Source organism: Scyliorhinus torazame, chromosome 21 (genome assembly GCF_047496885.1).
Source record: "Scyliorhinus torazame isolate Kashiwa2021f chromosome 21, sScyTor2.1, whole genome shotgun sequence".
NCBI classification, from domain to species: domain Eukaryota; kingdom Metazoa; phylum Chordata; class Chondrichthyes; order Carcharhiniformes; family Scyliorhinidae; genus Scyliorhinus; species Scyliorhinus torazame.
Window position 1 is genome coordinate 47,118,026 of NC_092727.1, and position 288,358 is coordinate 47,406,383.

The window sequence follows — 288,358 nt, forward strand, 5'->3', positions numbered from 1 at the left end:
GCGGCCGCATTTTTTTAACATGTTTGCTGCCATTTTGAAGGCCGCTTGCAGTCGGCATTTTTAACAGCCGGCTGTTGCGCGCAGATTTGCATGATCGGGAGCGCAGCGACGGATGGCTCCGCGACCCTCCCGACACCCGCCTGCGGGTCGCACCCCCGAGTTTCACAATGCCTGCCTTATATAATGGAACACTACTCTTCTCACCCTGAATTCCACATATTACGACCTTTTCTGGCAATATTCCTCCCAAACTACATAACTCCTCATCTCTCACCATCAAAGATTGACTAGCTCCCGTATCTGTTAAAATTGAGACTTCTTTACCTACTCTTCCTGGTACACCTGAGTACACTTTACTCACACAAGTAAATTCTTTAAAGAAATCTGGCACCTTCTTATCAATCAGCTCTTGATCAGGCTGTACAATCTTTTGCACCTCCTTCGCTTCACTTGGGTTTTCCTTTCCCACTTTAACAAACCCCACTGTCTTATCCTATTTTGTCACATCAGCCTTCCCAGTGCTTTTCTTCAACCACCAACACTGTACTTTTACATTACCTAGTTTATTACAGTATAAACATTTGAAACTTTTAATTTCTCTTCCACCCTCCTGGATTTCTCTTTTAATCTGAGGTACACTCTTCTTATTATCTCCCATCAGATTTCCTTTACCTCTACCACTTGAGTATTTCTCCTTTCCCCAGTTTCTACCCCTCACAGGCTGAAACTGATGTCGGAAACCAAACAAAGAACAAAGAAAAGTACAGCACAGGAACAGGCCCTTCGGCCCTCCAAGCGTGTGCCGACCATGCTGCTCATCTAAACTAAAATCTTCTGCACTTCCGGGGTCCGTATCCCTCTATTCCCATCCTATTCATGTATTTGTCAAGATGCCCCTTAAATGTCACTATCGTCCCTGCTTCCACCACCTCCTCTGGCAGCGGATTCCAGACACCCACTACCCTCTGTGTAAAAGAAACGTGCCTCGTACATCTCCTCTATACCTTGCCCCTCGCACCTTAAACCTATGCCCCCTAGTAATTGACCCCTCTACCCTGGGAAAAAGCTTCTGACTATCCACTGTGTCTATCCCCCTCATAATTTTGTAGACCTCTATCAGTTACCTCAACCTCCGTCGTTCCAGTGAGAACAATCCGAGTTTACTCAACCTCTCCTCATAGCTAATGCCCTCCACATCAGGCAACATCCTGGTAAATCTCTTCTGCACACTCTCTAAAGCCTCCACATCCTTCTGGTAGTGGGGCGACCAGAATTGAACACTATACTCCAAGCATGGCCTAACGAAAGTTCTATACAGCTGCAACACGACTTGCCAATTTTTATACTCAATGCCCTGACCAATGAAGGCAAGCATGCCGTATGCCTACTTGACTACCTTCTCCACCTGTGTTGCCCCTTTCAGTGACCTGTGGACCTGTACACCTAGATCTCTGACTGTCAATACTCGAGGGTTAAACTTTGATTTATGAACTAATTCATAATCATCTGCTATTTCTGCTGCTAACCTCGCAGTTGTAACCCTCTGCTCTTCCACACGAGTTCTCACTACATCAGGAATTGAATTTTTAAACTCCTCCAAAAGTATAATTTCTCTGAGAGCTTCATACGTTTGGTCTATTTCCAAAGCCATTATCCACCTATCAAAATTACTCTGTTTGATCCTTTCAAACTCCATGTATGTTTGACCAGGTTCTTTCCTTAAATTTCTAAACCTTTGTCTGTAGGCTTCAGGCACTAGTTCATATGCACCTAAGATGGATTTTTTTTCTCCTCCTCATACATCCCAGATACCTCCTCTGATAGTGATGCAAACACTTCACTAGCCCTGCCTACCAGCTTTGTTTGAATCAGTAACACCCACATGTCCTGTGGCCATTTCATTTCTTTAGCTACCTTCTCAAACGAAATGAAAAAGGCTTCTATCTCCTTCTCATCAAACCTTGGACATATTTAAATAGATCCCCACCAAGCCTTTGACTATGACACTCTTTCTCTTTATCCCCATCACTAACCTCAAACTGTACGTTTCCCTTTACATCCGCCAATTTTAACTCACTGTCATACAAAGAACAAAGAAAGAACAAAGAAAAATTACAGCACAGGAACAGGCCCTTTGGCCCTCCAAGCCTGCACCGATCCAGGTCCTCTATCTAAAACTGTTGCCTATTTTCTAAGGATCTGTATCCCTCAGCTCCCTCCCCATTCATGTATCTGTCCAGATACATCTTAAATGGCGCTATCGTGCCCACCTCGACCAACTTCACCGGCAATGCATTCCAGGCACCCACCACCCTCTGCGTAAAGAACTTTCCATGTATATCTCCCTGAAACTTTTCCCCTCTCACCTTGAACTCGTGACCCCTAGTAATTGAGTCCCCCACTCTGGGAAAAAGCTTCTTGCTAGCCACCCTGTCTATACTTCTCATGATTTTGTAGACCTCAATGAGGACCCCCCTCAACCTCAGTCTTTCTAATGAAAATAATCCGAATCTACTCAACCTCTCTTCATAGCTAGCGCCCTCCATACCAGGCAACATCCTGGTGAATCTCCTCTGCACCCTCTCTATAGCATCCACATCCCTTTGGTAATGTGGCGACCAGAACTGTATGCAGTATTCCAAATGTGGCCGAACCAAAGTCTTATACAACTGTAACATGACCTGCCAACTCGTGTACTCAATACCCCTTCAGATGAAGGAAAGCATGCCGTATGCCTTCTTCGCCACTCTATCGACCTGCGCAGCCACCTTCAGGGTACAATGGACATGAACACCCAGATCTCTCTGTACATCAATTTTCCCCAGGGCTTTTTCATTTATCGTATAGTTCGCTCTTGAATTGGATCGTCCAAAATGCATCACCTCGCATTTGCCCGGAATGAACTCCATCTGCCATTTCTCCGCCCAACTCTCCAATCTATCTATATTCTGCTGTATTCCCTGACAGTCCACTTCACTATCTGCTACTCCACCAATCTTAGTGTCCTCTGCAAACTTGCTAATCAGACCACCTATACCTTCCTCCAGATCATTTATGTATATCACAAACAACAGTGGTCCCAGCACGGATCTCTGTGGAACACCACTGGTCACAGTTCTCCATTTTGAGAAACTCCCTTCCACTACTACTCTCGGTCTCCTGTTGCCCAGCCAGTTCTTTATCCATCTAGGTAGTACGCCCTGGACCCCAATAGACTTCACTTTCTCCATCAGCCTACCATGGGGAACCTTATCAAACGCCTTACTGAAGTCCACGTATATGACATCTACAGCCCTTCCCTCATCAAAAAACTTTGTCACTTCCTCAAAGAATTCTATTAAGTTGGTAAGGCATGACCTTCCCTGCACAAAACCATGTTGCCTATCACTGATAAGCCCATTTTCTTCCAAATGGGAATAGATCCTATCCCTCAGTATCTTCTTCAGCAGCTTCCCTGCCACTGACGTCAGGCTCACCGGTCTATAATTACCTGGATTATCCCTGCTACCCTTCTTAAACAAGGGGACAACATTAGCAATTCTCCAGTCCTCCGATACCTCACCCGTGTTCAAGGATGCTGCAGATATCTGTTAAGGCCCCAGCTATTTCCTCTCTCACTTCCCTCAGTAACCTGGGATAGATCTCATCTGGACCTGGGGACTTGTCCACCTTAATGCCTTGTGGAGTACCCAACACATCCTCCCTCCTTATGCTGACTTGTCCTAGAGTAATCGAACATCTATCCCTAACCTCAACATCCGTCATATCCCTCTCCTCAGTGAATACCGATGCAAAGTACTCGTTAAGAATCTCACCCATTTTCTCTGGCTCCACGCATAACTTTCCTGCTTTGTCCTTGAGTGGGCCAACCCTTTCTCTAGTTACCCTCTTGCTCCTTATATATGAATAAAAGGCTTTGGGATTTTCCTTAACCATGTTTGCTAAAGATATTTCATGAGCCCTTTTAGCCCTCTTGATTCCTTGTTTCAGATTGGTCCTACATTCCCGATATTCTTCCAAAGCTTCGTCTGTCTTCAGTCGCCTAGACCTTATGTATGCTTCCTTTTTCCTCTTAGCTAGTCTCACAATTTCACCTGTCATCCATGGTTCCCTAATCTTGCCATTTCTATCCCTCATTTTCACATGGACATGCCTGTCCTGCACTCTAATCAACCTTTCTTTAAAAGCCTCCCACATATCAAATGTGGATTTACCTTCAAACAGCTGCTCCTAATCCGCATTCCCCAGCTCCTGCCAAATTTTGGTATAGTTGGCCTTCCCCCAATTTAGCACTCTTCCTTTAGGACCACTCTCGACTTTGTGCATGAGTATTCTAAAACTTACGGAATTGTGATCACTATTCCCAAAGTAATCCCCGACTGGAACTTCAGCCACCTGGCCGGGCTCATTCCCCAACACCAGGTCCTGTATGGCCCCTTCCCGAGTTGGACTATTTATACACCGCTCTAGGAAACCCTCCTGGATGCTCCTTACAAATTCTGCTCCATCTAGACCTCTGCTACTAAGTGTATCCCAGTCAATGTTGGGAAAATTAAAATCTCCTATCACCACCAGCCTATTGCTCCTACATCGTTCCATAATCTGTTTACATATTTGTACTTCTATCTCACGCTCGCTGTTGGGAGGTCTGTAGTACAGCCCCAACATTGTTACCGCACCCTTCCTATTCTAAGCTCTGCCCATATCGCCTCACTGCTCGAGTCCTCAATAGTGCCCTCCTTCAGCACAGCTGTGATATCTTCTATGACCAGTAATGCAACTCCTCCACCCCTTTTACCTCCCTCTCTATCCCACCTAAAGCATTGATATCCTGGGATATTTAGTTGCGAATCATGCCCTTCCCTCAACCAAGTCTCAGAAATAGCAATAACATAATACTCCCAGGTACTAATCCAAGCCCTAAGTTCATCAGCCTTACCTACTCCACTTCTTGCATTAAAACAAATGCACCTCAGACTACCAGCCGCTTTGCGTTCATCATCTGCTCCCTGCCTACTCTTCCCCTTAGTCATGCTGATTTCATGATCTAGTTCCTTACAGGCTTTAGTTACTGCCATTTACTGTCCACTAACCTCCTCATTTGGTTCCCATCTCCCTATCACATTAGTTTAAACCCTTCCCAACAGCGTTGGCAAAAGCACCCCCAAGGACATTGGTTTAAGTCCGGCCCAGGTGTAGATCGTCCAATTTGTAGTAGTCTCACCCCCCCAGAACCGGTCCCAGTGTCCCAAAAATGTGAACCCCTCCCTCCTGCACCATCTCTCAAGCCACGCATTCATCCTGCCTAGTCTTTCATTTCTACTCTGCCTACCACGTGGCACTGGTAGCAATCCTGAGATTACTACCTCTGTGGTCCGACTTTTTAACTTGGCTCCTAACTCCCTAAATTCTGCTTGTAGGTCCTCATCCTGTTTTTTTACCTATATTATTGGTGCCTATATGCACCACGACAACTGGCTGTTCACCCTCCCCCTTCAGAATGTTCCGCAGCCTATCTGAGACATCCCTGACCCGTGCACCTGGGAGGCAACATACCATTCGGGAGTCTCATTTTCGACCACAGAACCGCCTATCTACTCCCCTTACAATTGAATCCCCTATGACTATAGCCCTTCCTCTCTTTTTCCCGCCCTTCTATGCAGCAGAGCCAGCCACGGTGCCATGAACCTGGCTACTGCTGCCTTCCCCTGGTGAGCCATCTCACCCAACAGTATCCAAGACGGTATACCTGTTTTGGAGGGAGATGACCGCAGGGGACACCTGCACGGCCTTCCTGCTTTTTCTCTGCCTTTTGGTCACCCATTCCCTTTCTCCCTCAGTAATCTTAATCTGCGGTGTGACCAATTCGCTAAACGTGCTATCCACGACCTCCTGAGCATCGCAGATGCTCCAAAGTGAGTTCATCCACAGCTCCAGAGCCATCATGCGGTCTAACAAGAGCTGCAGCTGGACACACTTCCCACACGTGAAGGAGTCAGGGACCTCAGCCACGTCCCTGAACTCCCTCATTGAGCAAGAGGAACATAACACGGGTCTGAGATCTCCTGCCATTTTTAATCTTAAGCTTAACTTAGTCCAACTATAATATCAAATAATAGATAAATGAAAAAGGACAAAAAAAAAGAAAAATTGTTACCAATCACATGATTAAAAAAAAAGAGAAATTGAAAAACCTTACCTTATCAACACACACCAGTCTTTTTCTTTTGGTTAGAGGAGGAGGGCGGGTGGGAGACACCACAGGTGTAGTGTCTCGGGTTCAGCCGCTGCCCAAATATATCAGTTCACTCGCCTTCCCAGAATGCAATTCGACCACTCCCGCTCAACTCCTCCACCGCTCCTGTAAGAAAAGTTTTTAAAAAGGGAAACTTACCTTCCCGACAGCCCCCTGGTTACTGCTCTCGCTGCTACCGCTGAAAAATTGAAGGCCGCTTCTCCTGTAAGGCAAGTTTTTAAAAAGGGAAACTTACCTTCCCGGCAGCCCCCTGCTTACTGCTCTTGCTGGTCATGTTTCATGGCCATTTTCTGAAGTTCAAACTCTCTCTCTTTTTCACTTCTCCTTCTCTCTCTTCTTATTTTTCCCTGATCTGTACCTCCCTTTCCTGTTGTTCTGCTCGGGCTATTCTTTCTTTTTCCCTCATTTCGTATTTAAGATGCTTTAATTCTTTTTCATGTTCAAGTTGTTTAATCTGCAGCGGAATTTTTGCCATTTCTAATGAGTCAGACCTTATCTAAGGCAATTTTAAATGCTCAACTATCGCTGTAAATACCTCTTCTTTTTGTATGCTGTCAGGTAACATTAACTGCAATGTCTTTGCCAAATCTAAAAGCCTTTTTTTAGTCTCTGATCGTAAGGTACTGCGTGTGACCTTCCCCACCCCCCAAAAACGTCGGAGCCTCTGAAAGAGCTATTGTCCACAACACACTCCCTACTTAAACTGGAATACCACACCTGAAAAGCAAACACGAATATGCTCACCCCTCACTGTCTTTAAGTTCACTAAGCCAACCCAATCACAAAAGATAGACTTTTATCTCAGACAAGCCCCAATTTATTACGGGCCAGGGTTTAGAGAACACCAAAGTATATCATGGAGTTCACCTGACCCACAACTTTTAATAGATTTTGGTTATGGGGAGCACTGATGCAACAGAGATTTAAAGCACGGTAGCACAAGTGGTTAGCACTGTGGCTTCACAGCGCCAGGGCCCCAGGTTCGATTCCCCGCTGGGTCACTGTCTGTGCGGAGTCTGCACGTTCTCCCCGTGTCTGTGTGGGTTTCCTCCGGGTGCTCCGGTTTCCTCCCACAGTCCAAAGACGTGCAGGTTAGGTGGATTGGCCATGATAAATTTCCCTTAATGACCAAAAAGGTTAAGAGGGGTTATTGGGTTACGGGGATAGGGTGGAAGTGAGGGCTTAAGTGGGTCGGTGCAGACTGGATGGGCCGAATGGCCTCCTTCTGCACTGTATGTTCTATGTACTATGTACTATAAACAAAACAATGTATATTCTATGAATCCAGTTCACATTTTATAAGCACACAGTAAACATCTTATCAACTAACAACACTGATAACCCCCCCAAAGATACAGTACTCTAAAGGTAACCCTTAGTAACATTCCAAACAACATCCATAAGTCAAAGACCCTTTTAATAAAGACATTCCTTACAGAAACAGGCATTACTTTAAAATCATCAAGTGATCTAGAGACAATCTTCAGCATGCAGAGAGAGAGACCAAAATACACCTCCTTGGTTTGAATGCAGCTCTCCAACTGAAAACAAAACTAAAACTCAGAGCCAAAAACAGCTTCCAGATCAAAACAAAAGTAAAAAGCAGGGCCAGAGCCCAGCTCCACCCACACACTGACATCACTGCAGCCACTTGAGAAGACAAACATTTCTTAAAGTGACATTCCCATGACTGGTTGGGGATGGTTTTGGGATTGGGGATGATTTTGGGGTTTGAGATGATATTTGGGTCGGGAGATGGTTTGGGGATTGGGGTTGATTTTGGGGTCGGGATGATTTTGGGGTTGGGGGATGGTTTTGGGAATGGGGATGATTTTGGGAATGGGGATGATTTTGAGGCTGGGGGATGATTTTGAGGTTGGAGGAAGGTTTTGGTGTTTGGTTTGGAAAATTATTTTGGGATTGGGGATGATTTTGGGATTGGGATGATTTTGGGATTGGGGTGATTTTGGGATTGGGGTGATTTGGGGATTGGGGATGGGTTTGGGGTGATTTTGGGTTGGGGTGGGTTTGGGGATGATTTGGGGGATTGGGGATGATTTGGGGGCGGGTTGGTGTTGGAGTAAATTGATGGGGTTGGTTTTGGGGATGGGGTAGTTTTGGGGGTCGGTGTTGGGGTTTGGGGGACGGGGTTGGGTTTGAGGTTCGGTTGGGGGATGGTGGATATCGCCTCTCCCTCTCCTCCCCCCCCCCCCCCCCCCGGAGCAGGCGATAATGATGCCGATAAATGATGCCGATGATCTCACCTTGCTCAGTGCGCAGTCTCTCCAGCGCTCTGTCTCTCGCACTGCCAGCGCGATGGCAGCTCCTCTAGTTACCCTGGACGAGGAATGGCAGGATTTCTACGAGCTAAAGCCGGGCCGAGGCGGTCCGCTGGGGCAGGAGGAGGAGAACCTGAACGAGCTGGGCTCGGTGAGCGCCCTGGGGCTCTCCCACCAGCTGGAAGAAATGACCGAGCTGGACAATTTCAGCACCGAGATGATGAGCTTCAAGTCTATGGAAGACCTGGTGAACGATTTCGACGAGAAACTCAACGTTTGCTTCCGAAATTACAACGAGAAGACGGAGAATTTGGCCCCGGTGAAGAGACAGCCGGTGGAGGAGGAGGAAGAATTGGTCAGAGATGATGAGTGAGTTGCTTTGTTATAAATAACCTCAGAGGGAAAAAAAAATTACAAAATCTAATCACAAAAAATAAAATCATTGCGAAAAGACTTGTTTCGCATTAGTGTTGATGCAGCTTTGCAGATTTCATACATAAAATATTCCATTAAAAATGTATTTCTTCGACTGATAAGTCAATAAAGTCGAGGGTTTTTTGATGCAAATATGACAGATGATTAGCCATGTTCCTAACCCACTCCTTTCCCTTTTGCCATTTAAGGAGATGTACATTAACAATGACCCGGTACTCCGGCTGCCCTCACCTTCAGTTTACTGAAGGTAAAGGCAAATTCAAAAAAACACACCACAATGTCCTAATTGCTGTTGCCAATCCCGTGTGTAATGCAATCCTGCGTTTGATGTGATTCTAAACGCAGAATGAGATGCTTGTGATTAAAATGGGAGGGGGGTGGGGTGGGCGGATTGCAAGCCTAGTGTGTTTCAAATATTCTGTAAGTTCCAAAATATTTTGATCAATTTTCTTTTTTTAATTAAATAATTCAATTGACCAGCTGCATTGCAAAATTGCAGCAAGGCACAAAGCTGTCAGCATGTCTGTAGATATGGAGAGAGAGCGAGAGCAAGGGTATGAGTGAGAGAGAGAAATGTTTTACAGATAATTCTGCATTATAGAGGGTTATAAAGGCAAAACTTAGATTCCAGTGATTCCCAGATGAGGTGCAATACATTCCGCATTGGCCAAAGGCCAGTGCTCCCCATTTGAAGCCACTTTGTTACTCCAAGGGGCATCGGTCCCCAACATTTTCGGGAGTACTTTTGCTTTGCATTTGCCCGGTGCTCCTCGAATACGGGCAGAAGACGATGACAGATGCTTTAAGGAGAACAGATTCTGCATATCCGGACTCAACAGTGGGGAAGCTGGGGAAGCCTTCCTCAATGAAAGGGCAAAGTTATCACATGCTGATAGCACACAGCTCGCCCTGGCTGTGCCCCACATTCACTGATGCTGAGAAAGCTGTGCAACCAACAGGAATCGGCCTGTCCTTTGTCATGTCCCCCCAATTAGTGGGAAATAGAGAGAAGCGTGGCAACCTTGATGCTGCCGTGAGCAAGGACTTTGTTTGGCAAAGACACTGAGGCAGAACAGGTAACAGTACGTCTTGTGCCGTCTCCAGGCTATGTTGAACTGGTGCTGTACTGAGGAGGCTGCAGGTGCTTGAGGGTAAAGAAAGCTCAATATTAATTCTTCCTTTGGACATTGTTCAGCAACCTGAAGTGTGTGCGCGTGTGTGTGTTCATTTCAGTCATAAGCTCGTACATTATATAAGATGTGGAGATGCCGGCGTTGGATTGGGGTGGGCACAGTAAGAAGTCTTACAACACCAGGTTTGTTTCGAATCACTAGCTTTCGGAGCACAGCTCCTTCATCAGGTGAGTGAAGAGGTGGGTTCCACAACTACATATAGAGAGAAAGACAATACTTTGAATGTGAGTCTTTGCAGGTACAAGTCTTTACAGGCCCAGATGGAGTGACTGGAGAGAGGGATAATCACAGGTTAAAGAGGTGTGAATTGTCTCAAGCCAGGACAGTTGGTAGGATTTCGCAAGCCCAGGCCAGATGGTGGGGCGGTGAATGTGATGAGACATGAATCCAAGGGCCCGGTTGAGGCCCCACTCGTGTGTGCGGAACTTGGCTCTCGGTTTCTACTCGGTGATTCTGCGTTGTCACGCATCCTGAAGGCCGCCTTGGAGAATGCTACCCGAAGATCAGAGGCTGAATGCCCTTGACTGCTGAAGTATTCCCCGACTTGAAGGGAACATTCCTGCCTGGCAGTTGTCAAGCGATGTCCATCATCCGTTGTCAGTGTCTGCATGGTCTCGCCAATGTACCACACCTTGGGACATCCTTTCCTGCAGCGTATGAGGTAGACAACATTGGCCGAGTCGCACGAGTATGTACTGCGTATCTGGTGGGTGGTGTTTTCACGTGTAATGGTGGTACCCTTGTCGATGATCTGGCACATCTTGCAGAGGTTGCCATGGCAGGGTTGTCGTGGTCGCTGTTCTGAAGGCTGGGTAGTTTGCTGCAAACAATGGTCTGTTTGAGGTTACGCAGTTGTTTGAAGGCAAGTAGTGGGGGTATGAGGATGGCCTTGGCAAGATGTTTGTCTTCATTGATGATGTGTTGAAGGCTGCGAAGAAGATGTCGTAGTTTCTCCAAGGAACTTCTGGACAACGAAGGGTACTCTGTCGGTTGTGTCCTGTGTTTATCTTCTGAGGAGGTCGGTGCTGTTTTTTGCTGTGGCCTGTTGGGACTGTCGATCAATGAGTCGAGTGCCATATCCCATTCCTACGAGTCCTATGAGGGCATCTTTCAGCGTCTGTACATGTCTGTTACGTTCGTCCTCATCTGAGCAGATCCTGTGCATATGGAGGGCTTGTCCATGGGGGATGGCTTCTTTAGTGTGTTTAGAGTGGAAGCTGGAGAAGTGGAGCATCGTGAGATTATCCATGGGCTTGCGGTAAAGCAAAGTGCTGAGGAGACCACCCAACTCTTCACTCACCTGAAGAAGGAGCTGCGCTCCGAAAGCTAGTGATTCAAAACAAACCTGTTGGACTTTAACCTGGTGTTGTAAGACTTCATACATTATATAAGGTTAAGGTCAGGCTCTGCTGTATGTTAATAGAATTCAAGCTGATTGGTGAAGCCAAAATCAAGACAGAGCTGTTCTTTATTGAGAGAGTTTATTGACTTTGTTCAGTCTTGTAGCTCTCCCTTCACCCAGTGTCGCTGTTGTCCCCTATTTATACACCTTAGAATCATAAAATGTATAGTGCAGAAGGAGGCCATATGGCCCATTGAGTCTGCCCTTGGAAAGAGCACCATTCCTAAGCCCACACCCTATCCCCGTAACCCCATCTAACTTTTTTTAGACACTAAAGGCAATTTAGCATAGCTAATCCACCTAACCTCCAAATCTTCGGACTGTGGGAGGAAACCGGAGCACCCGGAGGAAACCCACGCAGATATGGAGAGAACGTGCAGACTCCGCACAGACAGTGACCCAAGCCTGGAATCGAACCTGGGACACTGGAGCTATGAAGCAATTGTGCTAACCACTGTGCTACCATGCCACACAACGGACACTCCAGACTAGGATTTGAACCTGGGTCGGGCAGTAAGAGCATCGAATCCTAATCATTAGATACCAGGGGACAATAATTCCCTATTTCTATATGTTCAAAATATTTAATTAAACAATGCCCTTCATCTGTGTATCCTAACAATCAAACTGTTAATGCTGTGATACCACCCACAATGAAATTGCCTGCTAATACTGTTTCCTAGGGTTACGTGTGTATTATTGTCACTTGGAAGGGTTGCCGCCAGATAAGAGGTTGGCACAAGAGTATGCACCTTGAGGAGAGAAAAGAATGATGCAAACATGAACAGTCAGAGGATCAAATTTGCTGTGAATTGGTGATGGCGTTGGAGTTCAGAGTAGCCTCGTGGTCAGTGATGTAAAGGCATGATTATTACAGGATGTTTTGGAATGCGATTTGGGATCGTCATCAGCTGCAATCAAATTGAAAACGGCAGAACAGTGAGAAACCTTTAAACAAGATCAATACAATTGTTACATGGAAGTTCCTGCCAGTGCAATAAGTGGCCTGTAGCTTCCTGGACTCATTGAGCATTAATATCACTTCAGAGAAAAATGTTATCAAATTGCCAGCCTGCTATCTAGCTGTGAACCAGCTTGGCCCAGTGGGAAACTCTTTCCTTTAACTCGGTGGGTAATGAATTCTAGAACCGAGTTTAAACATTATCTTTTGTTGAAGGAGGGCTGCATGGTCAGAGATGCTCTCCTTTCGAGAGCCAACACCGGTTGCATCTCTTCGTGGTTCAGTAAGGATCCTGTAATTATTTGAAGAGCAGTGCATTAATTGGTATCTTGGCCAACACTTCTCTCTGAATGTAGAAACCTTGCTGCAGTTGACCATCTCATAATGGTCTAAATGTAACTGGTGATGTATTCAAGACAACGCAGTGTGATGGGTAATAATGTCGATGGAGCTAATGTTACTTGGGGTTTTCTGCTTCTGCATTCACCAATCTGTATTTTCCAGCCCACTTGCTATAAATTACAGGCTGCTGATAGCAAACATGAAATACCTCGGTTAATATCTATTATTGTTCAGTCATCCACTTGTTGGGTTTATTTTAATGGTGTTTGTTTTAATGGGGGCAATGCCAGCCATTGCATGTTTGGAAGGATTTACAGGTTGACACTCAACCTGTTTGGCCACATTCCTTATCTTTCAAGTCCTGGGATGGGACTCGGACCTAACGCTTCTGGCTCAGAGACAGGAATTCTACCCACTGTGCCACAAGACCTCCTAATTCTACTGTGCATTGAAGGTAATATTGAGCAGGTATTAAAGCGATATTCCACCCCATCGAGTGAGTTTGCTGTGTGATAAAATAAAATTACCCCAAGTGTTCAGTTGCCAACTGAAATAATGTGGGTCGACCCCCCCCCCCACCTCACTAATTAAGGATGCCATGGATTTGATTGATAATTGGTGCTGTTGCCAGATATAAACCAGCGATCATTAGTGATCCCTCAGTAAAATGAACTGAAGTGAAACTGAGGCCATACCTGCTCGCTCATAATAAATCCCATAATACTATTTCGAGAAAAAGTAGAGGAATTCTCCCTGGTGTCCCGGTCAATATATCACCCTCATAAAATCAGATTACCTTGACTTCAACACATTGCTGTTAGTGGGATCTTGCTGTGTGCAGATTGGCTGCCACACCTCTTGCATTACAACAGTTACAGCATTACTACACTTAAAGTACGTCCCTGTCTGCCATGCACTTTGGCACAACCTGAGGTCAATGCTTTCCTCTTTCATTTGCACTGAAAACAGGCGGAACTGTTGCCATGAAGGCTGCCTGAATATATTAATTCTAATAATGGAGTTTGTTTCAAGATTACACTTCTTGGTATTGGCGTGACATTGACTAAACTGTCGAGCTTTACCCCTTACGTTATTTCAGCTCGTGGTGCCCATATCCCATCTGTGTGTAAAACATTGCTGTGCATGTTTGATTCTCCATAACTGGGATTTAAGGGCTTATTTAGTGACCCTGAACCTCACGCCCAATGGAAATGTTGGTTAATGGATGGCACAATGGTGCTATATCTTCCCCAGTGTTGTAATCTCCACACTGGGAGTGCAGAATCACTGAATTTACTCATTAAACAAATTAATGACTGCAGGCAGAAAAGCGTGACACGGGCCACCCTTTTTTAAGAATCACCTTGAACCCTATTGGAACAAACAGTATTGCCAAAGCTCAATCAGGCCCTGACTGTTCTTTCATGATTGGAGTCTTTGCCCACTCACCCGTGTCTATTGTGTCAGCTAATTTTGAAACGTTCGCAACAACTTGTGCTTACATAGAGTCTATAACATAGTAAAGTGCTATCCACAGTATTATGAGATAAAATTCAACACCCAAGTTTGCTAAGAACGTTTTAGTACAGGCCATAAAAGATTGGGCAAAGAGGTAGATTTTTTTTAAAGAGCGTCTTCAAAGAAGCAGCTTCTGCCTCTGCACCATTCGCCTTGCAATCTCTTTCTCTCCCTTATCGACGTGCTACAAACTGGTGGCATCTTCCAAAGATGTCGGGTCAGCTATCACGTCACCCAGCACACAGTAGATACCACACTAAAGGATAGCTAAGGAAAGGCATTAATAACTTATTTTGTCTCAAGAAAGTTAGAAAGATGCAGAAAACTGTAGCAAGAACTTCACCATACATCACATGACACATGACACAAACTAAGAGCCCAGGTAGTCGATGGTTCATCTCAGCAGCTATTGTTTGAGGTCCTGGCCTTGAAGTGAGGTTATCAACCCTCCAGGTGTGGCATGGAGTCTCTAAAAATTGAGGATAAATCCCCAAAAGCATTTTTCAAACATTTTTTTTCCCGGAACTCACTTTTGCCAACTTCGGGACCCACGCCGGCAGACCTTCGGGCCACAGGCCGTGTTCGTATGTGACAAGTGAGCCTGCCTGGTCCTGATAATCTTTATTGTCACAAGTAGGCTTACATTAACACCGCAATGAAGTTACTGTGAAAAGCCCCTAGTCGCCACATTCCAGCGCCTGTTCGGGTACATAGAATCATAGAATTTACAGTGCAGACGGAGGCCATTTGGCCCATCGAGTCTGCACCGGCTCTTGGAAAGAGCACCCTACTTAAGCCCACGCCTCCACCCTATCCCCGTAACCCAACCTATCCTTTTTGGACACTAGGGGCAATTTATCATGGCCAATCCACCTAACCTACACACCTTTGGACTGTGGGAGGAAACACCCGAAGGAAACCCACGTAGTCACAGGGAGAACGTGCAGACGCCACACAGCCAGTGACCCAAGCAGGGAATCAAACCTGGGACTCTGGAGCTGTGAAGCAACTATGCTAACCACTATGCTACCGTGCTGCCCTACACAGAGGGAGAATTCAGAATGTCCAAATGACCTAGTAGCACATCTTTCGGGACTTCTCACGATCCCACTCCAATCAGGTTTCATGTCTTGTAGCCTGCCTACCCAGCTTCCTGACTACAACCTTCCATTGAATTTCAGGCTTCTATCCACCTACCTCGTCCAGTATCTGCTACTGCCATTGCGCCACTACTCACCGTGAACTTTTTTTTTGTTTTGTATTTGAGAATGAAATGAAAATCGCTTATTGTCACAAGTAGGCTTCAAATGAAGTTACTGTGACATGCCCCTAGTCGCCACATTCCGGCGCCTGTTCGGGGAGGCTGTTACGGGAATCGAACCGTGCTGCTGGCCTGCCTTGGTCTGCTTTCAAAGCCAGCGATTTAGCCCTGTGCTAAACAGCCCCTATTTATTCCCCTCTTGCTTTTAATTGCCATTGTTTGATTGTAAACGTAATGAAACGGAACATGTTTTGGAGCTTGGGCCAGAGAGAGAGGTATAGCTTGCAGAAAGCATTTGGAACTTGTTACAGTAGTTTCCATGACAGCTGGGAAGCGATAAAATAATGTGATTGCTCATCGTCCATCCGGCACTGCTCACATTTCTAAGAAATTATTTATCTGTGATCACAGATGTCCTGATTTGTTCTGCAACTTCATGAAGTACTTTCATTGTTAATTCTGTTGGGTTTTTGAACAGGCCGTAACACCGGGTAACACCAGCAATTGGGGCGGAATGGTTGGCAATTTGCTGGGATTGCCCTTCGCCGGCTGGAATCCTGCCCATAATGTTTACATACCTCTCAATTATTTGTAAGATTTAAGCAGGATTTTCCTTTGAGGGGGGGGGATAAACATGTAGTTCCCTGAAATGTTGTAAAATACATTTCAACACTGAACCATTTTGTGAAACTTCTTCACAGTCATTCCTGTGTTGCATCAATCTGTCACTAGTGACCGTTTCTCGTAAATGTCCACAACAGACTGGTCAGCTTTTAATTTCCTTGTGGTCAGGTGTTGGAAATGGCCAGTGTGTTGGGAATGTAACCATGTGCAGGGACAGGCAACAGGCTTGGAGAAACTGAAAGTATAGCCATGTGCTTAAAATGGACCTACCTTGTGAACTTCAGCAGGTAGTCAATGCTGGCACTCCATTTGGAGTGTGCCTGTAGAGATAGTTTTGATGCGTTTTTTCAGCTTCAGTATCAATTGTGGCATATTTCTAATTGGGTCAATGTCGATATCCTTTTCTTGTAATGAATACTATCAAGCTATGTGAGGGGAACTCACTAGTTAACAGCAAGAGGTGACAATATCCGATATTTATTGGAATGTAACTGAAGGATACAATCCAAATCGCGAGGGATTAAAGTGGGGAAATAACAAAATTGCACCATTCGTGGGTGTGACTGAAGCCCCACGCTAACAGCTGGATGCATTACCCAATTACGCTGCAGAGACCGGAATCGTTACTAAAACCAGAATAAAGTATGGGAAATTTTTTGGTGGGTACATGGGAAGAGTCTGGACTCCTCCATTCCACAAACATCCCATGTCACCGTGAATAATATCCACCAGCCATCGACATTCCAGCCGTTTATTGACGTTTCTTTTTCCAGATATTCCGATTGCCCTGAAACCAGTATTATGCTTTATTATGTAAAGTCCGGTCAGTTACTAACTTCAATCAATTTCTCCAATCAGCTCGGGGTGAATCCATCAGAGTCTGAAAGATGGGAAAAATGGGCTGGATTCTCCGGTCGCCGAGGCCAAAATCGCATTCGCTGATTGGCTGGAGAATCAAAGTTGCTGACCAAATCAGGAGCGGCGGCGCTTTCACGAGGGTCCGCCCTCTCAAGTGGCGTACTCCGATAATCCAAGTACAGGACATTGCCTGAGCCCCCCCCGATGCCCCGACCCCGACCGGCCGAGTTCCCTACGGTGTCGGTCGTGTGTGATCTCATCCATCGGAAACTTGGCGTAGTGGCTGTGGACGTAGTCCAGCGCCGCCTCAGTCGGGAGAGGGCCGGTCTGCGGGCAGGGGGGGGGGACTTTTATCAGGGGCTGGGGGCATTGTGTGTGGGGGGGGGGCGGGGGGGCTGCGCGAGCCGGCCAAAGGGTGGAGACTATTTCGCGGGCCGGGTCTGCGAGCGGCCGTCGCCATGTTGCACGGTGCGTCCGCTGCAGGCTGCTGCCGTGCGCATGCGCAGCCACGTACCCGGCAATTCTCCGGACCACATTGGCAGCTAGAGCCGGGTGCTCTACACTGCCGGCATGCTAGCCCCTGGCCAAACACAGGAACAATGGCCATTTTACAACATTTCTGCTGAGCACCCGGAGGAAACCCACGCAGACACGGGGAGAACATGCAGACTCCGCACAGACAGTGACCCAAGCCGGTAATCGAACTGTAGCCACCTGGGTTGGCCAATTCCCGACGTAAAATGGAGAACAGCAAAGGCTGAAGGGAAATTCAGCCAACACAGGCAGAAACTAGCAGGTGCAAGTTTGACTCTGCAAAAGCCCAGACAGCCAACAAGGGTTGGTTCGCGTTGCTGAGTGACCCGGTCAAGAAGGACGATTTGGGGGCTTTACTTTATAGTCCCCAGGGCTTCCCGCCTTTCGGGGTGGACCCCGTACCTGGTTTCAAGTGATTGGACTTTGTTCCAATCGCTTGGTTCGATTTCTCCAATGCTGGAGCGGTTCCCTGATCGTTGGGCGGTGTTTAGGTGTCCGTTAACCTCTTTTGTGTTGGCTCCTGCTGGCGCCGAGGAGTCTGGCTTGGCCTGGTTTATCTCAAATGTTTCGATTGTTCCCGGGGATCACTCATTAGTATGTAGATGGCCGCTACATTATTATGCAGATGGCTGCTTGTATCGATGCTGTCTGGGCTTTTGCAGAGTTTAATACACAGTAAACTTGCACCTGCTAGTTTCTGCCTGTGTTGGCTGAATTTCCCTTCAGCCTTTGCTGTTCTCCATTCTACGTCGGAAATTGGCCAACCCAGGTGGCTACAGAACATGGGTTCTTGGCGCTGTGAAGCAAGAATGCTAACCACTGTGCTATCTTTATTATCTGCCAGGTGAACGCTGGCAGATGCAATGCTTGCTTGATTGGAAATGAAGCGCAGGAGGGTTAAGATATCCCAATACTAAAAATACAAATTTCATCCGTTGCAAAGTTATTTCCGTCCATGACGAGAACATCGCGACCCTTAGCTTAACAACCCTTCTGACAACCTCCTGCGGTTCGTGACCCGCACTTTGAAGAATTCTGGTATACAACCCTGGAGACGAATCAATCATCGGGACATTAAGAAATATCATTTAAAAAATAATTTTCTTTGAACGTTTCTCCTTAGCAGATTTGAAAATGGGGAGGGGAAAAAGGGATATTTGGGGACAGTCACGCATCATCCAATTGGGCAGTGAGTCATTTTTGTTTCTGATTAGCATAGGAAGGCAGTACGTCACAAGGATGTATGTGTTGGCTGATGAATGGCTGGAGCATGAGGGTAGGTCATGTGATGAAACCTCCAGGGATACATTTAATCACAGTTGGCAACCCTGCCTTAACAACATGGAATATCCGGTAACCATCTTCCATGGACTAGAGAGGGAGGAGAGGTTGTTGGGGACCCAACACCCACTGTTGCTTTGTTGTTTCACTTTGACACTCTAGCTATCTCAATTAGCGATTGAATGGTTCTTCTCAGTTCAAGGTATTTAACCATTTCAAACACTTAAGTAAATAAAGTGTGCACACCAGCCTCCATGTGACACGAAAGCAAAATAACCCAGATGCTGAAAATCTGAACTAAAAACAGAAAATATCAGAGAGGCACATCTATGGAGAGAGAAACCGGGTTAACATTTTGAGTTGATGATCTTCCACCACTCTCCAGATTTGTTTGCTTTTCCCACCTGGTGGGAGAGGGGGCATTTTCCCCCTCAGTCCCACCTGAAATTAGCAAAATGGGGCAGTGTTCAATGTATTGCTGCCTCTTTTCCTCCACTGGGTTTCCTTCACATTTTCCCACATAGGCCGATGTTGGTTGGGGGATGTCTGATTCTACTAATTGCAGCTTCTTTGAGCTGCCACATATAAGGAAAGGGGGGTGGGGGTAATTGTTCTGAGGTACCCCATGGAGACAGAGAACCTTGTCTCTCTCCAGCTGGTCCCATTCCACCTGTTCAATAACCAATTTTCAGCTGAAATTTCATTGGTGCATCAAACCCTGATCTATGGGGCAAACCTATCCATTAAAGATGTCTCATTGGATCTCGTGTTGTTGCGGTAATATTATTGGGCATTATGTGATCAGCAGCTTGGTATACAGCTGTTCCCACTGCTTTTTAAGTTAGTGGGCGAGATATATTACTGAACTTTTATTTCCATTCTCTACTATCACCTGAAGTTATATTTTCTCCCCCCCCCCTCCCCACCCCACCCCCCATTCTCTTCCTAGGGACCACCAGTCATTCCATAGAATGAAGCTATTATATCCTGATTTTTAGGGGCGGGTTTCTCCCTTCTGGGGACTAATTCCCCACGCCCGCCGGAAAACGGGCGGGAATCACTCCAATCTTTTTCCTAGAAAGTCCGGGGTGATTCTCTGTCTTCAAGCGGCCATGCAGTCCGCCCATGCACGCGGCGGCTGTCATTGCGCGGGCCCCCGCGCAACATGGCGGGCCATACAGGGACCTGGAGGAACATAGCCCCCCCCCCGGAGTCGGATCACCCCGCCCCCCCCACCCACCGGGACGGCCCCCGCAGCCAGAACACAGAGGTCCCGCCGGGTGGGACCACATATGAACCACGCCGGCGGGACTCGGCTGGCACTCGGCCCGTCGAGCATGGAGAATCGCCGCGGGGGGCGCTTTCAACAGGTGCGCACGCGCGACTGGCGGCGATTCACATCACATGAAGGTGTGGGAGCCTATTTTGGGTAATTCTCCGCCCCTGTGCCAAGTGCGATTTCAGCGCGGAGGGTCAGAGAATCCCGCCCCAGATATATGAAAAAGAAAGATTGCTCTCTCATGAACATGTTGTCTCCATAGAAAGTAAAGATATTCTCTGGACAGTTTCTATCCAGTCACAAAGTCATGAGGAATCTATTAAAGGTACAGCTTTGCTGAAGCCAATTTTGAAAAGACAATTTGCCTTGAGGCATTCCAAATCAAGCCAGCCAATGAAATATTTTAGAAGTGTCATCACTGATGTACAGTAATGTGGGGAAGCACGATTTGTGCATAGCAAGATCTAAGCCACAACAAGGCGATTGCCAACTCTACTTCCAATCAGTCACTGCAACTTCAGCAGACAATCGGTATAAACTCTGTTTGTCTTTGTCTAAAGTCAAGCAAAAATAACGTGTAATTTGCTTTACTGAGGCACAGAAATACACTACTTCTGTTTTCTTAGCACAGATTAGGGACTCAATCTGGAACTTCTCTTTGGCTGTATGACTCAATGTAAAAATGACAAGTCAGTGCGGCATGATGACACTGCTGCCTCACAGCACCAGAAACCCAGGTTCAATTCCAACCTTCGGTGACTGTGGAGTTTGTACATCCTCCCCGTGTGTGCGTGGGTTTCCTCCGGGTGCACCGGTTTCCTCTCAGTCCAAAGATGTACAGGTTAGGTGGATTGGTCATGCTAAATTGTCCCTTAGTGTCTAAAAGGTCAGTGGGGTTACAGGGATAGGGCGGGGGAGTGGGCATAGGTAGCTTGCTCTTTCGTAGGGTTGGTGCAAGCCCTGATGGGCCAAATGGCCTCCTTCTGGACTGTACGAATTCTCAGTGCATTTGCACACTCCCTACCCAGGGAGGTGAAAAATCACTTCACAGCCCACTTGTTTATGTCTGCAGCAAATTAGGTGCACAACAAAATTATTTTCTACGTGTTTGGATCCCTGCCTTGTGCTGCGTTGATGCGATTGCAAGGCAGAGGTTGAGTGAAATGTTGACTCAAGACGCATCAGAGGATATCATGTTTCACCATGGTGTTCATTCAGGACTACTATCCAGTAATCCTTGCTGCTGACACTGGTCACAGATACAGAAATCCCCTCCTCCTGCGAGCAGTGGCAAGTGGATATAAGAGTACCGGGGTCATCGGAAACCGCTTTCTTCACACACACACACACACCCCCGCCAAACCCAGCAGGTATGTCAAAGGTTGTATTTCAATTCCCTCTCAACAAAATTCTGTGAATGTGGGAACGTGCAGAATTGGGAAAGGAGAGTGGGGATCACCTGGGTTGGTTGTGATGCTGGGAAAAAGGATTCCTTGCATCATTCCATCTCTCCTACTATTCAGTTAGGTTCTTGAGTTTAGCATCCATGAACAAAACAAGTGGCCTTTCAGGTCCCATTGCAATGTTTGAAACCATCCACCTTCCCGGGTTTTCCCATGCAGACTATTTTTCGTTACCCAGTGTCATGGATCATTCTGGTCTATTGAGTCCACATTGGCAAAAGTAATTAGCCTGGATTTTCTGATGCTGGCTCTTTGTTGATGATGTGTGAATGGTTGGAAGTCCTGTCTCACTCGTCAAATTCTCTCCACTTTTCACCTTGCAGCAGGCGGAATGGGAGGGGCAGGCAGCTGTTTCATTGCAGTGTAACTTTGGGGCTATGTCTTGCCAGCCTTGTGCAAGTTATTATAATTACTTAGTGCTCCAGTGCCATTATTTGTAACGGTGGGATATCCAATGAGATTCCATTCCGACCTGACACTTGAAAGTGAAGGAGAAGGAAAATAAAGACTTGCATTTATATTGCACCTTCAAAAACCCCAGGACACCCCAAAGTAGTTTACAGCCAATCAAGTACTTCTACAGTATGACTATTGTTGTAATGTGGGACAGGTGGCGGCCAATTTTGACACATACCCACAGACAGAATGAAATAAATGAGCCGATCACCCAGTTTTAGTGATGCTGGTGATAAGTACTGGCCAGGACACTGGCACATCGAACAGTGTAATGGGATATATTTTGTCCATTTAGTGGGCATCAGCTTAACCTCTCATCGGAAAGATGGCATCATCAACAGTGCAGCATTCCCTCAGTACTGCCCTTAAGTTGCAACCTAGGTTTTGCGCTCCATATCCCTTTGAGTGGGCCTGAATTGTATGCTTGTCGGGTGCACTCACTCAGCTGGCCTGGAGCACAGTTTCACAATGAATGGCCATCCAGGGTGAAATGCGCTCAGTGAAAGGCTGCGTGCTGCCCAGGAGGGGGCGGGTGCCAAGAAAAGGGAAGTTGAGGGCTGGCTTTTTTAAAGTGCCCTCTCGGGACAGCCACTGTGGAGCTGCGAACCCGTGAAAAATAAATATAGATGTCAAAAACTATGCTGCAAGTGTCTAGGCAGCACAGTCGTGCACAGACCCCAGTCCCCAGACACATTTGTTGGTTTATTTCCCGCTCCTCGAAGGTGGAGCTACAATGTAAAAGCCGCCCGGCCTATCGGCCAGCCCGCCAACTGTAAAAGCTGACAGACCACGTAAAAATGTATTTAGTTGGTCCATTAATGGGTTAAACTACCTGCTCGATTGCTGGTGGGCACGCTTCCGACTCTCGCCCATGCCCGCCAGCTAAAATATACTGCAGTGATGTCGGCCGCGCACTGGCCTTCACAACTACAAATTCTGACTCTGGTCTTTTGACTTGGAAGTGAGTGTGCTGCCAACTGAATCTAGATTGATATGAGGAGGCACAACCATTGTACTTGGCTCACCTCCCAGTACGGCTTAAGTGTATTTGCAGATAGTGGTGAACATACTTTGTTTTAAGTCAAGAATCATAAGGAGACTAATTCATGAGCTTCAACATCAGAAATCTGTACATGAACGCCTGACTAGCTGTAATTGCGATTACAAGTATCCTGATTATAATGTGCCGGACTTTCAATTGTTGCCTTTTAACCCTTTATGTGAACCACAAACTGTTTCTTATATTGACCAAATGACCAAACAACCAGTATGTTAGCTCAAAAACACAGTTTAATAATAACACAAGACTTGTATCTCTATGCAATAATACATGTGGCTCCGTACTAAACTACACCTAACAACAAAGATGACCTGTACTTAACTTTGAGTGACCAGCACTGTGCGAGATAAGGCCTTTATCCGGGTCCACGTGGTCTGTTGGAAGTTGCTGGGCTCGTCCTTCGGGAATGGCCGTGGGTCCTTGAATTTGGTTGTTCTGAGTTTAGGAGGAACTTCTTTAGGACTGCGTTTAGGAGGAACTTTTTCACCCAAAGGGTTGTGAATCTGTGGAATTGCTTGCCCAGTGAAGCAGTAGAGGCTCCTTCATTAAATGTTTTTAAGATAAAGATAGTTTTTTGAAGAATAAAGGGATTAAGGGTTATGGTGTTCGAGCCGGAAAGTGGAGCTGAGTCCACAAAAGAACAGCCATGATCTCATTGAATGGTGGAGCAGGCTCGAGGGGCCAGATGGCCTACTCCTGCTTCTAATTCTTATGTTCTTATGTTCTGCTACAATTGGTCGCGCACAGGCCAGTCCCAAAAGAGACCGATCTCTAGTGCGCAGGGCTTTTGATCCTTCGTCTCTTTCGCTCCCAATTGGGCGGTCCTTACTCCAGGTCCAATGGATCGATAGGGTTTCGACCACCCTCATTGATCTTAGCCAATTAGGGGACGGATATCTCGATGGCTGTGCTGGTCCTAGCTATCATTGTCCCAGGCTCGTAGGCCTTTCCAAATAAGGGGGTGGCGCCGGTTAGTCTGCGATCGTTGATGGTCCTTAATGTGAATGCTATTGTCTTGAGGAAAATGGTAATTGATCTTAATGGATGCAAGTTTCAGTCAAGTCTGGTTTCTTTGCACAATACACAGAGGCTGTGTACCTGTGTCCCAAATTGACCACAATTCCCATGGTCCTTTGCAGGTGGCCATTTTACATGGCTACACAATGAAATGGCTGGAAAGAAGGCATTTGCAGTCAACAACCAGTTAATCCGAATTAGCCCCATCCACCAAGAATCCATTAACCATTTCTGCCATTTATTGGATACTGTGATTTGGCGTGGAACAGCATGCTCCTTTACCTGCAGATTCATACTTGCCGCTTGGGTGTCCTTTGCCCTTCACTTCTTGTCCATCGTATTTTAAAGCTTGGCTCCTTCAACCTTGGACTGGACGGAGATGACCTACTGAGGCTCTTGAGTCTTTCAGAAATTTGACACCCTACAGTGACTCTCCCCTTTAATTGGCCCCATCCCTTTAACTTTCATTTGCACATAAATGTCTGCTTCAATTGCTTGGGGGTAAGTTTGCAGAGAACATCCACATTATTTCTGGGCAAGATGGGTAGTTCTTTGACATACGTCAGAATATGGTAGCTTCATTCACCAATGATTTAATGGTTGGTCCCTCAAAGGACACAGTGTAGGTAATGTGACTTTGTGCAATAGTGTAACGTGTATAAAATTAATTTACATTATGTGGACGTCGCTGGCTAGGGCCCATTTATTATCCATTCCTAATTGCCCTCGAGAAGGTAGTGGTGAACCGGCTTTTTTAGGTGCTGCAATTTCTGAGATGTTGGTACTCCCACGGTGCTATGAGGGAGGGAATTGCTGAATTTTGACCCAGCTGCAGTGAAGGAACTGCAATATATTTCTAAGTCAAGATTGTAAGTGACTTCGAGGTGAACTTCCAGGTGATTGTGTTCCCAGATATCTACTGCTCTGTATCAATGCCCAAATTTTAATCTACCTCTGAAAATTCCTACTCCTATCCAAATTTTCAGCTGTGCTATGAGGATAATTGAAGAATTATAGTAGCCCCACCTGATTGAGACTCCCAAAGCCTGTCCACCATCTGCAAGGCACAAGTCAGGAGAGTGATGGAATACCCCAGTTGTCTGGATGAATGCAGTTCCAACAGAGCTCGAGCTCAACACCATCCAGGACAAAGCAGCTCACTTGATTGGGACTCCATCCACCGCCTTCAACATTCACTCCCTCCACCACTGAAGCACAGAGGCAGCAGTCTATATAATCTACTAGAAGCACTACAGGAACTTACCAAGGCTCCTTTGACAGAACCTTCCAAACCCAGAGCCTCTAGCACCTTGAAGGACAAGGACGGCAGACACATGGGAACACCATCATTGCAGGTTCCCCTCCAAGCCACTCACCATCCTGACTTGGAAATATATCGCCGTTACTTCACTATTGCTGGGTCAAAATCCTGGAACCCCATCCCCCCCCCCTAACAGCACGGTGGGTGTACCTACGCCACATGGACTGCAGCAGTCAAAGAAGGCTCTTCACCACCTTCTCAAGGTCAATTAGGGATGGGCAATAAATGCTGGGTTTGCCAGCGACACTCACTCCCTCCAAAAGATTATATTAAAAAAAACACTATCTCATCAACCCAGGTGCACCACTTCCACAATAGGCCCCAAATCTTGTAAATTGCTGGTTCAGTGTAGTCCAATTACAGAGCAGAGAGTGAAGGCATGAGCCACACCTATTGTATTTCATACCTCAGGAAAGATATTAACAATAGGCTCTGAGCACGTACTCAAGATATTTCTCTGCCACTTCAACCCAGTCCTCAAACCATTCATGCTAAACGGATGAAAATCTAATTTGCCCTAGATTACAATGACTGCAACATTTGAGGTCAACAAAACTACACAGACATATATCAGAAAATAATCAAAAAAATTAATGCAAATGCTAGCATTCATATATAGAGGATGTAGTATAAAGACACAGAGATTACGCTGCAGCTATACAAAACCCTGGTTAGTCCCCACCTGTGTGGAGTACTGTGAGCAGTTCTGGGAACCACACACCTGAGGAAGGATATTTTGGCCTTGGAGGGAGTGCAACGTAGATTTACAAAAGTGATACCTGGACTACAGGAGTTAAATTATGAGGAGAGATTACACCAATTAGGCCTGTTTTCGCAAGAATTTAGGGATGATCTGATCGAAGCACAGTGGTTAGCACGGTTGCTTCACAGCTCCAGGGTCCCAGGTTCGATTCAAGGCTTGGGTCACTGGCTGTGCGGAGTCTGCATGTTCTCCCCGTGTCTGCGTGGGTTTCCTCCGGATGCTCCGGTTTCCTCCCACAGTTCAAAGATGTGCGGGTTAGGTGGCCATGCTAAAGTTGCCCTTCGTGTCCAAAAAGGTTAAGTGGGGTTACGGGGATAGGGTGGAGGCGTGGACTTGAGTAGGGTGCTCTTTCCAAGGGCCAGTACAGACTCGATGGGCTGGATAGCCTCCTCTGCACTGTAAATTCTATGATTCTAAGTGTTCAAGATATGAACAAGGAAAGACCGGGTAGATAAAGACAAACTATTTCCACTGGTTGGAGATTCTAAAACTAGGTGGCATAGTCTAAAAATTAGGGCCAGACCGTTCAGGAGAGATGTTAGGGAAACTTCTTCAGTCAACGAGTGGTAGAGGTTTGGAACTCTCTCCCACAAACAGCTGTTGAAGCTAGAACAGTTATTAATTTTAAATTTGAGATAGATACATTTTTGTTCAGCAAAGATGTTAAGGAATATGAGCCAAAGGCAGGTATATGGAGTTAGGCCAAAGAACAGCCATGACCTGTTGAATGGTGAGACAGGCTCAGGGGGCTGAATGGTCAGTTTCTATCTTCCTGTCCCTGCTATCACGTGTGGACTTTTCAGACACCTGGACAGAGCACATTGGGATAGATCCAGCAAGAGAGTCAGATCCCCTCTATAAAAATAGCTAGAATCCCAAAAACAGTTCTCCAGAAAGATGAGCAATCAGGAGGCCTAGAATAACCAAATCTTTTGTGCTATTATTGGGCAGCAAATACTGAAAAGATATTTCAATGGAATGGAGATTCAGACGAAATATGGGTACAGATGGAATCAAATTCGTGTTGGACTTCAAGCTGCCTTACCCTTTTCCCCCGGTACATATTCTAGAAATGCGATAGCAGCCTCCATGTTAAAAATATGGAGACAATTTCAGCAACACTTCAAATTGGGTGCAGTGTCAAATTTGATGCCAATTTGTACTAATGGGATTCTCCCATTCGGCGGCAGAGTGTCCACGCCGTCGCGTTTCACAACGGCGTGAACGGGCCACTGGGAATACCGATTCTGGCCCATACAGGGGGCCAGCACAGCGCTGGAGCGGTTCACACTGCTCCAGCCTCCCGTCCCGGCGCGAACTGTGCGCCGCGGGATCCGCGCATGCGCAATGGTGCCGGCGCCAACCCGCGCATGCGCGGTGGCCTCCCTCAACGCGCTGGCCCCGACGCAACATGGCGCGGGACTTCAGGGGCCGGCGCGGAAGAAAATAGGCCCGTGAAGCAAGAGGCCTGGATCGCCGATCGGTGGGCCCCAATCACTGGCCAGGCCCCATCGGAGGCCCCACCCGGGGTTGGATAATCCAAAATGAGTAGGATATTTATAGAAGTTGGAGATGAGTGTAAACGGGCTTGGAATTAGCCCTACAAATCATTCATATATGTTTTGGAAATGTCCTAAACTCATTGGATTTTGGGTCTCTTTCTTCAGCACCATGTCCGCCATTCTACAAATTGAATTGAATCTCTATCCTCTCTATTAGCCATATTCAGGATATTGGACTCACCAAAGCTACAAACAGGGACTGGGGCTGTTGTTCTTGACTCCACCGCATTAGTACCAGCCTGTGAGCAATTAATTAGGTGGAAATCATCTTTTCCACCCAATGCCTCAATATGGCTTGGAGATCATATGGAATTTTTATATCTCAAAACGTTAAATACACCATGAAGAGCCCAACTGATGGGTTCTATCAAAGATAGATAGAATCCCTCCAGTGCAAAAGGAGGCCATTCGGTCCCTCAAGTCTGCACCGACCCTCAGAAAGAGTACCTCAACCAAGCTCAGTCCCCTGCCTTATTTCATTAACTCCTTAATCTAACCTACACATCGTTTTGGACACTTAGGGGCAATTTATCATGGCCAATCCACCTAACCTGCACATCTTTGGACTGTGGAAGGAAACAGGAGCACCCGGAGGAAACCCATGCAGACACAGGAAGAAAGTGCAAACTCCACTCCAACAGTGACCCAAGACCGGAATTGAACCTGGGTCCCTGGCGCTGTGACGCAGTAGTACTAACCACTGTGCCACTGTACTGCCCTTTTGTGGGAGATGGTGAGCGTTCATTTAATAATTTAAAGATTTGATCAACATTAGGTGTTAATCTTGTTATTTGACATACTTTGTTATTGTTTGTGTTTTATGTATAACTTTTTTTATTCAGTTTTTTGAAAACTCCCCTCTCTCTGAGTCCAACGAAAGAGAAATCTCATCCTCTTTTCTCTGTCAAATCTCTGAGTTATCAATTTATTTTCTCTGTATTTGCACCTCCCCCTGTTGACGTAGGAATCCCTGATAATAAGAGAGTACTTTGTGCTCCAGGCTGTGACAATCGTTTTTAATGATTCTAATGGATGTAAGTCTGTGAAATTGCATAGTGGCAAACATTAGTGACAAACACTTAATGCATGAAGTTCCTTTGGTTATTGTTTTAATGGATTTGTTCAATGAGAAAACATTGCCATTCAAGTAGCAGACAGAGGAACTGCACATGAATGCAATAATTGCTAATCTTCGTAAAACATCAATTAAAAGCCTTAAATATCTGCTGACGCACTGTTTCCACAGCCTCCCGATAACTATTCCAAATTACCATCCAAACATGGGCAACATAAACTTGCTTTGTGTTCTCCAGACTGAGGAGTGGTGTTCAAAATGTTGAAAAGGTGTCTTGGGTAGATGGAGGAAAACACTTTTCTCTGGTGGGGAATCTAGAATGAGGGGAGGCCTGCAGCTTAAAATCAGAGCCCCACTATTTAGGATGATCAGGAAGCACTTTTTAATGTAAATGATTGTAGAAATTAGGAACTCTCTTGGTCACAGAAGTCAGAATGCTTGATGGATTGGTGTTTTCACACAGAGATCGATAGATATTCCTTAGGTAAGGAAATGAACGGCGTGGAGCAAAGGTAGAAAATAGGGTTGAGGGAAAGATCAGTCATGAGCTGATGGAATTGTGGAGATAGCTGAATAGCCAACTCATGGTCCCAGCTTCCTGTCTGTATCCAAGACCCAACCTGTCTCTATTCTAAAGCTGTACAAGGACAGTTTCTCGTGAGGTTTTAGTTATGAAATCCTGGCTTATTTCTCCCTTTCTCACACGGGGGGATCAAGTTTGGCCGGTTGTGGCACCCAAATTGTTGCCCCGGCTAAGGTCAGCCAATTCTGGACACACTTAGATCAAACGTTCACTTCAGATCCGATCCTTTTTGCTTTTCCCAATTCATTTACGGGACTGGGCTTCGTTAGTAAGGCCAGAATTCATTTCCCACCCTTAGATGCCCTTGAGAAGGTGGTGGTGCAATGGAACTGCTGGAACACTCAACAGTGCTATTTGAGAGGGAGTTGCAGGATTTTAACCCAGCGACAGTAAAGCAAAAACAATATTTTTCCAATTCAGGATGATGAGTGACTTGGAGGGGAACTTCCAAGTGGTGGGGTTCCCATGTATCTGCTGCCCGATTTATTTTTTATTTATTTTTTTATTTTTTTCCCCCAATTCCCATTGATTCTAGTTTTGCCATGGCTCCTTGATACCATACTGTATCATGATACCATGCTGTCTTGATGTCAAGGGTAGTCACTCTCACCTCACCTCTGCCATTCTTTGGTCCATGTTTGAACCAAGGCTGTAATGAGGTCAGGAGCTGAGTGACTCCGGTAGAACCCAAACTGAGCGTCAGTGAGCAGGTTATTGCTAAGTAAGTGCTGCTTGATAACACTGTTGATGACCCCTTCAATCACTTTACTGATGATCGAGAGTAGGCTTTTGGGGTGGTAATTGTCCAGGTAGGTTTTATGCTATTAGTTGTGTATATGATATGCATAGGCAATTTTCCACATTGCCGGGTAGGTGCCAGTGTTGTAACTCTACTGGAACAGCTTGGCTAGGGCCACAGGGAGCGCAGGCCTTCAGAAGTATTTCCGGAATATTGTCGGGGCCCATAACCATTGCAGTATCCAGTGCCTTCAGCCATTTCTTTTTTTTTTTTGTTAATATTTTTTATTCTCCTCCTTTTTCACATTTTCTCCCAAATTTCCACCCACCAACAATAAACCATAATCTGTAACATATGTCAATCCCCATATCAATAACAACGATTCCATCCTCCCACCAAACCTCAAACATTAGCCCGCATGTTCACACAAACAAATAACAAAAAGGAATTAGGGATCACCCATAGTCACCATTAATACACACACAGCCCCCCTCCCCCCAACCCTCCCACCCACCCGCCCCAACTATATGTTCGATGTTATCCAGTTCTTGAAAGTGCAGAATGAATAATGCCCATGAACTGTAGAACCCCTCCATCCTTCCCCTCAGTTCAAACTTATCTTTCTCAAGAGTCAAGAATTCCAACAGGATCCCCCGCCTCGTCAAGGCACAGGGTGGAGAGGTTGCTCTCCAACCTATCAGGATCCACCTTTGGGCGATCAACGAGGTGAAGGCTACAACATCTGCCTCCGCACCCGTTTCCAACCCTGGCTGGTCCGACATCCCGAATATGGCCTCTCGGGGGCCGGGGTCCAGTTTCACGTGCACCACTTTAGAAATTACGCTAAAAACGTCCCTTTCAATAATCCTCCAGCTTTGGACAGGACCAAAACATATGAACGTGATTAGTGGGCCCCCCACCCCCGCAACGTTCACACACATCTTCTCCTTCAAAGAATCAGCTCATCCTCACCCTCGTGAGGTGTGCTCTGTATACCACCTTCAGCTGTATCAGCCCCAACCTCGCGCACGAGGTGGAGGCATTCACTCTCCGGAGCACCTCACACCAGAACCCCTCCTCCATATCCTCTCCCAACTCTTCCTCCCACTTTGCTTTGATCCCTTCCAGTGGTGCCTTCTCCTCTTCCAAAATAGCTCCGTAAACCGCCGACACTACCCCCTTCTCCAGTCCCCTGTCGTCAGCACCTCCTCCAGCAATGTGGAGGCCAGCTCCACCGGGGAGCTCTGTATCTCTTTCTGGCAAAATCTCGAACCTGCATGTATCTAAACATTTCCCCCTGCTCCAGCCCATACTTCGCTTCCAGCTCCTTCAATCCTGCAAACCGACCCCTAAGAAACAAATCTTTTAGTGTCTTAATCCTCCCATTTCTGAAAATTTACATCCCACTTCCCTGGCTCAAATCTGTGGTTCCCCCGAATCGGCATTTCCCTTGACCCTGCCCCCAACCCGAAGTGTTGGCAAAACTCCCTCCAAATTCTCAATGAAGCTATTATTACCGGACTTCCTGAGTACTTCCCCGGGGCCACCAGGAGCGGCGCTGTTGCTAGTGCTTTCAATCCCGACCCCCTGCACAAACTCTCCTCCATTCTGACCCACTGGGAATCAACCCCTCTGACCCAGCTCCGCACCTTCTCCACATTCGCCGCCCAGTAGTAACACGTCAGGTTCGGAAGACCCAAACCCCAAGTCTGCCTTCCCCTCTGTAGCAGCACCTTTCTCACTCTGGCCACCTTCCCTCCCCATATGAACGGCGTAATCCTTCCCTCAATCTCTCTGTAAAAAGCCTTTGGCGGGAGAATCGGCAGGCATTGAAAAATAAACAGAAATCGCGGCAACACGTTCATTTTAACCGCCTGTACACGACCCGCCAGTGACAGAGTGAGACCATCCCACCTTGCCAGATCAGCTTTCACTCTCTCCTGAAATTAGAAATGTTGTACCTGCAGAGCCCCCCCCCCCACTCCCGGGCAACCTGCACCCCTAGGTAGCCTTCAGCCATTTCTGATATCACATGGAGTGAATTTAATTGACTGAAGACTGACATCTGTGAATCTGGGACCTCCGGAGGGGGCCAAGATGCATCATTCACTTGGAACATTGGGTTGAAGATGGTTGTGAATGCATCAACCTTGTCTTTCCATTGATGTGGTGATGCTAATGGCCCATAGTGCCTCATGGGCGTCCAATCCTGGATTTTGCCATCCGAAAAAGTGGAGGAGCTGGTCTGTCAGCCAAATACCTTGAACTAAGAGCAAATTATGGATATGTGGCTGAGTTTGTAGATGGCTCAACCTTGACTACAGCTTTAAGTGCAGTAAAATTAAATGGGTCGATTCCAGTATTGTAAAGACCTTGCTGTGCCTGAATTCTGAGTGCTCTTCTCTTGGTGATACAATTTCATTGTAACAAACCTTAATTGGAACAATTCTGCACTCAGCTTAGTGTCAGCTTGGATGATGCGACGCTGCAAACCATGGAAAACTTTGGGTGTGTTCATTTCATGACCTCGATTTCTCTCCAGCATCCCCACCTTTGCCCAAACTGCCCCGTCCCACCCCACCTACCTCTGATTTACCCACTGAGGCGGTGGCAAAGTGGTATTGATGCTGGACTTGTAATCCAGAGCCCCAGGATAATGATCTGGGGAGCCAGGTTCGAATAACATCACGGCAAGTGATGGAATTTAAACTCAATAAAATATCTGGAATAAAAAGTATAATGCTGACCATGAAACCTTTGTCCATTGTCATAAAAACCCATATGGTTCAGTAATGTCCTTTAGGGAAGCAAATCTGCCTTCCTTACCTGGGCTGGCCTACATGTGACTCCAGACCCACAGCAATGTGGTTGACTCTTAAATGCCCTCTGAAATGGCCTCGCAAATCACTCAGTTATATCCAAATGCTACGAAAACACAAAAAAGGAATGAAACCAGACGGACCACGCAGCATCAAACCAGACACTGGAAATGACAACGACAAACCCAGCCCTGCCAACTGTGCAAAGTCCTCCTTACTGACAAATGGGGGTTTATGCCAAAGTCGGGAGAGCTGTCTCACAGACTAGTTAAGAAACAGCCTGAGACAGTCATATTCACAGGAATTTAGACATAGACTATTTTCTAAATGGGGAAATGTTTCGGAAATCAGAAGTACAAAGACACTTGGGAGTCCTTCGCGATTCTAAGATTAACGCGTAGGTTCAGTCGGCAGTTAGGAAGGCAAATACAATGTTAGCATTCATGTCAAGAGGGCTAGAATACAAGACCAGGGATGTACTTCTGAGGCTGTATAAGGCTCTGGTCAGACCCCATTTGGGGTATTGCGAGCAGTTTTGGGCCCTGTATCTAAGGAAGGATGTGCTGGCTTTGAAAAGGGTCCAGAGGAGGTTCACAAGAATGATCCCTGGAATGAAGAGCTTATCGTATGAGGAACAGTTGAGGACTCTGGGTCTGTACTGGTTGGAGTTTAGAAGGATGAGGTGGGATCTTATTAAAACCTACAGGATACTGCGAGGCCTGGATAGAGTGGATGTGGAGAGGATGTTTCCACTTGTAGGAAAAACTAGAACCAGAGGACACAATCTCAGACTAAAGGGACGATCCTTTAAAACAGAGATGAGGAGGAATTTCTTCAGCCAGAGGGTGGTGAATCTGTGGAACACTTTGCCACAGAAGGCTGTGGAAGCCAAATCACCGTGTGTCTTTAAGACAGAGATAGATAGGTTCTTGATTAAGAAGGGGATCAGGGGTTATGGGGAGATGGCAAGAGAATGGGGATGAGAAAAATACCAGCCACGATTGAATGGCGGAGCAGACTCGATGGGCCGAGTGGCCTAATTCTGCTCCTATGTCTGATGGTCTTATGGAATCTTACATTACAGACAATGTCCCGGACACCACCATCACCATTCCTAGGTGTGTCCTGTCTCATCGGCAGGACAGACCCAGCAGAGGTGGTGGCACAGTGGTATACATTTGGGAGGGAGTTGCGCTGCGAGTCCTTAACATCAACTCTGGACCCCATGACGTCTTCTGGCTTCAGGTTAAACATGGGTAGGGAAACCTCCTGCTGATCACCGTGTACCGTCCCTCATCAGTTGATGAATCAGTACTCCTCCATGTTGAACACCACTTGGAGGAAGCACTGAGGGTGGCAAGGGCACAGAATATGCTCTGGGTTGGGGACTTCAATGTCCATCACCAAGAGTGGCTTGGTAGTACCACCACAGACCAAGCTGGCCTGGACCTAAAGGACGTAGCTGCTAGACTGGGACTGCAGCAGGTGGTGAGGGAACCAACAACAGGGAAAAACAGACTTGACCTCATCCTCGCCAATCTGCCTGCTGCAGATGCATCTGTCCATGGCAGTATCGATAGAAGTGACCACAGTCCTTGTGGAGAGAAAGATCCATCTTCACATTAAAGATACCTTCCATCGTGTTGTGTGCGCTACCACCATGCTAAATGGGAGACTTCGAAAAGATCTAGCAACTCGAGACTGGGCATCCATGAGGCGCTGTGGGCCATCAGCAGCAGCAGAATGTTACTCAACCACAATCTGCAACCTCAGCCCAGCATGTCCCCCACTCTACCATTACCACCAAGCCAGTGGATCAACCTTGGTTCAATGAAGAGTGCAGGAGAGCATGCCAGGAACAACATCAGGTATACCGCAAAATGAGGTGTCCAGCTGGTGAAGCTACAACATAGGACAACTTGTATGCCAAACACCATAAGGAGCAAGTATTAGACAGAGCTCAGCGATTCCACAATGAACACATCAGATATAAGCTTTGCAGTCCTGCAACATCCAGCCATGAATGGTGGTGGAAATTAAATAACTCACTGGAGGAGGAGGCTTCACAAATATCCGCATCCTCAGCAAAAGACAAGGCTGAAGCATTCGCAACAACCTTCAGCCAGATGTGCCGAGTGGATGATCCATCTCGGTCTCCTCCAGAGGTTCCCGGCATCACAGATGTCAGTCTTCAGCCAATACGGTTCACTCCATGTGATATAAAGGAATGGCTGAAGGCACTGGATTCTGCAAAGGCTATGGGCCCTGACAATATTCCGACAATGGTACTGAAGACTTGTGCTCCAGAACTTGCCGCACCCTTAGCCATGCTGTTCCAGTCTGGGATCTACCCGGCAATGTGGAAAATTGCCCAAGTGTGTCAAGAAACAGGACCAATCTAACCCAGTCAATTACCGCCCTATCAGTCTACTCTCCATCAGCAAAGTGATGGAAGGAGTCATCAACAGTGCTATCAAGTGACACTCAGCAATAACCTGCTCACGGATGCTCAATTTGGGTTTCACCAGGGTCACAGTTCCTGACCTCATTACAGCCTTGGTTCAAACATGAACAAAAGAGCTTAATGCCAGTGGTGAGGCGTGAGTGATTGCCCTTGACATCAGGGCAGCATTTAACCAAGTATGGCATCAAGGAGCCCTAGCTAAACTGAAATCAATGGGAATCGAGGGGAAAATACTCCGCTGGTTGGAGTCATACCTGGCACAAAGCAAGATGGTTTGAGATCAATCATCTCAGCTCCAGGACATCACTGCAGGAGTTCCTCAGAGTAGTGCCTAGGCCCAACCATCTTCAGCTGCTTCATAATTGATCTCCCATCCATCATAAGGTCAGAAGTGAAGAACATAGAACATTACAGCGCAGTACAGGCCCTTCAGCCCTCTATGTTGCGCCGACCTGTGAAACCACTCTAAAGCCCATTTACACTGTTCCCTTATCGTCCATATGTCTATCCAAGGTTGCAGATGACTGCACAATGTTCAGCACCATATGCGACTCCTCTGATAAGGAAGCAGTCCAAGTCTAAATGCAGCCATGGCCAGATTGCTCCCCCTTCCACAAACATTCAAACCCTCCATCATCGACTGACAGTGACAGCCGTGTGTACCATCCAGAAGATGCACTGCAGTAACTCACCAAGGTTCCTTAAACAGCACCTTCCAAACCTAAGACCACTGCCATCTAGAAGGACAAGAGCAGCAGATACCTGGGAACCTCACCAACTGGAGGTTCCCCTCCAAGTCACTCACCACCCTGACTTGGAAATATATTGCCGTTCCTTCACTGTCGCTGGGGCAACATCCTGGAACTTCCTCCCTAACAGCACAGTTGATGCACCTACACCTCAAGGACTGCAGCGGTTCAAGAAGGTAACTTACCATCACCTTCTGAAGGGAAACTAGTGATGGGCAATAATTTTGAAACATTTTTTAAATTACCCAATTCTTTTTTTTCCCAATAAAGGGGCAATTTAGCATGGTCAATCCACCTACCCTGCACAGCTTTGGGTTGTGAGGATTTAACATAGAACATAGAACATTACAGCGCAGTACAGGCCCTTCGGCCCTCGATGTTGCGCCGACCTGTGAAACCACTCTAAAACCCATCTACACTATTCCCTTATCGTCCATATGTCTATCCAATGACCATTTGAATGCCAGGATGTGGAGATGCCGGCGTTGGACTGGGGTGAGCACAGTAAGAAGTTTTACAACACCAGGTTAAAGTCCAACAGGTTTGTTTTGATATCACTAGCTTTCAGAGCGCTGCTCCTTCCTCAGGTGAATGAAGAGGTATGTTCCAGAAACATATATGTAGACAAATTCAAAGATGCCAGACAATGCTTGGAATGCGAGCATTAGCAGGTGATTAAATCTTTACAGATCCAGAGATGGGGTAACCCTATGTTAAAGAGGTGTGAATTGTGTCAAGCCAGGACAGTTGGTAGGATTTCGCAGGCCAGATGGTGGGGATGAATGTAATGCGACATGAATCCCAGGTCCCGGTTGAGGCCGCACTCTTGTGTGCGGAACTTGGCTATAGGTTTCTGCTCGGCGATTCTGCGTTGTCGCGCGTCCTGAAGGCCGCCTTGGAGAACGCTTACCCGGAGATCAGAGGCTGAATGCCCTTGGCTGCTGAAGTATTCCCCGACTGGAAGGGAACATTCCTGCCTGGCGATTGTCGCGCGATGTCCATTCATTCGTTGTCGCAGCGTCTGCATGGTCTCGTCAACGTACCACGCTTCGGGACCCAGGGCCAGGATCGAACACTGGCCTCAGCGTTGTGAGGCAGCAGTGCTAACAACTGCGCCACGGTGCTGCCCAGGGATGGGCAATAAGTGCTGATCTAGCCAGTGATGCCCACTTCCCGTAAATAAATTTAAAAGAAAACCCTGCCCAGTCTCCTGTCGTCTCCCATTTCCGAGAACCCTCTGGACTATCCTTGAGCCCTGCGATTCTCAACCACCCCGGGAGCTTCCCAGCCTTTTATACCCCCCCCCCCCCTAAATCTCCACCCTCCCACTGTGCAATCAACAAGAAACTGTTCCCGTTGGTCCCATCTCCTGAAAGTAAATGTCAAGGCTGTTGACTCAGGTTTTGTCTCTCTGCAGATGCTGTCTGACCTGCTGAGCATTTCCAACATTTACTCTCGCTATTTCCAAGCGATACTTTGTTGGTTGCCATGGATTTGAATCTAATTGAAAATGCAGCATGAATTATATCTGCAGAGCCAGCGTGGGGGTGGGGGGGGGAAGCATGTGTGTGTGCTGGTATACACACACAGCTGTTACCATGCTGAGAAACTCAAGATAAGGAATCGGAGTTACCAAGGGATTCGCACCAGACACTCCCGGGACTGAATCAGCACACTTATTGTATGAGCCTCTGATCAGTGTTCCGAGATGTATTATGGTGGTTTCCAGCAAGATAATTAATGCAGCAAGCGGGTCAGTGAGTTGGAAGTCTGCAACAACACCCACGGATGATTTAGTTCACAATCTACAAATAAAGGTCGAGACAGCCGACGATTTAAAAAGCAGAAATGGAAACAAAAAAAAAATTGGAAACGAAACACGAAGCCATTGTTAATATTCATGTGACGCGTTTGCAGAATTTTTTGACCGAGGTTTTCTATCCCCCCCCCCCCAAACCCGAACACTGAATTCAAGTCGTCGTACCAATTAGACCTAAAATGAGTGAATCATTGTGCTTCACCACGCAAAGTAATGATTTGTTTTCAAAGGGACGGGCTTGTGAACTTGCCTAAATGAGGGAGGCAGGCAGGGAAGCACAACAATTACATGGGGTTCAGATGCCTGAGGTCTTTCCCGAGAGGTGTTGCTGCATCTGCAGCTGGTGTCTTTATACTGGCACCAAGGTTCAGGTATTTAGATTTAATCAACAGGCATGGCCAGTTGTTTTTTTGCGGGGGGGGGGGGGGGGGCGGGGGAAATCCTCGTGGCAAAATATTTTGTTTCTTCCCTCCGGTCATTGCTGACGACACAAGGAGGCAGATGATTAATTGTTCATCTGGTTAGTATTTAACTTGTTTTCTTTGTGGATTAGAAAGTAAACCTAGGAATGGCAACAGAACATCAATGATATTGAGGACTCCGATACCAGGAACATGGCTGGGATATTTAACAAAGTCACCAGCAAGCTGCCAGCTCGATTTCACGAGCTGTGCACATCGTAAAAAGGTTAGGGTAGTGAGCTTGAGGAGGTAAGAGTTGGTGACTCTCAGTGTATTCATAGAGAAGTAGCAGACAGGTGCTTCCTGAGGGACAGTCTGCTCCCTCCCACAATTGCGCAGTATGTCGATTCAGATCTGGTCGTCTATGTGAGACGGGTTGTTTTTTTAACGCACTCACTTGGCACAGGAGTCGGCCTGTTTTATCTTTATTCTTCCATTTGATGTGGGAATCGCTGTGCCCGTACTTAATTACTCCTCAACTGAGTGGCTTTGCTGGGCCATTCCAGAGGACTGTTAAGTCACTGTGGGTCTGGAATCACATGTAGGTCAGACCCGGTAAGGACGGCAGAGTTCCTTCCCTAAAGGGCATTGGTGAACCAGATGGGTTTGAACAACAATCGATGCCAGTTGTCACCATTGCCGAGACTGGCTTTATATTCCAAATTTACTTTGTTGAATTTAAGTTTCATCAGCTGCCGTTTGTGCGATTTGAACCCATTAGTCTGGGCTTTGGGGTTGCTAGTCCAGTGTAATTACCACTCTACCACTATCTCTGCAATGCAGTAGTCACCAGGTCTGTGTAGAATACTCTGCATGGTCTGACGAAGAACGGATAAGACTCTGCTCGCTATAGATATCCAGTTGTCAAGACGTTTGCAAGCATTCCCTAGATTGTGTGCCAACTGCAGCAGCATCTGCCATCTTCCTAAGCCTTTCCATTATTCTTTCATGGGGGTCACGGGCAAAGCCATCATTTGCTGCCCATCATTATGCTCTCGAACTGAATGGCTTGCTAGGCCACTGCGAGGGCAGTTAACACTTAACCACATTGGTGTGGGTCTGGAGTCATAAGCATGCCAGACCAAGTATGAATGGAAGATTTCTTTCCCTGGAGGGCATTCAGGCCTATCTGCACCTGTGTATCCTCGTGGTCATTTTCAATGGCTGACTTTGGGCCTTGATTTCAGGTGGCGCTCCATCTGTACGATCTGCTCTCGTTGTTTAACATAATGGCGGAGAATGCAGCAGATTTATAATGATATTGGTGTTGGATCAGGCTGCATTCGAAGGTGCACCCTGTGTGTCAGGACAAAGACGAGCAGCTTCCAATGTCAATAATGATCCAGACCGTTGTGATCCCTGCATGCTACAGCTGTGTGTGGCTGCAGTAAGCGTTTCGTGCAACAGAGCTGAAGATCTTGTTCTCTGAAGATCCATTCTCCACAGTGACGAAACTAGACACTAAATTGACCTAAAATGAAGGCTTCAGGCCTACTATCTGGGACGTGGGCATTGACTCCCTGATACAGAGTTGGTGGATTTTGGCTAACTGTATATTGAGGAAGGATAGTATCATTCTGCTCATCTAAACCATTATATTGTGACCACAGATGGATGCCAACAATAACCCCAGTAATTTTGGCAAATCCAGAATTATGATGAAATGATATTGAGTTGGAAGGTGATATAAATTGTTGAGGACTTTAGAGGAGTTCAAGAGGGTAGGAGGAAGATGTATAGGTTTGAGAATAGAGCTGGGAGAATGGGCAAGGTGTCGGGTGGAGTTGGGAGAGTTGGATATGTTAGGCTGGATGTTGCCGACCTGTCAATGTTGTCTGAGTTTTTTTCCATATGATTGTTCCACTTGAGACCTAGGTACTGCTTAACACCTCGGGATGGACACTGGCCAGGCAGAGAAATGTTTCTGATCGTCCGCGAGTTAATCAGACTAAAGGTACTAGTTACTGGCCATGTAAGTCTTGTGTCCCCCAGATGCTGCCATCACAAAAGGCACTTGTACTCCAAGCATGAGGGTGGGCTGTAGCGAGGGGCTTGGGTGCAGCTGACAGCTAACAATGACTTTTCTTATTCCAGGATCTGGGATGCTCTGACTGACAACTACATAATGAGCACAGCCGAGGACTGGAGGACAGCGCGGCTGCAGGAGCTCAATATGAATCTCTCCAACATCGAGGTAATATTGAGGCCTCAGCTGAGGAAACATTTGCATAATTGACGGTGGGAGTCCTATGAAAAAGGCATCAATTCATGTTGATTGAATCCAGGCTAACCTAGCGCTGGTTTATGTACCATATCCTTTCCTAGCTACTCTTCTTTAAATCTTTTTCATGAATAGTACATGCGTATTGATAACCCCAGGACAGGGTTGTTTGTAGAGTGATCAGAGTTTAAAATAAAATAGCCTTGTCTCGGTGGTTGACTTTCACTTTGAGCCCTAGTCCAGAAACCTGATAAATCTCAGGGCAGTACTGAGGGAAGGTCACACTTTCTGAGGTACTGTGCTTCAGATAAGATAAGCTGAGGCGTCACTTTCCCTCTCAGTTGTCATCAATCTCACAATACTCTTCGAAGAAGAGCAGTGATGTTCTCTCCTGCCTCCTGGTCAATATTTAACCCTCTACCGACACCAAAGAGAAACTGGTGACCTGGGATCATTTAGTTCACTGTTGTTGCTGGGAGCTTACTGTGCATACGTTGGCTGCCATGTTTCTCACATGGGTGCATTTCAAAATACATCAGTACTGTACAGCGATTATCAATACAAGTTCTTAACGTTCATTTGACTCCTCAATAATGGAGCCGTAAAGTTATAATTAGAGATGCCGCTATGCTACCGGTACCTCTCTGTCTTTTATTCTTATTTGCTCAAGTTCCCATAAGATTAATGGGAAAATAAATGAGGCAGTAAGATGTGCAGATCAGAAGGTCACAGGATTAGCTTCAGTTCATGTAGTTAGCTGTCTGATCTCTGTTCAGTGTGAATGTAAGGGGATTACTAATGCGTTCAGCCTTGGAGGGGAGAAGTTTTTTCCTGGTCATTATCCAGCATCCTACAGGGAAAGTGCCCATTAACAGTAGCTATGGCCAGGAATGGGCTCAGCTGTGCTGCCCTCCGTGGTCTGTCTGGTTGACTGTTAATAGCGTGGAATTGTGCACCCACGGGAGTCAACCCCGAGAGGGTAGAGTTTTGGTCAGCCAAAACCACGGGTGGAGCCTTCACCCATGGAGGCAGGTTTGAAGCCGGGACTGGGAGCAAATATGGAGAGTAGGCTAATGGGTTCCCGTCTGTGGGCTCTTTTGCCAGAGGTAGGTGAACAATGGTAGTGACTACTAATCCAGCAGCGGCAGGTAGACAATTAAGAGCCTACAATGAGGGTGATGGGGAAGGACTCCATTGGAATCTCCCCGTTGAAGGGTGGCCTCCTACTCCGTGTGGGGTCTGCCAGCTTTGTGGAGGCAGTTTCCTGATGGTAGGCACCGTGGCTATTGGTGGCAGAGGCTCCATGTCCCAATGTTGGGGGTGTGATAGGTAAGGCTACACAACTGGCGCAAACAAACCCTCCAGAGAGTTGCTCAACTACTCTGAGGGTCCTCCTTCCTTTTCATTTCATTAATTTCATAAACACTTTCCAGAACTCCTCCATTTTGAGTTCCTCCTTATCCCACTGGTCTTCCAACCCTGTGGGCCCTCTGACTGGCCCTGCAGCCTCAGGAATCATGCCACCACCCTTAATTGGAGGTATGGATCCAGAAGCAGCCAATTAGGAAGCTGCCTCTTAGAGGGACAGAGTGCACATTCTAGCCCTGTGCAGGGCTGCATGCCAGAATGGTTCCTACTCCTGAAAGTAAAAAATCAGTAAGAAAATGGGTGATGTTGGATTAACTGCCATTTTACACCTCCTTGTCACTGATCCCAATATCACCCATTTTATTCCCATTGTCCTCGACAGTGAAGTTATAAATTAGCCAATTGTGAGGCGATCTGGTTGCCATACTTTATTAACTGGCAGTTGAACGAGATGAAATATCCAGCTCCCCAAGCAAGTTGTTGTGGGATTAGAAATTAATATTCTCTGTTAGAACACCACAGATGATCCAAGTGGCTGATCTATTTTTAAAAGCGTCAAGAAATTATGCAGGCCGAGATTCTGGCTGGAACTGAGGAAGTTAAAATAAACTGCTCGTTTGGAACTGAACAAATTCGGCAAATTGGATAGTGTAACGGACGTGGGGGAGGAGGGGCTGAAATGCCCAACTTTCCTTTCTGTCTGTAATCAGTGTGGGTTATGTTTGAAAAGGTATGTGTCTCTAAACCTCTGAGTGTGAGATCAATTTTTCAATTTCCTGCAGCAGTCTTTCACGGTTTAAACGGAGAGGACTATTTAATTATTCACACACTCACCCCCCCCTCCCCCAAAAGATCGAAAACACTACATCGGTCACACACGCAATTAGAGAAGCTTCTACAAGTATTAAATCAAAAGAATAGTTAACAATTTGAATGTCTTTGTGAGTCCAGTGAAGGAGGAAGCTTTTCTTCCATTCTTGAATGGTAGTCCTGATAATCTCACGTGGCATGGGTTGGATATCACAATTACTGTCGGATTCCTTTGAAGAGAAGGCTGTTCAGCAGATCATGAAGTCAGAAGCTCATGGCTATTGCACCAGGAGGGCCCATTTTTTTTATAGGTGAACTCGGAACTTTGGAATCCGAGCGGGAGGCTTTTCAAAAAGATTATTAAGCCTCTCCATTCTCAAAAGGCAAAGGTGGCATAGGGTTTCTCTGCAGCTGTTACCCCACTGAGTTTTGGAATAAAAGGATTTCTGTATCAGAGAACCAGTGTCAGTCACATGATTAACAGTCGTTGACATACAATAAAAGGTAGATGGAGTTCTTTCATACATATGGACAACGGGTCTTCTCAGATTTCCTTTGTTACATTGCAAATCTGGAGACACAGGGCAGAATTCACCAGCCACCCCCACCGGTGGTGGTTTTCCCAGAGTGGAGATGGCTTGCCAAAAGCTGTTGGAGGGATCTTATAGTCCTGCTGATATCAGGAAAACTGGAGCAAGGCTTGACTTTGGTGGGACCGGATGATCCCAGGAGCTGGAAGGACTAGAGAATTCCGTTCATAGAGTCCAGGCATCTGTGCTTTGAGGTAACCTTGGAACAATGGCTGGCGTGACATGAATTTAAAGGGGAGACCTCCACCCATTATGATTTGATTCGGAACTTTCAGGAAACTTGAAAGTCTGTGTTGAAGTTGCAACGGTCACTTTACCCCCTTGGTGTCCATCCTAACAGCCATCAATGTCCATTTTTCAATAAATTAAAGCAGTTCCAGAAGCTTCCAAAGAGCCAAGTTCATGTTGAATATTTTGAATGTGACATGTCATTACAGGGCATGGCAGTGGTCTGTAAAACACCATAAAAGGTGTATTTCCACGAACTATTCCTGCCTCATAATGGATATAAACATTTTGTTAGTCCCACACAAGGGGCTGCATGTTACAGGGGATGGGAGGTGTAACAAGCTCACAATCCTCCACACCCCGGAAGGGAAGTCAGCTGAAAGCCGACTTGCTCCATGCCAGCCCGTCTCGCAGCCATAATGTGCTCTGGGTGGGCTAACCTGGTGGAGAGCGGGACTCCTGCTCTTGACTGGGGAGGCAGTCCTGCCCTCGGGGTGGGGGGGGGATTGACCAGCAGCTCCAATTGCGGCAAGATTCCATTGGTGGGCCCTGCTGAGGTTGCAACCACTCCCGAGAAGAAGACCCAATGAATTCCAGAGTGAGGTAAGTCCGGGGCATTGGATGGGGAGGGTTTGGCCAGCCTAGGGAGGGGTGTCGGGGATCTCGTGGAGATGGGGTTTGGAGAGTAGGCGGCCAATAAGAAGGGGATGTACTATCTTAGGGCAAGCTGCCCCAAGTCTGCAAAGGGCATCCATGAATATTGTAGCCCCTTCCTTCCCAATCTTGTAAACACACCCAGCAGGGGCATGTAAAATGCATCCCCCAAAGTGTATGAATATAGTCAGTAACCCCTACTTGAAGAGTTAGTCGTCTGTAACCTCGGGTACAGACCCATGAGCAAATCTGCTTTTGTAGTTAAGAGGGAGGGCAGTTAGTTTGCCACAAACCAGTTTTTTGAGTGCATTGTCTACGATCCAAGGGATGGTACACCTGGGAGATATTGCTGAACTTGAACACATCTTGCACTCACTGCACAGTGAGACTCTCACAGTTTCCGTGACCCAGAGGCTCTCTGGCCTAGTGTTAATTAGCACTCTGCTCAGCATTGACAATTTAATCAAAATAATCACCACAGCACCAGATAACTCCACAGTGAAGTAATAATGATCTGAAGTTGTTACAGTATTGCCTGCACTCAGTAATTGATCCCAAAAGCAGCAGCAGACTGCTCCACACTCTTAAACACTGGACTGATGTGTGCTTTTCATTTTAAAGCAACCCCCCCAGATCAGCAATGTCTGCCTCACATCAAATACCTGGTTTAGCACACTGGGCTAAATTGCTGGCTTTTAAAGCAGACCAAACAGGCCAGCAGCACGGTTCGATTCCCGTACCAGCCTCCCTGAACAGGCGCCGGAATGTGGCGACTAGGGGCTTTTCACAGTAACTTCATTGAAGCCTACTTATGACAATAAGCGATTTTCATTTCATTTCATGCCATTGGAGTCTCTGATAGATAGGTTTACCTGTGAAACCACTTATTTATATTGAATGTAAAACAAATACTGATACCGTGCATATATCTGCAGTAAAATATTTAAGGCAGGATTTACATCAAGTTCATGTCCTTATTAAGTATGGTGAAATGTCTTTGGCAACAAAGTGTTCGGAAGATATCAAATCTGGAAAAGAAGCAAATAGGCAAGCCACAGTTAACCACTGAGGAAGCACATTCGTAGCAGATACAATAATTCTGTTTAACATGTAGAGGAATATGAATATATGTTCAGTAGCTGAATATCTTGCAATCTATCACGTGTAGCACACTATTATTATTCATTGTGTAGTGGAGACTTTACAACAATGAAATATAGAATCACAGAATTTACAGCACAGAAGGATGCTATTCGGCCGATCACATCTGCAACAGCTCCCGAAAGAGCTACCCATTCCCATCGCCGTAGCCCTCTCAATTTGTCACTTTCAACTATATATCCAGCTCTCTTTTGAAACCGCGTATGGAATCTGCCTCCATCACTCTCCAAATCCTAACAACTCTGAGCAAGGAAGTTTCTCCTCATCTCACTCTCTTGCTGACCATCTTGAAATCGTGACCCCCTAGCCACTGACGTGCCAACTATGAATAGAAATTCTGATTCTAAAGTTTGCACTTGAACTCTGCCTGGAAATGAGCCAGAGTCACTCGCCCATAAACAAGTCAATAGTTCTCTCAATTTAAAATACATTTCTGTTTAATTTTGCTTGGCAGCGGACAGCCCTTTTCAGGATGCACAAAGTCTAATATTTTCAAGCATTTGTACATTTCAAACTGTTCTTCTCGTGTAGCGATATTAAACTCGGAGAGTCTGTTCACAGGTCAGAGCTTATGTTATGTTTCAAAACCTGGGCATTATTTTCTAAGAAACATCTATCTTTAATTCTGCAATATTAAAGGCCATGCGTTCCTGCTCTTAAAGAAACAAAAGTACACTTGAGAAGCAACATCTTTACCCAGAGAGTGGTTAGAATTTGGAACTTATTATTACGTAGATGTGATGTCTGATTTAAGCTCATGGACTGCACAAAGGTTATAAAATAAGGTTTGTTTATTTCATTGATATCAAAGTAGTGTCAACCCTCCAGACACAGCATAATTCCAAGAAATACACTGTTTACAGAGAATGCTCGCTGCTGATGCACTGTCCAGAGCACTGTCCTATTCAGGGCCTCCTCTCCTCAACACAGTCGTTCACAGTTTGTTACGAGAGGAATTGAACATAAAAGTAAAGATGTTCTGCTTCAATTATACATGGCTTTACTGAGGTGGCATCTCATACTGTGTGAAGTTTCCGTCTCCTTTAAGGAAGGATGCAAATGGATGGAGACAGATCAGAGGAGGTTTCTCCATGGGATCCCTACGGTGCAAAAGGAGGCCATTCAGCCCATCGAGTCTGTACCGACCCTCCGAAAGAGCACACTACTTAGGCCCACTATAACCGTAACCCCACCTAACCTGGACGTCTTTGGACCGTGGAAGGAAACTGGAGCTCCCGGGGGAAACCCACACAGACAGCACATTTTGGTGGGAACGTTGCCAGATGCCATTTTGGTAAAGATGAAAAAGGTGGGATTTACCGATCACCCTGTCGTGTGTTTTTTGGCGGTGGAGGATTTCCCGGTGACAGCAGCCCTCATCACTGGGAAACCCGTGTGCTAGCGTGGGACCGGAATTTCCTGCCAGTGGTAACAGCCAGTAAATCTCGCCCAAGGAGATCTTTATGTCAGTTAGCAGGTATTCTGCCATTACACATGAGTAAGGGGTCTAACATGTGAACTTATTCCCTCTTCCAATTTTGGCTTGCGCCTGAGGCCACCAGAAAAACCAGCATGAGGTGAATTAAAGGTTAGTACTCTTGCCTTCATCACTGCTACTCCCAGTCTCAATTTTTCCAACCTCACTCCCCTCCCCACTGCACCCTTCAGGATCCCCCACCCCTCTGCCACGCACCAATGTACCCACCTGAAGAGATCTACCATGCGGATCTAGTGAAGTCTTGCAACACTAAAATTCAGTAGAAATTTGAGTTAAACGTCTTGGATGCAAATAAGAATCTTTTATTGCCTCTACTTGATTATAATTAGACCATAAGACCATAATTGAGAGAAACTTAAATCTATTCTCAATAAAGTCCGGCTAGCAAAGAACTTAAAGAGAAATAACTTATAAACAATTTAACTTTCAAAATAATACAGAAATGGTTTCCTGCTTACGGCAAAACAGCTTGCATTTACTTCAAGAGTTAGAGTGGAAAAGTGAAAATATGAAAATAGAGAAAGCGAATAGTTAAATCAAAGTATAGAATGATCCCGGAATAAAGATGGCCGTGCGGACCATCATGTTTAAGGAGAATTTTATCAGTATGAAGCCATCTGTCTACACCTCTGTCATCCTAATTGGCTTGGGTGAGAATCAAATGTATTTGATGGTTAACTGTCAATCCTTAATGGGCAACATAAGTTCTGAATGTTTCATATTTGAATATTTGTGTATGCTATGGATGCGATTTTGTGCTATTATCAAGACTGGTTTTTACTGGATTTCTGCTGACTTTGCATTACCCACATTCTGGACAATGGTGCCTTCATATTGCTATGGTGCTTACTTGACCTTGATCTCAATTACTGTACAGCTTATTTCTTAATGTCAAACTGACTTTGAAAATCTGTTCATTAGGACAATACCTTGTTCATTTTGTCAGCAAAAATGTTGTCTTAATCTACAATTAGTTTGTGCATGTGTCAGGCTTTTGTGCTTCTGTTGAAGTTATGTCTTTTGTCGTGGTCTATAATTCTTAAAAGAATCATTATTATAAAACAACATTTAATCAGTCAAATTTGATTCTACTGATTCAGTATTAATCTATTAGCAATATGTTAATAATACAGTCAAATAATTGATTGATCAGTAACATTTCAACAATAATATTGCAGTTCTATTTCATCTAATGGTGGTGCAATGGGATTAGTGTGAATCATTCTGACTGTTGGGTGAATAGTTGTTTATTACATTTGATTACCAGGAATGTCATGTAAATAATGAATCCTGCTACACAGAAGAAAAAGATTATTCTTACTGTGGACATTCCTGTGGGTCCCAAATACCCGCAAAGTTTCTCCCAGATAGTGGTATCTGAGGGTGAGTCAAGTTTCTTGACTTCCTTTTGAAAGTGTGCTGCCAGATCTTTAACTTCCTTTGAGTTATCTGGAATAAAAGTGCAACACTCCGCACCAATCAGGGCACAGGTGCCACCTTTTTCGGCTAGCACATAGTCAAGTACCATTCGATTTTGTAATGCCACGGTTCGAATTGCTCACATTTCATCAGAAATTGTATCTAGGGCAGTGGCGGTGTAATCGGCTACATTTTGTATGATGGTTATTTTATTCAATTCATTGGTCACTCTTACTTCCCAATAAAAATGAATACGTTTAGCATAAATTGCGTCTCGTAAGGTTATAGCACGTTTATTTCTTCGAGTGGTTGGTTCTGAAACATAAGGGAGATGAGGTAGATGACGGATGGCAGGTACTATGTATCTTAAGTAGTAAGATCCTGACCAGTATTTTGGGAGCCAGGAATATGCTTTGTCATTACAAATAAAATAATTTTCATTATAAGCAGAGTATAAGTAAATATCTTCTAAGTACCAATGATCTGAAAATGTTTTATTATTTGTGATGTTGTGTATGCCTGTTATTGTTGAGGACCGTTCAGTTCTTTGTAATAAATTTTGCGTACATTTATAAGCTGTGTTAATATCCAAATAATTAGTACAAACATGATTGCCCATTTTCATCCCTTTAGAGTGATTACTAATAAGGCATATTGATGCTTTTTGTTTAATATTAGTTGGAAGGCTAATATATTTAGGATTTTTGTTAGGGTTATATTTAAGTTGATGCCATCCTGAAAAGGTGTTTAGTGGATAGCCTGCAGATTTCCATAAGTTAATAAATTTCTTTAGATAAATCTTGTACCTTCCTTTTTCACATGAATATGCTCTAGAACGGACCACTAAAGAGCAAGGGACACTCTGATAGATGTACCATTCTGCTGTTTCTGAAGCATTAAAGGGGATAGTTAAGAAAGGAATACCTTCTCCTGAGTTAGTAGGGGTTGCAATGCATACCCAACAATTGGAGATGTTGAAATTTTTAGCATATATCTTAGATGTCTGAAGGAATGTGTTCTCATTCAGTTCTGGTACAACATTTACAAAGCCAATCATATAACTGAAAATGAATATTACGGCAAACATTTTTACAGATCTTAATACTTATACGCGCGCTTCACATCTGATGCATGGATCCAACTTTTCTTTCCTTAGTGTTGCTTAAAACATTTATATAATGATTAAAAATTGATCTCTTGATTACATAATTCATTAATAAACAATTAATAATTTAATGTATACAAATAAAATGAGTATACAGTAAAATAACTGAAGTTGAGTATGTGATTTAGTAATAATTGGTAAAATGATTATCAAAATTGATTATGTAATTTAGTAATACAATTATTAATAATAATTCACTAATAAATGAATAATAATGCAGTAAATAACAGTTCAACAGAAACATTCCATTTTGATGTTATTGGCTAGTGGTGCATATGAATTAATATGAACCATGTGGATTGGTGGGGCACTATGGGTAAGTATGCATTAGCCAAAGTATCTATCAGTAACATTAGTACGTAAATGATAAGTCCAAATATGCAAAATAGGAAAAGTCCCTGAATGTTGTGAATTCCTGTGCCACCTAACCAATTGGAAAGCCAACCCCCAAGAGTGTAGGTCAAGTTTTTTTTAACTTTGTATTGGATGTGAATTGCCAAGTCTTTGACATCTCCTGGATTATACACAAAAGCCTGTTGAAAGGGTTAATTTTCTTGTAGAAACAAAAAGGGGGGTATAGCTTGGAATTGTGCCATTCGTATCGCTAAATGTTTTTTATATATGTCACTCAAATGGACTGGGAGTAAAAGTTGGATTGCTTCCAAATTACTCCTTATCAATTGTCTTAAAACAGTGTGCTCTTGAAACATAGATTTGCTTTCAATCAGAGTTGTGTTTTTTTTAAAAAACAGCTTCCACATTGTCTGAAGTGTTATGGGTCAGGGTTTAGAGAATCCCAAAGTGTATCATGGAGTTCACCTGACCCACAACTTTTAATAGATTGTGGTATGGGGAGCACACGGCTCACTCTACAGGTGTGGTACAGCAGAAATGGAAAAGTATTTTTTAAAGCAAAACAATGTTTATTCTATGAACTCAAGTTAACCTTTCTAACACAAACAGTGAACATCTTAGCAACCAGTAAATAAAATTCACTCCCCAAATAATAAGTAATCTGTATGCTGTCCTTTTCACCCAGAAGACTTAACAAACCTTGAAACAGAAGCACCTCAGGGTTTACATTCAATACTGATAACATTTATAGTTCTGAATTCACCAAATGATTAAGAGATAGTCCTTCATGGCAGGGAGCTCAACAGTACAGCTGCTTTGGCTGACTTCAGCTGCAACACACTGAAAAGTGAAACCAAAAAGACAGACACATCCAAGCTTTTCTCAAAGCAGAACCAGAGCTCAGCTCCACCCACGCTGTGACATCACTGTAGTAACATGGCCAGCCAAACATTTCTTAAAGCAACATTCTCATGACACCTCGTCGATGTATATCGCACAATTGGGTAATACTGAAACGACTGGGTTAGTTAACTGTTGAAATGTGGCTGGGACGTTGTTCATGCCAAATGGCATAACTTTGAATTGGTATATACCATCTGGAGTCACAAAAGCTGAAATCTCCTTCGCCCTTTCGGATAAAGGTACCTGCCAGTAACCTTTAAGTAAATCCAATTTGGAAATAAAAACTGATTGTCCCACTTTCTCAAAGCAATCCTCCAAACATGGGATAGGATAAGAGTCCGTTCTTGTAACTGCATTAACCTTTCTATACTCCAAACACAACCATTGGGTACCATCTGGTTTAGGTACCATCACTATGGGTGAGCTCCATTGGCTGCAACTCACTTCAAATATGCCATTTTTAAGCATACTCTCAATCTCTTCGTTAACCTGTGCAAATTTTAAAGGATTAAGTCTATATGGATGTTGTTTGATTGGAACAGCATTTCCCACATCTACATCATGTATAGCCATTTTAGTATTTCCCAATTTATCTCCACAAACTTGCCCATGTGATATCAATAACTCTTTCAGGTCAGTTTGTTTTTCCTCTGGAAGATAACTCAACAATTTATCCCAATTTTTAAGAACATCCTCATTTTCCAATTTAATTTGAGGTACGTCAAATTCACAGTAATCTGGATTTGGTTTGTCACTTTGAGTTAAAATCATTAAAACCTCCTTTTTCTCTCCTTTCCTTTCAAAGTACCTTTTAAGCATATTCACATGACAGACTCGGTGAGTCTTCCTTCTATCTGGTGTTTTTACCACATAATTCACCTCACTTAATTTCCTTTCAATCTGATAAGGTCCACAAAACCTTGCTTTTAAAGGTTCACCTACCACTGGTAACAATACTAAAACTTTATCTCCACTGGCAAAACTACGAACTTTGGATTTCTTGTCTGCGATCCATTTCATCACATTTTGTGCAACTTTCAAATGTTGTCTAGCCAATTCACCTGCTCTATTTAATCGTTCCCTAAAATTTGACATGTAATCCAACAATGTAATTTCTGATTTCTCACCCACCAATTTTTCTGAATCAATTTAAGTGGTCCTCTTACCTCATGACCAAAAATTGGTTCAAAAGGACTAAATTTGGTTGACTCAATAGGTGTATCCCTAATTGCAAACCGTACGAATGGAATTCCTTTATCCCAATCCTCTGGATAATCTTGACAATAAGCCCTCAACATTGTCTTTAATGTCTGATGCCACCTTTCTAACGCTCCCTGTGATTCTGGATTGTAGTTGATTTAAATTGTTTAATTCCTAAGCTATCCATAACTTCTTTGAATAACTTTGAAGTAAAATTCGATCCTTGATCCCATTGTATTTCTGTGGGTAGTTCATGTCTAGTAAAGAATTTAAGTAACTCCTCCACAATCTTTTTAGCTGTAATATTACATAGTGGAATGGCCTCTGGAAACCTCTTATGTAGTAGACACATTCATTATAGTCAAAAGATATTGATTCCCACTTTTTGTTTTAGGAAGCGGTCCTACGCAATCGATTAGGACCCTTGTAAAAGGTTCCTCAAATGCTGGAATGGGTATTAAGGGCGCTGGTTTTATCACTGCTTGAGGTTTCCCTATCACTTGACGTGTGTGACATGATTGACAAAATTTAACTACATCTTTATGTAATCCAGGCCAATAAAAATGTTTCTGGATTTTAGCTTGAGTTTTTCTTATCCCCAAATTACCTCCCACTGGTACCTCATGTGCAACTCTCAACATCTCCTTTCTATACCCTACTGGCAATACTACTTGATGAACTTCTGCCCACTTTTCATCCGCCTGCATATATAAAGGTCTCCATTTTCTGAAGACATCACTCTGGTATACACTCAGATTCCTCTTCTGTGTATGGTTTCTGATGCATCCGTTTTATTTCTATATCTTTTTGTCGTAACTCTGCCAATATTCCTGCCTCATCCTCCACCTGTTCTTGTTCTTTTTCAACCATCTGATCAAAAATCGTTTCTGATAATTGCACTTCCACTTCATCTTCACCCTTTGATGTCTCCTCTTGTCTTAACCTGCGACTTTGCGCCCTTGTTACTACACAATCCGGAAAAATCCCAGGATATTCGTCCTTCAACACTTCAGTTGTCTGATTTTCCACTGGCTTACCAACCACAGTAGTCATCACTCCCACTTGCGATCCAGCTATATCATTACCCAAGATAAACTACATTCCTGGACAAGATAGTTTCTCTATTACTCCTACTACTACTTCACCACTCTTCACTGGACTTTCCAACCTTACCTTATATAATGGAACGCTACTTCTCTCACCCTGAATTCCACATATTACCACCTTTTCTGGCAACATTCTTCCCAAACTACATAACTCCTCATCTCTTACCATTAAAGATTGACTAGCTCCCGTATCTCTTAAAATTGTAACTTCTTTACCTGCTCCTCTTGATACACATGAGTAAACTTTATCCACACAAGTAATTTCTTTAAAGAGATCTGGCACCTTCTTATCAATCACTTCTTGATTAGTCTGTACAATCTTTTGCACCTCCTTCGCTTCACTTGGGCTTTCCTTTACCACTCTAACAAACCCCACTGTCTTATCCTGTTTTACCACATCAGCCTTCCCAGTGCTTTTCTTCAACCACCAACACTGTGAGGCCAAGTGTCCGCGCCATCGTGAAAGCCATCGTGTTTCACGATGGCGCGAACAGGGCCCGGGCATGACCTATTCTGGCCCCCAGAGGGGGCCAGCACGGCGCTGGAGCAGTTAACGCCACTCCAGCCTCCTTACACGGCGCCAAATGGGCACCGCGCCAACCCACGTATGCGCAGTTGGGCCAGCTCAGTCCTGCACATGCGTAGTTGGGCTGCACCATCATGCGCATATGCAGGGAACTTCTTACGCGTGCCGGCCCTGACCCAACATGGGGTCGGTATTCTGGCACAAATGGCACTGATTCTCCACACCTCGGAGAATCGCGCGCCGGCATCGTGGCGCGGTTGTGGCGATTCTCCGGCCCGGTGCGGGGCTCGGAGCATCGTGCCCTGTGACTTTACATGGCCTTGTTTATTGCAGTGAAAACATTTGAAACTTTTCATGTCTCTTCCACCCTCCTGGATTTCTTTTTTAATCTGAGGTACACTCTCCTTTTTATCTCCCATCAGATCACCTTTACTTTTACCACTTGAGTATTTCTCATATCCCCAGTTACTACCCCTCACCGGCTGAAACTGATGTCGGAAACCAAGCTTTGATTTATGAACTAATTCATAATCATCTGCCATTTCGGCTGCTCATCTCGCAGTTTTAACCCTCTGCTCTTCCACATGAGTTCTCACTACATCAGGAATTGAATTTTTTAACTCCTCCAAAAGTATAATTTCTCTGAGAGCTTCATATGTTTGGTCTATTTTCAAAGCCCTTATCCACCTATCAAAATTACTCTGTTTGAACCTTTCAAACTCCATGTCTGTTTGACCAAATTCTTTGTGATGCAAACACTTCACTAGCCCTACCTACCAGCTTTGTTTGAATCAGTAATACCCACATGTCCTGTGGCCATTTCATTTGTTTAGCTACCTTCTCAAATGAAATAAAAAAGGCGTCTACCTCCTTCTTGTCAAACCTTGGCAAAGCTTGGACATATTTAAATAGAACCCCACCACGCCTTCGACTATGACGCTCTTTCTCATTATCCTCATCGCTATCATCCAACTGTACGTTTCCCTTTACATCTGCCAATTTTAACTGACTGTCATGTTTCATGGCCATTTTCTAAAGTTCAAACTATCTCTCTTTATCTTTTTCCCTGATCTGTATCTCCCTTTCTTTTTCTTTTTGTTCTGCTAGGGCTACTCTCTCCTCCTTTCTTCTCTCTCCGTTTCTTTGTCCTCTATCTCTCCTTCTCTTTCTTTTTCATTTTCCTCTCTTTCGTATTCAAGCTGCTTTAATTCTTTCTCATGTTCCATCTGTTTAATTTGCAACTGAATTTTTGCCATTTCCAATGAGTCAAACTGTAGCTCAGGCAACTTTAAATGCTTAGCCACCGCCATAATTACCTCATCTTTTCGCATTTTGTCAGGTAATGTTAACTGCAATGTTTTTGCTAAATCTAACAGTCTGCTTTTAGTCTCTGTCCGTAAGGTACTGCGTGTGACCGTCGCCACCCTCAAAAACTTCTGAGCCCTTGAAAGAGCCATTGTCCACAACACACTCCCCACTTAAACTAAAATACCACACCTGAAAAGCAACCACAATATGCTCACCCCTCACTGTCTTTAAGTTCAGTAAGCCAATCCAATACATAGTCTTTTATCCCCCTCGAGCACCCAATTATTATGGGTCAGGGTTTAGAGAATGCCAAAGTGTTTCATGGAGTCCACCTGACCCACAACTTTTAATAGATTGTGGTATGGGGAGCACACGGTTCACTCTACAGGTATGGCGCAGCAGAAATGGAAAGTATTTTTAAAAGCAAAATAATGTTTATTCCATGAACTCAAGTTAACCTTTCTAAAACAAACAGTGAACATCTTAGCAACCAGTAAATCAAATACACACCCCAAAGAATACAACACTAAGTAATCTGGATGCTGTCCTTTTCACCCAGAAGACTTAACAAACCTTTAAACAGAAGCACATCAGGGTTTACATTCAATATTGAAAACATTTATAGTTCTGAATTCGCCAAATGTTTAAGAGATAGTCCTTCATGGCAGAGAACTCAACAATACAGCTGCTTTGGCTGACTTCAGCTGCAACACACTGAAAAACGAAACCAAAAAGACAGACACACCCAAGCTTTTCTCAAAGTGAAACTAAAAAGCAGAACCAGAGCTCAGCTCCACACACACTCTGACATCACTGCAGTAACATGGGCAGCCAAACATTTCTTAAAGCGACATTCTCATGACAGAAGTTTTAATTTCCAGGCTAATTTTAAACATTTATTTTAAAATATCAACCACAATAACTTATTGAATATATGACTGAACCAATCATATACTGAATGAACTTGGTTTTCTGTAGATGGATTCATCAGCTCTGTTAAAGAAAGCACAGCTAACAAGATTTGTTAATTTCTTAAAATTAATAAGGCAACATTCAAAATAATGACAGTTTTCTCAAGTTAACAGTTCTTGGCAACTTTTTGGCGAAACGTGTCTTGGGGCATATCCCTGTAGCCAGGAGGTGGGCCTTCATCGTAGGAGTCCAGTTTGTAATCATGAAATCTGAAATTCGCAAAATGGCCGTCTTCAACACGAGAAAGGAATTTCACATCTTTTCTGGAATTCTTTTTCAAAGTGAGTACAGGGGTTGGATTTGTTGTTAACGGAGGAGGGGAAGCAATGATTGACGTACTATTTTTGCAGCAGTTGCTGTTTCGGACTGGGACTGAGGTCTGGGCAGGATCAAGTTTAAAGCTGCAGACAGTTCTGGTCTTAAACCAGTGACAAAATGGGTTTTAGATGATAGATCTTTTAAATGGTTTCAAACCTAGGCTGTTGGCTCCATCACCTCAACTCCAAGCTGTTTGGTGCTCAGTGGGCCAAGCCATACTACACTTTGTTTGCCACTAGGCTTGTTGCTCAACCGAATAGGCTTTTCTTGTTTAAAAATCTCACAGTCTATTAAAGCTGCCATGAGAGGCTTTTGGATCTGGGCCAGCAGCATGTCGTGGTCCGTCTCAGAGTAAGATAACGGTTTGGTCTTGGGTAAAAGTGTCCTTGAACCCGGAACGGACAGATTGTCAATTTGGCCATACTCCCCCTGTGGAACTTCGATCAGTGTAGTCATTGTTTTCATGTCACTAGCAGCTTGCAATAATGCAGGATTTGATTTAGATATCACTGGTACATCTTGGGCCTTAGTTAAAATCATTCAATTCCAGTTGGATGTATCATTACCTCCAAAGTCACGTTACTGAAGATCCAACACATCCATTCTTGAGGCGAACAGCCTTGTGAAATGGGAAGCTGACAGTCCCTTATATGGACTGATCTGATCTCTTCAAACATCTTCTCTACTAGGTAGTACTACACTCCTGTATGCTTCACCCCATGACTGTATATGTCTTTACAGTGTGCATTTATGTATGCCCCGCAACAGCCTCCCCGAACAGGCGCCGGAATGTGGCGACTAGGGGCTTTTCACAGTAACTTCATTTGAAGCCTACTTGTGACAATAAGCGATTTTCATTTCATTCATTTCATTTCATTTCATTTCATTTTTCACTCTTCCTGTTGGTGGCACTGTTTGCTTTGGAGAGTTCAGCTGAGTTTTTAAAGACACTCTAGTCCCTTCCAATCGCAGTGAGGAAGGAGCAGTGCTCCGAAAGCTAGTGATTCGAAACAAACTTGTTGGACTTTAACCTGGTGTTGTAAGACTTCTTACTCTGCGCATAATGAATATTCAATTTGTAGCGCACCAAGGATTGAATTGAGATTTAAATGCATGGAATATTGTTTGGATAGACCTTTTTCAGAATGGTGAAGTCCAATCTGGTTCAAACAGATTTATAATCTGTTAATGGGATTTAGAAAGATGTACTTGGTAGTGACATGATTGTGTAAAAGTAACCGCAAGAAAATATTACAGAGTCACTAGTTCCCAAAAGGGGGAACGAGATGGTCTCTTTTACAAGCATTAAACACAGTGGAAGAGTTGATTGTCTCTTGCCTGAAGGATTGCCAATCCACAGGGATTAAAGATCAATGTCCAGGCCACGTGCTCTTCGAGCTTTTTCCACCGGGCAGGAGATACAAAAGTCTGAGAACACGCACCAACAGATTCAAAAATAGCTTCTTCCACGCTGTCACCAGACTCCTGAATGACCCTTATATGGACTGATCTGATCTCTTCAAACATCTTCTCTACTAGGTAGTACTACACTCCTGTATGCTTCACCCCATGCCTGTATATGTCTTTACAGTGTGCATTTATGTGTGCCCTATGTTTTTTTTTCCTGTATGGAATGATCTGTCTGGACTGTACGCAGAACAATACTTTTCACTGTACCTCGGTACACGTGACAAAATCCAAATCCAAACATGTTGTGAGCATTCCGGGAGGAAAATCATCGGGACATTGAAAAAAAAGTGTATTTTTTCATCTTCTTTGAACACTTCTGTTGATTAATTGTATCAGTGTTAGAAAGAAGAAAATATTTTGATTGATGAACAATGATCATTCGACCACCTGATGATGAGACTGTCAGCTTCCCATTTCACAAGGCTGTTCGCCTCGAGAATAGATGTGTTGGATCTTCAGTAACGTGACTTTGGAGGTAATGATACATCCAACCGGAATTGGCACCACGTAAACATTTGCCCCTCAAATCAATTCCCCGCCTCAGCTATTATCAGAGGTTTAGAGGGATATCATTGTCAGCATGGTAGCATAGTGGTTAGCACAGTTGCTTCACAGCTCCAGGGTCCCAGGTTCAATTCTTGGTTTGGGTCACTGTCTGTGTGAAGTCTGCATGTTCTCCCCGTGTGTGCGTGGGTTTCCTCCGGGTGCTCCGGTTTCCTCCCACAGTCCAAAGATGTGCAGGTTAGGTGGATTGGCCATGATAAATTGCCCCTCGTGTCCAATGGTGTTGGGTGGGGTTGCGGGGATGGGGTGGAGGCATGGGCTTCAGTAGGGTGCTCTTTCCAGGGGCCGGTGTGGACCCGATGGGCTGAATTGCCTCCTTCTGTACTGTAAATTCTATGTCTATGGGATGTTATTTTGGGAAGTGCAATTGCTATTTTGGCCTTGTTGTTGCTCCAGGTTCAGACTGAGTCCTATTGTATTGACACATAATGTGGTTTCAGGAGTTAAGAATGCAGAGGTTGAGATCAGTCACAGGTGATGTACAGTGCAGCCTGAAAGCTGCCAGAACCAGTTAACTTTGCGATAAGTATCACCTGAAGATTGAAATGGATTTTCAGTTTGTAGATGGCTGCCTGTCATTTCTTCATCTGCCAGTCTAGAGTTTACAGGGTAAAGTTGGTGTGAAAATAATGGTGAACTGGTTTCCTTGGACTACATCAAACACTTGCACCCTGGTCTCCCCCAGTCTTCAGTTTTGCTACTTGCGGACTGATCTGTTCTGTGTCAAAATTCTAACGAATGCTAAAAGTCTGTCAGAACTTTGCGGTGTAGTTGGAGAAAAACGAAATCACGGATACTGTCACGGACCACGGGGTAAAATTGGGACAAGTACGTTTTGAAATTTCAAAGCATTGAGTGAAAACCTCGCACCTTGTAGAAGCTATCACCATTTTAAGTATTGAGTGTTAAACATTTTGATTTTCTCCCTTCCTGGGAACCTGCTTTCTAATTAATTCTCAGGATGTGGACACATTGACGACACCAATTTGTTTTTCCCTGAGCCAAATGGATTTTAAGCCATTTTAGTTTTAATTCTTTCACGGGATGTAGACGTCATGTGCCCATCCTTAATTGCCCTTGAGAAAAGTGATGGCGAGCCATCGCCTTGAACCGCTGCAGCCCATGTGGTGTAGGTACATCCACAGTGCTGTTAGCAAGTGAGTTCCAGCATTTTGATGCAGCGACAGTGACGGAGGGGCGATATAGTTCAAAGTCAGGATGGTGTGTGGTTTGGATGGGAACTTGCAGAGGGCTATTTAGAATAAATCACTGTGCTATGGACTGGAGGCACATCTCGGTCAGACCAGGTAAGGATGGCAGATTTCCTTCAGCTGGAATGTTATGACAATTTCACTCTTGACACTTTTACTGGTACCAGTATTTTATTTCCAGATTCTTTAATGCTGAATTTAAATACATGTCATCTAAAAGCGCAGTGTTACAGACAGGAGGGTGTCTAATTTAAAAGGCTCCGATTTCTTCTTTAACTATCTGTCGGTAAACAGAAATGTGTTTGTGATTTGATTTCTCCCTTTAAAGTTGGTGGCATATTTCCCCCAACCCGTCAGTTTGGAGTGATCTGATCGTTCGTGACTAACCCCCACAGCAAACCTGAGATAGGGTAAAATAAGAGGGTTGGTTCATTTTAAACATGTATGCACCAGAACTATGTACCCGGGGCAACAGTGATGTGGGCTCAAAGTTCTGAGAAAGTCAAAAACGGGCATCTCATCATCGGGATCTTGGGGCATGATTTTCACTGCCCCCTTCCATTGGCGCAATGAGGTTCCCACCAAGCGAAACCCGGGAAAGTTGGGGATCTCCTTAAATAGATGAGCATCTAACCATGGGGCTTCTCCGCTGTATCATTTCCCCGCATTTGGGTCATGCGACGAGGTTTACAACGAGACTTTTACAATGTGAACCAGGCAAAGGGAGCCCACCAAGATCGCACAGCCCCCGAGTGGCAGGGGACATGCCTGGGCAGTACCATGGCACTGCCCCCTGGCACTCCCCCTCTGGAGCTCCATAGGGGTGGATGTTCCCAGTGTCCGTGGGGCAGTTATTCCTCTTTTTAAAAAAAATGTGAGATTGGTGTGTGCTTTAAAAACGGCGCCCCGATCTCTGGAAACCCGATGTTGTCAGTCTTTCCAGTCTCCATCTGCCAATGTGACGGTGTGGGACAGAATTTACCGTGCAGAAGGAGACCATTCGACCCACCGAGTCTGCACCCTACTTAAGCCCATGCCTCCAACCTATCCCTGTAACCCAGTAACCCGATCTAGCCACTGTGCCACCGTGCTGCCTCCAGGATTTTGCTACTTCTAAGTGCTTGGTAATACGGCCAGAAGAGCCAGCTGTGCAGGTGATGAGCTGCACATTGATTTTCTCACCTGAGCTAGCACAAGGATAAAAGAAAAATTCTGCCCAAAATGGGGGGAAAGTGATTTTGCAGCATCCACCCCTGTTGCACTCGCGCAGTAAAAGAGGGATAAGGGAAAGAAAAGGGTACAGGGCAGGACCACGATAAAACTAAGAGTTATGGTTTCATCGCAGCACGGTGGCACAGTGGTTAGCACTGCTGCCTCACAGCACCAGGCACCCAGGTTCAATTCCAGCCTCGGGTGACTGTCTATGTGGAGTTTGCACATTCTCCCCGTGTCTGCGTGGCTTTCCTCCCGGGTGCTCCGGTTTCCTCCCACAGTCCAAAGATGTGTAGATTAGGTGGATTGGCTATGCTGAATTGCCCATTCGTGTCCAAAGATGTGTAGTTTAGGTGGGGTTGCTGGGATAGGGTGAGGGAGTGGACCTGGATAGAGTGCTCTTTCTGAGGGTTGGTGCAGACTCGATGAGGTGAATGGTCACCTCCTGCACTGAATTTTATGGTTCTCTGAGTCCAGACTTAAAAGTCGAATGGTGTATTCCTTCAGAGGTTCGCAGGCTGAAACTGCTGCAGGGTGATCCGTCTTCCAGAAGCGGTGACTTCTGTACTGGAAGAAGGCAGATCGAGATGCATTAGTCTTTTAGGCGCCTCACAGGAGTTCCTACATTCCAGTAACACAGAGTGTCGATGGGGACAGCGCTCTTTCTGTCACCTGGTGGCTGGGAAAATGGTAGACTGGATTCTGTTCCACACGGCAATATTACAGGTTTGAGTAACTTGCGGGAGATCATGTGACATATCTCCCACCACTTCTCCTGGATGTTGGACAAATTATGTATTTTTCCAGGTCTGGAATCTTCAGATGTTTAATAGAGGAGACTTTTATCCTTGCAGACATACCGGGCATGATTCAATGACTTGAGACAAGGCCGTTGAATCTCGTAAGAGGCTTCTTGCGAGATTCGCAATGCTCAAAGCATCGTGCGAGTTTCAATCCGAGGCCATTGGAGACCTCAGGTGGTTGGGGATATGGCAGCATGAAGCCCTGGCACTCCTGGCACTTGAGTACCCTGGAGGTGCCTGGGTTGACATGGCCAGGATGCTCATGGCCAGGTTGCTCAATGTTGGCACGGACAGGATGCTTGGATTGGCACGACCATGGTGCCCAGGCTGGCATGGTAGAGGGGAGGTTGGATGGTGTTCCCGGGGGACCTCCCAATGTTGGGGGGGGGGCTCACAAAAATGGGGGTGGGGTGTAGAGATCCGGGCAGCCAGTGAAAAGGGTGCCCCATCTGCGAGAAACCTTTCGCTAGCAGGAATTCCCTCTCAAGTGTGGCCTCGGCGGAGAGAATTTCCTTGGCGAAGTGCCCTGGAATAGCAGAATGCTTCTTGGTGCTGCAGATGTGAGGAATACTACCCCCCCCCCCACCAGCCCAAACGAGCCACTCAGGGGACCTTAACTTGAGTCTGCTGAAACGCGCTCACCGTCTCCATGGGCCTGAGCTCATGCCGTAGAAACACAAAGGGTGTTGGTGCAACTTTGGAATTTGATCTTCCGCAGTGATGGGCGGCATTACCGCTCTTAAAAGACAACGAGAGCCCTACTGGATTTCTGAAGGCAAGAAATTCTTCTGATGTGAGTCCTAGCTAGTCGAGCATGTTGGGTACGGTCAGTGACTGGGAATCCCTGAGGGGACCATTTGTGAGCATCTTAAATGGTGTCTGAGCTGGTAAAGAGTCCGTGTTCACCCACCACTGAGGTGGGACCTGTTGATAGTGCGTGCCTATGGTGGATCTGTTAGTTTAAACTTCATCTCCCCTCACTGCCTATCTGCTCAAAACAGCTGCAGGAAGCCTTCATAGCAGCACCGGTCTGTTAAACCAAGGTATTTCTACAGAGGAATAGTGAACGGGGGGGGGGATTATGATGAGAGGATTAGATGAAGTAAGGTGTAAGGAAGCTTGAGAACATTGGCATGGACACAGTTGGGCTGACTGACCTGTTTCTGCGCTGAAGCAGCCTATGTTCTAATCTAGATCCGCTAGAGTGTTAAATATCTGAGATGCAAGCAATTTATTTATAGATACTTTTTATGCATTGCAAATTAGATCACTTCCCAAATGATGGCATCTGGATTGTATTTGAAAGGCTACATTGTCCTGTGAGGAAATGCAGAGCACGGGGCTGAAGGCAGATGCTTCCAACCTCACTGAGGCCATCTGCGTTGCCCCTGCACATGGTACGAGCGCCATGTCAATTAGCATAGAATTTAATTAACATAAAATTAACTTGAAGCCTGACAGGAACTGTGTACTCCAGAGTCTCCCTCCAACACTAGTTGCTACCAGAGTGTAATTGACCGCAAGCTAAAAAGCAGAGGGGTGACAAAGGAGCTACACTTTGGGATCCCAGCTTTAAAGTAAGTCTGATAACTTGCTGTTTTCATATAAGCTTGTCGCTGATGTAGTGAAAGTGAACTTGGGCCATCGCCAGTCTCTACATCTGTGTAGATCCTCGTTGAGCATGTGAGTCAGCCTGGGTTTAACAGAGCCTTGCTGCCTAGCACACTGATGCCTTGTTTATATCGTTGAATGTTAGTTAGCACCTCAGAAGCCAACAATCTGTCGGCGTACATTTTATGTGGCTGAATGCTCTTTCACGTCTAATGTGTCTCCCTGTACTCGCTGGGGTTATGTACTTCACTGCAATTCACGCATGCAATTCTCTCGGAGATTATCTATAGCCTTTTCATCACCTATCTCATCTCATCATGTCGCAGAAGCACGAGGACAGCTCCGTCTGTGGTGTACTTGGATTGTTAAAGAATATGGGTTGTATTGACTTTATTCTGCTGATCAAAAATTTTAAAGTCTGTCTCTGCACATTGATTGACATAAACGGGGCATCAATTTCTGTCTCTTCCTCACGGGGATACCACTGTGGCTCTGTGATCTTTTCCTTTTATCTGTACCCATTATATACTGGATTATATGGTGTGCCTTTTGCACGCTATCTGATTACTAACATGAATGCAACCGTGATCACTCAATCTCCCCCAGTAAGGAAAACAACAGTAAAACAGGGAAATAAGAATCCTGGTCTGAACTGCTTTTTCCTTTTGGGATAGCAGAGGAATCTTGACAAACAAATCCCGACAGCTGAAGACTTGCATTTATAAATGTATTTCACAATCGTGGGCTTTACAGACACTTTCGCGCTTTCGTAGCATAGTCATGTTGAAAGGTCGGCAATGGGACAGCTGATTTTGGCAGAGCAAGATCCCAGAATCAGCAAGATGACGCGAGATCAGACAAATCTGCTATTGTTTGAGAGATAAGTACCGGGACACTGGGAAGAACTCTGTCAAACAGTGCGATGGGATCTTTCCTGCAAGGATAGACTGGGCCTCAGTTTTCCATTTCATCGAACTAGTGGTGCCTCTGGCAGTGTAACTCTCCTTCAACACTGTGCTGGAGCCTAGATTTTATGCACCAGGTCCCTAGGGTGAGATTTGAACCTTTGATCCCCTGGCTAAGAGGTCAGTGTAATCCCACTGATCGTGGCTGAGTTAAGTTTCTGCAGTGGAGTACCTGTGCTGCTAACAGTTTTCTGCAGTGTTTCTACAGTCGTTTAGAAGTCAGCCCTGTAGAAACAGCGCCAGAGGTTGGATGTACAGCAAGCAAGATTTGCAATAGTTACACGTGCACACTCAGTACAAACATTGGATTATCTGTATTGTTGAAGTATTGTGCAGTGGCAAAGAAAGTGGGGCTGGGAGGGGAAAAGGCTGCCGATTGGCTACAACCTGCACGCGGTTGAGTTTTTAGTGAATTTGAGTTGGTGTAAGATTATGATGTGAAAGATCAGAGAGAGCGATCTGAAGAAACGCCCAGCCATTCGCTGAACCGGGAATAGTTTGAATTGGTTTAACTCGCTCTAACACCTGTCTCAAAAGCCCCAGTGGGAATGGTCCGGTGACACAAATGGCCCAGCGGATGTCCTGAATATAACCCCCACATGCTTGGCAGATTGGGCTGGCGTTTCATCAGCGCCAGTGGAATGATTGCTCACAAGCCAGATGTGGACTGGCACCTCCTCTGGAACTTTCAATTTGAGGAATTTTGCTGTGGCGTTACAAAGATGAGTTATAAAGAATTCCTTACAGTTTACAGAATGTAGAATTCTGTCACAAACAAGGGCCCAGAAATGCACTCAAAATTAATTGTTTAAAAACTATTGAAGGCTATGCTGAGTGAACGTGGAAGTGGAATTAAATTGGATACTCTAGATTTTCCAACAGTTTAAACTGATACTGTGGTGCAGAATGATGCCCGTGCTGCCGGTTCAATCACCGGTGGTTCACGGAGGTCTGCCGCCTTACCTCGTCCACGATTGTGGAGCGGTGCCCCTCAAGCCATATGTAACCAATTGTCTCTCTCCAATAAACAATTATGCCTATGGTCCTTGGTGGACTATGGCTAACTATTGTAGATTGCAATGCTTATAGGTGGGTTTTATTATGCTAATTGCACCCAGTTTTCTGCTCACTTACTTAGATTTCAAAAGAGGTGAATCGGTTCCGCGAAGCCATCACTACTGGGACTGGAATAGCACGTGAAATTAAATTTAATGAAAATGAAATTTAAGGCAAATGACAATTGAAGGAGTGTCAGAATAGGAGCGCAACAATGCCTTGTTAACCATGGCTTAGTTGGTAGCACTCTCTTAATCTTCTTTATAATCTTTATTATTATCATAAGTAGGCTTACATTAACACTGCAATGAAGTTACTGTGAAAATCCCCTAGTCGACACACTCCGGCGCCTGTTTGGGTACACTGAGGGAGAATTCAGAATGTCCAATTCACCTAACAAGCACGTCTTTCGGGACTTGTGGGAGGAAACCGGGGCACCCGGAGGAAACCCACACAGACATGGGGAGAACGTGCCGACTCCGCACAGACAGGACCCAAGTGGGAATCGAACCCGGGACCCTGCCTCTGTGAAGCAACAGTGCTAATCACTGTGTTACCATGACGCGCAACCCCCCCCCCCCCCCCCCCCCCCGAGTCATCAGGTTCTGGGTTCAAATCCCACTCTCAAGCACAAAAATCAAGACTGTTACTCCAGTGCAATACTGGGGGAGTTCTGCGCTGTTGGAGGTAACATCTTCCTGATAAGACTTTAAACCACACCTGCTTTCTTCAGTGAAATTAAAAGACCCCAAGGTGCTATTGTGAAGCAGATCCGGGGAGTTATCCCTAGTGACCTAGCCAATATTTATTCCTCAATCAACATTGCTAGTAACAGGTTATTTGGCCATTACCTCATTGCTGGCTGTGGAAGTTTGCTATGTGCAAATTAATGATCGTGTTTCTGACATTCAACAGTGAACCTTCAATTGGCCGTAAAGCAGTTTGAGATGTCTCGTAGTTGTAGAAAGCTTGAGGTAAATGCAAGATTTTCTTTTCTTTCAATTCTAAAAGGCTCTGGAAAGGTTTAGGAGACAACACAGCCCCTTTGCAACATTGCCACGGCTGCTGTGGAGAGACTGAGTGACTTGGGAAAAGGATGCAGGCATGATTTTGTCGACGGAACAGTGAAGAACCTAACATTTGGGTGTCACTGAGAAGGCGCACGGGGTAGACACAGAGACACATAGAACATACAGTGCAGAAGGAGGCCATTCGGCCTATCGAGTCTGCACCTACCCAATTAAGCCCTCACTTCCACCCTATCCCCGCAACCCAATAACCCCTCCTAACCTTTTTGGACATTAAGGGCAATTTATCATGCACTATCCACCTAACCTGCACGTCTTTGGACTGTGGGAGGAAACCGGAGCACCCAGAGGAAACCCACGCAGACACAGGGAGAACCTGCAGACTCCGCACAGACAGTGACCCAGCAGAGAATCGAACCTGGGACCCTGGAGCTGTGAAGCCACAGTGCTAGCCACGTGTGCTACCGTGCTGCCCTTAAATGCAAAGAGGACAGCTTCATGGCACCACCCCCACAGGCTCTAATCAGGGCACAGGTTCCCGGTTGGAGTTGACCATTGCAGTCACTGGATAGGCTAACACTGCAATGAGGGTAGCTGCAGATGACACTGGTCTACATCTGAAAACAACCCCTTATTGGCATTCCTCCGCATATCTCACAGGCTCTCTAAAAATGGCTGGTCGCAATTAATCGAGGTATACTGGCTTATCAATCGCACTGCTGTGCCACAGTGAAAGCAGGATATTACTGATGTCAGGGTAATTCTGAAGAAACCTTAGACATTACTGCTCGTCAACACGTACCCATCACGTCTGCTGTCAAAGCTGACTTTGCGAATGGGGCTCAACACAAGATCTTGATAATTTTGAGTGGAGAAATTCTGTGAAAAGAAATAAGTCCCGTAACAGCCTACCCGAACAGGCGCTGGAATGTGGCGACTAGGGGCTTTTCACAGTAACTTCATTTGAAGCCTACTTGTGACAATAAGCAATTTTCATTTCAAGTCTTTCCTTCTCTCTGGCGAGGTTCGGCTTGTATCCACTAGAGGTTAGAAGAGTAAGAGGTGACTGATCAAAACCGTTAAGATCCTGAGGGGTATTGATAGAGTGGATGTGGAGAGGATGTTTCCTCTTGCCGGAGGGGTCACTTTTTAAATCGAAAAAGGGGGTGGGATTTTCTGTCCCGCCACACCAGTTTTCTGGTGCAACAAATCCCAGCTGACGGCGGGAGTCTTGATCCAGTCAGCCGGACAATGGGGTTTCCCATTGTGGGCAGCCCCACGCTGTCGGGCAATTCCCGGACGTGGGTGCGCTGCCGGCACTGCGGAGAATCCTGCCCAAGATGTCGCTCATTTAATTCAAGTCGGTGAGGAGAATTGTTCTCTCTTGAGGGTCATGAGTCTCCAGAACACTCTCCCTCAAAAGGCAATGGAAGCATAGTCTGAATAATTTTAAGGCAAAGGTGAATAGATTCTTGGTTAACAAAGGGGTAATCGGGGGAAGGCAGCGATGTAGGATTGAGGTTACAATCAGGTCAGGCATGATCTTATTGAATGGTGGAGCAGGCTATAGGGTCAATGTGGCCTACTCCTAGTTTATATGTTCATCTGTAAGTGCTTTACAGCCAATAAAGAACTTTTTTGTGGTACTACTGTAATAAAGGAAACACAGTCAATTTGCGTACAAGAAGGTCTCAACCTTTTTCTGATGTTAAAGGGTAAATATTGTTTCGGAGGCTGGTGAGAACTCACTTGCTCTATCGATGTCTGTGATGTTGTGGATTTTTTGGCACAGTAAAGCCGCATGCATTTACTTGCCCTTGAGAAGATGGTGGCTAAGAGGGCAGACAAGACCTCAGTATAGCATCTCATCTGAAAGATGGCACCTCGGACTGTGTCACTCTCAAGCAGTACCGCACTGGAGTGTCAGCCAATATATTAGACTGAAAGTCTTCAGAGTGGCACCTGAACTAACAACCCGCTGACCCGGGGGCAAAAGTGCTACCAGCAGGTGAGCACAAACCCCTCTTTAACCAGCTCGATCTTGCTGGCAATGGCTATGTATGTCCTCCTATTTTCTTAAATTTATACCTAATCCCCAGAATGTTCGGTGTTAGTTTGAATGTTCTGCAGGTCTTAAAATTTGAAAATTGCAAACGGAATGTCTTTGTTCCATATGTTGCTGAACTGTCGATCATTTCCACCCTTGCGTTGGGATCTTTACAGCAACAATAACCTGAATTTATATAACACTGGGACATAGTAAATCACACCAAGGCAGTTCAGTTAATCAGTTAAAAGGAGATATTAGGAAGGATAACCAAAAGCTTAATTAAAGGGGTAGATTTTAAGATGTATTTATTACGATCCCGGACCAGACCACAGCAGTGGCTAAGATACTGGACAAAGACCCCAATATTTTTAATTTTGTAATTTTGTAAATCTATGAGGATTGGACTTCATGCTCCAGAAGTGATTTCACGCAAAATAGGGACATAGAGTATTAAAATATCATTAACATCAAGAAAATAGCTTACAATTGCCCCATATACAGTGCTAAGCAATACAATGACACAATAACCCTTAACTGCTGTCTTTATTTCGACTCAAACAAGAAAATCATCTCAAGTCACGATTCACTTTTAAATACAGTTAGCGGAGTCAGGAATACTCGCTGCAAAGAGATGTCTTGGGCACTCCACTTTGAGAAAGGGAGAACTTTTGAGACTGCTTGAAAGAAGGAGACCTGACACCCTGTCATAATAATGCAGAATCCCTGGCTGTTTTTCTTCAGAAAACTTCTCATCTCCCCTTCCAGCCAAAAACTATTGAAAACCTCAACACCTGACTGCTTCAACCCCTGGCTCCTCCCATTATCTACACCATCTTGCTAAGCTGAACACTGTCTCTAGTTAACCATCCAGCAGAGATCCTCTTAATATAAAATTAAAGTCAATTAGCCCAAACTTTTACGATGCTTTAATTTCACTTCTAGCTCAAAAAGCCAAGATTTTTAAAAACATGACTGCAGCAGTCACACACTAAGGCAGGCTTTTAACCCACACTGCACCAAGTACATTTCATACAACATATCTGAAATTCCTACATTCATCACATGTCTTAAAGGAAATTGTGTCCAATAGATCGATGTGATATGACTAGTGTGTGGGTGAAGTGAGTTAGTGTGCTTTCTGCTTTTGTGTGTTAATTTGGTTCTAATTTCCAGCCCATACCACTGGCTCACAACAATGCAAAAGGGAGGAAAATTTTACACAGATGGTGGTGACGGTCTGGAATGCACTGCCTGGGAAGGTGATAGAGGCGGGTTGCCTCACATCCTTTAAAACATACCTGGATGGGCACTTGGCACATCATAACATTCAGGGTTATGGCCAAGTGCTGGTAACTGGGATTAGGTAGACAGGTCAGGTGTTTTTCATGTGTCCGCAGTCTCCATGGGCCAAAGGGCCTCTTTTCTGTGCTGGATTATGCTGTGATTCTGAGAGCCAAAATGTATAAATTTCTCCTCCACCGCCAAGTCCTCAGTTGTACTGGTGACACACACAAACTATCTCCCTCACAGCCCAGAGGAACTCGGAGGAGGTTTGGCCCCCAGACATGCAGTGTGCAGACCCACTGGCAAGTGGACATGTCCTGGCACTCATGCACCAAACTCCAACTATGAGCAAATATTTCCACTGCTTCGGGAGAGTTGAAGTAAAGCCTCACAGAAAATTTGGAATGGAGCCTAAAGGTGGACTAATGTCTAAATATGTAGGGCTGGATTCTCCGTCCCGCGGCGCCACTTTTCAGCCTCGACCCGCCGGTGGGATTCTCCGTTACGCCAGCTGCTCAATGGCGTTTCCCATTGTGGGGCAGCCCCACGTCGCCGGGAAACCCCCGGGCGCCGGCATAACGGAGAATCCAGCCGGCGAAGAATCCCGGCCCTAATCTTTCTTACAACTCGTGTAACCAAGCCAGACTTAGCGAGGGAGGTCAAGAGGGAGACCCTGATGTTTTGGGGAGCTCAGGATTTCTATACATTTCGCTCGGGTTTGTACCCTGGGGGGGACACTCCTTCATTGCAGTGTTAAAACAACATGCGAGACAGCAGTTCCATGTATTAAGCCAAACTCAATTGACATAGGAATGGGTGCCATGCGCTGTCTCTGATGGTGGAAAGGGCATCATGTACCATTGGTCAGCCACTGCCCACCTCAAGATGGGCAAACCCTAACTGGCGAGGGTGCTTACCTGCCCAGGCCCATCTGCTTAATAAATGGCACAAATCCCATTCACCAGACAAGCCCACAAAAAGAAAGCTGACAGCTCTTCGTTTGGCAAGTTAGAACATCAGGACCATGTGCACAGGACTTGTTGCTGTTCGATAATGTGTGCAAGGCCACCATGATTGAAGTGGAACTTCAGGCTGAACATTAACATAGCTACCCTCCAGGAGACCAGATTCACTGACCTCTGGGGGTCGGGGCTGGGGGAGGGGGGGGGGGGATACATTACAAGTTAATCTAACGGGAAGAGTTGAAAGAAAATGGGAAAGGAAAATCTAAATCTCACTGTAAGAAACTTGCCACTCTGAATAATAGAACCCGCCACAAATGGTTCAGAACTGTTCTTTCCATCTACCTCACAGCTCAGTCAGGGCCAGTTAACTTTGTGTATCTATGCTCTTAACACTGTGACCCACTAGAGAGGTGAAAGACCAGTTCTATGAGGAGTTTGACACTGCTACCAACAGAAACACTAAGTCAGAACATCTTTAGCTACTGGAGGATTTCAACACTGGAGTGAGCGTGACCCATGAGGCGTGACCCTTCTGTCTCGAACATCATGGCCTGGGAAAGATAAATTAAAACCGAGACTATTTGGGCTTTTCTGCTACTGTGAGCATTGTGTGACTAACATCGGAATGGGGGCACAGCCTGCTCGAAGCCTACCCTTGTTGCTAACTCTCCTCCCCCACTTCCCTGCCCTGAGACCTCCTTCCCGCCATCACTCACCTGTGAGCTGGGATCCAGCGACAACCCTGGCCATAAGGTGGCTGTAGTACTGGCAGCAACCACTGCCTGTCTGATGGTGCTGCTGTTCAATAGAGCTCAGTCCTGGGATCAGTGCCGGGGCCACAATTTTTTTAAAGGCTTGGATGAAAGAAGTGACTGTACTATTGCCAAGATTGCGGATGACACAAAAATAGGTGGGAAGGCAAGTCATAAGCATGACACACAAAGTCTACAGAGGGATATAGACCGGTTAGGTGTGGGGACAAACTTGGCAGATGAAATATAATGTAAGAAAATGTGAAGTTATGTACTTTGGTAGGAAGAATAAAGGAGCTGAATATTATTTAAAACTAGGAAGACTGCAGAAAGCTGCAGCACAGAGGGATTTGGGGGTCCTTGTGCATAAATCACAGAAAACTAGTGTAATGGGGAATATTGTACAGCTATTCGACTATAGTGTATTTCCCCCTCATGCTCCTGAGAGACCAGATGAAGACTCGTGGAGTAAAAAATCTAGTTCTTTATTACAAGCTATAACAAGGATTATTGGCATTCCAAATTGGGACAGCAGAGGACACATTCAAGGATAGTACAAACAGTTAGACTTTGAGATTCGATTACAATAAATTAGCATGTACTAGTTTTTATGTCCAATCATGACTATCGATTAAGGTTATATCATGCAGCGTATAAGAATAATTAACCAATCACATCAAAGGTCCACATGCTTAATGAAACTATCCGTCTTGCAATTAGTGTTATTGGTGGTCTGATATCCAGGATGTAGCTATCAATCACCTTCCTCTCTGCTTTTATCAACAGACATCCTGGAGCCATAGCAACTGGCACACTGTCCCACATTGTCGAATAGATCTCAAGTTTTAACACCTGTAGACTTTATGTCTGGAAGCTGGCTTCAATTAACAGATTGTCCTTGTAGTGTTGTTTTACAATTTGGCCGCTTGTCTCTCAGAACAGAAAATTTTAACTTCTCCCAAAATAAATAATGGAACTAGAGTTATTTTAAACTGGCTGCAGTGTAATATCTAAAGATGCCCAAATTGCCCTCTTCAGACCCTCCTATTTGGCCCTTGGATTTACAATTGTTACTTCCTTTTGAATAGCAGACATTAGAAACTAACATTCAGTTCTATACTCTGTCCAACTTGGTCAGTGAAAGTTGCCGTTTATTAAATCATTGGGAACCAGAACGCATGGTGTGATCAATTGTGCTATTAGCCGAGGTGGACGTGATCGATTTCTAATTTGTCTCTTGAGAGTGATGGTCATCCATTGATAACATTTCCCTTGGTCCCCTAAATCAAATCAGCTCAGGGATCCCCTAATCCCCTTGATTGGTCTTCTGAGGTGTCAATTATTTGTGGGACCATCCCTCTCATTAAATGTTCTGTTACTTGTTGCTGAGATAGATATCTCCCTTGCCCATTTGTTCAGAATGGGGATGTTATAACCTGCCTGAATATTATTGGCTGGGGACTATTGGTTATCCCATAAGATATTTTAAGTTTATTGACAACTGAAGAATACAAGCAGCCACAAAAATCAGTAATATGCAAAAGGCACACAACACCAAAAAAAACAAATTCACCAGCTCTCAAACCAGCACCACCTCCCCCCTTCAACCCCAACTGTAGCCGCATATCAGCGGAAAGGCGTGCAAACGAGCAGCACAGACAACCAGAAAAGGGCACCGATGCCCTGCCCTAATGGCAGCCCCACATTGGTGGAAAGGCACCCAAACGGACAGCACAGACCACCGGAAAAAGACACACCGATACGGGGCATAGCAGAAGAGAGAGGGAGAGAACTCCCTTTTTAAAAAAGAAAATACACAGCAACCACAAGAAACTCAACAAACAATTAAGTACAAGACAAAGCCACCAGCACACACTCCCTTACCCCATCCTCCCCCGCCTCCAGCAACATCCCCACGTCGGTGAAGTGCCTGCAAGCTGCTCAATCCACCGGAAAAGGACAGGCAACACGTGGTTGAGGAGAGAGAGAGAGACAGAACACCCATCACGAGCACCAGGAAGGATCCCTCAACCCCCAGTGCACAGAAGCAGGAAGGCTGCAACTGGCAAGCATCCAGCCGCTAGGCCCAAATAACAATACACAATAAAAATATAATAATAACCATACAATCCCCCAACAAAAAAACAAACCAACATCAGTACACATAATCAATTAGGCCACCACCCTGCTGCTCTCTCAGTTCCGGCATCGGTCTCTGGACACCATCCAGCTCCAACCTGCAAAAACAAATACATTCTCCTCCACTTTCAACCCGGTAGCAGGCCAACCAAAATCTTCCCCATGCTCCACTTCCAAAAGTACGAGTCCCAGGAGTGGCAACTGCAGGCAGGAAACCCCATTCTCTCTTTCCCCTGCAGGCAACTTCTCCATCTAACATGTAGCACCGTTCACCCATGTCATAGGCCAAGCTTCAAAGTCCAGAAAAGGCAGCCAGCATACAAAATAACACCAGGTCAGGGAGCAGGGTTAAGCCAAAAGCAGCTGGAGCTCAGAGACCGATTCTCCTCCAACACCTCCGAGTGTGAGCTACTCAGGTCAGGTGGAGTGTGAGCTCCCCAATGAGGGGGAGGGGGGGGGATCATTAGCAGTTTCATCTGCATAAATAGAGCTGGCTAGTATGGTACCAGCTAGTGTAGAAAGCAGTGGTGAACTACTGCTGCTGTGTATATATTATTGTCAATAAAGTTATTTTCTTTTGACTCTACAAACTCGTGCTGGATTCTTTGTGGCCCTCGCAAAAGGGGAAAATACGCAGTCTTATGTTTTAGAGCAGAATTCGGTCAGTTGGCCCATCCAGCCTGTTCTGCCATTCGATCAGGGCTGATATGTTTTTCATCCTCATTCCCTTGCCTTCTCCTTGTAATCCCATAACCCGGATCACCTTATTAATCAGGAACCTATCTACCTCTGTCTTAAAAACACTCAGTGATTTGGCCTCCACCGCCTTCTGCGGCAAAGAGTTCCACAGATTCACCACCTTCTGGCTGAAGAAATTCCTTCTCATCTCTGTTTTAAAGGATCGTCCCTTGAGTCTGAGGCTGTGGCCTCAGGTTCTCGTCTCTCCGACCAGTGGACATATCTTCTCCACATCCACTCTAACTGGGCCTCTCAGTATTCTTTAAGTTTCAATTAGATCCCCCCTCCTTCTAAACTCCATCAGGTGCAGACCCAGAGTCCTCAACGATTTCTCATATGATAAGCCCTTCATTTCTGGGATCATTTTTGTGAATCTCCTCCAGATGACATCCAAGGTCAGCATATCCTTCCTTAGACATGGGACGCAAAGCTGCTCACAATATTCAAGCTTTACACAGCCTCAGAAGTACATCCCTGCTCTTATATTCTAGCCCTCACGAAATGAATGCTAATGTTGCATCTGTCTTCCTAACTGCTGACTAAACCTACAGGGTAGCCTTCAGAGAATCCTGAACCAAGACTCCCAAGTCACTTTGTGCTTCACATTTCTGACGCCTTTCCCCATTTAGAAAATAGTCTATGCCTTTATTTTTCCTACCAAAGTGCATAACCTCAGACCTTTCCACACTGTATTCCATCTGCCACTTTGCCCACTCTCCGAGCCTGCCTAAGTCCTTCTGCAGCCTCCAAACTTCCTCAACACTTCCTGTCCCTCTACATATCTTTGTATCATCTGCAAACTTAGCAACAGTGCCCTCAGTTCTTTTTTCCAGATCGTTAATGTAGATTGTGAATAGTTGTGGTCCCAACACTGACCCCTGCAGAACACCACTAGTTACCGGCTGCCATCCTGAAAAAGACCCCATTACCCCCACTCTCTGCCTTCTGCCAGTCAGCCAATCATCTATCCATGCCAATACCTTGCCCCTAACACCATGGGCTCTTATCTTATTTAGCAGCCTCCTGTACAGCGCCTTTCCAAAGGCCTTCTGGAAATCCAAACAGATCATGTTCACTGGCTCGCCTTTGTCTAACTTCCTTGTTACTTCCTCAAAGAATTCTAACAGGTTTGTCAGACGTGGCCTCCCCTTGATGCAGCCGTGCTGACTCAGCCCTATTTTATCATGCACTTCCAAGTGCTCCGCAATTGCAGCCTTAATAATAGACTCCAAAATCTTATCAACGACTGAAATCGGGCTAACCGGTCTATAGTTTCCTGTCTTCTGCCTCCCTCCCTACGTAAACAGTGGTGTTACATTAGCCATTTTCCAGTCCTCTGGGACCCTCCCGGACTCCAGTGATTCCTGAAAGATCACCTCCAATGCCTCGACAATCTCCTCCGCTATCTTCTTCAGAACCCTGGGGTGTAGTCCATCCGGTCCTGATGATTTATCCACCTCAGACCTTTTGGTTTTCCCAGCTTCTCCTTAATGATGGCCATTACACTCACCTCTGCCCCTGACTCTTTTGAATTTCTGGTGTGCCACTGGAGTCTTCCAGCCTGAAGACTGATGCAAAGTACCTGATCAGTTCCTCTGCCATTTTCTTGTTCCTCATTACTACTTCTCCAGCATCACTGTACCAATTCTGCACGTTCTCCCTGTGTTGCGTGGGCTTCCCAGGTGCCGGGGTTTCTCCCACAAGTCCCAAAGACGTGCTTGCTAGGTGAATTGGACATTCTGAATTTTCCCTCCGTGTACCCGAACATTATTATTATTTTCCAGTGGTACAATGTCCACTCTTACCTTTTTTTGGATTAAAAAACTCTTGCAGACTTCATTTATATTACTAGCTAACTTACACTCGTATTTCATCTTCTCCCACCTGATTGCTTTTTTAGTTGTCCTCTGCTCGCTTTTAAAGGCTTCCCAATCTTCTGGTTTTCCGCTAATCCTCACCACATTGTCGCTTTTTCTTTTGCTTTTATGCTGTCCTTGACATTCCTTGTCAGCCATGGTTGCCTCATCCTCCCCTTAGAATGTTTCCTCTTCCTTGGGATGAATTTCTGCTGTGCCTCCTGAATAACCCCCCAAAACTCCTGCCATTGCTGTTCCACTGTCTTCCCGGCTAGGCTCCTTTTCCAATCAACTCTGGTCAGCTCCTCCCTCGTGTCTTTGCAGTTACCCTTAATTTAATTGTAATACCATTACCTCTGGTTCCAGCTTCTCTCCCTCAAACTGGAGGGTAAATTCGATCATATTGTGGTCACTGTCCCCTCAGGGTTCCTTCACCTTAAGTTCCCTAATCAAGTCTGCCTCATTACACATCACCAAATCCAGAATTGCCTGTTCCCAAGTAGGCTCTGTCACAAGCTGCTCCAAAAAACATCTCTTAGACATTTCACAAATTCCTTTTCTTGTGATCTGCTCCAACTTGATTTTCCCAGACCAACTGCACATTGAAGTCCCCCATGATTATTGTAATATTGCCTTGTTTACATGCTTTTTCTAACTCCTGATTTATTTTCCGTCCCACATCCTGACTACTGCTAGGGGGCCTGTATATAACTCCCTTCAGGGTCTTTTCTTTGTAATTCCTCAACTCTACCCACAGAGATTCTATGCCTTCTGACTCTACATCGCTTCTTGCTATCCATTTCATTTCATTTCTTACTAACGAGGCAACCCTGCTCCCACTGCCCATCTGCTTGTCCTTTTGAGAGGCCACATATCCTTGGATATTTAGATCCCCACCCTGATCCCCTTGTAGCCACGTCTTGTGATGCCCACAACATCGTACCTGCCAATTTCAGTGTGAGCTACAAGCTCATTTACTTGTACTTAAATGCACGCAGGTATGGACCAACACTCTGAGGCACGATCAATTTGACTGGAGACAAAGTTGAATCCAAACTGAGGCTTTATTAGTGTCAGATGTGTGGCCTCCCACAGCAGCTGACGAAATGGCTGCGAGCTGGAGGCCACGCATATTTATAACCCGGCTCCTGGGTGGAGCTACCATGCAGGGGCCCAGGTGAACCTGTAGTGCAGGTTCTCCCGTACAACCCTTAATATAAGAACACAGTGGTTTACCACATTCACCCCCTGTTAAAATTGAGTCCGGCGGGGGTGGTGGAGAACTATGTACAATTAGCAATCTTTAATATTTACAGAGCATTAAAAAAATGTCTCTGATCATCCAGCGGGCCGGTCAGAGGTACAGCCGGTCCGGCGCCTTGATGGTCCTTTGAGATCGACGAAGTGGAGCCGGCGATGTTGGTGCTGTCGTGGTCGAAGTTGACTCCGGGAGCGTGCCGAAATCCTCTTCATCAACGGGGGTGGTCAGGGGGAGGACGGACAGTCCTAGAGGGGTGATGGGGGTGGCGGGGGAGGGGAGGGTGGCGCCGGGGGTGGTGTGGGGGTGGGACCTGCTGGTGCCAGGTCCCTGAGGGAGACGGTATCCTGGCGGCCATCGGGGAACGCCACGTAGGCGTACTGTGGGTTTGCGTGGAGCAGGTGCACCCTTTCCACCAACAGATCCGCCTTGTGGAGCCGCACATGTTTACGGAGAAGCACGGTTCCCGGAGCTGTGAGCCAAGTTGGGAGCGATACCCCGGATGTGGACTTCCTGGGGAAGGCAAAAAGACGTTCATGCGGTGTACTGTTAGTGGCAGTGCAGAGTAACGAGCGAATGGAATGTAGTGCATCAAGGAGGACCTCTTGCCAGCAGGAGGCCGGGAGATTTATGGACCGTAGGGCCAGCTGGACAGCCCTCCATACCGTCCCATTCTCCCTTTCTACCTGTCCGTTTCCCTGGCGGTTGTAGCTCGTCGTTCTGCTGGAGGCGATACCCCTGCAGAGCAGGAACTGACGTAGCTCATCACTCATGAATGAGGATCCCCTGTCACAGTGGATGTCGGCGGGGAAGCCGAACAGAGTGAAGATAGAATTAAGGGCTTTAATGACGGTGATAGACTGAGGCGCAATCAATTACACTCAAGACGAAGTGATTCCATAACTGAAGGCTTTAATCTGCTAGAACCTTTTCCCCAGCAGCTTCGATACAGAAAGTGAAGGCTGCTGGGATGGCACCATCTCTTGTACCCCGCCTTCAGGGCGGAGCTACGTAATACAGCCAATGGTAGACTCCTGGGTCTAACCAATGGTCATCAGCCTCTCAGGTACCGCAATACCTGGTACCAACACATACACCACCTGTTAAAAAAGAGCCCGGTGGGGGTGGTGGCCAGTGTTAATAGTCGCCTTTAGCATGGTATGACCAGGTATGGAGGTAACGTGATATCGAGGATATGTACAAAGTGTTCATAGTGCAGCAATCAGTCGATCAGGAGGCCTGGTCGTCCTTCTGGAGCGTCTGGGCTTCGGCGGTGATTCTGACGTGTGTCCCGGCGGTTGCGACTCGGGATCGTGGTGTCGTCCTCCCTCGCAGCTTCGTCACCCCTAGGCGGCGCTGGAGGGGCAAAAGATTGACAGGGAGGGGGGGGGCCTATAGGGGGCGTCGGTGGGTGGTCGGGCGTAGGCAGGAGCGGCGGGAGTACTGACCCTCCAGTGAGGTGCTGTGGGGGAGATGGGGGTGGGGACAATGGTTTGGGTGCACGTGGGGCTCCGGCGGGCGCCAGGTCCCGAAGGGAGACTGTGTCTTGCCGGCCGTCAGGGAACGCTACATAGGCGTACTGGGGGTTAGCGTGCAGCAGGTGGACCCTCTCGACCAACGGGTCCGAGTTTTGCGCCCGCACATGCTTCCGAAGCAGGATGGGTCCGGGTGTCGCTAGCCAGGTTGGGAGCGAGGTCCCGGAGGTGGACTTCCTGGGGAAAACAAGGAGACGTTCGTGCGGTGTCTGATTTGTGGTTGTACAGAGCAGCGACCGGATGGTGTGGAGGGCCACAGGGAGGACTTCTTGCCAGTGGGAGACCGGGGGATTCCTGGACCGGAGGGCCAGTAGAACGGTCTTCCACACCGTTCCGTTCTCCCTCTCTACCTGCCTGTTTCCGCGGGCGTTGTAACTGGTCGTCCTGCTCGAGGCAATGCCCTTGCTGAGCAGGAATTGATGCAGTTCGTCGCTAATAAAGGAAGACCCCCTATCACTGTGAATGTATGCGGGGAAACCGAACAGTGTAAAGATACCCTGGAGAGCCTTGATGACGGTGGTTGTGGTTATGTCTGGGCAAGGAATGGCGAATGGGAACCGGGAGTACTCCTCAATCACGTTCAGGAAGTACGTGTTGCGGTTGGTGGAGGGGAGGGGGCCTTCGAAATCCATGCTGAGGCGTTCAAAGGGATGGGAAGCCTTTATCAGGTGCACCCTCTCTGGCCGGTAGAAGTGTGGTTTGCACCCCATGCAGATTTGGCAGTCCCTGGTGACTGTCCTGACCTCGATGGAGTAGGGCAGGTTGCGGGTCTTGACGAAATGGAAAAAACGAGTGACCCCCGGGTGGCAGAGGTCCTCGTGGAGGGCTCGGAGGCGGTCCACTTGTGCGGTGGCACATGTGCCGCGGGACAGGGCATCAGGAGGCTCGTTTAGCTTCCCTGGACGGTACAAGATCTCGTAGTTGAAGGCGGAGAGTTCTATCCTCCACCGTAAGATCTTGTCGTTTTTAATCTTGCCCCGCTGTGCATTATCGAACATGAAGGCCACCGACCGTTGGTCCGTGAGGAGAGTGAATCTCCTGCCGGCCAGGTAATGCCTCCAATGTCTCGCAGTATGGCTTGTGCTTCTTTTTCGACCGAGGAGTGGCAAATATTGGAAGCATGGAGGGTACGGGAGAAGAAAGCCACGGGCCTGCCCGCTTGGTTGAGGGTGGCCGCCAGAACTACGTTGGACGCATCGCTCTCGACCTGGAAGGGGAGAGACTCGTCGATTGTGCGCATCGTGGCCTTTGCAATGTCTGCTTTGATGCGGCTGAAGCCCTGTCGGGCCTCCGTCGACAGGGGGATGGTTGAGGACTGGATCAGGAGTCGGGCTTTGTTTGCGTAATTGGGGACCCACTGTGCATAATAGCTGAAGAACCCGAGGCAGTGCTTCAGGGCCTTTCGGCAGTGAGGGAGGGGGAACTCCATAAGGGGGCGCATGTGCTCAGGGTCGGGGCCTATGACCCCACTTCGCACTACGTAGCCTAGAATGGCTAGACGGTCAGTGCTAAACACGCATTTATCCTTATTGTATGTCAGATTAAGGATTTTCGCGGTCTGGAGGAATTTGCGGAGGTTGGTGTCGTGGCCCTGCAGGTCATGGCCGCAGATGGTGATGTTATCCAGATACGGGAACGTTGTGTGTAAGCCGTACCGGTCAACCATTCGGTCCATCTCTTGCTGGAAGACCGAGACCCCATTAGTGACACCAAAGGGAACTCTTAAAAATTGATAGAGCCACCCATCTGCTTCGAAGGCAGTAGTGTACTTGCGGTCACTAGTGCGGAGCGGTAGCTGGTGGTCGGCGGACTTGAGGTCCACCGTGGAGAAGACCTTGTATTGTGCGATCCTGTTTATCAGGTCGGCTATACGGGGGAGAGGGTACGCATCTAGCTGCGGAAACCTGTTGATGGTCTGGCTGTAGTCTATGACCATCCTATGCTTCTCCCCGGTCTTTACCACCTCTACTTGAGCTCTCCAGGGACTGTTGCTCGCTTCCACCACCAGCCTTTGGACCTCTGACCTGATGAAGGTCCGGTCCTGGGTACTGTACTGTCTGCTCCTGGTGGCAACAGGTTTGCAATCCGGGGTGAGGTTCGCAAACAGGGAAGGCGGGTCGACCTTAAGGGCCGCGAGGCCGCAGACAGTAAGGGGAGGTATAGGGCCGCCAAATTTAAAAGTCAGGCTTTGCAAATGGCATTGGAAGTCCAGCCCCAGGAGGGTAATCGCACAGAGGTGCAGCAGGACATACAGATGGAAATTGTTGAATTTCCTGCCTTGGACAGTGAGGTTCGCCATGCAGAACCCCTGTATCTCCATCGAGTGTGACCCGGAGGCCAGGGAGATCCTTTGATTTACAGGGTGGGTTCCAAGTGAACAGCGCCTTACTGTGTCGGGGTGAACAAAGCTTTCCGTGCTCCCAGAGTCAATCAGGCACGATGTCTCGTGGCCGTTGATGAGGACCGTCGTTGTAGCCGTTGCGAGTGTCCGGGGTCGACTTTGGCCCAGTGTCACCGAGGCCAGATGAAGCAATTGCGAGTTCTGGTCGGGCAGCGTGTAGCTGGCCGTGCTGGGGGCCTGGGGCCCCATCCAAGATGGCGTCACCCATGGGTCGCACATGATGCCCGGGGATGAAGAAGATGGTGGCGGCGATGGACAAAATGGCGGCGCCCACCAGCCCAGCGTGGAGTCCGGGGGGCAAGATGGCCGCGCCCGTGGGTCGCACGTGGCGCTAGGATAGGGGGGTGGCGGTGGAGGGTGGCCGGTCGGGGCCTGAAGGGGGGGTTGCCGCGGCAGTCCATAGTCGCTGGAGACCGCGGACACGGAGCGGGCCTGGCAGACCCCCACAAAGTGGCCATTCTTGCCGCACCCTTTGCAGGTGGCGGTGCGGGCCGGGCAGCGCGGGCGGGGATGGTTCGCCTGCCCGCAGAAGAAACAGCGGGGCCCGGCGGCGTTAATGGGCTGTCTCACCGCGCAGGCTTGCGGGGTCAGGGGGAAGGTCTGAGGGGCTGCCCCTGCGGGGTGCCACGCAGCCCAAGGGGCCGCCGCGCGATCGGGGGCAAAAGACAGCGTGTTTTTGTAGGCAACGTCCATGGACCCTGCCAGGGCCCGTGCCTCTGTAAGTCCCAGAGTGTCCCTCTCTAGGAGTCTTCGGCGGATATCGGGGGAGCTCATACCTGCAGCGAAGGCATCCCTGATTGAAAGTTCCGTGTGCTCGCTCCCCGAAACTTGCGGGCAGCCACAGTTTCGGCCCAGCACCAGTCGCGCCCGGGAGAAATCTTCCAACGTTTCCTCGGGGCTTTGCCGCCGAGTCGCAAGCAGGTGACGAGCGTAGACCTGGTTTACAGGACGGATGTAATGTCCTTCTAGCAGTTCGATAGCGGCAGCATAGTTCTCCGCTTCCTCGATATGGGGGTAGATCCCAGGGCTGACCCGGGAGTGCAGGAGATGCATCTTCTGTCCTTCCGTGGGGGTGTCTACGGCCGTGTCGAGGTAGCCCTTAAAGCACGCCAGCCAGTGTTTAAAAATAGCAGCAGAGCTATCCGCATGTGGGCTGAGCTGGAGGCACTCCGGTTTGATTCGGAGATCCATCCTTCCAACTTAAATTGTAGCAGATTAAATTGTTGCGCAATCAATTACACTCAAGACTAAGTGATTCCATAACTGAAGGCTTTAATCTGCTAGAACCTTTTCCCCAGCAGCTTCGATACAGAAAGTGAAGGCTGCTGGGATGGCACCATCTCTTATTCCCCGCCTTCAGGGCGGAGCTACGTAATACAGCCAATGGTAGACTCCTGGGTCTAACCAATCGTCATCAGCCTCTCGGGTACCGCAATACCTGGTACTACCACACAGACGTCATGTCGGGGCATGGGATGGCGAAGGGAAACCGGGAGTATTCATCGATCACACTGAGGAAATATGTGTGTCGATCGGAGGAGGGGAGGGGGCCTTTGAAATCCACGCTGAGGCGTTCAAAGGGGCGGGAGGCCTTCACCAGGTGCGCGCGATCTGGCCAGTAGAAGTGCGGCTTGCACTCCGCACAGACCCGGCAGTCCTTGGTGATCATCCTTACTTCCTCGACGGAGTAGGGCAAATTTTGTGCCTTAATGAAGTGGCACAACCGAGTGACCCCTGGGTGACAAAGGCTGTCGTGCAGGGCCCGGAGTCGGTCTACCTGTGCGCTGGCTCATGTACCTCGGGATAGGGCGTCTGGGGGCTCGTTTAGTTTGCCTGCGCGATACAGAATCTCGTAATTATAGGTGGAGAGCTCGATTCTCCACCGCAAGGTTTTATCATTTTTGATCTTGCCCCCCTGTGTGTTGTTGATCATGAAGGCTACCGAACGTTGGTCAGTGAGGAGAGTGAATCTCCTGCCGGCCAGGTAATGCCTCCAATGTCGCACAGCCTCAACGATAGCCTGGGCCACCTTTTCGACGGATGAGTGCCGAATCTCGGAGGCATGGAGGATGCGGGAAAAGAATGCCATGGGCCTGCCTGCCTGGTTGAGGGTGGTGGCAAGGGCAACGTCCGATGCGTCGCTTTCTACTTGGAAAGGAAGTGTTTCGTCTACAGCGTGCATTCCCACTTTGGCAATATCAGCTTTGATCCGGGAGAAAGCCTGTTGGGCTTCAGCCGTCAGGGGGAAATGAGTGGACTGTATGAGTGGGCGGGCCTTGTCCGCATAGTTTGGGACCCACTGTGCGTAATACGAGAAGAACCCCAGGCAGCGTTTGAGGGCTTTGGGGCAGTGGGGGTGGGGGAGCTCCATGATGGGCCGCATGCGGTCAGGATCGGGCCCCAGAACTCCGTTCTGGACCACGTAGCCGAGGATGGCTAAGCAGTTTGTACGGAACACACACTTCTCCTTGTTATACATGAGGTTGAGGAGAGTGGCGGTGCAGAGAAATTTAGCGAGGTTGGCATCGTGGTCCTGCTGATCATGGCCGCAGATGGTCACATTGTCTAGATACGGAAACGTGGCACGCAAGCCGTACCGGTCGACCATTCGGTCCATCTCCCTTTGGAAGACTGAAACCCCATTGGTGACGCCAAAGGGGACCCTAAGGAAGTGATTTAGCCAGTCGTCTGCCTCGAAGGCGGTGTATGGCCGGTCCGATTTATGGATGGGGAGCTAGTGGTAGGCGGATTTCAGGTCCACCGTTGAGAAGACCCGGTACTGTGCAATCTGGTTAACCATGTCAGATAAACGTGAGAGGGGGTACGCGTCGAGCTGTACCTGTTGATGGTCTGGCTGTAGTCCACGACCATTCGTTTTTTCTCCCCAGACTTAACCACTACCACTTGAGCTCTCCAGGGGCTGTTGCTGGCCTCGATGACTCCCTCCCGAAGCAACCGCTGGACCTCGGACCTGATGAAGGCCTTATCCTGGGTGCTGTACCGTCTGCTCCTGGTGGCGACGGGTTTGCAATCTGGAGTTAGATTGGCAAAGAGGGAAGGTGGGTCGACCTTTAGGGTCGCGAGGCCGCACACAGTGAGGGGTGGTAAGGGTCCGCCGAATTTAAGGGTCAGGCTCTGGAGGTTGCACTGAAAATCCAGGCTAAGTGCAGCGCAGAGGTTAGGGAGGACATAGAGGCGAAAACCGTGGAATTCTACGCTTTGGACTGAGAGCGTGACCGTGCAGTACCCCCGGTTCGCTACGCGATGGGATCCGGAGGCAAGGGAGATACTTTTATTGGTAGGGTGTACCTTAAGGGAGCAGCACCTTACCGTATTCAGGTGTACAAAGCTCTTGGTGCTCCCGGAGTCCAGTAGGCAGGAGGTCAGATGGCCGATGACTTTCATGTTGGTGGATGCGTTGGTCAGCGTATGTGGTCGGGACTGGTCGATTGCCATGGATGCGAGCCGTGGTTGATCGTCGGGTAGTGAGGCAGCCGTTGAGTTGGGTTCCTGGGGTTGGTATCCATGTGCTGCGGGGTGGACAAGATGGCGGCTCCCGGAGGTCCTGGGGATTACAATATGGCGGTGCCCATGAAGCGCATGTGCTGTGCGGGGGAAAAGATGGCGGGACCCATTGCTCGCACATGGCCTGGGGAGGAGAGGAGGATAGCGGTGCCCATTGTCTGTGACCGGGGTGGGGGGGGGTGACTACGGCCGCTGAGCGGGCCTGGCACACCGCTGCGTAGTGGCCCTTCTTCCCGCAAGCCTTACAAAGGGCAGCGCGGGCCGGGCAGCGTTGGCGGGGGTGTCTTTGCTGGCCGCAAAAATAGCATCGGGGCCCCCCTGAGATCACTGGCTGGCGCGTAGCGCAGGCGTATTGGGTGGGTAGCGCCCCCGCTGGGGCGGCTGCCTGTGGGGCCCATGAAGCGTAGGAGGAGTGGGCCACGCGGTTGGGGGCGTAGGACTGGACATTGCGCAGGGTGACCGTCATGGAAAGCGCTAGTGTGTTAGTCTCTGCGAGGTCGCGCGTGGCCCCTCCTAGGAGCCGCTGCCTGATAACATCAGACCCAATCCCAGTCACAAAAGCGTCCCGCATAAGGAGATCTGAGTGCTCCTTAGCTGTAACGTCCTGGCAGTCACAGTCTCGAACTAGTGGGATCAGGGCCCTCCAGAAGTCCTCGATTGACTCACCAGGTAGTTGAGTACGCGTTGTGAGTGCGTGTCTGGCAAAGAGTGTGTTCGTCTTCTGCTCATAATTTTCTTTGAGTCGAGTCATGGCATCAGCGTAATTGGGCGCATCCTGGATCAGTGGGAAGATTTTGGAGCTGAGTCTGGAGTACAATATTTGAATCTTCTGAGCCTCTGGAACAAGGGTCGGCGTTGATATACGCTTCAAAACAAGCTAGCCAGTGCTGAAAGTCCTTTCTGGCGTCCCTTGCGTGTGGATCCAGCTGCAGGCGATCTGGTTTAATACGGAGGTCCATCTTCTGAATCTGATACTAATAAATTGAGGCATGATCAATTTGACTGGAGACGAAGTTGAATCCAAACTGAGGCTTTATTAGTATCAGATGTGTGGCCTCCCACAGCATAAGACCATAAGACCATAAGACATAGGAGCGGAAGTAAGGCCATTCGGCCCATCGAGTCCACTCCACCATTCAATCATGGCTGACGAAATGGCTATGAGCAGGAGGCCATGCATATTTATAACCCGGCTCCTGGGCGGAGCTAGCATGCAGGGGCCCAGATGAACCTGTAGTGCAGGTTCTACCGTACAACCCTTAATATAAGAACACAGTGGTTTACCACACACCCTCATGTCCTGCACTGACCGCCCCTTTCTAATAGTTGTCACCTAATTTGCTGTGCCTAAAGTTAGATTCCTGCTGCTTTCCATGCTCTGTTTTATCACTTGTTCTGGAAACGTTACTAACCTATCTTGAGTCCTCGGACCCTTTTAACTAGTTTAAACGTTTAAACTCCTCATTTCCCCCCACCCCCCCCCCCCCCCCCCCACCCCCCACCATCACCATTTTGTTTAAAGCCCTATCTACAGCTCTAGTTATGTGATTCATCAGCATTATTCAGCTGATGACTATCCCAGCTTCCTCCTTCCCCACTGGCGGCCGTGTCCCATTTCCCCCTCACCAATCTTTGAGCAACGCATTTACCTCTTTAATCTTATTGACCCTGTGCCAATTAGCTCGTGGCTCAGGTAGTAATCTGGAGATTATTACCATTTTGATAATTTAGTGCTTAACTACTCATTCTTTCAGCAGAATTTCTATGCATGGTCTACCTATGTCGTTGGTACCTACATGGACCACGACAACTGGATCTTTACCCTCCCACTCCAAATTCCTCTGCAACCCAAATGAGATATCGTGACCCCGAGCACCATGTAGGCAACGCAACCTTTGGGGCTCTCGATCCTGGTCACAGAGAACAGTGTCGATACCCCTAACTATATTATCCCCGATTATGACTACAATTCTTTCCACTCCCCCCACTGGACTGCCTCCCTTTAACGCGGTGCTGTGGTCCGTTTGTCCAACGTCCCCGCTCTCCCCTGGACAAGGAGTAAGAATCTCAAACCTATTGGACAAGGACTGAGGCTCCTGCAACTCTATCTCCTGGATCTCTCTACCTACATCACTCATAGTCATATTTTGCTGTCCGTGACCACTGGCCGAATTCAAGGTAATTAATCTAAGGGGTGTGACTGCCTCTTGAAACACAGCATCCAGGTAACTCTCCCTCTCCCTAATGCATTGCAGCGTCTGAAGCTCAGGCTCCAGCTCATCAACTCTGAGCTGAAGTTCCTCAAGCAACCAACAATTGCGACAGATGTGTTCACTGGGGCCCACCAGTTCCCACATCATGCAGGTACAACACATCACCTGGCCCTGCATCTCTATTCTATTTAATTTTTTTTCATTTGAAATTTCCAGCTGGCTTTTAGTCTTTCCAATCTGTAATTTCTTTCTCTTTTTATCTTTATCTACCCATTGTGGGCGGGATCACTTTTTACCAAATCTGTATGTTAGGGTGAGACAGCTAGTCTCACTCTAATTTTCATTCCCACATTATATATTTTCTTTTATTCCCTTTTCTTCCCAGGTACTTAATGATCTGTTGAGCTGCTCGCAGAAAAATACTTTTCACTGTACCTCGGTACACGTGACAATAAACAAATCCAATCCAACAATCTAACCAAGCCGTGGGATTGACCCCCCCCCCCCCCCTTGGAGATCCCGGGGGAGTGCAGTTCAGTGCTGGTCTCCACAAATGTGGACCAGATGGAATGGCACTCGTGGGGCTCTCCCAGGGGATCAGAGGCCCCCAGATGTTTGCCCGCTGGGCAGGGTGACACCCTGGTATGGCTGGTGCCAGCCTGGCACCCTTTCAGTGCCACCTGAGTGCAAGCCTGGCCCTGCCAAGGTGCCCAGGTGGCTGTTCAAATGCGTGGTATTTCTCGGTGCTCCAAGAGCCAGGAAACACCCGGCTAACCACGTGGTATGGGACTGTGTTCCGATCCGAGTTGATCGCTCTCTATGTGTTAACTAAAATAAATAATTTATCATTGATTTCTCTAACTTGAGGCTGTGATTTCCTGGGAATCTGATATCACCACATAATAACTGCTGCTGTGTGCCTTATTGTGTTTCCATCCTAGTATGGGTACTAGACTGACTTCACCCTTATCATTGTAACTCTCAAATCATTTAAAACAAACAAAGTTTGACCAGTTGCTATGTTATTAATTTCCTATGTAGATTAAATATCATTTCAACTTCTGAGTCACATATAATTAAGTTCCTATTTTCACAGGGTGAGATCTTACTGCTTCACCCCTTGTCCCATTATTACTCTTGATCATTTTCTTTCTCTGTCCCTTGAGTGGAGTGATCTGCACAGGGAGAAAATCCACTTAGTTCCCTCACATAACTTGTGTCAAATTCCATAATCTACACTAACTTGAATGTGATCTCTGAATAGTTAGATTGATACCCCTTTCTCTCTGATACTCCCCACTTGCAGATCACCTCGCTCAATATCATTCAAAATAACATTTTGCATGGACTTCCAATATTCTCCAGATCTCCATTCACCTGTACCCATCTTGTGGATACTTTTCACCAGGGTTACTTGCTACCAATCCCGGAATTGTTCCTATCCAAATGATTTACCCTTTCATTTTGCTCATTTTGACAGGTTTTGCTCTATTTAATTTATCCCAACAGTTTTAAAATCAGTTTCTCTACGGAGTGTGTGTCAGTGCCTTGATAATTGAAAGGTATTGTTTCACTCTATTGGCCATTAACCATTTCATGCCATGCTGTTTGTCAAGTAATATGTCATTGTTTCAAATAAAGAGGCCCCGAACCTCACCAGTTCGGGACAAAACCAAAATATATGTGAGTAGTTTGCGGGCCCCAGAACACCATTCACATCTATCCCATATCCCCAGGTCAAGTGCGGCCCATGCACCACTTTAAATTGTATTAAACTTAACCTTGCACACGAGGATGTGAAGTTGACCCTATGCAGAGACTCACTGCACACCCCCTTCCCCCCACCCTCAAAACCAAACACAGCTCTTCCTCCCATTTTCCTCGCCAGCATCTGCCATAGATATCTGAAATCGTTCCTTCCCCTATCTCGTCAAGAGTTAGAACCTTATCCAAAAGTCAGGGCGCTGGTAACCTCGGAAATTAAGAAAGTTTGTTACGCACAAAGTCTCGCAACTGCCAATAACTGAATACATTCCCTCTCTGGATTTGGAACTTCTCCACCAACCCTTCCAGTCTTGCAAATCTATCCTCCACAAACAAATTTCTAAACCTCTCTACCCCTTCCCTCTCCCATGTCCTAAATGTTGGATCCAACCCCACTGGTACAAATCTACGGTTCCCGCAGATTGGCACCAGTAACAATCCTAACTTGGAAGTGTTGTCTGAATTGATTCCAGATCTTCAGGGAAGCTATTATCACCGGGCTCGAAGAGAACCTAATTGGAGAAAGCGGAAGAGTAGACGTAACAAGTGCCCTCAAACTTGGATCTACACAGGGCACATCCTCCATCCGCCCCCATATTGATCCCGGTTGTTTAACCATCCCTGATCATTCTCAACATTTGTCGTCTAGTAATAACACATCAAATCAGGCAGTGCCAACCCCCCCCCCCCAAACTGTCTATCCATTTGCAAAAAAGCCCTTTGAATCCTGGGGCGGGGGAGGGGGAGGTCCTACCCGCCCTACAGCTTTGGATCAACCGTATCAAGTTCTCCTGTACCCCATGTGCATTTGCCTTCTTTACAAGTCTGCCATGTGGGACCTTGCCAAATGCTTTGCTGAAATCAATGAAAACTACATCAACTGCACTACCCTCATCTCCACACTTAGTCATGTGCTCAAAAAATTCAATCAAATTTGTTAGGCGTGAGCTTCCTCTGACAAAGCCATGCTGACTATTCCTTGCCTCTCCAAGGGGAGATAGATTGTTTCCTTCAGAATTTTCTCCATTTGTTTCCCCACCACTGACGTGAGACTCACTGGCCTGTAGTTCCCTGGCTTATCCCTACAGCTTTTCTTAAATAGTGGGACAACACTCGCGGTGCTCCAGTCTTCTGGCACCTCTCCCGTGGCCGAAGAAAGACTGTAATCATTTCTCTCAAACCTGAGCACTACTGCAGATATCTTTCTGGCCTCTCACGATCCAATGTCTTCTCAACTTTCTGTGACTTTACTGAATAGTGATCTGTTCTGGTTCCCAGTTACTCTGTTCTGTTAACTCCAGACTTCTGGGAAACTTCTCTTCATTCCTCTAGTTTCCTTAGCTAGCTGGTCTTTATATTTCCGGCATCAGTTTTCAATTGCTCCATAGTATGGTTTTTCTTCTTGCAAGGTTGAGAGAGGTGTTCCCTCTTTAGCTTTCTAAAACCAACTGCTTCTAGCAGAGCTCTCAGCGATGCCTTATCTCTCACTACCTATCTCCAACTGCAATCAAATTCAGCGAAGCTAAAACTTCAAGCTTCTCTACTTCCCAAGGCCACAGTTGCTAAGCAACCACTGCTGGTTTATTTACTTTGCACGCTGTAGCCCTCTCTAAGCACAATGGAATCACAGTCGGAATTGAAACCAACCCCCCACACAGAGAAACAACTTTGTCCAGCATGAATCAAATGATAGGTTTTACCCTTCCAGGCTCAGAAACATTAAATTTAATGCATTTAAAACTATACTTTATTTCTCATGTTTACCAATACAGATATAAATCCCTTAAAAATTACCTTTGTTTTCCTAACAAGCATAAAGTCCAAGCTCAGTGGATAGCATTCTCTTCTCTTAATGAGGTGCTTGTGAGTTCAAGTCCCAGTCCAAAGACTTGAACATACAATCTAAGCAGACACTTCTGTGCAGTACTAAGAGTGTGCTGCACTGCACTATCAGAGCTTTGATCTTTTGAATAAGATGTTAAGCTTATTCCTCTCCGCTAATGGCTCCACTGTTGGGACAGGAGAGTATTGGCGGTCCACCTCAAGGATGGAATCCAACACACTCGCTCTCTCCACCCTACCAGACCTATCTTTATGAGCCTTAAAATACATGAACTCTCCCCTGATGACCACCTTCAACGCTTCCCAGAATGGAGAAGATGAGACCTCCTCATTCTTATTAAATTCCAAATAATCCCAATAGCATCATTTCCATCACAGCAACTTCCTGATATCAGTGCAAAACAAGAACTTGTTTTTAAAAACAGGAACTGTTCGATTTAGCTTTTTTACTGGAAACTCTTGACATGAAATGTGTTTTTTTTCTCTCATATATTTGACCTGCACAATAACTAGGCTCCTGTAATGGGTTATCCCAGATATTAGTGTCTCTGCCATAAGATGCAGAAAATCAGTGGTCACAATGTTAGTTTCAACCCAGTGTGCGAGGAACATTTCTCAATGTTGTGTTGGAGAAAAGAATATCAATCCTCTGAAATAAATATAATACAATTGATTCACAATTGGATTCCAATTTCATTGCTGGAGGGAAGGTGGGTGTTGGTACTGTGGCCATGCCAGACTCTCAACCCAGGGTTCCATTTATAGGTTTTATAGATTTGCGATGATCAGGCTCTCACTCTGTCTTTGTCCTGTCTTTGTCATAACTGTAAGAACTACTACGGTTAATGAAATGTCTAGAGTAGCCACTAGAGGGAGCAACAGTTACACGTATATAAGGCATTGATGCTAAGCCTTGTGGGAGTTAGAAGATAGTAGCGATTGGTGAGGCATAGGATCAGTTGTGTATTTGAGAGTTCTGTAGTTAGAAATAGCATAGTTTAATATAGTAACCTTGTACTTTAGGAATGAGTAGAGGTTGGTGTGGCATAGGAGCAGTTGTGTATTTGAGAGTTCTGTGGTTAGAGATAGCATAGTTTAATATAGTAACCTTGTACTTTAGGAATGCGTACCAATGTTATTTAGTAGGACTGGTTCATAAATTCAAATAGTCAGGTTTAGGGCGAATGAAAGAATCTCCATTCAAAGAAAAAACAAACTTGGAAACAAAAATCTCAATCAGACTCCAGTAGCACCAACCAGAAACATCGCAAAAAGAAATACCCAGCAAAAGCTTCATGGGGGGTCTGCAGACTCCATAGTCATTCAGGATATTGGGTAATGCAGATGTGAACTGGAAAAATTTCAAATGAGTTTGAACTGTACTTCTCATCCGTAAACCTCCAAGCAGCGAGTGAGAAGCAGAAATTTGCGCTGTTACTCAATTTGGCTGGACCGCAAGATATAGAATTGTATTACTCATTCCACTTTCAGAATTAAGTTGCAAAATATAAGTTTGATGTGGTCATTGAAAAATTTGATAGCTATTGTGAGCTTAAAAGAAATGAAAAGCTGAGTGAACGACTGCAAAAGCAACTAAAAGTAATGCTACAGGATTCTTTGAAAATGTCCCTTGCGAGTAAAGCAACTAAAAATAGATGTTCTGAAATGTTGAATCGGGAAAGTAGCTCAAAATGTTTTGACTCCTTTGAAGCTGTGGAACAGCTAGAAATTCAGCGCGCTGGAAAAGGCAGCCAGTTTGCGCACATGCACTTGGAAAAAAAAGTGAGCTTCAGAAGATGGATAGTTTGCACATGCGCAGTGGAAGAAAAGACCCGATCTGGAAGATGACCGTTCTGCGCATTCGCGCAATGTTGCGCATGCGCACTTGAAAAAAGAGTGCGCTCCGGTTGACAGTCGATTTGCGCATGCGGAATGGAATTTTGCGCATGATGTCACGAACGTGATGATGTGTAGACGTTGTGGCCATGCCCATTTAAAGAAAAAATGCCCACCGATCGGAAAAACAAGTTTAAGATGCAACAAACCGAAGCATTTTGCCTCGCACAGCAGAACATTGATTGAATTTCAGCCAACAGAAGAAGACGTTTGCAGCAGCATTGAACTAGCAGTTTACAGCACGAAAGAAGCAGACAACTTCAACCAATATGAGAATAGAGAAGGTAAATCCTACATTGAAGAATATTACTCCGATATGGCAGAGATATTCGGGTTAACTGATCATTCCGTTAGAAACACGATTGAAAAACTAAATCGCACTCTACTAAAGATAGATAAATCCACTACATTGATGGAATGGCATATTGTTGCGACATCAGATAACAGTAATCTGGCAGATGAGCAAGAAGAAGAAGAATTCTATGAAGGTCTATCTAGTTTATTTGCTGAGCCAGAAGAAGAAGACTATGAAGGTCTATCCACTGTATTTGCCAGTAATGACAACAGTGAAGAAACAGATGATGAGCAACGAAAACTATATCAGTCTATCCACTTATTTGCAGCTACTGACAAAGTTATCATAAGTAGCATACAAGTGTGCAGGACAACGGCGAGACTGACTAATCTCAGCTGGACTGGACAAAGGCTGATAATCAGAGTGCAACAGTGAACAGATGAATTGAGAGCACATCAATTGTAAACAGCCAACAAGAACATAACAATGAAAGTGCAACGGTGATCAGATCAATTGAGAGCACATCAATTTTGAACAGCCTACAAGATAATGACATCTTTGAAAAGCTGACTCCAGATGAGAAACACCAAGAGCTCAATGATGCATTCGATCATCCAAAAGGAACTGTTATCACAAAGCTCAACGATACATCAGACCATCCAAAGGGAACTGATATCACAAAGTTCAAAGATGCATCTGATAATCCAAAGGGCATGGATAGTAAAAAGGTTGAAAATGAATCGGCTAAGCCAAAAGGAACTGATCTTGAGCACACAAGAGTAACTATGGAACAATGGAACTTGCACAAAGGTACAACTGTGAAACCAAAGGACAACTGAACAATGCATTGCAATTAAATGACAAGAAAGTGTTGGGACTTGCAGTCATACTTGACAATCCATAAAGTATGGAAAGCAATCCAGATGGCAATCGAGCAAGGGACTACAGGACAGTGTGTGAAAAACAGCTACCATTCGAAATAAAAGAGACAAATGCATGTGTAGATCATACCAAGTTCATGCATGATGGCAGAAATGCCAGGAAGAAAAGGACAGTGTTTAGACCGAAAATACTTTATAGAGTTGGTCCTTGCTAACAAAAAAACAGAAAGCAAACCTGTTTTTAGGGCAAAGGAGACACAAAATCGACACCACAAGCACCGAAAAAAGACAACGTCAGGCAACAAAAGTGGTTCAACCGGGCAAACACCTGATCGATTTGAACTGATGACTTATTAGTTATGTACCACACTACCACAGTGAAGACAGAGCACAGACTCCATTTGTGGACTGTAAAAAGTTAAAACATTGTTAACTACTATACAATATCAGTACTCAATTACATGTTAAGAACATTCCACACTCTTAGTATATATGTGTTTGTAGATATCTCCAAAAATCTTCAAAAGAACCAAAAAGAGGGATGTCATGATATGTATATTGACTGGAAGGAAAAATAATAAGTTTATGATGAATACTAGCTAATAGAAAAGGTCACGCATGCAATGTTATGTTTAAAGAAAAATATCACAATCTAAGTTATAATAATTTTCTTATACAAAGGAAGGGAGATGTGGTATTATCATAACTGTAAATGTCAGAGAGAGCTACAGTTGCAAGTACATAAGGCATTGATGCTAAGTCATGTGGGAGTTAAAAGGTAGTAGAAGATGATGAGGCATAGGAGCAGTTGTTGTATTTGAGAGTTCTGTAGTTAGAAGTAGCATAGTTTAATATAGTAATCTTGTACTTTAGGAATGCACATGAGTCCTGTTTAGTAGTGTTAATAAATTAGTTTTGTTTGTTAACAAAGCTTGGTGTTCTTTATTCAACACTACGCATCCAAGTCATCCAGGTAAAGCAAAGTAGAGAACACCACATGTCCCTCTCCCCCTATCCCTGTCCACGTTCTGTCTCTCTCAATCACTGTGCCTCTCTTTCATATGCCCCCCTATATCTCTAAATCTCTTTTTGCTTTCTCCCATTTAAGTCGCTCTGAGTCTCTTTTCCTCTCCCTTTCTGTGTCTCTGCACGATATTTACCCATTGTCTGTGATGGTCGGGTGGTATTGAGGTTTGAGAGGGATACCCTGCTTCGCTCCAAGAGCTGATATATTACACAAACCATAGTGAAAGTATTCATCGTACCATTTCACACTTAACAGTCAGCAGCTAAAACCTACACCCAATAACAGAAGCTATCCTCTCACAAAGGCCCCTGTCAGCTTGCAACCCCATGTCTAAGCTCCACGGAGGTCGCTGAGAGCAGCCCGTTTCCAGGCACAAATCTACATAATGTGGAGTGTGGTCAGATATTACAATTGCCGAATACCCCGCCTCCACAACACTGGGGAGTAACGACTTTCCCACTTCAAAGAAATCAATGCGGGAGTGGATATAATACACATGCAAAAACAAAGAGAACTCCTCCATCGGGTAACCCTGGAAAAAAATTTCAGTCCAATAAAATATCTTCACAACTGTGACATTACACAAATGTACAGCATGTGAAGAGTTAATGTTATGTTACGCCTAGCCACTAGAGGGGGCTAAGGAAAGTACTAGAAATTGCACTGGCTCTTAAGCTAGGGGGAGGAGATTAGACTGGAGCTGAAGTAGATAAGGTTAATAGTGTATTGCAGTGTTAGTTAAGATATAATAGTTATAATTAGTAGATAGAGATAGTGTTAGTGAGTATAGGTTAATTCTTACATGTATGTTTGCTATTCAGAATAAGTGTCAAACTCAAATTTGGTAGTGTTAATAAAATTAGTTTAGTTCTTCCAAAGAGCTTTGTGGATCTTTTGTGATCACTACGCCTTCCATCCTGGAAACCCCTCACAAACAGCATCTTTAAAACAGAAATCAAACATTTCTATGTGCTTTCAGGCAGTAATGTTTTGATTGTTGTTCTTTGTCTTAAATTACATTTTTGTTAAGATAACTTGTTAAATTACATTGCTTTTCCACATCCCAGAATTATTCCAAATTCGAAAAACCGTGTTGTCAGCTGTCAGATTTCCATTCATGCCCATCTTCCTCAAAAGAGACTTTGTCCTTGTATCCATGGAAATCAACTAAATGTTTTTTCGTGTCTTCTTAAAATCCCTTTAAATGTCATTTTTTTTCATCGTCGTCATTCTCATTATCCATCAAATAGATTCACTTTTAGCAGCCAGCGGGGCCAGTTTAAAAACCAGCGAAGAACCCCGCGCGGGTGTCGGGCGGCGTGGGCTGAGGCGCTGGGCCCAGCGCGGTGTTGAGGTCAGAGCAGCGGGGGCGGAGCTACGAGGAGGCCGAGGCGGCAGGCCCGAGGCCAGGGTACTATGTAGGGAGGGTGCTCCACATCGGATGGCTCCCATCTAGGAGGAAGAAAGAAGGCTGAAGCCTGGTCCCAGGGGAGCTCTGCGTGAATGTAGAGGAGAAAGAAAGCAGGTTTAAGGAAGTTTGGTAAAAGTTTTTTTTTTCAAATAAAGAAGTCAGATTGATGAAGGACAGGAGGGTGAAGGGGGAGAGAGGAGAAAAGAAAGAAGATAAAAAACAATAAGCCGCTAAAAGATGTGAAGAGCAGCATCGAAGAAAGGAGGAAACGTGGGTTCGCTGCTGAAGGAGAAGATGAGCAAAAGTGTTGACAGGATGGCGGAAGCTGAACTGCAAGGCAGGGCCGCACTACTTGCAGTGGAGAAGATGACCGAGGTGATGGCGGTGGAGCTGGAAAAATAGTTTGCGAGGCACATGGAGGCCTTGAGGAAGGAGACGGCGGTCACGTTGAAGTCATTGGTGGAGGAGGCAATCGGCCCGATGAGGGTGGAGGTGGCAAAGGCATCGGCCGAGGTGAGAGAGCAGGGCGAGAAGATGAAGGAAGTGGAGGAGGCCGTGACACGACACAGCGACCAGGTCACTTCGATGGCGGACGAGCTGCGGAGGGTGGGGGAGGTTAACAGAGGACTCCGAGCAAAGCTGGAAGACTTGGAAAACCGCTCAAGGTGGCACAATTTGAGAATTGTGGGCTTGCCCGAAGGGACAGAGAGCCCAAGGCCAACGCAATACTTCACGAAGAAGTTGGCGGAGCTGATGGGGGAGGGCGAGATCCCCTCCCTGTACGAGCTAGATCGAGCTCATCGGTCATTAAGGCCGAAGCCCAAAGTGAAGGAGCCGCCAAGGGCAGTAATTATCTGCTTCCATAAGTTTTGCATGAAGGAGAAGGTATTAAGCTGGACGAAGCAGGAGCGTGAGGTGCTGTGGGATGGTACTGCGGTTCGGATCTACCAGGACTTGACGGTGGAGTTGGCAAAAAGACAAGCGGCGTTTGGGCGAGTGAAGGCGGCTTTGTACAAGAAGGGGGTGCAATTTGTATGGTGTACCCTGTGAAGCTGAGAGTAACATTTGACGCCAAAAACTTTTATTTTGAGACAGCGGAGGCGGCTGAGGCGTTCGTGAGGGCAGAAGGCTTGGGACAGACGTGAAGAGTGGACCTGAAAGAGAGATTGTGGACTGTGTTTGAGCAGCTAGAAAATATATAAATGTTACAACTTTCTTTTTACTGATCTGTATTGCAATTTACTTCTCTTTGCATTGTTACAGAGTTCAAGTTAATGGTGGATTGATTGGCGTTCTGTGTTGCGACCGTTAAATCTTATGTTAGTGAGTTGTAGGGGTTGGATTGTTGGGTTTGTTTTGTTGTTTCTCTCTCTGGGACTGGGTGGAAGGAGGCGATATGTCTTGGCGGGGGGGAGCCACCTGCGCTAGCTAACTAAAGTCAGCTCGTGCACGGGGGTGAGGTGAGAGGGGGGCTGCGGACGTTGGAGCCTGGATAGCAGGCTTCAATGGGCCTACGAGGCGAGCGAGAGGGGGAGGGAAGGGATGGATGTTGGGGGATGTTTTTGTAGGGGGGATTCTTGGGAGGGGGGGAAGGGGTTCGATGTTAACAATTGATAGGGGCGGGTCAGGCTTCTGGGGCATGGCCCGGTGGTATGGTGATGATGGATAAAAAAGGTGGGGGGGGTGGTGAGAGACCCCCAGTAAGGATAGTCACGTGGAACGTGAGAGGGCTAGGAGGTCCGGTCAAGAGGTCAAGAGTGCTTGCGCATCTTAAAAGTTTGAAAGCCAATGTAGCAATGCTGCAGGAGACTCACTTGAGGGTGAAGGACCAGGTGAGACGTAAAAAGGGCTGGGTTAACCAAGTGTTTAACTCCGGATTTGATGGAAGGGCTCGAGGGGTAACGGTGTTGGTCAGCAAAAGGGTACGCTTCCAGATGGAGAAGGTGGTGGCAGATCAGTGGGGTAGATATGTGACTGTGGCAGGAGCGCTGGAGGGGCGATTAGTGACACTGTTAAGTGTATACGGTCCCAATTGGGATGATGTGCGATTTGCGAGGAAGGTGTTTGGGGCCACTCCCAACTTGGACACGCATGAGTTGATTGTGGGGGGGGGGGGACTGGAACTTGGTGCAGGAGCCAAGGTTGGACAGATCACGGCCGCGCTCGCTGGTCCCATCAGGGGGGGTGAAGGTGCTGGCTGGGCTAATGGTGGAAATGGGAGGGGTGGACCCTTGGAGGTTCCTGCACCCAAGGGAACGGGAGTACTCGTTTTTCTCAGTGGTCCATAAGGTATACTCGCGGATCGACCTTTTTGTGGTGGGAAAGGCTTTGCTGGCTGGAGTCAAGGGGTCGGAATACTCTGCAATTGCAGTGTCAGATCACGCTCCACATTGGGTGGATATGGGGCTGGAGAACGGGGTAGCGCAGAGACCGGGGTGGAAACTGGATGTGGGGCTTTGGGGGAACCAAGTGTTCTGTGAGAAAATTGAAAAGGTAATTAAGGAATATGTAGGTTTCAATTGTACGGGTGAGGTGTCGAAGGCAGTCGTCTGGGAGGCTCTAAAGGCGGTGGTGAGAGGTGAGGTAATTTTGTTTAAGGCCAGGGTGGACAAAGAGGAGAGGTTGGAGTGGCAGAGGGTAATAGATGAGATGTTGGAGGTAAATAGGAGGTATGCAGAAGATGGGGACCCGGCGAAGCTGGAAAAGAGGAAGGAACTACAGGCGAGCTTCGACCGACTGTCCACCAGGAAGGCGGTGCGCCAACTGAGACGAGCAAGGGGTGCAGTTTATGAACATGGGTCAGCTCCGGAGGGAGACAGCGGCAAGGGAAATTCTTCAGGTGAAGGATAGGGCAGGGAAGTTGGTGGTGGCTCCAGTTATTAACAAGGTTTTTGAGGAGTTTTATGGGAGGTTGTACAAGTCAGACCCACCCGGCGGAGAACGTGGGATGCAGGAATTTCTAGATGGGTTGGAGTACCCGGGGCTAGGGGAGTGGGACAGGGCTACATTAAAAGGAGCAATAGTGGAGCAGAAGACAAAGGATGCGATTGGGAGGATGCAGTCGGGGAAGGTGGCAGGGCCGGATGGGTTTCCGGTGGAATATTATAAAAAAATTCAAGGATAGGTTGGCACCCCTGATGGTGGGGATGTTTGAGGAGGCGATAGGGAAGGGGGTGTTGCCGCAAACCTTGGGGCAGGCAAAATAAGGATCCGACAGAGTGTGGGTCGTATCGGCCCTTATCACTTCTGAATGTGGACGCAAAAGTGTTGGCGTAGGTACTGGTGGGTAGGCTGGAGGAGTGCCTCCCAAATGTGATAGGGGAGGATCAGACGGGGTTCGTGAAAGGGAGGCCGCTGTTTTCAAACATTAGGAGGGTTTTGAACGTCGTTATGGCACCGGTGGAAGGGAAGGAAACAGAGGTAGTTGTGGCATTGGACGCCGAGAAGGCGTTTGATCGGGTAGAATGGGGGTACCTGATGGCAGTGCTGGAGCAGTTTGGGATTGGACCAAGATTTGTGAACTGGGTAAAGCTATTATATAAGGAGCCAAGGGCGAGTGTTCGCACAAACAATATCAGTTTGAGATACTTTACTCGCCACCGTGGGACGAGACAGGGATGTCCTATGCCTCCCTGCTGTTTGCACTTGCGATTGAGCCGTTGGCCATCGCATTGAGAAGTTCGGGAGCATGGAAAGGAATAGTGCGGGGGGGGGGGGGGGATAGAGCATAGGATGTCCTTCTATGCCGACGACTTGCTGCTGTATGTGTCGGAACCGAGTGCATCGATAGGAGGAATATTGGAGCTACTGCGGGTATTTGGGTCTTTCTCGGTGTACAAGTTGAACCTGGACAAGAGTGAGTATTTTGTGGTGTCTCGGCCGGGGGTGGGGGCAGGAGTGGGGGGGCTGCCATTCCGTACGGCAGGGACTCACTTTAGGTATCTGGGGGTGCAGGTTGCCCGGGAGTGGGGGAGGTGTTGCAGGTACAACATCACTAGTTTGGTGGGGAGAGTGAAAGCTGATCTGGCAAGGTGGGATGGCCTTTCTCTGTCACTGGAGGGTCGGGTACAGGCGGTTAAAATGAACGTGTTGCCGCGATTTCTGTTTATTTTTCAATGCCTGCCGATTCTCCTGCCAAAGGCTTTTTTCAGCGAGATTGAGGGAAGGATTACCTCGTTCATATGGGGAGGGAAGGTGACCAGAGTGAGAAAGGTGCTGCTACAGAGGGGAAGGCAGGCAGGGGGTTTGCTGTCGGGGGTCGGGTCGGGAGCTCCGGGGACTGGGCAAGGCGATCCGGGGGTTGGCGTCGGTAGTTAGGCCAGGTTGGGAGCTCCGAGGTCCGGGTCAGCTCCAAATCGAGGTCAGGGCTTCACTTCCAGTTTGGGCCTGATCTTCTTCCAGGTCGCGGAGGTCAGGTCGGGCCGGGTCAAAAGGTCTCCAACGGCCTCGGAGGATGTTCAAGCCTGCAAGAGAAGATAAAAGAGAGATGTTAGTAATAATGTTAGTTTTAGAATTAATTTTTAAAAGATTAGAACAAGTATAAGTTAAGTAAAAAGTGGATCTGTTTGGGAGAGCTCGCAGAGAGTCGCCTCGCTCCGGCGCCATCTTGGTAAAGGCCATTTTTATTGGCCTGGACTACATAAAGATGTAGTTACATTTTGTCAATCATGTCACACACGTCAAGTGATAGGGAAACCTCAAGCAGTGATAAAACCAGCGCCCTTAATACCCATTCCAGCATTTGAGGAACCTTTTACGAGGGTCATAATTGATTGTGTAGAACCGCTTCCTAAAACAAAAAGTGGGAATCAGTATCTTTTGACTATAATGGATGTGTCTACTAGGTTTCCAGAGGCCATTCCAGTACGTAATATTACAGCTAAAAAGATTGTGGAGGAGTTACTTAAATTCTTTACTAGATATGGACTACCCACAGAAACACAATCGGATCAAGGTTCAAATTTTACCTCAAGGTTATTCAAAGAAGTTATGGATAGCTTAGGAATAAAACAATTTAAATCAACTGTGTACCACCCAGAATCGCAGGGAGCGTTAGAAAGGTGGCATCAGACATTAAAGACAATGTTGAGGGCTCATTGTCAAGATTATCCAGAGGATTGGGATAAAGGAATTCCATTTGTACTGTTTGCAATTAGGGATGCACCTAATGAGTCAACCAAATTTCGTCCTTTTGAACTAATTTTTGGTCATGTAGTACGAGGACCACTTAAATTGATTAAGGAAAAATTGGTGAGTGAGAAATCGGAAATATCACATTATTGGATTACGTGTCAAATTTTAGGGAACGATTAAATAGAGCAGGTGAATTGGCTAGACAACATTTGAAAGTTGCACAAAATGTGATGAAATGGGTCATGGACAAGAAATCCAACATTTGTAGTTTTGCCAGTGGAGATAAAGTTTTAGTGTTGTTACCAGTGGTAGGTGAGCCTTTAAAAGCTAGGTTTTGTGGACCTTATCAGATTGAAATGAAATTAAGTGAGGTGAATTATGTGGTAAAAAGACCAGATAGAAGGAAGACTCACTGAGTGTGTCATGTGAATATGCTGAAAAGGTACTTTGAAAGGGAAGGAGAGAAAAAGGAGGAGGTTTTAATGATTCTAACTCAAAAGTGACGAACCAAATCCAGATGACTGTGAATTTGACATACCTCAAATTAAATTGGAAAATGAGGATGTTCTTAAAAATTGGGATAAATTGTTGAGTTACAATTTAGAGGAAAAACCAACTGACCTGAAAGAGTTATCAATATCACATGGGCAAGTTTGTGGAGATAAATTAGGAAGTACTAAAATGGCTATACATGATGTAGATGTGGGAAATGCTGTTCCAATCAAACAACATCCAGATAGACTTAACCCTTTAAAATTGGCACAGGTTAACAAAGAGATTGAGAGTATGCTTAAAAATGGCATAATTGAAGTGGGTTACAGCCAATGGAGCTCATCCATAGTGATGGTACCTAAACCAGACGGTACCCAACGGTTGTGTGTGGACTATAGAAAGGTGAATGCAGTTACAAGAACGGACTCTTGTCCTATCCCACGTTTGGACGATTGCATTGAGAAAGTGGGACTATCAGTTTTTATTTCCAAATTGGATTTACTTAAAGGTTACTGGCAGGTACCTTTATCCGAAAGCGTGAAGGAGATTTCAGCTTTTGTGACTCCAGATGGTATATACCAATTCAAAGTAATGCCATTTGGCATGAAAAACGCCCCTGCCACATTTCAACGGTTAACTAACACAGTCGTTTCAGGATTCCCCAATTGTGCGGTATACATCGACGATCTGGTAATTTTCAGCCAGACATGGACAGAACATTTGAAGCATCTGATGGAGTTATTCGATCGACTTCAGGAAGCGGGTTTGGTGATAAACCTAGCCAAAAGTGAATTTGGAAATGCCCAAGTCACTTTCCTTGAGGAGTTTCTGATGCCCTCAAGACAAAGGTAAATAATGCAATTTCTTGGCATGAGTGGATTTGATCGAACATTTGTGCAAAAGTTTTGTAGCGTGATTGCTCCACTGAAGAAACGTCGAAAATTTCAGTGGACTCTGAACAGGCATTTGACAGCCTGAAAGCTGTGATAACCAATGCTCCTGTGTTGGCGAATTGTAAGGGACTCTTTGATCAGATTGAACTAAAGTATCTGACTTTAAAGAGAAATGCCGAGGCATAGCGGAATGGACGGATTGTGCCGAGACCTTCTTGTTCGAAGAGTTCAATCATGAAGAATTTCAGTTGGAGGAAGAAGAACGAAAAAAAAATAGACTATTATTATACCTGTTTGCGTGTGTTGTTTTTTGCAACGATAAAGTATATTTACTGTGTACATTCCTTAAAGGATGGTGAAAAGGTGAAAAATTAAACCATCTTGAAGTGGATGGTTTATTTTTTTTCTTGGGGGGAGGTGTCATGAGAATGCCGCTTTAAGAAATGGTTAGCTGCTCATGTTACTGCAGTGATGTCAGAGTGTGGGTGGAGCTGAGCTCTGGTTCTGTTTTTAGTTTCACTTTGAGAAAAGCTTGGGTGTGTCTGTCTTTTTGGTTTCGTTTTTCAGTGTGTTGCAGCTGAAGTCAGCCAAAGCAGCTGTACTGTTGATCTCTCTGCCATGAAGGACTATCTCTTAATCATTTGGTGAATTCAGAAATTTAAATGTTTTCAGTATTGAATGTAAACCCTGATGTGCTTCTGTTTAAAGGTTGTTAAGTCTTTTGGATGTTAAAAGGACAGCTTAAAGGATTACTTAGTGTTGTATTATTTGGGGGTTATCTTTGAATTAATGGTTGCTAAGATATTCGCTGTTTATTTTAAAAAGTTTAACTTGAGTTCATAGAATAAACATTGTTTTGTTTTAAAAAATACTTTTCCATTTCAGCTGTACCACACCTGTAGAGTGGGCCGTGTGCTCCCCATACCACAATCAATTAAAAGTTGTGGGTCAGGTGAATTCCATGATGCGCTTTGGGGTTCTCTAAACCCTGGCCCATAACAATAGCCCGTGTCCAACAATCCGATAACCCAGAATAAGGTGTTTAAAACAGTTCCGTACGCTGTACCGCACAGCAGACACACAGCGGTTTCATTTGGAAACATCTTTGCCAAACCTGTAGGTGTTCTTCGTGGGCAGTAACTACAGCCTTGAGTCAGCAGCTTAACGTACATCCAGAACTGTGAAACAATCTATTCTAAGAATAACGGCGCTCTATTTGTAGCCGGGTCAGTTGAACTCGAATTTCAATTCCAGTCTGCTGTGTCTGCAGAAAAGCTGCAGCGGAACATTTTAAAACTACCTCCGTATGTGAGTTACAGTCCATGTGTATTCTGTGTTTGATATAAATACTGGTGACACATTTAAAGTATCTGTTAATCAGATGCAAGATACGCGAAATATGACACTGCTGTGATTATAGTTGGAAAACTAATTCCCTATTTGAAGACAACATATCATTCCACAAAATGCCTGATCTTAACTTGACAAAAACATCAATATCAGTGCAGGGACGATTGTCGGTGCTTGTTATTGATAGTTAGAGATTAAAAACTTTAACTGAAGAGACTCATTGGGAATAGCGAGGAACTGAACCAACTCACCGACATAAAGACTCAGCAGAAATACCCGTGATGTGGAAGGGAATGAAGGAACGATTCTGGAAATGTCACTCAACACTTCATCGGATATAGGAAAAGTGTAAATGTGGAATGAGTTTAAGCAAAATTAGTTACCACATGACAAACGTAAAATATGAACATTTGCAGAGAAATACTAATTTAACACGATGTGGTTTGTATGAAATCATTTCTGAGCCTATTGTGCAATAGCATTCACAAAGCAAATGCCATTATTTTGAAGGCTGTTCGCAGCCGGCATTGTTAAAAGCTGGCTGCTGCGGCTGTTCCGCGCATATTTGCACAATCGGGAGCGCCACGCTGGACGGCTCCGCAACGCTTCCGCGATCCACCTGTGGGTCGCGACCCCGACTTTGAAAATGCCTGATATAGGGCACTCCCTGATGCCCCGGTTTTCCAGGGCGACATGCGTGCCAGTGATGGACAAGGGGCATCCTGGCGATAGCAGCAAATCTTGCAGCCGGGCATCTTTATGGGCCTAGTCCAGCTGGAAGGTGATATAGTCAGATGCCTGGTCATACAAAGTATCTGTAACCTCCTGGATACACCTGTGGCTGAAGATTGCGGTATGCCACACCAGTCCCCGATCGAGCCCTGGAATGACCCAGTGACATTAAAGTTCAGGGCTGCACAACCCTCATGGCCACTGGGAGCGGGTGTCCTCCTCCACGGGGTGCCACGTCCATGAGGATATTCGGCGGGGGCGGGAATCGCGCCGCGCCGGTTGGCAGGCCCCCCCCCCCCGCGCGATTCTCCGGCCCGGATGGGCCGAAGTCCTGCTGCTAAAATGCCTGTCCCGCTGGCGTAGATTAAACCACCTACCTTACCGGCGGGACAAGGCGACGCGGGCGGGCTCCGGGGTCCTGGGGGGGGGGGGGGGGGTGCCCCAACGTCTCCACCATGGTGGAGGCAGAAGAGACTCCCTCCACTGCGCATGCGCGGGGATGCCGTCAGCGGCCGCTAACGTTCCCGCGCATGCGCCGCACGGAGATGTCATTTCCGCACCAGCTGGCGGGGCACCAAAGGCCTTTTCCGCCAGCTGGCGGGGCGTAAATTCGTCAGGCGCCGACCTAGCCCCTTAAGGTTGGGGCTGGGCCCCCAAAGATGCTTTGTTCACCTTTGGGGCGGCGCGATGCCCGACTGATTTGCGCCGTTTTGGGCGCCAGTCGGCGGACATCGCGCCGTTTCCAGAGAATTTCGCCCAAGGTGACTGTTTCATAATGAATTATGGAAAGTGCTTACTCATTTGTATGCTAATAAAACTCTCATTAAGTTCAAAAGGTAAAAGCAAAAGAAATACTTACACTTTGGACACCGAGAGGGTGCACAGCCCTCACAGTCAATGATGTGAGCAACCAGCATGCACCTCACTCCACTTGCCCTTGCTAACTTGTGAATTAAATCAGTCCCACCGCTCGGACAAAAACAATGCGGACGGAAATCAGCGAAATGTGGCAACTCCATGCGTGGGCAACGAACCATGGCCCGCACTCAGAACCCAGATAGGCCGCATGTGGCCCCCGGGTCACCGGGTGATCAACACTGGTCTAAGGAACCTTGGAGTTGTTGGGTTCAAGAGGTTACGCTGAACGCTTTTAAAGTTCTGGTTAGGCTACAGCTGGAGTATTGTATTCAGTTCTGGTCACCACACTTCAGGAAGAGTGTGAGGTTTCTTGAGAGGGTGCAGAAGAGATTTAGCAGAATGGGTTCAGGGATTATTACTATACTAATTCCAAGGTTAGGTTGGGGCTGGGGGGGTGGGGGGTCACCTTCGAGCAAAGCAGACTGAGGGGAGATTTGATAGATATACAAGATGGTGACAGGTTTGGATGAGGTGGAAAATTGGCCCCATTAAACAAGGTCTGGGGGAGGGGGGGGCACAGATTTTGGACAAGAGATGCAGAGGGGAATGTGAGGTGGAATGTCTTTTTGATGGGCCAAAACTTGTCATGATATCCACATTAACATATCATGGTGCAATCACACACACACTGATGGACAGGTAGTTGGACCAACCAACACACACACAACATCGCAGCCAATCACCAGTGAGAGCACACGCACTATAAAACAGGGAACACCACAGTTCCCGCTCATTCTACCAGGAGATAGCTCAGAGCACATCAGGCGGGGGGGGGGGGGGGGTGGCGACAGAGTCATCTCACAAGGCTGTGCTCACGCTCCCTTGTTTACACATTAACTCTGAAGGCAGGACATTAATAATTAATATCAATAAGCTTATGGGTCAGAATCAGGGGGTGGCAAGGAAAACCATTTCTGGAAATGATCGACCTACATTTGAATGGGTAAGACTGGAACCGAGTGAGGCCAGTCCCGCTAAGCTGAACAATGGAGGAGAAACATTGGAGGAGGATTGTGTGTTCTAACATATCAAAGACTGAGGAGAGGTCGGGGGCGGGGGGCGGGGGGGGGGGGGGGGGGGGGTGGGTGGGGTGGGGGGGTGGGGTGGGGGGGTGGGGGGGGGGTGGGGTGGGGGGGGGGGGGGGGGCGGGGGGGTGGGTGGGGTGGGGGGGGGGCGGGGGGGGTGGGGGGGTGGGGTGGGGGGGGGGCGGGGGGGTGGGGTGGTGAAAATCAGAGGAAATCTAATTTTGACATTGGCTAGGCCTGTGGTCGCGGTTTTAATCAACAATCTGCAAAGGTGAAATGATCATGTCAGAAAGGAACGACATCCAATTAACATTTCAGCACGTGCAACTTCTGGAAGGCAGTTGACTCAGACAGTGAGGATGCTTTTGACTGGGATGGCAAATGCACTGGGAGAGGGACTAAATCAAAGAGCATGTGATTCATACAGTGAAGAAGATTTATAATGAAAGGCTGCGGTAAAACTGTCTTATTTATATCACTTTTTTCCCATGTGTTGTCAGGCCACTGAGAAGGACAGTATTATTGAGGATGGAGAGTTAATTGAGAAGTTGGACATCATCGTATCCTGTGCAAGTGAGGAGCCACTCTTCACAGCTGAACAGGTAAATCTTCAAAGGCAACAAAGAAACAAAAACACAGACACAATACACACAGACATGCACACGTACCCAGATGCCCCTGTACCCAATCACAGGGGCAGACACACACACACACACATGTGCACATACGCAATGTTACAGCGCCCTGGGCTGCCCAATAATTAGTCACCGGGTTTGTAAATTTAAACACTATTACTTTTTATTTATAAAGGAACTATAATGAAATATGCAGCAAATACAACTGGTTAATTACTATCTAATTCCTAATCTCCACTTTGTCTTGTCTCCCCAACCCCCACCCCCCCTCCATACACACATACATCAAACAAATGAACAGGGGGGTAGAGAGTGGTGAAAATAAAGTAAAAGATAAGATTCATTATTTCAGCTGGTTGTTTCGAGCCCATTGCCCTTCAAACCAGGCTTTCCGGTCTAAAATTCTGCCTTCCAGTCTGTAATGGTTTTCACTGCAGATTCATTCAGGTCTCTGCAGTTTCAGAAATACAGCAGCTTTTCTGGAGAAAGCACGAGAGAGAGAGAGAGAGCAGATCCTTCCCCTGAGTGTCTGGGATCCAATCCTGCTTTCTTTAGGCGTCTGGAAATCATCCCACTCAGGCAGGATCCAATCACCACCTGTTACCGGGCAGAATACAACCAACCAACCAATCAAACTCAATCCCACAGAAACTCCCAAACTCTCTGTTGCCATAAAATCAGTTGTCCAAAACTAGCAGAGTGTACTATGCTGTAACTTCTGAATTCCTCATTCTCTCTGCTGCTTGACTTAAAGATACATGTCCATTTAGCATATGGATCAAAAATAAAGAAATGCGATGCACGCGCATCAGCGCATGGACGCGAGTGCAACACCAAAAGAAGAAAAATGAGAAGCAACTGAAATGCACCACTGGTTCCATAATCTTCAAGAGATAAAGTCACATTTAGGGTCAGCTGGTGATGCTCTGAACTTTATTCTTCGTAATATTGTCTGAAATGTCTTGAATTCCGCTCAAGGCTGGTGAACCTTCACTTTCTGTAAAAGCTGGATATATGACAGAAGTATATTGGCTGATTAATCAGCTACTGCTGTTCATCTTCCTCTGAGGTGGAAGGTTAGGGGTTGTTGCAATGAGGAACATTATGGTAAATCTTGGCCATAGTGGTTAACTCCAGAGAAGAGGAAACCATTTTCATTCTGAGACAGCATGCGAGGGCCAGGAATGGACGATTGGTGGTTAATAGTTTAGTAGGAATGGGGTGAAGAGAACAGGATATGAGTCACAAAAAGGTGGGGGAGGGGGCGTGGGGAGGTACAGAAGAAACTGAGATATCCATGGGTTTAGCTCGGGCAGTGAGAATCCTGGTTTGGGAATGTGTGGGTAAAGGGAAGCAATGGAGGCGGTTGAACAATAATCATAGTCACATGACAAAGATTTAAAAAAATATCTTTATTCATATTTTCAACAGATTTTCAACAAAACCTACAGAAAAATGAAACAAGAACATCAGAACACCACCCACAAGAATTATACATAGAGTTTCCCCAAACTACAATAGCCCCCCATATAACAATAAAAACACAAATAAGGAACCCCCCCCCCCCGGGTTGCTGCTGCTGCTGATCTCCTCCTAACGCTCCGCGAGAAAATCTAGGAACGGTTGCCACCGCCTGAAGAACCCCTGCACAGACCCTCGCAAGGCAAACTTTATCCTCTCCAGCTTGATGAACCCTGCCATGTCATTGATCCAAGCTTCCATGCGAGGGGGCTTCGCATCTTTCCATAGTAACAAAATCCTCCGCCGGGCTACCAGGGACTCAAAGGCCAGAATACCGGCCTCTTTCGCCTCCTGCACTCCCGGCTCGTCCATTACCACAAGTAATGCTACCCCCCAGCTCGGCTTGACCCGGGCATTCACCACTTTGGACATAGTCCTCACAAAGCCCCTCCAAAAGCTATCCATCACCGGGCACATCCAGAACATATGGGCGTGATTTGCTGGGCTCCCCGAGCACCTCACACATCTGTCCTCCACCCCAAAGAACATACTCAACCTCGCCCCTGTCATATGCGCTCTGTGAACAATTTTAAACTGTATCAGGCTGAGCCTCGCGCAAGAGGAGGAAGAATTAACCCTACTCAGGGCACCAGCCCACAGACCCTAACCTATCTCCTCCCCGAGCTCCTCCTCCCGTTTGCCCTTTAGCTCCTCCACCGAGGTCTCCTCCTCTTCTTGCAGCTCCTGGTAAATCGCCGAGACCTTGCCTTCTCCAGCCCATACTCCCGAGATCACCCTGTCCTGAATCCTGTGTGCTGGAGGCAGCGGGAATTCCCTCACCTGCCGTTTCACAAAGCCCTCACCTGCATGTACCTAAAAGCGTTTCCTGGGGGTAGCCCAAATTTCTCCTCCAGCGCCCCTAGGCTCGCAAACGTCCCATCAATGAACAGGTCCCCCATTCTTTTAATCCCTGCCCGATGCCAGCTCAGAAACCCCCCATCCATCCTTCCCGGGACGAACCGATGGTTGTCTCAAATCGGGGACCAAACCGAGGCCCCCACGTCACCCCTATGACGCCTCCACTGCCCCCAAATCTTCAGAGTCGCCGCCACCACCATGGTGTACCTTATCGGCGGGAGCGGCAACGGTGCCGGCACCAGTGTCCTCAGACTCGTGCCCACACAGGACGCCATCTCTAGCCTATTCCACACCGCCCCCTTCCCTTCCATTACGGATCATCGCCACATTGGCTGCCCAGTAGTAGCCACATAGATTCGGCAACGCCAGCCCTCCTCTGTCCCTGCTACGCTCCAGGAAAACCCTTTTTACCCTCGGGGTCTTATTCGCCCACACGAATCCCATGATGCTCCTGCTTACCCGTTCAAAAAAGGCCTTATGGATCAGAATGGGAAGGCACTGAAATACAAAGAGAAACCTCGCAAGGACCGTCATTTTAACCGACTGCATCCTACCCGCCAGTGAGAGTGGCAACATATCCCATCTTTTAAAATCCTCCTCCATCTGCTCCACCAACCGCGTCAAATTGAGCTTATGCAGGGCCCCCCAACTCCTAGCTAACTGGATCCCAGGTACCGAAAGCTCCTTTCCGCCCACTTCAGCGGTAGCTCGTCTATCCCCCTTCCCTGGTCTCCTGGGTGCACCACAAAGAGCTCACTCTTCCCTACGTTGAGTTTATACCCCGAAAAGTCCCCAAACTCCCTAAGGATCCGCATGACCTCCGCCATTCCCTCCACTGGATCCGCAACATACAATAACAGGTCGTCGGCATACAGCGACACCCGGTGTTCCTCTCCCCCCCGAACCAATCCCCTCCAGTTCCTGGACTCCCTCAATGCCATGGCCAACGGCTCAATTGCCAGTGCAAACAACACGGGGGACAGGGGACACCCCTGCCTCATCCCCCGGTACAGCCGAAAGTACTCCGACCTCCGCCGGTTCGTAGCCACGTTCGACACTGGGGCTTTTTATAGTAGCCTAACCCAACTGATGAACCCCTCCCCGAACCCAACCCACCGCAGCACCTCCCAAAGATACTCTCACTCCACCCGATCGAAGGCCTTCTCCGCGTCCATAGCTGCCACTACCTCTGCTTCCCCCTCCACCGAAGGCATCATAATCACATTAAGGAGCCTCCACACATTGGTGTTCAGCTGCCTACCCTTCACAAATCCCGTCTGGTCCTCATGAATCACCCCCGGGACACAGTCCTCAATTCTCATGGCCAGAACCGTCGCCAGCAACTTTGCGCCGACATTGAGGAGCGAGATCGGCCTGTACGCTTCACACTGTAATGGGTCCTTGTCCCGCTTCAAGATCAAAGAGATCAGCGTCCTGGACATTGTCGGGGGCAAGGTCCCTCCCTCCCTCGCCTCATTGAAAGTCTTCACTAGCAGCGGGCCCGGCAGGTCCGTGTACTTCCTATAAAATTCTACCGGGAACCTATCCGGCCCCGGGGCCTTCCCTGCTGCATGCTCCCTAGTCCCTTAACCAGCTCCTTCAGCCCAATCAGTGCCCCGCAGCCCAACAACCTGCTCCTCCTCCACCCTCAGGAACCTCAGCCGATCTAGAAATTGGCGCATTCCCCCTCCCCCTTTGGGGGCTCCGACCTGTACAGCTCCTCATAGAAGTCCCTGAATGCCACGTTTATTCCCACCACACTCCGCACCGTGTTACCCCTTTATCCATAACTCTACCAATCTTCCTCGCTGCCTCCCTCTTCCGAAGCTGATGTTCCAGCATCCGACTCGCCTTCTCCCCATACTCATACGCCGCCCCCTGCGCTTTCCTCCATTGCGCCTCTGCTTTCCCAGTTGTCGGCAAGTTGAATTCCGTCTGGAGGTTCCATCGCTCCCTAAGTAGTCCCTCCTCGGGGGCCTCTGCATAGCTCCTGTCCACCCTTAATATATCCCCCACCAGTCTCTCCCTCTCTCTCCTCTCTCTCTTCTCCCTACGGGCCCTAATGGAGATTAGCTCTCCCCTGACCACCACCTTCAACACCTCCCAGACTACCCCCACCTGCACCTCCCCATTGTCATTGGCCTCTAAGTATCTTTCGATACACCCCCAAATCCGCTCGCACACCCCCTCATCCGCCAACAGTCCCACATCGAGGCACCACAGCGGGCGCTGGTCCCTCTCCTCCCCCAGCTCCAGCTCCACCCAATGCGGGGCATGATCTGAAATGGCTATGGCCGAATATTCCATGCCCTCCACTCTTGGGATTAGTGCCCTACTCACGATGAAAAAATCTATCCGGCAGTAGGCTTTATGGACGTGGGGAAAAAAAGAAAATTCCCTGGCCACCGGCCTGGCAAACCTGCATGGATCCACTCCCCCCATCTGGTCCATAAACCCCCTAAGCACCTTGGCCGCAGCTGGCCTCTTACCCGTCCTGGACCCAGACCCCCCCCCCATTATCAGGCTCCCTGCCTCCAAATCTGGAATCCGACCCAACATGCGCTTCATAAATCCGGCATCATCCCAATTTGGGGCATCTATGTTCACCAATACCATCCGCAGCCCCCTGCAATCTACCACTCACCATCACGTACCGACCTCCATTATCTGCCACAATGTTCAGGGCCTCAAACGACACCCGCTTCCCCACCAGAATCACCACCCCTCTATGCTTCGCGTTCAACCCCGAGTGAAAGACCTGCCCTACCCACCCCTTTCTCAGCCTAACCTGATCTGCCACCTTAAAATGTGTTTCCTGGAGCATAACCACATCTGCCTTCAGTCCCTTTAGGTGCGCGAACACCCAGGCCCTTTTGACCGGCCCGTTCAGGCCCCTCACATTCCAAGTTATCAGCCGGATATGGGGGCTTCCCGCACCCCCCCCCCCCCTCCCCCGCCAACTAACCATCTCTCTATTTAGGCCAGCCACGTGCCCGTGCCTCCCGCACCCTCCATTCCCCCAGGCGGCAGACCCCCGCGCCGACTCCCTCTCCTAGCTCCAGTCCCCTTTGGCCAATGCAGCAGCAAACCAGTCCCCCCCAATCTAGAACCTCCTCTAGCCGTTTTGCTCCCCCCATGGCACTCTCGTAAGTCAGCTGACTCCTGCTGACCCCGGCCTCTCCCGCCACTCCATCGACCCCCCATTGTGAGAATCCCTCCACCTCCCCCTGGCAATCAGTGTGTGCTCCTCTCCAGCACCGCCCTCCCCCCCCCCCCCCAGCCCCGCCCCCTTCCTTCCCTAGCGCGGGAAAAAGCCCGCGCTTTCCATCCAAGCCGGCCCCGCCCCTTCTGCCGCAGCTCCCTTTTTGCGGCCTTGTCTCAACTCCCCATCCCCGGGCCTCCAGTTTAGATAAAGGTCCACGCCTCCTCCGGCGTCTTGAAGTAGTGGTGCCGATCCTGAAATGTGACCCACAATCGCGCTGGCTGCAGCATCCCGAACTTCACCCCCTTCTGATGTAGAACCGCCTTAGTCCGGTTGAAGCCGACCCTCCTCTTGGCTACCTCTGCGCTCCAGTCCTGGTATATTCGGATCTCTGTGTTCTCCCACCTGCTGCTCCGTTCTTTTTTGGCCCATCTCAGGGCACACTTCCTGTCCACAAAGCGGTGGAACCGCACCATTACCACCCTTGGCGGCTGGTTGGCCTTGGGCCTCCTCGCCAGGACTCGATGAGCCCCGTCCTCCAGGGGCCTCGGGAAAGCTCCTGCGCCCATCAGCGCGTCGAGCATCGTGATCACATACGCCGCGGCATCAGACCCCTCCACTCCCTCCGGGAGACCCAGAATCCGGAGATTCTTCCTCCTTGACCGATTCTCCATGTTCTCAAAATTTTCTTGCCACTTCTTGTGCAGCGCCTCGTGCGCCTCCACCTTCATCACCAGGCCCAGGATCTCATCCTCGTTCTCCGAGGCTTTTACCCAACCTCCCGGATCGTCGCCCCTTGGGCCTTCTGAGTCTCCACCAGCTTGTCGATCGACGCCTTCTTCGGCTCTAGCAGTTCTGCCTTCAGCTCCGCAAAGCAGCGTTTGAGGAACTCCTGCTGCTCCTGCGACCATAGCGCCCACGCTGCTTGGTCTCCACCAGCCGCCATCTTGCTTCTCCTCCCTCGCACTTTTCGCTGCACTTAAATCACTTTCTTGACCGCTCCACTCCTGGTCCAATCCATACAGTGCCGGGGGAACCGTACTGTCACCTTCCCACACTGGGAACCGTCGAACAATTGCCGTTGGGGCTCCTCAAAAGAGCCTAAATGTCCGTTTCTAGCGGGAGCTGCCGAACGTGCGACTTAGCCCAGCATAGCCGCACCCAGAAGTCCTCCACATGACAAAGATGACCATGATCTCCTTGCACATGCGGTTGGATGAGAGGTAGAAAGAAGTTTCAGCAATTGGTTGATATTGGAGAAAAGAAGCAACACATCGGTGGGATTCTCCGGTATCCGGCGGGCTGGCTGTACCGTCGCCAAAGAGCGGCGTGAACCACTCTGGCGTCGGACCGCCCAGAAGTTGCGGAATCCTCCGCACTTCCGGGGGCTAGGCCGGCGCTGGAGGGGTCGGCGCTGTGCCGACCGGCGCCGAAGGGCCTCCGCCGGCTAGCGCGGGTTGGCGCATGCGCAGGAGGTTTCTTCTCCGCGCCGGCCATCGCGGAGCCTTACGGAGGCCGGCATGGAGGGAAAGTATGCCCCCACGGCACAGGCCCGCCTGCAGATCGGTGGGCCCCGATCGCGGGCCAGGCCACCGTGGGGACGCCCTCCCGAGGACCCCACTAACCGTCCTCCAAGCCAGGTCCCGCCGGTATGTACCATGTCCATTTCACGCTGGCGGGACTGGCCGAAAACGGGTGGCTGCTCGGCCCATCAGGGCCTGGAGAATTGCTGGGAGGGCCGCTGCCAACGGCCCCCGACCGGCGCGATCCCTGCCCCCGTCCGAAAACCGGTGCCGGAGAATTCGGCAGCTAGCGCCGGAGCGGCGGGGGGGGGATTCACACTGCCCCCCGGTGATTTTCAGACCCGTCGGGGGGTCGGAGAATCCCGTCCATGGTCTTTGCTATCCTTTCCTGATCCTTACAAGGGCGACATAGTGATTAGCACTGCTGCCTCACAGTGCCAGTGACCCAAATTCAATTCCAGCCTTGGGCCACTATGTAGAGTTTGCACTTTCTCTCAGTATCTGCATGGGTTTCCTCTCGGGTGCTCCGGTTGCCTCCCATAATCCAAAGATTTGGGGGTTGGGGTGGACAGGGGAGAGGACCTGGGGTGAGTGTTCTTTTGGAGGGTCGGTGCAGACTCAATAGGCCAAATGGCCTCCATCTATGCTGTCGGGATTCTAAGATCCACATAGTGTGTGGTTCTGGCAGAGCAAAGTGAGGCTTGATGGAACTTGGTGTGTTGCCAACCACATCTGGTAGTGGATTGATAAGCCAGAGTTCAGTTCAAGTCTCTGCTCGGGGTGATATGAGGTGGAGCAGCCAGGATGGGGAGGAGCAAAATTTTTACTGGGGACAAGAGTATCCAAGGTGAAGGAGAAAGGAGGGTTTGAGCACCTGTAGATTTGTCAGTGAGTGGAGGATCAAAGACAAAACAGATGGCTGCTTGAAAGTGAAATGGTAAATGCTTTTTTGCTGAGGCACTTCTTTCAAGGGCAGCATTCCTCCTGTCACCTCACTATTTCAGCACAAACTGATGATGGATCCTGAAATACACATGTTCTGTAGAGAGTCTGTTGAATTTTTATAAGATATTAGTTCAGGCTCAGCGGGACTATTGTGCCCAGTTCTGGGTGCCACACCTTGGGAAAGATGTGTAGGCATTGGAGAGAGTGTGGAAAAGATTCCCAAGTATAGCTCCAGGGATGAGGAACACGGGGCGGGATTCTCCGATCCCCCGCTGGGTCGGAGAATCCCTGGGTGGCGGCGCGAATCCCGCCCCGATTCCAGCTGCCGTATTCTCTGGCGCCGTTTTTCAGGCGGGGGCAGGACACGCACCACACCGGTCGGGGGCCGTTGGCAGCAGCCTCCCCGGCAATTCTCGGCCATCTGTTTTTGGCCAGTCCCGCTGGCGTGGGTTACGCATGGTCCCACAAGGCGGGACCTGGCAGATCAGTTGGCGTGAGCAGTCCTCGGGGGGGGGGGGGGGCAGGGGGGGGGGCAGGGGGTGCGTGGGGGGGGGGGGCAGGGGTTGCGTGGGGGGGGGGGGGGCAGGGGGTGCGTGGGGGGACCCAACCCCGGGGGGCCCCACGGTGGCCTGGCCTGTGATTCCTGTGATTGGGGCCCACTAATCTGAAGGCAGGCCTGTTCCGTGGGGTCACTTCTTCCTCCCGCGCCAGCCCCTGCCCAGCGTGGAGAAGAGAACCCACTGCACATGCGGCAAAATATGAAGGCCGATCTGCGCATGCGCGGAATCATGCCGGAGGTTCCACGCATGCGCGAGATCACGACGGCCGTTCTGCGCATGGGCAAACTCGCGCAGTCCCTTCGGCGCCGGCTGGAGCAGCACCAACGACTCTGGCGCCCACCTAACCCCCGAAACAGGTGAGAAGTCCGCACCTTGGGGGCCCATTGACACCGGAGTCGTTGCCGCCAGTTTTCCCACCGGTGCGGGGACTTAGTCCCCGGAAGGGAGAATCCTGGCCATGATTTATGAAAATAGATTGGAGAAGTTGGGACCATTTTCTTGGAGATGAGAAGCTGAAAGGAGATTTGATGGAGTGATTCAAAATCATGAGTGGATCAGGGCAGAGTAGAGGGGGAGAAATCGTTTGCACTCATGAAAAGATCAAGAAAGAGACTGCACAGATTAAAAAATGTAGACAAAAGGACACGATAAGTGGTTAAGTTTTGGAATGTACTGCCTGAGAGAGTGGTGGGGGCAGGTTCAATCAAAGCATCCAAAAGGGAGTTAGACTGTTATCCGAAAAGGAAGAATGTGCAGGGCCATGGGGGATGGCGTGAGGTGAATTGCTCAGTCAGGGAGCCAGTGCAGAGATGATGGGCTGAATGGTCCCCTCTTGCACTGCAGCAATTCTGTTGGAAGTTTACCAGAACTCTTGAGAAAAGAAGTTTGAAAGTTAGCAGTGTGTCAGTGATGTAAGCGTCTGATAATCTACCTACAGGTCATCGAGGAAATTGAAGAGATGATGCAGAATTCCCCTGACCCTGATGTCGAGGAAACACCATCGCAGTCTGACAAGCTGTCGGTCCTCTCGCAGGAGGTGCAGGTGTTAAAACCATCTAGCAGCAACAATAACATCCAGGTGGAAGGTGAAGTATCAGTGCTTCCCTGTTAGGTAGATCTCTGCATGCAGTGGAGCATTAGTGATGTGGAGACTATTTCCCTTTTTAATACGTTAACATTTCACTGTCCTTGGCTCCTTACAAAGGAACCTTAACAGGCTCAAAACATAAATCCTGTGGTTGTGCCCAATATAAGGTTAACAACATGGCAACCAGAACTGGGCACATTGATACCTGTTTCACCATTTAGATCAATCATGGCTGATTTGTGCTTCAACTCCATTTATCCACCTTAACTTCATATCCCTTAATACCCTTAACCAATAAAAACAGTATGCTGTGCTATACCTGTCACACACAGGGCCATAGAAATTATACAGATGGAAGGGAACCATTTGGCCCATCCTGTCCATGCCAACCCAAAGACAGCCTGGTGCCCTTTCTAATCCCATCTTCCTGCACCCGGGCCATAGCCCTGCAGCTTGCAGCACTTAAGATGCAGCTCCACCTTACTGTTTAAAAGAGTTTAGGGTCTCTGCCTCCACCACCAACTCAGGCAACGAATTACAGACATCCCCCATCCTCTGCGTAAAAAGATTTCCCTCATGTTCCCGCTACACCTTCTGCTACTTCGCTTGAGTCTATGACCCCTGGTTTTTGAACTCTCTGCCAAGGGACACAGTTTCCTCCTGTCCATCTCTTCCTCTCACAGTTTTGTATACCTCAATCATGTCATACCTCGGCCTTCTCTGTTTCAAGGAAAGCAACCCCAACCTTTGCTCACAGCTCAAATTCTCCAGCCCGGGAACATTCTAGTAAATCTTCTCTGCGCTCTCCCCAGAGCAATTACATCCTTCCTGTAATGTGATACAATACAATATACTTTAATTTGATAAGGGGCATACACCACCCTCCAGCCCTTTTACCAACACTTACAATACATTTTGTAGATGTGGTAGAAATCAATAAAAGGGATAAACACTCAGAAACAGAAGATCCCTTGGTAATGTGCCTATTAAGGGATAACCGTTTGACATTACTGGAAGGGAAGTGTGACATGTGATTCAGTCTTAGCTTCCTTTGAGCAGAACAAAGTGCCTCTGATTTCGTCAAGCTTTCTACCTTGGTATGAATGTTCTCACGTGCCTAATCTCAATAAATGAACCCATACCATGTTTCATCCATTCCCACTTTTGCCACCATGTTATGGTGTTTTAGAATTATATAAAAAGCACCAGTCACTCAAGGGATTGAGTAAACATGTCGTGGGCTCATTTATTTCTCTACTCGTAGGGTTCTGAATCTTTGGAATTCCTCACTCCAGTGGTCCATAGGTACACAGTAATTGAGAATATTCAAGGAGATGAATGGATTTTTGGGAATGAAGGGATATGGAGAATATATGAGAAGGTGTAGCTGAGGTAAGAGCTCAAGATGAAGGATTATTGAACTGCAAAGCAGGATCAAGGGTTGCATGACCAACTCCCTGTTTCTATGTCTGAAGTTTTATGGACATCCTTAACTCTCTCTTGCGCTTTGAAGATGTTTGAGTGTATTTCTTACCCTTGCCCCTCACCCCCAACCCACCCAGAAACATTCCTCTGACTGGAATTAGAATGACACTGAAAGAGCTGCTGCCAAAACTACAAAACACCCAAATACATTAACTTCTTGAAGTAAGAAGTATAAAGGTTTCTTTGTGGAAATACGGCTTTCACCAAAATGTTTATAAGTGTGTTTTATTCAAAGCGACTTAAACCCAAAATTTGTGGAATTGTTTAGCTTATTCAAATAATTGAATAATTGGATTTTTTTTCAAATCACAAGCAGAAGATTGGAATATAGTAACACAATTAACATCTAAGGAATATTAATCAAAAGACATTCAATGGATTGCCTGTCTTTCCATTCCAATTCCAATTCTCTTCCCGCACCTAGTGATGCACTAAGGCAGAACTTTGTCCGCTTCCACAGCTGGTAATCCCCGGAACGGATTGCGAGGTGTTTATAGCTTGAGGGGAGCCACTTCACATCAAGCGTGGCTGACCCAGGAGTCTTTCCCGCTCTTACCGCCAGCCAGGGTGTCACACTCAACCTATTTATCATGTTACGAACACACCTTCCTTGACCATCAAGTGCTGGGGTGGGACTCGAACCTGGAGCTTCTGGCTCAGAGATGGGGACACCAACCCACTGCACCACAAGACCTGCCTCTGTCTTTACTCCCCATCAAACCATCTGGAAATTAACTCTTCCCCAATGGAAGCAATAGATGCCCAAATTCAGCTCTCCAAGCCATCCTCCTTGAACTGGAGCACATGATATTAATGTTGACATGCCTGCTAGGTATAAGCTGCCGAGTGAATCACTTAACCACCCATGTGAAGTCAACAAAGGGGAAATTAGACCATGAAATCATAACATTGGTGAAACATGCTTTAGGATAACTGCATATCAGTTATCACTTACTGTAACTGCATATCAATGTTATGTATATGCAAGATATTCAGGTGGATTAATTGGTAGAATTATTATCTACGGCAGTTCCATTGGGCAGGATATTCTGGCGCTGACACCAGTGGACATTATTGCCAGCGCAGGTCTTCAAATCTTACCATCCCACCCGTGACCACCACCGTCAGGACCAGAAATTCCACCCATTAGGTCATTGTAACCCAGCTTTGATTGAGGTCTCCACTCATCTGCTTAACGCCAGTTCATATTATTACTCAATATCCAAGGTCGGTACAAAATAAAATCTATTTGGATCAGACTTTATATGGAAGGATTTTCTATATGATTTATCTATATGGTGGCAGCAAGTGAACTTTGTTTATAAGCGCAAAATAGATACATGACCCAATTTTGACAGCCAGTGTCCTGTATGGTCTCTGATCCGTGTAATTAGATTGGCTCATTTTTCAGGCTACACTGCAATGTAGGAAGTGTTCGTCAACTTGAAAGCCAGCTGTTTGAGGAATGCTCCCCTTATTTCAGTCATCATCCATCAGCTGCTGCCCGACAAAAACACCTTCACTTGCACTTCAAATAATTTTTATGATATCCCTTTGTCCAAAGTTTACTGAACAGTTAATCATAGTGCAATACTTTGCAGGAGTGATTCTCCTATTTGGCGATAGAATTCTTAGATAGCCGCACGTCAAGCACTTGTAATGAACAACTCCTAATAATTACATTGGGTGGAAAATACATCAGCTGGATGAATGCTTATTTCCCATTTCCCAAGGGAATGCTAGCTGTATTAAGACATCCCAAATATGACTTGGGTCTTCAGGGCCATGTATGAGGATAGGAACATTAAGAGCAGAAACAGGCTATTGAGCCCCTCAAATCTGCTCAGTCATTTAATTATAATTTGGTTGATCTGGACTTCACCTCCATTTTCCCATCTTTGCTCCGTGTACATCAATATTGAGGCACAGCAAAATCTAATTGACCCTCGGCATTCACAGCCTTTAGGGGCGGAGACTTCCCGGTTTCTACTACCATTTGTGTGAAAGTGTTTACTACCATTTGTGCTTCCTGATTTCACTTCTGATCGGCCCAGCTTTGATATTAAAGATTACGCCTGCTCATTCTTGGTTCCGTCACCAGAAGAAATAGTTTCTGTAGTATCAATAGTAAATAAGCAGTGACAAATCTTCTTTCAACATTTTAAACACCTTGATCAATTGAAGGAATAAAAGCCAAGTATGTTTGTCCAACCTGTCCTCGTTATTTAACCCCTCTCATACACAGTATCACTTTGCTCTATCCATAAGTCATAGAAGAGGAACGAGGCAAGGCATCCAAACACATGACCACCTTTATGATCATCAGAACGTGATTTGCTGTCCCCCTTGAATAACTTAATTTTATAATCAGAGAATCATAGCATAGTTACGCACAGCCGAAGATCATTGTATAATCAGAGAATCATAGCATAGTTACGCACAGGCGAAGGTCATTGTATAATTGGAGAATCATAGCATAGTTACGCACAGGCGAAGGTCATTGTATAATCAGAGAATCATAGCATAGTTACAGCACAGGCGAAGGTCATTGTATAATCAGAGAATCATAGCATAGTTACGCACAGGCGAAGGTCATTGTATGATCAGAGAATCGTAGCATAGTTACAGCACAGGTGAAGGTCATTGTATGATCAGAGAATCATAGCATAGTTACGCACAGGCGAAGGTCATTGTATGATCAGAGAATCGTAGCATAGTTACAGCACAAGTGAAGGTCATTGTATGATCAGAGAATTGTAGCATAGTTACACACAGGCGAAGGTCATTGTATAATCAGAGAATCATAGCATAGTTACGCACAGCCGAAGGTCATTGTATAATCAGAGAATCATAGCATAGTTACGCACAGGCGAAGGTCATTATATGATCAGAGAATCATAGCATAGCTACGCACAGGCGAAGGTCATTGTATGATCAGAGAATCATAGCATAGTTACGCACAGCCGAAGGTCATTGTATAATCAGAGAATCATAGCATAGTTACGCACAGGCGAAGGTCATTATATGATCAGAGAATCATAGCATAGTTACGCACAGGCGAAGGTCGTTGTATAATCAGAGAATCATAGCATAGTTACACACAGGCGAAGGTCATTGTATGATCAGAGAATCATAGCACAGTTACAGCACAGGTGAAGGTCATTGTATAATCAGAGAATCATAGCATAGTTACGCACAGCCGAAAGTCATTGTATAATCAGAGAATCATAGCATAGTTACGCACAGGCGAAGGTCATTATATGATCAGAGAATCATAGCATAGTTACGCACAGGCGAAGGTCATTGTATGATCAGAGAATCATAGCATAGTTATGCACAGGCGAAGGTCATTGTATGATCAGAGAATCATAGCATAGTTACACACAGGCGAAGGTCATTGTATAATCAGAGAATCATAGCATAGTTACGCACGGGCGAAGGTCATTGTATAATCAGAGAATCATAGCATAGTTACGCACAGGCAAAGGTCATTGTATAATCAGAGAATCATAGCACAGTTACGCACAGGCGAAGGTCATTGTATAATCAGAGAATCATAGCATAGTTACGCACAGCCGAAGGTCATTGTATAATCAGTGAATCGTAGCATAGTTACAGCACATGTGAAGGTCATTGTATGATCAGAGAATCGTAGCATAGTTACGCACAGGCGAAGGTCATTGTATAATCAGAGAATCATAGCATAGTTACGCACAGCCGAAGGTCATTGTATAATCAGAGAATCGTAGCATAATTACAGCACAGGTGAAGGTCATTGTATGATCAGAGAATCGTAGCATAGTTACGCACAGGCGAAGGTCATTGTATGATCAGAGAATCGTAGCATAGTTACAGCACAGGTGAAGGTCATTGTATGATCAAAGAATTGTAGCATAGTTACACACAGGTGAAGGTCATTGTATAATCAGAGAATCATAGCATAGTTACGCACAGCCGAAGGTCATTGTATGATCAGAGAATCATAGCATAGTTACGCACAGGCGAAGGTCATTGTATGATCAGAGAATCATAGCATAGTTACGCACAGCCGAAGGTCATTGTATAATCAGAGAATCATAGCATAGTTACGCACAGGCGAAGGTCATTATATGATCAGAGAATCATAGCATAGTTACGCACAGGCGAAGGTCATTGTATAATCAGAGAATCATAGCATAGTTACACACAGGCGAAGGTCATTGTATGATCAGAGAATCATAGCATAGTTACAGCACAGGTGAAGGTCATTGTATAATCAGAGAATCATAGCATAGTTACGCACAGCCGAAGGTCATTGTAAAATCAGAGAATCATAGCATAGTTACAGCACAGGCAAAGGTCATTGTATGATCAGAGAATTGTAGCATAGTTACACACAGCCGAAGGTCATTGTATAATCAGAGAATCATAGCATAGTTACGCACAGGCGAAGGTCATTATATGATCAGAGAATTATAGCATAGTTACGCACAGGCGAAGGTCATTATATGATCAGAGAATCATAGCATAGTTACGCACAGGCGAAGGTCATTGTATGATCAGAGAATCATAGCATAGTTATGCACAGGCGAAGGTCATTGTATGATCAGAGAATCATAGCATAGTTACACACAGGCGAAGGTCATTGTATAATCAGAGAATCATAGCATAGTTACGCACGGGCGAAGGCCATTGTATAATCAGAGAATCATAGCATAGTTACGCACAGGCGAAGGTCATTGTATAATCAGAGAATCATAGCATAGTTACGCACAGGCGAAGGTCATTGTATAATCAGAGAATCATAGCACAGTTACAGCACAGGTGAAGGTCATTGTATAATCAGAGAATCATAGCATAGTTACGCACAGGTGAAGGTCATTGTATAATCAGAGAATCATAGCATAGTTACGCACGGGCGAAGGTCATTATATGATCAGAGAATCATAGCATAGTTACGCACAGGCGAAGGTCATTATATGATCAGAGAATCATAGCATAGTTACGCACAGGCGAAGGTCATTGTATGATCAGAGAATCATAGCATAGTTATGCACAGGCGAAGGTCATTGTATGATCAGAGAATCATAGCATAGTTACACACAGGCGAAGGTCATTGTATAATCAGAGAATCATAGCATAGTTACGCACGGGCGAAGGCCATTGTATAATCAGAGAATCATAGCATAGTTACGCACAGGCGAAGGTCATTGTATAATCAGAGAATCATAGCATAGTTACGCACAGGCGAAGGTCATTGTATAATCAGAGAATCATAGCACAGTTACAGCACAGGTGAAGGTCATTGTATAATCAGAGAATCATAGCATAGTTACGCACAGGTGAAGGTCATTGTATAATCAGAGAATCATAGCACAGTTACGCACAGGCGAAGGTCATTTGGTCCTTTTTTTCCCCCCCATCTCAGAATGCGAGTTGTTGAAATCATCGGTTGGTTGGCATCTTCTAATGTTTGACTCCAACTGGAATTCTCTCTGGGGAGTCACTCTCATTTGAACAACCTCCACCGGACTAGCTCTCAGCCTCACTGAGATAATATTAGAATTCTTCACCTGCGGATTTTAAATGGGTTTTCAAACAGTCCCGTCTTCCTGCAGGTGGTGCAGGTGGCTCCTCATGCAGGTTGAACTGACTGCAGAGAGAAAGGGCTTCAAACAGGCCGTGAGTTGAGAACAATCAGATTCAGTTCACCAGCCTTTTAATCAGAAGTGAAACATTCACAGGCTGGGCTGAAAAGTGTTTTAATTGCCAGCCTTACTGATAGAGAGTGTCCACATCTGCTGCTTGCTGCCTTCTGGGTCTCACAGAACTGACTGCTGGCTGCTGGTAGCCTTTTAATCAGAGATTAAAATTCCACAGGCCGGGTTGGATAGAAAGAGTGTTTTAAAACTGCTTCTGTCTGCCCTCGATGTCTAAGCAGAACTGAAACTTAGCTCCGCTAAAGTGGAGCTGCCTGTGTTTTCACAAAATTGCAGAACCAGAAAACCTTGAATAGCACTGCACTTTGTGTGACGGCCCGTTTGATATGTCCGTAATGGAGCGGATGCTTCCTCTTGTGCGATATCCTAGAACGAGAGGTCACAGTCTCAGGATAAGAGGTAGCAAATTTAAGACCGAGATGAGGAGAAACTACTTCTCCGTGAATCTGTGGAATTCGCTACCCCAGAGTGCGATGAATGCCGGGACAGTAAGTAAATTAAAGAAGGAGTTAGATTTTTAATTATTAATGGGTTAAAAGAGAACGGGCAGGACATTAGAGTTGAGGCCATGATGAGATCAGCCATGATCGTGCTGAACAGTGGAGCTACTCGAGAGGCAGTTCCTATGTTCTAAGAAAGAACTATTCTGTCGAATTCCACCTTCCCGCTCTGGATCTGAATCCTTGTAGGTAACAGCACAAATCTGGTGTTGTTTGATTAATAAGTGGATTATGGGGAGAAGGCAGAAGAATGGGAATGAGGAATATATCAGCCATGATCGAATGGCGGAGCAGACTCGATGGGCCGAATGGCTTAATTCTGCTGCTGTGTCTTATGGCCCACTGAGTCTGTGCTGGTCCTCTGTAACAGCAGTTCGCCTGGTGCCATTCTCCAGTCTCTTCCCGAGGCCCTGAAAATGTTTCCTCCATAGATAATGATTCAATTCTCTTCTGAAAGCTACGCTTGAATCTGCCTCCATCACATTCTCAGGCAGCGCATTCCAGGTCCCAACAACATAAAACGCTTTTCCTCACTTCACTCTTGCTTCTGTTGTCAATCACTTTAAAACTGTGCCCTCCAGCTCTCGATCCTTCCACCAATGGGTATAGTTTCTCTCCATCTACTCTGTCCAGACCCTTCATGATTTTGAACACTTTTATCCAATCTCCTCTGAACCTTCTCTCCTACGAGGACAACAGCCCCAACTTCTTCTGTCTATATACACACCTGAAATTCCTCAAGCCTTGAACTATTTTCATAAACATGTCCCGCACTCACTCTAATGCCTTGACATCCTTCCTAAGGTGTGAAGTACAGAACTGAGCGCAGTACTCTAGTTGAGGCCAAACCAGTGTTTTACACAGGTTTGGGCGCCAATTAACAGCCAAGTTGCGCCTGATGTGGATCCGTGCGCGCCAGTTAAATCATGGGAGAGGCCAAAACCTAGATTGTGGCAATCGGTTTACGATTTAACCGGCCAACCCCCGTTAGCGGGTTCCGGATCCTGCATTGATATAGCTTGACACCAATCAGGACTAATCTCCATCTTATTAATGAGATGGGAGCCCAATCTAACGGCCTCCTGGGAACTAAGCAGCTCCCCAGAGAGAGGTCAATAGGGCGCCCTTTCGCACTCCTATTTATAAATGGGAATCTCGTGCAATGGCTGCTGAGGGGATCGGAGGAGGTGTTTGCTGCTGCTCCTGCTGATGGCTGCAGATACCTATGGGCTGCTGTTGCTGTTTCCTTCCTTTTCTGTAGCCAGAAAGAAGGACAATATATTTTTCTAAGATGCCTGGGTTCTGGAACACCGGGCTCAGGGGCACGTACGATTCCAGAAGGTAATCCGGTAGAAAACGCTGCAGGATCTGGTACGCAACAATGATCCAAATGGGCACCTGCTGATGCCTTTGACGAAATGCTTTCACAGATTGCTGATGCTTTTGTTGCTGGTGTGGTGAGTGCTGCATGTAACTGGCACATCACCGCGGGAAGTCAAGGATGTTCAGCTGCTCCTGGAGCGCAAATGGAATATATGGATGTCACGATTTGGTTCAGGTGAGATTGGGCTGGGTGGAAGGGCCTGCATAGCTGGGCTCCTGGATGGAGAATGGCAATGATATGTGGAACAAGTCACACCTTGATGGACAGATCATTTTTACGACAAATGTTCTGGTCATGATAACACATTCTCAGGCTTATCCTCCATGTCTGTTGAGGAACCTGCGAGGGGTGATACCGTGTGGTTTTTTATTGTGAAAATGAGCTGAGATAGCTTTGTATTGGTACCAATATGGAACGGTGATGTTTCCTTGTTGTTAAATGGTTAGTGCGATATGTGGAATGGTACGTAGTTGATATTCAAATCTGTTACTATTGACTGTTCAATAAACAATTTGTGCATTCTCGAGGGTAGATATTTCATGTCTCAAGCGAGTGTTCTTGCCTAGCATTCCAATCAAACTGTGAGGCTTGGGCACTTTGCCTGAACCATGGGGATGCCAATACCACAGAGACAGCAGCCAACAATCAGCACTGGGATGTCCCTGCAACCAGAGGGTGTGTGTGTGTGTGGATTGAGGGTGTACCTGAGCATGGTCCCCCGAGTGTTCCTGGCAGGGGGTCTCGGGGCTCCTGATGTGGCCAGGGGTGAATGTGCATGGCACAATTGGCTTTCTGAGAGAAGGCGGAACACAAAAGGCTGGGGAGGGTTGGGGAAAATTAGGGTCCCATGGTGGAAGCCCTAACTGATTGTCGGTCTCTCACCTTTTCCAATTCTTTACAGATATAAAAATATGGATGGTGTTTTCGATCCCACAGCGGCAGCCCTCGCAGAGCTGGTGGCAGCCCAGACGGCCAGGCACCGGAGAAGGCGGTGGCAGCTTCAACGCAGGCTGGAGGAATCACCCCATGTGCAGGGGGCTGCCATACACCGCTGAAGATCCAGCCGCCCATCAAGCCGGGCCGGGGAGAGACCCAGAGGGGATACCAGTGATGGCCCAAAGTGGACAAGCGTCTATGGCTGTTGGAGGACATGACAGACAGCATGTGCCCTTGGAGGCTCCAACTCAGCAAGGAGACGGTGCGACACCTGTGCCATGTCCTTGTGGACTTGGCAGCCCGTGGAAGAGGAGGCCTAGTGGCCTTGAAGGTCACCGCAACCCTGAACTTTTATGCCACCGGTTCATTCCAGGGCTTGAGCGGGGACTTGTGCGGCATTTCACAAGCTACAGTTCACAAGTGCATCCATCAGGTCATGTATGCCCGGACAGCTGACCATATCAACTTTGAGCTGGACCAAGCCCATGAAGATGCACAGGCTGCAGGATGCCCCAGGGGGTAATTGGTGGCATATATATGTCCTTGCGCTCACCGAACCATCAGGGATTACCCCTTCATGAACAGGAAGTGGTTCCACTCCCTGAATGTTCAACTCATGTGCAACCACCACCTCTGGATCATGCACATGTGTGCACGCTTCCTAGGGAGCATGCATGACAGCTACATCCTTCGGAAATATGGGGATCCCTGGTGTCTTTGAAGACCACCCGGGATGACGGGTTGGCTCTTGGGGGATAAGGGGTACCTGCTGAGGTCCTGGCTGATGACGCCAGCACGAAGCCAGAGACTGAGGTGGAGACCCAATATATCAAGGCCCATGTTTCCACCTGATGTCATTGAGTCGTGCATCGGACTGCTCAAAACGCAGTTCTGTTCCTTGACCGCTCTGATAGTGCACTGCAGTACGTCCCCCCAGAGGGTTTCCTGCTTTGTGGTGGTCTGCTGTGCCTCCCACAACCTGGCACAGCAGCGGGGCGATATGGTGAAGGAAGAGGACGGACATGAGGCCTCATCTGAGGAAGAGCCAACTAGGAGGGACTTGAGAACGAGCCTCGGGAAGATTCGCGGTAGCTAGAGGAAGGACAGGTGGCGGCGATGAGGCCCTCGTACTCGCCCGCTTCTCCAAGGACAAGGCTTGGTCTGTCAGTGCACCCCTTCTTCCCTCCCTCTCCCCCCCCCCCCCATCCCTCCTTTTCCCCTGACCCCATCCTCCCATTGACCCCTCCCCCCCCCTCAACTCCCGACTACCCTGCTCCAAGGGTCTGTGTAGCATCACTCCAGAGTGATGTACTTGTGTCGACACTGTCAAGCGGGTCATTATACAAGGCAGGAGAGTGATGATAACCCGCTGTGAGGTAAGTTCTGGTGCTTCTCAGTTTATGCCAAAGTCTGACTCCTGTTATTCTCCTGGCAGTGCGCTCACACCCATCACCTGCACGTGATCAGTATTGGGGGGGGGGGGGGGGGGAGGGGTTCTCTGCTTTTCTTTACCTGGATGGCTTGGAGGCATAATGTTGAACAAAGAACACCTAGCTTTGTAACAAACAAAACAAATTTATTAACACTCCTAAATATGATCCGTACACACTCCGAAAGTACAAGATTACTTTATTAAACTATGCTATCTCTAACGACAGAACTCTCAAATGCATGTCTCACCATCTTCTACTACCTTCTAACTCCCACAAGGCTTAGCATCAATGTCTTATATACTTGTAACTCTAGCTCCCTCTAGTGGCTGATCTGGACATTTCATTAACCCTTGCAGTTCTTTTATTTATGATAATACCACGGGGGGAGCACAGGACAACAAGGAGATGCAGGCCAGCCCACTGTGAGGAATAATGTGACAGAGGTTTTGCATTTATCAGATGTAATGTGCTTTAACTGTGAACATTCAAAACCCTCTTTGTCCCTAGCTACAGATGGTATCCCCTCATCCTTCCAGTGCCCACTCAGTAATCCTCAATATTCTTAAGCTTACATGCTCTGCTTCTACGTCTAGATGTGTCCCCAGGATGCACATCATAGGAGGGGCAGCCTGCTGCTTCTCATGCCCTGTATCCTTTGATGCCCAAGTGAGCATCCTCTGGTGGGCCTGGAACCACAGGGCTCTGGCCATCTTACCAGTGTCACTGGCATCGCCGTGCCACCCTGTTCTGCCTGCTGACCTTGAGAAGCTCCAGTGTCAGGAGGGGTGGATTCAGGTGAGGTGGAGACCACCGTCGTCTTCCTGGTGGAAGGCATGGGGTCGACCTCCAGCCCTCTCTACTGCCAGACAGTGCCCATAGGACCCTGTGGGACTCCATAGGATGGTTGGGGGAGGGATGTGGGGGGGTGGAGGGCAGCCGGCCCTGGCGCCACCCCGTTGTCCGCACCATGCAATCTCCAACTGTGCCTGGGACATGCTGTGGAGTGGCTCAGCAATGTCCGCCTGCGTCTGGGACACATCCCCCCACCCCGTGACTGGGCATGGCCCTCAGACATGGTTGTCACTGACTGAGCCATGCCTTGGACACCACCACTCCAGATGCTGACCTCATGCTGCAGGTTTTACACTGCGGTCACCACCCTAGCAGTGTCGGCCTCAGGCATCATCTCCTGCGGCTGTAGCGTTTGGTACTCCGTTCTGATCTCGGATGGCCCAGTGACCCCGGATGGCCCCGGCTCCATCAGATGGTGATCCTGCGAGAGGATGGACATGAGGTCAGTGAGAGGGAAGAATGATTTTCTCTGACATGAACAACTCACTTGCAACAGGTCACCTGGGTGAAGGTGCAGTGGATCCTCACTCTGCGGTGCAGGCCAACCTCACTGTTGGTGATTGCTCGATCCTTGGCCAAGCCTGCGATCTCCAGGGCTCATCACGAATAGGGGGTGAGCGGGTATTTTCTCTTCTCCCAGCCGGGTGTAGCGGCGGGGGTGGAGGGCTGCCATTCCATTTGGTGGCAACCCACTTTAGGTACTTGGGGGTGAAGGTGGCCCGGGATTGGAGAGGGCTCTGAAAATACAATTTTACTAGTCGGTGGGGAGGGTGAAGGTCGACCTGTCAATGTGGGACAACCTCCCTCTGTCATTGGCAGTCAAAATTAATGTTTTGCCGTAATTCCTGTTTTTATTCCAGCGCCTGCCGGTCATTTAATCAAAGCCCTTCTTCAGGGGGCTGGACAAGTTGATCTCGTTCATCTGGGGGGGGGGGGGGGGGAGGGGCAGGATTAGGAGGGTGGTCCTGCAGAGAGGAAAACAGTCGGGGTGGGGGGTGGGGGGGGGGGGGGCTAGGCTTCCCAAATTTGCTGTCCCATCATTGGGCGGTGAATGCGGAGAAGTTGCAGGGGTGGGGGGTGGGGCCTGGTGGTTTCGGATGGGGGCGGGGTCGTGCAGGGTGTCGGGTGTCCATTTCTACAAGGCCCCTTCATTTCCGAATTTTGGATCCCTGTGCCTGCCTCATTTGCAGTCACACCCTGCTGTCCCAGTCCATGGCCCAATTTGAGGTACTGCCTCCTGAAACAAAGCTTCCAGGTAACGCTCCGCCTCCAGATGTGCCGCAGTGTCTGAAGCTCAGACTCCAGCTCATCAATTCTGAGCCAAAATTCCTCAAGCAACAAACACTTGCTGCAGATGTGTTTACTGCAGCGTGCAATGGGATCTGCCAGCTCCCACATCATGCAGCTCTGAAGATGTACATCAGGAAGAGTTTCTTCTCCCAGAAGGTTGTTAATATTTGAAATTCAAGGTGGCAGTAGAGGCTGGGTTATTGAATCTATTCAAGGCGGATTTAGGTCTATGAATCAAAGTTTACAGGAGGGCAGATAGGAAAGTGGTGATAAGACCGCATAGCAGATCAGTCATGGTCTTATTTGATTGGGAGAGCAGATTTGAGGTGATGCCCGACCAGGTTCAGTGTGTCAAATGGCCTAGTCCTGCTCTGATTCATGATCTGAAACTCTACCTGCCTCTTGACCACTTATTCTACCAACCTGTAGTTTTGAGGTTTAACACTATCCTCTTCCCAGTCCACAATGCTTCCAGGTTTCGCACCACCTTGAACTTCTGAAATTGTGCCCTGCACACCAGAGTCTAGGTCTTTAACGTATGTCAGGAGGAGCAAGGATTCTGTTTCAGTCATTTTCTAGTCACTAATTCCAGATGCCAATTGTGAGAGATTTTTTATTTCATGGAACCACTGATGGTCTTTGACCAATCTATTCTCAAACAGTACAGGGGGATAGTTGAAAACTCAATTTTAAGAATGCCTCCGGCCAATTTTAGGGAAAATGTGCCACATCTATGTGAATAAACTGTAATAACAGTGGGCAGCACGGTAGCACAAATGGATAGCACTGTGGCTTCACAGCGCCAGGGTCCCAGGTTCGATTTGATTCGATTCCCGCTGGGTCACCGTCTGCACGTTCTCCCCGTAGCTGTGTAGGTTTCCTCCGGGTGCTCTGGTTTCCTCCCACTTTCCAAAGACGTGCAGGTTAGGTGGATTGGCCATGATAAATTGCCCTTGTTGACCAAAAAGGATAGGAGGGGTTATTGGGTTACGGGGATAGGGTGGAAGTGAGGGCTTAAGTGGGTCGGTGCAGACTCGAGGGGCCGAATGGCCTCCTTCTGCACTGTATGTTCTATGTTCTAACAGGTAACCCATAATGTATTACTGCTAAGCGTGTGTGTGTGTCCGTGTGTCCGCGCGCGCGCACACATGCGCTTGTGTGTGTGAGAGAGGGAGGTAAGTTCATGTGTGCTGTTAACACACAGAAGACTTCCTTAACACAGGTGTTCTGTAACCAACACCATCCCAATACTTGATTTACCCACAATCGGAACAATAAGGAGCAGTCTCAGAGATGAGGGAAAGAGATACACTCAGGTCAAACTGAAGTGACGAACCAGATAAAAAAGAATTAAGTCAAATCAGAGCGAAAGGTTTAATACACGCTTTGTGTGTTTTGGTCATGCAGATGTGAAGCAGTTGACCGAAGCTGAAGTGGGCGAGTTATTGGTGCAGATTGAATTGGCTGTTAAAGATTACTCCGAGGAGCTGATACAACAACTGGCACTGCGTGACGAGCTAGAGTTTGAGAAGGAGGTGAAAAACAGCTTCATCTCCATACTCCTTGAAGTGCAGAACAAGCAGAAGGAGCATCGGGAAACAATGAAGAAGAAAAAGAAGGAGAAAGGTGGAATTCCAGCCAGCATCCGGCAGGAGAGGGCAAGCCAAATGCCCGTGAAGGTGAGAGCCTGGTTGTTGTATGGTGAAAACAATGTTGATGCACTTCATTCCCAGCCGAGCGCCGATGATGTGGGGCTATGGAACTCACTGTCCTTGCCCATTTATACAGGTTTTGGGTAGCACATGGTTACATTACTGGCCTAGTAATCCAGAGACCCGACGTAATGCACCAGAAATATAAGTTCAAATCCCACCACAGCATCTGGGAAATTTAAGTTCAGTTAATTAACATAGAATCTGGAATAAAACAACAGTCTCAGTAATGTTGGGAATAATACCGCTGGATTGTTCTAAAGTCTTGCGTGGTTCACTAATGTCTTTGAGAGAAATAAGTCTGGTGTCCTTACCTGGTCTGGCCTACATGTGAGAGCAGATCCACAAGAATGTGGTTGACTCTGATCTCCCCTCTGGAATGGCTTGCCCGCTCAGTTGTGCTCAGAAAGACGGCCCACCCACCATCACCATCTGTCGTGGGTGCAATAGTAATCCTGCACAGTACAAGAGGAACCGCAGGCTCAGATATTCGGTGTATGTGTTTGGCTGAGGGGCCAATGGTACAAAACTACCATCTGTGGGATTATGACTGAACACCTCTAAGTCAGAATGCCCCCTAAAAGTAATGACACCCTAGCGCCGCGGAACACTGTAGGACGATTATGGATGGCGATCACTACTGTTTTTTCCAGAGACCCCACGATCCCATGGAGATAGGGGCTGGTTTAGCACAAGGCTAAATTGCTGGCTTTAAAAGCAGACCAAGGCAGGCCAGCAGCACAGTTCAATTCCCGTACCGGCCTCCCCGAACAGGCGCTGGAATGTGGCGACTAGGGGCTTTTCACAGTAACTTCATTTGAAGCCTACTTGGGACAATAAGCGATTTTCATTTCATTTCATTTCATAAACAAAATGTTTTGCTGTTGAATTATATACTCGAAGGAGAGGAACAGACTGCATTATCTCAATCATGTAGTAGATTCCTCCTTCAGGGAAGTTGTGAAGTGAATGCCTGACCTGCCTCTCTACTACATTGTTGTTTTCAGACATTTCTTTCCCATCTCTCATTGCCTTCAAGAGGGTGGGAGTGAGCTGTCTTTCTGTATGCAGTCTACGTCAGTCAGCCACATTGCTGTGGGTTTGGAGTCACACCTTGGTCAGACCGGGTAAAGGTGGCAGATTTCCTCCCCTGAAGGACATTAGTGAACCAAATGGTTTATTTTACAACAATCCTGTAGTTTTATGGTGTCTGTTTACTGACACTAGTTTTTTAACTTTAGATTTGTTTAAATAATTTACTTTCAATTCCTCAGCTGCTGTGGGTTTGAAACCCACGTCACCAGATCATTAGTTCAGGCCTTTGGATTGATCTCTCTTGTCTTCGGCGACCCCTCAGGTTCGAGGATGACTTGTTTCCACTCCAGTTCGATATGTCCAGTGCATGGTCTGTAGACACTGCCGTATGCGGAGCAGATTGTACTTGAAGGTTTGGATGGAAGGGTTATTTGGAGATTTCGGCACTCCCTCTGAAGGCCTCAACTTTGTCTCTGCATGTTCCTGATGAAATCTCTCTATGTGTTCAGTGCCTTCCTGAATGAACCTTCTCCACTTTGGTCAGGCACAAAACAGCATCTCCCATGAGTCAGTGGGTATATTCGACATCTCTGGGTTGCTTTGAGGACACCCCTAAAGCATTTCCCCTGCCCTCCTGGGAGTCTCCTACAGTAACCTTGATTTGAACAGAAGAATTGCTTTGGGAGTCAGGTGTCGGGCATTTGAACAATTTGTCCTGCCCAGTGGAGCTGGTTTTGAGTCATTAGCACCTCGTCGCTGGGCATGTTGGCTTGGGAGAGGACGCTGCTGTTGGACTGCCTTTCCTGACGATCTTGCAAAGACACTGCATGTGGTAGTTCTCCGCTTCTCTGCTTTGAGATGCTTGTTGTTGGTCGTCAAAATTTCTGAAGCGTATAGGAGCACGACGATCACGGCTGCCCAGTAATCTATGACCGTAGTGTCTCTGGTTTGAGATCCTGGTCCTCGAGTACTCTTTTTCTTAGTCCAGTAACATCATGCTGTCATACCCGTTGACAAAACTAGTGGGTGAGTTTCCCTTTATTTAGTTGCATAGCTCATTTTAAGGAAGGAAACAATCAGTACGTCAGAGCTTTTAGTTCCAATGCATAAGCTTGACAAATGGTTTAAATTATCTGATGAGTCATGTTTATTTGAGCAGCTTGGGAAATCTCCCTTGGCAGAGCCATTGAGATTCTTGACCTCCCATTTACCCCTGTGTTATTCTGTGTTGTGTAATATTGACTCAACATTAAAGCTGAATCCTGTCTGATGAAGTGATTATGTACACAGGGACGTTGGGAGCGCCAGACACTTTAGTTAATCAGCCGTTTGGATGCGATACTCAGTCACATTCCATTCTGTGGTGTCTGGTGATTAAACTTCCACCCCCTCTGAACACTGAGTATCAGTAAACGCAAATTCTGTCTTTTCTCTGCCTTCTGAAGATAATGGGCGGGATTCTCCAGTCCCTAGCATGCCATTCGCTGTCACTGGGATTTCCCATTGAAGTCACCCCGCCAGGAAATCAGCGGGAAAAGGGAATGCCAAAGGCCGGAGAATTCCGTCCCATGTCTCCCTTCGCGGGATGAAGGTGCCAGCCATGGCTGTGTAATAATACTCTCTTGCCATCGTGTTTGAAGGTTGTGGGCTCCCAAGTGCCTCTCCAAAGACTCGAGCACAAAGGCTCGGCTGACATGCTGGTGGATCAACATAGGTGCTGTCGTTCAGATGAAATAGTAATCCAAGGCTCGCCTGCACTTTTGGGAGACCATAAAAGATTCTATTTGAAGACTTCTCTTGACCAATGCTCTACCAACTTCACTATAGCAGATCGGTTTATCTCGTTTCTGTCTGGCAGACTTTGCTGTGGGCACATTATCTGCTGTGGTGCTATAATGACTCTCTGGGTTTGTGTGCAGTCACTTCCAGCCACACTTGACCCAGAGTCGCAACACAAGCGAATTAACCAATAATTCTGAGAAAAACACCCAAAGGGGGCAGCACGGTGGCAGAGTGGTTAGCACTGCTGACCCATGGCGCCAAGGACGCGGATTTGATCCTGGCCCCAGGTCACTGTCCATGTGCAGTTTGCATATTCTCCCCGTGCCTGTGTGGGTCTCACGCCCACAACCCAAAAAGATGTACAGGGCAGGTGAATTGGCCACGCCAATCTCCGAAAATCATTCCACTCAGGCGGGACCCAATCACCACCAGCCAATCAATCAAATCGAGTCCCATCCTATCTCTCTCTCTCTCTCTCTCTGTCTCTCTCTGGAGCCGAAATGTCTGAGGTCTCCTGTTCGGACTAGCAGAGTGTTCTCTCCTGTAACTTCTGAATTCCTCACTCCTTTCTGCTGCTTGACATAAAGACACATGTCCGTGAATCAATCATGGATGAAAAATGATAACAGCAAAACAAAATACATGGGGAATAAACAGGAAGGACCCTTACAGTGCCTATAATCAGAACACTGGCAGCGGCGATGTGCACACACTTGATATCTACTTCAAAAGATCTTGATTGGCTGTAAAGCACTTTGGGATGCCCTGCGATTTGGAAAGGTGATGTATGAATGCCAACTCTTTCTTTACGGTCTAAGGTTGTCAGGCCGAAATGGCTGTTTTTCACAAGTCAGCAGATTATTTGACTCCCGGTAATAATGAACTGCAGCTTGTCCTCACACTGATGCCAGCTATCCACACATTTCTAGCCAGTCTTGAAAAGGGAGAGAGTGGGGTACAGATCAGACCCAAAGGAAGAGAATCAGGGAATGCAACTGTGCTGCTCTCTTTGTGTCGCCACATAGCCAGCTTTTGAAGGCCCAAGGTCTGGGAATGCAATTGAAAATATTTCTAATGGTGGTCCCTTGGAGTGAGGAGGATGCCTGCCATGAAGTCCAAGAGAAAGGAACAGTGAGAAAAAGAAAGGGGAAGAGAGAGGGAGGTTGCAAGCGATGGATGATAAGTCAGTCCAAGGTAAAGGAGGTGGAAAAGGCAAAGGGGAAACTGCATTAATAGGGGGGGACAAATCCACAGTTCACATTGGCAGCCTGTAATTAACCAGTTAGTCAGTCCATGGTCGGTGAGGGGTTATGGGCCTACTTGAGTTTTCTTCATGCTCTTGTGTTTCTAGCTAAGGTTTAGATGAAAGCTGAAACCTCCACCAGAATGGTTCCCGGGATGATGAATTGCAGTTACGAAGCAGGGAGGAAATGTTGGCGTTGCTTTCCTAAGAAAAGGTTAAGAGGAGATTTGATAAAAGTGTTCATAATCACGAGAGGGGCAGACAGAGGTTAAAATGAAACTGTTAGCCTTGGTCTAAGGGTCAAGAATCAAAGAACACCAATTTGAGAAGATTGGCAAAAGAGCCAATGTATGACATTCATGCAGTTAGTGGTTAAGATCTGGAATGCACTGCAAGAGTGCTCAGTGGTGACAGATTCAATTGTGCCATCTGATGAGGGAATATTTGCAGCGTTATGGGAAAAGGGAGTCGGATTAGCTGAACTGCTCCTGCAGAGAGCTGACATGGACATGGTGGGCCGAATGACCTTCTGTGTTGCAGCCATTTTTTAATTTGCTGTTTAACAGAATAGCGTCCCTTAGTGCCAAAGGAGGCCATTCGGCCCATCGAGTCTGCATCCTCCCTATCCCTGAAACCCCACTTAAAATATACATCTTTGGACATTAAGGGGCAATTTTACTATGGCCAATCCCCCTAACCTGCCCATCTTTGGACTGTGGGAGGATACCGGAGCACGCGGAGGATACCGACGCAGACATGGGGAAAACGTACAAACTCCACACAGATAATCACCAAAGGCCAGAATCGAACCCAGGTCGCTGGTGCTGAGGCAGCAGTGCTAACCACTCTGTTACCGTGCCGCCTGTGGTGATATGCATCACTGTAAAGTCACAAGGGGTTAATGTAAATACATGTAGACTAGCTAGACACGAGAGGGAGCACGAGAGACATGACACACAGACATTCAACCAATAGAACAGTTAGATAGGACACGACCAATGGGCATTCACGATACACACCGAGGTGACACGACCACAGGAGGGCATTACACCAACCCATATATAAAGGACACAACACACATGATCTTCCTCTTTCCAGTGAAGACCGTCAGTGAGTAGAGACACAGGGTTGATTCAATATTACACCCACCACGTGGATTGTAGCAGACTGGCTAGTCAGTCTCAGTAGCTATAGAAGGATTAACAGTAGTGGCGAACCCGAGTAGGAGAAGTGTAAATAGTTTAATAAACGTGTTGAAGTTATCTCCACGTCTCAACCTTTCTTTGTCAAGTGCACCATAAGGAAGCCACTTATGCTACGCCTAGAGCATAACAAGACATGGTACCAGAGTGAACTGTTTCAATCCATATAGCTAAAACTCAGCGTACAGTGACAACCAGCAACGATACCCAGGCAAGATGTTCGAGATCCCGGTTCCGCAGCGGCTCCAGTGCCACGGCAATCTCCGCGAAAACTGGCGGGTATTCCGGCAAAGTTTGAAATCTTCCTGGTAGCAGCCGACCTAGAAGATATGGCCGATGCTGAAAAGACAGAGCTTCTGCTCACCATCGCCGGTGCCAGAGCAGAAGAAATATTTTTAAAATTCAACTTCTCCAAAGGGCAAAACAGGAGCGACTCCCAGGCAGTCCTGGACAAATTCGGTAAATACTGTGAGGAAAACACACTCCAACCAGCTGAAAACGGTAAGAGAAGCGCCAGTACTCACCATGAGGCCGAGATCCCGGAGCAAAGAACAATTTTGATCGGTGGCCATCTTTGTAAAGGCACTGCACATGCGCAGTTGCGCGAGAAGTGCACAGAAGGGGAAGGTCCGTGTGCGCATGCGCGAGAAACCGTGCATGCGCAATTGCGAAAACGGCCCCAGTACAGGAACAGCGATATACGCATGCGCAAACGCCTCCTACGTCTGACGTCACATGTGTCATGACGTCAGAGGCCCCGGACCACGCCCATTTTAAGGGGAAATGACCCAAATCGTGAAAAAAAATCTCTTAACGCCGTAAAACAAGCTTCTTTCTTCTGTAATGACAGCACAATGCATCAAATTCAAACAGGAACTGACAGTAACCTCCGCAAAACCCTGCAACAAGCAGTTAACACCGCCCAAAGCGATGACACAGCGATGATCTCGGCCTCATGGTGAGTACTGGCGCTTCTCTTACCGTTTTCTGCTGGTTGGAGTGTGTTTTCCTCACAGTATACTACGACACCGACCTTTATTTTTTCTCTTGACATCGCGAGCCCCATGCCAGCTCCAACACAAACAGTGATGATATGGTCCTAGAGGACTACGACTAGGACAAAGGTTTTTCATTAGAAATGGCGACCCCAGTACTGAATCCGACGCAGACGCGGATTCGTTCTTCGGATTTGAGGATCTTCAGCCCAGCAGATACGACAGCCCGTCTCGTGAGTGCAGGATTATGCTGCGGCCTGACACCAAGAGACAGAGAGCGGTACAAGCCCACAGAGAGCTTCCTGCTGCCACACAGAGAGTGGTCCACGCACCGCTAAGGGCTCCCGACTCCACGATCAAAGACACGCAAGACTCCACACCGCAGTCCTTGCACGAACAAAAAGTGACTCCAGTGTCACAAGCCTCCACAGCGAGCTCGTGTACAGCCTCCACGATAGAAGCAACACAAGATTCCAAAGCGCAGTCCTTGCAGGAACAAGACCATGAGGGTCTAGCAACCTCCTCTGACCAACTAGCAGCAGACGATGCAAGTCTGCCATGCTCAAGTAAACAGCAAGAAGACTCTTGACAGTATACCCAGGCCAAGTGAACAACAAGAAGCTACTGAGGCTCTATCCACTGTATGTGAGACGAGTGACGACAGCATCCCACTTCCCATGCAAGTTGTGCAATGTGGCAGACCTCAGCTCGTGTGTACAGAGGCACTCGACAATCACTGTGAAACCACTGGTGACTCCGGTGACACCACGTTACTTCCAACCTCATTCGCTCGAACCTCTCCACAAGTCAATGCATTCCTGCATGTTCCGACTCCAGGCGTGGAGCTTCAAGAAATCTCAACTGACTCCAGTGAACCTGCTAAGACTCCAGATGCAGAGCACCAACAAACCAACACTGACTCAGGTGAAACAGACCAGACTCCAGGTGGAGAGCAACCAAACGCCAACTCTGATTCACGTAAGCCGGACTTTACTCCAGACAGGGAGTGCTGCAAACTCAGTGATGGCACGCTCAGGGTGACGACGACGACAGGAGATGGATCACTTGACAATTACACTGGGTTAGTAATAACAAGTAGTGGCTACAGTCCAAAGGGAATACACCAATATTCACCACAGCTATATCCTTCCAAGCCATACCCACACATTCTTTCCACACCAGCAGTGCAGTCAATGACAGCTTATGCTGGACAAACCCAGTATTCAGGAATGCAGCAGCCAGCAGCCTATGCAGCATATTCTCAAACAGACCAGCACTACGGATCGCCCACTTATGGAATCAAGACCGAAGGAGGACTACCGCAAGCACAATCTGCACTGCAGACTGGATGTCTTAGTTACAGCCCAGGATTTGCTGCACCCCAGCCTGGCCAGACGGCATATTCCTATCAGATGCAAGGTTCTAGTTTCACCACACCACCCGCTATTTATGTGAGCTGCAATTCTGTTTCCAATTCGACAAGCTTCAACAGTTCTCATCAGGATTACCCTTCCTACACAGCATTTGGCCAAAACCAGTATGCACAGTATTATCCAACTTCCACATACGGCACATACATGATCTCGAATGATACTGTTGATGGTACCTCTTCAACGTCACCGACTTATCAACTACAAAATGCCATCCGACATCAACATCACAAACACCGAGAAAAAAAAAGACTCCAAATCAGACAGCGAAGTGATTTCACCACTTCTTGGTTCCTGATACACAGGGACACCAATGGCATTCACAAGGACATGCCACCATCAAACTCACCACCCCACCAAGAGAGACATTTGACCATGATGATTGAAGGGTTTTGGACTCGCGCATTTGATTTGGACTTATTGTTTAATCACTGTTCTCATGATTTGTACATACCATAACTTATCTACCTGTTTTTTGTTCAATTTTCTTTAAGTGTACAGAAAATATGTAACATCTAAAAAAGGGGGGATGTGGTGATATTCATCACTGTAAAGACACAAGGGGTTAATGAAAATACATGTAGTCTAGCTAGACACTAGAAGGAGCACCAGAGACATGACACACAGACACTCAACCAATAGAACAGTTAGATAAGACACGACCAATGGGCATTCACGATACACACAGGTGACACGACCACAGGAGGGCATTACACCAACCCATATATAAAGGACACAACACACATGATCTTCCTCTTCCCAGTGGAGAAAGTCAGTGAGTAGAAACACAGGGTTGATTCAATATTACACCCACCACGTGGAATGTAGCAGACTGGTTTGTCAGTCTGAGTAGCGATAGAAGGATTAACAGTAGTGGCGAACCCGAGTAGGAGAAGTGTAAATAGTTCAATAAACATGTTGAAGTTATCTCCACATTTGAACCTTCCTTTGTCAAGTGCACCACAAGGAAGCATATTATGCTGCGCCTAGAGCATAACAAGACACCGCCTATTTCTATGAAGGTGGAAGAAGGTTTGTGAGGAACATTAAACCTATTTGGGACAAATGGCCTGATTCCATGCTATAAATTATACAGATATCTTGGGTTTATTGGAGTTCTAAAAGAAAAGTTGTTGGGATGATTGTGACAGACGCCATGACCATTTCCACACTGTGATTGGATAATGATCGATTGATTCATGTAAATCTATTTATGCAAATCAACAATCAGTCACATGACCCATTTTCTTATGACATCATACGGTCCAGCATGCAACAATTGGCTCTGTGTTGGGAAGTCGGCCAATGTCTCGTATTCAGGGCCATCATATCAGGTCTCGTGCGTTTGCCATATTTTATTCATTCCACCATTGATCACCATGCCTTTAGCTGTCTGGACTTAGAATTCCCTCCCTAAACCTTTCCATCTCTGTACCTAACTCTCCTCCTTCAAGAAGCTTCTAAAATTACCTCTTTGCCCAGCTCATGGTCACCTGCACTACTCTTATTGGTTTGGTATCACATTTCTCCTCATTCCACCCCTGTCAAGTGGGACATTTCACTTAGTTAACGACGCTACAGAAATAGAAATTGTGACTTTGGTTTGTCACCTGTGCTCCACTTAGAGCTTCTCCTGATAACTTTCTTTCCTTTTGTTCAACCTGACTGTCAGCGTTTTAGCATGGAAGGAATCTCCAATGTCATCCAGAGTGGCATTCGACAGACGTTTGGAAACTCAGGCAACGATAAACAGGTAACTACTCCTTGTGTTTCCCTGTAATGTTGATTAGAATGAGTGAACACCCTACGATTGTCCTTAATTCTCCAGAAATAAAACATTGATTTCCCAAACACTGCTACAAGGAACCGTGAAGATAAGCCATATGATAAATCATTCAATGAAATGGTGTCCTTTGTTTTCACTTGCTTATTAATTATAAAATTATTGACTTCCGGGTGCGGCGATGACCAGCTGAGTCGCACGTTTCGGCAGCTCCCTGTGAAACGGACTTTTGGGCTCTTGATAGGAGCCCCAACGGCAATTTTAACGGCTGAAAACACCGTGCGGTAAACCAGAAGGGTGTTCCCCCTGGACACGGATGGAAAAAGGAGAGGAAAGTGGCCGGATTGCAGCGGATCCTTTGGAACAACGGCAAGGAAGGCAAGCAGAAACCAAGATGGCGTCGGAAGGTGGCAGTTTCATATGGGGCCCTGAACAACAAGAGTTTTTGAAACGCTGCGTGGAGGAGATAAAAAAGGAAATGAAGAAAGAGTTGTTGGCCCCGATATTACAGGCGATTGAAGGGCTGAAAGAGGAACAAAAGACCCAGGAGCAGGAGCTTCGGGTCGTGAAGGCGAAAGCAGCAGAGAATGAAAACGACATACAGGGCCTGGTGGTGAAGTCGGAGATACAGGAGGCACACCAGAAACGATCTGTGGAGAGGTTGGAGGCACTGGAAAATAACGCAAGGAGGAACAACTTGAGGATTCTTGGCCTTCCTGAAGGTGTGGAGGGGGCGGACGTCGGGGCATATGTGAGCACGATGCTGCACTCGTTAATGGGAGTGGAGGCCCCGACGGGTCCGTTGGAGGTGGAGGGAGCATACCGAGTTATGGTGCGAGGACCGAGAGGAGGAGAAGCTCCCAGAGCCATAGTGGTGAGATTTCTCCGTTTTAAGGATAGAGAAATGGTCCTTAGATGGGCGAAGAAAACTCGGTGTAGTAAATGGGAGAACGCGGTGATCCGCGTCTATCAAGATTGGAGTGCGGAGGTGGCGAGAAGGAGGGCGAGCTTTAATCGGGCCAAAGCGGTACTTCACAAAAAAAAGATAAAGTTTGGAATGCTGCAACCGGCAAGACTGTGGGTCACATATCAAGGGAGGCACCACTACTTTGAGACGGCGGATGAAGCGTGGACTTTTATTGTAGAAGAAAAATTGGAATGATTGGACTACGAAAATGAACGTTTGGACAAAGTGGTGGGACGAGTGGGGGGGGGGGGGCGAAGAGGGATTGTATGATTAATCCTGCGGTATGGTAACTTTTCTTTCTCCCACAGGTGGTGATGGGGGGGAGGTGGGGAGGGAGAGGAGATGGGGCGTTGGCCATGGGAGGCGGGGCCGAGAGAGAGGCGCGGGCTTGGTTCCCGCGCTATGATAATTATGGCGGGAATAGAGAAGCAGGAAGGAGGGGGCGCCGCAGGGGGCGAGCCGTGATCACGGGGGGAAGCCGAGGTCAGCCAGAGTTTGCTGACTTCTGGGAGCAACATGGGGGGAGTAATTACGCTAGCGGGGGGTCTAGCGGGGGGGGGGGGGAGGGGGGGAATTACTGGGTTGCTGCTGCTGGGGAAAGGGGGGAGTGGGTGCGGGAAAGGATGGGCGGGGGGGCACCGTCTGGGAGAAATACAGCCGCGTGGGAACTGGGCGAAAAGCTGGAAAAAGATGATGGCTAACCGGCAAGGGGGGGGGGGGGGGGGGGGGTGGGAAGCCCCCCAACTCGGCTGATCACGTGGAACGTGAGGGGGCTTAACGGGCCGATAAAGAGGGCACGAGTACTCGCACACCTTAAGAAACTTAAAGCAGATGTGGTCATGTTACAGGAAACGCACCTGAAACTGATAGATCAGGTTAGGTTGCGCAAAGGATGGGTAGGGCAGGTGTTCCATTCGGGGCTGGATGCGAAAAACAGGGGGGTGGCTATATTAGTGGGGAAGCGGGTAATGTTCGAGGCAAAGACTATAGTGGCGGATAACGGGGGCAGATACGTGATGGTGAGTGGCAAATTACAGGGAGAGATGGTGGTGTTGGTAAACGTGTATGCCCCGAATTGGGACGATGCCAATTTTATGAGGCGAATGCTAGGACGCATCCCAGACCTAGAGACCGGAAAGCTGATAATGGGGGGAGACTTTAACACGGTGTTGGAACCAAGGCTGGATAGGTCGAAGTCCAGGACTGGTAGGAGGCCGGCAGCAGCCAAGGTGCTTAAGGATTTTATGGAGCAGATGGGAGGGGTGGACCCGTGGAGATTCAGTAGACCTAGGAGTAAGGAGTTCTCGTTTTTCTCCTATGTCCATAAAGTCTATTCACGCATAGACTTTTTTGTGTTGGGTAGGGCATTGATCCCGAGGGTGAGGGGAACGGAATATACGGCTATAGCCATTTCGGATCATGCCCCACACTGGGTAGACTTGGAGATAGGGGAGGAAACAAGAGGGCGTCCACCCTGGAGAATGGATATGGGACTAATGGCGGATGAGGGGGTGTGCTTAAGGGTGAGGGGATGCATTGAAAAGTACTTGGAACTCAATGACAATGGGGAGGTTCAGGTGGGAGTGGTCTGGGAGGCGTTGAAGGCGGTGGTTAGGGGGGAGCTGATATCAATAAGGACACATAAAGGGAAGCAGGAGAGTAAGGAACGGGAGCGGTTGTTGCAAGAACTTTTGAGGGTGGACAGACAGTATGCGGAAGCACCGGAGGAGGGACTGTATAGGGAAAGGCAAAGGCTGCATGTGGAATTTGACTTGCTGACCACAGGCACTGCAGAGGCACAATGGAGGAAGGCGCAGGGTGTACAGTATGAATATGGAGAGAAGGCGAGCAGATTGCTGGCACACCAATTGAGGAAAAGGGGAGCAGCGAGGGAAATAGGGGGGGTGAGAGACGAAGATGGAGAGACGGAGCGGGGAGCGGAGAGAGTGAATGAAGTGTTTAAGACATTTTATAAAAAATTGTATGAAGCTCAACCCCCGGATGGGAGGGAGAGAATGATGGAGTTTTTGGATCGGCTGGAAATTCCCAAGGTGCAAGAGCAGGAAAGGATGGGATTGGGAGCACAGATCACGGTAGAAGAAGTGGTGAAAGGAATTAGGAACATGCAGACGGGAAAGGCCCCGGGACCGGACGGATTCCCAGTTGAATTTTACAGAAAATATTTGGACTTGCTCGCCCCGCTACTGACAAGGACCTTCAACGAGGCAAAGGAAAGGGGACAACTGCCCCCGACTATGTCAGAAGCAACGATATCGCTTCTTTTAAAGAAGGAAAAGGATCCGCTACAATGCGGGTCCTACAGACCAATCTCCCTCCTCAATGTAGATGCCAAGGTCTTGGCCAAGGTAATGGCAATGAGAATAGAGGAATGTGTCCCGGGGGTGGTTCATGAGGACCAAACTGGGTTTGTGAAGGGGAGACAGCTGAACACGAACATACGGAGGTTGTTAGGGGTAATGATGATGGCCCCACCAGAGGGTGAAACGGAGATAGTCGTGGCGATGGATGCCGAGAAAGCATTTGATAGAGTGGAGTGGGATTATCTGTGGGAGGTGTTGAGGAGATTTGGGTTCGGAGAGGGGTATGTTAGATGGGTGCAGCTGTTGTATAGGGCCCCAGTGGCGAGTGTGGTCACGAATGGACGGGGATCGGCATATTTTCGGCTCCATAGAGGGACAAGGCAGGGATGTCCTCTGTCCCCATTACTGTTTGCACTGGCGATTGAGCCCCTGGCGATAGCGCTGAGAGGTTCCAAGGGATGGAGGGGAATACTTAGGGGAGGAGAAGAACACCGGGTATCTTTATATGCGGATGATCTGCTACTATATGTGGCGGATCCAGCGGAGGGGATGCCAGAAATAATGCGGATACTTGGGGAGTTTGGGGATTTTTCAGGGTATAAATTGAACATGGGAAAGAGTGAGCTGTTTGTGGTGCATCCAGGGGAGCAGAGTAGAGAAATAGAAGACCTACCGTTGAGGAAGGTAACAAGAGACTTTCGTTACCTGGGGATCCAGATAGCTAAGAATTGGGGCACATTGCACAGGCTAAATTTGACGTGGTTGGTGGAACAGATGGAGGAAGATTTCAAGAGATGGGATATGGTAGCATTGTCAATGGCAGGGAGGGTGCAGGCAGTTAAGATGGTGGTCCTCCCGAGATTCCTTTTTGTGTTTCAGTGTCTCCCGGTGGTGATCACGAAGGCTTTTTTCAAAAGGATAGAAAAGAGTATTATGGGTTTTGTTTGGGCTGGGAAGACTCCGAGAGTGAGGAAGGGATTCTTACAGCGTAGTAGGAATAGGGGGGGGGGCTGGCACTACCGAGCCTAAGTGAGTATTATTGGGCCGCTAATATTTCAATGGTGAGTAAGTGGATGGGAGAGGAGGAAGGAGCGGCGTGGAAGAGATTAGAGAGGGCGTCCTGTAGGGGGACCAGCCTGCAGGCTATGGTGACAGCCCCATTGCCGTTCTCACCAAGGAACTATACCACGAGTCCGGTGGTGGTAGCTACACTGAAGATTTGGGGACAGTGGAGACGACATAGGGGAAAGACCGGAGCATTGGGGGGGTCCCCGATAAGAAACAACCATAGGTTTGCCCCGGGGGGAATGGATGGGGGATATGGAATGTGGCAAAGAGCAGGTATAACGCAATTGAAAGATCTATTTGTGGATGGGAAGTTTGCGAGTCTGGGAGCGCTGACCGAGAAATATGGGTTGCCCCAAGGGAATGCATTCAGGTACATGCAATTGAGGGCTTTTGCGAGGCAGCAGGTGAGGGAATTCCCGCAGCTCCCGACACAAGAGGTGCAGGACAGAGTCATCTCAAAGAAATGGGTGGGGGACGGTAAGGTGTCGGATATATATAGGGAAATGAGAGACGAAGGGGAGACTATGATGGACGAACTAAAAGGGAAATGGGAAGAAGAGCTAGGGGAGGAGATTGAGGAGGGGATGTGGGCAGATGCCCTAAACAGGGTAAACTCGTCGTCCTCGTGCGCCAGGCTAAGCCTGATTCAGTTTAAGGTATTACACAGGGCACATATGACTGGAACACGGCTCAGTAAATTTTTTGGGGTGGAGGATAGGTGTGCGAGGTGCTCGAGAAGCCCAGCGAATCATACCCATATGTTTTGGTCATGCCCGGCACTACAGGGGTTTTGGATGGGGGTGACAAAGGTGCTTTCGAAAGTAGTAGGAGTCCGGGTCGAACCAAGCTGGGGGTTGGCTATATTTGGGGTTGCACAAGAGCCGGGAGTGCATGAGGCGAAAGAGGCCGATGTTTTGGCCTTTGCGCCCCTAGTAGCCCGGCGCAGAATATTGCTAATGTGGAAAGAAGCCAAGCCCCCGGGGGTGGACACCTGGATAAATGATATGGCGGGGTTCATAAAGTTAGAGCGGATTAAGTTCGTCCTAAGGGGGTCGGCTCAAGGGTTTACTAGGCGGTGGCAACCGTTCGTCGAATATCTTGCGGAAAGATAGATAGGGGAGAACAAAGAAGGCAGCAGCAGCGGCCCAGGACTTGGGGGGGGGGAGGGATGGGGGGGGGATGGGGGGGGGGGTGTGGCCTGAGACAAGGCAGTTGCCAATTAGGGCTAGTTTTTATTTTTTGTTATTTAATATTTATTTATTTGTTGTTGTTTTTGTTTAAATTTAAAAAAGGTCATTATTATCTGTATTGTTACAATGTTGTGTAAAGGATGCACAATGTACTGTGTTGGTTGACCAAAAATTTTCAATAAAATATTATTTAAAAAAAAAAAAAAATTATAAAATTATTGGAGATGTAAAAAATGCTGTTGAAATGAGAAGATGGTTAGAGGTGAGGAGTCATTTTTTTTAACTTAACAAGGGATGTGGGCTTAGCTGGTGAGGCCAGCATTTATTGCCCATCCCTAATTTCCCTCGGGAAGGTGGCGGTGAGCTGCCTTCTTGAACTGCTGAAGCCCATGTGGTGGGAGTTCCAGGATTTTGACCCAGTGACGATGAAAGAACGGCAATATATTTCCAAGTCAGTATGGTGAGTCGCTTGGAGTGGAAAGTCCTGCTGGTGGTGGTGTTCTGTCCTTGTCCTTCTAGATGATAGCAGTCGTGGGTTTGAAAGGTGCTTCCTAAGGTGCCTCGGTGAGTTCTTGCCGTGCATTTTGTAGATGGTACACACAGCTGCCCCTGTTCATCAGTGATGGAGAGAGTGAAAGTTTGTGGAAGGGGTGCCAATCAAGTGGGCTACTTTGTCCTGGATGGTGTTGAGCTTCTTGAGTGTTGTTGGAGCTGCACTCATCCAGGCAAGTGAAGAGCATTCCATCACACTCCTGATTGTACATTGCGGACAGGCTTTGGAGAGACAGGAAGTGAGTTACTCACCGCAGGATTCCTAGCCTCTGAACTGCTTTTGTAGCCTCCGTATTTATATGGCTAGTCCAGTTCAGTTTCTGATCAACTGTAATCTCCAGGATGTTAATAGTGGGAGATTTAGTGATGGTAAAGCCATTGAATGTCATTGCGAAGGTTTGAGTCTCCCTTATTGGAGATGGCCTTGCGTGGCACTTGTGTGGTGCAAATGTTACTTGCCACTTGTCAGCCCAAGCTGCATTTAACCGTGGATTGAACCAGGGACGATCTCCTGGCCTAGTGGTAATGGTAGAGTTTGGGATATGCTGGACCATAAGGTTACAGATTGTGGCTGAATATAACTCTGCTGCTGCTAATGGTCCACAGCGCCTAACTCAATTTTGAGTTGCCAAATCTGTCGAAGTCTATCCCATTTAGCACAGTGGTAGTGCCATATAACACAATGGAGGGTATTCTCAATATGAAGAAGAGACCTAAGCGGAACAGTGGCTAGCACCGCTGCCTCACAGCACCAGGGACCCGGGATCAATTCTGTCCTTGGGTGACTGATTGCCTGTGTGCAGTTTGTACATTCTCCTCGTGTCTGAGTGGGTTCCGCCAGGTGCTCTGGTTTCCTCCCACATTCCAAAGATGTGCAGGTTAGGTGGACTGGCCATGCTAAATTTCCCCTTAGTGTCCAATGATGAGCAGATTATCATAGAATTTACAGTGCAGAAGGAGGCCATTCGGCCCATCGAGTCTGCACCGGCTCTTGGAAAGAGCACCCTACCCAAGGTCAACACCTCCACCCTATCCCCATAACCCAGTAACCCCACCCAACACTAAGGGCAATTTTTTTTGGACACTAAGGGCAATTTAGCATGGCCAATCCACCTAACCTGCACATCTTTGGACTGTGGGAGGAAACCACGCACACACGGGGAGAACGTACAGACTCCACACAGACAGCGACCCAAGCCGGAATCGAACCTGGGACCCTGGAGCTGTGAAGCAATTGTGCTAACCACCATGCTACCGTGCTGCCATTTGGTAGGGTGAGCACTAGTTTACCTAGTGGGCTAGTTGGAGTGCTCTTCCGGAGGGCCGGTGCAGACTCAATGAACCAAATGGCCTCCTTTTGCACTGTAGAAATTCTAACTTTTAACTCCTATAGTCACCATGCAGGCTGTGTGGTGGTCACTCCTACTGATACTCTTATGGGCAGATGCATCTGTGGCAGGCAGGTTGGAGAGGATGAGGTCAAGTATGTTTTTCCCTCTTGTAGCTTCCTTCACCACCTGTGACATTCCTAGTCCAGCAATTATGTCCTTCAGGGTTTGACCAACTCTGTCAGTAGTGGTGCTACAATTGACAATGGTTCTGTGGTCATTATTAGACTTTAAATTCCAGATTTTTGTATTGAGTTCAGATTTGATAATTGCCAGAGTGGGATTCAAACCCAAGTTCCCAGAGCATTAGCCTGGCTCCCTGGATTACCCGTTTTGGGAAAATACCACTACGCCCCCCCCCCCCCCCCCCCCCCCCCCCCCCCAATCCAGAGTTGGCAATCCTATAAGAAGCCAGTTTTGGAGGATAATGGGAAATGATTGGATTTAATATGCCTAAAAATACAACAGCAGCTGATTGGCAGATTTCAAGCTCTGCCTTGCAGTCTGGCCTGCGGGTTCTAACTGGCTGACCCACGACGACATTCCTGAAGCACTCGGCAGTATGGAATGATTCCCAAACCAATCTTTCTGCAGCAGGATGTAAAACAAGCATTGGCTCAGACAATCATTTTGTCTGCATCTCTGTATACAATTCATTAAGATCTTAAGGTGTAACTTGTGTGAATGTCAAACTGGCACATGTCATACAAAATATATTATTGATGAACACACAACTTAATTGTAATGGAAAGTAGGACATTGTGTTTGTATAAAATGTGTATACATTTGAATCTTGCACTTTTAGGTTCTGAAAGCCTCACGCACCTGTAAGTTCCCTCCCCGCCCCGCCCCCCCGGTTTGTAATGTTTTGAATTTCCATAATGAGAGGTTTATGCTCAGCACCTATTGTGTGTGTAGAGAAAGCAGCAAAAACATTTGTCTGCTGTACTAACATTGTCTGTTTCCTTGTATCCAGTACCTAACCACAGTAATACCTTATGAGAAGAGAAACACACCACCAACAGTCGATGATCTTCAAATACTGACCACAAGTGAGTTATTAAAAATTCTGCTACACCTGAAAAAGTTTTTAAAATGAGATTGGCACTTTATGATACGATCAGGTGAGATGACCTTTGGTATGTTCTGATGAAATATCATCTCTCACTGAATTTGAATTTGACTTTTGGCCGCGCACCAAATCTTCTGACAGGACTGGACCATTAACCCTGCAGGCTGGGCATCCCTGAGGGCAATGTCAACCACATTGCTATGGCTCTGGAGTCACATGTAGGCCAGACCAGCAGACTTTTGTACACCAGATGCGTTTTTATGACAATCGACAATGGTTTCACAGATAGATGTTATTACATTCACAGAATTTACAGTGCAGAAGGAGGCTATTCGGCCCATTGAGTCTGCACCGGCCCTTGGACAGAGCACCCTACTCCACCCTATCTCCGTATCCCCAACTAGCCTCTTTTGGACACTACCGGCAATTTACCACGGCCAATCCACCTAACCTGCACGTCTTTGGTGGGAGGAAACCGGAGCACCGGAGGAAACCCACGCAGACACAGGAGAAAGTGCAAACTCTATGCAGATAGTCACCCGAGGCCGGAATTGAACCTGGAGCTGTGAGGCAGTGGTGGTAACCACTGTGCCACCCAACCGCCAATTGGACTATTAATTCCAGATGTTTAATGAATTCAAATTCCTCCATCTGCCCTGGTGGGATTCGAACCTTGGTCTCTGGATTACTAGTCCACCGACAATACCCCTACGCCACTGCATCCCCTCTCTCCACAGGTGCAGTCTGACCTGCTGAAAACTTCTAGTATATTTTAAGTTTAGTTTTCATGGCACTTGGCAGTTCTGGGAGCTGTGTGCCATAATAATCTCCCTTAATCCAGTCAAAAGTGAACCCACCACATCGCCAGTGTGCTAATTCCACTAAACATAATCATTCTTTCAATCTCGTTAAATGCCACTGCAGGTTTATGCTCAGTGGCAACTTGGTTCAAATTGGTCAACAATTGCAGTTGGAAACCCACACTACTATCACACCACCTAAGGCTGCACTGGGCCCAGCAGCAGAAGTGGGAGTTTATTGCTAATCGACACCATGGCCAATTACATTATACCCATTGATAATAGCAACAAATTGTGTAACGCAGCAACAACATGACCAGAGAGCAGGAATAATCTGGTAAAAGTATGTCGTCTTCTCCTGATTTCATTGACAGGAATTACAAAACTGAAGTGTAGTCTCTGGATCATCCAATCCCCCTGATTTTCAGATCTGCTTTTCGTTTGCATGAAGGGAACACTGGCATTATCTTGCCTTCAGGATATTGCAGTGTCACCCGTCTGTTCCACATAAAGCATCTGTTACTTGTATAATAATAATATAATATAATAACCTTTATTGTCACAAGTAGGCTTACATTTACACTGCAATGAAGTTACTGTGAAAAGACCCTAGTCCCCACATTCCGGCGCCTGTTCGGGTACACTGCGGGAGAATTCAGAATGTCCAAATTACCTAATAGCACATCTTTCGTGACTTGTGGGAGTAAACCGGAGCCGACGGAAACCAACGCTGACACGGGAAGAACGTGGAGACTCCGCACAGACAGTGAACCAAGCTGGGAATCGAACCTGGGACCCTGGCGCTGTGAAGCCATAGTGCTAACCACTATGCTACTGTGCTGCCCACGGTACTTGCCCTCTCTTTATTTCTTTGGTGTTTCTTTCTCACATTTCTCTGTCTTATCCACATTCTTTTATTCACCCCTCCCACTACTACATTTCAATTCCACCCCTCCCCCTACTGCTCTCTTTTGGTGATTCCCTTTCAGTCTATCTTTCAATAATTTGTGCTGTGATTTCCTTCACTTGTGAATTATTCCTTAAACTTTGTCCAGTCACTTCTGCTGATGGTGGTCATCCGGCTGCTGGTGTCTCCTCCAACTAAGTAGCGAGAGACGTTATGCAATCTAATGGAATTACCGTCCTCTCCGATTTTTCACCAAAACATCCCAACCCCCACTTCCCCACATAAATTTGGATGACATCATAGCCTTCTCTGAAAAAATTCCCCTCAAACTGGGAAGAAAGGAGTTCAGGGATTGAGTCTATCCTTTGACCTTCTTCCAAGGCTTTGAGCATCAGTGATTCAATTCACCATGTCACCCTTTCCTCCTCTTGCTCTGTTAAGTTGTACCACCTCTTACTGAGTCATTAGTTAGAATGACCTTCCACAGGCCAAAGCACCTCATAGCATCTCAACTCTGGAGAATGAGCTGGTCACAATGACAGGCAGCATGTATACATTCAAAGAAATGCTCAAGCAAGTGCAGAGCCAAGTGCAAAATGTTCAATGGTCATTGTTCCTCCATCCGTGAATCAGTTGATGACTCACTTTCTCCAACTGGCTGCTCCTAAATGCACATTCCTTCTGTATATATACTGTTAATGGAGCCGTAAAGACTAATTCGCTCCTGTCATTTTTCTTCTTCAATAATGTTTTTCTAGACATACTGGAGATGAATTACACAGCACTGCCCAGCAATATCATGAAGCTATTTCGAGGAATATTTTTTCTGATTTGAGAGTTTTCGACCACATTCTTCATGAGCACCTCTGCATGGTCCCTGTTCAGTGAGCAGAGTCATCCTCCCAAAAATGTTGACCAGAATCTGGTTTAACTCAGTCAATAGACTGTCACAATTCTCTAAGCGGTACCAACGATTCAAGAGATTTTCAAAAGCAGTTCTTTCGGGTTCCTTACTCCTGACAGGAGGTATTGACATCTTACTTCCAAGTCCCCATTTGCAATCCCATCGGTTTAATTCACTATATATAGAATCATAGAATTTACAGTGCAGAAGGAGGCCATTCGGCCCATCAAGTCTGCACCAGCTCATGGAAAGAGCACCCTACTTGAGCCCACACCTCCAGCTTATCCCGCAACCCAGTAACCCCAGCTAACCTTTATTTGGACACTAAGGGCAATTTAGCATGGCCAATCTACCTAACCTGCACATCTTTGGATGTGGGAGGAAACGGGAGCACCCGGAGGAAACCCACGCGGAAACTGGGAGAACGTGCAGACTCGGCACAGACAGTGACCCAAGCCGGGAATCAAACCTGGGACTCTGGAGCTGTGAATCAACTGTGCTAACCACTATGCTACCGTGCTGCTGATGGCTTTGTCTAATGACAGCTGTTAGTTGGGTGCCACACAGTGTTAGGCCATAAGACATAGGAGCAGAATTAGGCCACTCGGCCCATCGAGTCTGCTCCGCCATTCAATCAAAGCAGATATTTTCTCATCCCCATTCTCCTGCCTTCTCCCCAGAACCCCTGATCCCCTTATTAATCGAGAACCCATTTTCTCTGTCTTAAAGACACTCAGTGATTTGGCCTCCACAGCCTTCTGTGGGAATGAGTTCCACAGATTCTCCACCTTCTGGCTGGAGAAATTCCTCCTCATCTCTATTTTAAAGGATCATCCTTCTAAACTCCAATGAGTACAGACCCAGAGTCCTCAACCGTTCCTCATATGACAAGCTCTTAACGCAAAGGATCATTCTTGTGAACCTCCTCTGGACCCTTTCCAAAGCCAGCACATCCTTCCTTGGATACGGGACCCAAAACTGCTCACAATACTCCAAATAGGGTCTGCTAGCCTTATGCAGCCTCAGAAGTACATCCCTGCTCTTGAATTCTAGGTGTTTAGTGATGAGCCCCTCTGTGCTCCCAGCCAAATGCCCTCTTCAATTGACCACTTTATAGATTAGAGTGCAAGTGACGAGCAATTATCTTTTCTTATTTCCATACGGAGGGCTCGTACGCACCCCCCACCTGTTTTGTGGCGGCGGAGCCAGCCTCCATTGGCCGGCGGTGGGATTTTATCAACATCTCTGCCTATTGTGTCAATGTTAGGATCACTTCAAGACTTTCCAATGGTTCTGATTCTGTACTTATTGGTACTGGGAGAGTGGGTATGGAGAATGCATGGAGGGGGTGGGGGGGGGGGGGGGGCATGGAAAGGGCAAACACCGTGTGTTATGATGAAACATAGGGGTATGGAGGAGGCAAGTGGGTATTGATGGGCCATAGGGGATATGAGGGGCATGGAATTGATACAGTGACGCATGATGGGTGGGTTGATGGTGTTGAGCAGTGGGTGAGACATGGTGTGGGTTTGAGGGCCTGACTGTCAACATTAAAACTTGGTGGATATCGCAGGAGACAGATTCACAGAATGTTTATGGCACATATGTTGGCTGTTTGGCCCATTGTGTCTGCACCGGCTCTCCGGAGGAACAATTTGCCTCTTGCCATTCCCCTGCCTACTCCCCGTAGTCTTGTACATTCTTCCTTCTCAGATAACAGTCTAACTCCCTTTTGATTAAACCTGCCTCCATCACACTCTCAGGCAGTGCATTCCAAACCCTAATCACTCGCTGTGTAAAAAAGTTTCTCCTCATATCACTTTTACCCCTTTTAAGGGAGGGGAGTCAGTCGTGTAGTGATATTGTCACTGGACTAGCAATCCAGAGTCATGCTCTGGGAAAATTGGTTCAGATCCCACGAGGGCAGATGGTGGAATTTGAATTCAATTAAAAAAACCCACCTGGCATTAAAAGTCTAATGATGACCATGGAAACCATTGTCGATTGTTGTAAAAACCCATCTGGTTGACTAATGCCCTTTAGGGGAAGGAAATACGTCATCCTTACCTGGTCTGGCCTACATGTGACTCCAAATCCAGCAATGTGGTTGACTTTTAAATTCCCTCAGGGATGGGCAACAAATGCTGGCCTAGCCAACGAAGCCCACATCCCATGAACGAATAAAGAAAAAAAACAATGACTTGTTCTCAGAGGTGGGGGTTTCAGCCTCATCACCCACCTGCCCCTGTTGCTGCTCCGAGTCTGACTCCATTGTTGTGCCTAAACTACAGTGTGTTTTTAACCTGTATACTATATTGTGTGTTTCATACACACAAATGTTAAGGTTATTTCAATCACACGCACACAAGTTGAACTACAAAGCTATACATGCAAGACTTTAACTTAACTTTCAAGTGACTGGCAAATACTGGGCAGATATTGCATTTATCTGGAGTCTGCAGTCTTGCAGTTTAGGTGGTTAGTGGCGGATTGTCGTTGTCCTTGGCTCTGGTCCTTCTTCCTCTTCTTCGGCCGGTGAAGAGTCACCGTTGTTGGTTGCTGTCGAGAGAGCGAGTGAGGGGTTGTGCAGCATCTTTTATCCTTGGGATTTCTGCGCCCTTTTGGGCGGTCCCAGGTGATCTTCCAACCAATTGATCAGAGCTCGATCACCCTGATCGATTAGGTCCAATGAAGTCCCGCTACCTTGATGGCGGTTCGTGTCCTTCCAGGCCATGTCCGTTGGTGTCCTAGGGTGCCACTAAGTCTGCTACATTGTACTGATTTTCATTTTAAGCCTATTGTCCCGGGATAGCCTTTTCCCTGTGATATTTGCGAAGCCTGGGCTGCAGCCCTTTGTTTATTTGGAGCTGCAGCCTGTTTGTCTGTGAACTTGGCCACTTTTCCCACCATCCTCAGCCGGACGCCATTTTAGGTGGCCACACCATCCTGCTCCCACCTCCCAATAATGAAAATATGCCGGGCGGAGGCTTTTATCAAGTAGACAGGGTTTGCTGAGTCACAAAATTTCACAACACCCAACCTGGGTCTCAAAGAACAAAGAAAAATTACAGCACAAGAACAGGCCCTTCGGCCCTCCAAGCCTGCGCCGATCCAGATCCTCTATCTAAAACTGTCGCCTATTTTCTAAGGATCTGTATCCCTCTGCTCCCTGCCCATTCATGTATCTGTCTAGATACATCTTAAATGATGCTATTGTGCCCGCCTCTACCACCTCCGCCGACAATGCGTTCCAGGCACCCACCACCCTCTGCGTAAAGAACTTTCCACGCATATCTCCCTTAAACTTTTCCCCTCTCACTTTGAACTCGTGACCCCTAGTAATTGAGTCCCCCACTCTGGGGAAAGGTCTTCTTGCTATCCGTCCTGTCTATACCTCTCATGTTTTTGGTCCCCCCTCAACCTCCGTCTTTCTAATGAAAATAATCCTAATCGACTCAACCTCTCTTCATAGCTAGCTCCCTCCATACCAGGCAACATCCTGGTGAACCTCCTCTGCACCTTCTCCAGAGCATCTACATCCTTTTGGTAATGTGGCGACCAGAACTGTATGCAGTATTCCAAATGTGGCCGAACCGAAGTCTTATACAACTGTAACATGACCTGCCAACTCTTGTACTCAATACCCCTTCCGATGAAGGAAAGCATACCGTATGCCTTCTTCACCACTCTATTGACCTGTGCAGCCACCTTCAGGGTACAATGGACCTGAACACCCAGATCTCTCTGTACATCAATTTTCCCCAGGGCTTTTTCATTTACCGTATAGTTCGCTCTTGAATTGGATTGTCCAAAATGCATTACCTCACATTTGCCCGGATTGAACTCCATCTGCCATTTCTCCGCCCAACTCTCCATTCTATCTATATTCTGCTGTATTCTCTGACAGTCCCCTTCACTATCTGCTACTCCACCAATCTTAGTGTCATCTGCAAACTTGCTAATCAGACCACCTATACCTTCCTCCAGATCATTTATGTATATCACAAACAACAGTGGTCCCAGCACGGATCCCTGTGGAACACCACTGGTCACAGTTCTCCATTTTGAGAAACTCCCTTCCACTACTACTCTCTGTCTCCTGTTACCCAGCCAGTTCTTTATTCAACTAGCTAGTACACCCTGGACCCCATGAGACTTCATTTTCTCCATCAACCGACCATGGGGAACCTTATCAAATGCATTACTGAAGTCCATGTATACTCAAAGAATTCTATTAAGTTGGTAAGGCATGACCTTCCCTGCACAAAACATGTTGCCTATCACTGATAAGCCCATTTTCTTCCAAATGGCAATAGATCCTATCCCTCAGTATCTTCTCCAGCAGCTTCCCTGCCACTGACGTCAGGCTCACCGGTCTATAATTACCTGGATTATCCCTGCTACCCTTCTTAAACAAGGGGATAACATTAGCAATTCACCAGTCCTCCGGTACCTCACCCGTGTTCAAGGATGCTGCAAAGATATCTGTTAAGGCCGCAGCTATTTCCCCTCTCACTTCCCTCAGTAACCTGGGATAGATCTCATCCGGACCTGGGGACTTGTCCACCTTAATGCCTTTTAGAATACCCAACACATCCTCCATCCTTATGCCGACTTGACCAGGAGTAATCAAACATCTATCCCTAACCTCAACATCCGTCATGTCCCTCTCCTCGGTAAATACCGATGCAAAGTACTCGTTAAGAATCTCACCCATGACTTCTGGTGGCACCCTCGAGGAAGCAGGTCGCAGGTCGGATCGCTCCCACCCGTGATGGGCAAATGGACCTTTTCCAACGGACCTTTTCAGGACCTGGCGGCCTGAATCGGTGGAGGGAACGATAGGGAAGGGGCTTTCCCCCCCGGGGTATGGACAGCTGGACCAGAAGTGGTCGAGTGGAGCGGCAAGGATTGAAGCGGGAGCAGCGGGGACCCCAGACCGGGCGGCGAAGCATGGCAGACGGCAGGGACCAGGGAGCGGAGGCTCACTGGCCAAGAGAGCAACAGATGGAGTTCTTCAGGAATTGCTTCGCCGAACTGAAGAGGGACACATTGGACCTGATGAGAGCAGTAATGGACTGAATGGTCGAGACACAGGCGGTCCGAGAGAAGGCGCTCAGGGAGGTCGAGGTGAAGCTCTCCAGCCAGGCGGACACGGTAACGGAGCTGGAGCACGAGGTGGAGGAGCTGAACGCCCGCCAGAGCAAGATGCAGGAGCAGCTTGAAGAGCTGGGGAACAGAGCCAGGAGGCAGAATTTGAGGATCGTTGGCCTCTCCGAGGGCAGCGAGGGATCGGATGCGGGCGCATACGTGACAGGTATGCTCGAGGCACTGATGGGACCGGAGGCCTTCCCTCGACCCCTGGAGTTGGATGGGGCGCATAGAGCCCCCGCAAGGAAGCCCAGGACGGGCGACCGACCGAGGGCCTTGGTGGTCCGCTTTTACCGGCTTGCTGACAGGGAACGTGTGCTGCGATGGGCCAAGGCGGAGAGGAGCAGCAGATGGGAGAACTGCGAGGTGCGCATTTACCAGGACTTGGGAACGGAGCTGGCCAAGAGGCGTGCAGGATTCATCAAGGTAAAGGCAGCCTTCTACAAAAAGGAGGTGAGGTTTGGAATGCTGTATCCTGCGAAGCTTTGGGTTACGTTTGAGGAACTCAACTACTACTTTGAGACACCAGATCAGGTTTGGGCTTTCATTAAAGATAAGAAGTTGGACTTGAACTAACGGGCACTTAGTTTTTTCAGTGCTGTACAGTGGCGGTGGTCTGTTAACTTAACTTGCTCTGACTAGGAGTGGACTTTTATTAAAAGAAGAAGCTGGACTTGAACTAAAGGACTCTGGGCTCTCAGAGCTTTTGTGTGGCGGCGGTTTGTTAAATTATCCTGTACTGTAATGTTCTATCCAAGATTGTTTTCAGCCTGGACAGAGAGCGGGGGCTGGAGGGTGCACTGCTTAGTGTGTTTTTGGGAGATTGCAAAGAGGGGGGGGGGCTGCAAAGGGGGCCCTGCACTTGGTACCTTTTGGCGGGAGATCGGGGCCTCTGATAGGGGAATGGGCTAAGGGCTGGTTAAGGGACTTGAAACGGCACGGGGAGATACAATCAGGTTAATAGGTCCTTGGTGTGTGGGGGGAGGGCCCGAGCGCTCGGGCGGGAGACAGTCAGGCGCCAAGGGCAGGGGTCAGCGTAGCTAGCGTAGGGTCGGGGGCACCAGGGACAGTAGGAGATGGGGCGGGCTAGGGCCAAGCGCAGGGCTGACCTGGCAGGTCAGGCCTCGGGGGGCAGAGGAGATCGGGGGGGGGCGGGGCAGCTGAGAAGTAGAGCAGAGGAGACTTAAGTGGGCAAGGGGGGGTGACCAGGGATCCCCCGGGGGAGAAAGTCGCTTGCAGACTGTCAGGGAGCAGCGCAGGAAACCAACAGCAGCACCTGAGGCGGGGGGGGGAGGTTAGAGTCACGTTAGTTTAGTTGAACACGTGTGGTATGGGCAGAGCTGATAGGGGAAGTGCCTTATTAACAGGTTTATTCTTTCCCACTGTTCGTTTTCACTTTGTTAAGGCTCTTTGCATAGGGCCTTTTTTTTCTCTCTGTAAATGTTACAAATTTGTTTTATATAAAAGATTTCAAAAAAAGAAAAAAAAAATCTCACCCGTTTTCTCTGACTCCACGCATAACTTTCCTCCTTTGTCCTTGAATGGGCCAACCCTTTCTCTAGTTATCCTCTTGCTCCTTATATATGTATAAAAGGCTTTGGGATTTTCCTTAACCCTGTTTGCTAAAGATATTTCATGACCCCTTTTAGCCCTCTTGATTCCTCGTTTCAGATTGGTCCTACATTCCCGATATTCTTCTAAAGCTTCGTATGTCTTCAGTCGCCTAGACCTTATGTATGCTTCCTTTTTCCTCTTAGCTAGTCTCACAATTTCATCTGTCATCCATGGTTCCCTAATCTTGCCATTTCTATCCCTCATTTTCACAGGCTCATATCTGTCCTGCACTCTAATCAACTTCTTTTTAAAAGCCTCCCACATATCAAATGTGGATGTACCTTCAAACAGCTGCTCCCAAGCCATATTCCCCAGCTCCTGCCAAATTTTGGTATAGTTGGCCTTCCCCCAATTTAGCACTCTTCCTTTAGGACCACTCTCGTCTTTGTCCATGAGTATTCTAAAACTTACAGAATTGTGATCACTATTCCCAAAGTAATCCCCGACTGGAACTTCAACCACCTGGCCGGGCTCATTCCCCAACACCAGGTCCTGTATGGCCCCTTCCCGAGTTGGACTATTTACAAACTGCTCTAGAAAACCCTCCTGGATGCTCCTTACAAATTCTGCTCCATCTAGACCTCTGCAACTAAGTGTATCCCAGTCAATGTTGGGAAAATTGAAATCTCCTATCACCACCACCCTGTTGCTCCTACATCTTTCCATAATCGGTTTACATATTTGTACCTCTATTTCACGCTCGCTGTTGGGAGGTCTGTAGTACAGCCCCACCATTGTTACCGCACCCTTCCTATTTCTGAGCTCTGCCCTTATCGCCTCACTGCTCGAGTCCTCCATAGTGCCCTCCTTCAGCACAGCTGTGATATCCTCTCTGACCAGTAATGCAACTCCTCCACCCCTTTTACCTCTTTCTCGATCCTGCCTGAAGCATCGACATCCTGGAATATTTAGTTGCGAATCATGCCCTTCCCTCAACCAAGTCTCAGTAATAGCAATAACATCATACTCCCAGGTACTAATCCAAACCCTAAGTTCATCTGCCTTACCTACTCCACTTCTGGCATTAAAACAAATGCACCTCAGACCACCAGTCCCTTTGCGTTCATCATCTGCTCCCTGCCTACTCTTCCCCTTAGTCACGCTGACTTCATGATCTAGTTCCTTACAGGCTTTAGTTACTATCTCCTTACTGTCCACTAACATCCTCATTTGGTTCCCATCCCCCTGCCACATTAGTTTAAACCATCCCCAACAGCGATAGCAAAAGCACCCCAAGGACATTGGTTCCAGTCTGGCCCAGGTTTAGACCGTCCAATTTGTAGTAGTCCCACATACCCCAGAACCAGTCACAATGTCCCAAAAATGTGAACCCCTCCCTCCTGCACCATCTCTCAAGCCACTCATTCATCCTGCCTATTATTTCATTTCTACTCTGGCTACCACGTGGCACTGGTAGCAATCCTGAGATTACTACCTCTGTGGTCCGACTTTTTAACTTGGCTCCTAACTCCCTAAATTCTGCTTGTAGGACCTCATCCTGTTTTTCACCTATATCATTGGTGCCTATATGCACCACGACAACTGGCTGTTCACCCTCCCCCTTCAGAATGTTCTGCAGCCGATCTGAGACATCCCTGACCCGTGCACCTGGGAGGCAACATACCATTCGGGAGTCTCGTTTTCGACCACAGAGCCGCCTGTCTACTCCCCTTACAATTGAATCCCCTATGACTATAGCCCTTCCACTCTTTTTCCCACCCTTCTGTACAGCAGAGCCAGCCACGGTGCCATGAACCTGGCTACTGCTGCCTTCCCCTGGTGAGCCATCTCCCCCAACAGTATCCAAAATGGTACACCTATTTTGGAGGGAGATGACCGCAGGGGACACCTGAACTGCCTGCCTGCTTTTTCTCTGCCTTTTGGTCACCCATTCCCTTTCTCCCTCAGCAATCCTAATCTGTGGTGTGGCCCAATTCGCTAAACGTGCTATCCATGACCTCCTCAGCATCACGGCTGATCCAAAGTGAGTCCATCCGCAGCTCCAGAGCCATCATGCGGTCTAACAAAAGCTGCAGCTGGACACACTTCCCGCACGTGAAGGAGCCAGGGACATCAGCCTCGTCCCTGAGCTCCCACATTGAGCAAGAGGAGCATAACACGGGTCTGAGATCGCCTGCCATTTTTAATCTTAAGCTTAACTTAGTCCAACTATAATATCAAATAATAGATAAATTCAAAAGGAAACAAAAAAGAAAAATTGTTACCAATCACACGATTTAAAAAAATAGAAATAGAAAAACCTTACCTTATCAACACACCTCATGAAAAGAAAAACTACAGTCACCAGCCAATCACTTACCTGCTAGCTGTGATGTCACGGTTCAACAACTTTCTACTTCTACCTGCCCTCGAGTCTCCCTTTTGATCTTTAATCGGCTGGATCCTTACAGTGATTGTTTTTTTTTGGTTAGAGGAGGAGGTAGGGAGGGAAACACTGAAGAAGTGTTTGGGGTTTAACTGTCACTTGACAACAGCTCCTCCACGAACCACCTTCTGGGTACAATGACCGCAATGCAATATACTAATTTTCCCCAGAACAGCCAATCAGCAGCTTCGCTCTGCTGCCCTCTGCTGGATGCTTGCCTTCACTTGAACACGAAGGGTGTCTTGCTCAGGTACGCCAACTGGATACAGTGACCGCAATGCACTGAGGCAAATGTTTCCCGCAACAGCCAATCAGCGGCTCCGCTCTGCTGTCCTCTGCTGGATCCTGTTACCTTCTCACATTCTAGAATGAGATAGTGGGGGTTAGGTAATTGAATTTGAGGAGAACTATTGCTCTGATTACCATCCAGTAAGTCCTGCTGGCAAAAATATCGGCATGACTCACTGACTGCGGCCACCAGAACAATGGCTGGTTGGGTGGGGAGCTGGAGGATTAGTAATTCTCACAGCTCACGTCAGTTGCCAGCCGGTTGTCTGACCAGTGGCCGAAGATGCAGTGGACACAATACAGACCACAAGCAGACCCCAGTGTCAAAGTCTCGGGAGCCCAGGACCTGGTAACTGTTGGGAGTCTCTGGGTGGGGAGGGGAGGTGAGACGCAGGCAGTGGGTAGAGTGGTTTGGGATTTTGGCAGAGTACCCAGGGTAGAGAGAGTGCTCCCCTAACCCTTCAATTCCTGCCCAAGGCCCGAACGGCATCGCTTTCCAAGGCCCCCCGCCCCTCACCCATCCCACCTTAAACTGCGGAGAGGTCAGGGTGGGTAGAAATCTTCTGGGAAGACCACCTGAGAAATTCAAAGGACCCCTGCCCCCACCTGCAAAGCCACCGATGGAGGAATATAAAATTCTGCCTCCGGAGTGGGGGAGAGCAGAGTATTTAAAAAATAAAAAAAAAGAACGCAAAGCAACAAAGATAGAAAACAAAATGGTGGACATGTACCAAAATGTTCAATGTTTGAAGCCACTAATCAGGCAATTATCTCCCCTCAGTTCTTCTGGCTATGAAGGAGGACAGTGAGAAGGTTCCAGTTTTACTGACAGACTACATCTTAAAAGGTAAAAATTGTTTTAAAAAATATATAATGCATATAAAATCATTATGCTCCCTTTGCCCTTTTTCTCTCCTTCACTGCAACCCTACACCGTTCCAAATCGAACATGCAAAACTCCTCCTATTGTTCTGAGCCTGGCCACCACAAAATGCATAAAATGAAACCTGGTAAGATGCCCGTCTGTGGCTCTTCTCTTTGTGGAGTGGGAGACTCGATGCATGAAGCGTCATTGATGTTGACTGATGTCTGGCCAGTTAGTTGTACAGCACACTGGGTTATTGGTGCATCACCATGAGTTGGTTTAGAGTTAATTTAGCTGCATGAACCATACAGTTTGGGATTGTTTATAATTTTTCCCTTCTCACCTTCCGACCAGTATTGGTTCAATAAGGTCAGGAGAGGTGAGTTCCTCTTGCTCCTCATGGATGGTAATTAAGAATTGTTTTTTCCCCCAGTTTGTTGAACAGCTACTTGGAGTATAACCGGGAGAATGAAAAGCATAAAAGCTGCATTGAGAGCAAATATGTGCATTGAATCTATCTGTTCTTCTAAAATATACTTGCTGGATTAGGGTTACTTGCTGTCTTTTTCTGAATGACCATAGATTTGGTTGAAGTTCACATTCAGGATGCTCTTATACGATGCAGCAATTTCCCCATACCACCTTTTCCTGATTTAAATCTTGCTCCTGCTAAATGGAGTCCAGGCATTTCCCCACCACAAGAGAAAAACCATTAGCTGGTTCTGTTTTCATTTTAATGCTGTTCTCACACTTATTATGTAGAAAGTCCTTCTTCCTAATTATATTCTTTTAAAGCTTGAGAGAAAATAAAAGGATGAATGTGCATTTATCTAGCACCTTTATATAGCCTCAGGCCATGGGAGATTGTTGATCAAAAAGGGAGTCAGTCATGGGGCACAGGCGGAAAAGTGGAGTTAAGGCTGACCATTGGATCAGCCACGATCTTTTTTTTTTTGAAATATTTTTATTGAAGGCATTGTTCATGTATACAAAATCACACAAGCCAAACCTCAGCACAGGTATTAAAACTAACAGTCCACCCTTCCCATCTCTTCTCCGCCCCCCCCCCACCCCCCACCCTCTGACCCTCCACCCCACTGGTATCCCAAGCCCGCCTCCTTTTTTCCATCATGCCCCCTAAACAAAATGTAACCCCCACCCCCATTCACTTTAAAGAAGTCGATAAACAGCTTCCGCCTTAGGGTGAACCCCTCTTCCATTCCACGTATGGCGAACTTAACTTTTTCCAGTTGCAAAACCTCTGCCAGGTCACTCACCCACACCCTCGCCTTAATCAGCTCCGAGTCCCGCTAACTCAACAAATCTCCGGGCTATCAGGGAGGCAAAGGCTAGGATATCGGCTTCTCTCCCCACCTGAACTCCCAGATCTTCTGACACTCCGAATATCGCAACATCCGGACTCTGAGCCGCCCCTACGCCCCTCAACCTCCGACATGTCCAGAACATATGCACACCGCCCATACCTATCGTCCACCCCCAAAAAGAACCATCTCATCCTCGAGACCGTCATGTGGGCTCTGTGCACCACCTTAAATTGGATGAGGCTTAACCTCGCGCACAACGAGGAAGCATTCACCCTCCGCACGACTTCCCTCCACACCCCAGCCCGCAACTCATCCTCCCACTTGTGTTTGACCTGCTCCATGTGAGCACCTTCCCTATCCAACAGCTCTCCATATATATCTGCCACTCTCCCCTCCCCAATGTCACCCTTGGACAACAACTTGCCTTGCAGCACTGGAGGTGGCATCTCCAGAAAGGACGGCACCTCTTTTCTAATGAAGTCTCCTCAAGCTCTTCCAGGTCTGCAAATGTTTCCCCACAAACAAATCCCTGAAGTACTCTAGATTAGCCATGATCTTATTGCATGACAGACTGGGCACGAGGGGCCGAATGGCATGCTGTTTCTTATCTTCTTACATATTTATGTTTTTATCCCAAAGTACTTCACAAACTTTGAAGACCATTACTGTAGTAACATAGGGAATCACGGCATCTAAACTGTGCACAGCAAGGTCCCCAAGTAACAAGGAAACAGATGACCAGATTACCTGTTTTACTGGTGTTAAGGATAAATGCTGGTCAGGATATCACCTCTGCTCGTCTTCACCCAGCACCAAAGAATCAAGTGTGAGCCGTTAAGGTTTCCATTTATTTTCCCATTTGCGAGGCAACATATCCAATGATACATCACTACCTCCACACTACACTGGAGTCAGACTGGATATGTGTTCAAATCCCTGGAGTGGAGCATTAATCCAACTCAAAGGGGAGAGTGCTGTCAACAAATCAAGGCTGATAAGGGCACTGAATCTCAGCTGGGCCTTTATCCCACAGGAAGTAGGGCAACAATTCTGCCAACTGGAGAGCGAGAGTCCACACAAACAACATCAGCTCGAGACACTTTTCTCTACACCGTGGGACTAGGCAGGGATGTCCTATGTCCCCCGTGCTGTTTGCACTCTCGATTGAGCCATTGGCCATCGCATTAAGAAGTTTGGGGGTATGGAAAGGAATAGGGTGGGGGGGGGGGCATAGAGCATAGGGTGTTCTTATGTGCCGATGACTTGCTGTTATACGTGTCGGAACCGAGTGTGTCGATAGGGGGAATATTGGAGCTGCTTCGAGTGTTTGGGTCTTTCTTGGGGTACAAACTAAATATTTTGTGGTGTCTTGGTCGGGGCAGGGGTGGGGGGGGCTGCCATTCCATAGGGCAGGGACTCACTTTAGGTAGCTGGGGGTGCATGTTGCCCGTGAGAGATGGGGGCTCCGCAGGTACAACATTTCTAGTTTGGTGGGGAGAGTGAAAGCCGATCTGGTAAGGTGGGATGGTCTTCCTTTTTAAAAAAAAAATATTTTATTGAAAATTTTTGGTCAACCATCACAGTACATTGTGTATCCTTTACACAATAATATAACAGTATAAGTAACAATGACCTGTTTTATAAACAAAGAATAAATAATATATAACAAAAACGAAAACTAAAACTAAATGGCAACTGCCTTGTCTCAGATAAACACTCTCCAAAAATATGATTTAACAGTCCAATATACAATTATTTATAGCAACGACCTATACATATTATACATGTATATTAACAACCCTGAGATTCCTTCTGGTTCCTCCCCCCCCCCCCCCCCCCCCCCCCCCCCCCCGGGCTGCTGCTGTCTTCTTCTTTTCCATTCCCTCTATCTCTCTGCGAGGTATTCGACGAACGGTTGCCACCGCCTGGTGAACCCTTGAGCCGATCCCCTTAGGACGAACTTAATCCGTTCCAGCTTTATAAACCCTGCCATGTCATTTATCCAGGTCTCCACCCCCGGGGGCTTGGCTTCCTTCCACATCAACAGTATCCTGCGCCGGGCTACTAGGGACGCAAAGGCCAAAATATCGGCCTCTCTCGCCTCCTGCACTCCCGGCTCTTGTGCAACCCCAAATATAGCCAACCCCCAGCTTGGTTCGACCTGGACCCCCACTACTTTCGAAAGCACCTTTGTCACCCCCACCCAGAACCCCTGTAGTGCCGGACATGACCAGAACATGTGGGTGTGATTCGCTGGGCTTCTCGAGCATCTTGCACACCTATCCTCTATCCCAAAAAATGTACTGAGCCGTGCTCCAGTAATATGCGCCCTGTGTAACACCTTAAATTGAATCAGGCTTAGCCTGGCACACGAGGGCGATGAGTTTACCCTACTTAGGGCATCCGCCCACAGCCCCTCCTCAATCTCCTCCCCCAGCTCTTCTTCCCATATCCCTTTCAGCTCATCTACCATAATCTCCCCCTCGTCCCTCATTTCCCTATATATATCTGACACCTTACCGTCCCCCACCCATGTCTTTGAGATCACTCTGTCCTGCACCTCATGCGTCGGGAGCTGCGGGAATTCCCTCACCTGTTGCCTCGCAAAAGCCCTCAGTTGCATATACCGGAATGCATTCCCTTGAGGCAACCCATATTTCTCGGTCAGCGCTCCCAGACTTGCGAACTTCCCATCCACAAACAGATCTTTCAGTTGCGTTACTCCTGCTCTTTGCCATATTCCAAATCCCCCATCCATTCTCCCCGGGGCAAACCTATGGTTATTTCTTATCGGGGACCCCACCAAGGCTCCTGTCTTTCCCCTATGTCGTCTCCACTGTCCCCAAATTTTCAAAGTCGCCACCACCACCGGGCTTGTGGTGTATTTCTTCGATGAGAACGGCAATGGGGCCGTCACCATAGCTTGTAGGCTAGTCCCCCTGCAGGACGCCCTCTCCAATCTCTTCTACGCCGCTCCCTCCTCTTCTCCCATCCACTTACTCACCATTGAGATATTGGCGGCCCAGTAGTACTCACTTAGGCTCGGTAGTGCCAGCCCCCCCCTATCCCTACTACGCTGTAAGAATCCCTTCCTCACTCTCGGGGTCTTCCCGGCCCACACAAAACTCATGATACTCTTTTCGATCCTTTTGAAAAAAGCCTTCGTGATCACCACCGGGAGGCACTGAAACACAAAGAGGAATCTCGGGAGGACTACCATTTTAACCGCCTGCACCCTCCCTGCCAGTGACAGGGATACCATGTCCCATCTCTTGAAGTCCTCCTCCATTTGTTCCACCAATCGCGTTAAATTTAACCTATGCAATGTACCCCAATTCTTGGCTATCTGGATCCCCAAGTAACGAAAGTCCCTTGTTACCTTCCTCAGCGGAAAGTCCTCTATTTCTCTGCTCTGCTCCCCTGGATGCACCACAAACAACTCACTTTTCCCCGGATGGTCTTCCTCTGTCACTGCCGGGTCGGGTACAGGCGGTTAAAATGAATGTGTTGCCGCGATTTCTGTTTATTTTTCAATGCCTGCCGATTTTCCTGCCAAAGGCTTTTTTCAGAGAGATTGAGGGAAGGATTACGTTGTTCATATGGGGAGGGAAGGTGGCCAGAGTTAGAAAGGTGCTACTACAGAGAGGAAGGCACGCAGGGTGTTTGGGTCTTCCGATACGGATGTATCACTACTGGGCGGCGAATGTGGAGACGGTGCGGAGCTGGTTCAGAGGGGTTGATTCCCAGTGGGTCAGAATAGAGGAGAGTTTGTGCAGGGGGTCAGGATTGAAAGCACTAGCAACAACACCGCTCCCGATAGCCCCGGGGAAGTACTCAGGGAGTCCGGTAATAATAGCTTAATTGAGAATTTGGAGGCAGTTTCGCCAACACTTCAGGTTGGGGACAGGGTCAAGGGAAATGCCGATTCGGGGGAACCACAGATTTGAGCCATGGAGGTGGGATGGAAATTTTCGGAAATGGAAGGAGAAGGAGATTAAGACACTGAAAGATTTGTTTATTAGGGGTCGGTTTGCAGGATTGAAAGAGCTGGAAGCGAAGTATGGGCTGGAGCAGGGGGAAATGTTCAGATACATGCAGGTTCCAGATTTTGCCAGAAAGGAGATACAGAACTTCCCAGAGGAGCCGGCCTCCACATTGCTGGAGGAGGTGCTGATGATGGGGACTGGAGTAGGGGGTAATGTTGGTGGTTTAGGGAGCTATTTTGGAAGAGGAGAAGGCACCACTGGAAGGGATCAAAGCAAAGTGGGAGGAAGAGTTGGGAGAGGATATGGAGGAGGGGTTCTGGTGTGAGGTGCTCCGGAGAGTGGATGCCTCCACCTCGTGCGCGAGGTTGGGACTGATACAGCTGAAGGTGGTATACAGAGCACACCTCGCGTGTTTTGGTCCTGTCCAAATCTAGAGGATTACTGGAAGGAGGTTTTTAGGGTAGTTTCTAAAGTGGTGCACGTGAAGCTGGACCTGGGCCCCCAGGAGGCCATATTCGGGGTGTCGGACCAGCCAGGGTTGGAAATGGGTGAGGAGGAAGATGTTGTAGCCTTCGCCTCGTTGATCGCCCGAAGGCAGATCCTGATATGTTGGAGAGCAACCTCTCCACCCTGTGCCCTGGCGTGGTGGTAGGACCTGTTGGAATTCTTGACTCTTGAGAAGGTTAAGTTTGAACTGAGGGGAAGGATGGAGGGTTCTACAATACATGGGCATTATTTATTATGCACTTTCAAGAACTGGATAACATCGAACATTAGTTGGGGGTGGGTGGGTGGGAGGGTTGGGGGGAGGGTGGCGGTGTGTGTTAATGGTGGCTATGGGTGATTCCTTTTTGTCATTTGTTTATGTGAACATGCGGGCGAATGTTTGGGGTTTGGTGGGAGGATGGGATCGTTGTTATATGTTACTGATTATTGTTTGTTTGTTGGTGGGTGTAAATTTGGGAGAAAATGTGAAAAAGGAGGCGAATAAAGAAATATTTTTTTAAAAAAACAATTCTGCCAACTGAACATGGGTAACCATCCCATGCCCCACCCCCCACCCCGCTTTCTCCGCCCAAATCTGAATAATGAATACAATAACCATCGCTGGAAGTTGACATGAAAGTTTAATAAAGATGTGGGATGTTGGGCAGGATACTCTCAGCCCGGGGCCGGGCCTGAGAATCCCCGCAACCGGTGCAAATCGCGCCATGCCGCCCCGACGCCGGCATGCGATTCTCCGCAGAGCGCCATTGGAGCCAGCGTGGTTGGCATGGCGCGGGTCGCGGGCCATTCTACGCGGCCGGCCCGCCGATTCTTGGCCCGGGATGGGCCGAGCGGCCGTTGTGAAAACGCCGAGTCCTGCCGGCGCCGTCCACACCTGCTCTCAGCTGGCGGGACCTCTGCGTGGAAGGGCCGGGGGGGCGGCCTGAGGGGGGGGCCGATCCCTGGGGGGGCCTCCGATGTGGCCTGGCCTGCGATCGGGGCCCACCGATCGGCAGGCCGACCTCTCTGGCTGGGGACCTCCTTTCCTACAAGCTGGCCCCTGTAGCCCTACGCCATGTGTCGTGGCCGGCGCGTTGAAGGAAGCCACTGCGCATGCACAGATCCCGCGGCGCCCAGTTCGCGCCGGGATCAGCAGCTGGAGCGGACGTGAACTGCTCCAGTGCCGCGCGGCCAGAATTAGTCGTGGGGTTGGCCCGTTCACGCCGTCATAAAACGCGACCTCGTTTACGATGCCGTGGACACTCTGCTGCGAGATTAGAGAATCCCGCCCTATATCCTCCTGGATAGTTTTAGGAAGATGCTGTATGCAGTTTTACAGATTAATTTCAGGTCATGTTAGTTTCTTGTTAATGTCAGATTGCCTGCCATTATCTCCATCATGTTTGACATGTATACCATGCAGTGCCTGCTCCTCATATCTGTATGTTTTAACATGTATGCCATGTGGTGCATGTACTTCATATCTCCATCCTGTTTTGAAAAGTATGCCATGTGGTGAAAGCCTTTCAAATCTCCATGTTTTAACATGTAACTTTTCCTTTCCAGTTTTGTGCCCAACTTAAATCCCGGCATTGCCCCCTTGGAAAGCCAGGATTGACTGGGCTGCCGGATTCCCGCTTGCTGACTACATCCCAAGGCCTCAATAATTTTCAGACTGCTAACCACGTGAAAATGTCTCCATCAACTTGAAGAATGGGAATAAGGAAATGAAAAGAATGTGGTTTCTTAAACTTCAGGAAAGGCTTTGTAAATAACATATTTATAAGGATCAATTGATATCGGGGTTGGCATCAATAATCCAATTGCAGAAAGCATCCATAAGCAGCATGGAAACTAACAGGAACAATCTAGCTGTACTTAATCTGTCTCGTCTTGATCAGTGGGCATGTTCTGTGCTGGGATTGTGGGAATTAAAGCCTGTATAATAATCCAGTCCGGGTTTTGAGGGTATCCGGTAGGTGTTGCTGCTATTACATCCATTCCGAGTTAACTCCACTTCCATGAAGGATCACATAGCCCTTTTGTTATTGGTTGAAGGGTCAAAAGATGTGTCGGTCTTGCTGAAGTCACAGAGCTGCCATGTTATTGCAATATGCTGCGGGCCTAAAATGGTGAATGGTGAGAAATCCTGTCTGAAATTTTTTGAAGCTGTGTTTCAGATAGCAAAAGTGCTGGAGAGACTGAGGGAGGGGAAGGAGGAGTGGTCCACAAGGTAAATAATATTACCAGGGGCAGACCTGATAACCTCTGTGTTAATTGTCACCAAGTGACAAATTTGCTCATTCTTGTTTCAGCAGATATTTAGTAAGAAGTATTCACTTGAAGTACAATCCATACCGATGCACTGATATCGGAAATTGATTTGTGCTGAAGTCACTCTCACTGTGCCAGTTGGGTGTCAGTGCCATTGGAATAGGAAAGAGGTTTATACCAATGATGCACATTTGTAGTTTTGGCATCATGTCTGATTTCAGAGCAACCTCTCCAGTCGTGGTCTTCGTGGTTGCTCATTGAGTGGTGCCGTTTTTTTTGTTGAGCAAACGCAAGTGTGAAAACTGATGTGAGTGGAATTTGACTGACCAATCAGCATTGCTGTCAGCAGCAAAGGGATTTGACAAAATTCCAGTCTGGGCATATCCCTGGTCAATCAAGTTGTTAATAATTTTCCTGCAACATGATCAAAGCACAGTTTGTTTTGCCAACACAAAAACTGACTGCTTACTATTTCCGTTTTGCCTTCTTATATCATAAAGGCATCTATCAGCTCTTTCCTATGTTAAATGCTCTATAATAGGCACCTCCATAAAGTGACCTTTCTATCTAGGATGCCACGCCATGAATGCTGTTAGATGAATTGGATATTCTGAATTCTCCCTCTATGTACTTTTCATGTACTTAATAATCTGTTGAGCTGCTCGCAGAAAAATACTTTTCACTGTACCTTGGTACACGTGACAATAAACAAATCCAATGTACCTGAACAGGCGCCGGAACGTGGTGACTAGGGGCTTTTCACAGTAACTTCATTGCATAATAAAGATTATTATTATAATGTATTATTATAATTTCTAGCACACCTTGCCTCTTTTGTCATAAGGATACTCAAGATGTCTGGAAACACCTGCAGAGCGAGAATCAGAGTTAACATTTTGAGTCCAATCTGACTCTTTTTGGTCTCTTTGTGAGGTGTCCAAATTGTAACTTGCTCTCTCTATAATATTCATTTTCTATATAGCACATTCTTACTTTGTAGGCAACTTCTCTTAGATGGCCTATCTGTTACATGGCCTCTATCTCCATGAGATGCCCTCTCTCTCTCTCTCTCTCTCTCCAAGGTGATCTTTCTGTGAGCAGTGTTCTCTGTGCAATGGCCTCTCTGTATTTCTTCAGTTTCAATTCCACGCTTTTCCCCTTTCAACTAACATATTGAATTTCAAAAGAGGCCACAAATGGAGGAAGGACCATGCCAATCATTCAGTCATCCCATTGAAACTGAAAGAGCCGATCCAGAATTTTGTCCCTAGTGGAAGCCTGGGAGAACCAGCACTTCTTCTGGTGTAATAGTGGATGTTTGTGAAATTCAGCCCTCTTAATCTTCGCTTTCCATACACACCCTGGTTCCACCTCACCTGGAATTTGAATCTGTTTTTTTGGCTTGGGCGGCACTGCATCTCTTTAGGATGCAGGATGCGTGCATTTTTGGCCATGGCATGTTTTGTTCAAGCCATGCAGGTAAACAAGTCAAAGCTGTTATGACTTTGGGATTGTTGGCTGGCAGGTGTGGGTACGTACCAAGTTTGAGTGTCCGGTTTTCAAACTGAATGGAAACACCACGCCCCTCTCACAAGGTACTGTCGCTGTATGTTCAGTGAGTGCTCACGGCATAATTTGTGGTTTAGACCATGGGAGAAATTGGGCTTTAACAGATGCTGAAACCACAGTACAATTAGGGTAGGGGGAGGGGTTAGCAGTTAGCCTGAATACGTTCGCTCCAATTGCCATTCAGGAGAAAATTCCAAGAGAGGGAAAAATTGTTCTCCAGCTGAGAATGCCTGCTTCTCAGCGTCTTTGGTCCTATTGATTGCCGTGTTGCCTAAGAAACCAGAACTCTTTCAGCAGGCACGTCCCTGGTTTATCGTACCATCCACATCCTTGGTTTATCGTACCATCCACATCCTGAATGGTAAAGGAGATGGATTCCTCAGCATGTTACTGCTTATGTAAATATTGGTCGAGTTCAGTGTTTCTGAAGAGAGACTCGTGCTGAAGATTAGTCATAGTTCAGTATTATCTCAGTGGTGCTCTGATTATTTATTTATTTCCAAGATGAATGTGATTTATATAAAGAAGGAAATGTAGTCTCTCAGAACATAAGCCCCTCCCCCCCAAAAACAAATTGCACTCCAGTGATTGAACTTCCAAATACCACGATACATAACACTAGAAATATAAAATTAGAACATGGACGTGTTATAAACACAAGAAAAAAGCGATAAACTATTTGATAGGAACTGATTCATTAGAAGAAAGTGTCCTGATAAAGGGTTTCTGCCTAAGCATTAACCCATCTTAACAGATGCTGGTGGACGTTTTGGGTCATTGCGTATTTTCTGAGTTTGTTTTCCAAAGACTGATGGATGCTGTGAAATGTGATGCTACTCTGGACAATAAGTGGACATGTTTCATTGATGCCAGAGAACAAACATTAAGTATTGATCATGAAATTATGCTGATTTTTGTTTTTGTGAGAATAGAAGCAGACATTCTGCCAAACAAATGCTTCTTTGACTGCCTTCTTGTAATGATGTGTACAGAACTTCTGGTGTTCCACCTTTAAAGAGACAATACCCGTGTGTCATGTTTTCCTCTTGTGCGCTGACTCCCTCTCCTCTCCCACATTCACCTTATCGAATTATTTCAACAAGGTAGAATTGTCAAAAGATCAGTGCTCCTTCCAGTGTCGACACAATAGTGCATTTTGCTCCAACAGAATTTCTGGCTGAGTCACTTGGTTGTCCACCTGCAGGATCTGACACTCCAGTGGACTAATTGTTCACCTACCTCTGGTTGCCTTCAGTCAGTGGGCCATGGTGTTGTAGCTATAGACATTGTTAACACCTCCCGCACCACTGCCCTGGTAATATCACTTGAGCTTTATCAGTCAGCATGTGTTACGCTGTGGCAGAGTCATCAATGTAGCTATTTCCCTCCTCAGTCACTCGCTCCCTCACCGTCCACCAGCGGAGTATTCTGCAAATGAGAATTTTTGGCCCAGGCAATGATTGACCATCCTCGTTACCTTCAGTAGCAGGCAGAACGGAGTAAGAGGCCGTCCAAGGACTTGAATAGACCATCATTAAGGTATGAGGTGGATCTCCTCTTAGCCTCATGGCCTGGTATTGGGGCCTACCTGGTTATTTTGTTTACATTTTTACACCAGATTTCTCTCCCTCTCCCTCCACGTTCTCCAACCTCCTCCCAACCCAATACAAGAGTTAAACTTCCATGGGGTGAAATGGATGCCGCACATTGTTCCAAGATGGGATGATCCAGTTCAAGAATGATTCCCTTTTCTTTAATAATAGGAAATTCTGCGACTCTCCACAGAGGGAGTTGTTGGATTCAAGAATAGCCTTTTGCTGGGAGTCATCCAGAGCGACAACACATACTCTGCTACTCGCTAAAACAACTACAGACAGATTTAAACTCAGCCTTGCAGTCCATTTAAAAAGAGTGATATTGTCTCTTTAAAATATACTTCTGTAACTAATATATGTCAGATTATTGCTAGATATGATAAAGTTGTAACTGAAAATGTTAATTGACAATAAAGGTTTGCAATGTTTTATATACATGGAACTGGATCTACTCATTGCCAAGTGTAAGTGCTGCCACTTTACAGCCTGTGTTGCAGCTCAGGTCATTTCTTATGGATCAGAAGGTTATGAGTTCAAATCCAAATTGGGGCATGAGAGTGTAATCTGGCTTGGCACAGGGCAGCATTGCTGGGGTGCAACATTGGCAGTGGTACCCAGGATGATTTTCGTATCAGTAATACCCAGTCTGTTGATCAAAAGTGTCATGATATACATCAGCATATCATGGTGCAATCACACACACACTGACACACTGATGGACATACAGTAGGACCAACCAGGATACACAACATCGCAGCCAATCACCAGTGAGAGCACACACACTATAAAGACAGGGGACACCAGAGTTCCCGCTCATTCTAGCAGCAGCCAGCTCAGAGCACAGAGCTCACAGCCTGCCTCTCAGACATTCACCATGTGCTGAGTGCCTCACCTAGATAGTGATAGGACAGGGTCCACAGATAAGCTGGTAATGCATGTACCCAAGCTTACAGTATGTTATTACAGTTGACTTGTTAATACAATAGAATTACACCATCTCCAGCCGTGTTGACCTGTTTGTAGACTAGAATACCGAACACGACATGGTTCCAGGAGCGGACGCATACTAGCCCCTGTGAGACCTACCTGCAAACTTTTCAGCAATCCGCCATCCTGCAGCATGGAGAACATCAACCCGCCGCCGCCACTACGCATCGCTGGCAATCTCGGGGTGAATTGGAAGCTTTTTAAACAGCGCTTCCAGCTCTTCCTAGAGGCCACAGACAGGGAGAATGCATCAGACACCAGGAAGATTTCCCTTCTCTCCACGGCAGGGCAACACGCCATCCACACCTTTAACTCCCTTACATTCGCGGACGGTGAGGACAAAACCAAATACAATACGGTGCTCCAAAAATTTGATAAACACTTCAGCGTTGAAGTCAACGAAAGCTTCGAAAGGTACCTGTTCCAGCAGCGCCTGCAGGGTAAGGCCGAGCCTTTCCAGTCTTATTTAACGCACTTCCGCATCCTTGCGCAGTCCTGCGGCTATGGGCCCACCTCTGACTCCATGATACGCGACCAGATAGTTTTCGGGGTCATGTCGGACACCATGCGCCAGCAGCTCCTTAAAATCAAGCAACTCACCCTTGCGACGGCCATCGAGACCTGCGTCCTGCATGAGAACGCCACCAGCCTGTACTCACACATCCAGGTGGCTGAAACGGCGCAGCAGGGGCCCCACGAGGCGGAGCGGGTCCAGACGATCGAGTACCTCCTGGCCCGCGGCCCGGAGGAGGGTGGCCGTTTCGCGCGCTTTCCAAGGCTTGTACGCGCCAAAAGAGGGGACGTTGACGCGAAGGAACGCAATGCGCAGGCGCGCACTACGCAAGACTGCACCACGCATGCGCGGTGGCGCAACGAACGCACTGATGTCATGACGTGCGGCAACTGTGGCTCCGCCCATTTAAAGCGGCAATGTCCGGCCAAAGCGCGACAATGCCTATGCTGTGGCAGGCTTGGCCACCATGCTGCCTGCTGTCGGGCACCTCAGCCTGCCAACTCGCAACAGTTTAACCAGCCTCGCAGAAATGTTCGGGCAATTCTACCCACGTTCACCGAGTCCGATCCTGACATCATACAGACCAGTGACACTGAGGACAGGGAGCCTTTCCGCATTGCTGTCGTCAACAAGAACAAGCTGTCCCCGAGTCGAACGCACCAGCCGCTGACGGTGCACAGCATTGATCCGGACGACGAGTGGTGTGCCACCCTGACGGTCAACCGATCCCAGATCACATTCCTCGCATGGTCAGCACTTCAAACCCTGAGGGTCAAACCAGCAATTCTTCCATCCATCTGTCAACCGGTCGACTATAATGGCAACGTCATCCCCGCCACGGGGCCGTGCCAACTCGAAGTGACGAACAACTCGCGTAAAGCCATCCTACCCTTCGAGATCGTGGGCTCTTCAAAGGACTCTGCTAGGCGCACAGGCGTGCAAACTCCTCCACCTCGTTCAGCGAGGACACTCTCTCTCTCCAGACGGCACGTCTGACTTCCAAGATGCGGAATTCAGGGCGCAACTAAACTCAATCCTCTCTCACAACCAGGATGTTTTCGAGGGCATGGGTACACTGCCCTACACATACAAAATCCTGCTCAAACAGGATGCCACCCCGGTAGTTCATGCACCTCGCAGAGTCCCAGCACCCCTCAAGGACCGCCTCAAGCAGCAGCTGCAGGACCTTCAGGACCAAGGAGTGCTTTCCCGGGTGACGGAGTCAACTGCATGGGTCAGCTCCATGGTGTGCGTCAAGAAGCCTTCCGGCGAGCTCTGAATCTGTATTGACCCGAAAGACTTAACTCACAATATAATGAGGGAACATTACCCTATACCCAAACGTGAGGAGATCACATGCGAGATGGCTCGGGCAAAAATATTCACCAAGCTTGATGCCTCAAAGGGCATCTGGCAGATTTAATTGGATCAGTCCAGCAGGAAGCTGTGTACCTTCAACACTCCATTTGGCAGATACTGCTACAATAGGATGCCATTTGGAATCATATCGGCCTCTGAGGTTTTCCATCGCATCATGGAACAGATGATGGAGGGCATCGAAGGCGTGTGCGTCTATGTGGACGATATCATTATTTGGTCTATCACACCGCAGGAGCAAATCAGTCGCCTCCAACGCGTCTTTCAACGGATACGGGACCAGGGCCTGCGCCTTAACAGAGCTAAAGAGCTAAATGTTCTTTTGGCCAAACCGAGCTTAAGTTCTTGGGGGACCACATCTCCCGGTTGGGTGTGCAGCCGGATACCGACAAGGTGGCAGCCATCACGGCTATGCAGAAGCCAGACAAGAAGGCGGTGCTACACTTTCAAGGAATGGTCAACTTCCTGGGAAAATTCATCCCTAACCCCGCTTCCCACACCACAGCTCTCCAGCACCTTGTCAGGAAGACAACTGAGTTCCAGTGGCTTCCCACCCACCAGCATGAATGGGAGGAGCTCAAGGTCAAGCTTACCACCGCCCAGGTACTGGCGTTCTTCGATCCTGCAAGGGAGACGAAGATCTCGACTGGCGCCAGCCAATCCGGCATTGGGGCGGTCCTCCTGCAACAAGATGACGTCTCATCGTGGGCCCCTGTCGCCTATGCGTCATGTGCCATGACCCCCACAGAGCAGCGCTATGCGCAAATTGAGAAGGAGTGCCTAGGCCTGTTGACTGGCGTTGACAAGTTCCACGAATATGTGCATGGCCTTCCCCAGTTCACTGTGGAGACCGACCATCGCCTGCTGGTTGGTATCATCCAAAAGGACCTTAATGACATGACCCCTCTCCTCCAGCGCATTCTGCTCAAACTCCGGAGGTACGACTTCCAACTTGTATACACCCCGGGTAAGGACCTAATCATAGAAGACGCTCTGTCCAGGGCAGTTGACACTCCGTCCGACCCAGAGGGGTTCGTTGGCCAAGTCGACGCACATGTAGCTTTCACTTCTGCCAATCTGCCGGCCACTGACGAACGCCTTGCCCACATTCGCCGTGAGACTGTGGCTGACCCCCTTCTGCAACGTGTGATGCGCCACATGACGGACGGATGGCTCAAGGGACATTGCCCACAGTTTTACAACATTCGGGACGACTTGGCAGTCGTGGATGGTGTCCTCCTGAAGCTGGACCGCATTGTGATCCCACACAGCATGCACCGGCTTGTCTTAGAACAGCTGCACGAAGGCCATCTCGGCGTTGAGAGGTGCCGACGGAGGGCCCGAGAGGCTGTATACTGACTTCTGCCTCGCCTTGCTGGCCCATCGCTCGGCCCCACTGTCCACGGGCCTATCGCTGGCCCAACAGCTTGTGGGTCGCACCCTCAGGACCACTGTGCCGTCCATTCACGTCCCAAACCTCGACCATGCTCCGGTACTTCGGCGGATGCAACAAGAGCGTGAGCAACACAAGGCGGCTCATGATGCTCGGGCGACTGATCTTCTTGCCCTGGTGCCTGGAGATCATGTCCGCATACATCTTCCGGAGGGTGGCTGGTCGGCAACCGCTGAGGTTCTTGGACAGGTGGCTTCCCACTCGTTTCTGGTTCGTTTGCCTGATGGCTCCATTCGCCGCCGCAATCGGCGTGCCCTTCGTCTGGTTCCACACTCGCTATGAAACTCTGCACCAGTGCCACGCCCTCCTGTTGTCCCTGACATGGACTTTGTTGAGCTTCCGGATACCCTGCCTCCTCCTCACTCGACCGTGGCCCGGCCCATTCCTCAGCCGGTGGATCCTGAACCACCCTTGAGGCGGTCAACCCGAATTCGTCGCCCACCCCAAAGACTTGATTTATAAACCTTGCACTATTGGACTCACTGACTTGTTCCGCCGTACTGTTTAGAGTTTTTCATCGTTTGTTAATAGCATTTGTTTCATTCTTGGTGTAACATAGTTTTCCTCTGCACCTGGCACCTTCCCGTGTGTATAGCATAGCCACATGTACATATTGATGTAAATAATGCACACACATGATCAGACACACTCACTACACTTTATTTATTCTCATGTAGGCACATATTCTTTGCGAAAAGGGGGGGTGTCATGATATACATCAGCATATCATGGTGCAATCACACACACACTGACACACTGATGGACATACAGTAGGACCAACCAGCATACACAACATCGCAGCCAATCACCAGTGAGAGCACAAACACTATAAAGACAGGGGACATCAGAGTTCCCGCTCACTCTAGCAGCAGCCAGCTCAGAGCACAGAGCTCACAGCCTGCCTCTCAGACATTCACCATGTGCTGAGTGCCTCACCTAGATAGTGATAGGACAGGGTCGACAGATAAGCTGGTAATGCACGTACCCAAGCTTACAGTATGTTATTACAGTTGACTTGTTAATAAAATAGAGTTACACCATCTCCAGCCGTGTTGACCTGTTTGTAAACCAGAACACCCAACACGACAGAAAGGACATTAACTTTAAAAGCAGAGTGGTCCATATTATTGGTACTCTTGCCATTGACCTATTTTCTGCTGTCGTCGCAGTACTAATTGTAGCAATGACCCTATATTCCCTGTTTAAGCCTGTTGTTCAATGTCTGCTTTTCTGCCAGTGGATGCGTGACTCAATAGGATGGATAATTTTCTGATCCTAAACTGGAGACAGGTCGCCATGTGGGGCGCCGCTTCTTCAGATCAACATTCCTTATATTTGGAGAAGTTACCGTTCCTTTAAAAGCTCTCCATGCTGCAAGAAACTCAGCCACCATTTTGCACACAGCAAGGTCTCAAACATTGGATGGTGACAATGGCACAAAATCTGTTTTAATTATGTTGTTTAAGGAGCAAACATCGGCAGGGGCATCCGGGGAGCTCCACTGCGTCATTTCAGAATGGTACCGCGAGGTCTTTTACATTTTAAATCAATGGCAGACCACCCCTTGATTTAAAGACTCAGCTAAAAGGTTTTGGGAAAGTCCGAGAAAGTGCTCAAGATTATGGACTGGAGTCTACAACCTTTTCACTGAGAATCAAGAGCAAGACACATTGGGCCACTGCTGATGCTTTAGAAATAGTGGAATGTGATCCCTTAACCTGACTTACTGTTACTTATGGTAGCCAGCTAGAGGTTATAAGTTTAAACCTGATCAGACTGGTTATGACCAGTGATGTTTAAGTTACTCTGTTACATCAACTTGCAAGCCATCATATTTGTACCTAACATCACAAAGCCCAAAATGTCTGCTAATTGATAAAGCAGCCAAGTACATAAGTATTTGCCAGGTCAATTTTATGATTTATTCAGTATTATTATTGGCTTTGGTACTGGTTGAGGTAATAGCTTGTGACCGAGAAGAAGAACTAAGGACATGTGTCGGCAATTAAGGATTTTTCCTTCAATGAACCAAGAGTCACGATGGTAGAACCATGGAATAGACACGAGCAACGGAGTCCAGAGCAAAGACGTATCGTTGGAACTGGAGAAGTCTTGGAAGTTTCCCAAAATGGAAAGGTTTTAAACAGCTGTGCTCGCTGTGAATGTCTGAACATTGCAAAGAGCTGTGATGTATCGGCAGGTGCCAAGGGACATCCAGTGAATGCAAAAGGAGAGCAGGTGTACAGCCTGTTGCAAGTAAGGCAAGTGGAGGCGATAACTGCCACGCGTGAGGCCATGAAGGGAAGTGATGAGATGAAGGAAGAGGCAGATTCAGGTGGCTGTGAGGAGGTGGAATTGCAGTTAACCAATGAGAAGTCTGGAGATTTTGCAATAATGAAAGATTTTGCCAAAGTACAAGCGCAAATATGCAGAACAGATGTAAACACAGCGGTGCTATCTGAGCCAATCATTCTAATTTGTCAAATACCAGTAGATTTCAGCGGCTCCATCAGTTCAGGGAGTGACGCTGATTCCCTATCGACAGGCAGCAACAGTCCTATCTTTTATAACGACCAGGACCTGTCCCTTTGGTCCACGTTGTGGGATCCAGCATTAATGTCAGAGCCTTTGAAATCATTGGCTGTTGACCCAAAATCTGTACATGAGATGTCCAATAAAACAGCAAATTTTCAATTCAAACTGATCAACAGATTGGAGACCTGGAGTGCAGAGGTCAAGACAAAGTTCAGAAGTCAACTCCACCAGCTGATGCAGAGAGTAAAACCAAAAGTAAGATTACCAGAACGAAAGAAGCTAGAGGAAGATAGTGATCTGGTTGAAGAGCATAAACAAGAAGATGGATTTAGTGACATTCCACTTGTATAGCTATTACTTCCACTAAGACATATATATTATATATAATCAATACATTTATGTAGAACATGTCATTAAAGATTACGTATGCACCATATAACCTGCTGTTATAGACTTTGAAGTTCGTAATATCTCATCACAAAGCTGCCTAGGTTTTTCGCCCTCTTGAATGATAGAATTTCAAGCAGTCAGTTTATTTTGTGTTTTGTTGGCTCTGTGTACTTGTCAGCGGATGATGGCTGGAATTCTCCATTTAGAATCAAGATGCTCCTGCTATCGGAGAATCAAGGCAAATTCGTACTGCCACTGGTAACGGCGCAGAGGAGCGATTCACTCTATGTAAACGAGCCAGTACGCTGGCCACATGCATCCTGCCCGAGTCCCGGAACCCCAGCTGTCTAAATCGCTATGGTTGGGATTAGCACTGTCAGGCTGACAAGCTGGAGCAGCATTTGGTTGCTCCACACAACCCGTAGGGCATGTTCTCCGCTACTATTCCATGAAATAGTCACTTTTTTGGACGCTGGGGTGTTTTTCACCGGTTTAGGCCACACTTAGAATTTGTTTTAGCACTGGGGAGCAGAACTCCGAGATCGGCCCGCCATTTTGAAATGGTGCCCAGATCTCGAAGAGATCTACCCCCCCACCCATGGGCAATGTCACCCCCCCCCCCCACCTCACACACACATATGGACACTATCCCACCCCCCCCCCCCCCCCAAGTGAGGACACCCCACTATGATGTTGCTGGGGGTCCCCCCTCTTCAGGCTCCCCAAGTCCTCGAACAGCACCCCCTCCCTTCCAGGACTCCCACCCGTCACCCACCCAACCACCCAGAAGTCCCTACTTACCTGCTCTGCACTCCACCAACCTTGAAGCCCCCCTCCACCTTCATTTCATGGGCATGGCCCCCCTCACCCCCTGACCCTTGGCAGAGCCACCCTGGCACTTGGGCACCCTTGCACTGCCACCAAGGCACTTGGTCAGTGCTCCTGCCAGCTTGCCAGTGTCATCCAGGCACCTTGACAATGCCAAGGTGGCAGTGCCAAAGTGCCTGCAATTCAGGGGGAGGGCCAGGGTGCCACCCTGCACTTATCCTGACCACCCAGGGGTCTCTGATGGCCTGGGAGACCCCCACCACCACCACCCCGGGTGCCGTTCGCCTGGTCCAAATTTGTGCAGACCAGCACTGATCAATGCCCAGCTGCAGCCTCCCCGGGGAGGTCGGTGAATCAAAGGACATCAGTGGATCCCATAAGAAGGGTGCAGTCACAATGTTGGGGGTTTACTACAGGCCTCCCAACAGCCAGTGGGAGATAGAGGAGCAGATAGGTAGACAGATTTTGGAAAAGAGTAAAAACAACAGGGTTGTGGTGATGGGAGACTTCAACTTCCCCAATATTGACTGGGACTCACTTAGTGCCAGGGGCTTAGACGGGGCGGAGTTTGTAAGGAGCATCCAGGAGGGCTTCTTAAAACAATATGTAGACAGTCCAACTAGGGAAGGGGTGGTACTGGACCTGGTATTGGGGAATGAGCCCGGCCAGGTGGTAGATGTTTCAGTAGGGGAGCATTTCGGTAACAGTGACCACAATTCCGTAAGTTTTAAAGTACTGGTTGACAAGGATAAGAGTGGTCCTAGGATGAATGTGCTAAATTGGGGGAAGGCTAATTATAACAATATTAGGCGGGAACTGAAGAACATAGATTGGGGGCGGATGTTTGAGGGCAAATCAACATCTGACATGTGGGAGGCTTTCAAGTGTCAGTTGAAAGGAATTCAGGACCGGCATGTTTCTGTGAGGAAGAAAGATAAATACGGCAATTTTCGGGAACCTTGGATAACGAGAGATATTGTAGGCCTCGTCAAAAAGAAAAAGGAGGCATTTGTCAGGGCTAAAAGGCTGGGAACAGACGAAGCCTGCGTGGAATATAAGGAAAGTAGGAAGGAACTTAAGCGAGGAGTCAGGAGGGCTAGAAGGGGTCACGAAAAGTCATTGGCAAATAGGGTTAAGGAAAATCCCAAGGCTTTTTACACGTACATAAAAAGCAAGAGGGTAGCCAGGGAAAGGGTTGGCCCACTGAAGGATAGGCAAGGGAATCTATGTGTGGAGCCAGAGGAAATGGGCGAGGTACTAAATGAATACTTTGCATCAGTATTCACCAAAGAGAAGAAATTGGTAGATGTTGAGTCTGGAGAAGGGCGTGTAGATAGCCTGGGTCACATTGAGATCCAAAAGGACGAGGTGTTGGGTGTCTTAAAAAATATTAAGGTAGATAAGTCCCCAAAGCCTGATGGGATCTACCCCAGAATACTGAAGGAGGCTGGAGAGGAAATTGCTGAGGCCTTGACAGAAATCTTTGGATCCTCACTGTCTTCAGGGGATGTCCCGGAGGACTGGAGAATAGCCAATGTTGTTCCTCTGTTTAAGAAGGGTAGCAAGGATAATCCAGGGAACTACAGGCCGGTGAGCCTTACGTCAGTGGTAGGGAAATTACTGGAGAGAATTTTTCGAGGCAGGATCTACTCCCATTTGGAAGCAAATGGACATATTAGTGAGAGGCAGCATGGTTTTGTGAAGGGGAGGTTGTGTCTCACTGACTTGATAGAGTTTTTCGAAGAGATCACAAAGATGATTGATGCAGGTAGGGCAGTGGATGTTGTCTATATGGACTTCAGTAAGGCCTTTGACAAGGTCCCTCATGGTAGACTAGTACAAAAGGTGAAGTCACACGGGATCAGGGGTGAGCTGGCAAGGTGGATACAGAACTGGCTAGGTCATAGAAGGCAGAGAGTAGCAATGGAAGGATGCTTTTCTAATTGGAGGGCTGTGACCAGTGGTGTTCCACAGGGATCAGGGCTGGGACCTTTGCTGTTTGTAGTATATATAAATGATTTGGAGGAAAATGTAACTGGTCTGATTAGTAAGTTTGCAGACGACACAAAGGTTGGTGGAATTGCGGATAGCGATGAGGACTGTCAGAGGATACAGCAGGATTTAGATTGTTTGGAGACTTGGGCGGAGAGATGGCAGATGGAGTTTAATCCGGACAAATGTGAGGTAATGCATTTTGGAAGGTCTAATGCAGGTAGGGAATATACAGTGAATGGTAGAACCCTCAAGCGTATTGAAAGTCAAAGAGATCTAGGAGTACAGGTCCACAGGTCATTGAAAGGGGCAACACAGGTGGAGAAGGTAGTCAAGAAGGCGTACGGCAAGCTTGCCTTCATTGGCCGGGGCATTGAGTATAAGAATTGGCAAGTCATGTTGCAGCTGTATAGAACCTTAGTTAGGCCACACTTGGAGTATAGTGTTCAATTCTGGTCGCCACACTACCAGAAGGATGTGGAGGCTTTAGAGAGGGTGCAGAAGAGATTTACCAGAATGTTGCCTGGTATGGAGGGCATTAGCTATGAGGAGCGGTTGAATAAACTCGGTTTGTTCTCACTGGAACGAAGGAGGTTGAGGGGAGACCTGATAGAGGTCTACAAAATTATGAGGGGCATAGACAGAGTGGATAGTCAGAGGCTTTTCCCCAGGGTAGAGGGGTCAATTACTAGGGGGCATAGGTTTAAGGTGAGAGGGGCAAGGTTTAGAGTAGATGTACGAGGCAAGTTTTTTACGCAGAGGGCAGTGGGTGCCTGGAACTCGCTACCGGAGGAGGTGGTGGAAGCAGGGACGATAATGACATTTAAGGGGCATCTTGACAAATACATGAATAGGATGGGAATAGAGGGATACGGACCCAGGAAGTGTAGAAGATTGTAGTTTAATCGGGCAGCATGGTCGGCACGGGCTTGGAGGGCCGAAGGGCCTGTTCCTGTGCTGTACATTTCTTTGTTCTTTGTTTATTACCGACCACAAGCCTCTGCTGGGCCTCTTTAAAGAGGACGAGGGGATTCCCCCCATAGCATCGGACCGGATTCAGCGCTGGGCACCCTTGCCTGCAACATATAAGTACTCTCTTCAACATCACCCAGCGCCCCAGATAGCCCACGCTGATGCCCTTAGTCATCGCCCACTGCCTGTGAGTCCCCCATCTTCACCAGTGGCGGGTGAAGTCATGGCGACCCTGAATTTTATGGACACACTCCTGGCGATGGCCGTTCAGGTACGAGCACGGACAGGAAAAGATCCCAAATTGACAAAGCTCTGTCACATGTAATTATATGGCAGGTTACAAGGGACTTCTCCCCCCCCCCTCTTCCCTCCCCCCTCTTCCCCCCCTTCCCCCCCCCATCTCCCCCTCCCCTCCCCCCCCTTCCCCCCCCCCCCCACTCCCCCTCTTTCCCCCCCCCCCCACTCCCAAGAGGCCCTACAGCCCAAATTGCAAGAATTGAGTGTGGAAGGTGGTACTCTCTTGTGGGGGGCTCATGTGGTCAGTCCACCTCCGGGTCAGGAATTAATCCTGAAATGGTGACATGGTCACCCGGGTGCCTCCATAAAAGGAGCAGCACAGTAGCACAAGTGGATAACACTGTGGTTTCACAGTGCCAGGGTCCCAGGTTCGATTCCCCGCTGGGTCACTGTCTGTGCGGAGTCTGCACGTTCTCCCCGTGTCTGCATGGGTTTCCTCCGGGTGCTCCGGTTTCCTCCCACAGTCCAAAGATGTGCAGGTTAGGTGGATTGGCCATGCTAAATTGCCCTTAGTGTCCAAAAAGGTTGGGAGGGGTTATTGGGTTATGGGGATAGGGTGGAAGTGAGGGCTTAAGTGGGTCGGTGCAGACTCGATGGGCCGAATGGCCTCCTTCTGCTCTGTATGTTCTATGTATCTATGTATAATAAAGATGCCAGAACATCCCTCGGTAAGACTGCATGCTGATTTCACCGGGCCTTTTATTGGGTCCATTCATCTTATCATTGTGGACGCCCACTCCAAATAGCTTGACACCTACAAGACAGCCTCATCTACATCAGACGGGCCACCACCGAGAAATTGAGACACTAATTCAGCACTCACGGGATCCCTGAAGTCCTGGTCACCGACAACGGAATGCCATTCACAGCCAAAGTGTCTGCCATGTTCACAGAATCAGACACATCAGAACCTCTCTGTGTAATCTGTCATCTAACAGTCTGGCTGAATAGATGGTTCAGACAGTTACAAGAGACATGTAGAAGCAGACCGTGGGCTCCCTGGACATGTGACTGGCAAGGTTCCTTTTTAATTACTGGACTATGCCACATGTGACAACACGGGTGGCACCAGGGGAGTTGCTGATAGGCTGTGGCCTCAGAACCCGGTTAAACCTGGCTTTCCCAAACCTGGGTGGGAAAGTAGAACTACAGCAAGCTGCGCAGAGGCGGTATCATGGGATGCCAGGGCGGAATTTCCAACTAGGAGCCACGATCTGTGCCTACAGTTTTGGAGATGGTGCACTCTGGCTCCCAGGGATCACAGTAGAGAAAACAGGGTCCATCTCATAAAAGGTCAAGGCCCAAGGGAAGACCGCCTAAAGAAGCAAGAGACCGCTCTAGTGGAGGCCTGCCCAGGGATGTCGATACCTCCGCCTTGCCAGGAACCACCCCTTAGCCAGAGAGTGCACCCAGCCGTGGCCCAACAACTGGATCACCAGCATGAAGATGACTGACTCAGAAATGGACACAGAGGCATCCGTGCAGATGGATGATGTGTCCAGGACCAATATCCTGGTGAATGCCCTCCAGAGGTTGTCCAGGAAAAGACGGTCAACCAACTATTACATGCCACCCAACCTAGATCTGCTGCAGGCAGAAGCTTGGCCTCCGGCATAGCGGCGCAGAAGGCCTCCCCAGATGGTTGCAGAGGGGGAACTTTCAGACTTGTTGCGGGGGGAGAAGGTTGTCATCAGCCCCACGAAGCCCATAAGAAAACAATAATAGATCTCCTATGGGGCTCGTGGAATAGGAACTTCCCCAATAGTGGGCGGAGGCTGACTCTGCTGGGCCTCGTAAAACCAACCATAAGAGCCGGCCTGAGCAGGGACCAGCATGTTGGTTGTCCCAACAGGGACTGTGATTTGTAAATAGTTACTGCCGTGGGCAGATTTTATGTTTAGTTAAAATAAATCGTTTGTCATTCCTACTGCTGGTTTCCTGGTCATAAAACCTACTAATACTGTTAACCTTCAGTTCCTCCCTCTCATTAAACCTTGTGCTCCCCAACATTTCCGGTAAATTATTTATGTGCTCCTTTGTGAAGATAGAACCAAGATGTGTATTTATTGGTCAGCCATTTATTTGTTCCCCATTAAAAATTCCCCTGTTTCTGACTGTAAGGGACCTATGTTTGTCATCATCAATCTTTTTCTCTTCACATGCCTGAAGAAGCTTTTAGAATCAATTTTTATGTTTCCACAAGCTTACTCTCGTACCCTATTTTCCCCTTCTTAATTAATCCGTTTGTCCTCCTTTTCTGAATTCTAATTGCTCCCAATCCTCAGGTCTGCTGTTTTTTCTGGCCAATTTGTATGCCTCTTCCTTGGATTTAATACTATCTCTAATTTCCTTTATAAACAATAGATTGGCCACCTTTCCCATTTCAATTTTGTGCCAGACAGGAATGAGCAATTGTTGAAGTTCACCCAAGCGCTCTCTGAATGTTTGTCATTGCCTATCCGTCGTCATCTTTCCCAGTTGATCATAGCTAGCTTGTGACCCATACTAGCATAGCTTTCTTTATTTAGATTCAGGATCCTAGTCTCAGAATTCAATGAAGAATTCTATCATATGGTTCCTCACCCACAACTAGATTGCCAATTATTCCTTTTTCATTCCACAATACCCAGTCTAGGATGGCCTGTTCGCCAGTCGATTCCTCAATGTATTGGTCCAGAAAACCATCCCGTGTAAAATCCAAACATTTTTCCTCTGCCGTATTGTTAATAATTTGATTTGCCCAACCGATGTACAGGTAATGCCACCCATAATTACAGATGTTCCTTTATCACATGCATCTCTAATTTCCTGTTTAATGCCATTCCCAACATCACCACTACAGTTTGGGGGTCTATGTATAACCCAGTAATGTTTTTTGTCCCTGGTCGCATCGCTGGCAAGGCCAACATTTATTGTCCATCCCCTAATTGCTTTTGAGAAGATGGTGATGCCCGGAACCACTGAGGTACATTTTGTAGCTACACGCACAGTAGGGACTGTGCTCCAAGATTTTGACTCAGCAATCAGAAGAAACAGTGATATATTTAATAATAATCACCTTTATTAATGTCATAAGTAGGCTTACATTAACACTGCAATGAAGTTACTGTGAAAATCCCCAAGTCACCACATTCCGGTGACTGTTCGGGTACACAGAGGGAGAATTCAGAATGTCCAATTCACCTAACAGCACATCTTTCGGGATGTGTGGGAGGAAACCGGGGCACTGGGAGGAAACCAATGCAGACACGGGGAGAACGTGCAGACTCCGCATAGACAGTGACCCAAGCCGGGAATCGAACCTGGGATCCTGGCACTGTGAAGCAACTGTGCTACCGTGCCGCCCTCCAGGTCAGGATGGTGTGAGTCTTCGAGAGGAACTTGCAGGCAGTGGTGTTGCCATACATCTGCTACCCTTGGACTTGTAGATGGTGAAGGTCTGGGTTGTTAAAGGTGCTGTTGAAAGAGCCTTGATGAGTTGCTGCAGTGCATCTTATAGATGGTTCACACTGCTTCTATCATGTACAGATTGTGGAGGAGGAGAATGTTTATGGTGCTGGATGGGTGCTAACCAAGTGCTCAAGTTTGCCTTAGATGGTGTTAAGATTCTTAAGTGCACTCATCTAGGCAGCTGGGCAGTATTCCATAACGTTGTTTATGGATGGTGGGCAGGATCGGGAGAGTCAGGAGGTGAGAAACTCACCTCAGAATGCCTTGTCTCTGACCTGTATTCATAGGGCTGGTCCAGATGAATTTCTGCTAAATTGTGATCACTCCAAGATGTGGATGATGTGGGATTCGGAGATAGTAATGTCACTGAATGCCATAAGGAGATTGTTAGATTCTCTCTTGTTGGAGGTGGTCATTGCCTAGCACTTGTGTGGCACGAATGCTAGTTGCCATTTATGGACCCAAACTTGAATATTGTCCTGGTCTTGCTGCATATGGATATGGACTGCTTCACTATCTGTGGAGTTGTGAATGGTGCTGAACACTGTGCAATCATCAGCAAACATTCCCACTTCTGACTTTAGGATGGAGAAGGGTCATTGATGAGGCAGCTGAATATGGTCCTGTGGCTGAGAGGATTGATCTCTATCAACCTCAACCCCCTTCATTTGTACTAGATATGACTCCAACCAGTATAGAGTTTTTGCCCTGTCTTCTCATTGACTTAAATTTTGCTGGCCTCCTCGATACCAAACTCAGTTAAATACTGCTTTAATGCCAAGGGTAGTCACTCTCACCTCACCTCTAGAATTCAACTCTTTTATCCATGATTGGACTAAGGCTGTAATGAAGTCACGGGCTGAGTGACCCCAGGGAGAGCCCAAACTGAACATCGGTAATTTGTGGACAGATATTATCAAGGACAAATCCTTGTTAACAAGAAAATATATCCCCTACCAGGAGCAATGAGCTGCTACACACTGGGCATTTCCAAATACATGGCAGCTTTAAATGAATTAGAACAAGTTTTAGCTTCAATTACTACAGTTAAAATTAGAGAAGCTTTAAAAGCATTCATGACATTTAATGTTAACCCCATTCATTTTACCTTTATTCAACAGGAATTAACTTTACTCCAACAATACTGTTAAGGTTCTCAGGCAATAAAAAGTCAGGCATTAAAATTGAAAAGAAATAACATTTAGAAATTGGAGGCTGAAAACTTGTTATATTGTATTAGCACTCCTCTCTCCATTATTTTAGTGCTGGAAGTAATCCATTTAAAATGAGTATTAATATGCGTCTCATGGTCCCTTTACCCTCTCTCCCTCTCTATACAAAGGTTGTAAGCATTTAGCCATCTAGTCCCAGGTTTGTGTAGCAAATGATGGTGTTGTGTGTGGTAGGGATACATCCACAAGGGACATAAGTCAAATTGGTGGCTGCTGACTTGGGAATATCTCACTGTTCCTTCACTGTCGCTGGGTTAAAATCCTGGAACTCGCCCCCGAACAACACTGTGGGTGTACATACACACATGGATTGCAGCAGTTCAAGAAGGGAGGTCCCCCCCACCTTCTCAAGGGCCATTAAGTCTGTGCAATAAATGCCGGCCGAGCCAGCAACCCCACATCCCGCAAATTAATTTAAGTTTTGTTTTAAATGTACTCGTACCATTGAGCAGAGGGGGAGTCACTCCATACTGTATGGGAGCATTAAGAGAAGTTACTCTGGTGCTTATATGCAGGAATGGAGAGATAACATATCGTCTGAGGCTACTCTCAGTCGGCAATTGAGCTTTGTTCACGACCCCATGTTCCTGACATCAGCACAATGGCATCAGAATTTTATATATTTGTGGGAATTTTGGGACTCAAACTCTTAGATCCACATGAAGAAAAGGGTCTGTTGCTGGGCGGTTTGATTTTCAGAGTCTGAGTGTGCCAATGGGCCACATCAGATTGCTGCGACAATAAAGCTGGAATATAACTGGACACAAATGCACCAGTTTTTAAATCCTCTAAGAGGCAAAATCCACATTGTCGCTATTTTGACATTTCCAATGAAGGAGCAAGAGTTCGGACCTATGGTTTCTTATTAATCCAATGCGATTCCATATTGTGGAGTGGTTGGAATATTACAGATCTTTAGGCACAGAGTTTGATCCAGAGGTATCCTGCAGAGGTTACATCAGGTGATGCTACACCATTGTTACATTTCACAGTGTCAGCAAACATCACAATAACCCAAAAGTCTGTTTAAGGCAGCTGTCGGGGAGTACACTGTCCGTTCACCAAAGACCACGCGGGAAGATCATGATTGTTACAGTCTGGTTAGTTTATCTTTTAGGGGAAGCAGTGTACGAATGGGGAGCATCGTTCATCGGAAAGAATAAATCACAAGCCGGCTCGTCTTCCAAGAAGGGTAAGAATGAGTTGCGCTATTTCCCATCTTACTGTACATTTTAGACCAGGTCAGATTTTTAGGTGAACCATGATAGATTCATAAGGATGTCCATAATTAACCATTGCCCCCAAGGGACCGTAAACATCTCTGTTTAAGAGAGACAGGTGGTTATAACCTATGGGGCACCAGTCCATATCAAGCATAGCTGACCAGCAACCTCTCTTGCTCTCACTGCCTGCCATGGGCACGTTGGGAAAATTAGCAAATTATCAAATTGTTTGGCTCATGAACAATCTTTCCATGACCAACAGGTTGGGGAGTGGAACTTGGAACTCAAGTTTCTCATTCAGAGGTAGGAACACTATGTACTGAGTCACAAGACCTGCCCCCCCGCCCCCCCCCCCCCCATCTTCGTAAGTACCATTGGGAAATATCATAATGGGATCAGGAGGTCACTGCCAAGTGTTTGGATCATGAACAATCTTTCCATGACCAACAGGTCCTGGAGGGGGACTTGAATCTCAAGCTTCTGGTTCAGAGGCAAGAAAACTATCTACTGATCCACAAGATCTGCCCCCCCAGCTTCGTAAGTACCATTGGGAAATATAATGGGATCAAGGGGTCACTGCCAAGTGTTTAGATCATGAACAATCTTTCCATGACCAACAGGTCCTGGAGGGGGACTTGGACCTCAAGCTTCTGGTTCAGAGGCAGGAGCACTACTTAATGACCCACAAGATCTGCCCCCCCAGCTTCGTAAGTACCATTAGGAAATATCATAATGGGATCAGGGGTCACTACTAAGTGCTGACAAAATCAGTTTATGTAAGCCTCTATTCAGTGTGAAGCAAGGAATACACAGGAACCAACTCATTGGTATAATTTGATGTTAAAGTTGTCCTAATACTGCAAGATCAAACTCATCACACTAACAGTATTAGAGCACTGAACATTTATAAGGTAGGGTGAAACAGTCATAGTACAGGGCAGCTATCTGAGAACATATTTTGGTTCTGTCTTCTCAAAGGAGGACACAAATAACATACCAGAAATGTTGGGGGGCACAGGGCTTTGTGAGAGGGAGGAACTGAAGGAAATCAGTATTAGTAGAGAAATGGTGTTGGGGAAATTGATGAGATTGAAGCTCGATAAATCCCCACGGTCTGATAATCTGAAAGTGGCCCTAGAAATAGTGGATGCATTGGTGGTCATCTTCCAAGATTCTATAGACTCTGGGACAGTTCCTACAGATTGGAGGGCAGCCAATGTAACCTTAAAGAGGGAGGTAGAGAGAAAACAGCGACTTAAAGACCAGTCAGCCTGACGTCGGTAAAGAGGAGAATTCTAGAGTCCATTGTCAAAGATTTTATAGCACAGCATTTGTAAAATAGTGGCAGAATCAGGCAGCATGGATTTATGAAAGGGAAATCATGCTACTCAAATCTGGAATTCTTAACTAGTAGAGTTGATGAGGGGGAGCCAGTTGATGTGGTTTATTTGGACTTTCTGAAGGCTTTGGACAAAGTCCCACATAAGAGATTAGCGTGTACAATTAAAGCACATGGGATTGGGGTAGTGTATTGAGATGGATGAGATGAATAGAAAACTGGTTGGCAGACAGGAGTCATAAAGTAGGAATAAACGTGTCTTTTTCTGAATGGCAGGCAGTGACGAGTGGGGTACCGCAGGGTTCGGTGCAAGGACCCAGTTATCCACCATATATATTAATGATTTCGATGAGAGAACTAAATGTAATATCTCCAAATATACAGATGACACAAAGCTGGGTGGGAAGGTGAGCAGTGAGGAGGATGCAGAGATGCTTCAGTGTGATCTGGACAAGTTGAGTGAGTGGGCAAATACATAGCAGATACAGTATAATGTGGATAAATGATAAACCTTGGTAGCAAAAACAAGAAGGCAGATTTTTATCTGAATGGCTATAAATTAAGAGAGGGGAATGTGCAATGGGGACCTGGGTGTCCTCGTACACTAGTCGCTGAAGGGAAGCATGCAGGTACAGCAGGCGGTAAAGAAGGAAAATGGTCTGTTGGTCTTCATAGTAACATGATTGGAGTACAGGAGCAGGGATGTCTTGCTGCAATTGTACAGGGCCTTGGTGAGACCACACCTGGAGTATTGCGTGCAGTTTTGCTCTCCTTATTTGAGGAAGGGTGTTCTTGCTGTATAGAGAGTGCAGAGAAGGTTTATCAGACTGATTCCTGGGATGGCAAGACTGATGTATGAGGAGAGATTAAGTTGGTTAGGATTGTATTTGCTGGAGTTCAGAAGAGCGAGGGGGAGGGATCTCATATATCTCATGCCCTTCCTCCTTGCTATCTATTACACTCATGCCAACTTAAGTGCCATCTATCTTTCTAATCTTTTGTGGCCTGCCACTTTTTCTCGGTGTTAACCCAGACAGCACATCAAGTGGACGTGGCCTGCTGCTTGTCTTATTACCCTCTGCCCTATGATGCCCTTGGCGGTCCTCTGGAGGACCTGGGGCTGGATGAGCTAGGCTGACTTTCAGGTGTCATGGGTGACAGCATGTCAGCCTGTTGTGCCATGAGCTATGCCAATGTCAAGTGGGGGGGATTTGGAAGGGCTGAGGTGTTCTGGCATGCATGCGTCCCATCACTTCCTCCTTGCTCGGGATGCTCGTTGGCCCCCAAGCTACTAGATGGAGGGCAGGCCAGAGTGAGCTCCAGAGGTGCCACTGGCATCTGGCTGCCAGTCCCGGAAGCCCGCACTTGTCTGAACCATGGTCTTGATGCTCTCAGCCATGCGCACGGAGACTGAGCCATTTCACTCAGTGAGTGAGCCTCACTGTCTCAGTCATGTCCCTTTGGGACTGTGTCATGTCCCTCTGTGACTGGCTAAGGTCAGTCGGTGCCTGGCCAATGTTCTTGATGCCCTCAACCATGACTCTTTGTGAATGGGCCAAGCTCTGGAGTGCCGCAGAAATGTTCATCTATGCCCGGAACATGTCGCCTGTGACTGGGCTCTCATGTCCTGCCCCTCAGCCGTGGAGAGCACAGTGTTCCCCAAGCCTTGGACATCTTGACACATGACTCTGACATCTTTCCCAGGCCTTCCACCATGGCCGCCACTCTTTCAGTGTTAGCTTGGGTGCCACGCATTGACGGCACCAAGTCCTACACTTGGAGGCAAGTGGACTCCTCCAGCTGGACTTGCAGGTGCTGGAAAGTTGCTGACACCCCCTCCTGTAGATTCTGGCTTGGGATTAGCATCTGCAACAGTGATGGGATCACCTTTTCCAGAAGCACAACATCTGTTTGGGCAACACCTGTTCCCTGGGATTGGGAAGCCCTCCGACCATCTGCTCCTTCAGGAGTCCCTGTCTCCACCTGTTCTGCTATAGCATGCACGTGTTGCTCACCAGAGGGTGATCCAGGAGCCTGATCATTAACATTACCCACCGAGGCAATAGTCTCTGTGATGGTGGATGGTGCTGGTGAAAGCAGTGCCGAGATGCCGGTGTCTTCCCCCCAGTTGTGCTCCGGGGTGTTCTGAGGGTTTGGATGGGAGCAGATACCGGGGATGGCCAGGCCACTTCTGATGGTGATCCTTCAAAATAAGAGACATGGGGCGAAATTCTCCCCCAACGGCGGGATGTCCGCCGACTGGCGCCAAAGACGGCGCCAATCAGACGGGCATCGCGCCGGCCCAAAGGTGCGGAATGCTCCGCATCTTTGGCGGCCTAGCCCCAACTTTGAGGGGCTAGGCCGACACCGGAGGGATTTCCGCCCCGCCAGCTGACGGAAATGGCTTTTGTTGCCCCGCCAGCTGGCGCGGAAATGCAGCGCATGCGCGGGAGTGTCAGCTGCCGCTGTCAGTTTCCCGGCGCATGCGCGGGAGCGTCAGCGGCCGCTGTCAGTTTCCCGCGCATGCGCAGTGGGGAGAGTCTCTTCCGCCTCCGCCATGGTGGAGGCCGTGGCGGAGGCGGAAGGGAAAGAGTGCCCCCACGGCACAGGCCCGCCCGCGGATCGGTGGGCCCCGAGCGCGGGCCAGACCACCGTGGGGGCACCCCCCGGGGTCAGATCGCCCCGTGCCCCCCCCCAGGACCCCGGAGCCCGCCCGCACCGCCTAGTCCCGCCGGTAAATACCACCTTTGATTTACGCCGGCGGGACAGGCAATTTCTGGGCGGGACTTCGGCCCATCCGGGCCGGAGAATCCAGCAGGGGGTCCCGCCAACCGGCGCGGCCTGATTCCCGCCCCCGCCCAATCTCCGGTACCGGAGACTTCGGCGGGGGCGGGGGCGGGATTCACGGCGGCCAACGGCCATTCTCCGACCCGGCGGGGGGTCGGAGAATGACGCCCATGATGTGAGACCTTGGTAAGGTCTGAATGTAGGAGAGAGGTGACTTACTCGCCATAGGGACATCTGTGTTACATTGGACTCTCACTTGTTTGGCGCATACCGAGCTCCTTGGCCTCCCCAGCATGTTACCGGGCCCTTTATATGTGGACCTGAATATCTGGGATCCCCCTCCCGTCCTCTGGTGCTCTTGACGATTATATCGACGCTTTATCCTTGTGGACATAGGATATAGTGAGACGGTGGGACGGGAGTTTTATCGGGGCTATGTAGCTGGTGGCATGTGTGTGCAAGGCTCCTGGCCAAAAAGGACAATACATGTGGTCTCATGGAGGGTGTAAGGGAGATGCAGGCAGGTGAGGTGATGTTGGCCTCTCGGTGATTGGGAGCAGATGTGAGGGGTGAGGGTCAGGAGTGATGCCAGGGGCACAGAGGTCCCTGCCACATCCTCCCAGCCCATTCCATATAGCAGGCTTGAATCTTTGCCCCATCCTGGGGAAGAGGGTGTCCCTCCTTTCTTCGACGGTGTCCAGCACTTGGTTAGTCTCTGAATCTAGGAACCTGGGAGCTGGTATTTTGCTGCCAACTCCTTGGTTGGAATGACATTGTGTGCTGAGTGGAGATCTTAAAAGCTGCTCCAGCTCGTCAGGCTCCGATTGTGAATCCCGCCCCCAGCGAATCAGACACCTAAGGGGCTGGGAATCTGGCAGGCTGCATGCTGTGTGTGCCTGCCCATTTGCATGACATGAATCGCGCCTGGCCAGTGCTGCTAGCGGGAGTGCACAGTTCCCATGATGCTACACTGCCGACAGAATCCAGCCCCAAATTTCACCATCTGCCTCGGATTTGAACCTGAGTCCCCAGAGCCTTGCCCAGTGTCTGAATTGGTCGTCCCGTGAGAATACCGCTCTGACTTCATCTCCCCTCATAGTGCAAAAGACTATTTTAATTTGTGCAACAGAGAGGGGATCTATTGGAAACATTGGGCTGGGAGGTACTAAGTGCGGGAGGTGCACATTGGGTGCACCCCCCACTTCCCGCTATTCTTCCTCCGATGGTGAAAAGGTGAGCTGCGCACACTTGGTCACTTGTCAATGCTAACTGCGTTACAGTGGGAAGTGTAATTTTTCTGGTCACTTGGCGCAATTGGCCATTAATGATTGGATTTTAAGTGATGGGCAGGCACCATAATTGGCACCTAGCGTGTTAGGAAACCGGAATGTTGCCAATGGGTTCGCAAGTTCAACATCACGTACTATTTTATGTATAGTACGAAGTCTTACAACACCAGGTTAAAGTCCAACAGGTTTGTTTCGATGTCACTAGCTTTCAGAGCGCTGCTCCTTCCTCAGGTGAATGAAGAGGTCTGTTCCAGAAACACATATATAGACAAATTCAAAGATGCCAAACAATGCTAGGAATGCGAGCATTAGCAGGTGATTAAATCTTTACAGATCCAGAGATGGGGTAACCCTAGGTTAAAGTGGTGTGAATTGTCTCAAGCCAGGACAGTTGGTAGGATTTCGCAGGCCAGATGGTGGGGGATGAATGTAATGTGACATGAATCCCAGGTCCCGGTTGAGGCCGCACTCATGTGTGCGGAACTTGGCTATAAGTTTCTGCTCGGCGATTCTGCGTTGTCGCGGGTCCTGAAGGCCGCCTTGGAGAACGCTTACCCGGAGATCAGAGGCTGAATGCCCTTGACTGCTGAAGTGTTCCCCGACTGGAAGGGAACATTCCTGCCTGGTGATTGTTGCGCGATGTCCGTTCATTCGTTGTCGCAGCGTCTGCATGGTCTCGCCAATGTACCACGCTTCGGGACATCCTTTCCTGCAGCGTATGAGGTAGACAACGTTGGCCGAGTCGCACGAGTATGTACCGCGTACTTGGTGGGTGGTGTTCTCACGTGTAATAGTGGTATCCATGTCGATGATCTGGCACGTCTTGCAGAGATTGCCATGACAGGGTTGTGTGGTGTCGTGGTCACTGTTCTGAAGACTGGGTAGTTTGCTGCACACAATGGTTCGTTTGAGGTTGCACGGTTGTTTGAAGGCAAGTAGTGGGGGTATGGGGATGACCTTGGCAAGATGTTCATCGTCATCAATGATGTGTTGAAGGCTGTGAAGAAGATGACATAGTTTCTCCACTCCGGGGAAGTACTGGACGACGAAGGGTATTCTGTCGGTTGTGTCCCATGTTTGTCTTCTGAGGAGGTCGGTCCGGTTTTTCGCTGTGGCGCGTTGGAACTGTCGATCGATGAGTCGAGTGCCATATCCCGTTCGTACGAGGGCATCTTTCAACGTCTGTAGATGTCTGTTACGCTCTTCCTCGTCTGAGCAGATCCTGTGTATACGGAGCGCTTGTCCATAGGGGATGGCTTCTTTAATGTGTTTAGGGTGGAAGCTGGAGAAGTGGAGCATCATGAGGTTATCCGTGGTTTGCGGTAAAGCGAAGTGCTGAGGTGACCGTCCTTGATGGAGACGAGTGTGTCCAAGAATGCAACTGATTTTGGAGAGTAGTCCATGGTGAGTCTGATGGCTGGATGGAACTTATTAATGTCATCGTGTAGTCGTTTCAGTGATTCTTCGCCGTGGGTCCAAAGGAAAAAAATGTCATCGATGTATCTGGTGTATAACATCGGTTGAAGGTCCTGTGCGGTGAGTAGGTCCTGTTCAAACTTGTGCATGAAGATGTTGGCGTATTGGGGTGCGAATTTGGTCCCCATGGCTGTTCCGTGCGTCTGGATGAAGAACATGTTGTCGAAGGTGAAGACGTTGTGATCCAGAATGAAGCGGATGAGTTGCAGAATTGCGTCTGGAGATTGGCAGTTGTCGGTGTTGAGTACTGAGGCTGTTGCAGCAATGCCGTCGTCATGGGGGATGCTGGTGTAGAGTGCCGAGACGTCCATTGTGACGAGGAATGTTCCTGGTTCAACTGGTCCATGGGTGCTGAGTTTCTGTAGGAAGTCTGTCGTGTCGCGACAGAAGCTGGGTGTACCTTGTACGATGGGTTTCAAGATGCCCTCTATGTAGCCAGAGAGGTTCTCACACAGGGTCCCATTGCCTGAAATGATAGGGCGGCCTGGTGTGTTGGCCTTATGTATTTTTGGGAGGTAGTAGAGATCTCCAATGCGGGGAGTACGTGGGACGAGAGCACGTAGGGTGCTCTGAAGATCTGGATCCAAGGTCTTGATCAGTCTGTTAAGTTGGCGGATGTGTTCCTTGGTCGGATCTGCGGGTAACTGTCTGTAGTGTTCTTGGTTGTTCAGTTGTCAGTATACTTCTTTGCAGTAGTCCGTTCTGTTCAGTACGACAGTGGCCCCCCCTTTGTCTGCTGGTTTGATGACGATGCTGTGGTTGGTCTTGAGAGCGCGGATGGCATTGCGTTGTGCTCCAAAATCAGTTGCATTCTTGGACACACTCGTCTCCATCAAGGACGGTCACCTCAGCACTTCGCTTTACCGCAAACCCACGGATAACCTCATGATGCTCCACTTCTCCAGCTTCCACCCTAAACACATTAAAGAAGCCATCCCCTATGGACAAGCGCTCCGTATACACAGGATCTGCTCAGACGAGGAGGAGCGTAACAGACATCTACAGACGTTGAAAGATGCCCTCGTACGAACGGGATATGGCACTCGACTCATCGATCGACAGTTCCAACGCGCCACAGCGAAAAACCGGACCGACCTCCTCAGAAGACAAACATGGGACACAACCGACAGAATACCCTTCGTCGTCCAGTACTTCCCCGGAGCGGAGAAACTACGTCATCTTCTTCACAGCCTTCAACACGTCATTGATGACGATGAACATCTTGCCAAGGTCATCCCCACACCCCCACTACTTGCCTTCAAACAACCGCGCAACCTCAAACGAACCATTGTGTGCAGCAAACTACCCAGTCTTCAGAACAGTGACCACGACACCACACAACCCTGTCATGGCAATCTCTGCAAGACGTGCCAGATCATCGACATGGATACCACTATTACACGTGAGAACACCACCCACCAGGTACGCGGTACATACTCGTGCGACTCGGCCAACGTTGTCTACCTCATACGCTGCAGGAAAGGATGTCCCGAAGCGTGGTACATTGGCGAGACCATGCAGACGCTGCGACAACGAATGAACGGACATCGCGCAACAATCACCAGGCAGGAATGTTCCCTTCCAGTCGGGGAACACTTCAGCAGTCAAGGGCATTCAGCCTCTGATCTCCGGGTAAGCGTTCTCCAAGGCGGCCTTCAGGACCCGCGACAACGCAGAATCGCCGAGCAGAAACTTATAGCCAAGTTCCGCACACATGAGTGCGGCCTCAACCGGGACCTGGGATTCATGTCACATTACATTCATCCCCCACCATCTGGCCTGCGAAATCCTACCAACTGTCCTGGCTTGAGACAATTCACACCTCTTTAACCTGGGGTTACCCCATCTCTGGATCTGTAAAGATTTAATCACCTGCTAATGCTCGCATTCCTAGCATTGTTTGGTATCTTTGAATTTGTCTATATATGTGTTTCTGGAACAGACATCTTCATTCACCTGAGGAAGGAGCAGCGCTCCGAAAGCTAGTGACATCGAAACAAACCTGTTGGACTTTAACCTGGTGTTGTAAGACTTCGTACTGTGCTCACTCCAGTCCAACGCCGACATCTCCACATCATATTTTATGTATGCTCTGATTCAGCTGCTAGTGGTTTTGGCAGGTCACTGAAACGTTCTTGTGGTCCACTAAAGGGCCAGGGTTCTTGTGGTCCATTAAAGGGCCAGGGCCAGGGGGGTGGGGGGGACCCCCCACCCCGCATTGATTCCAAACCACTGGCCCAACACCAAGCCAGGCAGAGCAACTAAGAATGGGTGATAAATGACTGTCAATTTACCAACAACATCAGCCATTCAAGAATATGTGTTGTTTAGCATTTCTATACATTGCCACTAAACGTTAAGGTGATTGTTTTACTGAAGCTGTTTTCAATTGGTGTAAGGATTGAAAAGCAATGACTTGGCGTAAGTGGGCAGAGGCTTGGTTATTGGAATCCTGTGCAATGGTTGTGAGAAGGGATTTAGACCAAGTGGATTCTAAGGTTTGGAAGATGGAAAAGGGTTGTGAGATAGTTTGATGTATTGGAAATGGATGCAATGAAAAAAATTACCCATTATAAATTAATTTGGAAACTGGATGCATCTGTTCAAAACTTCTGTCAAATAGTTTTAAGTTAAGTAAACTTTTCAAGGTTTGCAAAATTTTTGCAGTTGAATATTTTGCCACTAAAATGCTCTCCGATTGATACCCGGCACACCTGCCCAATATAATTCCCTAAAACGAATCCAAACTGTGCCTTTTCCTGTTGGGTTTGTTACATAGTAGCTAAGGGAGCTCTGAATACTATTTGAAAATTCTGGACCCTCTGTACCTTCTACACTAAATTTACCCCTGTTAATATTCAGGTAATTGAAATCCCTTATTAATACAACCTATTGTTTGTGAGCTTATCAGTAATTTGCCTCCATATCTTCTCTTCCATCTCTCGCTGATTGTATGGGAGGTCTATACTGTACCCCTGGGAATGTGATTATCCTTTTTTGTTCCTCAGTTCAACCCATATCTCATTTGATGACCCTTCAAGCATATCTTCTCGCCTCACAGCTGTATTTATTTCCTCATCCAATATTGCAACCCCCCCCCGCCCCCCCCTCACTTTAAAAAAAAAAAATTCTGCTCTCTATCTTGAGAGGCCTCCTCCTCTTCCGTCTCCCAGCAGCTTGTCCTGCTCTGCAAGTCCTCTCTGCATTCTCCCAAGCCATGCGTGATCCAAGGGGAATGCAGATTCGTGCACCCTTGTCTGGGAGCAAATGATTTGTGAGAAACCTGAAGACAGCAAAAAGTTCTTCAGCAGCTGTTGCATTACTCGTTGTAAAGGTTAGCAATTGTAAAGACCTCTGGAACGCACCAAATACTTCTCGAAATATCCAGACAAGGTCAACCAGAATATAACCTGCACATAGTTGATGCTTCCTTAACGGAGTGCTGGTGTGAAGTTCTCCCTGTTGCTGACAGTGCATTAAGCTGTGTGAGATTAGGAACGAGAACTGGCTGGAGCTCTGAGCTCCAAAAGAACACCACTGCTTTCAGATCAGCGTTACATGTTGAATGTTGTCATGCCTTCTTGCCATACTCCCAGCTGGTGTTCATTACCTTAACGGCTACATCAGTATGGTGTCCATCATGATACGCCCTATAGATGTGCACACACGCCATTTTGGCACTAATGCCACTCGTGAAATGGGTACTCATGAACGCAATTTCTCGCCCAAGTATTCTATGTTGCAATGCCCCCCAACCACACCTCCAGATCCAGAAACACTCTTCCCAACTGGTTACACTTATCAGTAGAAGCTAAACCAGGGCCTGTACTCTCTTCACCATGTACTGTAAGCTTGATTTATCAGCAAAAAGACTAACTTCCAGGCGTCCATTGTCTATGACGCAAGAATTGTTACTCACTTTACTGGTACAGTTAGCTTGCTATTTCTAATATGTTTATTGATACAGGTATCATTCTTTCTTTCAGATATACACAGCAGGGCCGTTGGTGTTGCAACACGTATAGGTAAGGGTGTATTATAACTGGCCCAATATCATAAAAGATACATTTATTTAAAAAAAAGATTCTTAGCTAAATGTAGAGCCAAAGATCTTTACTGGCTGCTGCTTGGCCGCCTCCTGATCACTTACCCTAGCTCCCAAACCCCCACTTTCCTAATTTCCCCCTCCCACCTGAACATCCTTCCTTTCTCCTGTTTGTTTCCCACCCTCCTGATCTCCTCCCAATATTCTGATTGCCTCCTTTGCCCCCATCACTCTTCTCCCTCCCAATTTTTCCCCCACCCTCCTAATCGCCTTCCTTCTCGTTCCAAAATCCTATTTGAGCACAGTGGCACACTGGTCCATAAATCCAAGCCCAATTCCCCCGAGGGAGGTCTCCTGGCAAAGATGAGCAGTTGTCCTCACTGGTCTCATTTAAATGAAGCTTGAGGTTCAATTTCACATGTGCCTCAGGCCGATCTCTTCCAGTGTAGGCACCGTTCCACTGACCAGTGCAAACCATTAGGTTTAGTTGCGGACAATGATCAGTGGAATGCTACTAATGTGTTCTATAAATACTGTCAAAAATAACAAACTACTTTTAGCCTATAAACTATTTCAACTCTTTGTATCTTCAGGGGATCTCAGTTTTCACTCTGTAAGAATTTCTCACTAATTATATGAACAATGGACCATGAGCTCTAAGCGCACTCAATATTCCTCCACGCGTACCAAAGCAAAATACTGCAGCTGATGGAAATCTGAAATAAAAACAGAAGTAAAGAAATAAGCGAAAGGCCACCCCCATGAAACCTTAGCTCTGTTTCTCTCTCCTGAGAGGCTGCCAGACCTGCGGCGTATTCCCAGAGTTTTCTGTTTTTATTTCTTCACTTGTCTTGGAAAGAAACACCGAAGGGGGATTCTATGAATGATCACTGGATGTTCACATGCTGGGAGTGTAGACCATCCAGCCTTGACGGCTGTACCGCAATTCAATTCAATCATGACTAATGTTACCTCTATTGATCTGCTTTGCTGCCATATCCCTTAATATCTTTGGCCACTTGAAACTCAATGGGTGAGATTGTCTGGCCCGCCATTGGCCAGCAGCAGGATCTTCTGGTCCCACCACTGTCAAGGGCATTTCCCATTGAACCCACCCCACGCTGCCGGGAAACCGGTGCGACGTTGGTGGGACAGGAAGATCCCACAAGCACGAGCAGCCGGAAGATCTCACCCTTCTCTGATTTGAAATTTCCAGTTGACCCTCAACCCCAGTAGCTTTCCAGAGGAGAGTTCTGTGTTTCCGCTGTGAAGAAGTTCTTCTCATTATCGCTGAGCCTTTCGGCTCTAATTTCAAGTTTGTGCCTGATTCTTCTGGATATCCCGACCTGAGGAAACTGTGTCTCTCTATCAACCCCCTTAAATCTTTTAATTATCTTAAACATCTCAGTTGTATCTTTTATTCCAGGCTTCACCTCCTCAAAGACCAGTATATCTTTCCTGAGATGCGGTGCCCAGAACAGAATGCAGTGCTCCAAATAGGGTCTGACTGTAACTCCAAAACCATCAGCCCATTAAATTTAGAACTTAAATTATTGCCATGCAGTGGAAATTGATCTGGGAAGCCTCGTCGGAGAGGCAGGAGCTGGCTAGGTCTTAGCCACGTAACATGTGAACTGAGAAGCTTGAGGAAAGTGACCCAAACTGGGAAAATCTCTCATTTGGGAGACCAAAGTTTGAAAGGCTCTGTTACCTGATCTATAATATGGCACTGTTCTTAACCTTGATTCAAATTACCGAGCTCCTGGGCTCGCATCATGTGAAGTGCCAGAACCTTAATTTCGCCTTAGAAGTGAGGTTAGCTCACCAAATGTAACCTATTCAATTACTTTCCCAATATATATTTTTTTTTGCAGAATGCCAGCATGCTCCAGCAGTCTTTGCTTCCCAGCAAGGTAGGAATGGAACACAAATCTCTCAGTGGGCTAAATGTAGGCTGTGGGCGGGATTCTCCGCGAACCGGCGGCGTGAACCACTCCGGCGTCGGGCCGCCCCAAAGGTGCGAAATCCTGAGTGATTGATGCCACGTCAGCCGGCGCGGAAGGGCTTGGCGCCACGCCAATCAGCGCTGAAGGGCCTCCGCCGGCCGGCGCGAGTTGGCGCAGGTGCAGGAGCGCCAGCATGTGCTGGCGTCTTCCCAGCGCATGCGCAGGGGGGTTCTTCTCCACGCCGGCCATGGCGGAGGTACACAGCAGCCGTTGCGGAGGGAAAGAGTGCCCCCACGGCACAGGCCCGCCCGCGGGCCAGGCCACCGGGGGGAAACCCCCCGGGGCCAGATCACCCCGCGCACCCCGAGGACTCTGCAGGCTGCCCGTGGAGCCAGGTCCCGCCGGTAAGGACCTGTTGTGATTTACGCCGGCGGGACCGGCTGAACACGGGTGGCCACTCGGCCCATCGCGGGCCGGAGAATCGCCGGGGGGGACCACTGCCAACAGCCCCCAACCCGCACGCCGCGATTCTCACCACCGCCAAAACCCTGGCGCTGGAGAATTCGGCAGCCGGCGGGGGCGGGATTCACGCCAGCCCCCGGCGATTTTCTGACTAGGCGGGGATTATCTTTCCCAAGGTCTCCTGGGTAGACTAACAAAACCATTTCAAAGCAAGTGGATTAATTTTGACTTTGGGCAAATAACTTAAAACAAGCAATTTTTAAAAAATTCATTCATGGGATATGGGCTTTTAAGGGCTAATCCCTGAGGGCTTTTCAGAGTCAACCACATTGCAGTGGATCTGGAGTCACATGTAAGCCAGACCAGGTGAGGCCAACAGATTTCCTTCCCTAAAAGGCATTAGTGAACCAGAAGGGTTTTTACGACAATCGACAATGATTTCATGGTCATCTTTAGACTTTCAATTACAGATTATTTTTTTTATTGAATTCAAATTTCACTGTCTGCCATGGCGGGATTCGAACCCAGGTACCCAGAGCATGACTTTGGGTATCTGGATTACTAGTCCAGAGTCAATACCACTACGCCACTGCCTCTCCACAATGATTATATATCTCTTCAGTATTGCTCATTTCCACTCCGCCTATTCTTGGCGATCTCCATGGGATCCTGTCTTGCATCTTGGATTAAAAATCCCAAATTTATCCAGATTTACCCCATATCAAGGTCTTCAGATACTAAGAATTATTCTTGTGTCTTGTCTCCAAGCTTTGTATCCTGGCAACAAGAAATAAACACATTGTACTTAAGGGGCGAAATTCTCCGGAAACGGCGCGATGTCCGCCGACTGGCGCCCAAAACGGCGCCAATCAGACGGGCATCGCGCCGCCCCAAAGGTGCGGAATGCTCCGCATCTTTGGGGGCCGAGCCCCAACATTGAGGGGCTAGGCCGCGCCGGAGGAATTTCCGCCCCGCCAGCTGGCGGAAACGGCCTTTGTTGCCCCGCCAGCTGGCACGGAAATGACATCTCCGGGTGGCGCATGCGCGGGAGCGTCAGAGGCCGCTGGGAGTCTCTTCCACCTCCGCCATGGTGGAGACCGTGGGTGCCGGTGGGTGGGTGCCGATCACGGGCCAGGCCACCGTGGGGGCACCCCCCGGGGTCAGATCGCCCCGCACCACCCTCAGGACCCCGGAGCCCGACCACGCCGCCTTGTGCTGCCGGTAAGGTAGCTGATTTAATTTACGCCGGCGGGACAGCCAATTTATCGGCGGGACTTCGGCCCATTCGGGCCGGAGAATTGAGCGGGGGGGGCCCGCCAACCGGCGCGGCGCGATTCCCGCCCCCGCCGAATATTCGGTGCCGGAGACTTCGGCAACCGGCGGGGGCGGGATTCACGCCAACCCCCGGCGATTCTCCGACCCGGCGGGGGGTCAGAGAATGTCGCCCCAGGTGTGTTTGACCAGTCGTTTATACAATTTTAGTATTTGAAGGCTTAGGCAATGATTGATGGTCAGGTTTATGTTAACTAACCATCTTTAGACTTTCAATTCCAGATTATCTTTTTTATTTGAATTCAAATTTCACCATCTGCAGTGGCAGGATTTGAACCTCGGCCCCAGTGCGTTACTCTGGGTCTCTGGTTTGCTAGTCCAGTGACAATACCACTATGCCACCGCCTCCCCCTATAATTATATCTGGCACAGAAACTAGAACATACTTAAAGTTAGTTTCAATGTAGGTACTCAATTTAATCATTTTCTCTTTGCTTGCAGATCCCGTCAGTTGCTCACCTACTGACTCACGCTCAGGTAAGAATTTAACACAATACTGCGAGACCTGCCAACGAAATCTAAAAATGCAAAATGGTCAGGAGCTGATCACTTGTCTATTCAGTTAGTTTGATCAGGGAACCAGCCCATTGCTCCACTCCTCCAAGCCCAACCCTGTCCCTGTCAACACGGGGTAGCACGGTGGCACAAGTGGATAGCACTGTGGCTTCACAGTGCCAAGGTCCCAGGGTCGATTCCCCGCTGGGTCACTGTGCGTAGTCTGCATGTTCTCCCCGTGTCTGTGTGGGTTTCCTCCGGGTGCTCCGGTTTCCTCCCACAGTCCAAAGATGTGCAGGTTAGGTGGATTGGCCATGATAAATTACCCTTCGTGACCAAAAAGGTTAAGGAGGGGTTATTGGGTTACGGGGATAGGGTGGAAGTGAGGGATTAAGTGGGTCGTGCAGACTCGATGGGCTGAATGTCCTCCTTCTGCACTGTATGTCCTAACTCTCCTGTATCTGAAATATACAATAATGAACCAGAAAGTCCAATTTCTGGCTGGCTGGCTCCCAGAAGAGCTTTACCAAGGTGTGCTGGTGGCCCCCTCGGAGATCGCGATACACTGACTATGCAGGAATTGCCTGAAAAGTTTGAACTTTCTTTTTTTTTCTTAATATTTTATTAAGGTATTTGAAAATTTTTATAACAGTAACAAAAACACTGACATCAACATGGTGAAATAAACATCCCCCCCCGCCCAGCCCAATCTTCACACACCTCAACCATACAACAACAATCCGCTCCCCCCCCCCCTTGGAATACTGCATCTGCTGACATTTTTAATTTTTCCCGAGAAAGTCGACGAACGACTGCCACCTCCGAGAGAACCCCAACATTGACCCTCTTAAGGCAAACTTTATTTTCTCAAGACTGAGCCATGTCACCAACCCAGGTCTCTACACTCGAAGGCTTTGAGTCCCCCACATTAATAAGATCCGTCTCCGAGCTACCAGGGAGGCAAAGGTCAGGACATCGGCCTCTTTCCCCCCCCTTGAACTCCCGGATCTTGCAACACTCCAAAGATCGCTACCTCCGGACTCGGCACCACCCGTGTTTTTAGCACTGTGGGGACATGGCCTTAGCAAAACCCTGCCAAAACCCTCTAAGCTTTGGGCATGCCCAAAACATGTGGACATGATTTGCTGGGCTTCCCGCGCACCTCGCACACCTATCCCCTACCCCGGAAAACTTGCTCATCCTAGCCATTGTCATGTGTACCTTAAATTGTATCAGGCTAAGCCTGGTACACGATGAGGAGGTATTAACCCTGCTTAGGGCATCCGCCCATAGACCCGCCTCTATCTCTCCTCCTAGCTCGTCCTCCCACTTGCCCTTAAGCCCCTCCACCGGAGTGTCTTCCGCCTCCGAAAGCTCCTGGTAAATATCCAATACCTTCCCCTCTCCCACCCAGGTACTGGAGACTACTCTATCCTGTATCCCCCGTGGCGGCGGCAGCGGAAAGGCCGGCACCTATTTTCTCAAGAAGTCTCGCACCTGCAAATACCTAAAACCATTCCCTGCTGGCAATTTAAATTTATCCTCCAAAGCTTTCAAGCTGGGAAAGCTCCCGTCTATAAATAGATCCCCCATCCTTCTAATTGCTGCTCTCTGCCAACTCCGGAACCCGCCATCTAGCCTACCCGGTACAAGAAAAGTTTGAACTTTCGATGGACAATTGCTCTGAGTCTGAAGCCCTTGGTGGCTCTGACTTCTTACCAGTATAGTTTCCCAGGAAATGTTAGAAGGATTAAAACTAGTTCTAACTTCTAGAAAAGTATACTACTGGAATGCCTTGACTATCCCCTCAGACATCCTACTACTTACCCAACTCAACTGTACCCAGTACCTCCCCTGACTATCACCCCAACGACCAAACCCCCCTTTATCTCCCAACTCCAGCACTCTGCTCCTCTCAACCACCCATGTGCCACCCTACCCCCTCACCCACTTACTTTCTCATCGTAGTTTCTCGAAGTGGTTATGTGACCTTTAAACTTACGGGAATACGGTAGCTAGTCCTGTAAAAAGAGGGTGTGGTTGGCATCCCCTGAGGATTCTACACTATGAAGAAACTTTACTGAAATTAATTAATTATTTTTGAATGGCAAAAAGATAAATGTTTGAGAGATGTTTAGTGTCTTAAAATAGGTTGGTGCTGGAGCATACATCAGCATTTAAGAGTAAGTTGGCACTTGAGGGACACTTCACATTTGACGGAATCTTTGGCTGGGATTTTCCAGCCTGGACAGCGACAGATGTCATAGCAGATGGGCCGGAAAAAATTGCGGAACTGTTACCTATCTGGCGGCATCACAGCCTGGTATGGCAATTGCTCGGCCCAAGACTATAAAAAAACTACAGAGACCACAAGAGAAAATGCTGGAAAATGTTAGCTCTTTTCTCTCCTTACAGATGCTGCCAGACCTGCTGAGATTTTCCAGCATTTTCTCTTTTGGTTTCAGATTCCAGCATCCGCAGTAATTTGCTTTTATCGAGAAACTACAGAGAACCGTGAACACAGTCCAGTCCATCATGCAGACCAGCCTCCCAATTAATGACTCTGTCTTCACCTCCCGCTGCCTGAGAAAGCGGGCAGCGTAATCAAAGACTCCTTCCACCCAGATCATTCTCTCTTCTAACCTCTTCCAACGGCAGCAGATTCAAAAGTCTGAGATTCAAAAACAGCTCTTCCCCATTGTTACCAGACTCTTGAATGACCCTCTTCTGGACTGAATTGATCTCTCCACGCATCTACTCTACTAAATTGCACTACACTCCATATGCTGCACCTCAGTCTATATCTATGTATTTACATTGTGCATTTATCGTATGTCCTATGTTTTTCATGTATGGAACAATCTGCCTGGACTGTACACAGAACAATACTTTTCACTGTACCCCGGTACATGTGACAATAGATATAAATATAAATATAAAAGTCTAAGGCTCACCAAATTTTCCAGGCCCCCCCTGGGACTATGCCTGCCGGTGTCTGGGCTGGCTGGACAATCCCAACCTCAGTGTTGGAAGGTAGACTGGTGTTTGAGAGTATGCTCTTGTTTGTTAGGAGGCTTGCCTTTAAAGTCTCTGAAGTAAGACAATGCTTGACAGAGATTAAAAGATGGATGATGCCCATTCTGACACTACTTGTAGCCCTCTCTGGCACACTGAATATTTCCCTCATGTCCTGGGGGCCAACAAGCCATGAAATTGGGCCCAGTAGCCCTCCAGGTGTTAGCGTTACCAGAGCTCCAACTCTCAGAAAGGCCTGTGAAACACTCTGGCATGTGGCCCATATGCATGTTAGGAAGGGCACTGGGACAGGTGTACACATGTGCACCCGGAGCATCATGAGCAGCCGTTCAGGCTGATTTGACCCATGAAAAGGTTAGGATCATATAAACCCAATAAATGCCTGTGCTAATCATTCAAACCTAAACATAAATTCTCCCACCACTTCCCCTTAGTGCACTAGTGGTGTTTAAAGGAATAGTTATCCAACTTTCAGCTGAATTGTTGTTGACTTATCTCTGCTGTGACAAAGTTTGTGGAAGTGCCCTGAAGTGTTTATGGAGATACTATTGTAAGACAATGCATCCCTACAGGGAAAGGCAGAGGATTTGGCCAACTGTCCATACCAGATCTGGAACAGGTTTAGGGGGATGTCTTTAGGGGTTTGCAATATAACTGACAAATGGAGCAGAGGTTTCAGAGAGAGCAAACCCTGCAAAGAGGGAGCAGGAGGAGGACGGCTCTCTCCACAGAAGGCTCTACCCACCTTGGGTTAACAGGGAATATTTCTTGTGCCTCTACCTCAGACAGGAGCCATGCCTGAGGCACCACACATTCAACAAGCAGCCCTGTCTTCTTCAAGGAGTTCTGCAGCCTCACACCAGGGTGAGGATGGTCCTGCCAATTGTGTTGAACTTCTGGTTCATTCAGGTGGAAGCCGGAAACATAGCAAACATATCCCAATACGCCATTGATTGCAATATTCGGGAGGCAATGGAGGTGCTTAATAGGAGAGGTGATGGCATTGTTTCCTCTCTAGGCAGAGAGAAGCAGGAGGGAGGGGGTATGTGGATTCACCATGATAGTATGTTTGCCAATGGTGTAGGAAGGCATTGACTGCAATCATGTAGCTCTATTGCACCCATGCCAATGAGAAGAAGTTTCGGAACTGCAAGGTCTATCATTCCACCGATGTGCAGTTGTTTTTTTAACAAACAATTTTATTGAGGTATTTTAGGCATATAGAAAAAGTGACATTGTACAGTACAAAAACAAAGAAGTCAAGATACAAGTCAAACATAGTGCAAACCACGGTTCTGTTCACGCAAGGACTTGCCTCAATATCCCCCTACTCTACTCTACTCTACCCGAGCCCCTCCCCACCCCCTCCACCCCACCCCACCCACCCCTGCTGACGCACGACCAGAACATGTCTACAAGGTTAGCCAGCCCTCCAGGCGCATCTAGCACACTTGTCCTCCAGCCCGAAGAATTTGCTCACCCGGGCCACCGTCATGTGGGCCCGGTGCATGACCTTAAACCAGATCAGGCTGAGCCTGGCGCATGTTGTGGTCATGTATACTCTGCTCAGGGCTTCTGCCCAGACACCGTCCTCCACCTCCCCCCCCCGAGCTCCTCTTCCCACTTAAGCTTCAGGTCCTCGGTATCCTCAGCTCCCATTAGTTCCTTGTCGACGTCTGAGACTCTACCCTCTCCCACCTCTCCCCTAGAAACTACCCTGTCCTGCCTCCACTTCGGCGGGAGACGTGGGAAGGATGGCACCAGTCTGCGTACAACATCCCGCACCTGTAAGTATCTAAAGTCGTTCCCTCTCCCCAGCCCAAACTTCTCCAGTGCCCTCATGCTCGGAAAGCTCTCTTCCAGGAACAGATCCCCCATCCTCACAATCCCCGCCCTCCTCCACAGTCGATACCCCCCGTCCATGTTCCCCGGGGCAAATCGGTGGTTGCCGCATATTGGGGTCCACACCGATGCTCTTACCTCCCCGACATGCCTCCTCCACTGGCCCCAGATCCGAAGAGCCGCCACCAGTGTCGGGCTGGTGGAGTACCGTGCCGGTGAATGCGGCAGAGGAGCCATGACCAGGGCTGCTAAGCTAGTGCCCCTGCATGAAGCAGCCTCCATCCGCTCCCAAACCGACCCCGCACCCACCATCCATTTCCTTACCATCGTTATGTTGGCCGCCCAGTAATAGTTGCTGAAGTTCGGCAACGCCAGCCCCCCTTCTCCTCTGTTCCTTTCAAGCATCACCCTCTTCACCCGCGGGGACTTCCCTGCCCATACAAATCCCAGAATAATTTTATTCAGCCTCTTAAAGAAGGACCGCGGGATAAAGATGGGGAGACACTGAAAAACAAACAAGAACCGCGGGAGAATCGTCGTCTTAACAGTCTGCACCCTCCCCGCCAATGACAGCGGGAGCGCATCCCACCTCCGGGCCTCCTCCCTCACTCGTTCCACCAGTCGGGACAGGTTGAGTTTATGCAACTTGCCCCAGTCCCGTGCCACCTGAATCCCCAAATATCGGAAACTCTCCCCCACTAGCCTGAACGGCAACTCCTTCAGCCCACTCTCCTGCCCCCTCGCCTGAATCGATGTGCAGTTGTTGAGCGACAATGCACAACACACCTGTTGGTGAATATCTGCTGTCACGTCTGGATCGTTCATCCTGAGGCAGTCTGCAACTACGACCTTCCACCAGACATGCTGCAGCCACTGGGGTGACACTGCATCGGAGGACTTGGCCAGTCAAAGGCACCTATCTGCAAAGAATGCATGAGGGTGAATATTGAAGTCAATCAGACCATCTTCAACTGCTTCATCAATGAACTCCCTCCATCTAAAGTGGGGATTTTCAATGAGAATTGCACAATTCTCAGTTCCATTCGCAACTCCCCAGATAACAAAGTGGTCCATGTCCATATGCAACAAGACCTGGGCAACATTCAGGCTTGAGCTAAGTAGCATTCGTGTCACGCGAGTGCCAGGCAGCTTCCATCTGAAACAAGAGATAATCTAACCACCTCCTTTCTCTGTTCAGTAGCATTGCCAGCACTGAGCTCCCCTGCATCAATATCCTGGGAGTTAACATTGACCGGAAACTGAACTAGGCCTTCGGAAGGAGCAGTGCTCTGAAAGCTAATGATTTGAAACAAACCTGTTGGACTTTGACCTGGTGTTGTAAGACTTCTTACCGTGCTCACCCCAGTCCAACGCCGGCATCTCCACATCTTTCCTAAAACAGACCTCGACAACCTTGAAGGACAAAGACACCAGGTGCAAGGAAACATCACTACCTGAAAACTCTGCTCCAAGTTGCACATCACCTGACTTAGGTTGATATACTTCCGGTGGTGGGAATGTGCTGAGCGATCACTGGAAAGGTGGCTCTCCCCTTGGAAACTCTGAATTAGGCACTTTTAGCCAAAGGATTGGTCGTTAAGCCAACGAAGAACCTCCCAACCTCCTCAGAGGGCCGAAAGAACAATAAGATGAGTGAGGGCAAGGACAGAAAGGTTGAGGTGGCAGACATGCAGAGCGAGCCGGATCGCCGACACAAACACCGGCCTACCCGCCGATAGGCCAATGGATGGAACTCCTAACACAGGAGCTCCTTAAATATAGAGATTCTATAAAAAATGGGATTATGGCGACAGTGAAGTCAGCGGTCGTAGATGCCTTGGCCCCCTCCTTCAAGGAGGCGACGGAAAGGACGGAGCGATGACTGAAGGCGCAGGAGGGGATGGTGCGGGAGCTTGAGAAGGCAGCTACCAACCAGGGCGACCGGCTCATTTCATTAGAAACGGAGGTGGCAAGGTTGGTGGCGGCCTGGTGTAGGTCAAGGGGAAGGAGGAAAACCCAGAGGACCGGTCACGCTGTCAGAACCTACGAATTGTCGGCCTGCCGGAGGGCAGTAACCCCACGGAATATGTGGCACACATGCTGGGTAAGCGGGTCGGGGTGGCAGCTTCCCCAAGCCCCCAGAAGTGGTCAGGGCCAACTGGTCACTCCAACAGAGGCCAAAAGCAGAGCCACGTGAATCATCATCGCCTAGCTCCGCCGGTCCCGAGATAAGGAGAAGATCCTGAACTGGGCAGGGCACACACAGTCTTGCAAATGAGACAGACCTAGCCAAGCACAGGGCCAATATCCTGGCGAAGGTCCTGGCGAGGTGACCTGGAGCCGTGCGTACCAGAGGTAGTCGCGGAAGATCAGATGGGCTTTGTCAAGGATAGACAACTAACAGCAAACATCAGGCGCCTGCCGAATGTGAACATGACCCCACCCGGGGAAAGAACACCAGGGTTGTTCATCTCCCTGGACACAGAAAAGGCCTTTGACAGGGTCGATTGGAAGCACCTCATGAAAGTACCAAAAGGGTTTGGGTGGGTGAAAATACTGTACAGCGCCCTCATGGCGAGTGTATAGACAAATGCCACCAGCTCTAGATTGTTCCGGCTGCACAGAGGCATGAGGCAGGGTTGTCCTTTCTCCTCCATTACTCTTTCCTCTGGCGATTGAGCCGCTGATCGCTCTTAGCACAGCAAAGGGTTGGAGCTGCATTCAAGGGGGAGACAGAGAGCATAGAGTCTCACTCTACATCTCAAATCCCCTGGCCAGCATGAGATGAATAACTCCTAAGGGAGTTTGGAGCCTTCTCAAGTTACAACCTTAACCTGAGCAAGAGAGAAATCTTCCCTGCGATCCCGCAGAGAGGGGTTGGGGAGGTTGGGGGAAGCAGAGTTGGGGAGATTGCCTTTCAAACTGCCCCAGACCAAATTCCGATACCTGAGGATCCAAATAGCTGATGACTGGACACAGATCCACAAATGGAAGCTGACAAGCCTGGTGGTAGAGGTAAAAAGGGACCTGGCGGGACAGTGCAGAAGATGAAAATGAACGTGCTGCCCAGGTTCCTGTTCCTGTTCAGATTCCTCCTGATCTTCATCTCCAAGGCCTTTTTCACCAAACTTGACAGCACGGTAGCACAAGTGGATCACTGTGGCTTCACAGCGCCAGGGTCCCAGGTTCGGTTCCCCGCTGGGTCACAGTCTGTACGGAGTCTGCACGTTCTCCCTGTGTCTGCGTGGGTTTCTTCCGGGTGCTCCGGTTTCCTCCCACAGTCCAAAGACGTGCAGGTTAGGTGGATTGGCCATGATAAATTGCCCTTAGTGACCAAAAAGGTTAGGAGGGGTTATTGGGTTACGGGGATAGGGTGGAAGTGAGGGCTTAAGTGGGTCGGTGCCGAATGACCTCCTTCTGTACTGTATGTTCTACGTTCTATGTAATCATGGTGTTTTTTGTTGAGGGGGATGTGGTGATATGCATCACTGTAAATACACAAGGGGTTAATGCAAATACACTAAGACTAAGTAAACACTTGAGGGAGCACCAGAGACGTCATGACATGCAGACATACAGCCAATGAACACATAGATTTGGACACGACCAATGGGCAGTCAGGACACCCAGCGATGACACTACCACAAGGGGGCAACCCATATAAAAGGACAGGGCACACATGCTCATTCTCTTTCCACAGACGACACAGGCAGATTGGAAGCATCACACCCACCGCATGGCTCAGAGCAGACTGGTTAGTTTGGTTGAGTTACTATAGCAAGATTAGCAGGAGAGTCGAACTCAAGTAGGAGAATTGTTAACTGTTCAATAAATGTGTTAAACCTATCTCCAAGTCTGAACCTTCCTTTGTCAGAGTATACATCAAGGAAGCAGCTTATGCTACATGAAAAAGCATAACACAACATGGTAGCTTGTTGAATCTCTATCGTTCAACACAACAGATCCGTGACTACCAGCAACAGCACCCAGGCAAGATGTTCGAGATTCCGGTTCCTCAGCGGCTCAGGTGCCACGGCAATCTCAGTGCCAGCTGGCGTGCATTCAAACCTAGATTTGAGATCTACCTGGTAGGGTCCGACCTGGATGGAATGGCGAATGCAGAGAAAATAAAGCTTCTGCTCACCATTGCGGGTGCAAGTGCAGCAGAAATGCCCAAGATCTTCCAGTACTCCAAAGGGGAAGTTAAGAGAGACTTCCAGACAGTCCTGGACAAGTTTCAAACATACTGCGAGGAAAACACAAGAAAAAACTGTAAAAGAGGCGCCAATACTCACCACGAGGAGAAGGTAGACCTGCAAATGCAGAAAACGGCAGTTTTGATTGGCAGCCATCTTGGGAAAGGAGCCGCACCTGCGCAGTTCCCAAAAGACGCGTACAAGCAAAACAGCTTTGCGCATGCAAAGCCACGCAAAGGAACGTAACAGCGATCTGCGCATGCGCAATCCGTTCCTACGCTCTACGTCACCCACGTCATGACATCAGAGGCGCCGGACCATGCCCACTTAAAGGGGAAATGCCCGAAAATAAGGGAAAAAAATCTTAAAGCCGTAAAACACAATTTATTCACCTGGAACAACAGCACAATGCCTGAACTTCGACCAGTAGCTGAAAGTAACCTCCGCAGAGCCCTGCAACAAGCAGTTAGCACCGCCCAAAGAAATGATTTGGTCCTTGAAGACTACGACTCAGACGTTGAATTCTTCTTTGGACATCGCGAGCACAATGACTGCTCCGACACAAAAAGTGATGATATGGTCCTAGAAGACCACGACCCAGACGATCATTTCATCATTGGTACCAAATCCAAACTGCAACGAGATGTGTTGTACAGTGAAGAATCCGACACAGACATGGACGAGATCTTCATATTTGAGGATCCTCAGCCCAGCACAGATGACATCCTAACCCAGAAGTACTGGATTCTGCTGCGGCCTGACGCCAAGAGACAGAGAGTGGTCCACGCACCACGAAGAGTCCCCGACTTCGCACAGAAAGCGATGACAGACTCCACAGCGAAACCACTGCACATCTCCACACAGAGAACACAGAAAGACTCCACAGCGAGACCACTGCATGACTCCACACAGGAAACGATGCCAGACTCCACAAGGAGAGCGGTACAAGCTTCCACAGCGAGCTCGTTGACAGACTCCACGATGGAAGCAACGCAAGACTCCAGAGCGCAGTCCTTGCATGAACAAGACCATGAATGTCTAGCAACCTTATCTGAGCAACCAGCAGCAGGCGATGCACGTCTGCCACGCTCAAGTGCAGAGCAAGACGACTATGACAGTCTATCACACTCATGAACAACAAAAAGACTATGACAGTCTACCCAGATTATTTGAGCCACCAGAAGAAGACTCTGACAGTCTACCCAGCTCATTTAACCAGCAAGAAGTCACTGAATGTCTACACACTGTATGTGCGAGACAAGTGACGAAGGCATCACAATTCCCATGCAAGATGTGCAACATGACAGCGAAACTGACTGTTCTCCGCTAGTATGCACAGAGGCACTCGACAATCAACGTGACACTACTAGTGACTTCAGTGACACCAGGTTAATTCAAACCTCATCCACTCGAGCCTCTCCACAAGAAAATGCATTCCTGAAAGTTTTGACTCCGGACGGGGTGCATCAAGACACCTCAGATGATTCAAGTGAACCTGAAATGACTCCGGAAGGGGAGTGTCAAGAAACCAAAGCTGATTCAGGTGAACCAGTAAGGGCTCCAGACGTGGAGCATCGACAAGCCGAAGATGATTCCAGTGAACCGGACATGACTCCAGACGGGGAAGTGCCAAGGAATCAGAGATGGCACGCTCAATGAAACAGCAGATGCCACAAAGGACACTGACACAAGTAACTTTGTGAAGGACTCGAATTCTCCACTCGGTATGGTCATTGAGCGCAACAAACACAACAACAAAACCTACGAAAACAACAAATACAAGAACAAGAAGCGTACCAAAGGCACCAACATCAACACCAAGCACGACAAAACCAACAACAATGGAACAACGACTGGTACGACATGGTACAACTCTGCAAATGCAGGACACTGTAACAGCACAGCTCCTAACCCTGGCAAGAGTACAGCCATACCCTGGCATGACAGCAAATCTCACCGATTCGAATTTGCTCCACTACAAACAAGCAAACGAGCTTTCATGGCAGATGACATACTGCATCAATATTGCAATCACAAGAAACAGTCCAGGTCGGACGACACAGATGTCATACTGCATCGCTACCACAAGCATAGAAAAAAAAAGAGTCTAAATCTGACAACGAAGTGATTTTGACCATTTGAACACCTCCTGATTACTTCTTGGTTCCTTAAGCACAGGGACACTAACGGCCCACTTTAATAACAAACCAAGAAAGCCACTCGACCGTATACATTCATGAACTTTGGACTCGTACATGTTATTTGCTATTGTGTAATCATCACTGTCATCATGATTTGTACATGTCATCACTTATCTACCTATTTTGTTCAATTTTCTTCAACACTGTGCAGAAAATATGTAACACGAAAAAAGGGGGGATGTGGTGATATGCATCACTGTAAATACACAAGGGGTTAATGCAAATACACTAAGACTAAGTAAACACTAGAGGGAGTACCAGAGACATCATGACATGCAGACATACAGCCAATGAACACATAGAATAGGACACGACCAATGGGCAGTCAAGACACCCAGAGGTGACACTATCACAAGGGGGCAACCTATATAAAAGGACAGGGCACACATTCTCTTTCCACAGGCAACACGGGCAGATTGGAAGCATCATACCCACCGCATGGCTTGGAGCAGACTGGTTAGTTACATTGAGTTACTATAGCAAGATTAGCAGGAGAGTCGAATTCAAGTAGGAGAATTGTTAACTGTTCAATAAATGTGTTAAACCTATCTCCAAGTCTGAACCTTCCTTTGTCAGAGTATACATCAAGGAAGCAGCTTATGCTATGTGAAGAAGCATAACACAACAGGGGAAGAGCCCAAGGATTAGGAAGAAGATTCTACAGAGAAAAAGGAACATGGGAGGCCTGGCCCTCCTGAACCTCCAATTCTATCACTGGGTGGTTTCCACAGAAATGGTATGGGGATGTGTCTATGCGGCGGGGGACACACCAAGGGAAATGCAGGGCAAATAGCAGAGAACCAAAAGGGACAAAGGATAATAAGCAAAAGTGACCACGACGGCAAGCACACCCAGCAGACCCACCACCTCGCAGCATGGCTCAGTATCAGGAGACAGCCATAGCGGGTGGGGGCAAGGCCGCACAGCGATAATGGCCGACTACTGGGAGTTCCCAGACAGGGCAACCCCCCCCCCCCCCCCCCAATAACTATATAAAAAGCCCCCCTCTCAGGAACACAGCCAACTATCGGCCTCACACAAATGAGTGGGCTTACCTCGGGCCCCTGTCCGACAGCTGGCGCTTGGCTGTCTTCCTGTCTTCTTTTTTTCTTTATCTTTTTTCGACTTGCTTTTGATCTTAACAAGCGCACTTTATAACATAAGTTCTACCTGTCGAGACTATATACTCTGTATAGGATAATCAAAACTACAGATGGTGTTGTAATTTCTTTATTATGACTCACGAGTTGACTTTGTCTTGTTCTTTAACTGCTGATATAAAATGCCTAAAGTCCAATACAAATATTTTTTTAAAAAAGAAATACATTGGCTGGTCCTTCACTCTGGATGTACCTATACTACATAGACTGCAGAGGTTCAAGAAGGTGGCTCACCACCACTATCCCAAGGGCAATTTGGGATGGGCAATTAATGATGGCCTTGTCAGTGGTGCTCATGTCCCATGAATAAGTTAAGTGAAATAATAGTTAATTCATGTTTGTTTAATTTGATGAGTTGTTGGATGAAGATAGAATGGAAAGGCTTTTGTTGGTTACTGTGATGGCGGTGTCCCAGATGGATGGGAGGTTGCGAAAGACTGGAGTAATGGTAGTGAATGGAATCCATGCTGCCTTTGTCTCCCAGACAACTGTTTCATTTCAATACATAATTGACTGAATATGTTAAGTGCCTTATTAATACAGAATAATCAGAGCAACAACTTATTCAATACGTGCATAACCCAATCAAAGTTTTGAAGTTAATTGATTTATTTTAATAAACACTGACTACTTTAGTTAATAACGAATTCTATCCTCCCAAAACTGCCTACAATAATAATACTAATAATAATAATCTTTATTGTCACAAGTAGGCTTACATTACTACTGCAATGAAGTTACTGTGAAAAGCCCCTAGTTGCCACATTCCGGCGCCTGTTCAGGTACACAGAAGGAGAATTCAGAATGTCCAAATTACCTAACAGCACGTCTTTTGGAACTCGTGGGAGGAAACCGGAGCACCCGGAGGAAACCCACGCAGACACGGGGAGAACGTGCAGATTCCACACAGACAGTGACCCAAGCCGGGAATCGAACGTGGGACCCTGGAGCTGTGAAGCAACAGTGCTAACCACTGTGCTACTGTGTCGCCTACAACTCCCTCATTTGAGGGTGAAATATATGGCAATATATTGATCCCTCACTACTTTCTTTGGCCATTACTCTCCTTGACGAATGAGGGCCTGAAATGTTTTTTCAGACCACCTCGAAAAGTTCAGGGCCTTGAGCACCTGGCATTACCTTGGCATGTATGACAGCAGTCTAAGCAGGTTGGTTAACAGGTACCAACAAGGGCAGAGTGGCAATGGTGTGAGGGTGAATGCTGTCATCCTGAGAGAGGACAGCAGGTTCGTCCTCCTCAGGGCCACTGCCACTTTCGCAGGGTGGGATGTCACTGACTGGATCAACATTAAGTGCCCATCTATCATGGCCCTTGAACTGAATGCCACTTCAGAGGGCATTTTAAAAGTCAACATTGCACTGTGGATTTGGAGTAACATGTAGGCCAGGACGTAAGGATGGAAGATTTCCTTTCCTAAAGAACCAGATGGGTTTTAACAACAATCGACAATGGTTTTTGTTTCATGGTCATGGTCAGGTTTTTATTGAATTCAAATTTCACCATCCATCCTGGTGGGATTGGAACTCAAGTCCCCAGAGCATTACCCTGCGTTTCTGGATTATTAGTCCAGTGACAATACCACTCCACCGCAGCCTCCTCACAATTGTGAGGTGTTAAAGAAAAATCACAAGGTTTGCCCTCATCAAAGTCCTCATCTGAGACCCTCGTAGCAGAATTGGAGCCCACCCTTGGTGAGTTGTCACACAAGTTATCCTTGCCCCCTGCCCCGCCGCAGCCCACTGATATGCAGATCCCAACTCTACACTACCCCCTGAAGTTCATACACTGGCTGTATGTGTCAGATCAAATGACTGTTCTTCTCCACCAATGGAGTAGTATTTCTCTCACTTTTGCCCTTGAGGCTGTGGTAGCCAGGCAATTAACAGTTTTGGATAAATAAATAATAAATGATAATTATAAATAATAAAATCAGTTATGGACCATAAATCACCCTTTACTCCTGTCCGGAGAAAATCGTTTTAATTAATCCTTGTTCGTGTGAAACTTTCACCAACTGGCAATCAGGACTCTTGGAAAGTTTATTGGAAAGTAAAATAATATATAAAGTTATACTTAATAGATAGTTCAGGACAGCGACTTTACAGTTCTAGTCGGTTATGCATTCTGGTGGAGCATTGGTCACAGGCGGTCTCAGGACTGTCTGGATTTGGTGTTGACCCCATTCATGGAGAACCTCTTGTTCAGTTGAATCTCGACTCTTGAGATCTCACTGTTTGTCGTGATTCACTGCCTCCAGGGCCTGTATTAGTGTCTGGGCCACGAAGCTTTCCGAAACTTTGTTTAAACCCCTGTCTGTATCACCCTCGTGCCGTCACAATTACACAATTAAACTCGAATTGGCTCTCACTGTTACTAGTCTACCTTGGTAGGTTTTTAGTACAGTATTCAATTGATAAGACATATGTGTAAGAGATGGACAGAGCCCTATTCATGCAGTGTAATACTCTGTTCACTTCTCCAATTTTCTCACTGATAAGCGATATTGTCAAAATGTATTAAGGGCTTTCAGTCTGTGACTTGCAAGTGGCCATTGGAGCTCATGCTGCCTTTTTCTTACAGACAACTATGTGACGTCATTACAGTACATAATAAAGTGAAAACATTAAACTTCTCCAATCAATATTGTAATATTGAGATCAGTAATAATCAATACTGTAACTTGGTCAATATATGGGGTTGTAGATGCTCAAACATTAAGGGCCTCAGCTCTTACCATCATCTACTCAACTGCAACAGTAAAGTACAATTCATCCCTTACCAGTCTTGTAGATATCCAGTTCAACGCAACAATGGGTATCATTTTGGGTAACTTCCAATCAACTCAGTTTCCCTGACCCGCAGTCCAGAGTAACATCCCGCCCCCTCACAAGAGGAGGGAAGTTGCAACAAGGAGGTTCCTGGAGAAGGTTTGCACCAACCCAAGCCTGCCGCAACACAAGGACCTGACCAATCAACCTGCTGCTCGCCTCCCATCGCACCAGCCTGTATGGCTAAGACCACCGCGCCAATAAATATCAGCAGAGACCCTTTGGCAGCAGGAGTGGAACCAAAACGCCACCATTAAAAACCACTTCCTCATCACAGATCCCACAGCCTGCTCACCCAGCCTTTGAACTGCTGCACCAACATTGGGCACTCCTCAACTATTTCCACACTGGCCAAGGTCTTTGTGCAGCAAATTGGCACAAGTGGGGCCTTGCGGGGGACCTGGACTGCAGCTGGGATGCTCCCCAATCAACCTTTCGCATCACTGAAGAACAGAATTCAGCAGAGGGCTCAGACAGCTTCATTTAGTCACTGCCTGACTTGGTGATCATGTGCTGATCACTTGGTGATCACTGCACACACTAGAAAATAGAAAATCAATAACATGCATAACTCAATCAAATTTTGGGGTTAACTGAGTTCCTTAATAAAACTGACTCCTTTATTCAAAATTAATTCTAATCACCCCAAAACTACCTAAAGGTGTCTGAAAGGGGAGAAAAAACAGAAGGGGAGGGCTGGGAATGAGACATAGGAATTAAGAGGTTCATGTTCTCATAATCAACAGCCTTGCACTCCATGTCAGATAGCAGGGTGATGGTGAGATGAATGTCGAGAAGGGGCATAAGACTGGAGCATTTATTTGTCTGCAGTCTTCTGGACAATGCCAGATGCAATGGACTCTCTAACAGTTGCAGGACATCATCTGCTGTGTAGAACTTTGAAGATGCAGACAAGCTAGGTTCCCACCGGAATTGCTCTTCAGGCTTTGAGGGATCAGGAGGTGAGTTACTCGCGTTAGGATTCCTAGCCTTTGATCTGCCCTGGTAGCCATAGTATTAATATGGCTAGTCCATTTCAGTTTCTGATCAATGGTAACCCCTAGGATGTTGATTGTGTGGGATTCAGTGATGGTAAAGCCTTTGAATGTCAAGGGACGGTGGTTAGAACCTCTCGTAGGAGATGGCCATTGTCTGGCACTTGTGTGGCACGAATGTAACTTGCCACTTGTCAGCCCAAGCCTGGATATTGTCCAGGTCTTGCTGCATTTGGACACGGACTGCTTTATTATCTGAGGAGTTTGAATGGTGCTGATCATTGTGCAGTCATCCGCAAACATCCCCACTTCTGACCTTATGATGGAAGGGAGGTCATTGATGAAGTAGCTGAAAATGGTTGGGCCTGGGACACTACCTTGAGGAGCTCCTGCAGTCTTGGAGCTGAGATGATTGACCTCCAACCACCACAACCATCTTCCTTTGTGCCAGGTATGACTCTAACCAGCAGAGAGTTTTCTCCCTGATCCCCATTGCCTCCAATTTAGCTCGGGCTCCTTGAAGCCATACTCGGTCAAATGCTGCCTTGATGCCAAGGACAGTCACTCTCACCTTGCCTCTGGCATTCAGCTCCTTTGTCCATGTTTGAACCAAGGCTGTAATGAGGTCGGGAGCTGAGTGACTCTGGCAGAACCCAAACTGAACATCCGTGAGCAGGTTATAGCTGAGTAAGTGCCGCTTGATAGCACTGTTGATTACTCCTTCCGTCACTTATAGGGCGGGAATTCGCTGGGTTGGATTTGTCCTGTTTCTGGTGTACAGGACACACCTGGGCAATTTTCTATGTCATCAGGTAGATGCCAGTGTTGTAGCTGTACTGGAACAGCTTGGCTAGGGGTGCATCAAGGTCTGGAGCTCAAGTCTTCAGTACCAATGCAAGAATATTTTCCAGGCCCATGGCCTTTGCAATATCCAGTGCCTTCAACTGTTTTTTGATATCACATGGAGTGAATCGTATTGGCTGAAGACTGACATCTGTGATGTTGGGGACCTCCGGAGGAGACCGAGGTGGACAATCCAATCGCCACTTCTGACTGAAGATTGGTCCAAATGCCTCAGCCTTGTCTTTTGCACATATGAACTGGGCTCCTCCACCATTGAGGATGGGGATATTTGTGGAGCCTCCTCCTGCAGTGAATTGATTACTTGGCCACCACCATTCACGGCTGGATGTGGCAGAACTGCAGAACGTATGTCTGTGCATTTGTTGAGGAATCACTTAGCTCTGTCTATTACTATTGCTTACACTGTTTGGCACACAAGTAGTCCTGTGTTGTAGCTTCACCATGTTGACACCTAATTTTTTGGTATGTCTGATGTTGCTCCTGGCATGCTCTCCTGCACTCTTCATTGAACCACGATATGTTGGCTTGGTGGTAATGGTAGAGTGAGGGATATGCCAGGCCTTGTGGTTGCAAATTGTGGTTTAATACAATTCTGCTGCTGCCGATGGCCCACAGCACCTCATGGATGCCCTGTCTTGAGTTGAAGTGGCAGTGAGCTACCTTCTTGAACCGCTGTAGTCCATATGCTATAGGTACATCCATAGTGCTGTTCGGGAGGGAGTTCCAGGATTATGACCCAGCGACTGTGACAGACTGGTGATATAGTTCCAAGTCAGGATAGTGAGTGATTTTGAGGGTGACGTCTAGGTGGTAGTGTTCCCATACATCTACTGCCCTTGGCCAACCTCAGGAATTTGCTAGGTTGCAGAAAGCAGTCAAGTAATAATAATGCCGGAGCGGCATGGTGACGCAGTGATTATCACTGCTGCCTCACTGAACCAAGGACCCAGGTTCCATACACATTCTCCCCATGTCTACGTGGGTCGCATCCCTACAATCCAAAGATGTGCAGGGTAGCTGGATTGGCCAAGCTAAATTGCTCCTTAATTGGGAAAAAAATTAACAAATTATTAATAATGCCATAATTAAAGTGCTTAGTGTTTTATCAAAAACAGATATTGAAATTGGTAGAACAGGTTTTCTTTGACTCTCAGTGACACAGGCAGGCAGTTTCTTTTGTGATTTTTTTTAAAGGGATGACATTTAAATAGCTTGACAGATTGTCAGTTTAAAGAACCTAACCACCCTTCATGGGCATTCATGACTTATCTAAAGATTTCTAACTCCGACACTGGAGGAAAGGTGAAAATGAGGTCTGTTTCAACTCAGCACTGAGGTTAAATGACTCTGCTGAGATTGGGCTGCAGGATGTGGAGTTGGGACTCCTGGGGTCTATCTGCCATTTTGGATATGTCATGGAGTCTGCATGACTCTGCGGAAATCTAATCCATCGTCACAATCTAATAGTGCTTGCTTTATCACATGTACAGCTAAAGTTATGTTTAAAACACAAAATCTTGTGACTCAATTCTTTTAGTTAAATAACTGGGAGCTTGAATTTTTTTTCATCGTTTCTGGTCTCTGCCGAGATGGTAACAGTTTCACTGTGGTTCGGTTTTGTGCTTGTCACAACTGACAAATGGAGATATGCAGAGGGTGCAAGGGGTTGGTGAGAGGTTTTCATCAGTGGAAGCTGCTTGAGGGTGAAGTTGAGTCTGTGACTGTTGCGTCTGAGTCCTGACTGCTCAGGTGGTCTGATGGGTGAGTGATTGATGGGCTGTGGTGCATTGAGAAGCTTGGTGGGTAATTGGTGGGCAGGAGATGTCACCTGAAGGTGCAGTCACTGATCTTGACCACCCCATGAGGTCAGTGAACTTTCTGCAGCACTGCTGCCATGTCCCCATGGCCAGATTCTCAAAAGTGACCTGCCGGATAAACAGCTTCGGAGGATGCTCCTTGAGAAACCCCCCCTCCCTCCGCCCCCATCCTTCCTGTGGAAGCATGGCCTCTCTCCTCATCTTGACCTCCCTCAATAAAGCATTTATGAACCTGGGTACTCAATCATTCAAAATCCTCACAACTCTCCGAGTGAAACAATTTCTCCTCTTCACCCCTCTAGCACTTTTGCCAATTATTTTGAATCTCTGACTTCTGGTTGTTGACCCACTGAGCATCTTCTCTACAAAGCCTCTCATCACCTTGGAATTCTCCATTAATTCGCATCTTAACCTTTTCCATTCCAAGGACAATAGTCCACAAACTTTTCCCAACTTTCCTCATAGCTGAAGACCCTCCTGGTAACATCCTGGTAAATCTCCATTGTAACCTTTCTAAAGCCTTTCCAGCTTTTCTGGATTGTGATGCTTACACGTGTCCACAAAACTCCATTTGAGACCTAACTTAGATTTATAAAGTTATCACCTGAACACTTTCTTTGTATATTATATATCTCCTTTTATAATCCCAGGTCATGCAACCTTATCAACTTGTCCTGGTACTTTAAATATTTGTGTATATCAGCACCAAGGTTTATCTGGACTCTTCAGAATTGTGTCATTTATAGCGAATGGCCTTTTCATTTATTCCTCTCAAAGCATCACTTCATTCTTCTATGCATGGAACTTTATCTTAAGAAGATGGTGCTGTTTGGTTTACAAGTGGACTCTAATTGGTACAAGCATTGCCATGGAGAATGCACCAGGGAACAATTAACTACCAAGCCTTTGGTTAAATTCAAACCAGGCAAGCCGACTCTGATTGGTCAAGGCATTTCCATCGGGAATGAATGTTCTTTCCATTTTCTCTTTATTTCCATGGTGTGTTCTCCATTATGACACCTCTACCATTCAGAGTCCACTGGCCAACCAATCAGCACCCCATTCTCATGCAGTATAAATTATTGTTCCCTCTGTGATTTGGTATTCTTGTGAATCTGTCCTGATGAGTGCAAGACAAAAAGCTTTGCCAGCATGTCTCTTTTTTCGGTAATGCTCAAATTCTCTGCTACCAAGCGACTAAAACTCTGTTTTACTGGTGCACTATGTGATAACAAGATGGGTTAATATTTAAAGGTTAGACTATCATCCATGAGTTAGTAATGACTTTAAATAAAATAATGATACATTTACTTTAAATTTGACTGTAGATCTTGCATTGCACAGGAACTGGAACCTTTCCATATGAATGGGATTAATTCTCTGTAGCTATTCAATTTAATAATTTTCTCCTTGTTTACAGATCCCAACTCTGGCTCGAACACTCGCTCATCTCTTGGTAAGAAGTTAACACAATGCTTTGAGACCTGTAGAATGGATGATAACTAAGAGATGATACTGTAAAACATTACCTGCCTATTCAATTAGTTTGGGGAATTAGCCCTAAATTCCAGCAAAGCCCAGAACTGACTCTGTCAACTCTCCTATGCGTGAAAAATGCAATAATATGTCAGGTTCTGACTCTATTAACCTGGGAATATTACATTCTGCTACTAGAGGATAGCAAAGGAAAAACAAGTGAAATTAATAAATCCTTTTAACAACACCCTAAGGATTTATTAAATGCTTGAAGGTCGATTAATGTTTGAAAATAAATTGGTCCTTTAGAATCAATTAGTATTTAACGGTAGATTGATACTTGAGGAGCCATTAATGCTTGAAAGCAATTTAGGGTTAGGATATAGATTGGTATTTGACTGTTAGTTTCTAAGAGTAGGTTATTATTTAGAAGCAGGTTATTTTTGATAACTACTTGGTGTTTGAGTACATGTTATTGTTTGAGTGCAGGATTATGATTTAGGATAGGTTAGTGTTTGACGTTAGATTGGACCTCTTCAGTGGGATTGCCGCTGCGCTTGAAATACCCGCCCAAAGTCAACAGATTTTTTGCTGGTCCAGCGATACTTTCCATGACAGTCAAGCCCATATGACTGTTTAAGGAGAGGTTAATGTGCTTGTGTTTGATGCTAGTTTTGAAATGTAGATTCATATTTGAGGGCAGGTTTATATCTGAGGCCAGTGTTGCAAGATCGGAGGTTTATTCTGACACTGGGGATCACTTGTCCAGCATTGCTTGGATATTGCCTTTAGATTCTGGTTGTTACAAATGGAGACATAGTGCTCAGTACGGTATGACAGAGGACTCTGCAACTTCATCCTGTCAAACAGTAAGGAATAGCTAGGGCAATGCCTGCATAGTTATATCTGTGTTTGGGGGATTAGTTAAGGGACTTCAGGTGAAGCTAGCATTTAAAGGTGAGATAAAGGTCTTAGGGCTTGGTAAATATTTGTAATTAAAGAGGTGCAGGTTACGTGTGGTTATGGAGATAGGGTGGGGGAGTGGGCCTAGGTCGGGTGTTCTTTCGGAGGGTCGGTGCAGACCCAATAGGCCGAATGGTCGTCTTCTGCACTGTAGGGATCCTATGGATTCTAAGGAAGTACCTTCCTGAAAGTGATGGTAGCTACATGGTAAAATCGATTGCGTAGTAGGCTGTTTCCCTTTAAGGGTAGTTTAGGGTTTGAGGCCAATTTTGTATTTGTGCCTTACAGAATCATTTCTTCCTGTTTACAGATGTCATCTGTAATGCAAACGCTCCCTCACGTTCAGGTATGGATCTAACAAAATGCAATGTGAAATCTGTAGATAACATAAATAATTTTGCATTCCCTATCACTTATGGTGCTGAGTTTGAGGAATGATGTTTTCCCTGATTCCCCTGTCCAGTTCCTGCGAGCACTGTCCTTCCCCAATTCTCCTCAGTGGCTGCTCCAGAGGAATTGAAACTTTCCTGCATGCTAACGGCAGACGTTTTTAATGGATCTGGAATTCCTGGAGTAGCGACGACAGGTTGCGGAGGAGGAAAATCAGGGAACTGCGAAGATCTTAATTTGGAAATGCGGACCAGCAGTCACCGCATCTGAAATGCAGGAAGCTGCAATGCTTAATGATAGAGGAAGTTAATGTTTTGGTGGTTGTGTAACTGGGTAACTTGAAATTTCTACGAATATTAATTAAATTGTTAAAGAAATCTATGAAGCCCGGAAGTTGCCTTCAGTGCAAAAACATTTTGTCTGCGAATTATTTGTAAAATAGCCACATAATGTGAAGACAGTTGTTCTCACAGAACAAACTCTTAAAGTTTGCAATCAGTGTAGCTTCTCAAGGACATAGTTATTCCTGTCCATAATAAAGAAGGCGCTTAAAACAATGGCAACTTTGAAATGAGTATTAACGCCAATGGATAATGCATATACTAGAATGGCTGGTAAAAAGGCCAGTTTCAAACATGGATTTTTAAGTGGTGGGACTCTACTGTAAAGCAATCAGGAACTGAGGGCTTCCTACACATTTAGCCTGCTAGTTAAGCTAAAAGACTTATGAGGAAGAGGGTCAAACATGCACTTGCTCCTTCCCGTAATCGGGAAAAGACTTAGTCCAACTGATAGTTTGTGTTGCAGAGGCAGAGGAGTGGGGAAGGAAACTACAAACCCATATATGAATTTGCAAATGGCCGACTGAGGGCTGAGAAACTGCTTTAAGTCAATGAGGTGCATTGGCAATTTTGTCAACCTGTTAGAACCCATGAAGATCGAGGTAGGGACAATGCAGTTTCACTTATGCACCTCATCGGCGTGCTTTCTGACACTCCTTTGTTAAGTAATGGGTTAAGATATATTGCAATTAGTTGTCTCATTTATGTTAAGTATCCATTAATTGACACTGATATGTAAAGGGGCTTCAGGTGGCCTCTGTTGGGTGATGTATAGTGAGAGTTTTGTGCAAAGGCTGTTGGCATGAAATAAATGGGTGTTTGTGAAAAAGGAACAGAACTTTAGACTTCCTATTACAGCAACTAAAACGTCTAACATCCTTTCATCTTCATGCTGTCTGCAGCCTCTGAGTGCAGCAGGAAACTGCAGAAATGCTGTTGCTAATCACATAAATAAATTGTGATCCAAAAAGACGAGGTGTTGGGTGTCTTAAAAAATATTAAGGTAGATAAGTCCCCAGGACCTGATGGGATCTACCCCAGAATACTGAAGGAGGCTGGAGAGGAAATTGCTGAGGCCTTGACAGAAATCTTTGGATCCTCGCTGTCTTCAGGGGATGTCCCGGAGGACTGGAGAATAGCCAATGTTGTTCCTCTGTTTAAGAAGGGTAGCAAGGATAATCCCGGGAACTACAGGCCGGTGAGCCTTACTTCAGTGGTAGGGAAATTACTGGAGAGAATTCTTCGAGACAGGATCTACTCCCATTTGGAAGCAAATGGACGTATTAGTGAGAGGCAGCACGGTTTTGTGAAGGGGAGGTCGTGTCTCACTAACTTGATAGAGTTTTTCGAGGAGGTCACTAAGATGATTGATGCAGGTAGGGCAGTAGATGTTGTCTATATGGACTTCAGTAAGGCCTTTGACAAGGTCCCTCATGGTAGACTAGTACAAAAGGTGAAGTCACACGGGATCAGGGGTGAGCTGGTAAGGTGGATACAGAACTGGCTACGCCATAGAAGGCAGAGAGTAGCAATGGAGGGATGCTTTTCTAATTGGAGGGCTGTGACCAGTGGTGTTCCACAGGGATCAGTGCTGGGACCTTTGCTGTTTGTAGTATATATAAATGATTTGGAGGAAAATGTAACTGGTCTGATTAGTAAGTTTGCAGACGACACAAAGGTTGGTGGAATTGCGGATAGCGATGAGGACTGTCGGAGAATACAGCAGGATTTAGATTGTCTGGAGACTTGGGCGGAGAGATGGCAGATGGAGTTTAATCCGGACAAATGTGAGGCAATGCATTTTGGAAGGTCTAATGCAGGTAGGGAATATACAGTGAATGGTAGAACCCTCAAGAGTATTGAAAGTCAAAGAGATCTAGGAGTACAGGTCCACAGGTCATTGAAAGGGGCAACACAGGTGGAGAAGGTAGTCAAGAAGGCATACGGCATGCTTGCCTTCATTGGCCGGGGCATTGAGTATAAGAATTGGCAAGTCATGTTGCAGCTGTATAGAACCTTAGTTAGGCCACACTTGGAGTATAGTGTTCAATTCTGGTCGCCACACTACCAGAAGGATGTGGAGGCTTTAGAGAGGGTGCAGAAGAGATTTACCAGAATGTTGCCTGGTATGGAGGGCATTAGCTATGAGGAGCGATTGAATAAACTCGGTTTGTTCTCACTGGAACGAAGGAGGTTGAGGGGAGACCTGATAGAGGTATACAAAATTATGAGGGGCATAGACCGAGTGGATAGTCGGAGGCTTTTCCCCAGGGTAGAGGGGTCAATTACTAGGGGGCATAGGTTTAAGGTGAGAGGGGCAAGGTTTAGAGTAGATGTACGAGGCAAGTTTTTTACGCAGAGGGTAGTGGGTGCCTGGAACTCGCTACCGGAGGAGGTAGTGGAAGCAGGGACGATAGGGACATTTAAGGGGCATCTTGACAAATATATGAATAGGATGGGAATAGAAGGATACGGACCCAGGAAGTGTAGAAGATTGTAGTTTAGTCGGGCAGCATGGTCGGCACGGGCTTGGAGGGCCGAAGGGCCTGTTCCTGTGCTGTACATTTCTTTGTTCTTTGTTCTAAACAGCTCCTCATAAAGGCTCACTGCAGGGCAGCATGGTGGTGTAGTGATTAGCACTGCGGCCTCACGGCGCCGAGGTCCCAGATTCAACCCCGGCTCTGGGTGGGTCACTGTCCGTGTGGAGTTTGCACATTTGTCCCATGTTTGCGTGGGTTTCGCCCCCAGAACCCAAAAGTTGTGCAGGGTAGGTGGATTGGCCACGCTAAATTGCTCCTTAATTTGAAAAAAAAGAATTGGGTGTTCTAAATTTTTAAAAAAGTAAAAAAAATAAAGTCTCACTGACTATTAGAGGGAGGCTGTCCACCTGCAATCATACCTGACAGAAAATCAGCTTTCAACAGTGGAAGGCTAGCTCATCCAACAAGAGAGAGGGTTCCCATGCTTTGGTAAGTTTCCACTGGAGGCTCAGGTCAGTGAGGTGGGTTCCATGATGGAGGCAATATTTCCCGAGGTGGGAAAGAAGTCTTTGAGACTTACCCTGAAGAGGGAATGTGTGCACATTACCCAGCATTTGAATTCCCATAGATTTGGCATGGCAGCAATGCAAGGAGTAATACAATGACCTCACAAGGAATGCAAAGGCATGGATCCTCACTGTACATCTCATGCCTACCACACCAACGGCCTTTCACTCTGCTCAATATACCACCCTGGTATGTTTAGTCCTTTCTACCTTACGTAGGAATCCACCAAACACTGTGGCTGATCCAAACCTTTTGTTGAGTCTTGTGTGGTAAGATAGCAGTCTGATACAGAGAATGTTATCATGGAGTCTGATCAAGATGACCCAGTGTCTGGATGAGTTCAGCCAGAGAGCATTGTCATCTCAAGTGATGAAGAGCAAGTCAGCGATGCTCCAGCAAGCCAAGAAGAGGGGAGACCGGTGATGTACCATCAATAACGACAGAGGACGAGTTGAGAGTGTAACTGTGGCTTTAATTAGTTAAAGATACCCACTGGCAGCCGGCCCCAGACTGAAGGCAGGGCCGGAGGTTGGCCACCTTTACACTTGAGCCTGAGGGGAGGAGCCACAGGCGGAGCCAGCAGGGGCAAGCCCAGGAATGTTACAAACAGCAGGTATAATACAATACAGTGGTTTACCACAACCAGCAACTCCAGTTCCAACTTCCATGCAGGCAGCAGAAACTTAGGAATCTGTACCTAGCACTGACCATTCACTAGTATGCCTTATTACCCTCTCAATTTTCTTCTGAAGATGGTTGGATGTGTCTCTCCTTATATGGGAGTCACTAGTCACATGACCTTGGCCTTGAGACCCCGTGGTGTGTCTGCACAGCCACCTGCTGGTTGGAGGCCGCATAGCTCCCATCTATGATATAGACCATAGGCATATCACCACATCCCTCTTCCTCACGAAACATTAATGTAATTTTACAGGCAACATTGAGCGTTAAACTTTATACTTTTATTATATGTGACTAATAAAGTGAACGAGTTTTACTAAGATGTCTATAAACTTGCTGTGCCTGGGAAGTGTCCGTTTCCTTTGCACAGATCTCATTGTGCCTCCCTCACGGGATCACCTCTGTGATCATTCGGGCTGTTGCCAGCCTCTTCAGAGACTGGTTTACATGCCGGCATCTTGTTTCTCTTGCTCTTCCCTCTATGCCTTTGGAAGGCCTGTGTCCATGATTGCAATACTTGTGTTAATAGTCGCTTTCTCTTTCGCTTCCTTGCATGATGCTGTTTGCTACTTGCGAATGTTTTCATTGCTGGTTTGTTGGTGGGATGAGCTAGCTCTTCCACTCTTCTCCTCTTTTTCCTCTTACCTTTGAGAACATGGTAATGGATTTTTGTGTCTCTCTTGGTTGTGTTTTTTTTGGTAGCAGCCTCTGACATGGTGCTGGTTGGTGCTGTGTTGCTAAGAGATCTGCAGAGGTTTAGGCGTCGCATCATCTTTGGGTGGTATGACCACGCCCATTTCCGTGGCCTCACCTACATGCTGGAATACCTCAGTTTCTGGTGCCTGCGGGGAAGTTGGAACTGGAGTTGTCGGTCTCCCCTCTCCTTGGCTTGCTGGAGCATCACTGACTTGCTCTTCATCACTTGAGATGACAATACTCACTGGCTGAGCTCATCCAGGCACTGGGCCATCTTGATCAGACTCACAAATGTGCGAGTGGTCTGTGGAGCTGCATAACGTAATTGTCATCAGCTCTTCCTCGGGATCAGTCTCAGAGATGCCTACTACTGCAATCTCCATGTCGCTGCCATCACCATCATCATCCATGTCCTCCTTTTCGTCATGATGGGAGTAAATTACAGGAAGCATTTCAAAGATTTGGAATGGGTCTCCACATACCTCCGAGGCCAGTTTTTCCAATATTGGGATGACTTCTTGTGTCTCTGCCTCAATCAATGTCTGATCTTCTGTTGTATCAGCAGCTACAATTTCTAAATTCACCATCTCCAAACTCCCCCTCTCCACAGAGTCAGTTCGGTCGTGTATTCATTCGGAGGGTCGGTGCAGACCCAATGGGCCGAATGGTCTTCTTCTGCACTGTAGGGATTCTCTGGATTCTATGGAAGTACCGTCCTGAAAGTGATGGGAGCTACACTTTAAACTCAACTGCGTAGTAGGTTGTTTCCCTTTGAGGGTAGGTTAGAGTTTGAGGCCAATTTTGTTTTTGTGCCTTACATAATCTTGTCCTCCTGTTTACAGATGTCATCTGTAATGCACACGCTGCCTCACATTCAGGTATGGATCTAACACAATGCAATGTGAAATCTGTAGATAACATAAAAGGATTATGCATTCCCTACCACTTATGGTGCTGAATTTGAGGTGTGATGATGGATGTTTTCTCTGATTCCCCCTGCCCAGTTCCGGTAGCACTGTCCTCCCCAATTCTCCTCAGTGTCTGCTCCAGAGGAATTGGATGGCCAGATGTATCTCTCCTTATAGGGGAGTGACTGGTCACATGAACTTAGTTTTGAGACCGTGTGATGTGTCTGCACCGCCACCTGCTGGTTGGAGGTTGCACACCTTCCATCTATGATATAGCCCATAGGCATATCACTGCACACCCCACCATTGGCACTCAGGACTCATGCCTAACATTCACCATTCAGCATCACACCCACCTCTCCCTGCCTCCACACTCTTGCTCTACGCAGGCAGGGCAGACACATTATCCCAGCACTGTACCACACAAAGACTGACACTCTGTCCTGTCTTGTGTCCATAGATAAAGGAGAGACATAAGTCTGGAGAGAGGTGGTGGTTTCCATGCCCTTATCCTGCGGGGAAGATGGTGCTATGTATGCATCATTGAATAAGGTCATGTGGTCAGATTCAGCATAGACTGTCTAGGGCGATGGTAAGTGACAGCCTTACCCCATCTTTAAGTCCCTCCTCACATGCAATGTGGCATCACATGGAAGCTGGAGATGTTAAGACCACAGAACACCTGCTTTCCTCCCACTCTCTGTCCCCACTCCACTTCCTCCCATTTGGGAGATCTTCCAGCTGGGCAGCCTCAGCAGAGGAAGAGGAAGACCCAGCTCACAGAAGGGATGAGGATGTGCTACTTGACCTTGCACTCACAACCACCAGCTCAGGTCTTGGCACCGTGAGGAATCAGACAGGGATTGCTGAAATGCTGCATACAATTACAGCTGATCAACCAGACTTCAAACTGGCAACTGGCATGGGTGGTTCATGTAACGGGTTTACAGTGGGAGTGGATACGAGAGTCCTAATCAACAAGTCTTTCGACAAAATCCCAACTGCTGTTCTGTTCTGGGCAGCAGTGCCCACGGTCTACTCTGAATGGTGTTAGAATTAATTCAATTTTTCGGCACATTTGAATGCTTTACGTGTAGATCTTTCAGTAAGGCTGAGGTGTCAGAGAAAATTTGGAAAGTGCCAAGGCATTGTGTAAGACCATCCCAGACAGAATAATCCCCAAATTCTCAATGTGTTTTAAAGGGAGGGTCATGGGGAATAGAAAGGCCCATTGTAAGATAATAGGTCATGATGGCAAGGTAGTGGGTTGGAATATCCGATCCCCCAGCTGTGTGTTTTTCAGCAGCACGCGGCGGGATTCTCTCTTCCCACCGCTTGCCAATGGGATTTCCCATTGAAGCCATCCCCGCGTCACCTGGTGGCCATGCACTGGCAGCGGGAAAAGAGAATCGCAATGGCTGGAGAATTCTAGCCAGTGTCATAATATACACCAGTATATTATAGTGCAGACACACACACACACACACTGATGGACATGCAGTGGGACCAATCAGCATACACAACACCGCAGCCAATCACCAGTGAGAGCACACGCACTATAAAGACAGGGGACAGGAGAGTTCCCGCTCATTCTAGTAGCAGCCAGCTCGGAGCACAGAGCTCACAGCCTGAAACACAGACATTCACCATGTGCTGAGTGCATCACCTGGTTAGGACTAGGCAAGGGTCAACAGTTAAAGCTGGTATTGCATTTACCCACAGTTCAAGTACGTTAATATAGTTAACCTTACAATAAAATAGAGTTGCACCACTTCCAGTGTTGGTGACCTGTTTGTGATCCAGAACACCCAACACATCAGCTCGTACTTTTAAAACATGACAGTCAATGTGTTCATAATTAATCAGAATGAAGTACAAAATCTTGGACGCTGAGCAGCTCCTGAAGATAAATAAAATATTTTGTATCTTAAACATTCTATTTTGTGATGAAGGACCCGAGGAGGAACACTATATGGTGGCAGATCAAGGGCCAGCCAATGGTAATGTGAGTGACCATGACACACAGGACAGAGTTATCATATCCACAGGCCAAATGGCCTTGGTGGGCACAGGGTTGACATATATTCCACAGCAGTCTGGTGAATGGAAGGATGTGACGTGCAAAAAAAGTGACCAAAATGTTTAAGTATTGATTGAATGTTCAGGATGTTGGGCAAGCAGTGAGGCCCATGGACTGGCAGAGTCCAGCAAAAGAGTGAAGAGCGTGAAAGTGCAGCGAAGTAGTGTTAATAAGCGAGCAAGTGTTTCTCGCAGCAGCAAACGATCACATTGTGGCGCAGTGAGTCATGTCCACCAACTCCGGGCCAGAAGCTCTGGGTTCAAGTCCCATTTCAGGCCTTGATGGCCATGGGCGGCTGTGTTCATAAAGTGGCTGATGGCAGGTCGTAAGAGTGAGAGAGTTTCCTGGTCAGCGAGACTGCAAACCACTGCAGTACTTTGCCACGCATAATCATAAGCCAATCCAATGGAAGGCCATGGTCGCCATTGCCCACCTCGGGCATGGTATGAGGAGGAGATCAATTTGGACATTTATTTTAATTCATTTACGGGATGTGGGCATCGCTAGCTAGGCCAGCATTTATTGCCCATCGCTGATTGCCCTTGAGTGCTGAGCTGCCTTCTTGAACCGACGCAGTCCCTGAGGTGCAGGAACACCCTCATTGCTATTAGGGAGGGAGATCCAGGATTTTGACCCAGCGACAGTGAAGGAACAGGGATGTATTTCCAAGTCAGGATGGTGAGTGTACAGAGGGGAACCTCCAGGTGGTGGTGTTCCCAAATCCAGGTAGATTTGTACTGAAAAACCACCTCCCTGTTTGCACTTGTGAGGCATTTGATCCAGAGTTTTGAATGGATGATATGAATGTTAGGGTGAATCCTCCCACTGCTGGAAAATCATCTTCAATTTTTTTTTTTAGCTTTTTGGGTCGCACATTCATGAGAGCGTAAATGAATTAAAATAAAAGCCATGGGCGCGATTCAGCGGCCCCGCCACGACCGACTCGGTGTCAGAACAAGGTTGTTGAATCTTGGAAGAGGCCTCTGGCGAGATTCGGAATGCTCGAAACGTCTCGAGAGATTCAACGGACTCAAAATGTCTCGCAAGATTCACCGGACATGACCCAGAACTGGATATTTTAATGAGCCGTATAGCTAATTTAATGTTCGCCGGATCCATCTGGTGCCTGGGACTCACTGGCTGCGCCTGAGAGACCTCGCCAGAGCACTGTATAGAACTGGACAACATAAACATGGACCTGGTGGGTCTCCCAGGCTATTGGAGGCCCCCCAGGTGGTCGAGGACAGGGCAAGGTGGCACCCTGGCTCTCCCTCTGCCACACGGGCACCTTTGCAGTGTCAGCCTGGCACCAGGCAGTGTCACCTGGACACCATGGCAGTGTCACCTGGACACCATGGCAGTGCCACCCTGGCACTGTCAGCTTGCCCAGATGGCACTGCTAGGTTGCCAGGGGCACAACCAGGGTACCAGACTTGGCAGTGCCCGGGTGCCACTTTGGCACTTACGGGGATCAGGCCCGAGGGGGGAGCTTACCAGGTAGAGAGGGGGTGGTGAGGGCATGCTCCCGGGTGCATCCCCAAGTTTGGGGGGGGTGACCGGGTGTCAAAAATGGGGGGGGGGGGGGGGGGGGCTGAAAGGGGGAGGGGGGAAGATTTGGGGAACCAGACAAAATGGCCCCCCAATCTGCAAGGAGCCTTTCGTCCTGACGAGCTGAAGCTTACCAGCAGCAAATCCCTCAAAGTGTGGCCTCGGCAGAGAGAATGTCCCCAAGGCCAAAAAAGATGGCCGTGCCATCCATTCAGCGAACCTTTACTCAAGTCCGTTGAATCGTGGCCCATGTTTCTGCAGGGCAACAATTGACTCAGAAAGAAATGTTTCTCCCAATGCGTCAACAACTGCAGAAACAAAACTAAAGGGTGTAACATTTTTCTGTGTGATCCGTTTTCTGTTCAACTCAATGCAGACCGTGCAATGTTTTATTGGAGTCATAAAGGGAACAATTGCATGATGAGAACTGATGATTCAACCACAAATACTCTCTGAAATTGAAGGCAGTTCAGGGTGGGGAATAAGTGCTTGCCCAGCCAGTGGCATCCACATCTCGTAAATGAATTAATAAAAGATTTTTACAGTGGTACTCCGGAATTTGGGAAATGTGTCCCTAATAAGACCAGTGTGGAATTTAAAATGTAAGAGTTTGGCTTTTGGTGCTTTTAAATATATTGGTTTAGAAATGAGGCAAAGCCGATCTGATATAACTTCAAATCAACCGTCTGTCTCAAAGGGAGAACCGCCTGTTTCTTGAAAATATTTTGTCGAATGTTTGACTTCAGGAAGTTGAAGTCTTCCCACATCTGTTGATCTGATAAGATGACATAATGTCTTTACAATGACCATAACCACACATCTGATCATCTGATTCTTGTGTTTTTCAGAAAAAGATTGTCCAAAAAGGGCCCCTAAAAAGAAATGTACACCCGACTAACGAGAGAACTATATTGGTGAAGCCAAAGCAGAGGGTGAGGGAAAGGAGAACAATTATATCAATCTGTCAGTGAATTCACACCAAACAGTTTTATTTTGAAAGTGAAGTTAATTCAGATTAGACCAGGAGAATTGAACAGAGACATCCAGCTGTATGGAGGAATATCCAACAGTACTGTCACATGGCTCTTCAATCAATTCAACTAGCCCATATTTAACCTAGAAGGTAGTCATACTCGTGGAGAATTGTTTGACAAGACTTTATCTTGAAAACCATATCTAATTTTCTGATTACACCTCTGTGAAGCCACTTGACATATATTTTTATATTAATGATGCCATGTGACTGAAAGTTATTTATGCATACTATTAATTTGACATTTTATACGGAAGTTAAATCATGGAACTCTGAACGTCTTAAATGTCCATCTGTGATCAACAGATAAACTGAATGGGTAAGAAATGCTGATATGCAATAGTTAAATTGCAGGGTGAAATCTAATTTCTTTTCACAATACCCTTCTGTCCATTAACCCCAACCTGAGTGATCCTTGAAATGAGAAGGATGCAACCCAAGGACAGAAGCAATGAATCCAATGTGAGGATTTGGGAGGATGATTATGATGCTCGATCAATAACTCCAGAAGCGAGATTGGAGACAATTGAAGGCTTTATTACATTAGATGTTTCCCCCAGCAGCGCAGGTACAGAAGGCAGCTGCTGGGGCGACATGGGCTCTTATATCCTGCCTTGCTGGGCGGAGCCAACAGGCTTAACCAATGAGAACAGAGTACCTTCTACACCAATGGTCTTCCGGCATTACAGAGTACCGTAATACCTCTAATACTGACTACCACATTCACCCCCTGTTAGAAAAAGAGTCCGGCGGGGGTGGTGGCTCCGGCGGGGGTGGTGGCCTCGCATTACAGAGTGGTAGAAGTTAAGGTTATGAAGGTACCTGGTATACCTCTGTGCAGTGTTTCGCCTCGTTACATCGCAACTATTTACAAAATGTATTTACATTTCAGAATGAAGCAATTAGTCGATCGGGGGCCCTGGTCATCCTCTGCGATCGTCGTAGCTTTGGTGGTGATGCAGGCAGCAGCTCCGGGAGCTTATCTTCGGCTTCTTTGGCAGTTTCATCACCCCTAGACGGGACCAGTGGGAGAACCGATCCACCTGGGAAGGGGGCGGCTGTGGGGTGCACCGGTGGGAGGGAGGGTGGGACTGGTGGTGGGTGTGTGTGTGGGGATCCAGCGGGCGCCATGTCCCGTAGGTAGACCGTATCCTGTCGGCCGTCGGGGTACGCCACGTAGGCGTACTGAGGGTTGGCGTGGAGGAGATGGACCCTCTCGACCAATGGGTCCGATTTGTGCGCCCGCACGTGTTTGCGGAGCAGGATGGGTCCAGGAGCTGCCAGCCAGGTCGGGGGACAGGTCCCAGAGGAGGACTTCCTAAGGAGACGTTCGTGAGGTGTTTGGTTGGTCGTGGTACACAGCAGTGACCGGATGAAGTGGAGGGCATCCGGGAGGACCTCCTACCAGCGGGAGTCTGGGAGATTCCTGGACCGTAGGGCCAGTAGGACGGTCTTCCAGACCGTTCCGTTCTCCCTCTCTACCTGTCCGTTTCCCCGGGGGTTGTAACTGGTCGTCCTGCTCGAGGCAATGCCCTTGCTGAGCAGGAATTGATGCAGTTCGTCGCTCATAAAGGAGGACCCCCTATTGCTGTGTATGTAGGCGGGGAAACCGAACAGCGTGAAGATACTGTGGAGGGCTTTTATGACGGTGGCTGCAGTCACGTCGGGCTGGGGATGGCGAATGGGAACCGGGAGTACTCCTTAATCATGTTCAGGAAGTAGTGTTGCGGTCGGTGGAGGGGAGGGGGTCTTTGAAGTCCATGCTGAGGCGTTCAAAGGGACGGGAAACCTTCATCAGGTGCGCTTTCTCTGGCCTGTAGAAGTGCGGCTTGCACTCCGCGCAGATTTGGCAGTTCCTGGTGGCGGCCCTGACCGCCTCGATGGAGTAGGGCAGGTTGCGGGTCTTGATGAAATGGAAGAATCGAGTGACCCCCGGGTGGCAGAGGTCCTCGTGGAGGGCTCGGAGTCGGTCCACTTGTGTGTTGGCACATGTGCCGCGGGATAGGGCATCAGGAGGCTCGTTTAGCTTCCCGGGACGATACAAAATCTCATAATTGTAGGTGGAGAGCTTGATCCTCCACCGTAAGATCTTGTCATTCTTTATCTTGCCCCGCTGTGCATTATCGAACATGAAAGCAACCGACCGTTGGTCAGTGAGGAGAGTGAATTTCCTGCCGGCCAGGTAATGCCTCCAGTGCCGCACAGCTTCTACTATGGCCTGGGCCTCCTTTTCAACTGAGGAATGGCGGATTTCTGAAGCTTGGAGTGTGCGTGAGAAGAAGGCCACGGTCCTGCCCGCTTGGTTGAGGGTGGCCACCAGAGCAACATCGGACACGTCGCTCTCGACCTGTAAGGGGAGGGACTCGTCGATGGCATGCATCGTGGCCTTTGCAATGTCTGCTTTGATGCAGCTGAAGGCCTGGCGGGCCTCTGTCGACAGGGGAAAAACCGTGGATTGGATCAGTGGGCGGGCCTTGTCCGCATAGTTGGGGACCCACTGGGCTTAATAAGAGAAAAAGCCCAGGCAGCGTTTCAGGGCCTTGGAGCAGTGAGGGAGGGGGAACTCCATAAGGGGGCGCATGCGTTCAGGGTCTGGGCCTATAACTCCATGATGCACTATGTATCCGATGGCTAGGCGGTTGGTGCTGAACACACATTTATCCTTGTTATATCTGAGGTTAAGGATTTTTGCGGTATGGAGAAATTTTCGGAGGTTGGTGTCGTGGTCCTGCTGGTCGTGGCTGCAGATGGTGACATTATCGAGATACAGGAATGTGGCCCGCAAATCGTACCGGTCAACCATTTGGTCCATCTATCGTTGGAAGACCGAGACTCCATTAGTGACACCGAAGGGAACCCTTAGGAAGTGGTAGAGCCGCCCATCTGCTTCGAAAGCAGGGTATTTGCGGTCACTAGGGCGGATGGGGAGCTGGTGGTAGGCGGACTTTAGATCCACCATGGAAAAGGCCTTGTATTGCGCGATCCTGTTGACCAGTTCGGAGAGGGTACGCGTCAAGCTGCGTATATCTGTTGATAGTCTGGCTATAGTCTGTGACCATCTTATGCTTCTCCCCAGTCTTTACAAACCACTATTTGAGCTCTCCAGGGACTGTTGTTAGTCTCAATGACACCTTCCCTCAATAATCGCTGGACCTCCGACCTAATAAAGGTCCGGTCCTGGGCACTGTACAGTCTGCTCCTGGTGGCGCCGGGTTTGCAATCTGGGGTGAGGTTCGCAAACAGGGAAGGCGGATCGATCTTGAGAGTTGCGAGGCCGCAGACAGTGAGGGGGGGCTATAGGGCCGCCGAATTTGAAAGTTAGGCTTTGGAGGTTGCACTGAAAATCTAACCCTAGGAGTGTGGCAGCGCAGAGGTGGGGAAGGACGTAGAGCCGGTAGTTTTTAAACTCCCTTCCCTGGACCGTGAGGTTCGCTACGCAAAACCTCTTGATTTCTACTGAATGAGACCCGGAGGCCAAGGAGATTTTTTGGTTAACGGGGTGAATAGGGAGAGAACAGCGCCTTACCGTGTCGGGGTGTATGAAGCTCTCCGTGTTCCCAGAGTCGATCAGACAGGACGTTTCATGCCCATTTATGAGCACCGTCGTCGTTGCAGTCGAGAGTGTTCAGGGCCAAGATTGGTCCAGGGTCATCGAGGCTAGTCATGGCAGCAGTTGGATGTTCTCTTCGGGCGGTGTGTGGTCATCCGAATTGGGGTCCTGAGAGTCCAGCCAGGATGGCGGCGCCCACTGGTCGCACATGGCTGGGGGTGTACAAGATGGCGGCGCCCATCCATCGCACGTGGTGTCCGAGAGACAAGATGGCGGTGCCCCGTGGCCACACGTGGCCCTGGAGGAGGAAGATGGCAGCGCCCGCTGGCTGCACAGGGCCCGTGGAGAGGGTTGTGGTGGCGGTCTGTGTTCGCCTCCTGAGACCGCAGCGACGGCCCGGGCCTGGCATACTGCCACAAAGTGGCCCTTTTTGCCGTATCCTTTGCAGAAGGATGAGCGGGCTGGACAGCGCTGTCGGGGGTGCTTCGCTTGCCTGCAAAAATAGCAGCGGGGCCCCCCGGGGTTGCCAGGCCATCTCGCAGCACAAGCTTGTGGGGGGATGGGAGAATGCATCGGGGTCAGCCGCGGGGGGGTTCCACGCTGTCCAGGGGGCTGCCGCGCGGTCGGGGACGTACGCGCGGGCGTTTCGGGAGGCCACATCCAGGGAGCTGGCCTGTGCCTCCTTGAGGCCTAGTGTCTCTTTCTCCAGCACTCGCTGGCGGATTTGGGAGGACAGCATACTTGCAACGAAAGCGTCTCGGATCAAACGTTCTGTGTGGTCGCTCGCCGAAACTTGCGGACAGCTGCAGTTTCTCCCCAACACCAGTAGCGCACGGTAGAACTCCTCCAGCGATTCCCCAGGGATTTGTCGCCCTCGTCGCTAGTAGATGCCAGGTTTACAGGGCGAATATAATGTCCTTTCAGCAGATCCATTGCGGCATCGAAGTCATCTGCATCCTCGATGAGGGTGTAGATCTCTGGGCTCACCCTCGAGTGCAGAATTTGTAGTTTCTGGTCTTCTGTGGGTGTGTTTTCGGCCGTCCCGAGATATCCATTGAAGCACACAAGCCAGTGCTTGAAGGTTGCTGCTGAGTTTGCCGCGTGGGGGCTGAGTTGCAGACACTTTGGCTTGATTCAGAGATCTATTCTTTAAAATCTGGTGTAATAAATTGATGTTCGATCAATAACTCCAGAAGCAAGATTGGAAACAATTGGAGGCTTTATTACACTAGATGTTTCCCCCAGCAGCGCAGGTACAGAAGGCAGCTGCTGTGGCGACACGGGCTCTTATAACCCACCTTGGGAGCCAGCAGACAGGCTTAACCAATGAGAACAGAGTACCTTCTACACCAATGGTCTTCCGGTATTACAGAGTACTGTAATACTGACTACCACAGGTTACTTGTCATATTGGCCGTGATCAAACGGAAATGTTTCTAAGGCCGTGATTCTCCAGCCTCGTTACGTTCTCGCTCAAGTGAAACGAGGCCGGTGAAAACTGGGAGAGGCCAAAAATGAGAACTGCGACGGGCGCCAGTTTGTGATGCAACCGACCCGCTCCCGTAGGCGAAATCAGATCTCGCCGTAACGTGGCGAAAAAACAATTATCACCACTTAAGCACCATTTCCATACAATTAACAAGAGCCATCCCTTTTCCAATGGCCTCCCGCATTCAGCATCCTCCCCAGTGGTCACGCTGGCGCCGATTAGTACTCCTTTTGAAAAACATGAACCTGGCGGGAGGGGAGCTGAGGTGTGAGTAGCCATCTTTGCTCACAGGCAAAGACTCTGGCTGGGTGGGAAGTGGGGCACCCTCGGCTGGGTTGGGGAACCTACCACAGGAGTGGGCTGCCTTGGGGGGTTGGGGGGTGCGCTGGGGAGGCAACCACTTGCGGCACCACCATGCCAACCCCCGTAGCATGTGAGAACCATTGTCCAGCATCCCAATCACACCTTGATGCCTGGACACTGTGCTTGAACACTGCGGGAGGCAACACCACACACGCAGCAGCCAACATCCAAACACCCAGGGGATGCAACACAGCTCCGGAGACATGTCTGCGGTCGGAGGGTGGATAGGTGCCACGGGGAGGGGGAGATGCCTGGAGAGATGGGCCAAGGGTTTGGAGGTCATCCCGCACTGCACAAGAAGGTAGACAGAGGCATAATACTGGTTGTGCACAATTAGATTGTGTTCGACAATTCCCCACCCCCCAATGGTGCTGCCCCCTCTCCCACCCACAACCCCAATCCCTTACCTGCCCCCCACCTCCTCCACCTTGGTAGTGCCTAGTTGGCAATGCCAGGGTGCTGGTCTGGCAGTGTCAAGGTGCTCACATTTTAGGGTGAGGGCCAGGGGACCACCCTGTCCTATCCCTGACCACCCATGAGCTTCCATTGGCTGGGAGACCGCGCAGGAACAGTGATGCATGGTCCATGTGATCGCTCGCTGGGGAGCCAGTTAGACGATGCGAGGCCACTAGATAGGAGGTCATTCCCGTTAATGGGACGGGGATTGGCCTTAACTGGTGATTATTGGTTTCTCACCGCAGCGGGATCCGGATCTCACCAATGGGAGTGTGCTGGTTAAATCGTAAACTGATCGGCGTCTGACACACTTCCTGACTTTGGACTCTCCTGCAATATAACTGGCTTACTGGGATTTGCACCCGCTCCATCATCACAGATTCAGGAAAGATGGCCCTTCACAATCTAACTCGAACTATAAATTTACAAGATGGTTTAATTTCACTATTTGTAGCGGCAAACAAGGGGCACATAGCCATTGTTTCACTCAATTGCACAGTTCGTATTGAAATTCTCAGCACATTCCATCTTTGCCGAATACAGAGCTAATAACAGCTCAGTACCATAGCACGGGCATTTTCAAAGTCGGGGGCGTGACCCGCGGGTGTCGGAAGGGTCGCGGAACCGTCCGTCGCGGCGCTCCCTTAAAAAAGGCTGCGACCATATTAAAAAATGCGGCCGCCGTGCGCATGCATACCCGCTCATTGGTGCGTGTGTGGAGTTTTGCGCATGCGCACTGATGAGCGGGCATGCAGCTGCATTTTTTTGGTTGCAGCCTTTTTGAAGGCCGCTCGCAGCCGACATTGTTAAAAGCCGGCTGCTGCGTCTGCTGCTCTCGAATTTGAGCAATCGGTGACACAGAAGATTTTAAAAAAAATTCTATGTAATCTTCCTGCCTGAAGGGAGGCAGAGAGCAGGTCACGCCACCCCGAACGTTGACATCATGTGCTTTGGGCGCGACTGCGATTCCACAATTTTGTCAGCAAACAAGGTAAGAGAAATTGGTGGATTGCAAAGGTTGGCCGGCATGGGTCGCGAAGGTCGGCCGGCGTGGGTCGCGAAGGTCGGCCGGTGTGGGTCGCGAAGGTCGGCCGGCTTGGGTCGCGAAGGTCGGCCGGCGTGTGTCGCGATGGTCAGCCAGCGTGGGTCGCGAAGGTTGGGCATATGGTAAGAATGAGTCCCCGGGAAAAAAGTTTGAAAAACACTGCCTTCGCATGTAATGTAGTTAAAAAGACAGAAATTTTCTGAGCGCTTTGACCAATTGAATATTCAAATTCCCATTAAGTAAAACTCCACATGGGATAATACTGTAAATTTATGATTGTACAGGCAGCACGGTGGCGCAGTGGGTGCTGCCTCACGGCGCCGAGGTCCCAGGTTCGATTCCAGCTCTGGGTCACTGTTCGTGTGGAGTTTGCACATTCTCCCGTGTCTGCATGGGTTTCACCCCCGCAACCCACCAAAGATGTGCAGGGTAGGTAGATTGGCCACCCTAAATTGCCCCGTAATTGGAAAAAATTAATTGGGCACTCTCAATTTAAAACAAAAATTTATGATTGTATTCTATTCGTAACATTAATGCTCTTTTGCATCCAAAAAATGAATTGAGGAGCAAACTTTGAATGTGACCCAACGCGTGGGAATTTCCGCCCCTCCACGACGTTTCCGCCATTGGCCGACAGCGAGATCATCAAGTCCCGCCGCTGTCAATGGGTTTTCCCATTGTTCCCGCCCTTCATCGCCCGGAAACCTGCAGCGGGGTATCTCCGTCAGTGGAACTGAAAGACCCCACAGCGGGTGCAGCCGGAAAGTTTTGCCCTACATTTTTAAGTTACGAAGCACTCTTTCTCCACTGGATGGCAGCATGAAGGTATCGTGGAATTCAAACCTCCCTTCAGACAGCCTTCACATGCTGCTTGAAAGTGAAAGGTGTTTGACTTGGGAAATGTGCTCCTGGAATGGTGCAATAGTGAAGGGAAATACACTGATGCAAAGGTTTGTTATGGGCCAGGGTTTAGAGAACCCCAAAGTGTATCATGGAGTTCACCTGACCCACAACTTTTAATAGATTGTGGTATGGGGAGCACATGGCCCACTCTACAGGTGTGGTGCAGCAGTCATCGAACAGTATTTTTTAAAGCAAAACAATGTTCATTCTATGAACTCAAGTTAACCTTTTTAAAAACATATAGTGAACATCTTAGCAACCATCAATTCAAATACAACCCCCAAAGAATACGACACTAAGTAATCCTTAAACTTTCCTTTTAACATCCATAAGACATTTAAAAAAACTTTTAACAGAAGCACATCAGGTTTAAATTCACTACTGAGAACAGTTATCACTCTGAATTCACCAAATGGTCAAGTGATAGTCTTTTCATGGCAGAGGGAACAACATTACACCTTCTCAGTGGCTGACCGCAGTCCAACACTAAAACAAAACCAAAAAAACACAGACACACCCCAGCTTTTCACAAAGTTAAACTAAAAGCAGACAGACAGCCTAGCTCCACCCACAATCTGACATCACTGCAGTAATTAACACCCATTTCTTAAAGATACACCCACTACAGTTATTCTATAAAAAACACCCATTTCTAAAAGGTTCTCTCACATGACAGCTGTTACGTAGTGAGTGGCCGCTATGATGGAAAATGGGTGCTGTGGTGAAAAGTGGGTGCTGTGATGAAAAGTGGGTGCTGCGATGAAAAGTGGGTACTGCGATGAAAGGTGGGTGCTGAGTTTGGAAAGTGGGTGCTGAATTGGAAAGTGGGTGCTGTGATGGAAAGTGGGTGCTGTGATGGAAAGTGGGTGCTGAGTTTGGAAAGTGGGTGCTGAGATGGAAAGTGGGTGCCGAGATGGAAAGTGGGTGCCGAGATGGAAAGTGGGTGCCGTGATGGAAAGTGGGTGCTGTGATGGAAAGTGGATCCTGAGATGGAAAGTGGGTGCTGAGATGGAAAGTGGGTGCCGAGATGGAAAGTGGGTGCCGAGATTGGAAAGTGGGTGCTGTGATGGAAAGTAGGTGCTGTGATGGAAAGTGGGTGCTGTGATGGAAAGTGGGTGCTGTGCTGGAGAGTGAGTGCTGTGATGGAAAGTGGGTGCAATAATAGAAAGTGGGTGCTCCATTGTGAAGTGGGTGCTGAGATGGGAAGCGGGTGCTGCATTGTAAAGTGGTTGTTGAGATGGAAAGTGGGTGCCGAGATGGAAAGTAGGTGCTGTGATGGAAAGTGGGTGCTGTGGTGGAAAGTAGGTGCTGTGATGGAAATCGGGTGCTGTGATGGAAAGTGGGTGCAATAATAGAAAGTGGGTGCTCCATTGTGAAGTGGGTGCTGAGATGGGAAGTGGGTGCTGTGACGGAAAGAGGGTGATGACTTTGGAAAGTGGGTGCCAAGATGGAAAGTGGGTGCTGTGATGGAAAGTGGGTGCTGTGATGGAAAGTGGGTGCTGAGTTTGGAAAGTGGTGCTGTGATGGAAAGTGGGTGCTGTGATGGAAAGTGGGTGCTGTGATGGAAAATGGGTGCTGAGATGGAAAGTGGGTGCTGAGATGGAAAATGGGTGCTGAGATGGAAAGTGGGTGCTGTGATGGAAAGTGGGTGCTGAGATGGAAAGTGGGTGCTGAGTTTGGAAAGTGGGTGCTGTGATGGAAAGTGGGTGCTGAGGTGGAAAGTGGGTGCTGAGATGGAAAGTGGGTGCAGAGATGGAAAGTGGGTGCTGTGATGGAAAGTGGGTGTTGAGATGGAAACTGCGTTCTGTGATGGAAACTGGGTTCTGTGGTGGAAAGTGGGTGCTGTGATGGAAAGTGGGTGCTGTGATGGAAAGTGGGTGCTGTGATGGAAAGTGGGTCCTGAGATGGAAAGTGGGTCCTGAGATGGAAAGTGGGTGCTGAGATGGAAAGTGGGTGCCGAGATGGAAAGTGGGTGCCGAGATTGGAAAGTGGGTGCTGTGATGGAAAGTAGGTGCTGTGATGGAAAGTGGGTGCTGTGATGGAAAGTGGGTGCTGTGCTGGAGAGTGAGTGCTGTGATGGAAAGTGGGTGCAATAATAGAAAGTGGGTGCTCCATTGTGAAGTGGGTGCTGAGATGGGAAGCGGGTGCTGCATTGTAAAGTGGTTGTTGAGATGGAAAGTGGGTGCCGAGATGGAAAGTGGGTGCCGAGATTGGAAAGTGGGTGCTGTGGTGGAAAGTAGGTGCTGTGATGGAAAGTGGGTGCTGTGATGGAAAATGGGTGCTGAGATGGAAAGTGGGTGCTGAGATGGAAAATGGGGGCTGAGATGGAAAGTGGGTGCTGTGATGGAAAGTGGGTGCTGAGGTGGAAAGTGGGTGCTGAGTTTGGAAAGTGGGTGCTGTGATGGAAAGTGGGTGCTGAGGTGGAAAGTGGGTGCTGAGATGGAAAGTGGGTGCAGAGATGGAAAGTGGGTGCTGTGATGGAAAGTGGGTGTTGAGATGGAAACTGCGTTCTGTGATAGAAAGTGGGTGTTGAGATGGAAAGTGGGTGCTGTGATAGAAAGTGGGTGCTGAGATGGAAACTGGGTTCTGTGGTGGAAAGTGGGTGCTGAGATGGAAAGTGGGTGCTGAGATGGAAAGTGGGTGCTGTGATGGAAAGTGGGTGCTGTGATGGAAAGTGGGTGCTGTGATGGAAAGTGGGTGCTCTATTGTGAAGTGGGTGCTGAGATGGGAAGTGGGTGCTGTGACGGAAAGAGGGTGATGACTTTGGAAAGTGGGTGCCAAGATGGAAAGTGGGTGCTGTGATGGAAAGTGGGTGCTGAGTTTGGAAAGAGGTGCTGTGATGGAAAGTGGGTGCTGTGATGGAAAATGTGTGCTGTGATGGAAAGTGGGTGCTGTGATGGAAAATGGGTGCTGAGATGGAAAGTGGGTGCTGAGATGGAAAATGGGTGCTGAGATGGAAAGTGGGTGCTGTGATGGAAAGTGGGTGCTGAGATGGAAAGTGGGTGCTGAGTTTGGAAAGTGGGTGCTGTGATGGAAAGTGGGTGCTGAGGTGGAAAGTGGGTGCTGAGATGGAAAGTGGGTGCAGAGATGGAAAGTGGGTGCTGTGATGGAAAGTGGGTTTTGAGATGGAAACTGCGTTCTGTGATAGAAAGTGGGTGTTGAGATGGAAAGTGGGTGCTGTGATAGAAAGTGGGTGCTGAGATGGAAACTGGGTTCTGTGGTGGAAAGTGGGTGCTGAGATGGAAAGTGGGTGCTGAGATGGAAAGTGGGTGCTGTGATGGAAAGTGGGTGCTGATATGGAAAATGGGGGCTGTGATGGAAACTGCGTTCTGTGATGGAATGTGGGTGCTGTGATGGAAAGTGGGTGCTGTGATGGAAAGTGGGTGTTGAGATGGAAAGTGGGTGCTGTGATAGAAAGTGGGTGCTGAGATGGAAACTGGGTTCTGTGGTGGAAAGTGGGTGCTGTGATGGAAAGTGGGTGCTGTGATGGAAAGTGGGTGCTGAGATGGAAAGTGGGTGCTGAGATGGAAAGTGGGTGCTGTGATGGAAAGTGGGTGTTGAGATGGAAAGTGGGTGCTGAGATGGAAACTGGGTTCTGTGGTGGAAAGTGGGTGCTGTGATGGAAAGTGGGTGCTGAGTTTGGAAAGTGGGTGCTGAGATGGAAAGTGGGTGCTGTGATGGAAAGTGGGTGTTGAGATGGAAAGTGGGTGCTGAGATGGAAAGTGGGTGCTGTGATGGAAAGTGGGTGCTGTGATGGAAAGTGGGTGCTGAGTTTGGAAAGTGGGTGCTGTGATGGAAAGTGGGTGCTGTGATGGAAAGTGGGTGTTGAAATGGAAAGTGGGTGCTGAGATGGAAACTGGGTTCTGTGATGGAAAGTGGGTGCTCTGATGGAAAGTGGGTGCTGAGATGGAAAGTGGGTGCTGAGATGGAAAGTGGGTGCTGAAATGGAAATTGGGTGCTGTGATGGAAAGTGGGTGCTGAGGTGGAAAATGGGTGCTGTGATGGTAAGTGGGTGCTGAGATGGAAAGTGGGTGCTTATATGGAAAATGGGTGCTGTGATGGAAAGTGGGTGGTGAGATGGAAAGTGGGTGCTGAGATGGAAAGTGGGTGCTGTGCTGGAAAGTGGGTGCTGAGATGGAAAATGGGTGCTGAGATGGAAGGTGGGTGTTGTGATGGAAAGTGGGTGCTGTGCTGGAAAGTGGGTGCTGAGTTTGGAAAGAGGTGCTGTGATGGAAATTGGGTGCTGTGATGGAAAATGTGTGCTGTGATGGAAAGTGGGTGCTGTGATGGAAAATGGGTGCTGAGATCGAAAGTGGGTGCTGAGATGGAAAATGGGTGCTGAGATGGAAAGTGGGTGCTGTGATGGAAAGTGGGTGCTGAGATGGAAAGTGGGTGCTGAGTTTGGAAAGTGGGTGCTGTGATGGAAAGTGGGTGCTGAGGTGTAAAGTGGGTGCTGAGATGGAAAGTGGGTGCAGAGATGGAAAGTGGGTGCTGTGATGGAAAGTGGGTGTTGAGATGGAAACTGCGTTCTGTGATAGAAAGTGGGTGTTGAGATGGAAAGTGGGTGCTGTGATAGAAAGTGGGTGCTGAGATGGAAACTGGGTTCTGTGGTGGAAAGTGGGTGCTGAGATGGAAAGTGGGTGCTGAGATGGAAAGTGGGTGCTGTGATGGAAAGTGGGTGCTGATATGGAAAATGGGGGCTGTGATGGAAACTGCGTTCTGTGATGGAAAGTGGGTGCTGTGATGGAAAGTGGGTGTTGAGATGGAAAGTGGGTGCTGTGATAGAAAGTGGGTGCTGAGATGGAAACTGGGTTCTGTGGTGGAAAGTGGGTGCTGTGATGGAAAGTGGGTGCTGTGATGGAAAGTGGGTGCTGTGATGGAAAGTGGGTGCTGAGATGGAAAGTGGGTGCTGTGATGGAAAGTGGGTGTTGAGATGGAAAGTGGGTGCTGAGATGGAAACTGGGTTCTGTGGTGGAAAGTGGGTGCTGTGATGGAAAGTGGGTGCTGAGTTTGGAAAGTGGGTGCTGAGATGGAAAGTGGGTGCTGTGATGGAAAGTGGGTGTTGAGATGGAAAGTGGGTGCTGAGATGGAAAGTGGGTGCTGTGATGGAAAGTGGGTGCTGTGATGGAAAGTGGGTGCTGAGTTTGGAAAGTGGGTGCTGAGATGGAAAGTGGGTGCTGTGATGGAAAGTGGGTGTTGAGATGGAAAGTTGGTGCTGAGATGGAAACTGGGTTCTGTGATGGAAAGTGGGTGCTCTGATGGAAAGTGGGTGCTGAGATGGAAAGTGGGTGCTGAGATGGAAAGTGGGTGCTGAAATGGAAATTGGGTGCTGTGATGGAAAGTGGGTGCTGAGGTGGAAAATGGGTGCTGTGATGGAAAGTGGGTGCTGAGATGGAAAGTGGGTGCTGATATGGAAAATGGGTGCTGTGATGGAAAGTGGGTGGTGAGATGGAAAGTGGGTGCTGAGATGGAAAGTGGGTGCTGTGCTGGAAAGTGGGTGCTGAGATGAAAAATGGGTGCTGAGATGGAAGGTGGGTGTTGTGATGGAAAGTGGGTGCTGTGCTGGAAAGTGGGTGCTGTGACGGAAAGTGGGTGCTGAGATGGAAAGGGGGTGCTGAGATTGAAAGTGGGTGTTGAGATGGAAAGTGGATGCTGAGATGGAAGGTGGGTGTTGTGATGGAAAGTGGGTGCTGAAATGGAAATTGGGTGCTGTGATGGAAAGTGGATGCTGAGATGGAAAGTGAGTGCTTAAATGGAAAGTGGGTGCCGAGATGGAAAGTGGGTGCCGAGATGGAAAGTGGGTGCTGTGATGGAAAGTGGGTACTGTGATGGAAAGTGGGTGCTGAGATGGAAAGTGGGTGCTGAGATGGAAAGTGGGTGCCGAGATGGAAAGTGGGTGCCGAGATTGGAAAGTGGGTGCTGTGATGGAAAGTAGGTGCTGTGATGGAAAGTGGGTGCTGTGATGGAAAGTGGGTCCTGAGATGGAAAGTGGGTCCTGAGATGGAAAGTGGGTGCTGAGATGGAAAGTGGGTGCCGAGATGGAAAGTGGGTGCCGTGATTGGAAAGTGGGTGCTGAGTTTGGACAGTGGGTGCTGAATTGGAAAGTGGGTGCTGTGATGGAAAGTGGGTGCTGTGATGGAAAGTGGGTGCTGAGTTTGGAAAGTAGGTGCTGAGATGGAAAGTGGGTGCTGAGATGGAAAGTGGGTGCCGAGATGGAAAGTGGGTGCTGTGATGGAAAGTGGGTCCTGAGATGGAAAGTGGGTGCTGGGATGGAAAGTGGGTGCTGAGATGGAAAGTGGGTGCTGAGATGGAAAGTGGGTGCCGAGATTGGAAAGTGGGTGCTGTGATGGAAAGTAGGTGCTGTGATGGAAAGTGGGTGCTGTGATGGAAAGTGGGTGCTGTGATGGAAAGGGGGTCCTGAGATGGAAAGTGGGTCCTGAGATGGAAAGTGGGTGCTGAGATGGAAAGTGGGTGCCGAGATGGAAAGTGGGTGCCGAGATTGGAAAGTGGGTGCTGTGATGGAAAGTAGGTGCTGTGATGGAAAGTGGGTGCTGTGATGGAAAGTGGGTGCTGTGCTGGAGAGTGAGTGCTGTGATGGAAAGTGGGTGCAATAATAGAAAGTGGGTGCTCCATTGTGAAGTGGGTGCTGAGATGGGAAGCGGGTGCTGCATTGTAAAGTGGTTGTTGAGATGGAAAGTGGGTGCCGAGATGGAAAGTGGGTGCCGAGATTGGAAAGTGGGTGCTGTGGTGGAAAGTAGGTGCTGTGATGGAAAGTGGGTGCTGTGATGGAAAGTGGGTGCAATAATAGAAAGTGGGTGCTCCATTGTGAAGTGGGTGCTGAGATGGGAAGTGGGTGCTGTGACGGAAAGAGGGTGATGACTTTGGAAAGTGGGTGCCAAGATGGAAAGTGGGTGCTGTGATGGAAAGTGGGTGCTGTGATGGAAAGTGGGTGCTGAGTTTCGAAAGAGGTGCTGTGATGGAAAGTGGGTGCTGTGATGGAAAATGGGTGCTGTGATGGAAAGTGGGTGCTGTGATGGAAAATGGGTGCTGAGATGGAAAGTGGGTGCTGAGATGGAAAATGGGTGCTGAGATGGAAAGTGGGTGCTGTGATGGAAAGTGGGTGCTGAGATGGAAAGTGGGTGCTGAGTTTGGAAAGTGGGTGCTGTGATGGAAAGTGGGTGCTGAGGTGGAAAGTTGGTGCTGAGATGGAAAGTGGGTGCAGAGATGGAAAGTGGGTGCAGTGATGGAAAGTGGGTGTTGAGATGGAAACTGCGTTCTGTGATAGAAAGTGGGTGTTGAGATGGAAAGTGGGTGCTGTGATAGAAAGTGGGTGCTGAGATGGAAACTGGGTTCTGTGGTGGAAAGTGGGTGCTGAGATGGAAAGTGGGTGCTGAGATGGAAAGTGGGTGCTGAGATGGGAAGTGGGTGCTGTGATGGAAAGTGGGTGCTGTGATGGAAAGTGGGTGTTGAGATGGAAAGTGGGTGCTGTGATAGAAAGTGGGTGCTGAGATGGAAACTGGGTTCTGTGGTGGAAAGTGGGTGATGTGATGGAAAGTGGGTGCTGTGATGGAAAGTGGGTGCTGATATGGAAAATGGGTGCTGTGATGGAAAGTGGGTGCTGAGATGGAAAGTGGGTGCTGTGATGGAAAGTGGGTGTTGAGATGGAAAGTGGGTGTTGTGATAGAAAGTGGGTGCTGAGATGGAAACTGGGTTCTGTGGTGGAAAGTGGGTGCTGTGATGGAAAGTGGGTGCTGAGTTTGGAAAGTGGGTGCTGAGATGGAAAGTGGGTGCTGTGATGGAAAGTGGGTGTTGAGATGGAAAGTGGGTGCTGAGATGGAAAGTGGGTGCTGTGATGGAAAGTGGGTGCTGTGATGGAAAGTGGGTGCTGAGTTTGGAAAGTGGGTGCTGTGATGGAAAGTGGGTGCTGTGATGGAAAGTGGGTGTTGAGATGGAAAGTGGGTGCTGAGATGGAAACTGGGTTCTGTGATGGAAAGTGGGTGCTCTGATGGAAAGTGGGTGCTGAGATGGAAAGTGGGTGCTGAGATGGAAAGTGGGTGCAATAATAGAAAGTGGGTGCTCCATTGTGAAGTGGGTGCTGAGATGGGAAGTGGGTGCTGTGACGGAAAGAGGGTGATGACTTTGGAAAGTGGGTGCCAAGATGGAAAGTGGGTGCTGTAATGGAAAGTGGGTGCTGTGATGGAAAGTGGGTGCTGAGTTTGGAAAGAGGTGCTGTGATGGAAAGTGGGTGCTGTGATGGAAAATGTGTGCTGTGATGGAAAGTGGGTGCTGTGATGGAAAATGGGTGCTGAGATGGAAAGTGGGTGCTGAGATGGAAAATGGGTGCTGAGATGGAAAGTGGGTGCTGATATGGAAAATGGGTGCTGTGATGGAAAGTGGGTGGTGAGATGGAAAGTGGGTGCTGTGATGGAAAGTGGGTGCTGTGATGGAAAGTGGGTGCTGATATGGAAAATGGGTGCTGTGATGGAAAGTGGGTGCTGAGATGGAAAGTGGGTGCTGTGATGGAAAGTGGGTGTTGAGATGGAAAGTGGGTGCTGTGATAGAAAGTGGGTGCTGAGATGGAAACTGGGTTCTGTGGTGGAAAGTGGGTGCTGTGATGGAAAGTGGGTGCTGAGTTTGGAAAGTGGGTGCTGAGATGGAAAATGGGTGCTGTGATGGAAAGTGGGTGCTGTGATGGAAAATGGGTGCTGAGATGGAAAGTGGGTGCTGTGATGGAAAGTGGGTGCTGTGATGGAAAGTGGGTGCTGTGATGGAAAGTGGGTGCTGAGTTTGGAAAGTGGGTGCTGAGATGGAAAGTAGGTGCTGTGATGGAAAGTGGGTGTTGAGATGGAAAGTGGGTGCTGAGATGGAAACTGGGTTCTGTGATGGAAAGTGGGTGCTCTGATGGAAAGTGGGTGCTGTGATGGAAAGTGGGTGCTGTGATGGAAAGTGGGTGCAATAATAGAAAGTGGGTGCTCCATTGTGAAGTGGGTGCTGAGATGGGAAGTGGGTGCTGTGACGGAAAGAGGGTGATGACTTTGGAAAGTGGGTGCCAAGATGGAAAGTGGGTGCTGTGATGGAAAGTGGGTGCTGTGATGGAAAGTGGGTGCTGAGTTTGGAAAGAGGTGCTGTGATGGAAAGTGGGTGCTGTGATGGAAAATGTGTGCTGTGATGGAAAGTGGGTGCTGTGATGGAAACTGGGTGCTGAGATGGAAAGTGGGTGCTGAGATGGAAAATGGGTGCTGAGATGGAAAGTGGGTGCTGTGATGGAAAGTGGGTGCTGAGATGGAAAGTGGGTGCTGAATTTGGAAAGTGGGTGCTGTGATGGAAAGTGGGTGCTGTGGTGGAAAGTGGGTGCTGAGATGGAAAGTGGGTGCAGAGATGGAAAGTGGGTGCTGTGATGGAAAGTGGGTGTTGAGATGGAAACTGCGTTCTGTGATAGAAAGTGGGTGTTGAGATGGAAAGTGGGTGCTGTGATAGAAAGTGGGTGCTGAGATGGAAACTGGGTTCTGTGGTTGAAAGTGGGTGCTGAGATGGAAAGTGGGTGCTGAGATGGAAAGTGGGTGCTGTGATGGAAAGTGGGTGCTGTGATGGAAAGTGGGTGCTGTGATGGAAAGTGGGTGCTGATATGGAAAATGGGTGCTGTGATGGAAAGTGGGTGCTGAGATGGAAAGTGGGTGCTGTGATGGAAAGTGGGTGTTGAGATGGAAAGTGGGTGCTGAGATGGAAACTGGGTTCTGTGGTGGAAAGTGGGTGCTGTGATGGAAAGTGGGTGCTGAGTTTGGAAAGTGGGTGCTGAGATGGAAAGTGGGTGCTGTGATGGAAAGTGGGTGTTGAGATAGAAAGTGGGTGCTGAGATGGAAAGTGGGTGCTGTGATGGAAAGTGGGTGCTGTTTTGGAAAGTGGGTGCTGTGATGGAAAGTGGGTGCTGTGATGGAAAGTGGGTGTTGAGATGGAAAGTGGGTGCTGAGATGGAAACTGGGTTCTGTGATGAAAAGTGGGTGCTCTGATGGAAAGTGGGTGCTGAGATGGAAAGTGGGTGCTGAGATGAAAAGTGGGTGCTGAAATGGAAATTGGGTGCTGTGATGGAAAGTGGGTGCTGAGGTGGAAAATGGGTGCTGTGATGGAAAGTGGGTGCTGAGATGGAAAGTGGGTGCTGATATGGAAAATGGGTGCTGTGATGGAAAGTGGGTGGTGAGATGGAAAGTGGGTGCTGTGCTGGAAAGTGGGTGCTGTGCTGGAAAGTGGGTGCTGAGATGGAAAATGGGTGCTGAGATGGAAGGTGGGTGTTGTGATGGAAAGTGGGTGCTGTGCTGGAAAGTGGGTGCTGTGACGGAAAGTGGGTGCTGAGATGGAAAGTGGGTGCTGAGATTGAAAGTGGGTGTTGAGATGGAAAGTGGATGCTGAGATGGAAGGTGGGTGTTGTGATGGAAAGTGGGTGCTGAAATGGAAATTGGGTGCTGTGATGGAAAGTGGATGCTGAGATGGAAAGTGAGTGCTTAAATGGAAAGTGGGTGCCGAGATGGAAAGTGGGTGCCGGGATGGAAAGTGGGTGCTGTGATGGAAAGTGGGTGCTGAGATGGAAAGTGGGTGCTGAGATGGAAAGTGGGTGCCGAGATGGAAAGTGGGTGCCGAGATTGGAAAGTGGGTGCTGTGATGGAAAGTAGGTGCTGTGATGGAAAGTGGGTGCTGTGATGGAAAGTGGGTGCTGTGATGGAAAGTGGGTCCTGAGATGGAAAGTGGGTCCTGAGATGTAAAGTGGGTGCTGAGATGGAAAGTGGGTGCCGAGATGGAAAGTGGGTGCCGAGATTGGAAAGTGGGTGCTGAGTTTGGAAAGTGGGTGCTGAATTGGAAAGTGGGTGCTGTGATGGAAAGTGGGTGCTGTGATGGAAAGTGGGTGCTGAGTTTGGAAAGTGGGTGCTGAGATGGAAAGTGGGTGCTGAGATGGAAAGTGGGTGCCGAGATGGAAAGTGGGTGCCGAGATGGAAAGTGGGTGCTGTGATGGAAAGTGGGTCCTGAGATGGAAAGTGGGTGCTGAGATGGAAAGTGGGTGCTGAGATGGAAAGTGGGTGCCGAGGTGGAAAGTGGGTGCCGAGATTGGAAAGTGGGTGCTGTGATGGAAAGTAGGTGCTGTGATGGAAAGTGGGTGCTGTGATGGAAAGTGGGTGCTGTGATGGACAGTGGGTGCTGTGATGGAAAGTGGGTCCTGAGATGGAAAGTGGGCCCTGAGATTGAAAGTGGGTGCTGAGATGGAAAGTGGGTGCCGAGATGGAAAGTGGGTGCCGAGATTGGAAAGTGGGTGCTGTGATGGAAAGTCGGTGCTCTGATGGAAAGTGGGTGCTGTGATGGAAAGTGGGTGCTGTGCTGGAGAGTGAGTGCTGTGATGGAAATTGGGTGCAATAATAGAAAGTGGGTGCTCCATTGTGAAGTGGGTGCTGAGATGGGAAGCGGGTGCTGCATTGTAAAGTGGTTGTTGAGATGGAAAGAGGGTGCCGAGATGGAAAGTGGGTGCCGAGATTGGAAAGTGGGTGCTGTGGTGGAAAGTAGGTGGTGTGATGGAAAGTGGGTGCTGTGATGGAAAGTGGGTGCAATAATAGAAAGTGGGTGCTCCATTGTGAAGTGGGTGCTGAGATGGGAAGTGGGTGCTGTGACAGAAAGAGGGTGATGACTTTGGAAAGTGGGTGCTGAGATGGAAAATGGGTGCTGAGATGGAAAGTGGGTGCTGAGATGGAAAGTGGGTGCTGAGATGGAAAGTGGGTGCTGTGATGGAAAGTGGGTGCTGTGATGGAAAGTGGGTGCTGTGATGGAAAGTGGGTGCTGAGATGGAAAGTGGGTGCTGAGATGGAAAGTGGGTGCTGTGATGGAAAGTGGGTGCTGAGATGGAAAGTGGGTGCTGAGTTTGGAAAGTGGGTGCTGTGATGGAAAGTGGGTGCTGAGGTGGAAAGTGGGTGCTGAGATGGAAAGTGGGTGCAGAGATGGAAAGTGGGTGCTGTGATGGAAAGTGGGTGTTGAGATGGAAACTGCGTTCTGTGATAGAAAGTGGGTGTTGAGATGGAAAGTGGGTGCTGTGATAGAAAGTGGGTGCTGAGATGGAAACTGGGTTCTGTGGTGGAAAGTGGGTGCTGAGATGGAAAGTGGGTGCTGAGATGGAAAGTGGGTGCTGAGATGGAAAGTGGGTGCTGTGATGGAAAGTGGGTGCTGTGATGGAAAGTGGGTGCTGTGATGGAAAGTGGGTGCTGTGATGGAAAGTGGGTGTTGAGATGGAAAGTGGGTGCTGTGATAGAAAGTGGGTGCTGAGATGGAAACTGGGTTCTGTGGTGGAAAGTGGGTGATGTGATGGAAAGTGGGTGCTGTGATGGAAAGTGGGTGCTGATATGGAAAATGGGTGCTGTGATGGAAAGTGGGTGCTGAGATGGAAAGTGGGTGCTGTGATGGAAAGTGGGTGTTGAGATGGAAAGTGGGTGTTGTGATAGAAAGTGGGTGCTGAGATGGAAACTGGGTTCTGTGGTGGAAAGTGGGTGCTGTGATGGAAAGTGGGTGCTGAGTTTGGAAAGTGGGTGCTGAGATGGAAAGTGGGTGCTGTGATGGAAAGTGGGTGTTGAGATGGAAAGTGGGTGCTGAGATGGAAAGTGGGTGCTGTGATGGAAAGTGGGTGCTGTGATGGAAAGTGGGTGCTGAGTTCGGAAAGTGGGTGCTGTGATGGAAAGTGGGTGCTGTGATGGAAAGTGGGTGTTGAGATGGAAAGTGGGTGCTGAGATGGAAACTGGGTTCTGTGATGGAAAGTGGGTGCTCTGATGGAAAGTGGGTGCTGAGATGGAAAGTGGGTGCTGAGATGGAAAGTGGGTGCAATAATAGAAAGTGGGTGCTCCATTGTGAAGTGGGTGCTGAGATGGGAAGTGGGTGCTGTGACGGAAAGAGGGTGATGACTTTGGAAAGTGGGTGCCAAGATGGAAAGTGGGTGCTGTAATGGAAAGTGGGTGCTGTGATGGAAAGTGGGTGCTGAGTTTGGAAAGAGGTGCTGTGATGGAAAGTGGGTGCTGTGATGGAAAATGTGTGCTGTGATGGAAAGTGGGTGCTGTGATGGAAAATGGGTGCTGAGATGGAAAGTGGGTGCTGAGATGGAAAATGGGTGCTGAGATGGAAAGTGGGTGCTGATATGGAAAATGGGTGCTGTGATGGAAAGTGGGTGGTGAGATGGAAAGTGGGTGCTGTGATGGAAAGTGGGTGCTGTGATGGAAAGTGGGTGCTGTGATGGAAAGTGGGTGCTGATATGGAAAATGGGTGCTGTGATGGAAAGTGGGTGCTGAGATGGAAAGTGGGTGCTGTGATGGAAAGTGGGTGTTGAGATGGAAAGTGGGTGCTGTGATAGAAAGTGGGTGCTGAGATGGAAACTGGGTTCTGTGGTGGAAAGTGGGTGCTGTGATGGAAAGTGGGTGCTGAGTTTGGAAAGTGGGTGCTGAGATGGAAAATGGGTGCTGTGATGGAAAGTGGGTGTTGAGATGGAAAGTGGGTGCTGAGATGGAAAGTGGGTGCTGTGATGGAAAGTGGGTGCTGTGATGGAAAGTGGGTGCTGTGATGGAAAGTGGGTGCTGAGTTTGGAAAGTGGGTGCTGAGATGGAAAGTAGGTGCTGTGATGGAAAGTGGGTGTTGAGATGGAAAGTGGGTGCTGAGATGGAAACTGGGTTCTGTGATGGAAAGTGGGTGCTCTGATGGAAAGTGGGTGCTGTGATGGAAAGTGGGTGCTGTGATGGAAAGTGGGTGCAATAATAGAAAGTGGGTGCTCCATTGTGAAGTGGGTGCTGAGATGGGAAGTGGGTGCTGTGACGGAAAGAGGGTGATGACTTTGGAAAGTGGGTGCCAAGATGGAAAGTGGGTGCTGTGATGGAAAGTGGGTGCTGTGATGGAAAGTGGGTGCTGAGTTTGGAAAGAGGTGCTGTGATGGAAAGTGGGTGCTGTGATGGAAAATGTGTGCTGTGATGGAAAGTGGGTGCTGTGATGGAAACTGGGTGCTGAGATGGAAAGTGGGTGCTGAGATGGAAAATGGGTGCTGAGATGGAAAGTGGGTGCTGTGATGGAAAGTGGGTGCTGAGATGGAAAGTGGGTGCTGAATTTGGAAAGTGGGTGCTGTGATGGAAAGTGGGTGCTGTGGTGGAAAGTGGGTGCTGAGATGGAAAGTGGGTGCAGAGATGGAAAGTGGGTGCTGTGATGGAAAGTGGGTGTTGAGATGGAAACTGCGTTCTGTGATAGAAAGTGGGTGTTGAGATGGAAAGTGGGTGCTGTGATAGAAAGTGGGTGCTGAGATGCAAAATGGGTTCTGTGGTTGAAAGTGGGTGCTGAGATGGAAAGTGGGTGCTGAGATGGAAAGTGGGTGCTGTGATGGAAAGTGGGTGCTGTGATGGAAAGTGGGTGCTGTGATGGAAAGTGGGTGCTGTGATGGAAAATGGGTGCTGATATGGAAAATGGGTGCTGTGATGGAAAGTGGGTGCTGAGATGGAAAGTGGGTGCTGTGATGGAAAGTGGGTGTTGAGATGGAAAGTGGGTGCTGAGATGGAAACTGGGTTCTGTGGTGGAAAGTGGGTGCTGTGATGGAAAGTGGGTGCTGAGTTTGGAAAGTGGGTGCTGAGATGGAAAGTGGGTGCTGTGATGGAAAGTGGGTGTTGAGATAGAAAGTGGGTGCTGAGATGGAAAGTGGGTGCTGTGATGGAAAGTGGGTGCTGTTTTGGAAAGTGGGTGCTGTGATGGAAAGTGGGTGCTGTGATGGAAAGTGGGTGTTGAGATGGAAAGTGGGTGCTGAGATGGAAACTGGGTTCTGTGATGAAAAGTGGGTGCTCTGATGGAAAGTGGGTGCTGAGATGGAAAGTGGGTGCTGAGATGAAAAGTGGGTGCTGAAATGGAAATTGGGTGCTGTGATGGAAAGTGGGTGCTGAGGTGGAAAATGGGTGCTGTGATGGAAAGTGGGTGCTGAGATGGAAAGTGGGTGCTGATATGGAAAATGGGTGCTGTGATGGAAAGTGGGTGGTGAGATGGAAAGTGGGTGCTGTGCTGGAAAGTGGGTGCTGTGCTGGAAAGTGGGTGCTGAGATGGAAAATGGGTGCTGAGATGGAAGGTGGGTGTTGTGATGGAAAGTGGGTGCTGTGCTGGAAAGTGGGTGCTGTGACGGAAAGTGGGTGCTGAGATGGAAAGTGGGTGCTGAGATTGAAAGTGGGTGTTGAGATGGAAAGTGGATGCTGAGATGGAAGGTGGGTGTTGTGATGGAAAGTGGGTGCTGAAATGGAAATTGGGTGCTGTGATGGAAAGTGGATGCTGAGATGGAAAGTGAGTGCTTAAATGGAAAGTGGGTGCCGAGATGGAAAGTGGGTGCCGGGATGGAAAGTGGGTGCTGTGATGGAAAGTGGGTGCTGTGATGGAAAGTGGGTGCTGAGATGGAAAGTGGGTGCTGAGATGGAAAGTGGGTGCCGAGATGGAAAGTGGGTGCCGAGATTGGAAAGTGGGTGCTGTGATGGAAAGTAGGTTCTGTGATGGAAAGTGGGTGCTGTGATGGAAAGTGGGAGCTGTGATGGAAAGTGGGTCCTGAGATGGAAAGTGGGTCCTGAGATGTAAAGTGGGTGCTGAGATGGAAAGTGGGTGCCGAGATGGAAAGTGGGTGCCGAGATTGGAAAGTGGGTGCTGAGTTTGGAAAGTGGGTGCTGAATTGGAAAGTGGGTGCTGTGATGGAAAGTGGGTGCTGTGATGGAAAGTGGGTGCTGAGTTTGGAAAGTGGGTGCTGAGATGGAAAGTGGGTGCTGAGATGGAAAGTGGGTGCCGAGATGGAAAGTGGGTGCCGAGATGGAAAGTGGGTGCTGTGATGGAAAGTGGGTCCTGAGATGGAAAGTGGGTGCTGAGATGGAAAGTGGGTGCTGAGATGGAAAGTGGGTGCCGAGGTGGAAAGTGGGTGCCGAGATTGGAAAGTGGGTGCTGTGATGGAAAGTAGGTGCTGTGATGGAAAGTGGGTGCTGTGATGGAAAGTGGGTGCTGTGATGGACAGTGGGTGCTGTGATGGAAAGTGGGTCCTGAGATGGAAAGTGGGCCCTGAGATGGAAAGTGGGTGCTGAGATGGAAAGTGGGTGCCGAGATGGAAAGTGGGTGCCGAGATTGGAAAGTGGGTGCTGTGATGGAAAGTCGGTGCTCTGATGGAAAGTGGGTGCTGTGATGGAAAGTGGGTGCTGTGCTGGAGAGTGAGTGCTGTGATGGAAAGTGGGTGCAATAATAGAAAGTGGGTGCTCCATTGTGAAGTGGGTGCTGAGATGGGAAGCGGGTGCTGCATTGTAAAGTGGTTGTTGAGATGGAAAGAGGGTGCCGAGATGGAAAGTGGGTGCCGAGATTGGAAAGTGGGTGCTGTGGTGGAAAGTAGGTGGTGTGATGGAAAGTGGGTGCTGTGATGGAAAGTGGGTGCAATAATAGAAAGTGGGTGCTCCATTGTGAAGTGGGTGCTGAGATGGGAAGTGGGTGCTGTGACAGAAAGAGGGTGATGACTTTGGAAAGTGGGTGCTGAGATGGAAAATGGGTGCTGAGATGGAAAGTGGGTGCTGAGATGGAAAGTGGGTGCTGAGATGGAAAGTGGGTGCTGTGATGGAAAGTGGGTGCTGTGATGGAAAGTGGGTGCTGTGATGGAAAGTGAGTGCTGATATGGAAAGTGGGTGCTGAGATGGAAAGTGGGTGCTGAGATGGAAAGTGGGTGCTGTGATGGAAAGTGGGTGCTGAGATGGAAAGTGGGTGGTGAGTTTGGAAAGTGGGTGCTGTGATGCAAAGTGGGTGCTGAGGTGGAAAGTGGGTGCTGAGATGGAAAGTGGGTGCAGAGATGGAAAGTGGGTGCTGTGATGGAAAGTGGGTGTTGAGATGGAAACTGCGTTCTGTGATAGAAAGTGGGTGTTGAGATGGAAAGTGGGTGCTGTGATAGAAAGTGGGTGCTGAGATGGAAACTGGGTTCTGTGGTGGAAAGTGGGTGCTGAGATGGAAAGTGGGTGCTGAGATGGAAAGTGGGTGCTGAGATGGAAAGTGGGTGCTGTGATGGAAAGTGGGTGCTGTGATGGAAAGTGGGTGCTGTGATGGAAAGTGGGTGCTGTGATGGAAAGTGGGTGCTGATATGGAAAATGGGGGCTGTGATGGAAACTGCGTTCTGTGATGGAAAGTGGGTGCTGTGATGGAAAGTGGGTGTTGAGATGGAAAGTGGGTGCTGTGATAGAAAGTGGGTGCTGAGATGGAAACTGGGTTCTGTGGTGGAAAGTGGGTGCTGTGATGGAAAGTGGGTGCTGTGATGGAAAGTGGGTGCTGATATGGAAAATGGGTGCTGTGATGGAAAGTGGGTGCTGAGATGGAAAGTGGGTGCTGTGATGGACAGTGGGTGCTGTGATGGAAAGTGGGTCCTGAGATGGAAAGTGGGCCCTGAGATGGAAAGTGGGTGCTGAGATGGAAAGTGGGTGCCGAGATGGAAAGTGGGTGCCGAGATTGGAAAGTGGGTGCTGTGATGGAAAGTCGGTGCTCTGATGGAAAGTGGGTGCTGTGATGGAAAGTGGGTGCTGTGCTGGAGAGTGAGTGCTGTGATGGAAAGTGGGTGCAATAATAGAAAGTGGGTGCTCCATTGTGAAGTGGGTGCTGAGATGGGAAGCGGGTGCTGCATTGTAAAGTGGTTGTTGAGATGGAAAGAGGGTGCCGAGATGGAAAGTGGGTGCCGAGATTGGAAAGTGGGTGCTGTGGTGGAAAGTAGGTGGTGTGATGGAAAGTGGGTGCTGTGATGGAAAGTGGGTGCAATAATAGAAAGTGGGTGCTCCATTGTGAAGTGGGTGCTGAGATGGGAAGTGGGTGCTGTGACAGAAAGAGGGTGATGACTTTGGAAAGTGGGTGCTGAGATGGAAAATGGGTGCTGAGATGGAAAGTGGGTGCTGAGATGGAAAGTGGGTGCTGAGATGGAAAGTGGGTGCTGTGATGGAAAGTGGGTGCTGTGATGGAAAGTGGGTGCTGTGATGGAAAGTGAGTGCTGATATGGAAAGTGGGTGCTGAGATGGAAAGTGGGTGCTGAGATGGAAAGTGGGTGCTGTGATGGAAAGTGGGTGCTGAGATGGAAAGTGGGTGCTGAGTTTGGAAAGTGGGTGCTGTGATGCAAAGTGGGTGCTGAGGTGGAAAGTGGGTGCTGAGATGGAAAGTGGGTGCAGAGATGGAAAGTGGGTGCTGTGATGGAAAGTGGGTGTTGAGATGGAAACTGCGTTCTGTGATAGAAAGTGGGTGTTGAGATGGAAAGTGGGTGCTGTGATAGAAAGTGGGTGCTGAGATGGAAACTGGGTTCTGTGGTGGAAAGTGGGTGTTGAGATGGAGAGTGGGTGCTGTGATAGAAAGTGGGTGCTGAGATGGAAACTGGGTTCTGTGGTGGAAAGTGGGTGCTGTGATGGAAAGTGGGTGCTGTGATGGAAAGTGGGTGCTGATATGGAAAATGGGTGCTGTGATGGAAAGTGGGTGCTGAGATGGAAAGTGGGTGCTGTGATGGAAAGTGGGTGTTGAGATGGAAAGTGGGTGCTGTGATAGAAAGTGGGTGCTGAGATGGAAACTGGGTTCTGTGGTGGAAAGTGGATGCTGTGATGGAAAGTGGGTGCTGAGTTTGGAAAGTGGGTGCTGAGATGGAAAGTGGGTGCTGTGATGGAAAGTGGGTGTTGAGATGGAAAGTGGGTGCTGAGATGGAAAGTGGGTGCTGTGATGGAAAGTGGGTGCTGTGATGGAAAGTGGGTGCTGAGTTTCGAAAGTGGGTGCTGAGATGGAAACTGGGTTCTGTGATGGAAAGTGGGTGCTCTGATGGAAAGTGGGTGCTGATATGGAAAATGGGTGCTGTGATGGAAAGTGGGTGGTGAGATGGAAAGTGGGTGCTGAGATGGAAAGTGGGTGCTGTGCTGGAAAGTGGGTGCTGAGATGGAAAATGGGTGCTGAGATGGAAGGTGGGTGTTGTGATGGAAAGTGGGTGCTGTGCTGGAAAGTGGGTGCTGTGACGGAAAGTGGGTGCTGAGATTGAAAGTGGGTGTTGAGATGGAAAGTGGATGCTGAGATGGAAGGTGGGTGTTGTGATGGAAAGTGGGTGCTGAAATGGAAATTGGGTGCTGTGATGGAAAGTGGATGCTGAGATGGAAAGTGAGTGCTTAAATGGAAAGTGGGTGCTGAGATGGAAAGTGGGTGATGTGATGGAAAATGGGTGTTGAGATGGAAAGTGGGGGCAAAGTGGGTGTTGAGATGACAAGTGGGTGCTGTGTTGAAAAGTGGGTGCTGTGATGGAAAGTGGGTGCTGTGATGGAATGTGGGTGCTGAGATGGAAAGTGGATGCTGTGATGGAAAGTGGGTGCTGATATCAAAAGTGGGTGCTGTGATGGAAATTGGGTGTCGTCCTGGTAATTGGGTGTTGTGATGGAAAATGGGTGCTGTGATGGAAAGTGGATGCTGTGATGGAAAGTGGGTGCTGTGATGGAAAGTGGGTGCTGACATGGAAAGTGGGTGCTGTGATGGAAAGTGGGTGCTGATATCGAAAGTGGGTGCTGTGATGGAAAGTGGGTGCTGTGATGGAAAGTGTGTGCTGTGATGGAAAATGGGTGCAGAGATTGAAAGTGGGTGCTGAGTTTGGAAAGTGGGTGCAGTGCTGGAAAGTGAGTGCTGTGATGGAAACTGGGTGCTGCATTTTAAAGTGGTTGTTGAGATGGAAAGTTGGTGCTGTGATGGAAAGTGGGTGCTGTGTTTGGAAAGTGGGTGCTGTGCTGGAAAGTGAGTGCTGTGCTGGAAAGTGAGTGCTGTGATGGAAAGTGGGTGCTGTCAGGGAAAGTGGGTGCTGTGATGGAAAGTGGGTGCTGTGCTGGAAAGTGGGTGATGTGCTGGAAAGTGGGTGCTGTGATGGAAAGTGGGTGCTGTGATGGAAAGTGGGTGTTGAGTTTGGAAAGTGGGTGCTGTGATGGAAAGTGTGTGCTGAGTCTGGAAAGTGGGTGCTGAGATGGAAAGTGGGTGCTGAGTTTGGAAAGTGGGTGCTGTGATGGAAAGTGGGTGCTGAGCCTGGAAAGTGGGTGCTGTGATGGAAAGTGGGTGCTGTGATGGAAGTGGGTGCTGTGATGGAAAGTGAGTGCTGAATTTGGAAAGTGGGCGCTGAGATGGAAAGTGGGTGTTGAGATGGAAAGTGGGTGCTGTGATGGAAAGTGGGTGCTGTGATGGAAAGTGAGTGCTGTGATGGAAAGTGGGTGCTGAATTTGGAAAGGGGGCGCTGAGATGGAAAGTGGGTGCTGAGATGGAAAGTGGGTGCTGAGATGGAAAGTGGGTGCTGTGATGGAAAGTGGGTGCTGTGATGGAAAGTGGGTGCTGTGATGGAAAGTGAGTGCTGATATGGAAAGTGGGTGCTGAGATGGAAAGTGGGTGCTGAGATGGAAAGTGGGTGCTGAGTCTGGGAAGTGGGTGCTGAGATGGAAAGTGGGTGCTGAGATGGAAAGTGGGTGCTGAGATGGAAAGTGGGTGCTGAGATGGAAAGTGGGTGCTGAGATGGAAAGTGGGTGCTGAGATGGAAAGTGGGTGTTGAGATGGAAAATGGGTTCTGTGATGGAAAGTGAGTGCTGAGATGGAAAGTGGGTGTTGAGATGGAAAGTGGGTGCTGTGATGGAAAGTGAGTGTTGAGATGGAAAGTAGGTGCTGTGATGAAAAGTGGGTGGTGTGATGGAAAGTGGGTGCTGAGATGGAAAGTGGGTGCTGAGATGGAAAGTGGGTGCTTAGATGGAAAGTGGGTGCTGTGATGGAATGTGGGTGCTGAGATGGAAAATGGGTGCAGAGATTGAAAGTGGGTGCTGAGTTTGGAAAGTGGGTGCAGTGCTGGAAAGTGAGTGCTGTGATGGAAACTGGGTGCTGCATTTTAAAGTGGTTGTTGAGATGGAAAGTTGGTGCTGTGATGGAAAGAGGGTGCTGACTTTGGAAAGTGGGTGCCAAGATGGAAAGTGGGTGCTGTGATGGAAAGTGGGTGCTGTGATGGAAAGTGGGTGCTGTGATGGAAAGTGGGTGCTGTGTTTGGAAAGTGGGTGCTGTGTTGGAATGTGAGTGCTGTGATGGAAAGTGGGTGCTGTGAGGGAAAGTGGGTGCTGTGATGGAAAGTGGGTGCTGTGTTTGGAAAGTTGGTGCTGTGATGGAAAGTGGGTGCTGAGTCTGGAAAGTGGGTGCTGAGTCTGGAAAGTGGGTGCTGAGATGGAAAGTGGGTGCTGAGTTTGGAAAGTGGGTGCTGTGATGGAAAGTGGGTGCTGAGTCTGGAAAGTGGGTGCTGTGATGGAAAGTGGGTGCTGTGATGGAAAGTGGGTGCTGAGTTTGGAAAGTGGGCGCTGAGATGGAAAGTGGGTGCTGAGATGGAAAGTGGGTGCTGAGTCTGGAAAGTGGGTGCTGTGATGGAAAGTGGGTGCTGTGATGGAAAGTGAGTGCTGATATGGAAAGTGGGTGCTGTGATGGAAAGTGGGTGCTGAGATGGAAAGTGTGTGCTGAGATGGAAAGTGGGTGCTGAGATGGAAAGTGGGTGCTGAGTCTGGGAAGTGGGTGCTGAGATGGAAAGTGGGTGCTGAGATGGAAAGTGGGTGCTGAGATGGAATGTGGGTGTTGAGATGGAAAGTGGGTGCTGTGAAAAAAAGTGGGTGCTGTGATGCAAAGTGGGTGTTGAGATGGAAACTGGGTTCTGTGATGGAAAGTGCGTGCTATGATGGAAAGTGGGTGCTGAGTTTGGAAAGTGGGTGCTGGGATGGAAAGTGGGTGCTGAGATGGAAAGTGGGTGCTGAGATGGAAAGTGGGTGCTGTGATGGAAAGTGGGGGCTGAGATGGAAAGTGGGTGCTGCGATGGGAAGTGGGTGCTGTGATGGAAAGTGGGTGCTGAGATGGAAAGTGGGTCCTGAGTTGGAAAGTGGGTGCTGCGATGGAAAGTGGGTGCTGCGCTGGAATGTAGGTGCTGTGATGGAAAGTGGGTGCTGAGATGGAAAGTGGGTGCTGCGATGGAAAGTGGATGCTGTGATGGAAAGTGGGTGCTGTGCTGGATAGTGGGTGCTGTGCTGGAAAGTGGGTGCTGAGTTTGGAAAGTGTGTGCTGTGATGGAAAGTGGGTGCTGTGCTGGAAAGTGGGTGCTGTGATGGAAAGTGGGTGCTGAGATGGAAAGTGGGTGCTGAGATGGAAAGTGGGTGCTGAGATTGAAAGTGGGAGTTGAGATGGAAAGTGGGTGCTGTGATGGAAAGTGGGTGTTGAATTGGAAACTGGGTTCTGTAATGGAAAGTGCGTGCAGAGATGGAAAGTGGGTGCTGAGATGGAAGGTGGGTGTTGTGATGGAAAGTGGGTGCTGAAATGGAAATTGGGTGCTGTGATGGAAAGTGGGTGCTGAGATGGAAAGTGGGTGCTGAGATGGAAAGTGAGTGCTTATATGGAATGTGGGTGCTGCGCTGGAATGTAGGTGCTGTGATGGAAAGTGGGTGCTGAGATGGAAAGTGGGTGCTGCGATGGAAAGTGGATGCTGTGATGGAAAGTGGGTGCTGTGCTGGATAGTGGGTGCTGTGCTGGAAAGTGGGTGCTGAGTTTGGAAAGTGTGTGCTGTGATGGAAAGTGGGTGCTGTGCTGGAAAGTGGGTGCTGTGATGGAAAGTGGGTGCTGAGATGGAAAGTGGGTGCTGAGATGGAAAGTGGGTGCTGAGATGGAAAGTGGGTGCTGCGATGGAAAGTGGATGCTGTGATGGAAAGTGGGTGCTGTGCTGGATAGTGGGTGCTGTGCTGGAAAGTGGGTGCTGAGTTTGGAAAGTGTGTGCTGTGATGGAAAGTGGGTGCTGTGCTGGAAAGTGGGTGCTGTGATGGAAAGTGGGTGCTGAGATGGAAAGTGGGTGCTGAGATGGAAAGTGGGTGCTGAGATTGAAAGTGGGAGTTGAGATGGAAAGTGGGTGCTGTGATGGAAAGTGGGTGTTGAATTGGAAACTGGGTTCTGTAATGGAAAGTGCGTGCAGAGATGGAAAGTGGGTGCTGAGATGGAAGGTGGGTGTTGTGATGGAAAGTGGGTGCTGAAATGGAAATTGGGTGCTGTGATGGAAAGTGGGTGCTGAGATGGAAAGTGGGTGCTGAGATGGAAAGTGAGTGCTTATATGGAATGTGGGTGCTGTGATGGAAAGTGGGTGTTGAGATGGAAAGTGGGTGCTGTGCTGGAAAGTGGGTGCTGTGATGGAAAGTGGGTGTTGAGATGGAAAGTGGGTGCTGTGCTGGAAAGTGGGTGCTGAGATGGAAAATGGGTGCTGAGATGGAAGGTGGGTGTTGTGATGGAAAGTGGGTGCTGTGCTGGAAAGTGGGTGCTGTGACGGAAAGTGGGTGCTGAGATTGAAAGTGGGTGTTGAGATGGAAAGTGGATGCTGAGATGGAAGGTGGGTGTTGTGATGGAAAGTGGGTGCTGAAATGGAAATTGGGTGCTGTGATGGAAAGTGGATGCTGAGATGGAAAGTGAGTGCTTAAATGGAAAGTGGGTGCTGAGATGGAAAGTGGGTGATGTGATGGAAAATGGGTGTTGAGATGGAAAGTGGGGGCAAAGTGGGTGTTGAGATGAAAAGTGGGTGCTGTGTTGAAAAGTGGGTGCTGTGATGGAAAGTGGGTGCTGTGATGGAATGTGGGTGCTGAGATGGAAAGTGGATGCTGTGATGGAAAGTGGGTGCTGATATCAAAAGTGGGTGCTGTGATGGAAATTGGGTGTCGTCCTGGTAATTGGGTGTTGTGATGGAAAATGGGTGCTGTGATGGAAAGTGGATGCTGTGATGGAAAGTGGGTGCTGTGATGGAAAGTGGGTGCTGACATGGAAAGTGGGTGCTGTGATGGAAAGTGGGTGCTGATATCGAAAGTGGGTGCTGTGATGGAAAGTGGGTGCTGTGATGGAAAGTGTGTGCTGTGATGGAAAATGGGTGCAGAGATTGAAAGTGGGTGCTGAGTTTGGAAAGTGGGTGCAGTGCTGGAAAGTGAGTGCTGTGATGGAAACTGGGTGCTGCATTTTAAAGTGGTTGTTGAGATGGAAAGTTGGTGCTGTGATGGAAAGTGGGTGCTGTGTTTGGAAAGTGGGTGCTGTGCTGGAAAGTGAGTGCTGTGCTGGAAAGTGAGTGCTGTGATGGAAAGTGGGTGCTGTCAGGGAAAGTGGGTGCTGTGATGGAAAGTGGGTGCTGTGCTGGAAAGTGGGTGCTGTGCTGGAAAGTGGGTGCTGTGATGGAAAGTGGGTGCTGTGATGGAAAGTGGGTGCTGTGATGGAAAGTGGGTGTTGAGTTTGGAAAGTGGGTGCTGTGATGGAAAGTGTGTGCTGAGTCTGGAAAGTGGGTGCTGAGATGGAAAGTGGGTGCTGAGTTTGGAAAGTGGGTGCTGTGATGGAAAGTGGGTGCTGAGCCTGGAAAGTGGGTGCTGTGATGGAAAGTGGGTGCTGTGATGGAAGTGGGTGCTGTGATGGAAAGTGAGTGCTGAATTTGGAAAGTGGGCGCTGAGATGGAAAGTGGGTGCTGAGATGGAAAGTGGGTGCTGTGATGGAAAGTGGGTGCTGTGATGGAAAGTGAGTGCTGTGATGGAAAGTGGGTGCTGAATTTGGAAAGGGGGCGCTGAGATGGAAAGTGGGTGCTGAGATGGAAAGTGGGTGCTGAGATGGAAAGTGGGTGCTGTGATGGAAAGTGGGTGCTGTGATGGAAAGTGGGTGCTGTGATGGAAAGTGAGTGCTGATATGGAAAGTGGGTGCTGAGATGGAAAGTGGGTGCTGAGATGGAAAGTGGGTGCTGAGTCTGGGAAGTGGGTGCTGAGATGGAAAGTGGGTGCTGAGATGGAAAGTGGGTGCTGAGATGGAAAGTGGGTGCTGAGATGGAAAGTGGGTGCTGAGATGGAAAGTGGGTGCTGAGATGGAAAGTGGGTGTTGAGATGGAAAATGGGTTCTGTGATGGAAAGTGAGTGCTGAGATGGAAAGTGGGTGTTGAGATGGAAAGTGGGTGCTGTGATGGAAAGTGAGTGTTGAGATGGAAAGTAGGTGCTGTGATGAAAAGTGGGTGGTGTGATGGAAAGTGGGTGCTGAGATGGAAAGTGGGTGCTGAGATGGAAAGTGGGTGCTTAGATGGAAAGTGGGTGCTGTGATGGAATGTGGGTGCTGAGATGGAAAATGGGTGCAGAGATTGAAAGTGGGTGCTGAGTTTGGAAAGTGGGTGCAGTGCTGGAAAGTGAGTGCTGTGATGGAAACTGGGTGCTGCATTTTAAAGTGGTTGTTGAGATGGAAAGTTGGTGCTGTGATGGAAAGAGGGTGCTGACTTTGGAAAGTGGGTGCCAAGATGGAAAGTGGGTGCTGTGATGGAAAGTGGGTGCTGTGATGGAAAGTGGGTGCTGTGTTTGGAAAGTGGGTGCTGTGCTGGAATGTGAGTGCTGTGATGGAAAGTGGGTGCTGTGAGGGAAAGTGGGTGCTGTGATGGAAAGTGGGTGCTGTGTTTGGAAAGTTGGTGCTGTGATGGAAAGTGGGTGCTGAGTCTGGAAAGTGGGTGCTGAGTCTGGAAAGTGGGTGCTGAGATGGAAAGTGGGTGCTGAGTTTGGAAAGTGGGTGCTGTGATGGAAAGTTGGTGCTGAGTCTGGAAAGTGGGTGCTGTGATGGAAAGTGGGTGCTGTGATGGAAAGTGGGTGCTGAGTTTGGAAAGTGGGCGCTGAGATGGAAAGTGGGTGCTGAGATGGAAAGTGGGTGCTGAGTCTGGAAAGTGGGTGCTGTGATGGAAAGTGGGTGCTGTGATGGAAAGTGAGTGCTGATATGGAAAGTGGGTGCTGTGATGGAAAGTGGGTGCTGAGATGGAAAGTGTGTGCTGAGATGGAAAGTGGGTGCTGAGATGGAAAGTGGGTGCTGAGTCTGGGAAGTGGGTGCTGAGATGGAAAGTGGGTGCTGAGATGGAAAGTGGGTGCTGAGATGGAATGTGGGTGTTGAGATGGAAAGTGGGTGCTGTGAAAAAAAGTGGGTGCTGTGATGCAAAGTGGGTGTTGAGATGGAAACTGGGTTCTGTGATGGAAAGTGCGTGCTGTGATGGAAAGTGGGTGCTGAGTTTGGAAAGTGGGTGCTGGGATGGAAAGTGGGTGCTGAGATGGAAAGTGGGTGCTGAGATGGAAAGTGGGTGCTGTGATGGAAAGTGGGGGCTGAGATGGAAAGTGGGTGCTGCGATGGGAAGTGGGTGCTGTGATGGAAAGTGGGTGCTGAGATGGAAAGTGGGTCCTGAGTTGGAAAGTGGGTGCTGCGATGGAAAGTGGGTGCTGCGCTGGAATGTAGGTGCTGTGATGGAAAGTGGGTGCTGAGATGGAAAGTGGGTGCTGCGATGGAAAGTGGATGCTGTGATGGAAAGTGGGTGCTGTGCTGGATAGTGGGTGCTGTGCTGGAAAGTGGGTGCTGAGTTTGGAAAGTGTGTGCTGTGATGGAAAGTGGGTGCTGTGCTGGAAAGTGGGTGCTGTGATGGAAAGTGGGTGCTGTGCTGGAAAGTGGGTGCTGAGTTTGGAAAGTGTGTGCTGTGCTGGAAAGTGGGTGCTGTGATGGAAAGTGGGTGCTGAGATGGAAAGTGGGTGCTGAGATGGAAAGTGGGTGCTGAGATTGAAAGTGGGAGTTGAGATGGAAAGTGGGTGCTGTGATGGATAGTGGGTGTTGAATTGGAAACTGGGTTCTGTAATGGAAAGTGCGTGCAGAGATGGAAAGTGGGTGCTGAGATGGAAGGTGGGTGTTGTGATGGAAAGTGGGTGCTGAAATGGAAATTGGGTGCTGTGATGGAAAGTGGGTGCTGAGATGGAAAGTGGGTGCTCAGATGGAAAGTGAGTGCTTATATGGAATGTGGGTGCTGTGATGGAAAGTGGGTGTTGAGATGGAAAGTGGGTGCTGTGCTGGAAAGTGGGTGCTGTGATGGAAAGTGGGTGTTGAGATGGAAAGTGGGTGCTGTGCTGGAAAGTGGGTGCTGTGATGGAAAGTGGGTGTTGAGATGGAAAGTGGGTGCTGTGATAGAAAGTGGGTGCTGTGATGGTAAGTGGGTTTTGAGATGGAAACTGGCTTCGGTGATGGAAAGTGTGTGCTGAGATGGAAAGTGGGTGTTGAGATGGAAAGTGGGTGCTGAGATGGAAAGTGGGTGCTGAGATGGAAAGTGGGTGCTGAGATGGAAAGTGGGTGCTGAGATGGTAAGTGTGTGCTGAAATGGAAAATGGGTGCAGAGATTGAAAGTGGGTGCTCTAATGGAAAGTGGGTGCTGAGATGGAAAGTGGGTGCTGAGATGGAAAGTGGGTGCTGAGATGGAAAGTGGGTGCTGAGATGGAAAGTGGGTGCTGAAATGGAAATTGGGTGCTGTGATGGAATGTGGGTGCTGAGGTGGAAAATGGGTGCTGTGATTGAAAGTGGGTGCTGAGATGGAAAGTGGGTGCAGATATGGAAAATGGGTGCTGTGATGGAAAGTGGGTGGTGAGATGGAAAGTGGGTGCTGAGATGGAAAGTGGGTGCTGTGCTGGAAAGTGGGTGCTGTGCTGGAAAGTGGGTGCTGAGATGGAAAGTGGGTGCTGAGATGGAAAATGGGTGCTGAGATGGAAGGTGGGTGTTGTGATGGAAAGTGGGTGCTGTGCTGGAAAGTGGGTGCTGTGACGGAAAGTGGGTGCTGAGATGGAAAGGGGGTGCTGAGATTGAAAGTGGGTGTTGAGATGGAAAGTGGATGCTGAGATGGAAGGTGGGTGTTGTGATGGAAAGTGGGTGCTGAAATGGAAATTGGGTGCTGTGATAGAAAGTGGATGCTGAGATGGAAAGTGAGTGCTTAAATGGAAAGTGGGTGCCTAGATGGAAAGTGGGTGCCGAGATGTAAAGTGGGTGCTGTGATGGAAAGTGGGTGCTGTGATGGAAAGTGGGTGCTGAGATGGAAAGTGGGTGCTGAGATGGAAAGTGGGTGCCGAGATGGAAAGTGGGTGCCGAGATTGGAAAGTGGGTGCTGTGATGGAAAGTAGGTTCTGTGATGGAAAGTGGGTGCTGTGATGGAAAGTGGGTGCTGTGATGGAAAGTGGGTCCTGAGATGGAAAGTGGGTCCTGAGATGGAAAGTGGGTGCTGAGATGGAAAGTGGGTGCCGAGATGGAAAGTGGGTGCCGAGATTGGAAAGTGGGTGCTGAGTTTGGAAAGTGGGTGGTGAATTGGAAAGTGGGTGCTGTGATGGAAAGTGGGTGCTGTGATGGAAAGTGGGTGCTGAGTTTGGAAAGTGGGTGCTGAGATGGAAAGTGGGTGCTGAGTCTGGAAAGTGGATGCTGTGATGGAAAGTGGGTGCTGTGATGGAAAGTGAGTGCTGATATGGAAAGTGGGTGCTGTGATGGAAAGTGGGTGCTGAGATGGAAAGTGTGTGCTGAGATGGAAAGTGGGTGCTGAGATGGAAAGTGGGTGCTGAGTCTGGGAAGTGGGTGCTGAGATGGAAAGTGGGTGCTGAGATGGAAAGTGGGTGCTGAGATGGAATGTGGGTGTTGAGATGGCAAGTGGGTGCTGTGAAAAAAAGTGGGTGCTGTGATGCAAAGTGGGTGTTGAGATGGAAACTGGGTTCTGTGATGGAAAGTGCGTGCTGTGATGGAAAGTGGGTGCTGAGTTTGGAAAGTGGGTGCTGGGATGGAAAGTGGGTGCTGAGATGGAAAGTGGGTGCTGAGATGGAAAGTGGGTGCTGTGATGGAAAGTGGGGGCTGAGATGGAAAGTGGGTGCTGCGATGGGAAGTGGGTGCTGTGATGGAAAGTGGGTGCTGAGATGGAAAGTGGGTCCTGAGTTGGAAAGTGGGTGCTGCGATGGAAAGTGGGTGCTGCGCTGGAATGTAGGTGCTGTGATGGAAAGTGGGTGCTGAGATGGAAAGTGGGTGCTGCGATGGAAAGTGGATGCTGTGATGGAAAGTGGGTGCTGTGCTGGATAGTGGGTGCTGTGCTGGAAAGTGGGTGCTGAGTTTGGAAAGTGTGTGCTGTGATGGAAAGTGGGTGCTGTGCTGGAAAGTGGGTGCTGTGATGGAAAGTGGGTGCTGAGATGGAAAGTGGGTGCTGAGATGGAAAGTGGGTGCTGAGATTGAAAGTGGGAGTTGAGATGGAAAGTGGGTGCTGTGATGGAAAGTGGGTGTTGAATTGGAAACTGGGTTCTGTAATGGAAAGTGCGTGCAGAGATGGAAAGTGGGTGCTGAGATGGAAGGTGGGTGTTGTGATGGAAAGTGGGTGCTGAAATGGAAATTGGGTGCTGTGATGGAAAGTGGGTGCTGAGATGGAAAGTGGGTGCTCAGATGGAAAGTGAGTGCTTATATGGAATGTGGGTGCTGTGATGGAAAGTGGGTGTTGAGATGGAAAGTGGGTGCTGTGCTGGAAAGTGGGTGCTGTGATGGAAAGTGGGTGTTGAGATGGAAAGTGGGTGCTGTGCTGGAAAGTGGGTGCTGTGATGGAAAGTGGGTGTTGAGATGGAAAGTGGGTGCTGTGATAGAAAGTGGGTGCTGTGATGGTAAGTGGGTTTTGAGATGGAAACTGGCTTCGGTGATGGAAAGTGTGTGCTGAGATGGAAAGTGGGTGTTGAGATGGAAAGTGGGTGCTGAGATGGAAAGTGGGTGCTGAGATGGAAAGTGGGTGCTGAGATGGAAAGTGGGTGCTGAGATGGTAAGTGTGTGCTGAAATGGAAAATGGGTGCAGAGATTGAAAGTGGGTGCTCTAATGGAAAGTGGGTGCTGAGATGGAAAGTGGGTGCTGAGATGGAAAGTGGGTGCTGAGATGGAAAGTGGGTGCTGAGATGGAAAGTGGGTGCTGAAATGGAAATTGGGTGCTGTGATGGAATGTGGGTGCTGAGGTGGAAAATGGGTGCTGTGATTGAAAGTGGGTGCTGAGATGGAAAGTGGGTGCAGATATGGAAAATGGGTGCTGTGATGGAAAGTGGGTGGTGAGATGGAAAGTGGGTGCTGAGATGGAAAGTGGGTGCTGTGCTGGAAAGTGGGTGCTGTGCTGGAAAGTGGGTGCTGAGATGGAAAGTGGGTGCTGAGATGGAAAATGGGTGCTGAGATGGAAGGTGGGTGTTGTGATGGAAAGTGGGTGCTGTGCTGGAAAGTGGGTGCCGTGACGGAAAGTGGGTGCTGAGATGGAAAGGGGGTGCTGAGATTGAAAGTGGGTGTTGAGATGGAAAGTGGATGCTGAGATGGAAGGTGGGTGTTGTGATGGAAAGTGGGTGCTGAAATGGAAATTGGGTGCTGTGATAGAAAGTGGATGCTGAGATGGAAAGTGAGTGCTTAAATGGAAAGTGGGTGCCTAGATGGAAAGTGGGTGCCGAGATGTAAAGTGGGTGCTGTGATGGAAAGTGGGTGCTGTGATGGAAAGTGGGTGCTGAGATGGAAAGTGGGTGCTGAGATGGAAAGTGGGTGCCGAGATGGAAAGTGGGTGCCGAGATTGGAAAGTGGGTGCTGTGATGGAAAGTAGGTTCTGTGATGGAAAGTGGGTGCTGTGATGGAAAGTGGGTGCTGTGATGGAAAGTGGGTCCTGAGATGGAAAGTGGGTCCTGAGATGGAAAGTGGGTGCTGAGATGGAAAGTGGGTGCCGAGATGGAAAGTGGGTGCCGAGATTGGAAAGTGGGTGCTGAGTTTGGAAAGTGGGTGGTGAATTGGAAAGTGGGTGCTGTGATGGAAAGTGGGTGCTGTGATGGAAAGTGGGTGCTGAGTTTGGAAAGTGGGTGCTGAGATGGAAAGTGGGTGCTGAGATGGAAAGTGGGTGCCGAGATGGAAAGTGGGTGCCGAGATGGAAAGTGGGTGCTGTGATGGAAAGTGGGTCCTGAGATGGAAAGTGGGTGCTGAGATGGAAAGTGGGTGCTGAGATGGAAAGTGGGTGCCGAGATGGAAAGTGGGTGCCGAGATTGGAAAGTGGGTGCTGTGATGGAAAGTAGGTGCTGTAATGGAAAGTGGGTGCTGTGATGGAAAGTGGGTGCTGTGATGGAAAGTGTGTCCTGAGATGGAAAGTGGGTCCTGAGATGGAAAGTGGGTGCTGAGATGGAAAGTGGGTGCCGAGATGGAAAGTGGGTGCCGAGATTGGAAAGTGGGTGCTGTGATGGAAAGTGGGTGCTGTGATGGAAAGTGGGTGCTGTGCTGGAGAGTGAGTGCTGTGATGGAAAGTGGGTGCAATAATAGAAAGTGGGTGCTCCATTGTGAAGTGGGTGCTGAGATGGGAAGCGGGTGCTGCATTGTAAAGTGGTTGTTGAGATGGAAAGTGGGTGCTGAGATGGAAAGTGGGTGCCGAGATTGGAAAGTGGGTGCTGTGGTGGAAAGTAGGTGCTGTGATGGAAAGTGGGTGCTGTGATGGAAAGTGGGTGCAATAATAGAAAGTGGGTGCTCCATTGTGAAGTGGGTGCTGAGATGGGAAGTGGGTGCTGTGACGGAAAGAGGGTGATGACTTTGGAAAGTGGGTGCCAAGATGGAAAGTGGGTGCTGTGATGGAAAGTGGGTGCTGTGATGGAAAGTGGGTGCTGAGTTTGGAAAGAGGTGCTGTGATGGAAAGTGGGTGCTGTGATGGAAAATGGGTGCTGTGATGGAAAGTGGGTGCTTTGATGGAAAATGGGTGCTGAGATGGAAAGTGGGTGCTGAGATGGAAAATGGGTGCTGAGATGGAAAGTGGGTGCTGTGATGGAAAGTGGGTGCTGAGATGGAAAGTGGGTGCTGTGATGGAAAGTGGGTGCTGAGGTGGAAAGTGGGTGCTGTGATGGAAAGTGGGTGCTGAGGTGGAAAGTGGGTGCTGAGATGGAAAGTGGGTGCAGAGATGGAAAGTGGGTGCTGTGATGGAAAGTGGGTGTTGAGATGGAAACTGCGTTCTGTGATAGAAAGTGGGTGTTGAGATGGAAAGTGGGTGCTGTGATAGAAAGTGGGTGCTGAGATGGAAACTGGGTTCTGTGGTGGAAAGTGGGTGCTGAGATGGAAAGTGGGTGCTGAGATGGAAAGTGGGTGCTGAGATGGAAAGTGGGTGCTGTGATGGAAAGTGGGTGCTGTGATGGAAAGTGGGTGCTGTGATGGAAAGTGGGTGCTGATATGGAAAATGGGGGCTGTGATGGAAACTGCGTTCTGTGATGGAAATTGGGTGCTGTGATGGAAAGTGGGTGTTGAGATGGAAAGTGGGTGCTGTGATAGAAAGTGGGTGCTGAGATGGAAACTGGGTTCTGTGGTGGAAAGTGGGTGCTGTGATGGAAAGTGGGTGCTGTGATGGAAAGTGGGTGCTGATATGGAAAATGGGTGCTGTGATGGAAAGTGGGTGCTGAGATGGAAAGTGGGTGCTGTGATGGAAAGTGGGTGTTGAGATGGAAAGTGGGTGCTGTGATAGAAAGTGGGTGCTGAGATGGAAACTGGGTTCTGTGGTGGAAAGTGGATGCTGTGATGGAAAGTGGGTGCTGAGTTTGGAAAGTGGGTGCTGAGATGGAAAGTGGGTGCTGTGATGGAAAGTGGGTGTTGAGATGGAAAGTGGGTGCTGAGATGGAAACTGGGTTCTGTGATGGAAAGTGGGTGCTCTGATGGAAAGTGGGTGCTGAGATGGAAAGTGGGTGCTGAGATGGAAAGTGGGTGCTGAAATGGAAATTGGGTGCTGTGATGGAAAGTGGGTGCTGAGGTGGAAAATGGGTGCTGTGATGGAAAGTGGGTGCTGAGATGGAAAGTGGGTGCTGATATGGAAATTGGGTGCTGTGATGGAAAGTGGGTGGTGAGATGGAAAGTGGGTGCTGAGATGGAAAGTGGGTGCTGTGCTGGAAAGTTGGTGCTGAGATGGAAAATGGGTGCTGAGATGGAATGTGGGTGCTGAGATGGAAAGTGGGTGCTGTGATGGAAAGTGGGTGCTGATATCAAAAGTGGGTGCTATGATGGAAATTGGGTGTCGTCCTGGTAATTGGGTGTTGTGATGGAAAATGGGTGCTGTGATGGAAAGTGGATGCTGTGATGGAAAGTGGGTGCTGTGATGGAAAGTGGGTGCTGACATGGAAAGTGGGTGCTGTGATGGAAAGTGGGTGCTGATATCGAAAGTGGGCGCTGTGATGGAAAGTGGGTGCTGTGATGGAAAGTGTGTGCTGTGATGGAAAATGGGTGCAGAGATTGAAAGTGGGTGCTGAGTTTGGAAAGTGGGTGCAGTGCTGGAAAGTGAGTGCTGTGATGGAAACTGGGTGCTGCATTTTAAGGTGGTTGTTGAGATGGAAATTTGGTGCTGTGATGGAAAGAGGGTGCTGACTTTGGAAAGTGGGTGCTGTGATGGAAAGTGGGTGCTGTGATGGAAAGTGGGTGCTGTGTTTGGAAAGTGGGTGCTGTGCTGGAAAGTGAGTGCTGTGATGGAAAGTGGGTGCTGTGAGGGAAAGTGGGTGCTGTGATGGAAAGTGGGTGCTGTGCTGGAAAGTGGGTGCTGTGCTGGAAAGTGGGTGCTGTGATGGAAAGTGGGTGCTGTGATGGAAAGTGGGTGTTGAGTTTGGAAAGTGGGTGCTGTGATGGAAAGTGTGTGCTGAGTCTGGAAAGTGGGTGCTGAGATGGAAAGTGGGTGCTGAGTTTGGAAAGTGGGTGCTGTGATGGAAAGTGGGTGCTGAGTCTGGAAAGTGGGTGCTGTGATGGAAAGTGGGTGCTGTGATGGAAAGTGGGTGCTGTGATGGAAAGTGAGTGCTGAATTTGGAAAGTGGGCGCTGAGATGGAAAGTGGGTGCTGAGATGGAAAGTGGGTGCTGTGATGGAAAGTGGGTGCTGTGATGGAAAGTGAGTGCTGTGATGGAAAGTGGGTGCTGAATTTGGAAAGTGGGCGCTGAGATGGAAAGTGGGTGCTGAGATGGAAAGTGGGTGCTGTGATGGAAAGTGGGTGCTGTGATGGAAAGTGGGTGCTGTGATGGAAAGTGAGTGCTGATATGGAATGTGGGTGTTGAGATGGAAAGTGGGTGCTGTGAAAAAAAGTGGGTGCTGTGATGCAAAGTGGGTGTTGAGATGGAAACTGGGTTCTGTGATGGAAAGTGCGTGCTGTGATGGAAAGTGGGTGCTGAGTTTGGAAAGTGGGTGCTGGGATGGAAAGTGGGTGCTGAGATGGAAAGTGGGTGCTGAGATGGAAAGTGGGTGCTGTGATGGAAAGTGGGGGCTGAGTTGGAAAGTGGGTGCTGCGATGGGAAGTGGGTGCTGTGATGGAAAGTGGGTGCTGAGATGGAAAGTGGGTCCTGAGTTGGAAAGTGGGTGCTGCGATGGAAAGTGGGTGCTGCGCTGGAATGTAGGTGCTGTGATGGAAAGTGGGTGCTGAGATGGAAAGTGGGTGCTGCGATGGAAAGTGGATGCTGTGATGGAAAGTGGGTGCTGTGCTGGATAGTGGGTGCTGTGCTGGAAAGTGGGTGCTGAGTTTGGAAAGTGTGTGCTGTGATGGAAAGTGGGTGCTGTGCTGGAAAGTGGGTGCTGTGATGGAAAGTGGGTGCTGAGATGGAAAGTGGGTGCTGAGATGGAAAGTGGGTGCTGAGATTGAAAGTGGGAGTTGAGATGGAAAGTGGGTGCTGTGATGGAAAGTGGGTGTTGAATTGGAAACTGGGTTCTGTAATGGAAAGTGCGTGCAGAGATGGAAAGTGGGTGCTGAGATGGAAGGTGGGTGTTGTGATGGAAAGTGGGTGCTGAAATGGAAATTGGGTGCTGTGATGGAAAGTGGGTGCTGAGATGGAAAGTGGGTGCTCAGATGGAAAGTGAGTGCTTATATGGAATGTGGGTGCTGTGATGGAAAGTGGGTGTTGAGATGGAAAGTGGGTGCTGTGCTGGAAAGTGGGTGCTGTGATGGAAAGTGGGTGTTGAGATGGAAAGTGGGTGCTGTGCTGGAAAGTGGGTGCTGTGATGGAAAGTGGGTGTTGAGATGGAAAGTGGGTGCTGTGATAGAAAGTGGGTGCTGTGATGGTAAGTGGGTTTTGAGATGGAAACTGGCTTCGGTGATGGAAAGTGTGTGCTGAGATGGAAAGTGGGTGTTGAGATGGAAAGTGGGTGCTGAGATGGAAAGTGGGTGCTGAGATGGAAAGTGGGTGCTGAGATGGAAAGTGGGTGCTGAGATGGTAAGTGTGTGCTGAAATGGAAAATGGGTGCAGAGATTGAAAGTGGGTGCTCTAATGGAAAGTGGGTGCTGAGATGGAAAGTGGGTGCTGAGATGGAAAGTGGGTGCTGAGATGGAAAGTGGGTGCTGAGATGGAAAGTGGGTGCTGAAATGGAAATTGGGTGCTGTGATGGAATGTGGGTGCTGAGGTGGAAAATGGGTGCTGTGATTGAAAGTGGGTGCTGAGATGGAAAGTGGGTGCAGATATGGAAAATGGGTGCTGTGCTGGAAAGTGGGTGCTGTGCTGGAAAGTGGGTGCTGAGATGGAAAGTGGGTGCTGAGATGGAAAATGGGTGCTGAGATGGAAGGTGGGTGTTGTGATGGAAAGTGGGTGCTGTGCTGGAAAGTGGGTGCTTATATGGAATGTGGGTGCTGTGATGGAAAGTGGGTGTTGAGATGGAAAGTGGGTGCTGTGCTGGAAAGTGGGTGCTGTGATGGAAAGTGGGTGTTGAGATGGAAAGTGGGTGCTGTGCTGGAAAGTGGGTGCTGTGATGGAAAGTGGGTGTTGAGATGGAAAGTGGGTGCTGTGATAGAAAGTGGGTGCTGTGATGGTAAGTGGGTTTTGAGATGGAAACTGGCTTCGGTGATGGAAAGTGTGTGCTGAGATGGAAAGTGGGTGTTGAGATGGAAAGTGGGTGCTGAGATGGAAAGTGGGTGCTGAGATGGAAAGTGGGTGCTGAGATGGAAAGTGGGTGCTGAGATGGTAAGTGTGTGCTGAAATGGAAAATGGGTGCAGAGATTGAAAGTGGGTGCTCTAATGGAAAGTGGGTGCTGAGATGGAAAGTGGGTGCTGAGATGGAAAGTGGGTGCTGAGATGGAAAGTGGGTGCTGAGATGGAAAGTGGGTGCTGAAATGGAAATTGGGTGCTGTGATGGAATGTGGGTGCTGAGGTGGAAAATGGGTGCTGTGATTGAAAGTGGGTGCTGAGATGGAAAGTGGGTGCAGATATGGAAAATGGGTGCTGTGCTGGAAAGTGGGTGCTGTGCTGGAAAGTGGGTGCTGAGATGGAAAGTGGGTGCTGAGATGGAAAATGGGTGCTGAGATGGAAGGTGGGTGTTGTGATGGAAAGTGGGTGCTGTGCTGGAAAGTGGGTGCTGTGACGGAAAGTGGGTGCTGAGATGGAAAGGGGGTGCTGAGATGGAAAGTGGGTGTTGAGATGGAAAGTGGATGCTGAGATGGAAGGTGGGTGTTGTGATGGAAAGTGGGTGCTGAAATGGAAATTGGGTGCTGTGATAGAAAGTGGATGCTGAGATGGAAAGTGAGTGCTTAAATGGAAAGTGGGTGCCTAGATGGAAAGTAGGTGCCGAGATGTAAAGTGGGTGCTGTGATGGAAAGTGGGTGCTGTGATGGAAAGTGGGTGCTGAGATGGAAAGTGGGTGCTGAGATGGAAAGTGGGTGTCGAGATGGAAAGTGGGTGCCGAGATTGGAAAGTGGGTGCTGTGATGGAAAGTAGGTTCTGTGATGGAAAGTGGGTGCTGTGATGGAAAGTGGGTGCTGTGATGGAAAGTGGGTCCTGAGATGGAAAGTGGGTCCTGAGATGGAAAGTGGGTGCTGAGATGGAAAGTGGGTGCCGAGATGGAAAGTGGGTGCCGAGATTGGAAAGTGGGTGCTGAGTTTGGAAAGTGGGTGGTGAATTGGAAAGTGGGTGCTGTGATGGAAAGTGGGTGCTGTGATGGAAAGTGGGTGCTGAGTTTGGAAAGTGGGTGCTGAGATGGAAAGTGGGTGCTGAGATGGAAAGTGGGTGCTGAGATGGAAAATGGGTGCTGAGATGGAAAGTGGGTGCTGTGATGGAAAGTGGGTGCTGAGATGGAAAGTGGGTGCTGTGATGGAAAGTGGGTGCTGAGGTGGAAAGTGGGTGCTGTGATGGAAAGTGGGTGCTGAGGTGGAAAGTGGGTGCTGAGATGGAAAGTGGGTGCAGAGATGGAAAGTGGGTGCTGTGATGGAAATTGGGTGTTGAGATGGAAACTGCGTTCTGTGATAGAAAGTGGGTGTTGAGATGGAAAGTGGGTGCTGTGATAGAAAGTGGGTGCTGAGATGGAAACTGGGTTCTGTGGTGGAAAGTGGGTGCTGAGATGGAAAGTGGGTGCTGAGATGGAAAGTGGGTGCTGAGATGGAAAGTGGGTGCTGTGATGGAAAGTGGGTGCTGTGATGGAAAGTGGGTGCTGTGATGGAAAGTGGGTGCTGATATGGAAAATGGGGGCTGTGATGGAAACTGCGTTCTGTGATGGAAATTGGGTGCTGTGATGGAAAGTGGGTGTTGAGATGGAAAGTGGGTGCTGTGATAGAAAGTGGGTGCTGAGATGGAAACTGGGTTCTGTGGTGGAAAGTGGGTGCTGTGATGGAAAGTGGGTGCTGTGATGGAAAGTGGGTGCTGATATGGAAAATGGGTGCTGTGATGGAAAGTGGGTGCTGAGATGGAAAGTGGGTGCTGTGATGGAAAGTGGGTGTTGAGATGGAAAGTGGGTGCTGTGATAGAAAGTGGGTGCTGAGATGGAAACTGGGTTCTGTGGTGGAAAGTGGATGCTGTGATGGAAAGTGGGTGCTGAGTTTGGAAAGTGGGTGCTGAGATGGAAAGTGGGTGCTGTGATGGAAAGTGGGTGTTGAGATGGAAAGTGGGTGCTGAGATGGAAACTGGGTTCTGTGATGGAAAGTGGGTGCTCTGATGGAAAGTGGGTGCTGAGATGGAAAGTGGGTGCTGAGATGGAAAGTGGGTGCTGAAATGGAAATTGGGTGCTGTGATGGAAAGTGGGTGCTGAGGTGGAAAATGGGTGCTGTGATGGAAAGTGGGTGCTGAGATGGAAAGTGGGTGCTGATATGGAAATTGGGTGCTGTGATGGAAAGTGGGTGGTGAGATGGAAAGTGGGTGCTGAGATGGAAAGTGGGTGCTGTGCTGGAAAGTTGGTGCTGAGATGGAAAATGGGTGCTGAGATGGAATGTGGGTGCTGAGATGGAAAGTGGGTGCTGTGATGGAAAGTGGGTGCTGATATCAAAAGTGGGTGCTATGATGGAAATTGGGTGTCGTCCTGGTAATTGGGTGTTGTGATGGAAAATGGGTGCTGTGATGGAAAGTGGATGCTGTGATGGAAAGTGGGTGCTGTGATGGAAAGTGGGTGCTGACATGGAAAGTGGGTGCTGTGATGGAAAGTGGGTGCTGATATCGAAAGTGGGTGCTGTGATGGAAAGTGGGTGCTGTGATGGAAAGTGTGTGCTGTGATGGAAAATGGGTGCAGAGATTGAAAGTGGGTGCTGAGTTTGGAAAGTGGGTGCAGTGCTGGAAAGTGAGTGCTGTGATGGAAACTGGGTGCTGCATTTTAAGGTGGTTGTTGAGATGGAAATTTGGTGCTGTGATGGAAAGAGGGTGCTGACTTTGGAAAGTGGGTGCTGTGATGGAAAGTGGGTGCTGTGATGGAAAGTGGGTGCTGTGTTTGGAAAGTGGGTGCTGTGCTGGAAAGTGAGTGCTGTGATGGAAAGTGGGTGCTGTGAGGGAAAGTGGGTGCTGTGATGGAAAGTGGGTGCTGTGCTGGAAAGTGGGTGCTGTGCTGGAAAGTGGGTGCTGTGATGGAAAGTGGGTGCTGTGATGGAAAGTGGGTGTTGAGTTTGGAAAGTGGGTGCTGTGATGGAAAGTGTGTGCTGAGTCTGGAAAGTGGGTGCTGAGATGGAAAGTGGGTGCTGAGTTTGGAAAGTGGGTGCTGTGATGGAAAGTGGGTGCTGAGTCTGGAAAGTGGGTGCTGTGATGGAAAGTGGGTGCTGTGATGGAAAGTGGGTGCTGTGATGGAAAGTGAGTGCTGAATTTGGAAAGTGGGCGCTGAGATGGAAAGTGGGTGCTGAGATGGAAAGTGGGTGCTGTGATGGAAAGTGGGTGCTGTGATGGAAAGTGGGTGCTGTGATGGAAAGTGAGTGCTGTGATGGAAAGTGGGTGCTGAATTTGGAAAGTGGACGCTGAGATGGAAAGTGGGTGCTGAGATGGAAAGTGGGTGCTGTGATGGAAAGTGGGTGCTGTGATGGAAAGTGGGTGCTGTGATGGAAAGTGAGTGCTGATATGGAAAGTGGGTGCTGAGATGGAAAGTGGGTGCTGAGATGGAAAGTGGGTGCTGAGTTTGGGAAGTGGGTGCTGAGATGGAAAGTGGGTGCTGAGATGGAAAGTGGGTGCTGAGATGGAAAGTGGGTGCTGAGATGGAAAGTGGGTGCTGAGATGGAAAGTGGGTGTTGAGATGGAAAATAGGTTCTGTGATGGAAAGTGAGTGCTGAGATGGAAAGTGGGTGTTGAGATGGAAAGTGGGTGCTGTGATGGAAAGTGGGTGGTGTGATGGAAAGTGGGTGGTGTGATGGAAAGTGGGTGCTGAGATGGAAAGTGGGTGCTGAGATGGAAAGTGGGTGCTGAGTTTGGAAAGTGGGTGCAGTGCTGGAAAGTGAGTGCTGTGATGGAAACTGGGTGCTGCATTTTAAAGTGGTTGTTGAGATGGAAAGTTGGTGCTGTGATGGAAAGAGGGTGCTGACTTTGGAAAGTGGGTGCCAAGATGGAAAGTGGGTGAGTGATGGAAAGTGGGTGCTGTGATGGAAAGTGGGTGCTGTGATGGAAAGTGGGTGCTGTGTTTGGAAAGTGGGTGCTGTGCTGGAATGTGAGTGCTGTGATGGAAAGTGGGTGCTGTGAGGGAAAGTGGGTGCTGTGATGGAAAGTGGATGCTGTGTTTGGAAAGTTGGTGCTGTGATGGAAAGTGGGTGCTGAGTCTGGAAAGTGGGTGCTGAGATGGAAAGTGGGTGCTGAGTTTGGAAAGTGGGTGCTGTGATGGAAAGTGGGTGCTGAGTCTGGAAAGTGGGTGCTGTGATGGAAAGTGGGTGCTGTGATGGAAAGTGGGTGCTGAGTTTGGAAAGTGGGCGCTGAGATGGAAAGTGGGTGCTGAGATGGAAAGTGGGTGCTGAGTCTGGAAAGTGGGTGCTGTGATGGAAAGTGGGTGCTGTGATGGAAAGTGAGTGCTGATATGGAAAGTGGGTGCTGTGATGGAAAGTGGGTGCTGAGATGGAAAGTGTGTGCTGAGATGGAAAGTGGGTGCTGAGATGGAAAGTGGGTGCTGAGTCTGGGAAGTGGGTGCTGAGATGGAAAGTGGGTGCTGAGATGGAAAGTGGGTGCTGAGATGGAATGTGGGTGTTGAGATGGAAAGTGGGTGCTGTGAAAAAAAGTGGGTGCTGTGATGCAAAGTGGGTGTTGAGATTGAAACTGGGTTCTGTGATGGAAAGTGCGTGCTGTGATGGAAAGTGGGTGCTGAGTTTGGAAAGTGGGTGCTGGGATGGAAAGTGGGTGCTGAGATGGAAAGTGGGTGCTGAGATGGAAAGTGGGTGCTGTGATGGAAAGTGGGGGCTGAGATGGAAAGTGGGTGCTGCGATGGGAAGTGGGTGCTGTGATGGAAAGTGGCTGCTGTGATGGAAAGTGGGTGCTGAGATAGAAAGTGGGTCCTGAGATGGAAAGTGGGTCCTGAGATGGAAAGTGGGTGCTGCGATGGAAAGTGGGTGCTGCGATGGAAAGTGGGTGCTGCGCTGGAATGTAGGTGCTGTGATGGAAAGTGGGTGATGAGATGGAAAGTGGGTGCTGAGATGGAAAGTGGGTGCTGCGATGGAAAGTGGATGCTGTGATGGAAAGTGGGTGCTGTGCTGGAAAGTGGGTGCTGTGCTGGAAAGTGGGTGCTGAGTTTGGAAAGTGTGTGCTGTGATGGAAAGTGGGTGCTGTGCTGGAAAGTGGGTGCTGTGATGGAAAGTGGGTGCTGAGATGGAAAGTGGGTGCTGAGATGGAAAGTGGGTGCTGAGATTGAAAGTGGGAGTTGAGATGGAAAGTGGGTGCTGTGATGGAAAGTGGGTGTTGAATTGGAAACTGGGTTCTGTAATGGAAAGTGCGTGCAGAGATGGAAAGTGGGTGCTGAGATGGAAGGTGGGTGTTGTGATGGAAAGTGGGTGCTGAAATGGAAATTGGGTGCTGTGATGGAAAGTGGGTGCTGAGATGGAAAGTGGGTGCTGAGATGGAAAGTGAGTGCGTTTATGGAATGTGGGTGCTGTGATGGAAAGTGGGTGTTGAGATGGAAAGTGGGTGCTGTGCTGGAAAGTGGGTGCTGTGATGGAAAGTGGGTGTTGAGATGGAAAGTGGGTGCTGTGCTGGAAAGTGGGTGCTGTGATGGAAAGTGGGTGTTGAGATGGAAAGTGGGTGCTGTGATAGAAAGTGGGTGCTGTGATGGTAAGTGGGTGTTGAGATGGAAACTGGCTTCTGTGATGGAAAGTGTGTGCTGAGATGGAAAGTGGGTGTTGAGATGGAAAGTGGGTGCTGAGATGGAAAGTGGGTGCTGAGATGGAAAGTGGGTGCTGAGATGGAAAGTGGGTGCTGAGATGGAAAGTGTGTGCTGAAATGGAAAATGGGTGCAGAGATTGAAAGTGGGTGCTGAGTTTGGAAAGTGGGTGCAGTGCTGGAAAGTGAGTGCTGTGATGGAAAC

General features: G+C 48.1%; 2 protein-coding genes across 2 annotated transcripts; both read left to right on the forward strand.

Annotated features, from left to right (window-relative positions):
- The first annotated feature begins 8,488 nt into the window (after nt 1-8,488).
- Nucleotides 8,489-174,903, forward strand: fez1 (fasciculation and elongation protein zeta 1 (zygin I)). Its single transcript, XM_072486761.1, has 9 exons — nt 8,489-8,904; nt 40,669-40,768; nt 107,171-107,272; nt 116,852-116,999; nt 131,988-132,259; nt 141,652-141,732; nt 150,225-150,300; nt 163,152-163,217; nt 170,599-174,903. The coding sequence occupies exons 1-9, from the start codon at nt 8,489-8,491 to the stop codon at nt 170,613-170,615; spliced, it is 1,278 nt and encodes a 425-aa protein (XP_072342862.1). The 3' UTR covers nt 170,616-174,903.
- Nucleotides 138,624-140,869, forward strand: LOC140398276 (uncharacterized). Its single transcript, XM_072486760.1, has one exon. It carries the CDS (start codon nt 139,095-139,097, stop codon nt 140,436-140,438), a length of 1,344 nt encoding a protein of 447 aa, XP_072342861.1. The 5' UTR covers nt 138,624-139,094; the 3' UTR covers nt 140,439-140,869.
- Nucleotides 174,904-288,358: the final 113,455 nt, after the last annotated feature.

What these genes read in the sequence shown, in the direction of transcription:
- LOC140398276 (XM_072486760.1), top strand. Translation starts at nt 139,095, where the DNA reads ATGCAAGTCTGCCATGCTCAAGTAAACAGCAAGAAGACTCTTGACAGT.
- fez1 (XM_072486761.1), top strand. Translation starts at nt 8,489, where the DNA reads ATGATGCCGATAAATGATGCCGATGATCTCACCTTGCTCAGTGCGCAG. An exon ending in CAAGCCAAATGCCCGTGAAG is followed by an intron (nt 132,260 to 141,651) that starts GTGAGAGCCTGG and finishes CCTGACTGTCAG; the next exon opens with CGTTTTAGCATGGAAGGAAT. An exon ending in TCTTCAAATACTGACCACAA is followed by an intron (nt 150,301 to 163,151) that starts GTGAGTTATTAA and finishes ATCTCCCCTCAG; the next exon opens with TTCTTCTGGCTATGAAGGAG.